Genomic DNA, 236187 nt, shown 5'->3' with positions numbered 1-236187 from the left:
TTCCGCGTGCTCATGTAACAAGCTCATAACAGCCAATCATGTGCAGGGAGAGAGATTCCCGTTGGTGGGACAGCGCGTCTGAGTGTGCAGCACCTAGATTTCCTCCAAGGCACACAAGTTCCCGGAGAGCAAGATGGCAGCGTTTGCGTTCAAGTGTTCTCTCACTCTGATATAATTACAGTATACCATTAATGCTAATGAACCAAGCGGCACTTGAGTAGAAAAACAAACATTTTACTTAATAAAAAGGGCGCTTGTAAGAGGTAGGTGAGGTCCGAGGATGATCCAGTTGACCTTCCATTATATATGACATTGATTACAGGACATTACACCATTTTTTACATCATAGCAAATAAAAAAAGGAAGTATACTGTCCCTTTCTACATGATAATCATATGAATATTTGCCCAATACAAGCTGGAAAGTCTCAGGGCCAGATTACGAAATTTACACTAATGTATTTAGCAACTGCGATCTCTTACAGATACCAGCAAGAATAATACATTCTAAAGACAAGATTAAAAACATTAAGAGTGCTAATCTGATATCCATAATATGCAATCAGGAACCAACATTGGTCATACAGGAAACTTCCACTCAAATATGGTGACTCCAATGACTTCTGATGAACGGATCACATTCAGTGAGTGTTTCCTGTATGAGCAATTTGGTTCATGATTGCCTCCAGGCGATGAGTGTATGCTGTTTGCAGGTAACGGTGCAGGAACAGCGTTATATGCAGATATTAACCCAGGCTCTCATATGAGCTAAGCAGGAGACTTTTGTCTCCCACCATGTCACTCTATAACGAGTAGACAATATGGCCCCTTCACTTGCTCAGTAGTGGCCATCTTGGAATAGGGAATGAAGCCTCCCTGGAGGGACAGGAAGCTGGAGTCTGCGTCGTAGCGTACTCCTCTTTCAACATTGGATACTTCTACAGTGACCAGGAGCAGGGTGCTGAACTGTGATGTCACTGAGGAGCAAGTGGCAGTGCCTGGAGAGTCTCTGTGGGCAGCCCGGCATCTCCTGGAGTGCTGGGCACACCCTCAGTGATTAAACTGGAGGTGTGCAGTGAGGCCACACCCCTTACCTGCAAGTCCCCAGACCCCCTTTCGAGGCATGCATGCCGGGTGCACGTGCAAGGAGTATATTTGCAGCAATGGGTGCCTCCAACCCCAGTGACACCACTGAGTTATAGTAATGGAGCCAGACTGAATTCTGTAACTTGCATGAAAGTATAATGGAGTTTTCTTACCCTTCCTCCCACAGCGCGCTAAAGACACATTGCACATCTTGCAGCCACTGACTCAATTATGCTAAAATGGGTCAAAAATAATAATTTACAATGCCTCTCTGAATGTGCTGTGATGTCATCGTTCAAGCACCTCTGTCTGATATGTACAGATACTTCTGTTAGCTAGGAGACTGCAAGTCTCTTATTAAAGATAAGTCTGCTGTCCTGCTGCATGGCATCATCAAAGACAAGCCCTTATATGTTTATGTACTGTTGACATAAGGATGTGAATGACTGCAGAGACAATTCTTAGGGTACATCTGAAAAGGAAAAAGGAGGCAAAATGGTGTTATACAGCAAAATCGCAATACGGCCAGAAAATCATCTGTCGCCTACAGCAGTGGTTCTCAAACTCGGTTTTCCAGGTCACCCAGCAGGTGCACAGGTGTAGCCATTACTCACTGACACATTTTAAAAGACCCACAGGTGAAACTAATTATTTCACTTGCGAGTCTGTGAGGAGACCTGGAAAACATGCACTGTTTGGGGTCCTTAGGACCGAGTTTGAGAACCTGTGGCCTACGGGAAAGTCAACACCAGATAACTAAGGACACCATTTAGAATATATTAGAATACAAACATAATATATTGTACGCCTCCTTTGATTATACATCAGTACAGAAACAAATGTAACCACTCATGAATTACAAAAAATAGTATCTCATAGCGTTAAATGCCTGTGTCTTTGTTGCTTTTATTGGAATGGATTGTGAACATAAGATTAAGCATATGGCTCCCCCTAGTGGCCACAATCAGTAACAATCAAAATACCTAACGGGCAAAAGCTTGAAAAAAAAAAAAAATATATATATATATATATATACACACAATACAGTATATATACAATGCCACTCATTTATTAAACTATATCTGGTCCCGGGGCCTGTATATACATAATACCATGCTCTCCAAGACAAAAACCGCCACTCCAGGGACACCATATTCCAATGCAAAAAGATGTGTATTATAACATAGTCAATGTTTCAGGGCTCCCGCCCTTTCGTCAGGACACACATATAAATAACGGGATGTAGTTATGTGACCAGTGGCCCCATACTTTGTGGGCCCCATAGCTACATTTGCAGGACCCCTGCTCCAATAATTCTAGGGAGACACCCAAAGCCGTAACTAGACATTTTGGTGGCCTGTGCCAGAAAGCACTTTTGCTGTCTGATCCTATGATTCCCGATGATCCGATGGTTGTATACACTTCCTGGAGATGACGTACGCTAGTGGGCAGCTAAAGACAGGCTGGTGGGCGTCTATAAACACAAAGTGATCGCTTGCCAAGACATAATGGGCGTGCTTATGCCTTGCTGTGCGAGCGGCTGCCTTGACGTCACTTAGCTGAATTTCCATACGCTGGGAGCGAGCGGCCGCATCTAGCGAGCGGCTCTGAATCAGGCCCTTAGTTTAGAAGGATGGCAAATGACAATATATGATATCAGTCACTGGCCTCAATATATCAATCCAGGATAATGTCCAGCTATTAAGTATTTGCCAGTCCTTAATCCAGATAGTCATGTCCCAAATGACATGCAGGAGTCACTGTAAGTGGCATGGTTAGGATGGAGTATATACTAACAAATTATTGAACTGCGCTTGTAAGGAATGTATACATAATAAAACACTTGTTGCACCTGTCTGAATAATGTACCGAGGACAAGGCTTCTCTTAAAAATAATTTTTCACAATTTATTACATTCAAAACATAAACTCTTTAACTTGACTCACAACACTAAAAACATGTAATACACACAAGCTGGCTCTGTAACGCCCAGTTGTAACATTGATCAAAAACGAATATTTAGTATATATGTTTCACGCTGGAATATGTGAGAGAATGTCCAAAATCCACAGTCATTTGTTTAGTTTTCAGTGGATAAATATATCTCCACCAGAGATTTGTGCGATGTAAGTGCTTGCACAGCCCGTAACAAAGTGTCCTTACCTTCTGCAGATAATTCAGTTTCAGTAGATACAGATGGTAATAGTATATGGCTGTTAATCCTCTGCGGCTGTAGGTCCGGAATAATACCACGGCCCTGTACCGGCACACTGAGAACTAAACAAATGACTGTGGATTTTGGACATTCTCTCACATATTCCAGCGTGAAACATATATACTAAACAATAGTATTTGATCAGCGTAACAACTGGGCGTTACAGAGCCAGCTTATGTGTATTACATGCTTTTAGTGTTGTGAGTCAAGTTAAAGAGTTTATGTATTGAATGTAATAAATTGTGAAACATTATTTTTAAGACTAGCCTTGTCCTTGGTACATTGGGCCTGATTCAGAGCTGAACGCTCTGACCAGAGCGCTCTCTCTGAATCAGGACCCTTCTCCATGAAAATGGAGCGGCCTCCTGGCCGCTCGCATAGCTGTGGGTGACCACCCACAGCATATGCGAGTGGCCAAAAAGATGGTCGCGATGGTCTTGACCATCGCGACCATCGGACTTGCGACAGAAACCCTGCGGTAGGGTCTCCCTGCCACAAGCCCTGGAGTGATTTTGGCTCTATCAGAGCCAAAATCACTCCCACTGACATCACTAGTGATGTCAGTGGGGCCGGCTTCAGACGGTAGGCGTTCCCATGGGAACGCCTCTGTCTGGCAGGCACTCCCCCGGCACGCCCACCAAAGGGGGCGTGCTGTCAATCAACATCGACAGCACGCCCCCTTTGGTGCGAGACCCGGAGCGATGGAAAGCTCGTCGCTCCCCGGGTCTCACGCATGTGCACGACGGAGCTCACTCCGTCGTGCGCATGCGCAGTGGGGAACATCGACCCGCTTGCGAGTGTACTGCCGCTCGCGAGCGGGTCTGAATGACCCCCTATATTCAGACAGGTGCTACCATATTGCAACAAATGTTTTATTATGTATACATTCCTTACAAGCACAGTTCAATAATTTGTCAGTGTGTGCTTTTGTGGACCAGATGGTACTGGTAGATGAACTAGCTGCTTAAAGGGGGAATTCTTTACTACCCACTTAATATCCTAATATCCTAATATCCTAATATCCTACTCCTCTTTAAGTAAAGCGAAAGGATACTGGATGCTCTGCCATTAGTATCCAGAAACTATCCAATTAGGATGGAGTATATGACTGGATTAGTTACAGCCCTGGAGACACCTCTCTCCTCAGCAGTTGACCATTTTAACCCCCACAGTGGTGCCCTGGTTCACATTATGCCACACAGTACCCCATCTTCACATTATGCCACACACTGTCCCAACTTCACATTATGCCACACAGTGTCCCAACTTCATATTATACCACACAGTACCCCACCTTCATATTATACCACACAGTACCCCAACTTCATATTATACCACACAGTACCCCACCTTCATATTATACCACACAGTACCCCAACTTCATATTATACCACACAGTACCCCACCTTCATATTATACCACACAGTACCCCAACTTCATATTATACCACACAGTACCTCAACTTCACATTATGCCACACAGTACCCCAACTTCATATTATACCACACAGTACCCATCTTCACATTGTGCCACATAGTGCCCCAACTTCACATTATGCCACACAGTACCCATCTTCACATTGTGCCACATAGTGCCCCAACTTCACATTATGACACATGGTACCCCAACTTCACATCATACCACACAGTACCCCAACTTCACATTGTGCCACACAGTGCCCCAACTTTACATTATGCCATACAGTACCCCAACTTCACATTATGCCACACATTACCCCAACTTTACATTATGCCACACAGTACCCCAACTTCACATTATGCCACACATTACCCCACCTTTACATTATGCCACACATTGCTCCAACTTCACATTAATCCACACAGTACCACAACTTCACATTGTGCCACACAGTACCCCAACTTCACCTTATGCCACACAGTACCCCAACTTTACATTATGACACACAGTGCCCCAACTTCACCTTATGCCACACAGTACCCCAACTTCACATTATGACACACAGTACCCCAACTTCACATTGTGCCACACAGTACCCCAACTTCACCTTATGCCACACAGTACCCCAACTTTATATTATGACACACAGTGCCCCAACTTCACATTATGACACACAGTGCCCCAAATCCCAACTTTAATATTGCTTCATTACCATCCTCACTAGTGTTTTGCAGAGATATTTCTGCATCCGCGTCACCCATTTACCATCACACCCTCACCCAAATCATACCTCCCTAGTCTCATATTTATGATTCTGGCTTCTCTGCCTCCAATGCAGAACTCTGTTTTCATGTCCTCGCAGTGTAAATGTGTATTATAAGAGTAATTGCAAATGATCATTAATTGTCTATGCTGGCAGCAGTGGTGGAAACACCCGTCATATCAGCCCATGAGGATTGATAATGGGCATTCATCAGACTCAGAGGCCCCTGGCTTTGCTGTACATGAGAATGTTTGGGGGCCGGAGCATACCTCAATTTGGCCCACCCAAATTTTCTTAATGGTCCTGGCAACTGTGTGTTATTCCCCAGCTGATAGGAATACATAAGCAAAACATGTGACAAGAATTGATTTACAAAGGCCACCCTACGCGGCTGTCTCTGGGGCATCTTAGCCAGTCCAACAGGAAGCACTGCCCATGAGTAATCATACCCCGCCCATCAGCCACAACCCCACCCCTGATGTTCCCAACCCCACCCCAAAGCTCAGCCAACATAAGAATAAGTCACATCTCAGTCAGTCAGGACAGTCTCTACAAAAACTTGGGCTTTGGGAGAAATGTTTTTTTGTTAAATCTCTTTATTTATCATAATAGATGACCGAAAATTCAACAATACCATAGCCAATTATAAATCGTGTACAAAGAGATACAAAGAAAACATTTTTTCTGAGAGGCAACATGTACAGCAATATTATTACTCAACTGTTGGTTTGTACACTTTAAATCTATATTGTCAAAACTGACATAGCTTAAATTAAAACAACAAACTGTTCAAAAAGTGAAATAGACCTAAGGGGTAAGGGAAAAAGGGGGAACAGGGGGGAAAGGTAACAGACGATGCACTACACAACCCTGTGAAGACCAGCTTCACTCTAATCCAGGTACCCGCCTGTGAAATGTGGAAGACCAAGGGTCCCAAATTGCGTGAAATTTTAATACAGTATCATTGAGAAGAGTAGTTACAGTATATATTCCATGGAGGCTAAGAACCACACTTTGTTACTAAGAGCTTGCATTGACGGGGCTTCAATTTGCTTCCAGTTCACAGCAATTAATAGTTTAGCCGCATTAAAAATATGGCCACAAAATTTGTTCTGAGGTTTGGAGAGGGATCTAGAGGGTTTACAGAGGAGCATATGTAATGGGTCCTTGGGAGGGGAGATACCAATCACCTTAGTCATCAAAGATATATCTTCATCCCAATATTTAGATACATGTGGTGGGATTGCCCCATGATATCTAAAAGAGCCCATATGGCCACACTGCCTCCAACAAAAGTCTGAGGTTCCTTGAAAAATCTGGTGCAACTTGGTAGGGACCAAATACCACCGTGAGTACACTTTATAGGAATGTTGGTATTAATGGATGCTTTACCTACCCACTGTCTGATGTCCACCCAATCGTCATCCTCTAAGTTAATACCTTAGTCACGCTCCCAGGACAACTGAAATGGTTCTTTGGAGGGTGAGGGGTTTAGCAGCGAGTAAAGAATTGATATAGAGCCCTTGTAACCAGGATTGTAGATGCTTCGGCGTTCAAATGGAGTGGGCTGACGCATTTTGTGTGATTTGCAAAGTGAACGGACAAAACTACAGATTTGTATGTATGCAAAATGGAGGCTATTGGACACGGCGTATTTTTCACATAATTTTGTACAGTTTTGAGGAGCGAAATGTCCATGATTCTAGTTATCCCGCATTATACCCAAGGGCGTATATATGAAGACATGCATTCCAATGAGAAATGTGGGTGATGTCACAGGGGGTCAAGGAGGAGGGTAAGGCGCCAATTGTAGAATTTTATTCAGTTCCACACCTGTAAAACGGCCCTCATGCAAGGGAATTCTTGGACTCATATTTGGGGGACTTGGCTGGTCTCATATTTGGGGGAGTCCATGGAAGATAACTAACTTGGTCACCCACCAGATCGCTTTCAAGTAGTACCCATTTTTTAGCTGCCATACGCTGTGCTGGAGAAATGTTTTAATCGTTTGGGTCTGCGCATTCACCTGTATCGCTGCATAGATCAAAGGAGTCTGGGTAATGTTATTTTATTCAATAAATTGTCTCTAAAGCATTTCCACGAGCGGAGCTTAAAAACCAACAGAGAAAAACTATTACTACATAATGAAGTTGCCCTTATATAGGTATAAGAACGAAAATAAAGCCATCTTTAGAGTGACCCCAACATGTGGGTTACTATTAACTAGCAATCGAGTAAAATAAATAGTTTTTTGTTTAAATGGGACTCATTATCAACCTGGGAAAATGGTTCCTGTTCCAAAATCTCTAATATACTGTAGCTGCAAAAACTTGTAAGGGCAAGTTAGCGCTATGAGAAATGAATGCAATTTTTATTATTTCCAAACACAGTTTTAAATCTATACATTACGGGGACAATTAATTGGAGATTATGGCAGTTTTTTTTGTTGTTGCTTTTTTAATCCTCAGGAATAGTAACCTTGGAAATGTATTTAACTAACAACATACTATCTAACTGAGGGAGTTTGTGGGGGGGGGGGGGGGACACAGCCTCGGATTAATGAACGTCACAGGATTTCTGGGAGAGTAAGAGGAGAAAATCCAGCGTCAAAGTAGCAGAAGGAAAAGGAGAATTTGGAGTGGGAACCTTTCTGCCACCACGGAGGAGGATGTCGGTCTGGACCGAGCTTCAGAGATCCAAAAACCTCCTGCTGGTCATCGCAATCCCCCTCCTACTGCTCCCGCTCCCATTACTGCACCCTAGCAGTGTAAGTACCATTTCACTGACTGTTATCATCAGAAATAAGTTTACATTTTTTTCCTTATTCAGAAATGTAAAAAAAAAAGTTGAAATTACTTTTTTTTTTTTTTTTTTTTACTAATTCATTTATTTTATATTGGAAAATATGACACATAACAGTTTTTGCTACTATTTATGGCAGGCTGAGCATGAGCAATATACTGTAAAACTGGGGCCTCTCCAGATGTTGTGAACTACAAGTCCCAGGATGTCAGTCGCCTCTTTCTCCTGCAAAGCCACATGGCATCTCTGGCAGGTTGGATGTGCCAAGACTTGTAGCTTAAAGCTGAGTACACAGTGGAGCGATGTTGTTCCAATTTGGCCAAGTTGGAACGTCAAATCGTGCATATCGTGCAGCGTGTGTGCACAATATGCCCGCTCTTGCGGTCGCATACGACACTATTAAGTTTGATTTGCTGCACATCAAACCTGACGATATCGTATGCACCATGCCGTGTAGTGAGGGACGGAACGGGTGAACGTTCCGTCATTCGGGTGCCGGACTGTAGATAGACAGTAATTAGTTAGACAATGTCTAGATCGACCCCAGATGTTACACAGTCAATAGATCGACAGGTACAAAAGGTCGACATGTAAGAAGGTCGACAAGTACAAATGGTCGACAGGGGCAAAAGGTCGACACAGAAATGATCGACACAAAAATGATCAACACATTTTTTTTTTTTAGGGTTAGATTTAGGGTTAGTCACTTAAGATGAGCCAGTGTCCAACGTCATTCCCTACTATCCAACGTCATTCCCTACCATCCAAGTGGGCATGGAGGGGGAATAAATTGATGTGGCCAGCGAAGCGAGCCACCGTGCCCGCAGCGTGGCGAGCGAAGCGAGCCCACAAGGGGCCGAATGGTATTTACGCCCAAAAAAAAATGTGTCGACCATTTTCGTGCCGACCATTTTCATGTCGACCTTTTGACCCTGTCGACCATTTGTACCTGCCGACCTTCTAACATGTCGACCTTTAGTGTGTCGACCGTTTGTACCTGTCGATCTATTAACTGTCTAACATCTGGGGTGGATCTAGACATTGTCTATCTAATTTCTGTCTATCTCTTATACCACACCCCCGTCATTCGTTACATCGTTCTGATGTGTACCCTGGATCTGATACTTTTGTGTTACCGTCATCGATTTAGCTGGACCAGGGTTTCTCAATCCAGTCCTCATATGTCCCCTGTAGGCTATGTTTTAAGGATTTTCTTAACCATGATGTACGGATGAATGAATCTGATAGGGTCAGTAATGGCCGAACCTGTTGGAGACCTGGGGTCGGGTATTGGGAAGCTCTGGTGTAGATGTTCTGTGTCCATGTAATTTTGCTTCTGTCCTTACAGGAATCATCCTGCGCCTATGTACTGATAGTGACCGCGGTGTACTGGGTGTCGGAGGCTGTGCCACTCGGAGCGGCTGCCCTGGTGCCAGCTTTTCTCTTCCCATTGTTCGGGGTACTCAAGTCTAGTGAGGTCAGACACGCTCATTGCACAAAAACACTTAGCTGAAGATGATGGTCTACTAAAGAGCAATTTAGAATATTCACTATATATAATGGACGCCAGGACCGTAACTAGAGTAGTGTGACCAGTGCCATGGCACAGGGGCACCGTAGGGCAGGGGGCGCTGTTTGGGCCTGTCAGTTTTCCTGTTTATTATCATTCTCACTTGTAGCTTCCTCTTCTTTTATCCCCAGCATCTGCTGGCCTCCCCTATCTCTTCCCTGGCCCTTCCCCATGAAGCCATGGCCCTTTTTCAAGTGCACTATCTCTTGGCCATATTTAAAAAATGGATGGGGGGGGGGCAATGCTCTCTCTGGCACAGGGCACCAAAAACTCTAGTTACAGCTCTGATGGACGCTATATATGTACGTTCCTGAATTTTGTGGTGTCAGATATATATCGCTCTCTCTTTAACAAATGACTTTCCTATATATCATTATAATGCTCAGGGCTGTACCAGGGGCAATGCAGCGGGCATTGTCGCACAGGTGGCGAGGTCAAGTCAAGGGGACGGTATGGTTGCTGACCTGGTGGCACTCTTGTCCAGCTTGTGGTGTGCCTTGGGAGGTACCCAGCTATGGCTAGGTCAAGTGAAGTGGGCTGAAAGACCTCTGATGTCACAACCATGTGACCCGCGATGGCAGGGGGAGGAGCAAGGTTTAGAACATGGGACCCAAAGTGTACCCACTCGGGCTTGCTTCGCTAACCACGCTTTGGGCACAGTGGCTAGCTTTGCTCGCCACAGGTTACTATTCCCACTGTATGTGGATAGTAAAACTGGTACAGTAGCTCACCGGCCTTGTCCCTCCCCCTACCATTGCGGGTCGCGTGGTTATGACGTCAGAGGTCCTTCAGCCCACTGGGATCTAGCATCAGGGCCTATTGTGGGCTTTGCGGATCCCTGGGCAAAAGTTTATTTTGGCGACATGAGCTCAGAGGGTGTGGCCTGATTGGGACGTGGGCATGGGCACAAAAAAAAGACATGAAAAAATACTAATTGCGGCCCAACGCGCTGCACAGGGGGGGCACTGTTTGCTAGAGGGGAAATAGTTTGCCTGTGGGGGAGAATAGTTTGCCTAATTCTTACCTTGTGAAGGCAAGCGTGTCCCTCCGTCCTCTCTCTCTCACAAGAGACTCCCAATGGTGCCGCAGCCATCGCAGGTTGTAAATATGATGCATTGAAATCATATCTCCCAATGTGACAAATTATAAGATAAGGGCACTTTAGACCACACCCTGATATGTTAGTCACTCCCCTTACTGAATAGCCACTCCCACAAATCAATAGTTCCCATTGTGGCTGTGGAAATTGAGACTATGCAGAAACACTTTCTCTCTACATATACTATAATGCCAGATAATATGTGGTGTTCTCTAAGCAGACATTATAAAGACGGAGCGCAGTACGTATCTATTCATAAATAGCGGATAGGAAAATTACTTTTTACAGTGCGCTGGAAACTGGTGATATTATTTATTTTCTTAATTTGAAATAAAAAATATTTTATAAACTTGATTAATGTTGTAACGTTTAGTTAAAAATAAATACTTCTAGCTTGCATTAAAGCTGGGGTGGGCAATAAGCTGTCTTCCCAGCTCTTGTAGAACAAGACATCCCAGCATGCCCTGACACAGTTTTGCTATTTGGCCATGCTAAAACTGTTGCAGGGCATGCTAGGATGTGTAGTTCAACCACAGCTGAAGAGCCGCTTATTGCCCACCCCTGCATTAAAGGCTACGCAGGCTGAGGCTGTAGTCTGTTAGAGCCACATCTATCTCTTTTTGGCCCCTCCAGACAGAGGACATCATCTGTGATTCCCTATTGGCTGTCCTGCAGTGAGCGCCAGGGAATGCCACATTTAGAGACCTAGATGACAGAACATTGGGATTTACTCATTTTGGGGCTGGTACGCACTTCACCCTGAATTGCGGCCTCATTGCGTGAACAGATATAAATGCGGATCCCATCCATCTGCTGGCCAAAGTCGCCGCCATCGCTATCATCGTGCATTTACAGTACACCAGCCGGGTGTAGTAAGTATTACCGCCGGCTGTGTGGCCGGTAGTTCAAATCCCGACAGAAGAAGCCCGGCAGAGGTGAAGATCCCGATCGCTAATAAGGTAAATATAACTAACCCTATTTTCCCCCCTAACACTAACCCTCCCTTAGGGGTGCCTAACCCTAACCTCCTCCCCAAGTGCCTAACCCTAACCTCCCCCCCAAGTGCCTAAACCTAACCCCCCCTTCTCCGCAGCCTAACCCTAAGTCTCCCGGGGGGGGTGCATAACCCTAACCTCCCCCTGGGGGTGCCTAACCCTAACCCCTCTCTAAGTGCCTAAACCTAACCCCCCCTCCCCGCAGTCTATCCCTAAGTCTCCTGGGGGGGTGCCTAACCCTAATCCCCCAGGAGCCCTAAAACCTAACCCTCCCCCCCGTGGCTGTCCGCGCCCGGCGCCCGGCTTACCTTCGTTCGGTATGCCGGACGTCGGGCTCCCGGCGTAGGTCTAATGACAGGCGACGGGAAATGAGGTCCACTATCTGCAAACTGGATTTCTCCATTGTAAATAGGTAGGTCGTTTAATTTGTGTCTCTTACATATACAAAAAAAAGTGTCCAAAAATATACAAAAGAATCCTTTAAATACAAACCGGCAGACAATCACGCAATTATAAATGATGAATCTCCCCCAACGAAGCATTATCCGCAAAGCACAGGCTTTTCTGCTGAATAATAGGGCGTCTGTGACTTCAGGATAATGGTGACATCAAAGGGGGCGTGGCTACAAATTGTGACAGCTACATTTAACAGTTAATAAAACAAGGGACTCCCACTGCCCATCCAGAAATAGAGGGCTGCATTTTATAGTACATGTAAATGACAAGTTAAAGGACAGATACAGATATTATTATTATTATTATTATTATTATTATTATTATTATTATTATTATTATTATTATTGTTATTATTATTATTATTGTTACAGTGAAATGCAGATTATCTGACCAAATTAGGATTAAGGGTAGTTTGGATAATACATTTTTCAGATAATTGTATTAAACTATTTTTATCTATGTTTTTTTCTGACTTTTGCTATAAAATTTATTTTTAAGGGCTATTATACCACCAAATATTATTTTTTTTTTGTTCTTGTAGATTGTTTTTGGGTTATTGCCACTTTATTGTAGTATTATTTTTATTATTAATACTACTGTGTCTCAGATTCTAGATATTCCCATTGCTGCATCACAGTTCTGAGCAAAGCTTTTCATTAATTCACCTACATGAATAACTATTCCCAGCTTTCGGCACTCACTGATACAGGGCACACGCAGAGCACAGGGCCTGTATTAGGGAGAGATGCAGAGCATTGCAGCACTGTGCAGAACATGACTGCCTCAGTGGGGCATCAGGCGGATCACAGAAAACAAAGCCGCCTTTCACTCCCGGCCACCGGATTCCAGCCCACCTTAATAAGAAGTTTTTTATTAGAAATAACTGCACATGAGCGGAGGGAGGGGGCTGGCAAATGAGGTCATCCCAGTGGGGCAAAGGTGGCACTGGTTGGCAGAGGCGTCACCACGGTGACTGAGGGAGTTTACTGTGTAACATTCTAACTGCACGATTGTGTCTCTCAATGCGATCACTGCAGGACTCGGCTCTGCCCTGGAAACTAACCATAGGAGGAGAGGATATTGCTCCACCTTTGTTTATATACTGTACACCGCACTTCTCTACTTACACTGCTCCATTCATGGGAGCTGTTCCTATATGCTGTTACTAGATCACTGCCATAGGCAAACGCAGGGGGGGTTTCCATCTGCCATAGGCCAATAATTACATGTCATTATTAGAGTGAAAATCTGCAAGTGCAGAATAATGGGTTAAAAGATGTTTGACAGGTATATGGGGAGCTGTGTGGATGGGACAGGTATATGGGAGCTGTATGGATGGGACAGGCGTATGGGGAGCTGTATGGATGGGACAGGTATATGGGGGGAGCTGTATGGATGGGACAGGTATATGGGGTGCTGTATGAATGGGACAGGTATATGGGGTGCTCTATGGATGGGACAGGTATATGGGGTGCTGTATGGATGGGACAGGTATATGGGGAGCTGTATGGATGGGACAGGTATATGGGGAGCTGTATGGATGGGACAGGTATATGGGGAGCTGTATGGATGGGACAGGTATATGGGGAGCTGTATGAATGGGACAGGTACATGGGGAGCTGTATGGATGGGACAGGTATATGGGGAGCTGTATGGATGGGACAGGTATATGGGGAGCTGTATGGATGGGACAGGTATATGGGGAGCTGTATGGATGGGACAGGTACATGGGGAGCTGTATGAATGGGACAGGTATATGGGGAGCTGTATGAATGGGACAGGTATATGGGGAGCTGTATGAATGGGACAGGTATATGGGCTGCTGTATGAATGGGACAGGTATATGGGGAGCTGTATGGATGGGACAGGTATATGGGAAGCTGTATGGATGGGACAAGTACATGGGGAGCTGTATGGATGGGACAGGTACATGGGGAGCTGTATGAATGGGACAGGTATATAGGGAGCTGTATGAATGGGACAGGTATATGGGGTGCTGCATGGATGGGACAGGTATATGGGGAGTTGTATGGATGGGACAGGTACATAGGGAGCTGTATGGATGGGACAAGTATATGGGTGCTCTATGGATTGGACAGGTATATGGGGAGCTGTATGGATGGGACAGGTATATGGGGGAGCTGTATGAATGAGACAGGTATATGGGGAGCTGTATGGATGGGACAGGTATATGGGGGAGCTGTATGAATGAGACAGGTATATGGGGAGCTGTATGGATGGGACAGGTATATGGGGAGCTGTATGGATGGGACAGGTATATGGGGAGCTGTATGATTGGGACAGGTATATGGGGAGCTGTGTGGATAGGAAAGGTATATGGGGAGCTGTATGAATGGGACAGGTATATGGGGTGCTGTATGATTGGGACAGGTATATGGGGAGCTGTATGATTGGGACAGGTATATGGGGATGCTGTATGGATGGGACAGGTATATGGGGTGCTGTATGATTGGGACAGGTATATGGGGAGCTGTATGGATGGGACAGGTGCAGTATATAGGGTGCTGTATGGATGGGACAGGTACAGTATATAGGGTGCTGTATGAATGGGACAGGTATATGGGGAGCTGTATGGATGGGACAGATATACAGGGTGCTGTATGGATGGGACAGGTGCAGTATATAGGGTGCTGTATGAATGGGACAGGTACAGTATATAGGGTGCTGTATGGATGGGACAGGTACAGTATATAGGGTGCTGTATGGATGGGACAGGTACAGTATATAGGGTGCTGTATGAATGGGACAGGTATATGGGGAGCTGTATGGATGGGACAGATATACAGGGTGCTGTATGGATGGGACAGGTGCAGTATATAGGGTGCTGTATGGATGGGACAGGTACAGTATATAGGGTGCTGTATGAATGGGACAGGTACAGTATATAGGGTGCTGTATGAATGGGACAGGTACAGTATATAGGGTGCTGTATGAATGGGACAGGTACAGTATATAGGGTGCTGTATGAATGGGACAGGTACAGTATATAGGGTGCTGTATGGATGGGACAGGTACAGTATATAGGGTGCTGTATGGATGGGACAGGTAATCAGAAATTGGTTGCGATACCACGTTAATTTTTGTAGCAAAAATATTGTGCCCAATTGAATATGCTCATTCTGTTTCTTCTTCTGTCTCCTGTATGGACCTAAATCTAAAAAAGAATTTTCAGCACAATCCAACTATATAATTATACCAAGTTATCACATCCGGCGTAATATTCTCACATTAATTTCTTCTTCTCTTTAAATTAATTAACTCAGACAGATATTTTATACTCCTAAATAATTTAATGATCTGTCTCAGCACTCTCTCCAGCTCACGGCATCCTTTTAGTGAATTGGCACTTGAAACTATGGGGCATATTCAGTATGAGGTCTTGCCAGTTCCTTTATAAAGGAGCATAATTATATATTATAGTTATACACTTAGGCCCTGATTCAGAGCCGCTCGTAAGCGGCCGCTCGTTCGTTCTGACCGATGTTCGCACATCTGCGCATGCGTACGGTTTTTAATACGCATGCGCGAACCAGTCAGTGCGGCCGAAAATCGTTTGTTCGCTATATAGCGAATGCCTGCTATTCTGAGTGACAGAAGGAGGCGTATGTGGGTGGTAACAGGGGAAGGTGCTTGAAAACGGGGGTGTGGAATTAGATCGCAGGCATGCTTAAAGGTCAAAATGGGCGTTTTAAGGGAGTGCATAATTAATACAGCAGCGTCATCGACCACGTCACTTGGTTTTTTTTAACTCAGAACTGCTCGCAAAATAGCGGTTGAAAAAACCAGCCACAAGAATAGCGAGCAGTTCATACGCTGTTCGATGTACTCGATTAATCTAATAAATAGCGGACATGACGTATGGTGCGAGTGGCAAGGGGGCGTATTTTTCAAAATTACAACCGCAAGTTTTGCTCGCTTGTTCAGACTTAGAGGCGGGAACAGACCGCAATTAGCGAACGGTTCATTTGAATAGCCACCCCTTGTTTTAGAACGAACGACCGCAAATAGCGAGCGGCTCTGAATCAGGGCCTTAGTTACAATCAGGTGCATAAATATTGGGACATTGACAGAATTTTCATATTTTGGCCTCTATTCACCACCACAATGGCTTTGAAATGAAACAAACAAGATGTGCTTTAACTGCAGACTTTCAGATTTAATTTGAGGGTAATTACATCCAAATCAGGTGAACGGTGTAGGAATTACAAAGGTTTCTATATGTGCCTCCCACTTTTTAAGGGGCCAAAAGTAATGGAATAAACTAAACAATCCTAAATCTAACTTTCACTTTTTAATACTTTGTTGCAAATCCTTTGCAGGCAATTACAGCCTGAAGTCTGGAACTCATAGACATCACCAGACGCTGGGTTTCATCCCTGGTGATGCTCTGCCAGGCCTCTACTGCAAATGTCTTCAGTTCCTGCTTGTTCTTGGGGCATTTTCCCTTCAGTTTTGTCTTCATCAAGTGAAATGCATGCTCAATCGGATTCAGGTCAGGGGATTGACTTGGCCATTGCATAACATTCCACTTTTTAGCCTTAAAAAACTCTTTGGTTGCTTTTGCAGTATGCTTCGAGTCATTATCCATCTGCACTGTGAAGCGCCGTCCAATGAGTTCTGAAGCATTTGACTGAATATGAGCATATAATATTGCCCAAAACACTTCAGAATTCATTCTGCTGCTTTTGTCAGCAGTCACATCATCAATAAATACAAGGGAACCAGTTCCTTTGGCAGCCATACATGCCCACGCCATGACACTACCACCACCATGCTTCACTGATGAGGTGGTGTGTTTTGGATCATGAGCAGTTCCTTTCCTTTCCCATACTCTTCTCTTCCCATCACTCTGGTACAAGTTTGTCTCATCTGTCCATAGGATGTTGTTCCAGAACTGTAATGGCTTTTTTAGATGTTGTTTGGCAAACTCTAATCTGGTCTTCCTGTTTTTGAGGCTCACCAATGGTTTACATCTTGTGGTGAACCCTCTATATGCACTCTACTGAAGTCTTCTCTTGATTGTTGACTTTGACACATATACACCTACCTCCTGGAGAGTGTTCTTGATTTGGCCAACTGTTGTGAAGGGGTTTTTCTTCACCAGGGAAATAATTCTTCTATCATCCACCACAGTTGTTTTCCGTGGTCTTCCGGGTCTTTTGGTGTTGCTGAGCTCTCCGATGCGTTCTTTCTTTTTAAGAATGTTCCAAACAGTTGATTTGGCCACACCTAATTTTTTTGCTATCTCTCTGATGGGGTTGTTATGACTTTTCAGCCTAATGATGGCTTGCTTCACTGATAGTGACAGCTCTTTGGATCTCATATTGAGAGTCGACAGCAACTGATCCCAAATGCAAATGTCACACCTAGAAGCAACTCCAGACCTTTTACCTGCTTAATTGATAATGAAATAACGAGGGAATAGCCCACACCTGTCCATGAAATAGCTTTTGAGTTGATAGTCCCATTACTTTTGGCCCCTTAAAAAGTGGGAGGCACATATAGAAACCGTTGTAATTCCTACACCGTTCACCTGATTTGGATGTAATTACCCTCAAATTAAATCTGAAAGTCTGCAGTTACATCACATCTTGTTTGTTTCATTTCAAAGCCATTGTGGTGGTGAATAGAGGCCAAAATATGAAAATTCTGTCAATGTCCCAGTATTTATGCACCTGACTGTATATTATCATCCTGCCACCCAGCCTTCACACCTGCCCTTAAATTGTATTTTTTTTCACTTTAGCCTATAAAACCTCCCTACCAAACCCCTTCCTAACCCTCCAGTCTCTGCCCTCCTTTATGCCCCTACTCTGCCCTCTTCTCCATATTGTGTCCACCCATATACCTTCTAGACCACTGGTCGGCATTAAGCGGTCCGTAACTGTTGTAGAACTACAAATCTCAGCATGCCCCGGCACAGTTTTGCTATTTGGCCATGATAAAACGGTTGCAGGGCATGCTGGGATGTGTAGTTCATCCGCAGCTGGAGGGGAGTTTATTGCCCTTCCCTGCTCTAGATGGTAAGCTCTTGCGCCCTGGGCACTCTCTTCATTGTCTTCAAATACTGTACTTATGTTTTAATGCAAAGTTGTGTAATTGTATCAGTTTGTACTTATGTAGCATAATATTTATCCTATTCCTTTATAAGGTGCTTTGGTTTTCTTATAAATAATAATAATAATAATAATAATAATAATAATAATAATAATAATAAAAGGCTAGGGGGTCAATCCAAATAGGTGCAAATTGCAAGGTACGAGTTGCTGTTTTCTCTTCGTATTCAAATAGCGAATTAAGGGACTGATTCAGAGCCAGTCGCTCTGACAGAGCGCTCGCTCTGAATCAGGGCCGGTCTTTTTTTTTTTTTAGAACGGCCTGCTGGCCACTCGCATAGCTGTGGGTGACCACCCACAGCTATAGCGAGCGGCCATGATGATGGTCACGATGGTCAAGACCATCGCGACCATCGGGTTGGCGACGAGACCCTTGCCGCAAGCCCCAGAGAGATTTCGCCTCTAACTGAGCCGAAATCTCTCCACTGACATGACTTGTGATGTCAGTGGGGCCGGCCCCAAACGGTTGGCGTTCTCATGGGAACGCCTCTGTTTGGGCAGCCACCCCCCTGGCCCGCCCACCAAAGGGGGCGTGTTGTCACTCAACATCAACAGCACGCCCCTTTTGGTGCGAGACCCGGAGCGACGGATTGCCGGTCACTATCTGGGTCTCGCGCATGCGCACGACGGAGCCGACTCCGTCGTGCGCATGCGCTCTGGGCCACCATCGACCCGGTTGCGAGCGCTCAGCGTTTGCGACCGGGTCTGAATCAGGCCCTAATTTTGCAATCCAATTAGCAACTTGCACTGAACCGGTCAGAGTAAATTTGCATTTTTCTATTTGCACCTCCCTGAGAGTGAGAGATGGAAAGGAAAATCTTTATTCTAAGGTAAAAATGTCCGGACACCGTGCTGAACCCCTTGGGCATCCCCCCCTAATGATTAATTAGGCAATTGGAAGTTTTCAATAGTCCAATATTACATGTCATTTTTGGGGGTTAAAAAATTGCCTCAAAATCAACTTTTTCATTAGTTTAGGAACCCTAAGTTTAATTACATTATTTTTATTTTTTTTAAATAATAATTTATTTTTTATTTATTTTAAAAAAATTTGCAAAGTGCCCCAAAATCACTTTTTTTTCCTAATTTTTTTTTGGGCATTTTTCGTTTAATTAGTTTGAGATTACACACAAAAGAAGCTTTTATATATTTTTTGCATTAACCCCCCCCCCTGCAAATCAGCCATTTGAATGACATACGGTCCTGCTAATGACATTATCAATTTTGGGGGGTCCTGGATGGTCTCCCCATTTTTTCATGCACTTCTCACATCGCATTTGGCAGTCAATTCGCAAGCCTCCACTGCGAGTACCGCGAATAGGCATTTTTAATTGGAATGGGGAATTCTCGGGAGCGCGCATTCATGCAAAGTCTGCGAGTTTCATGAAACAAATGATGTTTTGTTTTACTTATGCAGGTGACAGTAATAGATTGACAGCTAATAGGGTCAGTGGTTACCCAAAAAGAGAGCAGTGATTACCCAACAAGAGCACAGACCCTGTGGCGCTGGGCTAGCTGTGATATGGTCATATTACATGGCTGTCCATATATCACTTGACGTAGCTCTCACTGTAAATTATAAGTAGATCAGATGTCATGGGGGGAGGGGGTAGGACTTGTCGACATGCAGCATGTCTTCACGGATATATGTCAACATAATGAACTGTTGAAAAACCGTCTCTGGTTGCTCACCGTCTACCGGCGGCAGAGGGCGGCTCCAGAATCGTCTTCTGGGTTCCGGCGCTCATGTGACAGTCACTTCTGGTGGGACCTCCGATTCTCGAGCGCTCTGGTGAGTATTTCTCCCCTAACCCTAATCTCTAACCCTAACCTTCCCCATAGTGCCTAGCCTCACCCTTACTTCCCCACATCCTAAATCTAACCTCCCACCGCAGCCTAACTCCAACCCTCCCGACAAGCGCCCAACCCTAACCATCGACATCCTCAGAATTTCAACATTTCACGTGACGACAGTTCTGCTATCGACATTCTGATGATGTTGACATGTTGCCTGTCAACAGTTTGAACCTTATCGATATTCTAATGTCAGCATTGTGGTATGGACATTATGAATGTAGAAATGGTTACTGTTGATCTTCTGACCGTTCAGCAACATCACACCCTGTATAGCTGAGCGGCAAAACTTGTAATGTTGGTGGTATCTTAAGTGGCCGATATGTGCAATCAAAGATAAATAATTGTGAAGTCTGCTCAGCTCACTTGGAGTTCCAAAGTCCAAAGGATTTATTTGCACAAAGAAATAAATAACGTACCGCCCCTTACAATACGCATGCGCTATTGGCACCAATACAAGGCTTCAATTCTGAATGCACTGACTTCCAACAGTCACTGCAGCACAATTTATAAGTTCACATTCAAATGGTCCTTAGGGAATAAGATCATTGGGTACAGGCAGGGATCTGTACATACTCGACGTCGGATAGGTCAGTTTCCTCTTCTTTGTGTGTGTGCCAACCGGATCTTCATTAGCCAGCGGGCCCCAGTGGAAACTATCCCAATTCTGGAATGCCTTTGTCTTATAGTATCAGGGGAGAGGGGGAAGTTTCAGTTTCAGGTTAAGCACATTGCATTGCTTAACTGCACATAAACAGGATCTAAAACATTATACCAATAATATTAAATGTATGTTTACAACAGAGATGCAGTATTTACCTATAATACACTACAAATTAAATGCTGATTAAAGTAAGACTAAGGGGTAAATTTACTAAAGGTCGATTTGTAGGTCGATTTGAGGAGTGATTTAGCACTTCTCAAAACGACTGAAATCGAATTTTTGAAAACCAGTGATTTTGCCAAAGTTACTAACATTCAATTTGAAGGTCGATTTGGCTCAAAAATTCGATTTGAGTCGGTTTTGAAGAGTGATTTGCAGTTCGATTTGACATGTTCATGTCCAAATCGATCGGCAAATCACCCCTCAAAACGACCTGCAAATCCCCGACACACGAACTGCTTCATGCTTTCACTTTCAGCATGAGCAGTTCGTTGTCACACAGATACATCCAGACATCAGTGAGATGCCTGCATGTATCTGGCTGGGAAAAGTGTGTTAAGAGTTCAATTTAAAAAAAAACGTGAGGTTCCCCCCCTAAATCAGAACCAGCCCCGGACTTTGCCAACCCAGTTCTGGTTGACTAAGTACAGGGAAAAAATGACGTAGGGTCTCCCTGTACTTAGTCCAACCAGCACTGGGCTATGGGAAGCAGGGCTGGTTCTGGATTTACAGGGAAAATTTGCGTAGGGTTCACCTGTAAGATCCAGAACCAGCCCTGGACCCTTTCTAACGGGGGACTGATGCCACAGCCAGGGGAGCACTATCACGGGCCCAGGCCAGGGATCCCTGGGGAGTTGGAGACCCCTTCAAAAAAAGGGGTCTCCCTCCCCAAGGCACTCCTAGCCTGTGCCGATAGCCCGGAGCTATCCCCGCCACCACCCCTGAGCGGTGGGTGGAGGGTTGATTGTGAAAGTGTGGTGTAAAATTAGAAGCGAAAAAAACATTGTCTTTCCAGTAGAACTGCAGGTCCCAGCAAGCCTCCCCCGCATGCTGGTACTTGGAGAACCACAAGTACCAGCATGCGGGGCATTAAGTTCCCACTGGGACTTGTAGTTCACCTGTAAAGAAATGTTCAAAGAAACACACACACCTTACAAAGTATAACTTTAATACATACATACATACATACACACACTCACACAATACTCACCTATATTACCTCCAGTGGTCCCCTTCTCCAGTAGGCATCCATGGGTTAAAATAAAAAAACGAGACCATCGCTTTAAGGAATAATAATTCTAACCAGAATTAACGTGAGTTTCCGTAGGGTGAATGCGAAGATCCGTGCGGTCCCAAGTGGGAATTTGCACCGCCCACTGTTTTCCCGTCAACAGCCACCACTGTCATCATTAATATCAGCACTAGCACCAGCCCCATGCTGTGCGCGAGAGATCCATCTGCCACAGGCTTCCCTTCGCTGAACGTGCAGCTCAGAATCGCATGGCAGTATGGCTACACTCCTACGCCACTCCCAGGGGACAGATCTCTTGCCAGTTACTACCCAGAAACGCCCATTTCACATAAATCGACATCTGACAAAGATTGGTCAGAATCGCCCAGAGATAGGCAGAAATGCAGAAATTCACTTCTGCGCAGTAAATCGCTATCTGTGCTGGGTCCAACTCCCAATCAGCCCCTACTGTGATCGTTTCTCCCAACAGGTGGCTGCGGAATACGTGAAGAACACGACGCTGCTGCTGATGGGGGTCATCTGTCTGGCGGCGTCGGTGGAGAAATGGAATTTGCATAAGAGGATCGCTCTCAGAATGGTGATGTTGTCTGGGGCAAAGCCCGGCATGTGAGTACGTGTGGCGCCAGAATATACAGATCAGTCTCTCATTACTAACAATATTATACAGTAATTATATATTATACTGCACAATACAGTGTTATAATACGACACAATATATCTGTTATACAGTAGTGTCACTGCAACCCTGAGGTTAAAATATATATATCCCCGATAAAAGAAAAATATAAGGCTATTAACTTTTTACCTCACAATTATATCACAGTCTGAGAGCGATTTCCCCTCTCTCTTTGACGCAGGGATGGATATCAGCTTTCGATGAATCGCTACCATCTATGTTTTCCTTTCGATGGTATTGTTTCCACCATTCGATGGCAGCTTTCCGATGGTAGCCGCCATCGTTTGCTGTGGAAGCGATGGCCATTTGATGTTAAAATAAGCTGAATTCAACTGTTTAACATCGGGTACGGCCGTGTGGTGCTATGGCGCATGCACAACAAAGGATTTTTAGCGCCTGTCCATCATATTAATAATTATTTCCATCAAATTCTTTTGATGCGATGGTTAGTTACCATCACATCTAAAATTTCGAAGCCGGAAAGCCCAGCCATCATTTGATGGTGGACTTCCAATGTCCACCCCTAACCTGACGTACTATCCACCGCCCCACACCCCTCCCCCCATCCCAATCACTAGTCAGTTGGTCAGCTGAGTGTTTTGGAAGTCACACCATAAACAATTAGCAGACACTGTAGCCCGTGGCGGTCATTAAACGCGGCATGACTTCAACCCTGCAGTGTGGCGCTTGCGAGACAACTTTTTTTAAAATTATTACATCAACCCTATGACTCAATAATGCTATGCCCACTCATGACTGTGGGCAGAACAGATACTGGGTGTGTACCACCTCTCACATTGATTACACTGTTCACTGGTCACATGGCACAGAGGGCATTATATCCTGGGCAGCTGGGCACTGTATAGGGCATTTCTGTTACTGTTCTTGTTTCACATTGCTGCAATACAGAGAAGCACCTACACAATGAGCTCAGTCCAATTAACTCGCTTCCCCTCCCACGACTCTATCTGCCCCAGATTCAATGATTTTTGTATGTAGCCCGTATGGCGGTGCCATAAGTATGGTATATAGCCGCACTTACACCCGCGGAGCGAGAACAGTGCACCTAATTGGATTGAGCCCAATGACGGCTCTGAATGCAGAACAAATGGTATTAGACATAAGCCATCAGTTATTCCAGGGGTATTGATTATAGCAGTAAGGCATTCCCTTTCTGAGCATGCGTAGAGTGGAATCACGCATATAACGCAAACTGCTGTAGTACTCACTCAGCATAAGCCCCATAGAGTGACTATGGGTTCTTAGAAAGTATAAAAAGAAATATAATTTAATTCTTATTAACCAGCTGTACATATATCATTTTTATTAATGACCAAATACTTAACAGATCCTGTATCTACCACATATCATTGTAAAATAATGAATGTCTCAAAACCATGAAAGATCTCAAGATGGCGGCACACTGACCCATTTCTGCTCCGCTCAGGCTCTTGATGTGTTTCATGTGCTGCACCGCTCTGCTCTCCATGTGGCTCTCCAATACCTCATCCACCGCCATGGTGATGCCCATCGCAGATGCGGTTCTGCAGCAGCTGATAAGCTCCGATGAGGAACACGAGGGGAGTGTGGTGAATGGCTCTACGGCCGTGGAGAATGGACAGCAAAAAGGTGACTCACATCTGTCACTCTTGTACTAAACGCAGATTGCAGATAATACTCTGTCAGAGTTTCTGAACTGATGTCTTCAATGACTGCTCATGTCATCAGGAGTACCCAATTTGTGCCCAGGATAGGCTGTAATTTACCCATCTATTCTCCCACCCATGAGAGAATGAGAACTTCGTCTCAGTTGGTCCACTCTAAGGCAGGAAAGACAATCCTGACCTTCTGGCCCCAACTTGATTCCTCTCCCTTCCCAGTACAATAACCGGTTTAGGGTTGGCCATAGACAGACCATTTATGGTAAGCAACCATCGATGGTTCCCTACAATGGTAATATAATACTTTTGCTTAGCTCTATTGAACATGTGGGCCTGTGTCTCCTTTAATCTGTGCATGCATAGCCATGAACAATCAATGGTTTGACCCTATGGTTTTCACCCGATGGTTAGAATTCATCGACTATCAATGGATAACTCGTTAATGGACAATCCTAAACCGATTCCAGGAAGTAGCGCTCTGTGGGACCAATCTCATTTCCATCTTCCTGCATTCACCATATTCCTGCTGTAACATAGTGACTAACAACATGAGCGAAGTAGGGACAAAGAAGGAAAGGATGCAACTGTCTTCTTCTCCTACTTCTCTCAACATGGTCCACAACAGTGATTGCAGGAAGTAGCAGAATTGACTGGTATCAATTGGCACTTATTTCTACAATCAATTATTATAAGGAGTATTGGGACACACAGGGCAACCAAGAGAATATATCAGACCACAGTGCGACTTCTTGGGGGGCCCCTCTAGGATGCACACGCAGCCTATGGCCAGGTTATCCAGTGGAGCCCCCCAAGGATGCAGCTTTTGCAAAGCCCGATACCATGATTGGGAGTATATTGGCTTGCACCATGATACCGCCTACGATCCAGAGTGGATCTAGCCAGAGCTAATGAAGTCTCTATGTAAAATAACACCACTAAACATTTGCCAAAATATTCACATTTTTCTAATTAGTCTCCAAAATTTCACTGACTCCCCCTCAACCTGCTCTCTCCCATTCACGTGGAGACTGGTTGTTTGATGGAATTAGATTCTGCTTGAAGGGACTCTGAGCTTGTTATTTTCACTTTACGTCTAAAGTGTTAACAGGTGGATGTGCACAATTTATTGGAATGGTTGGCTCAAATGTCTGGAGATTGCCCCAAATTCTGACACGTTGTTGGTCGTATTTCAGGTGGGAAGGAGAAGCAGAACCAGCCATCAATTGAACTTATCTTCATCAACGAGGAGTAAGACCAACCTAATCCATGAATGATACTGATTGAATGAGAAAACGTCTGCATGATGTCATCTTTCCCTAGTGTCCCTGCCCGTAGCTTCATGGCCTTCCTGGTGTGAAGCACTATTACCATGTGTCAGTGTACGCCAACCGTATGCCTCCATAAGAAGGCAAAGCTTCATCCATTAGCATATTAAGATAAGACATTTAAAAGCTTTATGTGCACTTCATTTTGAAGATTAGAACTTTGATCCTGGTCAAATACACCCAAAGTCTGAACTAACCATCAAATCTAGCATATACTAATATACTCTGTAATCTGGCTATGTGGGTTCTCGTATAACTTTACATAGAGGTCCCTTTGACGCCACCATCTTCCAGCATCGGTAAAAAAGAAGTCTCACATCCCTGAGGACCCTGCTTCTTCCACTATCTAACTCTCAGTCTGTGGCATCTTACCTGTCACCTTTCCTTCCTCAACGCATCGCATCAGCCAACATTTTATGGAGCAAAATCACACCAACATGTGCCCAACCCCCATTCTTGTTATCCCAGCACCACACCCCTTTTTGGGTCCAATAATTGGGTCAGTCCCCCCTAAGTAGTGACTGTTGGGATGGTGAACATCATGGCAGAGTCCCTTTCATATGCTGCCCTGTGGTCGCTCACATATGGGGGAGATGTACCAAGCCTTGGAGAGAGATAAAGTGGGGAAGTTTACCAAAGCAAACAATCAGCTTCTGTCATATATCTAGCACAGTCTGTGAAATGGCATTGAGAAGCTGATTGGTTGCTATGGGCAACTTCACTTTGTCTCAGAGGTTTGATACACCTCCCCCTTTGAAACATAATGGGCAGGGTCACTGCCCACGCACAGGATCAGTACACTAATCTTTTTAAATACTCTGTAGTGTAGTGAACACTTTTATTAGTATCATTAGTATTATTGACAATTATTTTAATTTGTATAGCACCAGCATAGTCATCAGTGCTTTACAATGGGAAACAAACACAATACTAAACCGAAACACAGTGGTAACAGGGGGACGTAGCTATGAGACTGGCGGCCACAATGTCGCTGGTCTAAATCTCGACGGGGGAAGTCCAACAAGGGACTTAAGATAGGTGTCTAAATACCGATGCCTATTTTATTCCCGACAATGGAATCCAGAAGGACGCCAGCCTGAACGAGGTAAGTCCGGTGCGTCCTTAGCTGTTAGCCACGAGGGGGTGGGGGGGTTAGGTTTAGGTAGCATAGCGGGGTTATCGTTAGGTTTTAGGGGGGAGGTTAGGGTTAGGCACCCCTAGGGGGGAGGGTTAGCATTAGGCTCCACTGGGGGAGGGTTAGGCATTAAGGGAGGAGGGTTAGGTTTCGGCATGAAGGGGGGAGACTTAGGTTTAGACACTAATGGGGAGTGTTAGGGTGCAGGGTGGTGAGGGTTAGGCTACAAGAAGGGAGGGTTAGGGGGAGAAGGGGGGAGGATAAGTATACTTTCCTGACCCCTGCCAGGATACCAACCATCTGGATGCCGCTGTCGGTATTTTGACAGGAGGCACCTCGACAGCCGACATTACAAACCCATTCTGTAACAGGTTCCTGCTCGCAAACTTACATCTGTAGGATGTACATGACCCATTTCCATGATTTGATTGGCTACAGGTAATTTCCTCTGTCCTTATAACTGGAAGCACATACTATAGAAATTAGAAATACAATAGATGAAGACTGATAACAGACGAAGCCCTGACCCTGGTCAATCAAGAGTATGAGAGGAATGTATACTAGTTATTAATGCAAAAGTAGAAAGCATGATCATGTTGATTGACTGCATGTCTGATTTATTTGCTTTCTAGGGCCACAGCCAAGGACCTGAGCAAACTCATCCAGAGCAAGGTAATGATATCTAAAGTCTACTGTGCTCATTCGTTTTTCAAGGAAAATTCAAATTTGTAAGGAAGGAATCATGTAGATAAATAGTTTGGCTCCCAATATCCCACTCCCCTGGTGTAGAAATGGGGACTAGGTTTGGGCACATTTTCTTGGGTACGTCAATGGGCTGCAAAGGAAAGTCTGTGATGTTTGTGGCCACGAGTTGCTGGTGAAGCGGTCCGAACGCGGGCAACTATCATTAACAGTTGATTTGCCCTTATAGACTTAGCAAAGGGAAATGGTTCTTCTTGGGAAATGGAGGAGTAATTTATGACAGGGGTTACTGAGAATAAAAGGAATGGGTTTTTTTGTGTTTGATTAGTGATCCTCTATTTAAATTTGTCCTCTACCAGCAGAATCTCAGTGGTGTTCATATGATTGCCAATCCCATGAGACTGGTGAAGCCCGCCACCAATGGGCAGTCTCTCCCTCAGGTAAGACGTCGCCGGCTCCTAAAATGTCTGAGCTCCAATAATCTGGGTGATCCAACAAAAATCCAGTCAGTTCCCACCAGAATCTATATTAATACATGCAAATGCATACAAACAGAATTGACCTTTAACAACTACACTAATATATATATAAATGCTGTCATTGTATCGCTAACAGTGAGCTCTGGCAACCGACTGCTTTTTAGAACTTCCTAGTACTGTTCCTATCCTAACACTGTGACATGTACAGCAACACCAAGAGGAGACTAGACAAGGCCTGGCCAACCTGTGGCTCTCCAGCTGATGTGAAACTACAATTCCCAGCATGTCCTGCCAAAATATTGCTATTAGGGAATGCTAAAACTATGTCAGGGCATGCCGGCACTTGTATTTTCAAAACAGCTGGAGAGCCACAGGTTGGCTAGGCCTGGACTAACAATAATCTCAGGGCCAGTGGAACGTCAATGGGTACTTTATGTGCCCCTTGCCTCCTGGGATGCTACACACACAAAAGTGTCACATGTAAACAAAATAGCCCAGATACTACCTCACTCTTCTGCTACATTTAGGCCACGAATGAATCTAAGACAATTAATATTTTAGGGGAATACACAAGATTTGATTAAAAGGCATGGTTTCAAAGAAATATGGGATTAGGACATTGATATGACGTTTACAGTTTTGCGCACTGCAGCTTTTCAGATTTCCCTGCCTCTCCGCTCACCTAGGAACACTCCTAGTTTGCCTTCGTAAACGTGACCTGAATTATTTATGTTCTAAGTACGTTCTGCCCGAAGTGGACATTTAAAAGTTGACGTTTCTCAATTATGGTAGCCTTTCCCTTCACTTAGCTCAAACTTCATTATTCCTAACATAATGTAAATGGCACCAAACCCACAAAGTCTACTTGTGGCATAGTCTACACATAGGGGCAGATGTGTTAAGTACTGGAAAGTGATAAAGTGGAAAGTGATAAACGACCAACCAATCAGCTTGTAACTAATTTTTCAAACACAGCCTGTAACATGACATTTGGGAGCTGGTGGCTTATCACTCTCCACTTTATCACTTTCCAGAGTTTAATACATCTGCCCTATTATTGCCAAACCCTGCTGCACTGTAATAAATATAAAGCAGCCTCTCTTTAAAATGATACAGGTTATGTTTTGGATTCCTATTATGCGTAAGTGCTTTATCCTTTCTTGCAGACACAGATTTTGGTCCTTCCATCTGCTGAGTGCAGAGACCCAGTAGAAAAAGGAAAATACCGATCCAAACACGACCACATGTTCTGCAAGTGCCTGTCACTAAGTGTCTCCTACGCAGCGACCATCGGTGGCCTGACCACCATCATTGGGACATCCACCAGCCTCATCTTTCTGGAGCACTTCAAGAAGTAGGCAGCCTGGAGCCAAGGCTCAGGAGATCTATTATATGATTGCCTCCCGCCTGGTTTAGTTGTCAAACTCGGGAAATGGTCAAAAATGTTTTGAAACTTGATTGAACAGTTACAGTCACTGCTCCTTTGTTGCACATATCTTCCATTCTTACATTTCAGCCGCTACCCGGATGCCGAGGTGGTCAATTTCGGCACTTGGTTTGTGTTCAGCTTGCCCATTACTGTCATCGTACTGCTACTGACCTGGGTGTGGCTGCACTGGCTGTTTCTTGGCTGCAAGTGAGTGGATAAAATGAGACAAGAACGTGAAAAAAAAATCATTGATTACTTTGTCCTATAAAATGCAGAATACTCAGCAAACCATGATGTAGAGAAAATTCTATTGTCTAGGCAGATATTTGATGCTCGTTATATGACAACCGATTTGGGCCTGATTCAGAGGTGGGAGCAACCGTATCTTTTGGTGGGGATGCAGTTATTATGCCGGCGGATGGGTTGGCGGCAGTTGAAATACCAATGCCGCAATCCCGCTGGGCGTGCATAATGCCAACGCCGATATCCCAATGCACATCAGGATACCGGCGTCGGCATCCCGACCACCGGAATTCCGAACATCCAGACGGCGGGTAAGTATGAAGATAAGCCGGGAATGGGGTTGGTTAGGGTTAGCCACCCCCCGGGAGTGTTAGTGTTAGCGTGTGAGGAGGGGGTTTAGGGCTAGGCACCCCCCCAGGAGACTTAGGTTTAGGGTGACGGAAGGGGGGTTAGGCACCACTGGGGGGAACTTAGGGTAAGGCAACCGACAGGGAAGGTTAGGTTTAGGCACCACTAAGGGTGGGTTATGGGTTGAGGGAGGGGCAGGGTAGGGTTAGATTACTTACCTAGTCGCGTCGGGATCTCCTGCTGTCGGGCTTCCAAAGGTGGTATTCGTACCGGTGGCTAAAGAGCCATCGGTATTTCAATGCCATTCCCATTTTGGTGGTCGCCAGTCCCCTTTTTGAGCGTCTCTCAATGCTGTAATGTCGCCTGCTGCGTCTTTATACACCACCATCTTTTGCGCCATTGAAACTTGCACCAGCCCTATGGCGCTTTACATGCGTATTTAGCCATCTCCCAGTAACCGCCCAGGAACGCCCGGCAATTTCCCGAGACATTCCTGATACCGCCGCCTCAATGGCAACGGCGCCACTCTGCGTAATGCATGCACGGTAGGAGTTTATCGGGATTTTCGCGCATGCGCAGTAGCAAAAGTCGCTTAACTACATGAACATCAGGAATGCGTGCGGCTGAATCAGGCCCCTGATGCCCAGATACAGCTGTATCGAGTGCACAAAGCTGGGCTTCTCTGTTGTCACACAATGAAATAAAGACGCCTGGGCTAGAGACTTCTATTAAGTTGGAGTCATTATTTATAATGTGGCCACACACTGAGAAATCAATGCAGACGCTGGAGTTACATGGCGTGATCTACACATGTAGGATCCGACCACTGTTGTGGAGATGATTAATTTCGAAGTAAGAATGTCCTTAAAAGACTCTGATGACTCATGTTAATGCAGATTTGTGGATAGAGTAGTCATGTAGAAATACCACGTTGTGTGACTGTTCGCAAGGCGTTAGATCAGGGGTGGGGAACCTTTTTTCTGCCGGGGGCCATTTTGATATATAACATTATTTGCGGGCCCGGTGCAGGCCACGCCCCCCTCCGTGTGATGTCACACTGGAACGGTCCACAATCGCCAGTGAGTACTGCAATGCCTGGAGCATCCTGAGGGGAGCTGTAAGGGCAGCGGTGTGACCGTTTGAAGCGACCTAAGGACGTTCCAGCGGCACTGCTGCATAGATTCTGGCCGCAGGGTGCTATTATAGGCACCCTGCTATCCAGATGAGGCTAGCAGAAAAAAGCGCTGAGGGCCAGACCAAATGTTTCCGGGGGCCTCATACGGCCCCCGGACCTGAGGTTTCCCTTCCCTGCGTTAGATAGACGACATTTACAGATGTAACATTGATCCAATTTCAAAGAGGTGTTAAAATTCGTCCAATTTTTGCAAATATAGCAACTTAGCTGTATAAGGGGTTAAAGGACTGTGAAGAGGTATTCAATTCCTCGCCATGTGCCGCAGAAGATTGACATGATGTCTTGCCGTGCATTTTGTTATCTATTGCGTCTGTGCTAATTTTTCAGCACACGTCTATGAGGTGCAAGGTACCATTAATTAACATACAGGTCACAAAGTGCCTTGGCCCGGCGGTTCCCGAAACGGCTTCTTGGTCATCGCGCAGAATTGAATACCGGCCTTTATAGTCTGTCTCTACAATGCATAGAAAGGTTATGGCACTGTTACAGACCAAAAAAGATTGAAAACACAATAAACATGTACATAATCTGTTCCAGGACTTCCCTGTCCCTGTGGTTGTCTGATGATCCCACACACACACTTCAAGGCAATGATCAACACACTTTCCAGTCACCCCAATTATAATGTAGCTGATTCAGATATTTAGAGCACACGCGATGGCTGAACTTAACATAAACTGCCAGAATCGTTCTTTGTGCCACCAGATGTGGTCAATGTGTTAAAAAAAATAATATGCCACAATGACTTATTTTAAATATTTTATTTTACATGTAATCTAAGTATTGATAAGTGTTTCTATCATGTCACCAATGTAGTTTAAGATTCATGTAACTCAAAAAAAGACATAGGGGTCGATTCAGACCCAGACGCTAAGCTGCTCTCTCTCGCTGCCAAAAGGGGCCGGTTATGCAAATTCTGTGATCGCACTGTCTGGTGTAAGGACGCCCTCTATGTCTTATAGAGAGCGTTGGCAGAGTGAGCGCACGCTGGTATAAAGATGCCCACTTTTTTTTCTTAACACACGTCATCTCCAGGAAGTGTATGATTACTCAGAACCATCGAGAGCCATCGGAGCTGCACGCAGCGCTTGAGGTAGACCCTGTCCCACCGCAAGCACTGCGATCACAGCAGGCTGAAATACAACCAAGTGATGTGTACAATGACGCCTCCATGCTAATTATGCACACCCATAAAACGCCGTTTAGTCGCCCAGACACGCCTGCGTTCACAGCACCACTCCCCCGTTCACAAGCACCTTCCCCTGTTACCACCCACAAACAGCGCTATCTGTCATAGCGTCCAGTCTGTGTACTGTGTACTACGAGCGCACAGTTCCCGAGCTTAGTCAGTGACTCGCGCATGCGCATATTGATGCATATGCGGGCGCAAACAGGCGAGTATCGGCCATAGCGTGCGTCCGCGGCTTAGCGTCCGGGTCTGAATCGGACCCATAGATCAAAGTGGAGTGCACACCCTCGCAATACTTGGCACGCTAGATACATTCTTTATCATCGTTCAATTTGAACTCATGGCCCTTTTGCAGTCATGCAGTGATGCTAACCACTGTGCCACCATGCTGCCCATCAGAGACATTCACTGTGATCCCCTTTCAGCTTCAGGGAGACCTGCTCACTAAGCAAGAAGAAAAAGACCAAACAGGAGGAGGCATCCGAGAGACGAATCCAGGAGGAATATGAAAAGTTGGGGAAAATGAGGTACATGGTATTTTAGAAACTATAAAATCATATCATATCCCACCAGTGGGTGACTGGTAATAACATTGTTTGATTTATCACTTATCTAGAAAGTGGCACACGGTGATACTGGGCGGGCACCACATTAAAGTGTTGCCAGCACCTGAACGCAGTTTTATAGGGTGAAAAAATGTGCAAGGTAATGCAGTTACCCCAATCTCTGGGAGTCATTCATTGATGTCTCAGGTGCCAACTGAAGGAATATGTCTCATTCTCCAGTGGCTGGAGGTCATTTATATAGTGCAAAATGGCAGCTCCGCAAAAACAGCTTTGGGGGGATTATTTACTAAAGGTCGGATTTAATCGATTTAAAGTCAATCGAAATCGATCAACATCGATGTTGTGTTTCTGGTGCTAAGTCACACATTTCCTTTGATTTGTTTTTTAAGTGTTATAGTAAGTGTGTGATTTAGCCCCAGAAACGCAACATCGATCGTGATCGATTTTAAATCAGTCAAAATCGATTACAATCGACCTTTATGGAATTTCCCCCTTGGAGTCACCACATGCCCGAGGCACATAGTTTTGTGTAGCAAGATGGAAACATTTTACGGAGCAGAGATTTGTACAGACAGAAGGATGGAATGAGGTGCACCTAAAGTATGGAGGAACAGGGCCCTAATTATGGGTGTGAGTGGTGCCGCCAACCAGGACCGACGGGATGGCACTGTTGCTGTCCCGGTGGCACCTTTATTTCAATGGCAAGGCACCAGAAACAGCAGCCTCCAGCACGGAGAGCTGTCCGGGAGCCGCCTTGTCATCTCTTCGTTGCACCATGATGTCACATGTGAAAGGGGGCGTGGGCCAGATCCAGGCACATTTATACTCTGCTACAGCTCTGCGGAGGAGGCACGCTGCTAGTGTGCCTCATTTTATCAGTGTAGAAACAATATTTCAATTTTGCAGAGTGTAATTGTTGTAATTGGATGAAGGAGTCAAGCAGGTTTTATCTTTCTGCTTCCAGAAATGTTTTTAATTCTACAACAGCTCATAACTGGTGGAGATTGGGTCTTGTGTAGAACCCCCCCCTACCTCCCCACCCCATGCCCATCTTACCAAATAGTGCTAGACGGTGTGGGCTGCTTTCCACTATAACATGGACTGCATAAGTGTGGGGCCCCCGTGAAAATCAGCTGCTGGCTGGTGGAGGCACAAATGATTATTATTATTATTATTATTATTATTATTAATAATAATAGTAATAATAATAACAACTTTATTTATAGGGCTCCAAACATTGTCCGCAGCGCCATACAGAGGGCTAAACAATAAGACAGTACAGTACAAAACAGTATTTATAGGGCGCCACACATGGTCCGCAGCGCCGTACAGAGGGCGAAACAATAACACAGTACAGGGTAAAACAGTGCAGTGCAATACAGTGGACAAGTAACAATTAGCACTACTACAAATCTCAACACAGCCACTGATGCAAAAGGTGCAATGGAAATATTCAGCGTAAGCTGATACCTGTAGCTTTTGGCATGGGCACATAAACCGGGTCTAGCTCATAGGAGTGGAATCCAGGGGCAGAGAGCCCAATGAGGAGGTGTAGAGAGTAGCTGGTGTGCAGGAGAAGTAGGTAATGAGAACAGGAGGGAGGAGGGCCCTGCTCATGAAGCTTACAGTCTAAAGAGAAGAGGAGAAGATGGAGACAAATGGAAGACATCAGGAGTGGGACAGTGGACCTCATGCGAGCGCTCGCTCTGAATGAGGGCGGCCGCTTCTCTGTAAAGAGCCGGCCACCTGGCCGCTCGCTAAGCTGTGGGTGACCACTCACAGCTTTAGCGAGTGGCCAGGTTGATGGTTGCGATGGTCAAGACCATCACGACCATCGGGGCTTGCGACGAGACCCTTGAGGTAGGGTCTCGTCTGCAAGCCCCAGTGAGCTTTCGGCTCTAACAGAGCCGGAAGCTCACCATTGACATCACTCGTGATGTCAGTGGGGCCGCCCCCAAACGGCAGGCGTTCCTTCGGGAACGCCTCCGTGTGGCCAGCCACCCCCCCCCCTCCCGCCTACAAAACGGGGCGAGCTGTCGATCACCATCGACAGCCGCCCCATTTGTAGTGAGCCCCAGAACGAGAGAATTTCTCTCTCGCTCCGGGGCTTGCGCATGCACAGTGCGGCCACTGCACGTGCGCAGGGCCTCAACATCGACCCGCTTTCGAGCGCTCAGCGCTTCCGAGCGGGTCTGAATGAGGCCCCGTGTATGGGGAATGATGCAATCGGGCAACATAAAAGATCCACAAAAACATACAAATGAGACTTTATTGTGTTTTTCTCCAGCTACCCAGAAAAGGTGACCGTCTTCTTCTTCATCCTGATGACTGTCCTCTGGTTCACGCGGGAACCCGGGTTTGTGCCTGGCTGGGAATCCTTATTTGAGAAGTAAGCACAAATAAATTTTTAGGTGTATAAAGGAAGGGCCCGGTCTGCTTCATACCATCTATGCCGCTGCCAAGGCACCACCGAGACCACTAACTCCTGAATTCCACATTAACCCACCACGGAACTGCTTGTCTTCCAGGAACGGGTACAGGACAGATGCTACTGTTTCAGTGTTCCTGGGATTCCTACTGTTTCTTATTCCATCCAAAAGACCCCAGTTTACATGTGTTGGCAAAGGAGAAAAAGGTGAGACTCTTAATTGGTAGAACCTTTGGGTAACACTGGGCCTAAATCAGCACAGATCGCAACTGGGATCGCACCCGCGTAATCGCCTGCAATGCAGCTGTGAAAATATGCTAATGTCTGCCACCGCTCAGCCAGCATAGAGACGCCCACTGCTGCTTTCTCGCATCCGTAACACCTTGCAGTCCTATGTACACATCAGCAACATCGAAGCACATCGGCCCGTCATGCACAATTACAGCGGATCTGACCCATCGCAGAATATGCAACTCTTGTTGGGCTCTCAGGCTGCGTAGGCAATCGCAGTGGCTAATTTATGCACGCCCATACAACGGAGTTCAAACGGACAGGCGCGTCTGCGTTTCTCTAGCACCAAACGCTCACAGGCTGTCACTCACTCTGCGATGGATTCCTATATACGTCCGTAAACACAGTGCGATTGCAGCTCACGCACAGTGCGGTGCATGCGCAGTACTGAACAATCGTCCAATCTGCGTACATAGTTGCAGTTGCATACGCTGCTGATTCAGGCCCACTGTCAGTTATTGCTACATAATTAGTTTAATTTATAAATATTTTCTAGTCACATGGGGCTGTCATATCCCTACTTTTATTATTACTATTATTTACTTTTATGCCAATTAGGCCCGTATTCAATTTGGAGCGAAAAGTCAGAGGCTGGACTTTTCGCCGTCATCGGAGGTTTTGCCTTCGAAAAATTTCCCCGTATTCAATTCCAAATCGACGAAAAACGGTACCCGGCGAAAAGGAAATCGTCGAAAAGTTCTGTCATTTTTGGGGACATCAGCTTGACACCCCCCAAAAGATGCTCTGACATGGGGGTTAACTATGGGTACCCCCGAATAGCCCTGCTAAAGGTATGTGGGGTCTTTAAACGGTCTTAATAGCTGTAGTTTTGCATTTTTAAGTAAGTGGTGAAGAATAGCATTTTGAAACTTTTTTTGGCCAAAACTAGTAGTCCCATCAAATTTGGGGTACATGAAAATGGGTGCTAGCATATTTTAAAGTGGCTAATGTGAAGTATTAAAAAACTTTAAAAATCCACTTGCCGCAACCAGCCGGCTTTTCGCTCCAAATTGAATACGGCCCTTAGACCAGCATCAAAAATGGGCAGAAAGATGCCTTTTTATAGCATGTCATATAATGAATTACCGGGAATCTGGTACATGCCATCAGATCCACAGATCCATATACTTCATGTAGTTCTCGCCATTAGCACACAGCGAGGATAGAGAAGAGGATGGACCATACCTGGGTGGGCCAATGTTGACCTGGCAGGAGTTCCAGAAACATATGCCCTGGGAGATTGTCGTGCTGGTTGGAGGAGGTTACGCCCTGGCTGCTGGATGCAAGGTAACCTGTGACAACGCCTGATCCACAAACCAAACCATGAACACAAAGGTTTACTGTCTAGTCAAAAAGATCTATCAAAATCTTTGACTTCTCTGGGCCCAGCGGTGGTGGTGTTTCAGAAAGACCTAACCATTTTGTTTTTATTAGCAGAGGCAGGTTCTTCCAACCCAGGGCCAGATCACCCACAGCAACCTAGGGCCCTGTCCAGGGGCCAAATGGCATTGACAAGCTCAGTATTATACGAACATGTTTTTTGTTTATTATTGTTATTCCCTTTGGGCCAGTGTTTTTTATTGCACATCCCTTTCTTGTTGTTGCCTATTCTTTTTAAACACTACCACGATCTTCTCACTGTGCAGATGCGTGCAGGCAGCTGGCGCAACTAGCAAAGGTCCCCTGGCCTACGCCCTGCCTCTAGTTACACTTCAATTTCCTGGGTCCAGTGTGGAACCCAAGAGAGAACAGAATTTAGAGTTAATCTGTACTGCCATAGAGCAATAGGCGCAATGAACATAATCATTTCTGCCTGGCTGTTAGGATTCTGTGCATTTTTCAGGTGTGTATTTAGAATTGTTAGTAAAATATGTTTTGGTGCCCTCAAGAAGCGTTCGCTATAAACTTGAGACAACTCTTTGCAGCCTGGGCAACCGGACACTTGCTTTCATCATCTAGATCGATCAAACACTTGCTTTCATCATTTAGATCAATCAAAGCCATGTTATTTACTATGTAAGCGAACTAGATCCATGCCCTTTTGCTCCACGGGAGGTTCTTGTCCTCTCTGAGCTCACATTAGGACACCTGCGTTACGGTTTGACAGGTGTACCACCAATGATTTATGGTTACTTGTACAGTTGGTTTTATGATCCTGTTCTTTGTTTTGCTTCTAATTCTTCACAAAACACCATCTTTCATAGGAAAGGTGATCTATGGGTTGGGTAGCAGGGCTTGAGGTTAATGTAAGGCTTAGTCCCTCACAATGCCTAGTATAATAAATAAGCACCCTGCTGTCCATTGCAGACGTCTGGTCTCTCGGCGTGGATTGGGCGCCAGATGGAATGTCTCAGCAGCCTCCCGTCCTGGGCGGTCAGCCTCCTGGCCTGCGTGCTGGTCTCTGCTGTGACGGAATTCGTCAGTAACCCCGCCACCATTACCATTTTCTTGCCCATATTATGCAGTCTGGTAAGTAGTCCTCACCGGCATGAGCTTAACACTAACCCATTAATACTAGTGCAAGCGGCCTTGTTATATAAAATAAAAAACTCAAGTAATGAAGATTGTTCCTCAGCAATTGTACTGTACTTTACGTAGAGAAGTAACATGAAAACATGGCCATGCTCATACTTACCATCTAATTACGTCGCCAGTACATTAATAAAATATTGTTTTTCCATTTTACTTGCAGTCTGAGGCTCTTCACATTAACCCACTGTACACACTGATACCAGTCGCCATGTGCATCTCCTTCGCCGTCATGCTGCCAGTGGGGAACCCGCCAAACGCCATTGTGTATAACTACGGGCACTGCCAGATCAAAGACATGGTGAGACTGATGCGCCGATTCATTCTGCACACAGGAAATTGTTGCATAGTAACTACAGTTACATAGTAACACAGGCATGCCAGTGTGTTCACACATTGTTGCAGGGGAGTGCATAAATTATCCACTGCGATGCCATACACAGTCTGAGGTCTCATAGCATGCGATGAGGTTAGCAATTTCTGAGTAAGGTCAGAGCTTGTGCAAGTGTGCGTGAGGCTGCGATGGTGCCCGATTGTACCGATGGTTTTGCAGTCTTGCTATACAGTGCATATGTGTGCTGAGTAAAGCGTCCTTCTGCAGAGCTGCAACGGGATAGCGATCGCAATGGATTAGCATACTATCGAAGTTGAACTGCGTGTGTAGTTGCATACGCAGTTGCGTACGGAGGTGAATCAGGCCCTTAGCGCACTCCGGAGCGAGTCTTAATGAAGGGAAGTTTGGACAACAGGTACAAATTTTGTTGCCAGGTGGCGATACACATCAATGAGGGCGGTACAATTGTTAAGGCAACCCTTTACCAAAGAACGCATCATCAGTTACTTTCAGACATCTTGCGATTTTTGGTTGCGGGTTTTTGAAGAACCAGTTGTATCAGGAAGCACCCTGTCAGGTGTGCAGGACAGCATTGAACGTCATGTGCTGGCTATTCCACCTGACGCGTTATGTTCTGCTGTAGAGAATGTTGTTCTTCGAATGGAAACTGTTGTTGACCACAACGGAGGACACGCTGAACAATTGCAATGCTATGTAAGTGATTTGCATTGCCACATCATCACTTGATAACACAATTTGAAACCTAATACATACTTTTTTTTCCAATACATAGTTAGTACCTGTTTTCCACATTTCTATTCATTACAAGCCTAAGAAATTGTTCCAGAGCTTTAATTTGAACAGCCCTGTATACATTTAGCTTTGGTTCCACTTTCGAATAAGCTGATGTCTATGGGCCTGATTCAGTAAGGAACGCAGTTACTTATACGCACGCAATCGGTTGATTAATTCGCAGTGCGCGTGCACGAGCCAGATGCTGCATTCGCAGAAGCTACGCTGACCCATGGCGGAGTGATTGACAGGAAGTGCTGTTCGTGGATGGTGAAGGGGGGGGGGGGGGTCGGGCAAACACAGGCATACCAGTGCGTTTCAACGTCGTTGCATGGGCGTGCATAAATTAGTTACTGCAAAACCAGACGCAGGCTGCGGTCTCATAGCCTGCGCAAAAGTTAGCAATTCCTGAGATCTGACCTGCCATAACTGTGCGTATGGTTCTAATGTTACCGATTGTTTTGCTAGGCGGTCTAAGTTTACTGATGTGAGTAAGGAGAAGCGGGTGTCCTTATGTCAGGCTGCGATTGCAATCATTTACATAGCACCGCTGATATTAGCAACGCAGTTGCGTGCGTATAAGCAGAATAGCGATCCATAGTAATTCAGGCCCTATGTGCTTTGCATGTGCAGGTCATGAGCCTACTATCTTCTCATCCTATCCTAGGTGAAGGCCGGCCTGGGAGTGAACGTGATTGGTTTGGGTATTATCATGGTGGCCATTAACACGTGGGGCATCAGCCTCTTCCAGCTGAACACTTTTCCCGATTGGGCCATGATCCAGAACACCACTGACCACCTGTGAACATGCCTGACCATCACAGCGAGTGGAGCCCCACTGGCCTCCTGACAGGCTAGGAGAGAGGGTGCTGAACCTGCCCGTCGGGAGACCAAGCTGCACACCAAAGGATCATTTACCACTATGAGATTTTATTTATTTACTTGAAAGAAATTTGGGTCCAACCCACCTATGTAACCCCACTCCCTGAAATGTGCGACCAGTACGCTAGGCTTTCAGGTGGCCGGGTTACTACGGATAGCACAGATTGCATCTCTTATTTGAGGACTTGGCTGCTGATGACAGCTGTGGCCGTCAGACCTTTGACTTCCTGTACATATTGTTAATGGACTATTGAACAATATTGAATGCATTCGTTCGTAGCTTACATAGACCAGGGACTTTGTGCACCCGAGTTTTAAACACAGATCAATACTGGCACATATACATGGATTCTAGAGCATAGAAGTGTTAGTATGGCATGGATCAGGAGAATCAGCTCATTACTGTGTCAGCACATGGAGGGAGTACATGGTGTGTGTGTGTACAGCACTACCACCTAGCACGGTGTTTCCCAACCTCGGTCCTCAAGGCGCACTAACAGTCCAGGTTTTAATTATATCCATGCTTGAGCACAGATGATTAAATCAAAATAACTGAAGCACTAATTAAGATACCAGTATCAAGCATAGCTATCCTTAAAACCTGGACTGGTAGTGTGCCTTGAGAACCCCTGACCTAGCATAATCTACTTCACTAAGGTTCCCATCATCCTCGCTGGGGCGCTGTGGGCTGCTACGTGCAGCGGTCTCTCATAATGCTTTTAATGGCAGCTGTGCGTTGTGAGCGGGAGAACCAATCACCAACCGCAATCAGGAGATTCTCGTTTGCGACTGCCCCCCCCCCCCCCCTGCTCACACCCCCTCCAGCAACTATTTTAATGAAGTTAGGATGAATTTGGGAGTCATCAGCTAAGGGGATCAGCAGTCCCCTTAGCAAAACCGGGCTGCTGAGGGGCGCCGTGCATAGTATGTTTACTTTGCTTTCCCAAAGGGGCGTAGTCACATCACCCAAATTTGATCACGCCCCCCATTTCCCCCCCATTAATATGACAATCTAATCCATTAAACATCTAAGTTCACCAGCAGGCTTAGCTTTTCAAGGGCTGCCATATGAGTACTGGTTAACTGGTATTGTATAAAATCAGCCTAATGCACTTCTGCCTTAGCGACATCACTGCTCACTAGTGAACGGATACACTACCTGTCAAAAGTTTTAGAACACCCGCACTTTTCCGGTTTTTATTGAAATTTCAGCAATTCTAGTCCTGTGAATACCCTGAAAATGGTACGAAGGTAAGAGGTAACCTGCTAGAGGTGAAAGAAACAAAGTTTAGCTTAGTAAAAACTGAGAAAACGTAAGTTTCAGGGTTATAAAAGAGGCTGTATTCAGGGAACAAGTAACGGGTTAGGAACTTACAGCTACTCTGCAGCAATTACCTGGGTCATAATGAGAAATCTTTAGTTCATCACGCAGGATTTTTATACGCCTTCCAATAGGCGAAAGGATGGTTCCTCAGTGTACGGATTTTATTTACTAAGTGGCGGCTTGTTAAAAGTTGTCACTTCCCGAAGTGCTTAAGGCTACATTTTAAAAAGTCAATGCTTTTAGTAGCAAAATATCCCAAGTTTTGCTATTAAAAGCATTTCCCTCTTAATGTAAAAGACGGAACTTAGTAAATAAGCTCCCGTGACAACTTTCGAACATGGAGCAGAAAGCGTGATGGTCTGGGGGTCTTTTGCTGGATCCCGGGTTGGTGACTTGCACGGCAAGACTGGAACCCTTAACCAAAAGGGCTACCACAGCACTGTGCAGCGCCATTCAATACCCGCTGGTCTACGCCAAGTTGGTCAAGATTCATGCTACATCCAGCAAGATAATGACCCAAAACATACCTCCAGGCAATGCCGGAGCTACATTTGCGGAAAATAAAGAGGGTAGGCGTCAAATCATGGAATGGCAGCGCAGTCTCAAGATTTACACCCCATCCAGTTTGTTTGGGATGAACTGTACAGAAAGGTGAAAGCAAAGCAACTTACAAGTGCCGCGCATGTGTGAGAACTTCTGCAGGTAGAACTTCCCAGACAGTATTTTATTTCCATTGTAGAGAGAAGCCACAGGTGGTTTTGGGGATATTATCTGCGGAATTGGTATGACTTACCGCCGGACACAAGTCCGGCGGTTAGAATCCCAACAGCGGCTGCCCGACATGGGTGAAATTCCCAATCGTCCCTACGGTAAGTATAGACTAACCAAATTCCCTCCCCTAAATCTCCTTAGGGGTGCCTAACGCTCCCCCCCAGTGCCTAACCCTAATCCCCCCTCTAAGTGCTTAAACCTAACCCCCCCCCCTTCCCCGCCGCCTAAACCTAAGTCCCCCGGGGGGTGGGGGGGTGCCTAACCCTAAGTCCCCCCCGGGGGTGCTTAAACCTAATCCTCCCCCCCCCCCCCCGCGGCTGTCCACGCCCGGCATCCCTTCGTTCGGGATGCCGGGCGCCGTTCTCCCGGCGTTGGTAAAAATATGAGATATTGTAAGAACTTACCTTTGTTATCTCTATTTCTACGAAGTCCATAGGGTTCCACAGGATACCGGTATAGGTGATGACGTCAGGCATCGCGCACCATAGAGTTAACGTTTTCAGCCTCCCAGGATGCACTAGGGACCCGCCCCCGAGCAAAGGCATCTCAGTTACGTACCAAGCCATAGGCCGGAGGAGGAGAAGGAAGAGAGAGAAAAAAGATCTGGACACACACACACAAGAATCTCATTCTCACCAGAGGGAGACGGAAAAACCGGTGACCAGAGTAAAGCCCATCTGCAGCACAGGTGCGACAGGGTGGGAGTCCTGTGGAACCCTATGGACTTCGTAGAAATAGAGATAACAAAGGTAAGTTCTTCCCATATCTCATATTTTCTACTTCAGGGTCCATAGGGTATCCACAGGATACCCTGGGGATGTCCCAAAGCAGTATCCTTTAACGGTGGGGACGCTCCTGTGCTGAAAGGAGAATCCGCTGCCCGAAGGAAGCATCCTGAGAGGCAAAGGTGTCAAACGTGTAATACCTCACAAAGGTATGGACTGAGGACCATGTGGCAGCCTTGCAAATCTGAACTGCAGAGGCACCACGTCGAGCAGCCCACGAAGGACCCACAGACCTAGTGGAATGAGCCCTCACAGAGGAAGGAACCGGAATGCCTTCATGAAGATAAGCTTCTGAAATGGCCATACGAATCCAGCCTGCCAAAGTCTGCTTTGAAGCAGGCCAACCCTTTTTACGGAAGCCATAGAGGACAAACAAGGCGTCCGACTTCCTAAACGAAGAAGTGCGGTCAACATAAATCCTTAAGGCCCGCACAACGTCCAAAGTGGCCTCACCCACTGAAAGATCAGGTGAGTTAAAGGCCGGCACAACGATTTCCTCGTTGATGTGAAAAGTTGAAACAACTTTAGGAAGGAAACCAGGACGAGTGCGCAGCACTGCCCTGTTCCTATGGAAAATCAGAAAAGGAGGTCTACAGGAGAGAGCCCCTAAGTCAGAAACACGTCTGGCCGAAGCAATGGCCAGAAGTAAAATTGTTTTAGTTGTCAGCCATTTGAGGTCCACTGAGCCCAGTGGTTCAAACGGCGGTCCCTGGAGAGCCCTCAGGACCACAGCTAAATCCCAAGGCGCCACCGGTGGAACAAAAGGTGGATGAATTCTGAGAACACCTTGCATAAAGGTGTGCACGTCAGGGATTGCAGCAATCCTATGATGGAACCAGACGGACAGGGCAGACACCTGCACCTTCAGAGACGCAAGGCGAAGCCCATGGTCCAGTCCCGCCTGTAGGAAAGCTAACACTCTAGACAGACGGAACTCCCGAGGAGCATTACCTCTCGGCCGACACCACTGGAAGAACGTATGCCACACACGATGGTATATCCTTGCAGAGGATGGTTTCCGAGCCCTTAGCATTGTTTGCACTACAGAGCTGGAAAACCCCCTGGACCTTAACATGGCAGTCTCAACAGCCACGCTGTCAAAGACAGCCGAGTCAGGTCCAGGTGAAGACAAGGACCCTGTGACAGAAGGTCCGGGCGTAACGGCAACCGCAGAGGAATGTCCACGGACAGTCCCTGGAGGTCTGAGAACCAGTGCCTCCGGGGCCACGCGGGAGCCATCAACAGGAGCATCCCTCCTTCCTGTTTGAATTTCCGGATCACCCGTGGAAGAAGGGAAAACGGAGGAAAGAGGTAAGCAAACCGGAACGTCCACTGGACGGACAGAGCATCTACCAGAGACGCCTTTTCATCTCTTGTGCGAGACCCATAAACACCGGCAACTTGTTGTTGTGCCGTGACGCCATGAGGTCGATCTCTGGAAGACCCCACCTGTCCACCAGAAGTTGAAAGATGTCCTGGTGCAGAGACCATTCCCCCGGATGAACGTCCTGGCGACTGAGAAAGTCCGCCTCCCAGTTTAGGACTCCCGGGATGAAGACTGCTGATATGGCCTGGAGATTGCGCTCCGCCCAAACCAGGATTCGGGACACCTCTACGAGAGCCGCCCGACTTCGGGTTCCTCCTTGCCGATTTATGTAGGCCACGGTGGTGGCGTTGTCCGACTGGACTTGCACGGGGCGACCTTGGAGAACCCGATGTGCCTGCTGGAGAGCATTGAAAACCGCGCGGAGCTCCAAGATGTTTATTGGAAGCTCTGTTTCCGCCCGAGTCCACCTGCCCTGGAACAAGTGTGGACCCGTGACTGCTCCCCAGCCCCGAAGACTGGCGTCCGTTGTCAACAGGACCCAATTCGCCACCCAGAACGGACGACCCTTGTTGAGATGGGTCGTCTGCAACCACCAGGCTAGAGCCAGGCGAACCTCCGGAGTGAGCACCATGGTCTGTGATTTAGACTCTGAGGCAGTCCATTCCATTTGGACAGGATCAATTGCTGCAGAGGTCTGGAGTGAAACTACAGGCAGCAGCACTAGCAGAAGTCACATACAATGCAAAGAAAGTCAATTCCCGCACTATCAGCGCTGATAATCAACTACGCAGACCCAGAGCCTGGTAGGACACAGCGCTGCATACACAGACCTGACCAAGCGGAGGAGAGGTATGCCGGGGGACCCAGACCGCGATGCCTCCGTTCCAAGCTTCCAGCAGCGTTCACCATGTGCTTCTAAAGACGGCCACCGAGGAGCATAGAGGAGGCCGGCCTGGGGGAGGAGCGCTGCCACAGGGCCAGTCAGCGTGTGCAGAGAGGGCTGTGTGCAGCGGCGGAGGCCCCCCTCTAATAGGTGCATCCAACTCCGGCCGGGCACCAAACGAAACTGAGATGCCTTGGCTCGGGGTATAGGAGGGGGACCCTAGTGCATCCTGGGAGGCTGAAAACTAACTCTATGGTGCCCGATGCCTGACGTCATCACCTATACCCCAAGGTATCCTGTGGATACCCTATGGACCCTGATGTAGAAATGACAGGCGTTTAGATTTAGACGCCTGTCATTTAACCCTCACCGGGATAAAGCAGTCGGGAAGCCGGCTGTCGGGATTAGGTCAACTGCATACCTTATCTGCAAGAGGTGGCTGCTTGGAGTCGTCAAAAATTGGGATTATATTTTTTTTTAAACAAAAATGATTCAATTATTTTTTTTTTCCCCCTTTATTTTTTCTATGTTTTAATTTCAGAGTACACTGAGGGCCTGATTCACTACAGATCGCAATTCTCCTTATACGCACGCAGCGCAAATATCAGCAGTGCTAGTTAAATGTTTTTGTATTCACATTGTGATCGCAGCCTGACATAAGGACGCCCACTTCCTCTTACTCACATCTGTAAACTAGGGGATCATAGCGAAACCATCGGTAACATCGGAACCATATACACACTGGCACAAGCCCTGACCTTACTCAGACATTGCTACCAGCCACGCATGCCATCAGTGCTATGGCTGCTTATAGCCACGCAGTGTATAATTTATGCACGCCCCTGCAACGGCGGTGACACGCACTGGCACGCCTGCATTCATCCAATCTCCACCCCATCACCACCCACAAACAACACTTCCCGTCAATCACTCTGCTCTGGCTCTGCGTAGCCTCCGCAAACACAACGCATGCGTCGATCGCAACAATCAACCGATTGCGTGCGTATTAGCAACGGTGTTTCTTGCTGAATCAGGCCCTGAGACATTAAACTGCGCACATCAGTAAATACTGGAAAAATGGGGACGGTCTAAAACTTTTGACTGGTAGTCTGTGTTGTATTCTCATGAATATTGTGTTAGCAAAGCATTGCCTGTCATTCCCATGCTCCACCAAATACATAGCGCTCTTCATACCTCCGAGAGACAGTGACCCCATATCCAAGCCTATTATCCATCATGACTTTTTTTTTGTGTGCAAAATTAGAAATATTTTCAACGATGAAGAGCAGAAGTAAATGTTACATCATTTAGCAAAACGAAAGGGACAAGATTAAGTATTTGGATGAAATTTTAAAAAAATAAATTGGATTTGCAAAAGTATCGGCTGGAACACTGTATAGAATGGAAGTAAATTATTCGTCAGAAATAATTTTGTTAGTGTGTAAAAATGTCCGTCGTGCAAAAGGATCAGTATATTCCATAATGTGGCAATGTAATAACGTAGAGGAGGTGGAGGTCGACCTGATCCCATCGCTATGGCTGTTCGTGTGAACGGACCAAAAACTTATGTAGTAAGGTGCAAATATATGGCCACATTTTGGCACAGCGTATGATCTGGAAAGCTCTTGGTTGGAAAACCTTCGATGATTGTGAATAAAGACATTTATACATCTTCAAAGCGCACCTTCTGGCAAATAATGTAACTGCATGGGGCGGCTGGGGGGGGTTTAGTGATCTCCCGGCTCACAGGTAGTGCAAAACACAAGATAGATACAATAACAGCTGACCCAGTGGTCACTCATCGACTGTGCCAACAATAGGGGAGTCCCCTCTACGGTTCCCAATCCTGACAAACTCATAGTATACTGAAAGTGCGGGCTCCTACCAAAAACTCAGCTTTCTAGCATTAAATGAGCTGGTCAGGCAATAAAACGGGCAATGGCGAGATGACCCAGGTATGAGAGCACTCGAGGAATCTGTAGTCAGACATTTACAGTGTCCTATTGTAATCCCACGTCTGCATTGTATACCCACAAATCAATGTGTATTTCCATCTTACAATAAAGATATCACTTTATTAAACCCAACAAAGCTAAAAAGCGGCAGGTACTTGATTATCGAACACTCCCGTCTAATGTTTTGTTAGCTATCCCAGCACATGGCAAACCACCAAACAGCTCCAAGCGCAGCGGACGAGGAGCGTGGGAGATCTTGGCAAACCAAGAACAAAATGAAACAGTTCAGTGCTGTACGGAGCTTCTGGCTTGGTGAGACCCTCTGTAAGGGGTCCATGTCCTCGGTCTCATCTCCCCGCAGGAGCGTATAGATACAAAGGGCGTCTACTACATAGTGAGGAATTTCTCGTCAAGAAACTTTATGATGATTAATCGCTGGGAGGTTTCTTCTTTTTTTCTTCCAAATCCTTTTTAAAGTCTGAAACTTTTTTTCCTATGTCGGGCACCTTAAGCATTAAAAAAAAAAAAAAAAAAGTTTAATATGCAAGCATATGTTTGAATCCCTTCATAGCACTGTAAAATACCAAGGGCTAAATGTAATAGCTTGTGATCTTCAGCCGCTGCGGGGATTCATGTGAGTCTCCCCGTATTTTAAGTGGCAATCATTTTAAAGGCTAAATCAGCTGGGTTTAGCCTTGAAAATGATTGCCGTTTTAAAAAATACGGGGAGACTCGCATAAATCCCCGCAGCGGATGAAGATCGCATGTTATTACATTTAGCCCCAAATTTTAGTTGGCTGCTCCTTAAAAATAAAATAAAAAACAGAAAAACACTTATGGTCTTTGCAACCATGGCAAGGACTAGCTTCATTTTTGAACAGCACAGTCGGTATCCTCTGTCTCATTTGCAAATTGGGGTGACAACAATTATGGTGAGTTACAAATTCCAAACGCAACCCCCCCACACACAAACTACTCACTATACAGTATAGAAATTAAGTGATAAATGAAAATACATCATTTAAAACAACTAAGCTTTACTCCTGTTTTTTTCCTCTATTACTTTTACGTGGGTGTTGCACCTACAGAAATCTAGAGGAAAATAAATCTATATAACTATAGAAGCTGCCAGGTTACAGCACTAACAGTGACACATCTGTCGTTTTCTACATTCTTGGACAATGCTAAATGTAAAAAATATATAAAATAAAAAAAAGGTTTTAAGATAACGTGTCACTGAGATAAAATAAATGCTGCAAGTAATACATGTCTAGCAGGAAAACAGGGCTGGCTTGGCAATAGAACAGGATGGGGGAGCCCAGGAAGAATTTTAACAATGATAAAACTGTGAAAGGCAGACCTCACTGTTTTCCTGGGTTCAGCACACAATACAGGAACCTTGAATGCAATAGGGTCTGTGCAGGACCTAAGCCAGGACCCATGATCTACTTGCACAAAGCGTAACAGATGTACTTACTTCATAATTCTGCGCCAGGTACATCCCCACCACGTTCCCAAAGGCAAATCCCAGCTGGAAACAGAAAGAAACGTCACTTGTACATATAATAGCAGGTTACAGAGCTACACTGCCGCTGTTGGGCTGGAGAATATAAAGGACATTGTACGTAATGCAGAAATAATATATATATTCTCCAAAAGGTTCGGCACTCTGGATGAGTAGAATATTATTTATTTAAACACCTTTTGAACTTTGAAATTGGGAGTGCTGCCTCTCTTTTTTCCTTATTGCTGTGGTGCGGTCATGCACTACTATAGGAAAAGTCAGATAGATATATATTTATTAGTACTATGACTATTCCAGGTCTGGGCATCCTGCGACTCTCCTACCACTGTGGAGGGAGCGCGTGGGGCGCTCTAGCTGGGACTTGTAGTCTCACACCATGCATCAAGAATGCAAAACAGGAAAAGAGAATTTAGAAGAAGTTGTACTGTGCATTTTGGCCAATAGTAGTAACACTAAGAGACACTGGAAATCAGAGGAGTTTTATTACACTCTAAAAGAAAAAAAGAAAAAAAAAAAAACTTGCCTGACTTGTGAAGTCTCACTGCTAACTCTGACCTTGCCCACAGTAAGAAGAGCTTGCACTCACCCCCAGCCCTGTGTCTCCCCTCCCCCATAGAGGTTACTGTATACCCTGTCCCTGCTAAACTCCAGCAACTTACCAAGAACTGTAACATGACGGCGGTTCAGCAGTTTCTACCACTACAAGCTTTCAAGTCCTCCAGAGACTCTCACAATTCCTGCTTCCGGGGGAAGTCACCAGGCAGCCATCTTCAAATGGGGCAATGGATTCATGGTAAAGCGTGTCCTTTAAACTTTATTGCTGTCTAGGCGTGTTCTGTGGGGGTTATAGAGACACCTAGTGGCCATTAGTGAGAATGACCTGGCAACTGCATTTAATTCAACGTTTTGTCGTTGTAGAAAGGGTCTCCTTGTTTGAGTAATACTATAGTAATACCACTTTTATACCTAAATTCCGGCTCCGGATCAGACCCGGAATTTAGCCGCAGCCGACCCAGGATATTCTTAAGTCGGCGCCGTTCACACCGGAGCCGGTTCTGCATAGACCTGGCTTTTCCGGGGTTGAAGTTGACGCTTGGAGATGACGTCATCTCCAAGCGCCACTGAAGCCGGACCAATTGGCGGGCATGCAGCGCGCTCCAGGTCATCGTGACCCGGAGCGCGCTGTTCACACTGCAGGGTTTCAAATCATTTAACCCATAATTGAACCTTTTAGAGAAATTCACCTGAAAACTGATGTTTTTTTGGCCAAATTATGCTATTTAAAACTCTCCAGGTGCATGATTATTCATTGGGAGGGGTGAGCCAGAGGTTCTGCACTATGACCCTGATTCAGAAAGGATCGCAGTTGCTAATACGAACGCAATCGACCAATTGTTGCATTCTGCGCATGCGCAAACTAGCTATTGTGATCGGGACTGTGATCACAGTGGCTACGCAGACCCCTCCCAGAGTGATTGACAGGAAGTACCGTTTGTGGGTGGTCGGTGTAACGCAGGCGTGCTGTTGCAGGGGCATGCATAAATTATCCACTGCGATGCCATATGCAGCCTAAGGCCTCATAGCGTGCGTGGCTGTTAGCAATTCCTGAGTAAGGTCAGGGCTTGCGCAAGTGTGCGTGCGGCTGCGATGGTGTTCAAATGTACCAATGGTTTCGCTATTCTGCTAAACATTACGGATGTGTTTAAGGGAAAGTGGGCGTCCTTATGTTGTGCTGAGTTCGTATTTGCGATCGCAGTGGATTAACATACTATCGCAGTTGAACTGTGTGCGTGCGTACGCAATATTGCGATCCGTAGAATCAGGCCCTATGTCCTGACATTTTTACTGTAGAATAAAGATTTTTCCCTACCTTCTCACCTGCTCAGGGGGTTGCGCACGAAAAAAAAACAACTTTCCTCTAAAAAAATCAATATGAGTTTGGAAATAAATTGCAAGTGCAAACCGTGGTGCGAGTTTGCTGTGAGAACGGCTCGCAGGACCCAACTCGCACCTAATTGGATTGACCTCTTAAAATCATTGTCGTTGATTTGAGAATCAAATAAGGATTTGTCCAGTGGGCATTGTTAAACCAATATATATACAATGTACCATTTAGGTTTCACTGATCTACATCGATGCGGTCTATTAAGCCTACAAATTAACTACGAGGTAGTTTTTCTCAATCCCACCTGGTAAGAGACAGGTTCCCAGTTTGCTGTTAAAGTAAAGGCCCCCATACATGGTGCCCTCGCGCAAGGCGACAGGGGACACGTCGTCCCACATATCGGGTGGTCCGCACACACGGTGCAATCAAGTGGCCGACCGCCCGATATGCCGCCTCCCCCCTCCCTCACCTGCATATCGCATCCCCTGATCAATTGGTCCTGCAGAAAGATCAGTGGGTGCGATGTACGACCCCAGGGGAGCGCGCTCGGCCCGACATCAGGACCATACACGGTGCGATATAGCAGGCAAATCGCACCAATCAGTCGGATCACCTGCTTTATCGCCCCGTGTATTTTGGGGGCCTTAATTGTGTCTGAGAAAAATGTTGTGTAATAAAAGAAGTGAAGAAACATCAACATAAAACAATTATAGAATAATGGACAGGACATCAGTTGGTGGTTATATACCCTACACCAGTGTTTCCCAAACTCATTCCTCGGGGAGCAGTAACAGTGCATGGTTTCCATTTTTCCTGCTTGGTGCACAGCTGTAGTCATTACTCACTGGCACATTTGAAATGATCCACAGTTGGAGCTAATTATCTCACTTGTGATTCAGTGAGACCTAGGAACAGGGCCGGTTCTAGACCTTGCAGAGCTTAGGGGGCGTGGCCTGATTGGAGGAATGGCCATGGGCGCAAAAAAACAACAACAAAAACATAAAATAATAATTGCGGGCCCACAAAGCGGCTTGGGTGTTGCATGGGGGCGCGCACTGTTTGCCTTATTCTTACCTTTTGAAGGCATGAGGGTCCCTCCTCCTTGCTGCTACTGAGTCCTTCCTCTTCCCCGGCATTCTGGGAGGGAACATCAGCCGCACAGTTTGGTTACATGGCGCCGCTGACGTTTATAACTATGATGGCGCTTGCGGGCAAGCACCGTCAGGCTAGACTGTGCCGACAGGGTAACCGCGGCTGCGCCTTCAGACTACAGCACCTCGAGCAATAGCCCTTCTTGCCCTAGAAAAGACACTTGCTGGAAAACATGCACTGTTAGCGCTCCCTGACTAACGAGTTTGGTAGACACTATGCAAATGCAGCTTTATTTGGTTTCAGCAGTTATACTTTATAAGTCTACTGTATGTATATATATATATATATATATATATATATAGCAGGCCTAGATGGGCAACCAGGCACTGGTCAGAAGGGACAGGTTTGGATGAGATTAATGATGGCCCGGTCCGGGGATTTCGACTTTATCAACATTGAATGTTAAAGTGTCTATTTATTTTAGAATGCAAACAATTTAAAAGCTTAAAGGGGGGCATCCACTACACGATTTTAGCAGGTGATTGAACGATAACGACGTCGTTATCGTTCAAAAATAGTTAATAAATCGTGCAGTGTTTGGTCGTTAACGATCAACGATGCGCGCTCCCGCTGGTCGTTTGATCGTCTCGTCAGTCGACTGAACATGCAGGTCAATTTCACTTGATCTATTAAAGATAGTTTGCAAATCGTTCAGACTGAAAGATAAAATTTCAAGGGAAAATCGTTTAGAGATTGGACAGGGAGTAGATCGTCTAGTGGATGTGCCCCATAAGCTGGGTACACACGTAAAGATTTTCTGTCCAACCATCCAACTAGTTGATTGGTTGGAATGAAAATCTGGTAAGGTATGAAAGCAAATGACAATCAGCAATTTGCTCCCAAATGCTGGAAAATGGACAAAAACTGTTGTTTCAACAAATTGTTTAGATCAAACATTTAACAAACTTGTCTGACCGACGATTTTCATCTGTTTTCTGGCATTTAGGAGCAAATTGCTGATCATCAGTTAAGGTGCCCATACATCTGGCCGGTATTTCCGCGATCCTGCGACGCGATCGGAAATGCCGATCTGCTGGGTGGAAACGCCGGCCGGCCAACATCGATGGTCAGCGATCTGTCGCAGGATCGCTGAAATATTACATGTTAAATGTCCTCGATTTGACGATCGTGATCGTCAAACACGTTGGATTTCTGCGATCCCGGGTTGCAGGATCGCGGCCAACCATCGCTGATGGATGGGCCCCATTACTCCCATACGTTACCAGATTTTCATTCCAACCAGTCAACTAGTTGGATGGTTGGACAGAAAATCTTTATGTATGTATGTGCCCAGCCTAAAGCTGCATACACACACACAACGATTTTGTTACCAACGATTTTCTGAATGATTTTCTGTCAGATTTTTTAAAGTGTAATAAACGATTTTTTGTACCTTCCCTTAATGAAAATCGTTCAGTTGGTCAGTCAGAATGAACTACAAACGGGAACGCACATGAACGATAATCGTTCATCGTTATAACTCAGAAACTGTACGATTTTTTCAACGATTACGACTTCGTTATAGTTAGATCGTTCAAAAAATCGTTACGTGTGTATGCACCTTGAGGATTAAGCCAGTATGTGCTCCTCTCTCTCCTGAATATCTCAGCTTCCTCCTATCTCTATGGGGTCATTTTACTAAGCAGTGTTAGGTGCCAGGCAATCAGCTCCCAACTGTCATTTTTCAAACTCAGCCTGTGACATGGCATTTAGGAGCTGATTGGCTGGTACCTTATCGCACAGGTTCTCAAACTCGGTCCTCAGGACCCCACACAGTGCATGTTTTCCAGGTCTCACAGAATCACAAGTGAAATAATTAGCTTCACCTGTGAATCTTTTAAAATGTGTTAGCCAGTAATGAATGCACCTGGGCACCTGCTGGGTAACCTGGAAAACATGACCTGTGTGGGGTCCTGAAGACCGAGTTTGAAAACCACTGTCTTATCTCATTTCACTCTGGGCTTTTACTAAGCGGCGGGTTCTATTCTGTTCTAAAACCTGGGGGTTTGGTGGCGGTTTTACAGCGGTTTCTAAATGACAGTCCTGTTCTATTCTATTCTAAAATGTGTTTTGGCGGCGGTTTTGCAGCGGTTTTGGGCTTAGTAAATCTGCAGATGGCAAAACCGCCGCCAAACTCCCGCCGCTTAGTAAATTTTACCCTCTGTCTCTTAACGCTGCTTAGTAAATAGACCCCTATATCATATCTTTTGAAGTGACTTTAGTATTGTTCTACAAGTTATTTCCAAGAGTCCTGGGGGTAGCTTTAGACAACAAGGTACGTACACATGGTACGATATCTATGAACGATAACGTTCAACGATACATCGTTCATTTTTATGCAGTGAACGACCAACGATGCGCGTTCCTGCATGAACGATAATGATATCTATGAATGTCCGTACATGCAGGCCAACTTCCACTATCTTATCAACTTGGCCTGTCCGGAGATGTGGCAGGAGGACTTCACTGAAAGATATCTTTCATGTCGTTGGTGGTACAGATTGTACCGTGTGTATGCAGCTGGGGCAGTTTGTCACAGCTACTGACCATCTGCGGTTTTGACAGACTGACTCAGAACGGCAATTGGAATAGTTGCAAAACAAGCCCGGCTTAGCATGCGTTCCTATTGCAGCTGTAAAACCATCTGAAAAAACGGGCAATGATCGGCGGCTTTGACAAACGCCTCCTTAGTAAATCTACCCTTGATATTTAAATTTGTTGAATTTTAAAAACACATGGGGGTCTTTATAGGCGTATACACAAGCATGCTCCTTTATATGATACTTTTAATTCAGCATATACTATCTTCCTACCTAAGCCAGATAAAGATCCCCAGTTAGTGGCCTCTTATAGACCAATCACGTTGCTTAACGTTGATTTCAAAATAATGGCCACACGATTGCAAAGTATACTTCCTGATCTAGTTACTCCTCACCAGCTAGGCTTTGTACAGGGTAGGCATTCCGTAAAGGGCATAAGAGCAGCGATAGCAGCTACAATAGTCTCCTCTGGTAACCCATCTTCCAATAATATGCTCCTCAGCCTAGACTGTCATAAGGCGTTTGACACTGTTCTCTGGCCCCACCTTTGTGGAGTCTTGGCACGACGAGCTTTTGGCCAGGAATTTATAGATTTAATTCACTATTTTTATTCATCTCCTAAGACTTCATTACTAGTAAATGGGGTGCGTGGGGGAATGGTGGAAATGTTTAGGGGAACCCGTCAGGGTTGCCCCCTATCCCCCTTCTCTTTAATCTATCCCTTGATCCGCTATTACGGCTCATTCAACAACATTTAGATATTCGGAGTATTTTGATAGGCAACCGTGAATTGAAAATTACTGCTTTTGCAGATTATATATTGTTATATATCTCTAGACCCTCTTCTTCTTTAAACCATCTACTGAATTTGCTTCAAGATTTTGGAATTGTGTCGGGTTTGCAGATTAACTCAGAAAAATCGACTGCCTTATATCTTCGGCCGGGATACATGCGCCCCTCTTGTCATGCTAATACCCCTTTTGTGTGGGCAAAAAAGAGTTTTATGTATTTGGGAGTTCAGATCACCAAAAATCCTGCATCTCTTTATAGTATGAACATTACTAGAGCTCCAACGGGACTCCGCAGAGAGCTGGGAGGGTGGGGTCGTCTCCAGCTCTCCTACTTGGGCAGGGCTAGTCTGCTAAAAATGGTGTCCTTTCCTAGGATAATGTATCTCCTGCAGTCCCTTCCTCTCCTGCTGTCTTTAGAGGATACCAAGAAGATAAATACAGAGTTTGTAAATTTTATTTGGAATAAGGGGCGTCGTAGAATAGGCCTTGTTCGTTTACAACAATTGAAATCGAATGGAGGCATAAACTTCCCTAATGTTACTCAGTATAACCACGCGGCCATTTTGCGTCATCTCCAAGATTGGCTGCATGGCACAGACACATATACTGACTCTAATTTGGAGGGTGGCTTCCTCCCTGATTGTAACTTGGTATCTTTCCTACACGTCAGACCATGATATTCTTCCCAACTTGAGGGAAAATCCTCTTCTATGGAGCACGCGCAAACTGTGGTGTATTTTGAGACACAAATCAAATTTAAATGCTAACAGATCAACTTTTAACTCTTTTGTGCTTAATCCTGAGTTTCAGCGGGGTCAGGCTGGCCCCCCATTTACCACATGGGCGTCCAACGGACTTGGATCAGTTGGATGTTTATTAGACTATAATACAAAGAGGCCTCTCACGTTCCAACAGGCGGTGGGGAAATATGGCTTTCTCTTATCTTTTCCATTTGCATACTATCAAGCCCAACATTACGTTAGTGAAACTATTAGGTTTTTTTCTACACAAGATTGGTCCAATTCTTTAGACCCATTATTGGCTAATCCTCTACCCATTTCTAAGGCCATCTCTATTCACTATAATTTTCTACGAGTAAAACTTGATTATGAAAATATTCAAACAGGGCTATCTCGTTGGTTGGACCATTTTCCGGAACTGTCAACTGATGATTTACTTAATGCATTCGAAAAATCTTGTTACCTCATACCTGCTAGCTCTTACAGAGAATTATTTTTGAATATATTTCATAGGACATATATAAGCCCTCACAGAAGCTTTTTGAAGGGGTCTTCCTCTTCACGCAGATGTTATAGATGCCAGGAAGACAATGCAGATATATTTCACTGTCTCTGGGCGTGTCCTCTAGTGAGAATCTTCTGGTTGGGTGTCAGGAAATTTGCAATTGACCACTTAGTGAACTTTTTACCCTTTACTGCGGAGTGGGCCATATTGGGCATATTACCAGCAGATCAGAGGATATCTAGGGGAAGGCGGAAACTTCTTTTGGCAATAAGTGCCGCAGCAAAGAAAACTATCCTTCAGATGTGGATTCTCCTTTTAGTCTGTTTCGAGAGAAGTTGTTCTATCTTTTCAGGATGGACTGGATAGAGGCATCCTTGGAGAGGGAGAGTAGGGTTGGTAGATTTTTTGAAATGTGGGAGAGCTATGTGACCACTCTGCCATTGAGTACAAGGCAACGGCTTCACAAATGCTTTTCTCCTACATCATGGTTCGAACTAAGAATGGTGGATAATGACCCGCCGATATTGATGTAAAGGGGGGGGCCCCTATCCGCATAGAGGCAAGATTTAATAATAGTAATCTGCTAGTATGGAAACTACAAAAAAGAAAAAAAAAATAAAAAATTTTAAACTGTCAAAGTTATGTGTTATGTTTTACTGCTGGAATTTTGAATGTTATCAAAATTTTATTATATGCTGTACGGGAATGTTATGTGTTTTACTTATATAACTGTAAAAATTGTATATTACTTCTTTTTGTGTGCTAAAGAGTCATAATAAAAATATTTAAAAAAAAAAAAAAAAACACATGGGGTAAATTTACTAAAGTGAGTTTTTTTTTTTTTTTTTTAGAAGTGGAGATGTTGCCCATAGCAACCAGTCATATTCTACTTATGTAACTTGCACCTTCTAGAAGATAATAGCTAGAATCTGATTGGTTGCTATGGGAACTTACCTTTGTTATCTCTGTTTCTACGAAGTCCTTAGGGTCCACAGGGTTACCTTGGGGTATAGGCTTGGCTCCGCCATGGGCACCACACAGTTAAGTCTTTCATCCCAGGATGCACCGGGCCCCCCCTATACCCCACCCCCAGGCACCTCAGTTTTAGTATCAAGCCATAGGCCGGAGGAGAGGAAAAGGAAGAAGAAAGTCTGGAAAACACAAGATTCACATTCTCACAGAAAAAGGAGACAGAAACTGGCAACCAGAACAACACCCTACAGAAGCACAGGGCGGGCGCCCTGTGGACCCTAAGGACCATTCTCTGGGAAGGAATTAGAGAGGACTTCTTCCAGTTCACTATCCAGCCGTGAGCCTGCAATACTGATATTGTCAGTTGCAGATGGTTGCAAAGGACCTGTGGCGACCCTGTCGTCCAAGTAAGGTAACAGGCGAACCCCCTGCAACCGCAGGTGTGTTGCCATGACCGCCATTAGTTTTGTGAACACCCGAGGAGCCGTGGAAAGTCCAAATGGTGGAGCCTGAAACTGGTAATGGTGTCCGCTGGACTGTCCATGCTACTGCTCTTGAAAATCTTCAGGGGCTGTGAAACCCAGCTCCGGCCAGGCACCTACTGAAACTGAAGTGCCTTGGCCTGGGGTATAGGAGGGGGCCTGGTGCATCCTGGGATGAATTAATTAACTGTGTGGTGCCCATGGCGGAGCCAAGCCTATACCCTAAGGTATGCCTGTGGATCCCTAAGGACCCTGGAGTAGAAAGGAAAGCGTTATGGAGTGGTGAGGAAATACACCATAACAAACAGCAAAGGCCACAATACGGTCAGACACAATGTAGAAAGCTGCTAACAAAGACAAAAAGCTCAAAATGACAAGCAGAGTAGGTCAGTTATGCTTACTGTAAGATCCTTGGTCATAGCCAGGTACATCAGTTTAGAGGCTTGCAAGACATCCACTCAGACTCAATATTATGCTTCTACTTCAAAGTCATGTGCAATTCTTTGATAGGGAGGGTGGGATACAGATGACTGCTTACAGCAATGGGGTGGGGCGGAGCCTATTGGACGGCTTCTGCTACTGGTGGAGGTCATCCAAAACAATTGTACGTAGGGAGATTGGTGGGATGAAAACAATTTGGTAACCCCGATGCAGCGAGTGTATTAGAGCTGTACTCACTACAACAGGCACAAACTCATATACTACATTTTTAACAAATGCAAAAACAACAAGAAACAGTCTGACATGCACAATTTTAATCCGTTTGTAGTGGCAATAAAAAAAAATGTCATATACAATTTATTATTTTTTTATCTGGAAAAGTGAAAAAGGCTGTCCATAATTTAGAGGGTAGAAAATAAATGGTGTAAATTTTGGCATAATATTTCTCTGTTTTTCTTCCCGATCAGGCTCTGGATACTCGCAGGAGACCCCTTATCCTCCTGACCAGCGCCTGGATAAAACTGTGCCGGGATTGCACTTTGCAGTACATGCTTTCCATGTCCAACAGGCGCTTCTGTAGGGATTCCCCAAATAGATTTGCGCCTTCTCTCTGAAGCTGTTAATGAAAGAACAAGTAAAGGTTTAGGTTAGTCAATCTGAGGCCAAATAAAAACGTATACATTATTTTTAGTTTAAATTTTGTTCTAACTTCGATATATGTGCAAAACAGTATTATTTACCTTAACTGCACTTAGAAAACTTCTTTACCAATGATCCTAATTCTGCCTCATATAACATCACCAAAAGGGTCATAAGATGACACCTTTGATAAATGTATAACACCCCGTCTAGAACTCACTTTCTAATATGCAGCTCCATCTCAGACCACAGGAGCGGAGTATATGACCTTTTCACTTTTACGGTAGTATGGAACTGGAAGCTAGGTGGAGATAACGTGCACACGGGCATTAGTATATCCTGTCTATTCTCCATTCTGTTTTTGACATAACCGAGGTGAGTTGGACAGGGAAACTTGCACATTGATCCCTATGGAGGTCCTGGCACAGTGCACAGGGACATTATAGCAAACAGATTAAAGAACAGCGAAGGGGAAGAATATGTACCACCTTGCTCCATCGCTGTTCCGTCATCTGCTTACTCACACAGCCAAATGCACTGAGACTTTCTCCTTGACAAAGAAACAGGAAGTAGGAACACTCAAACTCTGTACTCACCATATCCATGTCCTGTTGGGTCACTCTGTTCTGCGTCCTGAGGTCTGTGTTAGGGTTGGTATTGAGTGTATCTGCCAAGAGAACAAATTCTGGGTTTGCTTTGGTTCTATGGAAACAAGAGAGAGAGTCCTGCATGTTTCTCACACACACAACTAATGGTCACCACTCACCTTGGAATCTTCTGCTGCTAAAAGCTGTACTGGAGAACAGCGACTCCTGGTTGTCACTTGGGGTGCACTGGAGCAGGTAATACTCTAGATGGCGCCACAGAATGAAGAGGCAGGTTTCTACGATATCTAGATTAGCGATTGGTGAAGGAAGCGGAGTATAAACGTGCACACTAGTACTGCACTGAATGTTAAAAGATGATAGTAGAGTCCATAAAGCAAGTGCCCATAGACAAATGCTATGGGCCACATAAAGGGATCCTATCTTGCTATTCAGGGGTGGGGCAACAATGAGTTTTACTCTGCTCACTCTGGGTTATTGTGTATGGGTGGAGCTCTTTTCAAACCCTGATTGACAAAGGTACACTTTACCTTCACACCTGGAGAAACAGTTGTTATATTCTGGATAAATAGGATCACAAAGATCATATACAGTCAGGTCCATAAATATTGGGACATTGTCACAATTTTCATATTTTGGCCTCTATTCACCACCACAATGGCTTTGAAATGAAACAAACAAGATGTGATTTAACTGCAGACTTTCAGATTTAATTTGAGGATAATTACATCCAAATCAGGTGAACAGTGTAGGAACGGTTTCTATAAGTGCCTCCCACTTTTTAAGGGGCCAAAAGTAATGGGACTATCAACTCAAAAGCTATTTCATGGACAGGTGTGGGCTATTCCCTCATTATTTCATTATCAATTAAGCAGGTAAAAGGTCAGGAGTTGATTCTAGGTGTGACATTTACATTTGGAATCAGTTGCTGTCGACTCTCAATATGAGATCCAAAGAGTTGTCACTATCAGTGAAGCAAGCCATCATTAGGCTGAAAAATCAGAACAAACCCATCAGAGAGATAGCAAAAACATTAGGTGTGGCCAAATCAACTGTTTGGAACAGTCTTAAAAAGAAAGAACGCACCGGAGAGCTCAGCAACACCAAAAGACCCGGAAGACCACGGAAAACAACTGTGGTGGATGACAGAAGAATTATTTCCCTGGTGGAGAAAAACCCCTTCACAACAGCTGGCCCATTCAGGAACACTCTCCAGGAGGTAAGTGAATATGTGTCAAAGTCAACAATCAAGAGAAGATGTCACAAGAGTGAATATAGAGGGTTCACCACAAGATGTAAACCATTGGTGAGCCTCAAAAACAGGAAGACCAGATTAGAGTTTGCCAAACATCTAAAAAAGCCATTACAGTTCTAGAACAACATCCTATGGACAGATGAGACAAAGATCAACTTGTACCAGAGTGATGGGAAGAGAAGAGTATGGAGAAGGAAAGGAACTGCTCATGATCCAAAACATACCACCTCATTAGTGAAGCATGGTGGTGGTAGTGTCATGGCGTGGGCATGTATGGCTGCCAATGGAACTGGTTCCCTTGTATTTATTGATGATGTGACTGCTGACAAAAGCAGCAGAATGAATTCTGGTGTTTCGGGCAATATTATATGCTCATATTCAGTCAAATGCTTCAGAACTCATTGGACGGCGCTTCACAGTGCAGATGGACAATGACCCGAAGCATACTGCAAAAGCAACCAAAGAGTTTTTTAAGGCTAAAAAGTGGAATGTTATGCAATGGCCAAGTCAATCCCCTGAACTGAATCCGATTGAGCATGCATTTCACTTGATGAAGACAAAACTGAAGGGAAAATGCCCCAAGAACAAGCAGGAACTGAAGACATTTGTAGTAGAGGCCTGGCAGAGCATCACCAGGGATGAAACCCAGCGTCTGGTGATGTCTATGCGTTCCAGACTTCAGGCTGTAATTGCCTGCAAAGGATTTGCAACAAAGTATTAAAAAGTGAAAGTTAGATTTAGGATTGTTTAGTTTGTCCCATTACTTTTGGCCCCTTAAAAAGTGGGAGGCACATATAGAAACCGTTGTAATTCCTACACTGTTCACCCCATTTGGATGTAATTACCCTCAAATTAAATCTGAAAGTCTGCAGTTAAAGCACATCTTGTTTGTTTCATTTCAAAGCCATTGTGGTGGTGACTAGAGGCCAAAATATGAAAATTCGGACAATGTCCCAATATTTATGGACCTGACTGTATATCTATTAACCACAATAAATCTTTTTATTTTTTTTAATTAAGAACTAGTGCATCCCCAAACATACTGTATATCGTTCCTTGAAAGGGTATCCCCATTTTTCTTGTTTGAAGTGGCTAATTTATTATTTTATAACTTTTTTCTACTATAGAACAGACCCTGTAGGAGACGACAAATATATTTTAGTTTTCACAAAACCCGTCTGTCATCAAATAGGGACCAAGTCAGGGTCTCGGAAGCGAATACCCATTAATTAGTTTCAGACCTGAGCAGTGATTGTAGAACATGACAACATGGTGGCTAAGAACACAGCGCAATTCAACCGGTAGCAATAAACAAGTCTGGTGAGCACAAACGGGCAAAAAAAACCCAAAACCCACTATATGTCAAGCCTTACCCCCGGCATTGTAAGGAGGTGGTATACAGAGCAAACGCAGCAATAGAACGTTGGGCCAATAGGTCGCTATAAACAAGGTAATACACATATGGCTGAAAGGATACAGGAGCAGATGGACAGCAGCTTAGCTCGGCTATTGATTAGCTTCACCAGTCTCTTCCGTGCCAGCACATACTTCTGCGTGGTCGAGATTTTATCCACCCCGATCGGCGTCTCGGTCTGGCACAGCTAGGGCAAGAAGAAAGCAAGGTCAAGAACACGGGCGCTTTCGCGGTTACTGAGGTCAGAGGAGACCTTGGTTTCTGCCGATACCTCTTTGATCTCGTCCGGCGGCAACTGCTCCGCGTTCTGCAGCTTGCTCAGGCTCTGCCGGTGGATGTCATAGTAGGTGAAGAAGTCACTGGAGCACTGTTTCAGAAGAGCCAACACGATACCCAAGCTGGGCGACCGCCCGGAGTGGAAGATTGATCCCTGGGTGTCTAACAAAGAAAAAAAAAAAAAAAGGAGTATGTCCACGATCCTACAGCACCAGTGAGACAGGAGCCTCATACCGTTACTCAGCGCAGTTGGCGGCCAGCTACTCGGACTGGCTACACGTTGCACGAGCGACTCTGAATTCAGCTGACCCATAGGAAACACGAGCTTAAATGTGTGTGCTGCTAACTTTCTAAGGCTCCGATTGGCTAGACGTTGTCCTAAGCCACACCCTCTTTATCGTCTGTACACTGGATGCAGGCACTTACATCAGACAAGTTGTGTCACAGCAGCTCCCGGGAGAGAGGAACGGACGTTTCTTTTAGGAGTAAAATAAATTCCCGGAGATCTACTTTCTCCGCGTTATCTGGATGCAAGTCTTCATAAAGCTTACCTAATCTGGAGCCATCCCTGCTGCTGCTCTCCATCAGGCTGGGGGTGAATAGACACACCATTGGCTGAAGGTTAGGGGAGCTCTGTAGCATCAGCGTATGGCAGTATTCCATCACGTTACAACAGATCTATATAAAAGGATTACAGTAAGAAACCTGGAAATTGCTTACATTCCTACATTACTCAGAATAAATATAACATCCTCGTATGTCGGGTATTCAACATGCATGCCCTAATAGCAAAACTGTGGCAGAGCATGCTGGGACGTGTAGTTACATAGCAGCTGAAGGGCAAAATGCTGAATACCCCTGACATACGAGGTTCAATTCTGTCCTGATAACAGGCTGGAAGAATTGTCATTTCTTTTTGAGCCACTAGGGGGAGTACTTGTGACAAACAATGGAGGGAAGGCAGACTTTTGTAACTTAGTCAATATTTAAAAAGTGTTTCTACAGTGCAATCAAGGATAAGTGAACAGTGCTCCCAACTAGCTGACCAACGAGGCACTGTCCCCCAAGATCTTCACCTGCTGCATCGCCAGCTCCATGTCGTCCTTCTTACTCACGCCATCCAACTGCGAGCCGTCGCCTTGCAGACTGAGCTGACGGAGCTTGTCTGAGCCCCCAAAACGGTTTAGTAAAGCCAGGCAAAGGTGCTAGAGAACAACAATTAAAAAACAAACAAAAAAAAAAAAAGAGACTGAGGACATTGCAGTTATTCACAATGGTAAAAGAAAACAAAGAAAATAAAATAAAAAGTTATCTGTTTACCTAGTGTTCATGCTAGCACCCTGCACCTGTCACAACTCATGCAGTTCCTCTTCCTGCCTGGGGTGTCGCTCTCTGCTCTAATGCACCTAGCACACTCTGGTCTGTATCTCTGCAGATTGTTGCATTAGCCGAGTGTGCTAGGAGCACCAGAGCAAAGAGTGACACCCTATGCAGGAAAGAGGAACTGCACCGGTTGTGCCAGGGGCAGGGTGCTACAATGAACACTAGTTTACCTAGTGAGAACATTTAACACCAACACCCTAGATTCAGAGAGCTATATTTAAAAATGAAATCAAATTCAAGAATCAGCCACCAAACATTAATAAAATCAATTATATTTGGTAACATTCTCTTGGACTTTCTTTAAAACGGCCTTTTGTAACATGTCGGTCATTTAACAGATTGGTCTCTAGGCGCGCTGAGAGTCACACATGGTCATTTCCACACTCTAGCATGTTTGGAGATCTTGTATGTTCTTTGGGAAGGGATTACTACACATGTGCGCACAATTAAAATCTTGTAGACTCCCAAAGGACATCACAGAGCTCCAACAGTATCTTCTCATATGTTCTGTTCGCCCTTTGTTTATACTAGAATATCAGTGGGGAATCCGTCCTTTATAAACAAGAAAAGTCTGTGCTTGTATTATGAAATGCCGCTATAGAGCCGCCGTAGCACAGTAAGAGCTGCAAAAGGGGAGGGAACAGATGCTTTGGAATTTACACATATCTCCTGACTGTAGCCAATCAGAAGCCAGCTCCTACTTCTATCAATGTATCAGATCCTGGGGATTACTGAGAACGTTTCTGCACCTCTCCAACTGATGTCCTTGAATATACAAAAGGCAGGGTCGCTGCAAGCCACTTTCTATCCGTCAGGGGTTTACAGCGCCCTGCACAAGATCGGATGAGTACGTAAATCAAGACACAATAGTGTAAACCAAAATGGCATAACTCTTGACAAGTTGAGCTTTAAACAGTCGAATAGATTTCACCGTTGTATTGGTGGCCAGTTTCTAACAGTGCCAAGTATTCCACCTATGGGAATCCGTCTCTGCTAATAATTTCACACAGGAATTCTTCTCCAGCTGATTAGTGCCAAAGTGCATCAATAGACTGAATTATAAGACCTTACCTGGTATCGGCCAAAAAGTCTGTGCAGTTCGATCACGGTGCCCTCATTTAGATGGACATCCAGCTCACTAAGCACACCTAGAGAATGGAAGGGTAATGTTATTAGTATTATTATTATCATCATCTTTTATCTATAAAGGCGCCACAAAATGTAGGCAGCACCGCAGAGAGTGTACGAGTATACATACAATACAGTTCACAGAGCATTTGATCTAAAAAATAAGAGATATGGTAAGAACTTCCCTTTGTTATCTCTATTTCTGCGAGGTCCAAAGGGTTCCACAGGGATACCTTGGGGGGGTTAAAGTCATGGCTTGGCCAACGGGCACCACACAGTTAACTTTGTGCTCCCAGGATGCACTGGGACCCCCTCCTATAACCCCGCCCCCAGGCCAAGGCACCTCAGTTCAGTAATAAGCCAAGGCCATAGGAGGAGAGAAAAAGAGAGAAGGAAGTCTGGAACACACAAGAATCACATTCTCACAACAGGGAGATGGAAAATCGGTGATCAGAACCAGACCCATCTGAAGCACAGGGCGACAGGGTGGGCGCCCTGTGGAACCCTATGGACCTCGCAGAAATAGAGATAACAAAGGTAAGTTCTTACCATATCTCCTATTTTCTGCAGCAGGCTCCATAGGGTATCCACAGGGATAACTTGGGAGTTCCCAAAGCAGTATCCTCAAGGGTGGGGGCGCTCCTGTGCAGAAAGGAAAACCCGCTGCCCGAAGGAAGCATCCTGAGAGGCAAAGGTATCAAATGCATAATACCTTACAAAAAGGTATGGACAGAGGACCACGTGGCCGCCTTAGAAAGCTGTACAGCCGAGGCACCACAGCGAGCTGCCCATGAAGGACCCACAGACCTCGTAGAATGAGCAGTAACAGAGTGCGGAATAGGAATGCCCTCCTGACTGTAAGCCTCAGAAGTCACCATGCGAATCCACCTGGCCAACGTTTGCTTGTTGGCCAGCCAACCCTTCTTATGGAAACCATAGAGGACGAACAAAGCGTCCGACTTCCTAAGGGAACCGGTATGGTCCACGTAAAACCGTAGAGCTCGTACCACATCCAAATGAAGCCTCACCTGCTGAAAGGTCTGGTGAGTTAAAGGATGGCAGTACAATTTCCCCACTAATGAGGAAACTAGAGACCACCTTAGGCAGGAACCCAGGGCAAGTCCAAAGCACTGCCCTGTTCCTGTGAAAAACCAGAAAGGAGGGTTGGTAGGAAAGAGCCCCCAAATCTGACACCCTCCTGGTGGAAGCAATAGCCAGGAGAAACACAGTCTTAACTGTGAGCCATTTGAGATCCACTGAGCCCAGTGGTTCAAATGGAGGTCCTCGGAGAGCCCGAAGGACCACAGCCAACTCCCAAGGAGCCACAGGAAGCACAAAGGGAGGCTGTATGTGAAGAGCACCCTGCATAAAGGTGCGAACATCCGAGAGTGGAGCAATCCTCCACTGAAAACACACAGAGTGCGGAAACATGTACTTTCAATGAGGCTAAACAAAGACCCTTATCTAAGCCTGCCTGGAGAAAAGCCAGAACCCTGGATATCCAAAATACCTGGGGATCGTACCCCCTGGAGTGACACCATTCAAAGAAGGTATGCCACACCCTGTGGTAAATCCTGGCAGAAGCAGGTTTCCGAAGCATGGATGTCTCAACAGCCACGCCGTCAAAAGCCAGACGACCCAGATCCGTGTAAACACAAGGACCCTGAGACAACAGGTCCGGCCGTTGAGGCAACAACAACGGAGCGTCTATGGAGAGTCTCCGAAGATCTGAGTACCAGTGACGTCCGGGCCACGCTGGAGCCACCAGCAGGATCATGCCTCCCTCTTGCTTGAACTTCCTCAAAACCTGAGGAAGAAGGGATAAAAGAGGAAACAGGTACGCAAACTGAAAGGTCCACCGAACCGACAGAGCGTCTACCAGGAGACCTCTGCATCTCTTGTTCTGGACCTGTACACTCTTAACTTGTGGTTGTGTCTGAAGGCCATGAGGTCTATCTCTGGAAGACCCCATTTGTCCACAAGGAGTTGGAAGACCTCCTGGTGAAGTGACCACTGAGGAAGTCCGCTTCCCAGTTGAGTACTCCTGGAATGAACACTGCCGAGATGGCTGGGAGATAGTCTTCCGCCCAAGTCAGAATGTGGGATACTCTTTTAGAGCCGCCTGACTTCGATTTCCGCCTGGACGACTTATGTGAGCCACCGTGGTGGCATTGTTTGACTGAACTTGTATGGGTTTCCCTCGCAGAACCAGTCTAGCATGGAGCAGCGCTCTGAACACTGCCTGAAGTTCCAATACATTAATCGGAAGGGCAGATTCAGTTGACGTCCACCGTCCATAAAAATGTGTGGACCTGCCTCTGCGCCCCAGCCCCGGAGACAGGCGTCCGTCGTGAGAAGAAGCCAATCCGGGATCCAAAATGGGCGCCCCTTGTACAGGTGAGATATCTGTAACCACCAAGTCAGAGATAAGCGCACCTCCGGTCTTTATCCGACCATGTGATACATCCCATCTGAAGAGGATCAGCCTCTGTAGAGGTCTTGAACGAAACTGGGCATATTCCACCATGTCGAATGTCGACACCATGGAACCCAGTAATCTTATTGCCAAGTGAATGGACACCTGGCGACCCTGGAGACAGGAACGTACCCTGGTCTGTAGGGCTGAGATCTTCTTCTCTGTAAAGAAGATTCTCTGCTGCTGAGAGTCCAGTGAGGACTACCTCCAATTGTGAGTTGCAACACTGATATTGTTAGTTGCAGATGATTGTGAAGTACCTCCGGAGACCCTGCTAGGAGAAGCAGGTCGTCCACGAAAGGTAGCAGGCGAACCCCCCGTAACCACAGGTGAGTCGCCATGACCGCCATTACCTTGGTGAACACCTGCGGAGCCGTGGAAGGACCAAATGGTAGCGCTTGAAACTGGTAATGGTGATCCGATACAGCAAATATGAGAAAACTCTGATGAGCCGTATTAGTGTGGATATGCAGGTAGGCACCCTGAATATTCAGAGACACCATAAAATCCCCAGGTTCCATAGCTAACATAATGGAACGTAGTCTCCATCTTGAACTGAGGGACCCTCAGAAACTTGTTGAGAGCTTTGAGGTAGAGAATAGGACGGAAAGAACCATTCGGTTTTGGTACCAAAAAGAGTTTGGAATAAGAACCCGTCCCCCTGAGGGACGGGGGGGGACAGGAACTATGACCCCCGTCTTGGAGCATAGAACTTACCACTTTCTGGATTTCCAGAGCCTTTGTGGAATGAAGGCCTACCTCTGGAGCGTAGGAAACAAAACTGATGGGGAGGCCTTCTGCTGAAGGAGAGGGCGTACCCGTGAGAAACCACTTCTCTGACCCAGGTGTCTGTGGCAATCATCCAACAGTGCTGGGCGAACCGAAGAAGTCGGCCTCCCACCCTGGGGTCCCCCAAAGGGAGGCCCGACTCATCATGCTGAGGGTTTGTCTTCAGGCTTGGTGACAAGGCGTCTAGCACTCCAAGGTCGCTTCTTGGACTTGGGTGTCTTCCTGATGGCTCCTGATGGCCTGGGAAAAAACTGCACCTTTTGCCTACCTTGAGGACGATAGGTCGAAAAGACGAAGTAGCAGTCCCAGATGGAGCCGGAGGCGATGGCAGACATGCAGACTTTGCAGCTGCCAACGTGCTTACAATTTTTATCCAGGTCTGGACCGAAGAGGACCTGACCATTAAACGGCAAGCCTTCCAGGCCATTCTTGTTTTCCACGAACGTAACCTCCAAGATCGGCGAGCCAAAACTGCTGCTGCTGATATCCTGGAAGCAGGCCAACATCCAATGCTGCTTCGCTAATATAAGTAGCAGAATCACGGATATTACCTGCCAGCACCGTCTGCTCCTCAGAAGCATCAGAGGAGAATGACGACTCCAGAGCGTCAGACCATTTTTCCATGGCCCGAGCCACCCAACAGACCGCCATAAGCAGTCTGTCGGATCCCCCAGCCAAAGAGTAAATGGATTTTAAGTAAAGCTCTACCTTTTCGGTCCGTAACGTCCTTAAATGAGGACATAGACGGCATGGGTAAGATTGCACTCTTAATCAGGCGTGTCACATGGGAATCCACCTTAGGAGGGGTGTCCCACTTAATGAAGTAATCCTCTGCAAAGGGATAAGAACATGTCAGTCTCCCTTGGGGCTGAAACCTTCTCCCTGGGAATTTCCACGAATCCTCCATATGGTCCACCAGCTGACCAGATAGAAGGAAAAGCTGACGCCTTACCTTTAAGGTTCTTAAAGCATGCATAAGACGATGCAGTCGCAGGGAGACAGTCATCCTCCATGAGCATAACCCTGCGAACACCTTTAATTAGCCCAGATACATAAAACCTGGACTTATACTCAACCTCTTAAGTGGGACGATACGAGTCAGATTCCGGGATTCCCCCTTCATCTGACATCATCATCATCAATGTGGTAACAGTGGCGCTACGAACGGTCTATCAGCAGGCCGCGGAGCAGGCACCTGCAAAACGCCGTTAAGTTCTGTACTGTGGCGGACAGAGTGCTCACCCAGGCAGGTTCCTTTTGGGATACCCGCTGAGGAGGTCAACTGCCCCGGTGCCCCAAGTACAGGGGAAGGGACTACCGCCTGATGCGTTAACCCCAATTGAGGGAACGCAGGAGGAACGGACAATCTTCCTACCAAGGCTTAACAGCTAGCGTAAGCGTCGCCCAAGGAGGCTCCTGGGACGTGCTGGCCACTACAGGGGCGATAGGCAGGGACAAACAAGTGCTGCATATCCCATCCTGCGGAAACTCCCCCTCCCCCACACGTGTTACACTTGGAACAGTGAACCGGTGGTAGCACTGAGTGGGTAATCCTCACTACTAGGTCAGTATGTGACCCCTTACAGTAAGTAACACTACCCACTGTGAGGTTTAATATCCACCCTGACAGTACTGTGCACAGATTAGGGTAGAACAGAAAAACAGGGACAGTAAAAATGGCTGACAGAAGAAAATATACAGACAGCGCTAGCATAAAGTCACATACAATGCAGAATAAATGCCTGCACTATCAGCGCTATCATCAACCACTCAGATGCTAAGTCTGAAGTGGGAATAGCGCTACTTGACCAAACCTTTAGCTGTAGGAGAGAGGACCCAGGCTCCACACTCCTACTCAGCGTTGCTGCGCATCCAAGATGGCCGCCGAGCGTTCTGGAGGCAGAGCCGTGGAGGAGGATCCCAAGCACCAGCGCGCCAAACCTCAGTAGAAAGGCGGCAGGTGCAGTGAGAGAGGGGCCTTTCCCATAGTCTAAAACAGGAAAGGCACCCTCCCTGGCAGGCCATTAACCCCTGGGATGCTGGAGCACTTCCTTAACGCTCCAGCCCCATATCCCTGGTGGTCTAGTGGTAGCGCAGGATAGTACCTGGCTCCACTAACTGCCGCCCTCAGGGAGCCCCCAGCCCTGAGGACACTGGACTGTGCCGCAGTGGGCGCCGTCCGCAGACGCCCCCTGCGCTTACCTTGCTGCCCCCTGTACACCCGACCACAGTCCTGAGCTCCCAGGGCCCCGCTAGCTGGGACCCCCAGAAAAGCCCGCTGAGTTCCCCGGATCAGTACCGGTGGTCAGCGCCGGCAGGGGTGTAGGTGCGGTAGTGGGGGCTTCCACTGGACTGTCCCCACTAGCCGCACTTGCAGTCGTCTTAACTTCGGGGCTGTTTTGCCAGCAGCCCCCATGCGGTGATCCGACTATGGCCAGGCACCAACTGAAACTGAGGTGCCTTGGCCTGGGGGCGGGGTTATAGGAGGGGGTCCCAGTGCATCCTGGGAGCACAAAGTTAACTGTGTGGTGCCCGATGGCCAAGCCATGACTATAACCCCCCCAAGGTATCCCTGTGGATACCCTATGGAGCCTGCTGCAGAAACAGGATTTTGGTACTTGCCGATAAATCCCTTGCTCCAATCCCACAGGGGACACTGGAGTTCAAGACAGTGGGGTATAGATGGTGGTAGAGTAGAGCCTGGCACTTTAAATAATTTAGAAGTGTAACTGGCTCCTCTCCCTCTATTGCCCATCAGCCCCAGTTTAGAAATTGTGCCCGAGAGAGCCGGTGCACTGTGGGGCTGTCTCCAGCCCTTTAGTATTTTATTTATTTAAAATTTATATTTCCATGTGAGGACAGGCAGACTGCTTACTGTGGCAGTCTGCCTGCTATGTGGGAGCCGCCGGGAAGGGCACCGCCACGGCTACTGCAGCCTGTGTCCGGTGACCCTAAGGGGGGACCTTAAACAGAGTCATCGGACTATGTGAGGACCCGCCACAATATTGGATCTATAAATACAATACACAAGGAATGGCACAGCAGTAACATTACACCAGACTGGGAAGGACAGATGACTGGGGTTGGGCGACTCAACGAATGCGCTACAGTTAAGCAAGATGGGCTGTTGAGCAAGCCTTATTTAGCATGGGGAGTAGTGTATGTGTATACAGTGTAGCAGGTATACAGTGGGCACATCCAATACTCATGTGAATGTGCCTGATCAATGCGCTAAAAACTACAGATGTCCCTTAAGCATAGAGCACAGTGATGTCCTCATCCAGTGCAAGCATCATACAGAACCCCGTCCTCCTGCCAGCAATGTACCTGCTGCCGAAACCAGTATTCACAGGAACGGAGCACCTGGAGGCTCTCAGCCTATAAAATCACTCAAACAGTGACATCACATCACTGGCATCATTCCCATGAACATTGGTTAATCCTTAGACCGTGGCTGCCGCATTACGGGCCTGACTCGGAAGCTAGGGCGATAGTCACGCAAATGGTAGATGCTTTTCACCTGCGCATGCATCTACATAGCTGAAAAAGTCGCACAGCGCACGAGTCCCATGGTGTTAGTGTACAAAGTTGCAGGCCCACAGTCACAGAAAACGTACTGGGCGTACCTGGGCGGCAGTTACTCATACACAGGCGTGCCACTGTAGCGGTTGCGGAGATGCTCAATTGATCACAATGGAGGCCATACTTCGATGGCGAATCTGCACCTAGCATGGTCTTGTTTTTATGGCGCGACCGATGGTGGCGTCTAAAGATGCACCAAGCTGTATTACAGCATCTAAAAGATGCGCAAAGTGGGAGTCGCAGTCCTTGCACAATCGGGAAAGGGCTCCGTAGCGGCGTTAGCATAATGTCGCAGGAGCGACCGCGGCAAAAGGATGCACACGGAAGACGCTGCAGCCACCTCAGAATCGGGCTCCAGGTGTGAAAAGTAAACATGAAGTTGTTGCCTCAAGTACCACAACAAATACCCTAGGGCAAGAGGGTTACAGAGCGGTGTGCAAATTATTACTCAGCAAAATGATTACTCTCAGAGCAGTCAACAAAATATTCATGCACGCCTGTGGTTACCTGCGCGGCAGAGCGAGGGCTTGTCATTTACGTGCAATGCCAGTAGGACTATGCCTGGGATCTCCCAGGTTTGCACAAAGTCCTGAATAAATCTGTGATGATGGTGGGACCACACGTATCGCAATGCAACAATTACCTGGAAGAGCAGCTTTGCTGATGATCCCTGTAAGCAGGGCCAGCTCCAGTAAAGACCCAAGACTCCCCTCCTGGCTTCTGAGGATGGCTTGTATGGTATCAGAGTAAGCAATCAGGAACTGTAACACCTGGTGGACAGGTAGAGAATTACACGTATTACATCTGATGATAGGGACAAGTGCTATTATTAGTTACATTGCTAGGGATGTAGCTGGGTTTTATGGAGTTACTCAGGAATACAATTCCCACCATACTCCAACGTGCATGGTTTAACAATCTCTTTAATATTACAAGTTTTCCCCTCGGAGAAGTCACTCTAATTAACGCCCTCCATATATAGCAGTACTTCCCCTCCTATTTCACCTGTTACCTCAAGTAACGATGCAGCAAATTGCCTGACAATTACAGCTGGTGACAACAAAAAGGGGCAACATTCCAACGTGTAATGTGTCCTATACCTAATTATTTTCTGATGCTTTCTGCAGGCTTCAGACACAGAGACACATGTAGGCAGATTAAATCAAGCGCTGCCGAGACGCAATAATTAGCCCATTCTGGTAGTGGATTTCTGCCGGCAATTCCATAGGCAGCGTGCAGAAATCAGCTCGTGGGAGGTAATGGGTGGAACCGGCCCCATAGTGCTAACTCTGCTGACTTTACATTGCTAATGTACGACCGAATGACGCAGCTGCTCTCACTACTTATAGTTCCTAAGCCGACAATATGAGGCGCACACAAAGTTCTCTGGTTTAATATTTATATTAGTTGAGTTTTTTTTTTTTTTGTCCACTGAGGGCCTGACGACTTTTAGGTTATTTAGGGGGGAGATTTATCAAACCTTCGAAAGTGGTTTTGGGCACAGCAAATAAAAACACATTCCAGCTATAATTTTATAGAATGTACGAGACAAATGAGAGCGTCAATCTGACTGGTTGCTATGGGGCTTGTATGGTATCAGAGTAAGCAATCAGGAACTGTAACACCTGGTGGACAGGTAGAGAATTACACATATTACATCTGATGATAGGGACAAGTGCTATTATTAGTTACATTCCTAGGGATGTAGCTGGGTTTTATGGAGTTACTCAGGAATACAATTCCCACCAGCTGCTAGAGTGCTGTGCGCCTTTCCGACAATCGCCAAGAGGTTTAATTCACATGTAAACAATTTCCATTTTAATATATAAAACAAATTAAAAAGACAGGCCAGTGGATGGGACTCTGCTACGCCCTCTCATTGTGCCGATATTTATGGGACGTCATGGTGGGTGGAGTACAGCAGAGAAGGGGCGTAGCCAGCCCGAGTGAAGGGTGGGGCCAAGTCATTTAAGATTTACTCAGAAGTTTCAGCTCCTCTATTAGGAGTTAGAAAAGGATTAGTTATTTTAGTTTTTTTCGGACTGAGGCGGACGACCTTTGCAGCGTCTGCGGAAGCGACACGGTGGCCGCTATTGGAATTCCTGTGATCAGTTTTTGAGCTCCGGAAGAAGGCGGCCAAGGTTTTCTTTGGAAATTTGAAGTTTAAATTCCATATTGGATAAATAGCGAAGGCAATTAATGGCTTTAAATCTCCTCCTTTCCTGTAATGAGAGAGGTCCTGGAATAGTAAAAGTCTGCAGATTGAGGGCTGAGATATCAGATGCCTGGCTTTATTCACTCATGGATGCAGCTAATCACAATACAGGCGTATGTTCGCATGGATTCCCGATTGCTTTATATGTGATCAGGTCCGATGACTCTAAGAACACCTGCAGCCCATTTTTGTTTTCGGTTTAAGGACAGGTGCGCTTTGCCCTTGCAGGTGGTCTTCCCCAAGCTCCCATGAAATATGGTGAGAAGGAATTTGCCGATCTCTAGACAGATTTAGATATTTCCCCTTATTCTTCTGTCTTTCTTCTCAATGTTGTAAAACTGTTGCAGTATAAGGGTTGGGATTGATGGCATACTGATAGATTCGAGTGGCTCCAGTTATTTCAGGTTTCTTATTCAGATTAGTATTTCACAAGCTTTAGAACATACCAACGTCGACTAGCAGGTTTACGTTTCCCTTTAACCTTTATGCAACAGCTGATTGGATAGAATTTGGGACATGTATCATTGCACTCACCTGTCCTGCTGCCTGCAGGTTTTGCGCTGTGCTAGACGTCAGGATCACTTGGCATAGCTGAAGGGCGGGTAGCAGAATTTGCCTGTACCGTTCCACGGGTGTGGGGATAAAGACTGGGGCGTCTCTCATGCCGTACAGTCTAAATGTAGGACAAAGATAACCACACATAGATGTAACTATTACAAGCAAATACGGTCTATGATGCTATAAGGGAAACCAGAATCTAATTTATTTTTTTATTTTAAAATGACCTGTAGTCTGGCTGTAAACTCAGCCAGATACTGTCTGAAGATGATCACTACAGCTACTTTAAGATATCTTCAAATATTTTTAGTGAATCTCGTAAAACATACTCCAACGTGCATGGTTTAACAATCTCTTTAATATTACAAGTTTGCCCCTAGGAGAAGTCACTCTAATTAACGCCCTCCATATATAGCAGTTGCTTCCCCTCCTATTTCACCTGTTACCTCAAGTAACGATGCAGCAAATTGCCTGACAATTGCAGCTGGTGACAACAAAAAGGGGCAACATTCCAACGTGTAATGTGTCCTATACCTAATTATTTTCTGATGCTTTCTGCAGGCTTCAGACACAGAGACACATGTAGCAGATTAAATCAAGCGCTGCCGCGGCGCATTAATTAGCCCATTCCGGTAGTGGATTTCTGCCGGCAATTCCATAGGCAGCGTGCAGAAATCAGCTCGTGGGAGGTAATGGGTGGAACCGGCCCCATAGTGCTAACTCTGCTGACTTTACATTGCTAATGTACGACCGAATGACGCAGCTGCTCTCACTACTTATAGTTCCTAAGCCGACAATATGAGGCGCACACAAAGGCCCTCATTCAGAGGCGGTCGCAAGAAGCGATCGCTCTCTCTGAATGAGGGCGGCCGCTTCTTGTTTTTTAGTGCGGCCTCCTGGTCGCTAGCTAAGCTGTGGGTTACCACCCACAGCTTAGCGACCGACCAGGTTGATATGTTCACCATCACGACCATCGGGGCTTGCGACGAGACCCTAAGGTTGGGTGTTGGCAACAGCATGCCCCAGGGAGCTTCTTGCTTTGATCGAGCAGGAAGCTCCCCACTGACATCATTGATGAGATCAGTGCGGCCACCCACAAAACGGCAGGCGTTCCTTAAGGAACGCCTCTGTTTGTGAAACCACCCCCCCGCCCACAAAACGGGGCGAGCTGTCGATCAACATCGACAGCCGCCCCTTTTGTAGAGAGCTCCGGAGCGAGAGTGTTTCTCTCTCGCTCCAGGGCTCGCGCACGCGCAGTGCACCCGCTGCGCGTGCGCAGGGCTACCCAACAACCCGGTTGCGAGCGCATCGGCGCTTGCGACCGGGTCTGAATGAGACCCAAAGTTCTCTGGTTTAACCAAACACATTCTAGCTATAATTTTATAGAATGTACGAGACAAATGAGAGCGTCAATCTGATTGGTTGCTATGGGGCAAAGCCCTCCCCCTTGCATTGATTTTCCCCGACCTTACCAGAAGTGAAAGTAGCTATGGAACTGGGGAATACCCTATGTCGGAGGCTTCTCGCTTACCCGTGCTGATCCGTTTCTGGGCGCATGTCATACACTTGGCACTGCGCCAGCCGGACGATGACCCCGCAGCGCAACAGCTCCAGGGCTCCCTGCTGGCTCTTAGCCACACGGGTCAGGAACGCCTGCGGAACAACAAACAACATCACTGCCAACAGAAATGGGGGACTAAGCGTAAAGTGGCATAGTTACACAGAGAAAGGCAACAAACCAAGATTATAATTTTTTTATTATTATTATAAAGGCTTAGATATTTTATTGCTGTTGGGAATGGTTTATAGAATGGACGCCAAATATTCACTATGACAATTTGAGTGCAGCTAAATCTCCAAGGGGGTGGGTAGAAAAGGGAGGAAGCACACAAAACAGCGTCCCCGTGCCAAACCCTTACCATTTTGGACTCGTAAATATATAGCGCCTTCAGCATCGGAGGCTGAGGAGTCAGCAGATTCTGTAAGATGCCGTCATCTTGCGCCAGACTATCCACCAAGACCTTAAGGTAGCCGCTATTGGAAAGATAGAGCAGCCATTGTTGCTGCTTGTCCACGGAGACTAGGCGGTCTAGCAGGGCCAGCGCCAGCATCTGAAAACCAATGACAGCAAGTGATATGTAAGAGGTCAGGGGCTGGTCATTTACAGCACACCCAGCGGATCCTGAATATCCAGCATGAAGCTCAAGATCCTCCATTATAAATAACGACTGGTCATTACCAAACTACCAGCATCCCAAAGCACAGAGTCAAGCCGTATAGTTACCCTGCCTATATCATGCCCGTCACAGGCATCTCGGCAGACCACCTCCATCAGAGTGGCCCCGTAGCTTTCAAATATGGACATGTTGTCCCGCTGCAGTTTGCTGAACACGTCCTCGGGGGCAGTCAGTCTCTCCCACATGGTCTTATCTGCTGAATGAGAAAGACACAGAGCCAGTTACGTGACCCATTAATACATTCCTATAGCAGTAGTGTACAGTAACCTGGATATACCCTGCTCTACACAGGATGCGATACATCTCTAGACATTATAGATATAGAGAAAAACGTTGCCCCACCTGCTTCAAGTGTGTCTGGTTCATCTGGCCTTTGGGCTATTTGTAGGTAATACAGCAGAGATCCATACAAATGGGCTCGGACCCTCTGGAAGCCTCCGCCTGTTTATGCAGAACATAAAAGTCATCAAAAGGCAAAGTGTGATATCTCCAATCTTATAAGTGAAATATAGAATTGGTTAGTGCAGCACTGGCATAAAGAAATTCTAAATGGAAGACGTGTTCATTTCTGGACCATTGAATATGTGGATGTTTTATGAACCAGACAAATGCTATTATTATCTTTTATGTATATGGCTCCACACAGGCACCGCCGCGCCGGGCATAGGAGTAAAACAAAGTCCACAGGCACAAAAAAGAGCCTAACTGCACATAGGGGAGAATGCCCTGATCGCGAGAGCTTACAATCTAGTGCAGGGTTTCCCAACTCCAGGCATCAGGGAGGCCTTACAGCACATGTTTTACAGATCTCCCCAGTACCACAAGTGAAATAATTAGCTCAACCTGTGGATCTTTTAAATGCGTCGGCCAGTAATGCGGCACATGTGCACCAACTAGGAGATCTGGAAAACAAGCACTGTTAGGGGTCCATGAGGGCTCATCTAGACGACTCTACACTTATGACTCACTAAATATAAAGTGATGGCTGAAAGTTGCAATATACTCCAATCAAAAAGAGTCAAATTAGTTTTTATTAACCATAGAAAGATGTCACAGTGTAGAGGGGACTGTAGCTAATACTGTGCAGACAATCAAGTCACTAAAGGTGCGTACACACTAGACGATATTTTGCACGATTTGCCCGATTTCGACGCATCGGAACGACAAATCGTGAAAAATATGTCCAAATCGCGAGTGTCTACTCACGATAACGATGCCAATGTGTGTCCCCACGGGGCGTACATGGCATCTTCAGATCTTGCCTACAGCAGGCAAGATCTGCCAATCTCGTTAACAAGATTAAGGTCGTTGGTCAGATCGTTTGTCAGATTGGATAATATATGCAAGATATAATTTGTCCGGGAGTTGCCGTGGCAGTTCAACGGGAAATCGTTGACGACATTCCAACTTTTGCGAGTCGTCTAGTATGAACGCACCTTAAGAGACAGCGACTTATTGTAAAGTGCAGTACAGCAGAGACCGCTTTTTATCAGACGTGGGCGAGGGGACAAGCGTTGAATTAAATTCAGACCTGTTTTGAGAATGAATTCCAGCACTTTCCGGAGAATCATATGAAGTGAAGAGTCTCCGATAGAGGCGAAGCCAGCAGACAGGGATTCGGTTCCTGGGGGGGAAGCAAAGGTCCCATCCAACAGGCGCACGTACTGAGACTGGTTTACCCCGGGAGCAGTCAGCGGCTGCTTATGCTCAGTGCGTATTGACTGGCTCAGGTTAGCAGTGAGAGTGAACACGGCTCCAGCTACCACCGGCATCAGCTCCTGAGCAGCATCGTCATCCAGAATCTGCAGGGGGGAGGCGCATGGTAAAATGAAAACAATCGGGCTTGTACTGAGCAATCACTTACACATAACGGATGGCAATTAAGAATTCAATTCAGTCCAGATCTGTAAGAATTTGAGAGCTGTCAATATGAAAAGATCAGGTTATCGCCGTAAGAGTGTTCGAATTGTACACCAATAGCTGTACTACGCCCAGACAGACTGCAGTATATGAATTTTGTAGCGATTACAGCATGATGGAGCCAATATAAAGTGGACTGGTCTGTAGACCTGCCAAGCATCAGAAAGCTGTGACTGTGTTACATCTCATCGGGCGCTATGCATACGTCTTATGGATCGGGCCGCGTTAGTCACCTTGTCATGCAGGTCCTGAAGCAGATCCCGGATTATCAGCTGCCTCTGCTCGGCCTGGATGAGATCCTGAGGGCAGGTGGTCAGAATAATCTCCACCAATTGCCTCCAAGACTCCAGAGCGTGGCGCTTGGCATGTAGACACTGGAGGAGCTTGTTCCTTTCCACTACGTACTGCAGGATCGTGTTTATCTCCTGGAGGAATACAAAACATTAGTAAACATCAGTGTAGGCATACTACTAATCAATTATAGGGTTTTATTCCAAAATGGCAAACGGCACTGTCCCCCTCTACACCCCATCTCTAATTTATAGTGAGGAATGACAGAAGTAGGGTTGGCCATTGACCATCAATGGTTTGATTGCGATGTCAGATGGTTTTACCATTGATGGGAGGACTACGAGTGGTGTACATTGGTTAACGGAGGTCTGATGGAGGATGCGGGTCAGTGAACCATCAATAGCTCCAGCACCAACGGCCAGACACCATCAATCGTCAACGGCAGAACTGTCGATGGACAACCCTAGCCAGAAGATCTATCTTGCCGGACAAGTCTGGTGGAGGTGGACGGGTTATAGAGGAGTGGGGCTTATAAGCTGCTCTACCCAACGTAATTGCCAGTATCCCCCAGATGGATACAAGAGGAATGACAATTGCTACCAAAGGGCTGGCAGCAACTCGATGGACCATGAACGCTTAATTTCAATAGTATTAATTTATATAGAAAGGATGAGACATTTATTGAGGTCTGACAAAGGACTCACTTGTGATTTTAGGGAGGAATAAAAAAAAAATAAAAGGACAGGGCTTTTTTTCATGTTTACCAGACACAATAACAAGAGCAGCACGCCAACAGCTCTTCACTAACATATTAACAAGGGAACTGGGAAAACAATTGGCAAAGAGGGAGAGGGACAGGGGATTTATCTGGAGAGAAGCTTTTATTCCAATGTCTTGCCACCTAGAGATGGACCCCTGCTCACAGCTGGTCATCCTACTACCGACACTAATTGAAATCCGAACAATCCGAAACACCAACATTCCGAAACAATGTGGGGGAACAGTTGTGTAACCTGGAAGGGGTGGCATGTGGAATGTGATGGAAATGTGTCCCTGTTATATTAATGTAACTGTAAAACGTACAATTGGGAAGGCCACATTCAGCATTCACCATTGTGGTGATTGTAATACAGGGATGAGTCAATCCTTTGTCTATTTTAGGTTGAACGATCATCATCACAATGACTGTACCTCCATGAGTAAGGGCCTCTGTCCAATGGTAGCCATTCCCTGAAGAGCGTTTACTTCTGAGATGAGAACACGATGGAGAAGCTGGAAAAAACGCAGACACAAAAAGAGTCACTTGTTGAAAATGTGGGAAAATGAACAACTCGCGCGGCAGCCTCCACTACATCGGCTGGCTCACCTTGATGTTGCAGACGGTCTGCCCTCTGCGGTTCTTGTGCTCGCAGTTAGCGATGACTTGCTCTATTTGGCTGCGGTCAAAGAAGTCCAGCTGCAGAGGCTCGGGGATCACCTGGCTGAAGTTAATGGAGTCCAGGATGCTCAGGATTTTCCTGCGCACTGGAAAATAAAAGGACAAAAACAGGGGACTTACATGAATCACTTTTTAAACTGTGCCGAAAATGGGACGTTGCGAAGGCTGAAACATATTGCTCCACCCATTGCAGGATCCTGTTGGTTTCCTTCATGGCCAAATCAGAGTGTCCCCATCAGCCAATGGGGGCAAAGAGGAGGAGCATAAACTTTTGCAGCGAGTTTTCAAACAATTCCCAAGCTCCTACACCGCACTCTACAGCTTAGTTGTTCCAGTGTATCCCTATAGGATGATGGAGGAAGTGATTTGCAGACCACCACTGTCAAGTGTTTCTGGGCCTGTACTCACAGACAATTATACATTTAGGGCCTGGTTCTGGAGGAGAGAGTAAAGCAAGTAACTGTGCATCTGGACAAACCATGCTGCAATGCAAGGGGTGCAAATACACTGATGTGTTTTACCAGCAGGGTACATACTGTCTACTTATGAATGTAGCCCACAATTTCTTACACTGCAATGTAGATCTGAGCTAGGACAAGCCCCTCCCACATCTGCATCTCTCTGCACATGTAACATCTGTCCCCCCTGCAGTGCACCATGGTTTTACCAAGGTGCAAAGTTACTGGCTTGTTTTGCTCTGCTCCCAAATCTGCATCAGCCCCTTGAGCACCTGCGAGTATATACTTTTAGATGGCAATAAAGCGCTGGTGAAAGGGACTATTGACATCTGTTTGTCTGAAGCAAAGTCAAGCTGATAAGGAGTAAAAGGAACCAGTACAGAAGATTGCAGCTAAAGAGTCTATAGAATCAGAACAGAAGATTGCAGCTAAAGAGTCTATAGAATCAGAACAGAAGATTGCAGCTAAAGAGTCTATAGAATCAGAACAGAAGATTGCAGCTAAAGAGTCTATAGAATCAGAACCGAAGATTGCAGCTAAAGAGTCTATAGAATCAGAACCGAAGATTGCAGCTAAAGAGTCTATAGAACCAGAACCGAAGATTGCAGCTAAAGAGTCTATAGAACCAGAACCGAAGATTGCAGCTAAAGAGTCTATAGAATCAGAACAGAAGATTGCAGCTAAAGAGTCTATAGAACCAGAACAGAAGATTGCAGCTAAAGAGTCTATAGAACCAGAACAGAAGATTGCAGCTAAAGAGTCTATAGAATCAGAACCGAAGATTGCAGCTAAAGAGTCTATAGAATCAGAACAGAAGATTGCAGCTAAAGAGTCTATAGAATCAGAACAGAAGATTGCAGCTAAAGAGTCTATAGAACCAGAACCGAAGATTGCAGCTAAAGAGTCTATAGAATCAGAACAGAAGATTGTAGCTAAAGAGTCTATAGAATCAGAACAGAAGATTGCAGCTAAAGAGTCTATAGAACCAGAACCGAAGATTGCAGCTAAAGAGTCTATAGAATCAGAACAGAAGATTGCAGCTAAAGAGTCTATAGAACCAGAACAGAAGATTGCAGCTAAAGAGTCTATAGAACCAGAACAGAAGATTGCAGCTAGCCCTTTGCAATGCAGGGACAATCATTCAAAAGTTGGTTTTCATCCACATTACAGCGAAAAACAGCAGCAACTGAATCAGGGAAAAATGGCAGCGCGACACACTACGATAGCGGTCACGGGGAAACGCATTCATCCAAATCAATCAAGCCGCAATTGGCAAGAAAGGGCGCACAAGGTTCTGTGCGCAGCTTATTACTCAACTCTTGACGCCATACTTATTCCCGTATATATTATATATTCCCGTATATGCAACCTGCATTAGTAAAAGGGTCTTAGGATTTATTTCTTTACCTTTTGTCGTTGTGTCAAAGTGAAGGAAAACATTGAGATTCCGACTCTCATCCTCCATGCCAGATTCACCATCCGCTATTGGTACAGAAAGGACAATAGACTCAATAGAGATCAAGCAAAGCCATTACAGGACAACGGGTACATGTATAGTGTTTCAGAATTGGTTATCGCAGGGATTCGGTATGAATAAACGCCGGCCGCATGACCGGCGGTTCAATTCCCGACAACGGCAGCCCGACATGGATGAAGATCCCGATCGTCCTTTAAGGTAAGTATTGCTAATCTATTTTCCCCCCTAACCCTCTCTTAGGGGTGCCTAACCCTAACCTCCCCCCCCCCCCCCCAAGTACCTAACCCTAATCCCCCCCCTCAGTGCCTAAACCCAAACCCCCCTTCCTAAACCTAAGTCTCCTAGGGGGGTGGCAAACCCTAACCCCCCTCTTCCCCTAGCCTAACCCTAACCCTCCCTGGGGGCTGCCTAACCCTAAGTCCCCCCCAGGAGCCCCTAACCTAACCCGCCGCGACCCCCCCCCCCCGCGCGCGCGCGGCTGTCCGCGCCCGGCTTACCTTCGATCAGGGTGCCGTGTTCCCGGCGTAGGTAAAATGACAGGAGTCGAGATTTAAACGCCTGTCATTTAACCTTTGCCGGGATTAGACGGTCGGGAAGCCAGCGGTCGGGATTCCCTCTGTCGGCTTCCCGACTGTTTACCATCTACAGCTGACATCCTGATTAGAGCATTAACCACATTTTAAATCATTCCAAACACACAGGGCGTTAGAAGACACAATGTGGGAACATTCAGTTCTCACGAAGGGTAAAGTATACCCTGTAAAACATGGCTACTTCTCAGCCTCCCCTCTAAAGCCACAGTCTGTGCAGTGTCCCCTAGATTGGACGAAAGATTTGCAGGATCCCTGGAACAATAAAGCACGTTATTATGGAACGCTGCGCGCTCACCTGCATACGGCCGGACAGGCATGTCGTCCAGTAGAAGATTGAGCAACCTTTGCGTGTGGGAGCGCTGGCGGTTTAGAGATGTAATGCGTAGTTCAATAGACGATGTCTTCATCAGCCAAGACATTTGATTTAGGGCAGATATTTCATGTTCTGCAGGCACAAAATAAAACTACTTTTTTAGGCATGGTCCTTTATACATTAGACATAGGGAGTTATTTATTTGAAAAGCTAAATTTAAAGCCGCAATCAGATCCAAGAGTGGTTATAATGGATTGCCACTTTAAATTTAGTGGCGAACTTGTCAAAATCCGGCCGGATTATTAATCCTGGAACCTATTACATAACCCCTGTAGAGTCCAACTATAAAATGCAAGACTTCCAAGTCAAACATTACTGTGCTGCTTCGGGATTTTATAGAGAGGTCCACAAATGTGACAGAAATGTAAAACAAAAGAAAGACTAAGGCCCATATTCAATTTGGGCCCGTATTCAATTTGAAGCGTTAAGTCAGGATCCGCGTTGTTACCGCCGATGATGTCATTTTCGCCTGTTTTGGTTTTACCCTGTATTCAATTTGAAGGACTTTCCGCCTAGGCGGAAAGTCAATGCAATGTAATAGGCGGTAAAGTATCGCCTATGAATAGCAGGCGGAAAAAAGTGCAGAATTGGGGTTTTGGGGTGCAACGTGCAGCCTTCAGACAGTCCCCCAAAGGTAATCTGTGTAAAAAAAAACAAAAAAAAAACGTAAGGACAACCCAAAAACAATTAAAAAATGTTGGGGTACAAACTTAAAAACTAGCAAACTTTACTGGGGGATTGGGGGGGTTTAGTCCCCAAGTATGCTCCAGGTGTTTTTTTGAATGCAGGTGTATTTTTCACGATTTTTTTCAAGTTCACTTTTTCAACTTTAAAGATGCTGACCCCCATTTTCAAGTACCCCAAATTTTCGGGGATAAGTTATTTTCTGAAAAAAAAAATCCTAAATACTATTCTGCATCAGGTATAGAAAAATGCTATTTAGCAGCTATTGAGCCCATTTAAAAACACCAAATACCTTCAAGCGAGCAATTCAGCGGGTACCATAGTAAACCCCCATGTCAGAGCATCATTTGGGGGGGTGACAGGTTGATTTCCCCAAAAATGACAGTACTTTCCGCTAGTTACAGTATCGCCGGGTGCCGTTTACGCGTACTTTGAAATTGAATACGGGGTAAAGCGTGCACGCGCGTGATACTGTAATGCCTACAAAACAGGCGAAGTCGGTGTTAAGTCCGGGCCGAGTTAACTTAACGCGGCTCGGCTCAAATTGAATACGGGCCTAACTCGGAGCTGAATACAGTAATGACATTTAATATCCAATTCATGATAAACCGGTAATACGGGTGTAGGAATGGGGGTGCACTACTTACTGAAGTGTATGTCTAGAATAGGGTAACAGTGTTAATCACAATACTCTGTTTCTCTCACTAATGAAGACATAAAGAACAAAAATACCCAAAAAGATAGGATCCAGACTCATCAAGTAGGAGTTATATATTTACAGCATTTCAACACTTTTGCTAATAGGGTTTTAAGCAATGACAATATTTCAGAGACAGGAATTTTCTGGGTGTAGAGTCATTCGAAACTTCAAGAAGAGATGACCCTTTGTTGAGTAAATATTGAGCAACATAAGACTATGTACACTTGCAAAACTCTAAATACACATAAATCGCTCTCAGTAGGTGGATGGAACATAGGGCCTGATTCAGAGCCGGACGCTATTTGCGCTCGCTCGTTCAGAAAAAAGGGGTGGCTATTCAAATGAACCGTTCGCTCTTTGCGGTCTGTTCACGCCTCTAGGTCTGAACGAGCGAACAAAACTTGCGGTCGTTTTTTGGAAAACTACGCCCCCTGGCCGCTCGCATCCTATGTCATGTCCGCTATTTATTAGATTAATCGAGTACATCGACCAGCGTATGAACTGCTCGCTATTCTTGTGGTTGGTTTTTCCTACCGCAATCATGCGAGCAGTTCGGACTATAAAATAACCCAGTGACGTGGTCAATGACGCTGCTGTATTAATTATGCACACCCATAAAACGCCCGTTTTGACCTTTAAGCACGCCTGCGTTCTGATCTCCACTGCCCGTTTTCAAGCACCTTCCCCTGTTACCACCCACATACGCCTCCTCCTGTCACTCAAAATAGCAAGCATTCGCTATTTAGCGAACAAATGATTTTCGGCCGCACTGACTGGTTCGCGCATGCGTATTACGATCCGTACGCATGCGCAGTTGTGCAAACATCGCTCGGAACGAACGAGCGGCCGCTTACGAGCGGCTCTGAATCAGGCCCATAGGCCAAGGAGAGCTGGACATGCTCTACTTTCACTTCCCCACTAGTGTTCCGTCACCCAATTTTTTCAAATTAGACTGTGAAACACATAATTTGGTTTCCGACAGACACCAATGAGCTTTTAGCTAACCATCTCTCTCCCCTCCACAAACCAGGTAATGGCGCGCTAACATAAATCTGAACTGTACAGTCAGGAATATACATCCGTTACCTTTCATAGAGAAGGGCAGGTGCTGGAGCTGGGTGACCAGGAAATCCTGGCTGGTACGGAGGTATCGCATGGTAGGGCCCGATGTGTCTCCGCAGGCGCACAGTTGGTGGATTACCTAACGAGACAATAAGGTGTAGCGTTTCCAACAGTAGCAAAAAGGCACAAAACATCTGGAAAAGGAAATGACGACATCAGGACAGACCAAGGCCTGAAATAGGACCTGAAGAAGATTACGGACCCTGATGAAATATTATCGGAAGCTGACATATGATTAAACAGTGCTCATAGAGTACTCTCACACAGATGCCATAGGTCAGAGAACTTTTTTACCTTTTACCCCAAAATAAATTTAGATACGCCGACGTTACCCCCTTGATTTGAAAGGAAGGAAATCATATAGTAGTGCCCCCATAGTTATGCCCCTGTAGTATTGCCCCCATAGTTATACCCCTGTAGTAGTGCCCCCATATAATGCCCCTGTATTGCCGCTTGTACAAAAAAAAAAAACCCAAAAAAACACTTACCGCCGTCCTGTCCGCCGGCTGCTCCTCGGAACTATGGGAGAGATGTCATGACGTCTCTCCCATAGTGCGCATGGAGAGAGGCGGAAGCTGGAGTTCAGAAGAGAACTCCAGCCTCCGGCTAACGCAGCGCTGCAGGGAAGGAGCCGGGCGCCCACTGGTAATAACATCTCAGCGGGCATCCGGCTTAGAGCCTCCCTGCGGCACAGCCGGGCATGCATATGAATAATTCTATATTATAGAATGATTCATATGCATGCCCGGCTGTCCGTCCATTACACCCAGAAATTTCATTTTTACCCCATGTGGGGTAATTCACCCCTGTTCCCCGACCACTGCCATAGGTCATAGATGCCATACCCTCACGCAGATGCCATAGGTCCATGTAAGTAAGGTGCCCTTACCTGATAGCATAGCTCAGCAAGGTGAGGAGACTCCCAGATAGCTACAGGCCCGGTTCTCCCTTCTGTTCCTTTCTTTAGGATATCCAGGATGGAATGCAGGCAGGTCCGTGGACAACCCAAGACACCTACAAATAATCACGTTCATGGTACACTGTCTGATTTCAATAGCAAGGCCCATTCAGAGATATTATACATATCATTTACTTTTTTATTACAAGAACAAAGGCAGTTCTATATGGAAAATCTTATATTCTTACATTTAATTATATATATGTATAGAGATGTGCTCACATACATCTTACCTCTGTGCGCTACAAGTTGTGCTAAACATAACGCGTAAGCCCCATGATACTCTGTAGCACTGAACATCATTTTTGCCTTAAAATTCGTCTTACACTCAAACTGACGCTAATAGGACGCAAACATAGCTTCTGCTGATTAAAAGGATACGTGGCAAGCCTATATACTGTGTGCGACTGCGGGTGTATCAGCATGCGAAACGCTACATTACAGAGTCAGCGGCTGTGACACAGTAACGTAGCATTTCGTATACAGATACGCCCGCAGACGCACACAGAATATAGGCATGGCGTGACTAGAATAGACGTTTAATGCGCAAGGAAGGAGGATGTATGTTGGATACATCTGTATATAATAGGTATAACTAAGTCAGGAGAAACCAGTGAGCAAAGTTAATCAATTTAAGCAACAGGATCAGTAGGATTCCACCGCTGGATCCCAGCTTTAAATAAATAATCCACCACCCTCGCCTGGATAGCGGATCAGACAATTTGGGATCGCTGCCACTTAAACGTTGCGATCAGAGATAAATTTAAGGTTATCTACAGCAGCCACCGAGCACACGGTCCACCAACACCGGTGTACTCTAATCCTCCGTACCCGAGTCCTGCAGATTTGCCGTACTGACGGGTTTCTTCACCTCGAAGCCCAAGAGATACAAGGCCAGGTTTGGGGGTTTCATTTCGAGGGAGGTGATGAGGAGATTAAGGATGTGGATTTTGGTGTCGTGGTGGACTGTAGCCTGTTTCTTTTCTTGTTTTTCAGTTTCTATAAGGACATCGAAGAAAAAAACAATATGTAAATGGCCAAATCATCTCAAAGGAATGCATTCATCTAGGACACAGGGACACTGTAAATCTGGTGTATTACTAAAAACATTTTTATTAATATATTAAAAATCCCAATTGCTCAGAGTCCTGTATTTAAACAAGATTTTTTTTTTTTTTTTAAGTAAATCCTCAGAATACAAATACATATTCCAATAAGAATATTCATTGCAATGCTGGTCAATGGGAAATCCTGTAACACTTAAACACTGTGCTTATCAGCTAGGAACATTCCTTCTCCTCTCTGCTGACATGGTAATACTGCAGCTCCACCACACAGCAGCAATTCTGCTTATAAAGCACTGCATGCCGGCAGGGCTGCCGAATCCTGCGGTGGTCACACATCGGGCCCGGGAAATTAGTGCCTGCCCCAGATTTCACTCTCGGCACCCCGGCATGCAGAATCTTCTTACTAAACGTTCCTTAAAAACTAGAATTGTCAATCTTACTAAAGACAAATCCCAAAGTAATTCAAAACATAGAACAGTAGCGAAGCGCAAATGAAACCTATACAAGCAGCCAAATATTATACTTTTAGGCTATTTTACCACATGCTGCAGTAGGTGCATGGACAAATTGATATAAAATGTGTATAATTATTTTCCTTACCCAGGAAATGGAAGGGGATACGTTCAGTATCACGGGCGCAGTGGATGACGGCTTAGAATACCGGCGCCGGAATCCTGATACCCGTCAGAAACCCAACTGCCAGCATCCTTAAGGTAAGTAGCGGGGTTGGGAGGAAGATTAGGCACTAGGGGGAGGGTTAGGCACTAGGGGGAGGGTTAGGATGCGGGAAGGGGGAAGTTAGGTTTAGGCACTATGGGGGGAAAGTTAAGATACCTACCGACAGGTGTCAGTATCCTAACCCTGTCGGCATGCCTGCATCTTGTACCCATCCCGAGGAAAGACCTGAGGAAGGGGAACCTGCACAGGAAATATTCTCACCTTCGCTGAGGTCAAACACCTCCTCAGACTCCTCGCTGTCCAAGCACTGCACAAACCCAGCCATTAGCTTCTGACTCACGTTCTGCCGGAACAAAGAGTAAAGAATTTACTTCTAGACATGTCTCACTAAGCTGTGAGCACCGATCATCTTCATGTTCTCTCTCATTGTAGATGTTTATGGAGCTACACCTGTAGCCCTAGTCATAGCCAATAAGAGCCATAAAGCTGCAAGTTGCAGCCACCTGTGAGATATTTGAAAGAGTAACAAGCAGACGTGCTGACGGAGGCAACTGTAATTATAAAATGCTCGTCTTCGCTAAACAGGTTGCTATGATATGAAGTCTACAAAAAGATTACTTTGGCAATTACAGTTAAAAGCAGCTCTCTAAAGCTGTAGAGGGACATAATAGTAAGCTACAGATCACATCTAGGATAATGGGCACTGGGAAACAATGAAGACCAGGTCCTCTTCCTTATAACCCCCATTCCCTGCAAGTCACCAGTTTGCAATAAGCCCAGCAAGTAGGAGTACAAACAAAGAAGAATAGAATAGACACACAACTATTAGGGTTCCATAAAGACTAAGGGCCTGATTCTGCAAGGATCGTAATTATAAAGCTGCATGCAGGCTATAGATATAGGATGTATGCACACAGGCTATAGATATAGGATGTAATGCACGCAGGCTATAGATATATATTGTAATGCACGCAGGCTATAGATATAGGATGTATGCACGGAGGCTATATAGATATAGGGGGTCATTCAGACCCACTCGCGAACGGCAGTACGCTCACAAGTGGGTCGATGGTCCCCACTGCGCATGCGCACGACGGAGGGAGCTCCGTCGTGTGCATGCGCGAGACCCGGCGAGCAAAGGACTTTCCATCGCTCCGGGTCTCGCACCAAAGGGGGCGTGCGGTCGATGTTGATTGACAGCATGCCCCCTTTGGTGGGCGTGCCTGCCAGACGGAGGCGTTCCCATGGGAGCGCCTACCGTCTTAATCCGGCCCCACTGACATCGCTAGTGATGTCAGTGGGAGTGATTTTGGCACTGATCGAGCCAAAATCAATACTGGCCTTGCGGCTGGGAAACCCGACCACAGGGTTTCACTCGCAAGTCCGATGGTCGCGATGGTCAAGACCATCGCAACCATCTTGTTGCACGCTCGTATATGCTGTGGGTGGTGATCCACAGCTATACGAGCGTCCAGGAGGATGCTCCATATTAATGGAGGAGGGCCCTGATTCAGAGCGAGCGCTCTGGTCAGAGCGTCCGGCTCTGAATCAGGGCCATAGTATGTATGCATGCAGGCAGTTTTGCAATTCCGCCTGTGCAGATATAGTAATGCACAGGGGGCATCACGCCTCCTGTGCATTACTTATCCGAGCTGCGTTGTCCAACGCAGCATCGGATAATCTGTGTACCATCGGCCGGCTGCGGTGACCCTTGGGGGGGTCACGTAATCGGTCGCCGCAGTTTAGAGGAAGAGGCCAGGAAATCTCAGTCAGCCGACGGAGACCGTGGCTTCTTCCCTCTCCCGCAACGGCGACGACATGCCTCCCTGCCCACACGCGGCAGCAAACTGTCAATCACTGACAGTCTGCTGCCAGTCTGCGAGCGAGGTAGCAGGACCCATTCTGCACACTCGCAGAATGGGTCCTGCACCTGCGCAGTTTCCCAAACATCGGGAATCTGCGTGCACTACTGAATCAGGTCTTACATTTGAGAAACAATGGTATAGACTAAATGTCAGTTGGGTAGCCCCCATTAGTCAGGGAACAGGTGCTAAGCTGCCTGGGGTATGCATCTCACTCCCAGGGCCCAGAACTACAGAGCCACTGTCCTGGAGAGCGGAGCCCCTTATGCTTTACCTCCACCAGACCACTTGGGCTGCAGAGGACTAACGGTGCCCTCCTTCTGGGGAGCAGCAATGAAACAATGGGTGAGATATACAGTCAGGTGCATATATATTGGAACATTGACAGAATTTTCATATTTTGGCCTCTGTTCACCACCACAATGGCTTTGAAATGAAACAAACAAGATGTGCTTTAACTGCAGACTTTCAGATTTAATTTGAGGGTAATTACATCCAAATCAGGTGAACGGTGTAGGAATTACAACGGTTTCTATATGTGCCTCCCACTTTTTAAGGGGCCAAAAGTAATGGGACAAACTAAACAATCCTAAATCTAACTTTCACTTTTTAATACTTTGTTGCAAATCCTTTGCAGGCAATTACAGCCTGAAGTCTGGAACGCATAGACATCACCAGACGCTGGGTTTCATCCCTGGTGATGCTCTGCCAGGCCTCTACTGCAAATGTCTTCAGTTCCTGCTTGTTCTTGGGGCATTTTCCCTTCAGTTTTGTCTTCATCAAGTGAAATGCATGCTCAATCGAATTCAGGTCAGGGGATTGACTTGGCCATTGCATAACATTCCACTTTTTAGCCTTAAAAAACTCTTTGGTTGCTTTTGCAGTATGCTTCGGGTCATTGGGCCTGATTCAGACCCACTCGCGAGCGGCTGCCCGCTCGCAAGTGGGTCGATGTTAAGTCCTTCGCTCGTTGTGTCCGATCAAAGGGGGCGTGCTGTCAATGTTGATTGACAGCACGCCCCCTTTGGTGGGCGTACCTCCCTGACGGGGGCGTTCCCACGGGAACGCCTCCCGTCAGAAGCCGGCCCACTGACATCACTAGTGATGTCAGTGGGAGTGATTTTGGCTCTGATAGAGCCAAAATCACTCCGGAGCTTGCGGTTGAAAACCTCAACCGCAGGCTCCGGCTCGCAATTTCGATGGTCGCGATAGTCTCGACCATCGCGGCCATCACAAAGCACGCTCGTATAGCCTGTGGGTGGTGACCCACAGCTATACGGGCGTCCGGGAGGACGCTCCATGAAAATGGAGCCCGGCCCTCATTCAGAGCGTACGGCTCTGAATGAGGGCCATTGTCGATCTGCACTGTGAAGCGCCGTCCAATGAGTTCTGAAGCATTTGACTGAATATGAGCATATATGCCCAAAACACTTCAGAATTCATTCTGCTGCTTTTGTCAGCAGTCACATCATCAATAAATACAAGGGAACCAGTTCCAATGGCAGCCATACATGCCCACGCCATGACACTACCACCACCATGCTTCACTGATGAGGTGGTATGTTTTGGATCATGAGCAGTTCCTTTCCTTCTCCATATTCTTCTCTTCCCATCACTCTGGTACAAGTTGATCTTTGTCTCATCTGTCCATAGGATGTTGTTCCAGAACTGTAATGGCTTTTTTAGATGTTGTTTGGCAAACTCTAATCTGGTCTTCCTGTTTTTGAGGCTCACCAATGGTTTACATCTTGTGGTGAACCCTCTATATTCACTCTTGTGACGTCTTCTCTTTATTGTTGACATTGACACATATACACCTACCTCCTGGAGAGTGTTCTTGATTTGGCCAACTGTTGTGAAGGGGTTTTTCTTCACCAGAGAAATAATTCTTCTGTCATCCACCACAGTTGTTTTCCGTGGTCTTCCGGGTCTTTTGGTGTTGCTGAGCTCTCCGATGCGTTCTTTCTTTTTAAGACTGTTCCAAACAGTTGATTTGGCCACACCTAATGTATTTGCTATCTCTCTGATGGGTTTGTTTTGATATTTCAGCCTAATGATGGCTTGCTTCACTGATAGTTACAGCTCTTTGGATCTCATATTGAGAGTCGACAGCAACTGATTCCAAATGCAAATGTCACACCTAGAATCAACTCCAGACCTTTTACCTGCTTAATTGATAATGAAATAACGAGGGAATAGCCCACACCTGTCCATGAAATAGCTTTTGAGTTGATAGTCCCATTACTTTTGGCCCCTTAAAAAGTGGGAGGCACATATAGAAACCGTTGTAATTCCTACACCGTTCACCTGATTTGGATGTAATTACCCTCAAATTAAATCTGAAAGTCTGCAGTTAAAGCACATCTTGTTTGTTTCATTTCAAAGCCATTGTGGTGGTGAATAGAGGCCAAAATATGAAAATTCTGTCAATGTCCCAATATTTATACACCTGACTGTAGGTGGGATTTTTTTAAGCAATATTCTGACTCCTAGGGGTGAAACATAACTCACCGCCTGTGTTATCTCTATCGCTGATAGAGAAATATATGGAGCATTCATCTGAGCAAAATCAAGTTCATACAGTCCATATTATTTTGATCAGTGGGTCCAACATAGCAAAAATCCAGGCTGCTGTGTAACGAACTTCTGTCTATTCACTGAGCTCCTCAGCAGCTTCAGAATAAAGCGGAGTACACACAATAATATTTTACACAATTTGCCTGATTCCAACGGATCAGAATGACAAATCGTCAAAATCGTGTAGTGTGTACCCACTATGTCGGCCGTTGCACGTTCCCGCGGGTTGTTAGTCGCATCGTCAGGTCGGCCTAACATGCAGCTCCGTCTGACAATGCGACTGTTGACCCCATGCTGCGGGATGCCAGTCGGTCGGCCACCGGATCGCCTAATGTGTACCAACCGCCCGATATGTCGGGAAGTCGGCGGGGGGTCGTCAGTCCCTGGGTACACACTGTTTAGAGTGTACCCAGCTTAACATGCTGAATAGAAATGATTAACAAGTGCTAATAGAAACTCAGATATATTATAATACCTTTATACTATCCTAGAATGTACACTCTTGTGTATTTATAACACCCTGCACCTGTCACAACCCGTGCTGGTCCTCTCTCCTGCCTGGGGTGTGGTTCTCTGCTCTGGTGCTTCTAGCACACTCAGCTGATGCAACAAACTGCTGAGGTACAGACCAAAGTGTGCTAGAAGCACCAGAGCAGAGAGCGACACCCCAGGCAGGAAAAGAGGGACTGCACGGGTTGTGACAGGTGCAGGGTGCTAGAATGAATACTACACAATGAAATGGATTAGCAAAGCTCATTCCCAAAACATTTCCCTTACCGGGTCCTGGGTAAAATCTCCGACAAGCTTGGCTTGGATGTTGGCATTACAGGAAATGCTACACAAGATCTTTGCGCTTTCGAATGCCAGTTCGGGGTTGTTGCTGCCGTGATAGAGATACCTGGAGAGCAAGCAGCAAATTACTTAGGTACTTCGTTTTCTTTTTCCTGGGAACTTTACAAGGTGAACCTCCCTTTCACTTACCTTGTTACTGTCTGCATGGACTAACCTGCAAAGGTCAGCGGAGTTTAAAGGCGGATAAATACTATACGATATGCTCCATGAGCGATATCGTCAGTGTTTCCCCTTGAACTCCCGGGCAAACGACATTGGGCATACACACTGAATGATGTCGTTCAGTGACGTCACCCTGCCACCACATCCCCGAACTTGCAGAATCTGATTGTCCTGCAAGTTCGGGCGATGGAAAACATTGTTAACGATCCGTGGGAGCGCACATCATTAACGATATTGTGCATACACACGGGACGATCTGAACGATATTGTTATCGTCCACTTTTATCGTCTAGTGTGTATGCCCCTTAAGGATTGTCTCGCAGACTCTGATAAATGGACAGGTGCTGAACAGTTTGCGATTTGGGTGCTCGGGTAATAGGGGTGGGGGGCTGCTAATTGTCCTCATGTCACGGCACTTATGTCACTTGCCTAAAGAACTTTGGGAAATAGACTTCAGTCAGAGCATGTGTCCCAGACTGCAGAAGTCCTGCAATTACCCAGCTCTACAGGTTGAAAGGTCAATATTATAACTTCACTTTTGTCATTGAGGCGGCTTAATCGCAATGAGCCGCTGCTCTCAAACAGCCAGATGCCTAGCAACTAGGAATCAGACTGCAGCTGTACGGTGGTACACTAATGTCGATTGCACACTCCTGGATAACCCCGGTTTAATAGGTATTCATTGCATAACTTCAGTCTTAGTTGTGTGTATTATTTCGACCTTGGTTTGTTTTTTTTGTTTTCCTTTTACTAAGATTGTTTGCTGCCTGCCCTGACCTCAAATCTGTTCGACAGCAATTTTGCCCACTTCTATTGTACCTATCGGTTGTTCTTTCAAAATTCATTATTAATTGTATACTGCATTTCACACACTCTCATATAATCAGATACAGTCTCAGTGTATGTATATGTTTAAAATGTGTGGCTGTTGGTCACTTCCACTAAATATTCCAACTAGGATTATTAACATTTATTACCCACTATTCCAATGGTTACCTTAAATTATGCTAGTAGTTGCCAATAGGTAAAGTCTGCACTAGGTGTCCCGGTTCTACCCTTTCTAATTTATGCAACTTTGGAAACATTCTTAGGGGCTTATTCGATTTCAGGCGATGCCACCTTTGTGCCACTGCAATGACTTTTATAATGGCATCAACTGCACATCAAATTGCCTGCATTATACCCGGAAATTGAGAACTTTTGTTCGCAGTCCCATAGGGCTGCATACAAGAGCAAGCAATGTCGGGGCTAGTGAAAGTACACCGTATGCATGCACTTACTCCCAGGCATTGCCTTCAATTGAATTGACCAATTGCTACGCTGAAGTCCTGGAAGAACCTTAGTACAAGCAAAGGCTTTAGGTGGCTGTTACAGGAAAAGTGAAAGGTACTGACTAAGAAATTATGGAGCGTTACTATATGATCTAAAGCAACTTGGTGATAGAACAGAGCAGTGGAGGAGGCGGAGCAGGACGTAGTTATCATGGCATATTGCTCCATACGAGATCTTTCTCCCACCTTGCGATATTCACCACGTGATCAGCTTTCTTGGATCGCGGGTTGATGCCCTGCAGCAGCTGTTCCAGCGGGGTGACAATCAGAGAGAGGTGGCTCCCCCGCAAGTAGTCCATGAAGCTATTTTCCTTCTGGAACGTCAAATTCAGGAGCATGAAACAGCACATCACCGCCTTCTCCAGGTGCTTTTTACCTGGGAACACAAAGTGCTATAATCAGCGCTGGAATAGAGCAGGAGGCATAGTATGAAGATTTTACAGCAGTCTGGCCTACGGCGGAACAACATGCAAGTGCTGCATGGTGCAAAGAGGGAAGGTGGAAGCCATAACTAGAGACGTATCGCTATAACAATGTTTGACACCTAAAATAATCAAAACTACAATGACAATAGTAGGAGATGTTGGTTTGTGATTTTTAAAAAACAGAGGACCTTTAACCTAAAGGACATAGACCTGCTGACGTTCTTACAACCACAGGAATGGAAGATTACAGATTTGTGCCATTGCCGTGTGGCACGATGCAGGGAATAGTAGGACTGAGTCAGTGTTGATGTCACAGGGCCTGACTGTATCCAACTCCTTCAAAAGGGGCAGCCAACGTTATCATGGCCCAGAGCAGGCTGTTAAGTGCATAGCGTCTATCACACTGGCTATTACTGTAGCTGCTTAATAGGCCTATTGCCCTGCTTCCTTTATAGCCTATTTTATTTTCAGTGCATGAGCCTTTCTGGGTCCGGGCACCAGACTGACTTTAGTCAAGTCCTTTAGCTTCAGTGTCGGTCAGTCTCAGCTTCCGCCACTAGAGGGCCCCCCAAGAAATCACCTTTCCTCCGCAGAGCCACCACATGCTAAAGAATCCCTTTAAATCTCTTTGTCTCTGTATCAGAAGATGCTATAGACAGTACCGGGAAATGGGACGTAGGTGTCCAGTTGGGTGACGCCCTCTTCCAGCAAGCTGAGACACAGCTCCAGCATGGGGGACTCGTTCAGGAGATGATGCATCAGACTGAAACCAGGTGGCTTGTAAGCAGCCTTCTCTTCCCCTGGAGGTAAATGTACACAATGATCAGCTTCATTCACAAAACCTGGAGCAACAAACGTAACAAAGCCTAAAATCTAACCGAAGGAACGTTTAGCATTATAACTCTACTGACATTGTTGCACTTTTCTCATTTTCACTAACATTCCTGGCTGTCATCTTGGCCACGTCTGGATAAGATGAGAAGCTATTTGCATTCTTCCGGTCATGCACAGTATGGCTAAAGGGACTACATGCCTGCTCTAAGATTGAGAAGGGAATACACCTGCCTTGCATCTCCACAATCTGGTCCACAAAGTCTTCAGGTTGTGGCTCGTAATCTCTCAGGAGCTTGTAAAAGACGTCAAGAACAGCTTCCGCCACCTCCCACTGCGAGGAACAATCAAAATGCAATTTAGTAACAGTCATAAGAGCATACAAAGCACCTTGTGGTCTAGGAAATCATGACCCAATAGAGAAGAGGTTTTTGCAGAGAAAAGAAAAAAATAATTTAGCTGTGTATATTACAGGCTCACTATATTTATTAGATATTGAAACAAGAGCTAAAAACCCGACACGTATTGTTTATTTGGTAGAGATCCAATACGAAACTAAAGTAAAATAAAATCACTTAACTCACACGAGATGTTTATGGGATCAGCAGGGTCAGGCATTGAATCCATTAAATGTCACATACAAAAAGCAGCACGGTGACACAGTGTTTAGCATTGCTGCCTCACAGCACTGGGGTCAGGAGATTGTATGTTCTCTCCGTGCTGCCCTGGGTTTACATTAAGTGCTCTGGTTTCCAGGCACAGATGCGGCCTTATCTAACTAAATCCATATGGGTTGTCCCACTCACAGAAGGTGACCCTGAAGTAGAATGTTTGGTATCGCTCTTTCTTTTAGAACATTTATCATAAGAGCTTTGCTTTCGTTGGAGACCACAGAATAGACAGTGAAGAATGACAGCAACCCCAGCCTTGGAGACTGGCGTTTGTTGTCACAATTGTCTAACTCAAATTGGCAAAGGGATAGCCCTTCTTGAGGCGGTCATCGCCCAAAACATTCAAAGGAGCGACCAACTGTTTTGGCAACAGACCTATCTGTCCAACTTTGTGAGGTGTTTGTTCTGGAATGCCTGTGAATGGAATTGTGCAAACAGTCTCAGGACATCCAAAAGAGAACGGACAACCGTTACCGTAAAATTTATTTAAAGAGGTCATTATTCTTCTGGCATAAATACCCATTGCTGTATATAAATTGATTCAGAAATAGTATGTTAAGCTGTACTAAGATTTGGTACAAAGATATAATGCTAGGAAGGCAACATTTACCTTTTCCGCAGGCCTCCTGTACGCTCTGGTGCGGAACTGAAGAAAAACGGCATCGCGGAGAAAATGGAGGTACGGCTCAAAGCCGGGAGCTCTTAAACCAGCCCCAAGATTGGACGGAAATGAGGCTTCCACCAAGGTGCCGATCAGCTGGCAGAAAGTTCGTGTAAGCGGGTACTCCTCAAACCGGGACTCAATCTCATTCAGTTCAACCTGTGCAAAATTAGCGGTATTTACAACATTGTAGGCTTTAGTACACGAGAATATTCATGGGTGAAGACATCAGAGTTCTCTGTTCAAATCTATTAAAAGGGAAAGCAGCCTCATGTAGCTTAAACTGGCTCCTGCAATGTGGGGATTGCGTTCCACTCAGAGCCGGAGATGGCCTCACTGTTACTGTGGATGTACAATTTTACCATGCCAGGAACTCAATGATGTCCAGTACAATGGTGGGAGGGGGGCGGAGAATATTTATAGTGACAAAGATTTACTGGTCTTTAATAGTTAAACTCAAGAGCGTCTCTAAACTATATTAATGAAAAAGTTTATTCACATTGATAGCGGAGAACACAGACGAACCTCAATTCCTGCTGCCCGTCTTCCAGGTGGTCTCACAGTTTGCAAAATCTGCGGAGCAATTTGAGAAGCTGTTGGCAAATACTTTTGAGTACAATTACAACCGCAAGAATATGAAACAGATGAAAGGTGCAGGGTACTATGGTGAATTGTACAAATAGACGCATTTCACAAACACTGACCTTTGTGTTTCTTCTTGTGGATTAAACTAATGAATGAAAGAAACATTGTATAAAAGATGTCACTGGGTAGACGATAATGGCAGCTCAGATGACTGCGGGGCATTATTTCACTACTCAGAGGCAGGTCAGCATTATCTCTTTAATGACCCGACGCATTTTACACATTTCATGACCAGAACAAATGTTCCAATTTTGCTAGGTGCCAGTTGAACTGCTTTATATGCCCATGGTGGTGTTGACCATAGCAACCAATCAGAATAGGTATATCATTTTCTAGGATGCAATATAGAACTGATAGAATTTGATTGGTTGCCAAGGGCAACATAACCACTTTTCACTTTGAGAAGATTTAGTAGATCTATCCCAGAGGATCTCAAACTCGATCCTCAGGACCCCACACATTTTCCAGGTCACCCAGCAGGTGCACAGGTGTAGTCATTACTCACCGACATTTTAAAAGATCCACAGGTGGAGCCAATTATTTCACTTGTGATTCTGTGAGGAGACCTGGAAACCATGCACTGTTTGGGGTCCCGAGGACCGCGTTTGAGAACCTGTGATCTATCCCATATAATACATGGGACCCCTCTTACTATGGGAAAATCCAGTCCAGCATGATGTAACGCCTGCCGTACCGGAGGGTTTAAAAACTGGGATCTGACAACTTCTTTTACTGGGCGATGGAATCAAACTAACTTAAAAATTGTAATGTCTTCCAGAAGTGAATAGGGTTGGGTATGGGATGGCGTCGCTCGGGATCCCAGTGGTCAGAATGCAGCCATCCCAAAAGGTTTAGGATACCAACACCTGTCAGTCAGTATCCTAACCCTCCCCCTCTCTCTCCCCCCTTACCCCTAACCCTTCCTCCCCGCTGCCTAAACCTAACCTCCCCCTAATGCCTAAACCTAACCTCCCCCTAATGCCTAAACCTAACCCCCCCTGCACCCCAAACCTAACCCTCCATCCCAGTACCTAATCCTCCCCCTAGTGCCTAAACCTAACCCTCCCCTTACTCCTAACCCTCCCTCCCTGCTGCCTATACCTAACCTCCCCCCTAGTGCCTAAACCTTACGCCCCCCTGCACCCTAAACCTAACTCTCCACCCCAGTACCTCTCCCCTCTGGTGCCTAAACCTAACCCTCCCCTCTGGTGCCTAAGCCTAACCCTCCCCTCTGGTGCCTAAGCCTAACCCTCCCCTCTGGTGCCTAAGCCTAACCCTCCCCTCTGGTGCCTAAGCCTAACCCTCCCCTCTGGTGCCTAAGCCTAACCCTCCCCTCTGGTGCCTAAGCCTAACCCTCCCCTCTGGTGCCTAAGCCTAACCCTCCCCTCTGGTGCCTAAATCTAGTAAACCTAACCCCCCCTCCCCGCACCCTAAACCTAACCCTCCCCTTAGTGCCTAACCCCAGTACATATCGTCGGGATGCTGGCGCTGGGATTCTGACAGGTGTCAGGATTCTGCCAACGGCATTGTAAGTGCCGGCATCCCGCACATCGGGATATTGACCGCATCCCAGTGAATAAAACACACCACAAGTGGTCTTCACATACAAGATTTGTTATGTACTCTTTTCATTGGTAGCTGTGTTCATAATATAACTCTGTACCAATAGTAGAAGCACAAGGGCGCCACGATTGAAGGATTCGAGATGGAGTAAAAAATGTTCCTGCTTCCTATACGTTTTGTTTTACCCCACAAAGAAAAGTAGACTTCTGCCCTTTTGACAAACAGATCTTATTTATTCTCTTTCAAAAGCTACTGAAAAGCTTTTGATCACCTACCTGTGTATACTCCAAGGATTGCCAGAGAGAAGCGGCTATTTCTGGAGATTTACCAAATGCAGCCAGTGTTTTCAGCAGCTCCGCCTTCAGGATGGGAGAGATACTACACTGCAGCAAGCCCAGAATCACAACCACTGGCGTCCACTGGGCGTGATCACAAAGAGCCAGGCGGGCACTCTCACTCTAATAATAAAAAATCACAAATAGTCACATTATAAACACCCAATGTCAATTGCAGTTAATAAGGGAAGAAAAAGAATCAGGGTCGCCGTTTGCCAGAGCACTAGCTCTCCTCCCCTGACTTCAACCCCTATCTCCAGCTGTGTCTCTGCCATTTCCTCCTGGATGTCCCAATGCTTTCTTAAACTGAATAGGTCTAAGGCTGAGCTGTTCATCTTCCCACCCTCCCAAATGCCCTCACCCTCCTCAATGTAATTATCTATTGACAGCACCACCATCTCCTCTAGCCCCAAAGTGCGCTCTCTTGGCCTCCCATCTTGGTACGACTACTCCAGCACCTTCAAACCACACATTCAGCACCTCTCGCAGTCCTGCCGCTTCCATCCTAGAAATATCTCCAGGATCGGACCCTCTCTCACCCTGGAGGCAACTAAGACCCTCATCCACTCACTGGTCATCTCCAGATTGGACTATTGTAACCTCCTCCTATCTGGCCTCCCCAACTCCCATCTCTCTCCTCTCCACTCTGTCCTCAATGCTGCTGCCCGGCTCATCTTCCTCTCCAAACAATCTACATCTGGCGTCCCTCTCCTACAAGCCGTACACTGCCCCCCCCCCCCCCCCGCCCCCCTCACCTTCAGAACCCGATTCAAGATTCTCACTCACTTACAGAGCCCTCAACTAATCCTCTCCTATTTACATCTCCGACCTTCTTCTCCCTTCACACTCCCACCCGCCCACTTCGCTCCACAACACCAACACCTGTCAGTCAGTATCCTAACCCTCCCCCTCCCCTTAGCCCTAACCCTTCCTCCCCACTGCCTAAACCTAACCACACTCCCAACCGCCCACTTCGCTCCACAAATGCACGCCGCATCTCCTGCCAACTGATCACTTCCTCCCACTGCCGCCTCCAAGATTCTGCCTGTGCCGCTCCCTACCACTGGTATGCTCTCCCTATCAGACTCTCTACAAAACTCAAGACCCACTTATTAATTAAAGCCATCCGGCTCTCATCCCACTGCCCCAAGCTCATGGCTCTCTCCCCCCTCCAGGTCACCCGTTGGCCCCTCCACTATAGATTGTAAATTTTGCCGAGCAGGGCCCTCTTCCCTCATGTGCTTTTCCTTCCCTCACTTACACCATCATCTACTCACTGGCAACAACAGCGACAAACCTTTGGTTCGGCCGCGCCGCAGCTGGATTTGGGTATTATGACCGCTGATGAACCAATGTTTATAAACTTTGTCCATGTCCTGCAATGTTCTATACTGCAAGTCACTTTTCTGTGTGTGTTCATACAGTTCCTGTTTATGTACCCTGTAAGGCGCTGCAGAGCCCTTTGTGGCTCTACAGAAATACAGGATAATAATAAATCATCTCTTCTATAAATCTTAAATTTGCTTAACATGTGTACGTGAATAGGTCAGTCAGCTGCCGTGATAACAGAGTCCTGACTACGCTTAAAGCAAGGGGGGGGGCGTAAATATGGAGAAGGCTTTGGTTAATCTAGTTTATAATAGCCATAAATAAAAGGCAGACCCTGCATTCTTGGGGTGGCTGAATTCGGAAATACTGCTAAACTACTGACAGGAGAGTTACCTCCCCAATGGTGAAACAGGAGGAAGCGTGTAACAGCTGGGGCATAAAGTGTAGTGTAGTAACGTGGTCACTTTTAAAACGAACTCCAAAATCTTAAAACCTATATCTCTCTATTAGCCATTGGTTACCATGGACTAGTTGCGGGCAGCCGTGGAAGCCTACCTTATGCTGATGCGAGAATCTGTAGGGCTAAGGCAGGGAATTGAGCACCTGCAAGCGGAAACCCGCGCCGCTCACCGATTTTACGTCATCTACAGCAACACTATTTATTTATTATTGGTACTTGCACCAGGCCCATGCTAGGTGCAAGAGATCTGGTTCCCTTCTCGGTACGCACCACTCAGAATCTCACAGAGCTATATATATATATACTCGTCCATAACGCTGGCATGACACCCACAACAAGTCAATGAGGTTCCACGTGCTCACATAGTCGATTCCCCAAAACGCCCAATTTCATGGAAAGACAGATCCGAGCGAGTTCCATCTGACGCGGAATCCGCGCACAGAGACCCGTCCAACTCACAATCAGCCCTGATGCATGCAAATTCTATGCACAGACCGACTGCCTGATGCAGGGTACGTCGGAATGCCTTCCTTATAGATGGCAGCCTGCTTGGCATCCTTAGACAAGGGGCACATGGGGGCAATAACAGTGTTCATTCTAGCACCCTGCATCTGTCACAACCCGTGGTTTTCTGCTTTCCTGCCTGTGGTGTCGCTCTGGTCTGTATCTCAGCAGTTTGTTGCATCAGCTGAGTGTGCTAGAACCACCAGAGCAGAGGGTGACATCCCCAGGCAGGAAAGAGGAACTGCAAAACCTGTGACAGGTGCAGGGTGCAAGAATGAACAGTACAATAATGTTCCGTTTTATGTCGTTACTTCAAAATAACAATATGGGATAGGCCTTTCTGAGGGTATACAATTTACATTGGACAAAATGAATTCAGTAACCCCCCTAGTGAGACTTTCACATGGGGGCTCACATATTCCGATCGATATATAGAAAAATTCATGAGTCTACTAGTAAACTAACCCATGCCTGGCGGTTGGAATCCCGACAGCGGCATCCCGGCAGAGGAGGAAATCCCGATCGTCCTAAGGTAAGTATTGTCTAACCTAATTCTACCCCCTAACCCTAACCTTCCCCCCCAGTGCCTAAACCTAACCCCCCCCTTCCCCCGCCGCCTAAACCTAAGTCCCCCGGGGGGGGGGGGGTGCCTAACCCTAACCCCCCCTCCCCTAGCCTAAACCTAACCTCCCGGGGGGGTTCCTTACCCTAAGTCCCCCCCCCCCCCCGGGAACCCTAAACCTAACCCTATCCGCGCTCGGGGTTCCCTTCGATCACGATGCCAGGCGCCGGTCTCCCGGTGTTGGTAAAATGACAGGCGTCTAAATCCCTCGCCGGGATTAAGCAGTCGGGATTAGGTCCGCCGGCTTCCTGACTGCATACCAAGCGAACACATATTGCAAGAATGAATCTCCCGAGTACTGGAGTGAGTATCAGGCGCTAGCCAATACAAACACTGCTTAAATATCTGGTCACCTGGCTGTACTTAAGCATAATATAATGACTGCAATATACTTTACAACGATTCACAATTACAGATAAATTAATAGTATACCACCCGAAAGCAGAGGATAAAAAATATTCTTAACCACCCAGATCAGCAATTGAAATGCCAAGGATGCCTACCCATTCAATGACCGTCGTCGTGAGCTGCAGATAAGCAACGAGTCCATCCATCTCGCGCTGGGTGATGCCCCTGAGTGGCGGGTGACGGTGGTGGATGCTGTCGGCACTCGGCAAGTCCCTCCGTAACTGTTCGTGGTACAGCATCAGGGAGTGGAAGAAGTGTTCCCAGGAAACGGGGCTGCCCCCAGCTGCCTGTAAACTCTCTGCTGGGATCAAAAGTAACAACGTTCGGATGAGTCGGGTACTTCTCCCGGCATCTGATCCTGCGACAGTACACAAAAGGCTGCTCAGATTACAGCACAAGAGAGCATTACATTATACCTAACTCACCATGGCCGCTGCCGTTAGCCTTGAGAAAGCTGAAGCAAAAATGGGCGCACTGGGGGCCACTGGCCAGACCCTGCAGCATCTTCAGATAAGGAATGTACAGCGTGGCCGGTAACAGGTCACTCATTTGTCTCACAAACTTGGACAGCAGGACCTGCAAAGAGAGGACGACGGTGAGGAAGCCATTGCCAAATAACCAATACAAAACCTACAGGCATTGCACTGAATGTAAAAGAAAAGCCGGGATCCGATACTCATGTACAGGTAGTGCAGAGGATCTTTACACAGGAACTGCAGTCTAAGTATGACAGATCAGTCTGCTTGGACCAAAAGAGCAATATACTAATTAATAGATGATAGAGTAAAAATGTTTTCTTGGCAAAATAGCACAAACACAAACGATTGTAGCCATCTAATGATCTCCCCACTGTGCAGTTAGAAGTACTGCGGTAAGCACTAACAAGGGTCCCATTTCTGCCAATCCGATCCGATGCACAAATTGATGGCCATCGATGATGGGTGTTACGTTGGTAGATCGGGGGAAATTTAACACGTACATCTAACCATTTTCGGTTCGGGGAAATCGATTTTTTTCAACATGTTGAATATTCCAGATTTCCTGACCCCGCCATCGGTAGAACGGGGCAATTGCAGCGATAGCAGCGATATGTACGGGCCCCTTTAGTCGGTGGGAGTCCTGCGGTGTAACGGTTGGGATTCTCACATGGGCCTTCCCGGCCCAGACAGGAAGAGGGAAGCGGACACCTGAACACGGCAGGTCAAGGCTGCACTTAGATGTTGGGTTGTCCAGCCAAGGATGCCCCTCTGTCACTGAGGTGTAACAATAAATGGAGCAGAAGGGACAGGGACACATACACTGGTGGCCAAAATTGCGGACATTTTGAAATTTGAATGTTTATCAACTTCGAATGCTTATAAAAACTGTTACACTTACACATGCAGTGCAAGGATTCATATATCAAATGAAAGGAAATTTAATGCTGAATTCAACACAATAAACAGAGGTCAAATATTTGCATTACAAGGGAAGTTATGCAGTGAAATCAACATTTAGGACAGTAACATCATAAGTACACAGGGATTTTCACCCTATCAGTATTTCGTTGGGTATCCTTTATTTTTCAAGACAGCAGCACAGCGACGTGTCATTGAGCCAACCAGTGTTTGGAGCTCTTCCTTCTTTATTATGTGGTGCCATGAGACAATTATAGCCTCGATTAATTGTCTTTTATTGGATGGACGCCTCAGATGTACCAGTTTTTTCAAACGGAACCACAAATGTTCTATGGGGTTCAGGATTGGGCTATTTCCTGGCCATCCCAGCACCTGTATGTCATTCTCCGTGAACCCCTTTTTGCATGTCCGTGCAATGGGGACCTTTGGCAACAAGTGGGGGGGAAATGGGGTGCTAGATTCTTTTCTCTAAAATATTTTAAGAAATATATTTTGACTGAAATAAATGAAAAAACAAACAACAATTTCTTAAGGTCACAATTGGAAAAAAATATATATATATAGCCAGCTGAGTGGTTAATATTTTGAGCGTGTTATCCCGTTCATTATACCTGGCGCTGAGGAGGCCTCTGGTGAGCCACCCCAAGGTAGGACCCCATCAAGGTGGTATTCTGGAGTGGCTCGGTCGGGCACCAATATTCCAGAGCCAGTTCAAGATGGAAAGGATCTTTCTTGTACAGCTCGCCAATCTGTTGGGAGAATTGAAGAAAAACATGTCACAAATCAAGTTACACATATCTCCTTAAGGTGTACACCCCAAAATACATGCTATTTTATATATATACACACACGTGACGAAACGCGTAGGAGTGGCCTGGCGTATGGATGACCGATCGTGGACCACCTGCCACGGATGGTTTACACTTCATGCTCCTTTGACTTGCGATGGTTTGTGACCGCCACCGTTGGTACGCATTCTTAATCTATGTAATTTTATCTGCTTATTAAAATTACCCTTGTGATGCACTATGGGGCGGCCCCCCTCTATTTTGTTACATTTTTAGATTGAATAAGGGTTTGTGACGGGGAAGACGCCGATCCATATGTGATCTGGGTGCAAGCGGACGGCTGTGAATTTATACTCTAAATTGAGAAATCAGCACTTGGGAAGCAGTCGAGCCTGGGACTTCTTGTTCCACGGGAACACTTGTGAGGTGGATCAAATCTAGCGCACTGATAGATATATACGTTGCGTTCTTACTAGTAACATGACATGTTCTAGATCTCGACGCAGTGACGCTGGGGACTCTTGGCCCATCTGCATGCTCATGTGGACTAGACGGGCGTCCTCTTCAGCTCGATTTCTTAGCTGTTTCACCTGCAAGAAGGAAATCTAGTCAATAGGTTTCCTTTTGTCTAACTAAATTTCACAGTCAGGTTGATGGTGAAAACATGACCGGCAAAGTGGGCAACATACAGAGGGCAAATCTATCCATCTTCAATGGTCTCCAGATCAGAGAATAGCTGATCAGATCAAGGAGCAAAGAGAGAGAAACTTCACCTACTTTCATGGGCATTCGTGTCAGAAAGTCTGTGATGAGCGTGTGAATCCTACGGATGAAGAATTCCTCCTGGGAGAAGATCTCGGCACCCACCACAGCCTCGGTGAGGAACAGGAAGGCATTGTTCCCAATGGCCACTTCTGCTATTGCTTCATCCGCCTCAGTGAACTCGGCCAGTGCTGTGGGAAAACAAAAGAGACAACTTGGATGTATGAACTTGATTTAACATAAAACTGTATTTTCAAAAGCACCTTTAGCAGATCTGTTTGACATGAACTTCACTTCCGGTAAGGGCTGGGGGGCTGGGGTGGGAGGGAAGGGAGCTTTGGTCCAGAGTTCACTTGAATAGGAGAGGTTACATAGCAGTCTGTGCACAGGGCACACAGTGGCATTGGTGTGAGTGGTGGGTGAATAGGAGAGGTTACATAGCAGTCTGTGCACAGGGCACACAGTGACATTGGTGTGAGTGGTGGGTGAATAGGAGAGCTTACACAGCAGTCTGTGCACAGGGCACACAGTGACATTGGTGTGAGTGGTGGGTGAATAGGAGAGGTTACATAGCAGTCTGTGTACAGGGTACACAGTGACATTGGTGTGAGTGGTGGGTGAATAGGATAGGTTACATAGCAGTCTGTGCACAGGGCACACAGTGACATAGGTGTGAGTGGTGGGTGAATAGGATAGGTTACATAGCAGTCTGTGCACAGGGCACACAGTGACATAGGTGTGAGAGGTGGGTGAATAGAAGAGGTTACATAGCAGTCTGTGCCCAGGGCACACAGTGACATTGGTGTGAGAGGTGGGTGAATAGGAGAGGTTGCATAGCAGTCTGTGCACAGGGTACACAGTGACATTGGTGTGAGTGGTGGGTGAATAGGATAGGTTACATAGCAGTCTGTGCACAGGGCACACAGTGACATTGGTGTGAGCGGTGGGTGAATAGGATAGCAGGGCACACGGTGACATTGGTGTGAGTGGGGGGGTGAATAGGAGAGGTTACATAGCAGTCTGTGCACAGGGCACACAGTGACATTGGTGTGAGTAATGGATGAATAGGAGAGGTTACATAGCAGTCTGTGCACAGGGCACACAGTGACACTGGTGTGAGTGGGGGGTGAATAGGAGAGGTTACATAGCAGTCTGTGCACAGGGCACACAGTGACATTGGTGTGAGTGGTGGGTGAAGGCTCTGCTGCCACCAGTCTGTATAGCGCTGCTGGTCACATGGGACACTCCCTCGACGGGGCCCCTATGCAAAGCAATACAACTACAACACCTCAAATAAAAACAAATGTTGGCAGAAGCTCTTTCATCGTGGATGAAGCCGTGGGTAACAGCTAGTACTATCATATAATGGCAGCGTCTTCCTTAAAACTTTACAATTCTCAGCCTCCGAGCAGTAGTTATCTTATTTAGCGCTCTAAGACCACACACACACACACACACACACTTCCAAGTGCAGTTAAATGCAAGGTCCCATTTCCAAACGTGATCAATGTATTACTTTCCAATACATATACATGTTTTAAAACCATTTCATACCTGTGACTTCTGATAGCTGAGAGACTCCCCTGAGGGCGAGTGCCCAAGCCAGTCGCACTGTAGCTTGTAAGCCGGGTAACTTCCATGGCTGGGGGTCCTGTAGTCGGTGATGTATGGCTGCAACGTACTGTCTTTCAGTGAGAAGAGGGGTCTGCTGCATCCGTTCTAGGTGTTAGGAAGTGACAGTATGCAATTACAAGACTATTCTTCAATCTTAGCCTTCAACATAAGTAAGAGATGGTAAAGCAGAGTGCGGTACACATGTTATAATAAGACTTGACGTGACAGCCACACTTAGGAGTAACCAAAAATATATACATTATATATTACATATACATACACACGCTAAACATATACTATGATCGGTGATAGGTGAACTAACTCAATGGAAAGTAAGAATTACAGTTCAGTCTAATGTATTTAAATGCCATTTTTAAAAGTCTTACTGAAAACACACGAGTAAAAGAGAACTATTTTCATAAGATTATAGTATACATGAAGTAACTATAGCTGTATAAAGTGAATGAGGCTTCAAACTAACATGAAGCATTGTTTTTTCTTTAACATTCCAGGTTCAAGGTGCGTACACACTGGGCGATAAAGTGGACGACTGAACGATAACGATATTGTTCAGTCGTCCACTTTATCGTCCATTTTTAAGCCCAAAAAGATGAACGATAACGACGACGCGCGTTCCCGCGGTCGTTCGTCATCATCGTTCATCGGGCTGACATGCAGGCCAACCTGACGATGTCGTCAGGTTGCTGCATGTCAGGGAATGGGGGAGAGAGCCCGGCGCTGAACGATATCGTTAATGATATCGTTCAGCGGCTGTGCTCAATGTCATGAACGACATTGAGCACAGCCTGCCGGGGACACACTACACTTTAGGTTTCGCTTCCATCCAATCGGGCGACACAGCACTATACGGGTATAGATTTAGGACTATGGACGGTATCCAATTAGCTCCCAACATTGTTTGGACGCTAATTGATCCCCGCGATCAGCAAAAAACGGGGATAATCGCCCTATGACACTTTAAAACATCCAGTATGTTTTGTGCTCCTCCCTCTTCTATATATCCATCCTGCAGGGGTCTGCGTTAGTTTTGTAACCAAGTCCCACGTAACGATACTAGAGAGAAACTGAACAGAGTGATACAATACACCCCCAACCCCCCTAATTGGCCACTTAAACTAGCGGCCAGCTCCAATGGGCACAGAAAAAGAGTGACGTTCCAGGCATGCATTGGGTTTTGGGGAAGAGGAGCTTCAGCTATTAGAAGTAAATATGAAAGTGCCCAAGTACCAGTCACTGCATTCTATACCCCAATGTTCCAGTGCCCCCTATGGATGAAAGAGAAAACAGTCCCACACAGTCCCACACAGAAGTTGCGTGTATTAACTGTAAATCATTAAACAAATGAAGTCAAGCCAATGAAGGGTTGGCATAAGCTTAAGTTATTATATAGTGACGTGGGACTCTGCCCGAGTCTTCCTACCATCTCTGTCCTCTGTCCCCAGTTCCAAAAATCCCACATCAAAGCAGTAGAGAACAGCCATAAGTAGGTAAAGGTTAACACTGTCCAATGTGCCATCAGCTTCCACGGTGACCTTCTCCAAGTATCCAATCAGAAGGAGGGTATTATCCTTGTTCAGGGGAGATTGGCATGCCCAGGAGAAGAGGCTTTCTGCCAGTGACTGCCGACATTCCTTTATGAGGTCTGACACCTAGGACACGCAAGCACAATCAGTAACGGCAGCGCGCTAACGAGGGTAATCGCACGCAGTTATTTGACCATCGTGTATTCGCCAATATACACTATATATCATATTAGTAGTGTGCGTCAGGAGATACATACTTGTTGCCCCCAGGCAGGACTTAAATTGCAAGGTGAATGTAAAGATACAGCACATCATTTTAAGGAACAGACAGGAAACCCTACTACCCAATATGTTATAGTATGCATTGTACTTCAATGAGGTCGCTGCTTGTGAGCAAATTCATAGGCTGCAATCAAACCAATACTGGTTCATCCTACAACATGTTTGCCTTCAATTTTCAGTGAGGTCACTTGTTTCTAATAAATGGATAGGCTGCGCTCGCAACTCACATATAACTGGTTCCAAGAGAGCTCAAATGCGGTTGATCAATGACGGCACATGCGGTCTGCTAGCGGTCGTGTCTAATAAGGCTCAATTTAAAGTCAAACATACGGTGATATTGGGCTCGCGCCTATTGTTGCTAACGCCACAGCCTGTGTGATCTACTTTAAGACAATATGGCCCTCATTCAGAGGCGCTCGCAAAATGCGAGCGCTCGCTCTGAATGAGGGCGGCCGCTTGGGTTTTGAAGTGCGGTCTCCTGGTCGCTAGCTAAGCTGTGGGTTACCACCCTCAGCTTTATCAACCGACCAGGTTGATGGTCGCGACGGTCAAGGGCTTGCAACGAGACCCTAAGGTTGGGTCTTGGCAACCGCAAGCCCCAGGGAGCTTTCTGCTCTGATCGAGCAGGAAGCTCCCCACTGACATCACTGCTGAACGCCTCCGTTTTGTGAAAAAAAAAAAAAAACCCACGCCTACAAAACGGGGCGAGCTGTCGATCGACATCCACAGCTGCCCCTTTTGTAGTGAGCTCCGGAGCTAGAGAATTTATCTCTAGCTCCGGGGCTTGCGCACGCGCAGTGCGGCCGCTGTGCATTCGCAGGGCCTAAACATCGACACGCTTGCGAACTCTCAGCACTTGCGAGCGGGTCTGAATGAGGTCCTATATCTTCCCATGGGCTGGGTACAGGATTACAGACACCTGTCATTAAGTATCCTAACCCTACCCTTAAACGTAACCCTCCCTCCCCCCACAGCCTAAACCTAACCCACCCCTTGCAGCCTAAACCAACCCCCCCCCCCCTCCCCGCAGCCTAAACCTAACCAACCTCCCCTAGTTCCTAACTCTAACCCTCCACCTAACCCAACTACTTACCGTTGCGATTCTGGCACCGGGATCCTGACTGGTATCAGGATTCTCGCACCGGTGTTGGGAGCACCAGTATCCCGAAGGCCGGGATTTAAACTACATCCCCTTCCCATTATGAATCAACAATGAAACCCCACGCCCACCCCACAGACAATTATTTCCCAGGTCCCCTTGCCTCTTTGCGATGCTTTTCGTTGCCCAGTCCTCTGTCTTTCTGGAGCTTATTAAATTCACTGTTCACATCAATTTGCGAGACCAAGGTGAGAATCTTCTGCGTCAATCCGCTTTCCATCAGACCGTCTGTGAATTGGGTTGTCATGGACACCACTTCTGGGCTATCGACAAGAAGAAATCACCCCGAAGGTATAGTTCGGAAAACAATACTCTGCATCCGGGCTTTAAAGGGTTTCATTGTGCAGCACGAGGAAAGGGTGGGGGAGTTTGTCTAGTCAGGTATAATGATTAAGGGTCACATTTAGCTCCAGGATGTGTATGGCGGGTGTGAGCAGAAATAAGAGTCAATAGCGGACTTGGGGCTGCCCATGGGTTGGCCGCGGGTCTGTAATTGAATAGGTCCAAGCATTTCAGCCAGGAGAAAATGGAGCGTGACACAACCTGGAACTAATTGAACTGTAAACATAACTGGGCTATAGGACTCGGACAGTGTTAACAAGTCATCCTGCAAAGTTTACCATTTAGAACAGTTACACTATGGTCACTCACTTCTCTAAGAAACCCTTTATGTTCTCCAACAAAGCAATAGCTTAAATGAACAGCCTACTGTCAAGGTACTTGTAACATCATAGGGAGTTTTCCCTGGTCCGGAATACAGACTAACAGGGGTATTCAATTTGGAGCGAAAATTTGGACGTCATTTTCGCCGATTTCAATTGCAAAGACTTTTCGCAGGTTCGAAAAGTCTTTAAAAAAAACAAAAAAAAAACGGGGATAACTTTTCACCACTGAATAGGTGGCGAAAAAAAGTGCAGAATTGGGGTTTAGGGGTGCAGGCTTAAAAAAAAAAAAAAAAAAAAATACCCTGCAACCCAGGGAATGACATTTAAAAAAAAATAAAAAAAAATAAAAATTAGGGACACTCTCAAAAATATGAAAAAAAAATTGGGGTGAAAAAAAAAAAAAGAAAATGGAAAAAAAATGTTTAAAAATATTGAAATAGGTTCAGGGCTACTCTGTAAGTATACGGCAGATGTTTTCTAGAATAGGCTATTAGTGGCAGGTGCATTTTTGCAGAATTTTAAAAAATATGAGATATGGTAAGAACTTACCCTTGTTATCTCTATTTCTACGAAGTCCATAGGGTTCCACAGGATACCTTGGGGTATAGGTGTGACGTCAGTCGCAGGGCACCAAAGAGTTAAGCTTTCAGCCTCCCAGGATGCACTAGGTCCCCCTCCTATACCCCGCCCCCAGGCCAAGGCACCTCAGTTAGTTACCAAGCCATAGGCCGGAGGAGGAGAAGGAAGAGAGAGAACAAAGATCTGGACACATACAAGAATCACATTCTCACCAGAGGGAGACGGAAAACCGGTGACCAGAGCAAAGCCCATCTGCAGCACAGGTGCGACAGGGCGGGAGTCCTGTGGAACCCTATGGACTTCGTAGAAATAGAGATAACAAGGGTAAGTTCTTACCATATCTCATATTTTCTACTTCAGGGTCCATAGGGTATCCACAGGATACCTTGGGGATGTCCCAAAGCAGTATCCTTTAAGGGTGGGGACGCTCCTGTGCAGAAAGGAGAATCCGCCGCCCGAAGGAAGCATCCTGAGAGGCGAAGGTGTCAAACCTGTAATACCTCACGAAGGTATGGACAGAAGACCACGTAGCAGCCTTGCAGATCTGAACTGCCGAGGCACCACGTCAAGCTGCCCACGAAGGACCCACAGACCTAGTGGAATGAGCCTTCAGAGAAGGAAGGACCGGTAGGCCTTCATGAAGATAAGCTTCAGAAATAGCCATACGGATCCAGGCTGCCAAAGTTTGCTTTGAAGCAGGCCAACCCTTTTTACAGAAGCCATAGAGGACAACAAAGCGTCCGACTTCCTAAACAAAGAAGTGCGGTCCACATAAGTCCTTAAGGCCCGCACAACATCCAAAGAGGCCTCACCCACGGAAAGACCCGGTGAGTTAAAGGCCGGAACAACTATTTCCTCGTTAACCTGAAACTGGGAAACAACTTTGGGGAGAAACTCGGGCCGAGTGCGGAGCACTGCCCTGTTCCCATGAAAAAAACCAAGAAAGGGGGTCTACAAGAAAGAGCCCCTAACTCAGAAACACGTCTGGCTGAAGCAACGGCCAGAAGGAAAACAGTCTTAGCTGTTAGCCATTTAATATCCACTGAGCCCAGTGGTTCAAACGGCGGTCCTTGGAGAGTCCTCAGGACCACAGCCAAATCCCAAGGCGCCACAGGTGGAACAAAGGGCGGCTGAATACGGAGAACACCTTGCATAAAGGTGCGCACATCCGGGATTGTAGCAATCCTACGGTGAAACCAGACAGATAGGGCCGAAACCTGTACCTTCAAAGAAGCAAGGCGAAGCCCATGATCTAGTCCCGCTTGCAGGAAGGCGAGAATCCGAGACAGACGAAACTCCCGCGGTGCATAACCTCTCGGTCGACACCACTGGAAGAACGTATGCCACACGCGATGGTATATCCTCGCGGAAGACGGTTTCCGAGCTCGTAACATGGTACACAGCATAGAGCTGGCAAACCCCCAGGACCTCAGCATGGCCGTCTCAACAGCCACGCCGCCAAAGACAGCCGAGTCAGGTCCGGGTGAAGACAAGGACCCTGAGACAGAAGGTCCGGTCGTAGCGGCAACCGCAGAGGACTGTCCACGGACAGACCCTGAAGGTCTGAGAACCAGTGCCGTCTGGGCCACGCGGGAGCTATCAACAGGAGCGTCCCTCCTTCCTGTTTGAATTTCCGGATTACCCGTGGAAGAAGGGAGACCGGAGGGAACAGGTATGCGAACCTGAACGTCCACCGGACGGACAGAGCATCCACCAGAGACGCCCCTTCGTCTCTTGTGCGAGACCCGTACACCGGCAACTTGTTGTTGTGCCGGGACGCCATGAGGTCGATTTCTGGAAGACCCCACCTGTCCACCAGTAGTTGAAAAACGTCCGGGTGCAGGGACCATTCCCCTGGATGAACGTCCTGGCGACTTAGAAAGTCCGCCTCCCAATTTAGCACTCCCGGGATGAAGACCGCTGATATGGCCGGAAGATTGCGCTCCGCCCAAACCAGGATCCGAGAGACCTCTACGAGAGCCGCCCGACTGCGAGTTCCTCCTTGCCTGTTTATGTAGGCCACGGTGGTAGCATTGTCCGACTGGACCTGCACCGGGTGACCCTGGAGAAACCGCTGTGCCTGCAGGAGAGCATTGAAGACCGCACGGAGTTCCAAGATATTTATTGGAAGCTCCGCTTCTGTCGGTGTCCACCTGCCCTGGAACAAGTGTGGACCCGAAACTGCTCCCCAGCCCCGAAGACTGGCGTCCGTTGTCAACAGGACCCAATTTGGAACCCAGAACGGACGTCCCTTGTTGAGGTGGGTCATCTTTAACCACCACGCAAGGGACAGGCGAACCTCCGGGGTGAGCACAATCGTCTGGAACTTCAGAGACTGAGGCAGCCCGTTCCACTTGGACAGGATCAGGTGCTGCAGAGGTCTAGAGTGAAACTGGGCGTATTCCACCATGTCGAACACCGACACCATGGAGCCCAGTAACCTCATCGCCGAGTGTAAGGACACCCGGCGGCTGTGCAGACAACTGCGCACCCTTGACTGTAAAGCAGAGATCTTGTCCTCCGTCACGAAGATCCTTTGCTGTCCCGAGTCCAATAAGGCTCCAAGATGCAGAATCCTCCGAGACGGGATTAGAGTGGACTTCTGCCAGTTAATTAGCCAGCCGTGCCGTTGCAGCAGTGCAATGGTCAGGTCCAAGTGGTGTAACAGGAGCTCTGGAGATCCTGCCACCAATAACAGGTCGTCCAAGTACGGCAACATGCGGACTCCTTGCAGCCGCAGAGAAGCCGCCATGACCGCCATAGCGTCCTGTATGTCCAATGACACCATGTAGTCCCCAGGTTCCAGCGCCAGAATGATGGACCGTAGGGTCTCCATCCGAAACTTCGGGACCCGCAAAGACTTGTTGAGTGCTTTGAGGTTGAGAACCGGACGATATGACCCATTGGGTTTCTGTACCAAAAATAGATTTGAATAGAAACCCTGGCCCCTCTGGGAGAATGGAACAGGCACTATAACTCCAGCCTGGAGCATAGTGTGCAATACCTTCCGCAGCTCCGTAGCCTTGTTCCGGTCTGATGGTAGACCCGTGGTGAAGAATCGAGCCGGGGGTCTGTGCCGGAAGGAGAGGGCGTACCCGTGAGAGACCACCTCCAGAACCCAAGTGTCTGTCGTAGTGAACGACCAACACCGGGAGAACTGCAGCAGGCGGCCTCCCACCCTGGGATCCCCCAAGGGGAGACCCGGACCGTCAGGCCGCAGGCTTGTCATCTGGCTTGGGGGCCGGACGTCTGGTACTCCATGCCTGTTTCCGGGGCTTGCCCGATTTCTTAGGGCCAGCCTGTCGAGGAAACGACTGTGGTTTGGGCCTGCCCTGGGCCCTAGATGACCGAAAGGACGATGGTCCAGAACCAGAAGGAGCAGCGGCCGACGGGAGACAAGCAGATTTGGCTGCCGCCAGCGTGGCCACAATCTTATCCAGATCCGGACCGAAGAGAACTTCTCCGGTAAACGGCAACGCTTCCAGACCTTTCTTGGATCTGCGTCCGCCTTCCAGGATCGCAGCCACAAGGTGCGACGAGCAGCTACCGCTGCTGAAGAAATTCTAGACACCAGAGTACTAATGTCTAGAGCCGCCTCGTTGATGTAGGTGGCCGAATCACGGAGATTGCCAATCAACTCCGCTTGTTCGGCCGGACAGTCGGATTCAAAAGAAGCCTCTAATGAATCCGCCCAGCGCTCCATCGCTCTGGCAACCCAGCAAATGGCCATAGCCGGCCGTGCTGCCCCCCCTGCAAGGGAATAAGCGGACTTCAGGCAGATTTCTACCTTGCGGTCCGTAGCATCCTTAAGGGAGGACATGGATGGCATCGGCAATGTGGCACTACGGACAAGACGGGTCACGTGAGAATCCACCTGTGGAGGGGATTCACACTTAGCAAAATAATTATCCGCGAACGGATAAGCCACCGCCAGGCGTCTCTGCGGCTGGTATCTTTTGCCAGGTTGTTTCCACGCCTCCTCTAAATGGTCCACCAACTGACCCGAAAGAGGAAAGACTGTGGCATCGCCCTTCACATCTTTGAAAAAGGCATACTTAGATTTAGCCGCTGGGGGAACTTCGTCCTCAATCACCAAGGCTGTGCGGACCGCCCGAATAAGTCCAGGAATATATACTTTGGACTTAGCATCAGCGTCCTTAGTATGGAAAGGTTCCTGATCGTAAGGATCCAGAATCTCCCCATCATCAGACGTCCCTTCGTCATCCTCATAAGGAGCGGACAGAGACGCCACCGGCCTTTTATGAGGCCGCATCACAGACTCCCCTTGCAATACATCCGACAAGTGCTGTAAAGAACTCGTCAGGGAGTTAACCCACGCTGGCTCCTGAGAACCCGGGAGCGGGGAAATAGGGAGACTGTGGGGTACCACCAATTGTCGTGGGAACCCCTGCATGGGTGACGACACCACAGACTGCTGGGACAAACCCATCGGAGTAAACGCGGGCTGCGGAGCTAATTGGCCCACTAAAGCTGTTAACGCCTGAGCGAAACAAGCCCAGCGCGGCTCCTGTACCGGTGCTGTAACCGTAATAGGCCGCGCCATGGACAACACTGCCGGCAAAGGCCCTCCGCGCTACCCTCCCCCTCCGCTAACGGTACTTTGCACGTGGTACACTGTAGCCGGAGGGGAAAATCACTTTCAGACATGATGGCACCACGTATGTGACCTCTCTCACCAATTAAGTATTAAATAGGCGAGAGACCACCCTGCAGCACCGCACCGCAAGGGCTTTAGCAGAAAGAACAGGGACAGTAATAAAGCTGACAGTTTAGTGAAGAATAGTTACAGGCAGCGCTAGCACAGTCACATACAATGCAGAGAAATAACAATTCCTGCACTAACAGCGCTGATCACTCAACTACACAGACACAGGGCCTGGTAGGACACAGCGCTGCATACACAGACCTGAGCCACAGCGGAGGAGAGGTATGCGGGGGGACCCAGACCACGATGCTTCCTTCCAGACTTCCAGCAGCGTTCACCATGCGTTGCAGAGAAGATGGCCGCCGAGGAGCAGAGAGAAGCTGGCCTGGGGGAGGAGCGCTGACACAGGACCAGTCAGCACAGTGCAGAGAGGGCTGTGTGCAGCGGGGGAGGCGCCGGCTGTGAGACAGGGAAGGCGCGCTCCCCTGGCATGCATTTAACCCCTGGGACGCCGCAGCGCTACCGCTCTGCTGCGGTCCGCTGTCCCAGGGGGTAGTGGAAGCGCAGGTTGGTCGCCTGGCTCCACGCTGCAGCCAGTCCCCAGGGAGCCCCCTGCCTGGGGACTTAGGACCATGTGATCAGCGGGGACCCACCGCGGGACCCCGCTGCTTACCTCTGTCCCCCTTGAATCCGGCCATGGTCCGGAGCATCTGGGGTCACCGCTAGCTGTGACCCCAGACGCCCACCAGCATCCCCGGATCAGTACCGGCGGGGTGTAGGGAAGACAGCATGGACGTCAGGACTGACTGTCCATGCTGTTCATCCAGTTGTGCAGCCACAGCTGCATGAAGAATAAGCTTCAGGGGCTCTTCTAGCCCCCACTCCAACAGGTGCACCCGACTCCGGCCGGGCACCAAACTAAACTGAGGTGCCTTGGCCTGGGGGCGGGGTATAGGAGGGGGACCTAGTGCATCCTGGGAGGCTGAAAGCTTAACTCTTTGGTGCCCTGCGACTGACGTCACACCTATACCCCAAGGTATCCTGTGGATACCCTATGGACCCTGAAGTAGAAAAATATGCTAGTACCCATTTCATGTACCCCAAATTTGATGGGACCACTTTAAAAAAACGAAAGAAATAACCTAAGTGCTCTTCTGCATCACTTCTTCAATGTCGGGAAAAAAACACCTGCAGCGGCTATTTAAAACCCCGACTTTCATTTGCAGGCTAAAACTGGGGTACCCATAGTGATCCCCCATGTTTTGACAGCTTAAGGGGGGGTCGTACAATTTATTCCAGGTAAATCACGTTTTGTTTCGCTGATCCTATTTCGCCGGCTCCTGTTTTCGTAGCTTTTTAATTTAATAGGGGGATAAAGCGGGCGCGCGCCCGATACTTTATCCCAGGGAAATCAGTGATGCGGAGCGAAAAGTCCAGCACGGACTTTTCGCTCCAAATTGAATACCCCTGTAAGAGTATCTAAATCTGGCGATAGACAAAACTAACTAGGGATATATATATATAACAAGGGGGTCTATCGAATTTCCCTAGTGCTAGTCGCCATTAAAAACACTTCCTTCTTCATTGGTGCTACCAAGTTGTGCAAAATTCGGAGAAATAGCTAACGAACTCCACCACAACACACAGCACTAAAGCTACCTGAGATCCATGGTAAACGTCTTGCCTTTCCGGGACTGGATGAGGGTGCATAAGGCATTGGCGATACATCTCTTCCCATCCCAGTATAACAGAACAGCGACCAGTCCACGCGTCAGACCAGGGAAATGAGGTTGTTGGTGTTCTCCTGAAACATACAAGACATACTGGTAACAATACGGTGCTGGCGGCAGTAGACTTCCGCTTGCCGATCACGCTCTCTTCTGGGTTCCCAATAGAAATAAAAATTTTCCGCAATTTACATGAATTTGAAAATATTACTTATCCTGAAAAACCGCTAATAGGGAAATGAGAAAGCTGCACGATGGTGGCAGGAGAGACCGAAGGGACCTGCAGAGAGATTGTTGTCAGATACGCAATGACATTCAGACATCTCTGGTGGCACCACGGGAGTTAGGCGAGGTGCTGAGAGGCCGCACACCTCCAGCTAAAAACACTACATTGAAAAGGTAAAGTGGGACCATGTACTATCTGGGGCCTTTTACATGGGCACACACCACCCAGCTCACGGTTATGGCGTCAAGCACCCAGGGGCACAAGACCCGGACAAGAAGAAGCACCTGCAAGCAGCAGCTCCACCGCAGCCACCTCCCCGATATTGAACAAGTCGCTAAGGATGAAGGCCTCTTTGATGAGCATCTCTGGGAGGAGCCGGGTCCCCTGCTGGCCTTTAATGGCGATCCCCTCTGTACTGGCTTTCTGGATTTTATCATGCTGTTGGGCGCTCTTTGGCTGCAAAAACCACATTATAAAAATATCATTAGGAAACATCATTAGGAAACATATTGCCATAACGCTTGTACCGACAGTAAAAATAAAGGAAATCTACATAATAATTTGCTGACGTCTGTTCCATCTCCGACATGAGCAAGTGGGAGCTGGGGCGCGCACCTTAAGAACCAATGGCTCCCACTGCAGCGACAGGACAGACCTTAGAGGAGAGGGGAGGACCGCTCTGCGGGGTAAATATATGATACAGTGAAAAGACTGGAAAAGTTGCCCATGGCAACCAATCAGCTTTGAGGCTACATTTATCAAACACAATTTATAAAGCGACAGGTATAAGCTGATTGGTTGCCATGGGCAATTTCTCCACTGGTCCACGGCTTCATACATCTACCCTGTGGGCGCTGGGAGTGGGTTAAGTATTCAGGTTGGATGGGGGGGGGGGGGGGGTTTCGGAAGACAGGGAGGAGCAGGAGGCATATGCCAGGCCCCTAATAAAGCCAGCTGCCATGAAATACAGTGTGCACTTCAGAAGCCTGAGTTCCTGGCAACCTGTAGGGTACAGAAGGGGAGGAGCTTGAGCTTCAGGAGGGAACATTTAAAGTGCCAAAGGTTCTATAATACACCAAAATAACCTAGTGTTCCCCATAGATAAAAGAGGAATGTCATCCAGGTCATCGCTGCTACTATCCGATGTTATTAACATATAGGGCGAGCATGTTTTGGTCAGAATGCTCGGATATAAAGAACCACCCCCCACCTCCAAAAAAAAAAAGCTGTACTAGAAATATACCAATTTCAATCCGATTCATTTTTATTTGGTTAATTTTCAGTTAAAAAAAAACAGCGACTATTACTAAAGAATTGAAAAGGCACATACTGGATTTTTGAATAGTGAGATGAAGTCCGGTTTATGCTTCTTTAACAATATGTCCAACATGTGCACAGATTCTGGCTGTCTCTTCAGCAACGCGTTGTCCACCGTCTGCCAGAGGTCTTTGTAAGGACCCCAGAGACTGGCTCCTGAAACAGAGACACAGGAGACGTCACAAGTAACCAGTTTATAATCATCATCATCATCTTGTGTTTACCACTAAACCCAGCGGCACTGACCAAACACAATAACAAAGAAAGGACACGGACAATAATACAGGCCCATCCACTGACCAAACACAATAACAAAGAAAGGACACGGATAATAATACAGGCCCATCCACTGACCAAACACAATAACAAAAAAAGGACACTGATAATAATACAGGCACATCCACTGACCACACACAATAACAAAGAAAGGACACGGATAATAATACAGGCACATCCACTGAGCAAGCACAATAACAAAGAAAGGACACGGATAATAATAATACAGGCCCATCCACTGACCAAACACAATAACAAAGAAATGACATGGATAATAATACAGGCCCATCCACTGACCAAACACAATAACAAAGAAAGGACACGGATAATAATAATACAGGCACATCCACTGACCAAACACAATAACAAAGAAAGGACACAGATAATAATACAGGCGCATCCACTGACCAAACACAATAACAAAGAAAGGACACGGATAATAATAATACAGGCCCATCCACTGACCAAACACAATAACAAAGAAAGGACACGGATAATAATACAGGCCCATCCACTGACCAAACAAAATAACAAAGAAAGGACACGGATAATAATAATACAGGCCCATCCACTGACCAAACACAATAACAAAGAAAGGACACGGATAATAATAATACAGGCCCATCCACTGACCACACACAATAACAAAGAAAGGACACGGATAATAATACAGGCACATCCACTGACCAAGCACAATAACAAAGAAAGGACACTGATAATAATACAGGCACATCCACTGAGCAAGCACAATAACAAAGAAAGGACACGGATAATAATACAGGCCCATCCACTGACCAAACACAATAACAAAGAAAGGACACGGATAATAATAATAAAGGCCCTTCCACTGACCAAACACAATAACAAAGAAAGGACACGGATAATAATAATACAGGCACATCCACTGACCAAACACAATAACAAAGAAAGGACACGGATAATAATAATACAGGCACATCCACTCACCAAACACAATAACAAAGAAAGGACACGGATAATAATAATACAGGCCCATCCACTGACCAAACACAATAACAAAGAAAGGACACGGATAATAATAATACAGGTACATCCACTGACCAAACACAATAACAAAGAAAGGACACGGATAATAATAATACAGGCCCATCCACTGACCAAACACAATAACAAAGAAAGGACATGGATAATAATAATACAGGCCCATCCACTGACCAAACACAATAACAAAGAAAGGACACAGATAATAATACAGGCGCATCCACTGACCAAACACAATAACAAAGAAAGGACACGGATAATAATAATACAGGTACATCCACTGACCAAACACAATAACAAAGAAAGGACATGGATAATAATAATACAGGCCCATCCACTGACCAAACACAATAACAAAGAAAGGACATGGATAATAATAATACAGGTACATCCACTGACCAAACACAATAACAAAGAAAGGACACGAATAATAATAATACAGGCACATCCACTGACCAAACACAATAACAAAGAAAGGACACGGATAATAATAATACAGGCCCATCCACTGACCAAACACAATAACAAAGAAAGGACACGGATAATAATAATACAGGCCCATCCACTGACCAAACACAATAACAAAGAAAGGACACGAATAATAATACAGGTACATCCACTGAAGCAGGACGTGAGGGAATATACTGTACAGGGATAGATATGAAAACTGTTGCCAAAATAAAAACAACAAAGTTGCAACACTACATTTCAAACTTAATAAAAGCACCTTTGGGCGTTCGATAGATAGTGCTTCTGTGTAGCTGGAATGTTCATTGATCTTTGCTCTGAAACTAAACTAAAGGCCCCCATACATCAGAGATGGATTGGAGCAATCGTGCAATTTGCAATCGATTGTGTATAAAAATCTGCAATGTATGGGCTTCACAGATCGCAGATTGCAACCAAAAAGTGATTGGAATTGTTTAATCAGATTGTCCAACATGTTGGATTTCACAGATCGATTGGGGCTGTAGATTGCAAGTGAATGGACATGATCAGCAGATTTGCAGACCGTTTCTAGCAAAATGATGGGCCTTTCAAGATTGCCAGATCTGTGTTTGCTGCAATCGATCTGCAAATCACTGAAATAGATCTGTAGTGTATGGGCGCAGATTGCTCGATTGGGAAATCCTGAGATCGGGCAATAAATCTTCAAATTGTTCAATTGTGGTTTTCAGATTGCTGATGTATGGGGGCCTTAAGATGTATGAAAAAGGGATAGCTTCCATAGCTCTAATTAATTGCAGTGTGTGACCATCTACTTATTTATTAACCTACATATTTTAGAAATCTCTCCCCTACTGAAACTTGCTTAGAAAAAAAAAATAAAAAAATTACTCTGACATGTTTTGGTGAGGCGGACGTTTATTTCTTGCTCCAAACTGTTTTAGGCTGTGGGGTGAACTTTCACAGAAATATGGCAGTGCTACTCTCACATTCAAGGAAAGACAATGGCTTCGATTCAATTCAATGCGAATTGAATAGCGTCGAGAAGGAGCTCCCAAAGCTATTCAATTAAGCGCGCTGTTAACCCCGACTAAGGATCTCTTCTCGCATCCCTCCTGGGGTGCGAGCAGAAATCCGATAAAAGGAGCGCGGCGAAAACAGCACCACGCCGGGAAGTTTAGTCGGAGAATAGTCATTTTCACGACTAAACACCCTGTTAAAAGCGCGAGGGGCGGGAGAACGGGAATTCCCCGACCTAAGAGCGTGCAGAACTGAATAGCGCCGGGAAGAAGCCCAATGTGATACATTTTACCATGTGCTACAAAAGATCTAAATTCAATTGGGATTTAATCCCACTTTAATAATCATATCTGTAGGTATTTCGTCCCTTATTAGAGCAAAGAAGGGTTCTGTTTTAGAGTGCACTAGGGACTGAGGGCCTGATTCAGACCCGCTCGCGAGCGCTGAGCGCTCGCAAGCATGTCGATGTTGGCCCAGTGCGCATGTCAGAGCCGTCTCCGTCGTGCGCGAGACCCGGATAACGACGGGGAAGCCGTCGCTCCGGGTCTCGCTACAGAGGGGGCGTGCTGTCGATGGTGAGTGACAGCACACCCCCTTTGGTGGGCATGCCGGGGCGTGGCTGCCCAGACGGAGGCGTTCCCATGGGAACGCCTACCGTCTGGGGCCGGCCCCACTGACATCACAAGTGATGTCAGTGGGAGTGCCTTCGGCTCTGATAGAGCCGAAAGCACTCCAGGGCTTGCGGCAACGAGACCCTACCGCAAAGGTCTCGTCGCAAGCCCGATGGTCGCGATTGTCTTGACCATTGCGACCATCTTTTTGGCCGCTCGCTATAGTTGTGGGTGGGTCACCCACAGCTATGCGAGCGGCCAGGAGGCCGCTGTAAAAAAAAAAAAAAAGAGAAGGACGGCCCTGATTCAGAGCGAGCGCTCTGTCAGAGCGTCTGGCTCTGAATCAGGGCCTAAATGTTTTAAAACTGTAACTTTATCGTAGTTAATTAAAATCGGTTACATGTAGTGATCATACGTTTTCATTGCAAAATACTGTTAAAAAAAAAAGTGTATTAAAAAAAAAACACTGTCTTATTTAGTCTTCATTCTAGCACCCTGCACCTGTCACAACCTGTGCAATTCCTCTTTCCTGCCTGGGGTGTCACTCTCTGCTCTGGTGCTTCTAGCACACTCTGGTCTGTATCTTAACAGTTTGTTGAATTAGCTGAGTGTGCTAGAAGCACCAGAGCAGAGAGCGACAGCCCAGGCAGGAAAAAGGAACTGCACGGGTTGTGACAGGTGCAGGGTGCTAGAATGAAGACTATATATTTACTTGATACAAATGTATCTTTCATGGAGAGAAATCTAATATTTGTAGCAAGATTACTTCATATCTCTTTGTGCAGATGTTCAGGTTACATACATAGGGTTCACAGGCAAACGCAGGGGGGGTTTCCGTCTACCTGGAAACCCCCCTCCCCAGCCCACACCATGACAATAGAAATAGTAATATAATAGAATTTTACTAATGCTGCATGTTCCTCTCAGTATCACAAATGAAATAATTAGCACCACCTATGCAACTTTTAACATGTATCAGTCAGTAATAAATAACCTGTGCACCAACTAAGAGATCTGGAAAATATGCACTGTTAGAGATGCACTGCTATAGAGCCCAATATGTACATATACGTCCAGGGCAGTGCTAGGTTCTTCTGCTGCTCCCCCAGACTCCCGGACTTGCTCTAATACCCTGGAAAGGTGCCCACACCTAAAATAAAAACATTCAGCTCAGGCAGGATGGGCACTACTGCTGCATTTAATCGGTTACTGTGATTGCTGGTCCTGTATATGATGGAATTATGACACACGATATACTTTGTATGACGCATATTCAAGCTGGTTAAGTGCTAATTCTACCCTCTTCATGAACTGGTCACACTCACTCTAAAATCAAGCATTTGGAAACCCCCCTCTAGAAATCCTGCATTTGCCACTGGGAGTCGATTCAATTAGCCGCCAATCAGCTTGCCCTATAATTCTGTGTGAATGCTACTTACGGGAGCACCAAACTCGCAGAGGGCTACATACAAAAATCTGCACGTGCAGGGTGGGTTGATGTGCTTTGGGGGGGGGAGTCTCCAAGGCCAATTAAGTCAACTCCATATACCATTATTATATCCACTTGTCATTTATACCATTAAGGCTACATGTTCTTATGAGTCACAGACGTGGATGTAAATTCTGGAATGTTTGTGCACACTTCTAAAACGCTGTATCTTGCTTCTACTCCATAACCTTGCCGTACAGATAGTCACGTCATAGAGCAGCAGCTTGCGTTGTGCATTTTCCGGACTGTCACGGTAGGCTGATTTCACTAGCACCTCACTACGCTGCGAGCAGAATCAGCCTTCTGAGATGTAAGACGCAAAGGGATCTATTTACTAAGCTTTGTTAGGAGATAAGGTACCAGCCAATCAGTTCCTAACTGCCATGTCACAGGCTGTGTTTGAAAAATGGCAGTTAGGAGCTGATTGGCTGGTACCTTATCAATATTCACTTTATCTCCTAACAAAGCTTAGTAAATAGACCCCAAAGTCACCAGAAGGCTTTTGCAGCTGAGGGCCTCGTTAATCAACAAGTGATATTCTTGCTAACGCTCGTTACTTATCTTAAATGATACTCCAACTAATCAGCTCCTAACTGTCATGTGTTTGAAAAATAACAGTTTAGGAGTTTATTGGTTTAGAGCACCATTTAAAATTAGATAAGATCACTCCTTGATAAATGAGGCCCGCAAATCCTTCTTTTAATAGTGATCTAATAATCATTTGTCTGATCTCTGTCTACAAATAAAGGGTGACAATGTACGTGTACGGCTTATAGCTCTGTGTAATAGCAGCTCCATGTGTGCTGCTTCTGCAAATGGGTACAGACGGTCAACGATTTGGGGTGGTTAATGAAGCAGTACAGGTGCTCGACCACGGATAGGTCATGTGATGTCACCATACATTCACACTTGCAGGGTTGGTCCGTATTCTGGACCAGGGGTAGGCAACCTGTGGCACTCCAGCTGTTGTGGAACTACATATCCCAGCATGCCTTGCCACAGTTTTAACATGCCCTAACAGGCAAAACTGTAGCATGGCATGCTGGGATGTGCAGTTCCACAGCATCTGTAATCTCACATGTTCCCCTACCTCTACTCTAGACTGCCTAGTATTGTGTATTCAGTCATTGAAATAATAGTGGTGCAAAGCGACCCACAGACATGCAATAATGTGCTTTATCAAGGCAAGTAACCCGATCACTTACTAACGCTCTCATATATGCCTCTGTTCCCCAATCCCTGTAATCAAGCCCAGTGGTAGTGTGTCTGTGGTTTGTGGATACGTTAGCCCAGGTCTTTTACTACTTTGTGATTTGTACTCCTCTGGTAATATGGACAGTATTGATGTCCTAACACACAAACATTTATTATCTGTCACAGATATCCAATAATGTGTTTTCTTTTCATTTTCTATATTATACTAGATGCATGAAATTTAGAATCCGATTGGTTGCTATACAAATCACTGGACTGTCAATGCATGCAAGGCCTAATCCCTAAAAATCCAGTCTTTAAATTTGTCAAAACATTTCACTTAGGTGATTTACAATATTGCCCAAATAAGTTAGCAGGTTTTCATTTTTTTTTCAATTTTATAGGAAAAAAAACTCAACTTATAAAATAACACCCCCTTAAAGTTTGCTGTCTCCAAGGTATAAGCCAGTTAATGAAACCAATTAAATAAAAAAAAAAAAAAAAAAAAAAAAAAACACCAACAAGTAGTAACAAACCCAAAAAAAAAATATTATATATATATTTTTTTTATTATTTATTTTTTAAATGTGTGATATTTAACTGCAGAACATACTGTAAAATTTATATTTTACTATACACAAAAACTAAAACAAATAAAATAATAAAATATAAATTTATAAGATGACATTGAGATCATAACTTTAAATTTAGTATGGACAATCTAAAAATATCATAGAATAACCACAAAGTCTTTGAACTTTTTTTTTAAATCCTATGGTTTAATTTAACCATAAACTATTTTTTTTTATGACAGCACTCATTAATATATATTCTTTGCTCTGTACTTTGACTTTTATACAGTGTTGCAGTAGTTTTACTGTACTTGTACAATATTTGAGAAATGTTCATCCAATCTGATGCAGGCAGAGTCCATCATCATAAATCACTGTGTGTCTTGCACCAGTAGTCTTCATTCTAGCACCCTGCACCAGTCAAAACATCTGCAGTTCCTCTTTCCTGCCTGGGGTGTCGCTCTCTGCTCTGGTGCTTCTTGCACACTCAGCTGATACAATAAACATCGGATATACAGACCAGAGTGTGCTAAAAGTACCAGAGCAGGGAGTGACCAGCCAGGCACGAAAGAGGAACTGCACATGTTTTGACAGGTGCAGGGTGCTAGAATGAAGACTACACCAGGGTTTTTGCACCCACAAATCAGGCCCCTACAGGCAGACGCAATTATTTGAGCTGTCGGTGCGGGTGCTCGTCAGGTCACGTTGAGAGTGAAGTGTCCTATGTCTGTATATAGTGTTATAGATGTGTATTATGGTCATGTACAGTGGTCAGGACATGTTGGGGGTGTAGTGTCCTATGTCTGTATACAGTGTAATAGATGTGTATTATGATCATGTACAGTGGTCAGGTCATGTTGGGGGTGTAGTGTCCTATGTCTGTATACAGTGTAATAGATGTGTATTATGGTCATGTACAATGGTCAGGACATGTTGGGGGTGTAGTGTCCTATGTCTGTATACAGTGTAATAGATGTGTATTATGATCATGTACAGTGGTCAGATCATGTTAGGGGTGTAGTGTGCTATGTCTGTATACAGTGTAATAGATGTGTATTATGATCATGTACAGTGGTCAGGACATGTTGGGGGTGTAGTGTCCTATGTCTGTAATACAGTGTATTAGAAGTGTATTATGGTCATATCTAGTGTTTATTGTAGCACCCTGCACCTGTCACAACCCATGCAGTTCCCCTTTCCTGCCTGGGGTGTCACTCTCTGCTCTGGTGCTTCCAGCACACTCTGACCTGTATCTCACCAGTTTGTTGTATCAGCTGAGTGTGCTAGAAGCACCAGAGCAAAGAGTGACACTCCAGACAAGAAAGAGGAACTGCACGGGTTGTGACAGGTGCAGGGTGATAGAGCGAACACTAAGTCCAGTGTTGGGGGTGTAGTGTGCTATGTCTGTATACAGTGTATTCGAATAGTATTACGATCATGTACAGTGGTCAGGACATGTTGAGGATGTAGTTTGTATAGACTGTAATGTATTATGATCCTATCATGTTTGAGCTAGAGACTGCCTATCAAATGGTTATCCATCGTTGGCAGGAAACAGGACGTCACAGGACGGTGAGGAGCCAAAGTAGAGCGCAGCTTTGCGACGTTTGACTCCAGAAACATTGCCGCGTCACCATCATATCTCTGCCATCAACGACAAAACCATGGACCATCAGTAGCCATCCCAGGTTTGAGATGGCGGTGACGACAGGTATTGACGTCTACATAGCACGCGCCACAAACACGAGCAGCACCTGCTGCTGGAAGACGGTCATCTCCTACAGTAAGACATGCACCTAGGGGTGGGCAATTAGTGCCCCCCACGCTGTTGTAGAACTACACATCCCAGCATGCCCTGCAACAGTTTTGCTATACGGCCATGCTAAAACTGTTGCAAGGCATGCTGGGATGTGTAGTTCAGCAACAACTGTAGGGCCACTTAATTATTGCCCACCCTGAGACACTATGGCAATAAGTCAATGTGGGTAAAATAGGGACTACTCCTGCAGTATCCCTGCACTGGCGTTGGCAGCCGGGTGTGCAGGCCATTATACAGTGACCCCACATAGATGCATGGTCCCTATGATGGGACTGGTATTAGTCAGTGACTACCTCAGGACATGATCATCTCTGTGGAGGGAGGTGTGTCCCACACGTGTTTGGGAGGGGGGCTCCCCACAGCACCCACCCGTCAGGAACCCAGCACATGACTTCTTCTTATCCTTTACCTGAATTTACCGCCAACGGCGCCGCCATCTTGGGACTGCGAGAACCTCCCCCCTCCGACCGGTCCGGAACACGCCGGCTCTCCCGGGGGCTGTCCTCGTCGGTGCCTGAAAATAATAACCTGGTCCCCTCTCTCTCAAAACGGAGCCCAGGGCGCCTCGCCGGCCTCTCACCGCGACCAGAGGACCATGTCCGGACGGATAAATAAATTACGAATCACCAGAGAGAAGCCCCCTCTCTCCCGCTGCCAGGAGCGCAAGGGCTTCTGGGAGACGTAGTCCCGCGCCCATAGAAGTGACACTAGGGCAGGGGGTGAGGGAACTACACTTCCCGGCAGTCCCTGGAGGGCAGGCTGAGGGCGGCTGAGCTGACGCGCTCCTGTATCAGGACTGTTGTCAAGTTGTTCTCAAACCGTCAAAGTACTCAAGGAGCTGATGGTTCCTGTGAACGGGCAGAGGCGGTTGCCGTTCGCCGCGCAGGGGATGCCGGTAGTTGTAGTCCAAGGCGGCTGAGGGGAGCGCTGTGTCACATTACTGGGTGGACTACAGCTCCCGTCATGCCCCGCGCCGCCAGCTTTAGGCCTCGTTCTTCCTCTCGGAGGCGTCGCGCCTGCGCATGGTGCCGATACCCCCTCCCTCCCAGCTGCTAGGACAGTATTCCCCCCCACCCCCCCTCTAATGTAAGATGGTGGCCGTCTGGTGGTGAGGAGGATCCGCAGGCCCCGCGTCTCTCCCCCACTCTCTCCGAGCTCCCGCTGACTGTCAGAGAGGAGGAGGAGCTGCCGGTCCGCCCCCCACCGCCCGCCATTAGCAGAAGCAGCAGCACCCTCAGCGGCCAGGCCGGCGCAGGAGGCGGTGCGAGGAGGGTAAGATCCCGCCGTCACCCTGCCGTTTAGTCCGGGCCTGCACACTCCTTCCCTGCCTGCCAGGCCTCATTCTGCTCCCTTACAGCCTCCAGTCAGCCCACAGGCCTCCACACTCATCATGTCATGCTGTGGTGACATACACACCCCTCAGCCTCCCACATGTCATGCCCAGGGTCTCTTACATAGCCTCCTGTCTCTCACTCAACCAACTGTCTCCCACATGTCATGCCCAGGTCTCTTACATAGCCTCCTGTCTCTCACAGCCTCCCCTGAGGCCTGATCTCTCTCACAGCCTCCTGTCTCCCACATGTCATGCCCAGGTCTCTTACATAGCCTCCCCTGATCTCTCACACAGCCTCCTGTCTCCCACATGTCATAACCCAGTATCATACACAGCCTCCAATCACCCCAACAGGCCTCCACACTCATCATGTCATGCTGTGGTCACATACACACCCCTCAGCCTCCCACATGTCATGCCCAGGTCTCTTACAGCCTCCCCCGATCTCTCTCCCACATGTCATAACCCAGTATCATACACAGCCTCCAATCACCCCAACAGGCCTCCACACTCATCATGTCATGCTGTGGTCACATACACACACCTCAGCCTCCCACATGTCATGCCCAGGTCTCTTGCAAAGCCTCCTGCTCACTCAGCCTCCTGTCTCCCACATGTCATAACCTAGTAACGCACACACAGCTTCCACTCTCTAATAATGTCATTCTCTGGGTCACATACACACCCCTCAGCCTCCCACATGTCATGCCCAGGTCTCTTACAGCCTCCCCTGATCTCTCTCACACATGTAATAACACAGTATCACACACAACTCAAGTCCCCCCACACTCTCATCATCTCATACTCTGGTCACATACACACCCCTCAGCCTCACACATTTCATACCTAGGTCTCGCGCACAGCCTCCCCTGCGCTTAGTTTCCTGGCATCTCCCACATATCATACCCCAGTCTCATACACCACTTCAAAAGTGCCTCACCCTGCTGTTACACAACCTCCAGTCCTCCTAAAGGCTTTACCCTGCTCTCACACAGCTTCCTGTCTCCCATGTCCATGCCCCAATCTCAGACAACCTCCAGTCCTCCAAAATGCTTCACCCTGCTCACATAGTCTCTTGTCTCCCAAACTCATTATGTTGTGCTCCTGTCAGACACACCCTGCAGTCACCCACATGTCAAGCCTAGGGGGTAAATTTACTAAAGTGAGAGTTTTTAGAAGTGAGTTTTAAAAGTGATGTTGCCCATAGCAACCAATCAGATTCTACTTAACATTTAACTAGCACCTTCTAGAAGATAATAGCTAAAATCTGATTGGTTGCTATGTTCAACATCACTTTTAAAACTCACTTCTAATAACTCACTTTAGTAAATTTACCCCTAGGTCTCAAAACATAGCCTCCATCCTCCAAAGGGCCTCACTTTGCTGTCTCACACGGTTTCCAGTCCCCCAAAAGATTTTACGATGCTGGCTCAGTCTCCAAGCTCTCCAAAGATCCAACACAACCTCCAGTTCCTTCAAAAGGCCTCAGTCTGCTATCACATCCTGTAGCTCCTTCAAATGCCATACCCAGATCACACAGACAACCTCCAGTCCCCCCACATATACCCAGGTTTCCCTCTCAACCTCGAGTCCCCCCCATGTCCTACTCGGATCTTTCATTCATACAGCCTATAGCTTTTTATATGTCTCCTGTAAAGTCTCCAGTCCTTACATGTCATACCCTGGTTTCTCAGCCTCCAGTTATCCAAAAGGATTCTTGCAAATCTCACAGGGGAGAATTCAATTAATCGTGAACTGAACAGCGCCGGGAGCTATTCTATTCAGTGCGCTGTGTGGTCGGAGAATGCCGGTCATCGCGCCTTAACAAGGGTGTTAATGCGCGTTAACCGGCATTCTCAGACCAAAGTGCCGGGTGCACGGCTGTTAGCACAGCGCTAAGCAGAAAAACAGCTATGCGCCTGGCACTTTAGTCGGATTTCTCCTCGCTTCCCCAGGGGGGGGGGGTGCGAGAAGAAATCCTTAGCGCTCCCAAACAGCGCGGTAATTGAATAGCTGAGGGAGCTCCCTCCCACGGCTGTTCAACTTTGAGTTGAATTGAATTCCCCCCACAGTCTCTAATCCTCAAAGTCCTCATCCTGCTCTCACAGTCTCAAGTCCACTAAAATGTTTACCCTGCTTTCACAAAGGTCATATTTTGCATTTAATCAACCTGCTCTCATACCTGGTTTCCTAACACCCCACATATCATACCAAGGTTCTCATTTATTAACAAGTTTTATCACCAAAACGAGTGATAAACGTCATTGTATGATAAATGGTGCTCCAGCCAATCAGCTCCTAACTGTCAACTGTTAGAAAATTACAGTTAGGAGCTGATTGGCTGGTGCACCATTTATCATACACGGTGAAATGTATTTGGTGATAAAACTTGTTAATAAATGGGGGCCCATGTCTCTTAAACAGCCGCACCCCTCTCTTAGGGGGGAATTGAATTCAGCCTCCACTTGTTAAACTCTCGTCCCCACTATGGCCTCTAGGATTGGAGGATTGTAGCCTCCAATCCGGCCACAGGCACTACCTCTTTTACAGCCTTCAATCTCCCTCAAGTTCTTACAGCCTCCAGTCCCCCTTACAAGTCTTTGACTCCTCTACGTCTCCACTTGCAGGCCTTAAAATTCTTACACATGCATTACCGTTGGAGGAAAAGTAATCATGCCTCCTAACTTAAGGAGGAGGGGTACCAGACTCTTCCAAAATTGGAAGGGAAAACCACGAGCTAACACTTGTGCCACTTACAGAGGAGTCTGGAACAGTCAGCACTAACGCCATACATTGTGTCTGCCCCTAGTAACTGTATCACCACATATGCATACGTGAATGTAGCCTGGTCTGTGGGAGTGCCATGTGTAGCCGGTGACTTCTTTAACTTATTTTATTCCTTGTATTCTTATTTCCATACCTCAGTCAAACACTTGTTTTTAGTCATTAAAAGTGTACTAAATATTTGTAGCATTCTCTTAGTGTTTGTACAAGATAATATATTACATGTGTTGGGTAAAATGTCTGCAGTGTGGTATACTGAAGAGCTTGCAATCGCACCTTGTTTGCAACGTTTATTTACTTCTATACAATTTTGTATGGCAATTATACTTTCAACGCTGTATTTTGAAAGAGAAATTAGGACCTTCACCAATTACAGAAGTGTAATTTATTCATATTTAAGTTGTTATTCTTGGGGTTGATTCAATTCAGCACGATGTTGAATAGCCCTGTGAAGGAGGTCCCAGAGGTATTCAATTGACCGTGCTGTTAAGTCCAACTAGAACCACTTAAGTCGGAGAATGCCGGTTACCGCGCTTTAAGCTGACTGTTCAGTCGCGGTTACCGGCATACTCCGACTAAAGTTCCGGCCGTGGGGCTGTTAACACCGCGCTAAGCCAGAAAACACATCGTGGGCGGCACTTGAGTCGGCTTCTGCTCACACCTCAGGAGGGTGCGAGCAGAAATCCTGTAGTCGGACTTAACAGTGCAGTGCGGTCAGTTGAATAGCTCTGGGAACTCTTTCCTGGGGCTATTCAATATCACGCTGAATTGAATAGATCCCCCATTGTTCTAACCAAAAACATGACATTTGTGATGTACAGTAGTAAATAGCTGATGTAATGTAAAGTCATGTAACCCAGTTTTGTTTATCGGTTTGTTCTTTTGCCTGAACTGACAAACGGCATTTACATTTCATATGATACGACCTACCATAACTGTGTGAATATCTTCATAGCCATTGTTAAGCTGCTACACACTATGCGATCCCTCGTACGATATATCGTTTCAACACGGATCGAAACGATATATCGCTCGGATTGCACAGTGCGTACCCAGATCGCCTGTGCCCGCGGGTTGTTCATCATGTCGTCCCATTTTGATGGAAGGATGCGATGAACAACGCCATGCTGGCACTACATTCGCGTCCTCGTACACCACATCGTGCAGTGTGTACGGACAGTGCGATGTATCGTCCTATCGGCTGGGTACAAAATAGCATAGTGCTTATCCAGTTTTATGTTTTAGACCAGTGTTGGCTAACCTTGACACTCCAGCTGTTATGGAACTACATAACCCAGCATGCACTGCTACAGTTTTGCTATTAGGGCATGCTAAAACTGTGGCAGGGCATGCTGGGATATATAGTTCCACAACAGCTGGAGTGTCAAGGTTAGCCAACACTGTTTTAGACCATGAGAGAGAGAGGTGAAGTGGTCATGTATAATGCTTAGTTCTTGTGTGTAAGTTTATTGGGGTCACCATTCAGCGTGATGTGCTGTTGGCTCGGCAAAAATCGTGAAATTATGTGACTGCCAACATCGCAAGTATTCCTGTGCACATCTATGGGATTTCTCTGTAAACAAAATTTGCAATGGAGAAAGTTTGCCAACTCAATGAAAACTTGTGATGTCGGCACTACCGTAAGTGGCTATGTGCACAGTCGGACATCGCGCAGGATTGAATCCTCCCACCCCCTATGGGCACGATTCTATTCAACGTGAAATGAATAGCGCCAGGAATCGGCTCCCAGAGCTATTTAAATTCATTTGCGCTGCTAAGCCCGACTAAGGATTTCTTCTCGCATCCCTCCGGGGCTGCAAGCAGAAATCCGACAAAAGTACAGGTGCGATGCTGTTTTCTGCCCTCAGCGCCGAGAAAACAGCATCGCGCTGGGAAGTTTAGTCGGAGAATGCCCGTTCTCGCGCCTATACACCTTGTTTAAGGCGCAAGAACGAGCCTTCCCCCGACATAACTTCTCGCAGAATTGAATAGCTCCAGGAGCTCATTCCCAGCGCTATTCACTTCGCGTTTAATTGAATCGTGCGATATGAGTCTGTAATTAGTTACGTTTTGGTACATGGCTAAAGTCTTCACACATGTGGCTCTTTATACTAGAAACTGATATGATGTTCGGAAGGTTGGCTAGTTACATAGACCAGGGTAAATAGGTGGCATTAATATAGGTGTGAGTGTATATATAATTTTTTTTTTTTTTTTTGTAAGAAACTATTGAAGTGCTCCTTTGTGTCTCAGTAGCTGCAGTGTGCGTCAGAATGCATTGTTGCATTCATTTGTAACTTTTTCCCTTAGTCACCACTACAGAGTTAATACTTCCCACTCTTCACTCTTGACTTGACTTTTTTTTTTTTTCCTCCTTGCATCGTCTATTTTTGGGAGGTACACGGTGACACATTATTGCAGACGTGCTGCTTTTCAATCATAGCCCTCAGCCACCTCCTTTTTTAATTTGTTTCCAGTGGCTCCGTCAGACAGAGACGGTGATGGATAGCTCAGGGATGTGCCTCCTAAACCAGGGATCTCTTTTTGCGATGTGACTGACTGTCCACTTCCCACATGTGCAGCCCTAGAATGATGCGTTTCCTCCCCCCTAGTTGTTTCCTCTTGGCACATTGAATAGAGCTGTAGGTGACTGATGTAAGGAATGTATGCGATGTGCACACTGTGACTTCGTTTGAACTTTGTATATCTAAGTGCATTGCATGAACGGTAACGCGTCCTATTTCCTGAATGCCTCACTTACTGTAGTGTGGTCACGTGGATTATGTAAGAGCCACGATTAAAGTGCATCTTATAATCACTGTAGTTTGTAATCATTCATATGAGAGGATGGCACACGAGCACTTAATTTGCTATAAATACTCTGCAATTGAAAGCCATTGTATTCTAGCAGACTTTGTGTGCAGTGAGCTGTAAAAGCGTTGCCTTTCTCCACTAGCTTGGTTCAGTCTTGTGATAAGTGAACAGCTTTCTGTTACTCAATGTAAACTTACAGAACAGTTAGACTACCTGTATGGCACCCTTTTTGTTTCTTTAAACTGGGTACACATAGTGTTCATTCTAGGTCCAGCACGGGGCAGAGCGCCGGACCGCGGTAAGGGGACTCTCGTACGCTCCGCAGGCGTGTCTGAAAAATGGGCCTGTCTTTAATACGTGTCCCCTATTTATTACTTTTGGGCTGCCCCCAAATTCTTCCCTCACTTTGAATAGATGCCGTGCGCATGGCATGTATTAACTAACGGTGAGCACTGCACTGCAATTTTTCCCCTCAGCGGGACGCACGGGTGGGGATGGAACCGGGCAGGTTGTTTTAGCAGGGTGCCGAGAGGGCGCATTCTACCCTTTTGAAATCAGCCAGGGTGCAGCGCCCGCTATACACACTTGTTGATGTATCTATCGTTTGAACCAGGGCTCGACAAATTTTTGTAAAATCTAGGAGCCATCTTAAAAGTTTAGGAGCCCAGACCATCATCCATTATCAAAATTATGAAAGCTTGTATAGACCACTACACATGCCCTTTCAGTACCCCTCAACATAGTAGTAAGCCCCCTGTAATGGTGCCCCCAGTAGTAAGCCCCTTGTAATAGTGCCCCCAGCAGTAAGCCCCTTGAAATAATGCCCCCAGTACTAAGCCCCCTGTAATAGTGCCCCCAGTACTAAGCCCCCTCTAATAGTACCCCCACTTTTAGTGCCCCCAGTATATGTCCCCAGTAGTAAGCCCCCTCTAATAATGTCCCCAGTAGTAAGCCCCCTCTAATAATGTTCCCAGTAGTAAGCCCCCTGTAATAGTGCCCCCTGTACTAAGCCCCTTGAAATAATGTCCCCAGTAGTAAGCCCCCTGTATTAGTGCCCCCCAGTAGTAAGCCCTTGAAATAGTGCCCCCAAAAGTGAGCCCCTTGTAATAGTGCCCCCAGTACTAAGCCCCCTCTAATAGTACCCCCACTTTTAGTGCCCCCAGTAGTATGTCCCCTGCAATAGTACCGCCAGTACTAAGCCCAGTCTACTAGTGCCCGACTAAGCCCCCTCTAAGTATGCCGCGCGCACACAATAAAAAGAAAAAATAATTCTTACCTTAGGCCAGGATCCTGCGTCCGCTGCCGTCTGCCGCTCTTCGGAACTATGGGAGAACTATCATGACGTCTCTCCCATAGTGCCCGTGGGGAAGCCCGACGTCGGAACTCAGGAGTGAGCTCTGGCTGCAGCTGCGGGGAGTCTGGTGCCCACTGGTAAAGTTTCAGCGGGCGCCCGACAAATGGAGTTTTTATGCGGTGGGGGGGGGGGGGGGCTTGGAAATCCCGGTCGTCAGGACTAAAATCTTAGTCGCCACGGCAACCTGGCGCCCGGGATTTGTCGAGCCCTGGTTTGAACGATATATCGCGAGTTCATCCACAGGTGCGTACGACGTTGTTCAGACATATCTGGTCGGCCCTGCAGCATAGCTGATGCAGATATATCGGTACGTCTGACTGTGTGTACAAGCGACCGTCCCTACACCGGCTGCAGGGACCTCCAGCAGTGACATCACAACTGGGCGGGCCAATTTAAATGCCTGTCTAGTTGTGAAGTCAGGTCAGACATATCGAGCATCTGATTAGTAAGTGTGTATAGCTTAGAAATCGTGCGGCGGATCGGTCTGTCCACCGATCCGTTGTCAGTGTTTCTCCCCAGCATTAGTCTTTGCTTGTTGATTCGCATGTGTGCACTTTGACATTATTTTATATTTGTTTTCATGGCAGTTTTAAAGCAAAAACTAAAGCCCGTCCATAGGTAGGATTTATTTTAAGTTATTATAGCGTGCACATAATCCGCAGCGCATTACTGAAAATATTTCAGCCGTTCACGTCAGTCTCTGCCCCAGTGGAGCTCACAATTCATGTTCCCGATCACATGGACACGCCCTCACTAGGGTTCATTTTCGTCAGAAGCCATAACCTACCAGCATGTTTTTGGATGGTGGGAGCAGATCAGAGCACCTGGAAAGAAAAAGTGCAAACATGAGGAGAACATACAAGCTCCACACAGTACCTTGGTTAGGAACTGAACTCGTGACCACAGGGCTGGGAGGCAGCAGTGCTAACCACTGCACCAGCTATGCTGTTTCCACTCTGTCCTTTTAAAATGCTCCCATAAATTTTTTTATTTTTTAAATGAACTATATATTTTGCAGCAAATTTCCATGTATTAGATCAGACTTGCTTTACAGAAGTGAATCAAAAAGAACTTCCATAGACTGGAATGTCTATTGGGTGCAATAAACATCCAATGTCCACATGACCTGGAATGTGAGCCGTTCTATAAAACGGCCATGTTTTCATAATGAACGTGGCACCAATGTGGGAGTAGTTCTGCCATACACCGGAAAAGCCATCTCATTACATTTGTTGCGTAGATGTATTTTTGTATGTGGATTACAGTCCCTTATATTAGTGCTTCCTCCAGTAGGAAGTATGGAAGTCTGGGTTATACTGCAGGTGTGTGATAGGACCCTGCTAGGCTGAATGAATAAATTAGTGTTCCTAAAGGAGAACCCCCCTTCCAAAGTACCATTTACTGTGGTAAACTCTATTAAGAGTAGATCTATGCAATCTGCAATAGGATTGTTCATTAAACTACAGCAGTGATGCATCCTATTCAGCCAAGCGCAGGGGGATCGTTATCGTTAGGACTAAGGAGCTCATTCAGACCCACTCGCTCCTAGCATATGCAAATCCGGCTTAGGGACGCCATGGCAGGCGATCGCCCGGCAAGAGAATAAGCACACCCACTAAGTCTTGGCGTGCGATCGCTATGTGTATGTAGACGCCCACCAGCCATTCATAAGACGCCCACTTGCGCACGTCATCTCCTGGAAGTGCTTGTAACCATTGGTACATGGAGAACCATCGCAGCGCTTAAGGTTGCCTTTACCCTGCCGCAAGCACAGCGATCACTTTAGAGTGAAATCCCACCAAGTGACGTGTACTATGACGCTGCCTTTTAATTATGCACGCCTTTAAAACGGCATTGAGGCAGTCAGGCACGCCTGCGTTCGCACCTCCACTCCCCCGTTTCCAGTGGTCAGCCTCTGTCACCACCCACAAACGGCCTCTCCCGTCAATCACTCTACTGGGCAGTCTATATGCAGCGAGCGAGCGCATCCCTATCTCTTGCATTGTTTTCCGCACCCAAATTGCGATGCATGTGCAGTTAGCGACTATCGGCCAGCTACAAGCGTTCGCTTCATAGTGAACGGGTCTGAATCAGCCCCTAAGGGCCAAAGGCATATATTGTTTTGGGGAATATAGGGCGTGATTTAGAGTCATACGCAATGGCGATATTTACGCAGATTGAGGGTTTTTCTTTAAATGCGATTATTTTAGGCCATTGCGCATGCGTGCAAGCCGTACTGCGCACAAGCAGCGACTGAATTGCGATCACGCTCGCGCAGCCGCAAAGTGAGTGACAGGTAGTTTAGTGTTCTGGGGGAGGTAACGGGGGGGGGGGGGGGTTTAGAAAAACGCTGGCGTGTCTGATCGTTTAAACACTGTTTTTCAGGGCGTGCACAAATAAGCCACTGAGTCCTTGCTGGCAGCAGGAGAGACCCCTGCGTGTGAAGAGACCCTCTGTGCCTGCGGCATGTTAGACTTACCCAGAGGTCTGATGGCTGCCTGGTCTGCTTTCCATGTGTTCGGTTTTGTGCTTGAGCGGCGGATGTGAGACGCTGTCAGTCGCTGTGAATAGATGCCATGCGCACAGAATCTATTCACCGGCAGTGAGCACTACACCCCAATTCCCCCACTGACACTGGCGACATTCGGGGATGGCAGCCCGCAGACTGTTTTAGCGAGGCACTGCCATAAGGGCAGGGCGTATTCTTCCCTTTTGAAATCTGGCAGGGCGCGGCGTCCCCGCTAAAACAGCCTAGCGGGAACGCTACTGCTGTTTATATATCAAGTCCATAAAAGAGGTTTAAAATGAGACCGTGCCTAAGTCCCTAGTGCAATTAGGTGAGCTGCAAATGCAATTTACAAAAAAAAAATGTAGCTTTAAAGGCATAGAAGTTTAAAATCAGTGTATATATCAGCCTAAGGTTTTGAAGTTATCTTCACAACCAAGGCATCGATTAACATACCAAATTTCATTACAATCTGAAACGTTCGGTTTGAATCCCTATGTTGATTTGCTGTGGAATAACCCAGAATTGTATTTTGGATCCTACGCTCTTTGTGCTGCCAGCTGGGCGGCTGTCAATGGTTATGTAGGCAAATTGATGTGGCTGCATGACAAACGTTTTTCGGAGCAACACTCGCATTACACTCCCTTGCAACATAAAGGTCCTCCGTTGTGGAGGCCTGGTTTCGGCAGATATGAAGGATGGGTCCAGGGCAGACTTGCTCACTATTAAGACAAAGGTACTGTGAATAGTTACTCTTTAAAAGGACTTTTTATTCCACCCAAGTCAAATGTTCCTTTGAAAAATAAAAATAAAGACTTCCCTTACATTATAGTAGTGCGCAGGGTACCCTCGTAGCCTTGTAGCTAATTGAATGTACCCCTAGATCTGTTGTGAGGCAGCCACATTATGTAGATTGTTAGCTGTATATCTGTGTAATGATGGTGATGTTTTCGATCTATATAGTGGTGGATCACATGTCCTGAGAGGAACATGCCACAGCAGCAATGGGGGTGCGATCTTCTCCCGCCAATGGCTCTCACTACAGAGGAAAGACCAGGGCTGGGTTAAGTGTAGAGGAGGAACCCTTTGACCCGGGTCAAATATACTAGTAGCCATGTAACCTATTTTAATTCGGTATAAGCATCTTCTCGTGCGGTTTGTTTTGATCCTGAAGTCTCCTATCAACCAGATGTTTGTTAAAAGTAAATAAATATTTGTAATCGGACAGACACACAGCTTATGCTGGCCATACACGCTGCAATTATCTGGACGATCCGCCCGATATCGGCGGATCGCCGCGATAATTGTAGCGTGGGGGGAGGCGACCGCTGGGTTAAATATTGCTCGGACGGGCATGCTGGATTGTCCAGCTTGCCCGTCCGATGCGATATTTACCCGGTAACTGTCGGCCGCATCGGGCAGTGTATGCCCAGCGCGGCCGACAGACAGACATTTCCTGTGTTCCTTCCTACGGAAGGAACAGGGAAATGTCTCCGCCCCCAGGGGCGGAGCGCAGATGTCGGGCTATACACTGTGAGATTTCTCTCACAGTGTATGCCGGCGACATCTGCGGCTGGCAGCCGGCCAGATAAAATGTCTGTCGATCTGACAGGCATTTTATCTTGCCGTGTATGCCCAGCATTATCGATAACCTTATTTTCTATCATTTATAAACTGACCACGGTTAATACCACATGCGGACCATTAAACACGTTCTGTAACTCTGACAAATATATTAATCTATAACTAAGAACGACTTGGTATAAAATATACACCACCACTAGGGGTATATAAAATTCAGATAGATAGATATACGTTTGTACACCAATCTCAAATGAACAACATAAATGTCCGCTTGGGTTGCAGCTAGGTTACCCCATACAATTTCCGCAGGAGGCGGAATAAGCTAATGCGTTTCGTTAGTCCGGCGACTTCATCAGTAGCATAATTTTATTTATACAGTTAATATATTTGAATGATCTTATTTCTGATAATATACAGTATTGTGTAGACTAACAGGTATTCAGTCGGAGACATAGAGGGGTATTCAATATGAAACGTAAACTTCGCTGTCGAAGTTTACGTTTTATATCAGAGTTTTTACCTGCGTTAAAGTATCGGGCGCGCGCCCGCTTATCCCCGTATTCAATATGAAATTAATGAAAACGGGAGACTCCGAAGTTGGATTTGCGTAAAGTTACGAATTTTTCCTTAAAATAATTGTAGGACCCCCCCTAAAGTTGTAAAAACATGGGGGATCACTATGGGTACCCCCCGTTTTAGCCTGTAATTGAAAGTCTGGGATTTAAATAGCCGCAGCAGGTGTTTTTTCCCGACATTGAAGAAGTGTTGCAGAAGAGCACTTAGGTTATTTTTTTCGTTTTTTTTAAGTGGTCCCATCAAATTTGGGGTACATGAAAATGGGTACTAGCATATTTTTAAGTCCCTAAAGTAAGTTTTTAAAAATTCTGCAATTGTGCACCTGCCGCTATAATTCTATTCTTCAAAACACCTGCCGCATACTTGCAGAATAGCCCTGAACCTATTTCCCTATTTTTAAACCATTTTTTTTCCCATTTTTTTTTTTCACCCCAATTTTTAAATTCATTTTTTGGGGTGTCCCTATTTTTTTTTTTACTTTTTTTTGACACAGTTCTTTTTTAAATGTCAGTCCCAGGGGTGCAGGCTATTTTTTTTAAGCCTGCACCCCTAAACCCCATTTCTGCACTTTTTTTTCGACACCTATTCAATGGTGAAAAGTTATCCCCGTTTTTGATCAAAGACTTTTCGAACCTGCGATAAGTCTTTGAAATTGAATACGGTGTAAAAGTCAAACCTGCGATAATGACGTCAAAAGTGCGATATTAACGCAAAAACAATGTTTTCGCTCCCATATTGAATACCCCTGATAGAAATCTTTAAATGACAAGTTGTGTTCAAAGGGGGTGATTCAATTCAGCGCATAGTCCCAGGAAGGAGTTCTCGGAGTTATTAAATCATAGCACTGTTAAGCTGGGTACAGATTAGACTATTTTTAAAAAAAAAAGATTTGGCTAATTCCGACGGATCGTAACGAGAAAGTGTGTACGCACTGTGCGCGCTCCAGCGACGTCGTCCGTTGCATCTAGGTTGTCCCTACATGCAGCTCAATTTGACACTCGATTTCCCGCAAATCGTGCAGTGTGTTCGGACGACCAGGTGATATGCTAACATTATATAGTTAACGTTCTAACCACCCAACGATGCAAGATATATCGTTGTCATTTGGAAGATTGCACCGTGTGTATGCAGTACCTGTATATCGTTTGTCTGTACAACCGATGCATTGTTTGCTGATCGTCTAATGCTGTGGTGTCAAATTTGGGCCGTCCAGCTGCAATGGAACTACACATCCCAGCATGCACTGCCACAGTTTTGCTCTTAGGGCATGCTAAAACTGTGGCAGGGAATGCTGGGATGTGTAGTTCCACTGCAGTTTGATGGCCCAAATATGATACCACTGGACTAATGTGTACCCATCTTTAGCCCGACTAAAGGATTTCTTCTCGCACCCTCCTTTTAAGAATAAATAATTGAATGCAGACAACACTTCTCTACTTGATGATTTGTAGTGTCCCGTAACCAAAGCTCCCAGCAATATTGCATATCTGTGATTTGCATGAGCCTTGGCTGTGCCTTGGAGCCACCTGTACTTTCTAGATAAAGCACATTACAGTGACGAGAGTTCCATATTAGTGAGACTTATCAGTTATTTGCTCTGGTGAAAGTGCTGAACTTGGTGCGGGCAGGTTTACTGTAATATTGCTCAATACTCTGCACATGTCAAAGGCAGATGTGGGTGTTTTGGTTTTTAATATTTTTTTTTTACATTTGCTTTAACAATTCATTTACAGCCCTTTGTGCTATAATGACTTTTAAATCATGTTGTGTTAATCAAGTTTTGCAGTTTATTGAATTTAACACACATTGGCTATATAACCAGTAGATGAACAGGGGACATTCCCCTCAAGTGGTCGGTCTTTGGCTAACGGGAGGCTTGCTGAATTTTTCCTCTTTTTTCCTAAATTGTCTCTGACTTTTGGAAGGGACTGTTGGGGGGGACGACAATTTCTGCGCTGCAATAAGTAATGTTCCTCCCGACACAGCAATTCAATTGTTCTGAGTGCCCATTAATTATCCCCCAAATAGATTGTGTTTAGCCGCGTAAACCAGTTTAAAGTCCTGGTTGGCGTGCCCAAAACCAGTATTTTTGGCACATCTATGCTCGCCACCTCAGGAGGGTGCAAGCAGAAATGTGTCCATTCGCGCCCGAACAGAGCAACAATTGAATTACTCCGTTGAGCGCCCATTAATTGTCGCAGTGTAATTGAATTCTCCCCCGCTGGAATATAAACACGGGGAATTACAGGAATGATTTTCCTGAGTCAGAGCTAAGAGTGAATAAAAAAGGAGCATTTTGCTCCTAGAATAAACCATGCTGCAATGCAAGTGGTGCAAATGTTTTTGTTTTCTGCTCCTGCATGTAGTGAACAAATACCGGGAAGCTTTGTTTTTACACGAAAATGCTAAATACCTTTACTTCTTTTATATCTGCCCCACCTGCAGTGCAACATGGTATTGCCAAAGTGCAAATTGGTCCATTTTTATTTGTTCCTAACTCTACATATGCCCTGATGAGGTGCATGGTGTGAACTTTGCTGTAGAATTTTGGAACCAGCACAGTATATGAAGTAAGGAGGGGAGATGGAGTAGGTGTGACTCACAAAACTTAGGTGGAGAAAGCAATTTTTTTTAGGCACCCCTTGTCTCCTAGTAGGCACTTGTTTTATTGCTAATTCGCGAAGTACAATGGTCAATTTCACTGGCCTGTTACTTTCCCATGCACATAATCACCCTGAGTGGCCCTCCAGTGTACAATTGTTGGCTGGGTAGAGTGCTCATAAGTGGATATGCAGACTGGGAGGTTCCAAAGTATTGCTGCTCTCATGAAACTTTTTCATTTTGCCCATGCCTTAAAATTTCTCCTTCATCCACAGGGGACACCGGAGTCAAGACTGTGGGGTATAGACGGGTGCAGAGTGGAGCAGGCACTTAAAGAATTTAGAAGTGTGACTTGCTGCTCCATCTCTATGCCCCCTCACCTCTTCAGTCTTTAGAAAAGTGCCTCAAAGGAGCTGGGCGCCGGAGCTAGAGAGGGCACTTGCGTGCCCGAAAAGGGGGCTTGTTTAGAAGACGCATCCCCTTTTCATCACTCTTGGGGGCGTGCCGGCACTTACTGATACACCGGGCAGCTCCCAAGCGCTGCCAACAGAGAGAATAGATGCCGGCGTCTATTCTCCGGCGGTGACCGGGTCACAGCACATTTACCCACCAGCGGGACACTGTGACCCGCGGGTGAAGACAGCACCCGCAGGCTGTGAGGGCAGGGCGCTATTTGCCCTCCTCGAGGGCAGGGTGCTTTTTGCCCTCCAGAAGGAAGGCATGGCGCCACGCTTCGCTAAAACAGCCTAGGGGGAAAGCTAGCGGAGCATATTAGAGAATCAGCCATCTATCTTTATGAGGCTTCAAGGGATATAGGCTTACTTGGTTCCCGGATTTCAGCTTCAGCAATAGTGGCTCGCAGAGCTCTTTGGCTTCGCTCCTGGCAAGCTGATGCGGAATCAAAGATATTCTTTTCGGATCCAAGTTGGATAAGTGGATCTCTCGGGCTACAGGAGGCAAATCCACTTTTCTACCGTCCTCTTCCTCGTCAGCCCCGTTACCACGAAGGCCTTATTCTGGAACTTCCTGGTTCCCACAAATTTCCGAGGTCGTGCAAGAGACTCCTCTACGGCTTCACTTCGAACAAGAGGTAGAGAAAGTGCAGCTGCCCCCCCTCTACGTCAGGACGCTAAACTTGCCGACAAGCCAGTGGCATGACGAGCTACCAGCCCACCTGGGGGCTCCCATGGTGGGAGTCTCATCTTTCTTTGTTCAAGGAAATATGGCCTCAAACTTGTTCCGACGCCTGGGTCCCAAATCTAGTTTCACAAGGTTACCGTATAGATTTCTCGATCCATCCTCCTCATCGTTTCTTCACGACAGGACTTCAGACCTCGGAAATTAAGTAAAGGGTGTTACTTAAGGCTCCTAGATTCAGAGGTGGTGGTTCCGGTTCCAAGACACCAGAGGAATCAAGGCTTCTATTCAAATCTTTTTGTGGTCCCGAAGCCGGACACCTCGGTTCGACCTATTCTGAATCTGAAGTCCTTAAATCCTCACTTAACGTTCTTCATATTCAAGATGGAATCTACGCTCAGTGATAGCAAGCCTGGAACCAGGGGTATATCCTGCTATCTTTGGATATCAAAGACACTTACACATTCCCATCTGGGAGCCACATCAAGGGTTTCTCAGATTTGCCATTCAAGATGCACACTATCGGTTTTGTGCTCTTCCGTTCGAAGTATTCTCGGCCCCCAGGGTATTCACAAAGGTCATGGCCACCATGGTGGCTCGTCTTCATCTTCAAGGAGTAACTGTAATTCCGTATCTGGACGATATTCTCAAGGCTTCGTCACCAGAACTTCTTTTTCTGGATGTATCTACCACTTACCATTACCTGCTGGATTATCAACTTTCCAAAGCCGCAGTTGGTTCCTTCACAGCGACTTATTCCTGCTGTTACTGATACAGCCTGCTGCCCTGGTGACATGCGTTATGCTGTTACCGATACAACTTGGTGACATGGGCTACGCTGTTAACGATACAACCTGTCGCATTGGTTACCGATACAACCTGTCGCTCTGGTGACATGGGCTAACACATGAGATGTAGGGCAAACTGCAGTCTTACACTAGACGTAGAGAGTTCCCTTGACTTGTTTGTTCTGTTTTTGTTTTAATGCACTTTTCATGTATGTTGCATGTGGTTAATGTGTGAAAGATGCAAAAGGTGAGGTGTGAGCAGGCTAAACGCTCTTGCTAGGAGGACAGTGGATTGTTTTGTGGGGTTTTTTCGGTTACTTTTCTTGAGAGAGAGAGTGTGTGTGTGTGTGTGTTTTATACATACATACAGCTGTGGCCAAAAGTTTTGAGAATGACACAAGTATTGGTTTTTACAAAGTTTGCTGCTCCATTATTTTTAGACCTTTTTGTCAGATGTTACTATGGTATACTGAAGTAAAATTACAGGCATTTCATAAGTGTCAGAGGCTTTTATTGACAATTACATGAAGTTTATGCAGAGAGTCAGTCTTTGCAGTACAGACACTTCTTTTTTAAGACCTCTGCAATTCGCCCTGGCATGCTGTCAGTCAACTTCTGGGCCACATACTGACTGATGGCCACCCATTCTTGCCTAATCAGTGCTTGGAGTTGGTCAGAATTTGTGGGTTTTTGTTTGCCCACCCGCCTCTTGAGGATTGACCACAAGTTCTCAATGGGATTAAGGTCTGGGGAGTTTCCTGGCCATGGATCCAAAATTTTGATGTTTTGTTCCCCGAGCCACTTATCGCTTTTGCCTTATGGCAAGGTGCTCCATCACACAATACTTTCATTCTCAAAACTTTTGGCCACGGCTGTACATACATGGGGCATTCCTTTTGCCTGATGCAGCGTACAGCATTACTCAGATGTTGACAGGACTGATTACCACCTCATTTACATGATAAACCCTTTCTAAAGCTGGGTATACGCTGAGCTCATCGGCAAGTGTGTACCCCCGATATGACTGTGAACGACGTCAGACATATCTCATCAGCCGTGCAGCAAAGCAGATAGCTCGTATATCTCTGCAGATATATGGGGAGCATCTGCTGGTGTGTACGGGCGACCTGCCTATTGCCCGTACACAAAGGTGTCAGAACACACAGCACATAGCAGCTTGCTGCGTATGTGACTGCGTAGCCGCAGATGAGTCAGAGTGCCCATGCTGACCCCTGTCCATCGCTGAAAGCGCCTGCAATGGGCACGTAATCATCAGACCTGGAATATGGAGCAATAAAAGAATCTGGCCTCGTCTGACATTCTGGGCAATGTTTGTGAAACCCTGGGTTGTGGAATTCATACCACCTACCTAACATTGTTGCAGACCAAGTATACCCCAACATGGCAATGATATTTCCTGATGGCAGAAGCCTCTGTCCACAGGATAATGTACCCTGCCACACTGCAAAACTGCAAACACTGCTCAGGAATGGTTTGAGGAACATAACAAAGAGATCAAGGTGTTGACTTGGCCTCCACATTCCCCAGATCTCAATCCGATCGAGCATCTGTGGGATGTGCTGGGAAAAACAAGTCTGAGCCATGGAGGCCTCACCTCGCAACTTAAAGGGGGAATTACATTTTTTTGGGGGGTGACCATATGCAATAGGTGCCCATTTAAGCAATTAAAGTGTTGATTCGTTTGGACGTCCAAGTGCCACGGGGTTTGGCCCCATATAGCAGCTAACTCCGTCTAAAGTTCCGCTTTGGTGCCCAAACAGCCGACTTATTGCACATTTCTGCTCGCACCTCAGTTAGCAGAAATGTGTTGAACCGCAGCTATGTGCGCCCAATGGAGCAACAATTGAATTGCTCCGTCGGTCGCCCATTAGTTTAGGCGCCCTATAAAACAGGATCTGCTGCTAACGTCTTGGTGCCAGATACCACAGGACACCTTCAAAGGTCTTGAGTCCGTGCCTCGACGGGAGCTGTTTTGGTGGCACAAGCGGGACCTACACAATATTAGGCAGACCGTTTTAATGTAATGGCAGGCCGGTATATAGTCTTAACTCTAGGTTCGGCGCCCTGACTGTAGAGAAGGCACTGGAGTGTGCGGCAAAGGTGCACGTGTGCACCTAAAAAGAGGACGTGGCCACTGGAAAAGACTCCCTCATGTTCATCACACATGGAAGCGTGCCCGACACTTGGCTACCCCCAAGCTCTCCCCTCTCTGTGAATCTATTTACCAGCGGTGATCGTTGCGCTGCTTTTTTTCCTACCTGCGGAACACTGCGGCCCATGGACCTCATTCAGACCTGCTCGCTAGCGCTGTGCGCTCGCAAGCGGCCCGATGGTTTGTGAACGCGCATGCTTCGTTCTGCGCATGCGCGAACCACTCTGTGCAATCACAGCCCGCTCGCTCGCCCAGCAAAGACAGTCCAGTGAAATGAGTGACAGGAGAGGCCGTTTGTGGGTGTAACAGGGGCAGGACACTAATAACAGGGGAGTGGAGGTGCATATTTAACAGGCAGCGTCATAGTGCACGTGACATGCCCGTTTTTTACCCTGAAGTGCTTGCGGCAGGCTAAGGCAACCACAAGCGCTGCGATCGCTACTGATGGTGCTCGATGTACCAATGTTTTAATGCACTTCCTGGAGATGACGTGCGCCAGTGGGCGTCTCAATACACAGAGCGATCGCTCGCACAGCCAAAGGGGGTGTGCTTATGCCTTGCCGAGCGATCGCTTCCCATGTCGTCACTTTGACAAATTTGCATACGCTGGATGCGAGCGGGTCTGAATGAGGTCCCATGTGTGGGGAAGGCACGTTTTAGCAGGGCGCATTCTGCTCTTTTGAAATCAGGTGCGGCGCCCTACTAACACAGCCTAGCAGGAACACTAGTATATAGTTTTCGGTTTGTCCTGGACACGTGTTCTTCATTTTGAGGGAGAAAAGCAACTTGTGAATTACCCACAGAAAACGGTCAGAGACCACCTCCTCTCTTGTGCAGTTCTAACGGCATAAGGAGACAGACTATAAATGATTGTAATTTTGGCTAAAGGGCATCTGTCTGCATTTCACCGATTATTAGTTTTATTGCGTATATAGTGGAGACATCCCAGCTGCTGTGTGACGATGACAGGGCTGGTAACTTTCAGTTCCAATGAACTCCAATGTCCAGTCAGCAGCCGGCTCTGGGCAGTAAGTCAAACTGGTATTTCCTGTTACTGGGCCTAAACTTTAGGCCCTCAAGCTTGTTTGAGTGCGGAAAACCATGATCACTTGTGCCATTGGCAGTTATATACCTACAAGTCCCCGACACCGTAAATAGGGTTTTTTTTTTTTTTCCTGCCTCTCTAACGATCTGTCCATTTGGGGACTTGTTTAAGAATGTTAGTGTCACCGTTATGGCCTTCCGCAACTCTTGTACCAGATACACTTCGGGAGGCTACATTTCATAGCCCTCGGACCTTCAAAAGGGCCTCACATTACTCATTGTATTAATATTATTTTCTCCTTTTATGGGGCCACAAGGGGTCCGCAGCGTCTTACAAACTACGTAGACAAATGGTATGAACAAAGTCCCTTTCTGCATCAATGGTCATAGTGCCCAAGGGTTAGGTGCCGTTGCAGGCAGTCGGGAGGATATGATGGTATCATTGAGGGAAGAAGGCCCTGCTCGTGGGAGCTTACAGTCTAAAGGAAAAGCTATTAAATTAATATATTTAATCAATGAAAGAGTATCAGCAGGCCATTTAAACAAGCCTTACAAGCTACAGCAAACAAATATGACCACAAGGCAGGAAGGAGCTGGAGGCTACAAATACGGGCTCAGAGAGCCACATGAAGCCAGAGGGATGCCCGTTGCCCACTACTGTGTTATATTATTTGTGACAGTATAAATAAAGTTGTATTACAATAAAATAGCTGGTCTACAGTTAAGTTTTTGGTTCATTCTTAAGCCACTTAAGGGGGGAATTCAATTGTTATCGTCCGCGCTCGACCGAGCAGTTCAGTTGTTGCTCTGTTCGGGCTCGTACAGCCGCGGGAGAACACACTTCTGCTCGCAGGTGAGAAGAAATGTGCGATAAGTCAGCACTTTGGGCGCCCAAAGCAAGAATTTAGGCAGTTTTATCAGTTTTACGCTGCTAAACCTGGTCTATTTAGGCATGGCTGCCCAAAAGCAATGGAATATAGCACTCCGATCTCCCATCACTTTAGACGGGAGATGGGGTGCGATAAAGCGATTGAATCGCCCCCTTGGTGGTCTACACGCTTTTCTTTTCCTAGAAGGAGATTCTGGCTAGCGCTCATGTTTGCGTCCTGTTTTATGCTGTGCTCCGATGTCCCAGGGAACGTTTCGGGTGCTGCGTATAATAGCACGGCTGTGCAGACCCTTCCTTTTAGAACAAGGAGTAAAGGATTTTCATGAGCTTGCTGAGTAACTGCCTTTCTGCATTCCCACAATTACTGTATAAAATGTGTGCTTTCATCGCGGATCTTAGGGTGGTCCTCTGAGACGTGTAGGGGGGGCCATTCCTGCCGTCAGGGTTCATTCAATTACATGCAATGTATGATCCATTCCTCCGGAGCAAGGTATAGTCAGAGTACATATGGGATCTTCACATTGTGCATTTTCCTGCCCTCCTCTGTGGGGGTGCTGAGTGTAACGCACAATGTAGGGTGCCATTGCCGGCTTGCACATGCCAATCCCAGCGGCACATCGCCTACATCACATTCAGTGGAATCCCCCCTGACCCCCCCATAGCATGCACTAAACGCCGCCATATTTATTTTGTTTTCTTAATTTTCCCTAGTATGGCAATATATAACTTCTGTGTGGGGAAAATTGTGTTTCCCACTATATAGTGCTCCTATATGATTGTGCTGTGGGTCGCGCATCTAAGGAGGTGTTTCATAAAAAGAACAATGTTGCGTGCAAAATACATGATGTTACCTCTAATCGTACAACTTTGGTATACAGGGTCTGATTCAGAGCCGGACGCTATTTGCGCTCGCTCGTTCAGAAAAAGGGGGTGGCTATTTAAATGAACCGTTCGCTCTTTGCGGTCTGTTCACACCTCTATGTCTGAACGAGCGAACAAAACATGCGGTCGTATTTTTGAAAAAGACGCCCCCTGGCCGCTCGCATCATACGTCATGTCCGCTATTTAATAGATTAATCGAGTACATCGAACAGCTTATGAACTGCTCGCTATTCTTGTGGTTGGTTTTTCATACCGCAGTCATGCGAGCAGTTCTGACTATAAAACAACCAACTGACGTGGTCGCTGACGCTGCTGTATTAATTATGCACACCCTTAAAACGCCCGTTTTGACCTTTAAGCACCCCTGCGTTCTGATCTCCACTCCCTGTTTTCAAGCACCTTCCCCTGTTACCACCCACAAACGCCTCCTCCTGTCACTCAAATTAGCAGGCATTCGCTATTTAGCGAGCACACGATTTTCGGCCGCACTGACTGGTTCGCGCATGCGTATTACAATCCGTACGCATGCGCAGATGTGCGAACATCGCTCGGAACGAGCGGCTGCTTACGAGCGGCTCTGAATGAAGCCCACAGTGTACCATGATGTGGCCACAGCAGGCTGCATTAAACCCATATGCCCAACTTTATGCACCAGTGTTTCCTACATACAATCTCTGAGCCGTCACGGCTGGAGCTAGGCACTGCTCTGTTGTGCCCACTGTGTGCCTAGCTTCTGTCATCCTACTTGTTTGCAAGCTTCTGTGTAAGTGTAGCGATGTGTGCCCACTGCTTAACATTCTCCCCCTCACTAGTCTGGTCATTACTGTAACGTGGTTCTACAGTCACCATTTGTAACCCACACTGATCGGGGTGCGATTAGCTTGTACTTTCGGCCCTTTCTCTGTCGGACTTTTGTCGGCCATGTGAACATTTTTCACTGTCTTACGTTCTGGGGATGTTTCAATTGTTTGCACGTCCAGCCCTGCGCTAGTCGTAATGGTGCATATTCATGCACAAATACATGGGATTAGCCACATTAAGTGGCTTCTACTGTGCCAAGTGCCGTGCACGTCCCGCCCTAAAGCCCTACCTTACATGGATTTCTGCTTGCATCTCTCAAGGGTGCAAGCAGAAATCCGGAGTCTCAGGGCTCGTTGCCCAAAACCATTGAATAACTTCCGGTCACTTTAGACCGTAGCAACAATACCCAGAAACCATTAAATCGCCCCTAATGACTACATACCCTTTGACTGTTGTGTAGAAATTTGTAGACTCTGACCTATTGAGTTATGACTCATAAATGTATTTTATTGTCATTTATATGTCTATATTGCGCCTCAGTGTTCTCTTTTTGTGGATAAGATTTAACCCTTGTAGCTTCGCTGTTAATAAGCCCCCGCCATTGTTGACAGACTGTACTGTGGGAAAGCGCTCAACAAGTGTTATTCAGTAGGGCTGGTTGCTAGGTCTCGCAGAGGATGAGGCTGTATATAGAAGGTGTAAGGTAGATTTATGTAGCACCAGAGAGATGGCTGGAATGCATATTGATGGATCATTCGGCACCAAGATAGTTGCACCCTGTTTTATGACAGCACTGCATAAAATATATATCTCGAAGGCTGTGTACGCTATTAAAAAAAATATATATATATAATAAATATATATATATATATATATATATATATATATATATGATCAGGCATTGCCGATACCACTGCCTCTTTGAGTTGGGAGAGTGGAGTAAGACTTTTGGAGGTTCTGAGTGATCGATAAACACTGGGCTCCCGGAGCTATTCAATTCAGCGCGCTTCTAAGCCCGACTAAGGATTTCTTCTCGCATCCCTCCTGGGATGCGAGCAGAAATACGACAAAAGTACAGGCGCGATGCTGTGTTTTGTCCTTAGCGTGGCGGAAACGGCATCGTGCTGGGAAGTTCAGTCGGAGAATGCCCGTTCTCGCGACTAAACACCCTGTTTAAGGCGGGAGAACGGGCATTCCCCGACCTAACGGCGTGCAGAATTGAATCTCTCCGGGAGCTCATTCCCGGCACTATTCAATTTGCGTTGAATTGAATGGAGCCCATTAGATTATAATGGTCCAACATAACCAACCACATTTGCCATTTATAGCTCTCACTACACTTCTCTTGTAGAGCATTGGGTGATTCTCTCCTGCAGTGTGAGCCGGCTATTGGCATTGGGTGATTCTCTCCTGCAGTGTGAGCCGGCTATTGGCATTGGATGATTCTCTCCTGCAGTGTGAGCCGGCTATTGGCATTGGGTGATTCTCTCCTGCAGTGTGAGCCGGCTATTGGCATTGGGTGATTGTCTCTCCTGCAGTGTGAGCCTGCTATTGGCATTGGGTGATTCTCTCCTGCAGTGTGAGCCGGCTATTGGCATTGGGTGATTCTCTCCTGCAGTGTGAGCCGGCTATTGGCATTGGGTGATTCTCTCCTGCAGTGTGAGCCGGCTATTGGCATTGGGTGATTCTCTCCTGCAGTGTGAGCCGGCTATTGGCATTGGGTGATTCTCTCCTGCAGTGTGAGCCGGCTATTGGCATTGGGTGATTCTCTCCTGCAGTGTGAGCCGGCTATTGGCATTGGGTGATTCTCTCCTGCAGTGTGAGCCGGCTATTGGCATTGGGTAAAGGTAGATTCCTCTGGGAAATCTCCCCTATTTGTTTTATTGTATGGGCTGGGGCGGGCATTTAGTGAGTGGTAGCAGCTTCTGTAAAGGTGATTATATATTTTTTTATTTTTTTTTACGTGTGTGTCAAATTAGAACTAGCCAAAATCCTAATGAGAGCGATTCAATTCAGTGCAATGTTTAATAACTGAGAATTATTTTGCGGAGCTATTCAATTGGCCGCGCAGTCGACAAGAGGATTTCTGCTCGCAGCCTCCCTGAGGCGCGAGCAGAAATCGGACTCTTCTAGGGCTGTGATGCTGGTTTGCAGCTTAGCGTGTGTGTGCGCTAACTGCAACCTGGCCGGCACTTAATTCGTGATTAAACATCCGGCATTAGGCGCCGTATCCTGCGTCTCCCGACTTAAGTGCAGGGTGCGGTGGGTACAATTGAATGGCCCCGGGTCCTCAGTCCCGTCGCTATTCAACATCGCACTGAATGGAACCGCTCCCAATGTGACTGGGCCCAGAAAAGACCATTTCTGCCCAAACCACTATCGGAGATCAGTGCTAACACTCTGCCAGTAACCACATATTTGGTGACCCTTCTTATGCGTCTGATCCGCTGAGTATATCAGATTTAGCCTCATGCGGCCAGAGATCTGGTAGATATAGGGTAAGAGCATCTTTATTGTGATGTCATCTCCAAGAGCCGGAAAAAGAGTTCAGTGTAAACGGCGCCGACCCGGGAATAACCAGGGTCGTCGTCGCGGTGTGGAAAGGGGTCTGTCCCGGGTTGGAACAGTGTTCCAAATCCCAGGTCAGACCCGGGGTTTTGGTGTAAAAGGGTTGTCAGTAATTGCCCTGTGTGACAGGATGAACATATCCCATCCACTTCCAAACCTAATAGGCACAGAGTGCATATCACCATTACAGCTTCTGTAGATGGGAATGCACTATCGTTGCTGAAATCCGGATTGTGCGTCATATTGTATTTGCTGTACATATTCTAATTTTAAGAGCTTTTTTATTTATTTTTTTTGCTAAGAATCACATTGGTGGGTATGTGACTGTATAGTCTCAGATAACCGCACCCAATGTAAAGTGTCGGATAAATCAGACTGGTCCTCCCCCTATGGCAGGTGCCAGCCATTACTTGCATGCTATACAGTAAGGCGCTAGTTGTAAGAGCTTTCTTGTGTCTTCAGCCGTCAGGCACCCGGTAAACAGCAATCTGCTTTGTCTGTGTGTAACTGTAGCAGTTTGTTTTGCTTTTGGCTTTGGTGGAGAGTTTGTTTCCTGTATCTTGTCAGTGTATTTCTTTTGTATTGTGAGATCCACTTTGCTGCCAGTTTGTGTTATTTAGGGTCATGATGATATAAAGTCAGCCAGATTGGCATTCAGAACATTGTAAGCCCGGTGGAAATCTGTATAGGTGCTGCGATGTTTAGCCAAAAAAACAGGATGGCAGGGACCCACGTCCAGCGCAAGAAAGCTTTCGAAGATTTTCCTGGTGCTGATAAATGGAGCAATATAACTGTTAGAGGGGTTGTGAGCTACCTGCGCATTTAGGTGTCATAGCTGCTCCAGCTATTCAGGAAAGTGTGTAGTAGTTGCTTACTACATGTTGCCTTATTTCTGTGCACATTTGTTTGTCATGTAAGTAACTTGATTTGATTAAAAGTCCCCCTAAATAACCTTCACTGCTGTGTCATGGTGAGAAATTACAGATTGTTTTGGGTTCAGTCATCGTCGGTAACCTGCCATTACTGGCTCCAAACCAGCCACTCACCTGATGTAAGGGTCAGCTGGGCCACAGTCCCTCGGACTCCTTCATCGATTTACGTAGCCACGTGCTGTGTAACTGCTGCAGAACCTCTGTGCTTGGGACCGTGACCAGTTCTTCCTGACCGCTTGCTCAAGATCAGTACCGCCGTGTGCGATTTTTATTATACTGCAAGTGCAATTATTCCAATGAACATTTCATAAAGATAAAAAAAAAAAAAACACTTGCCTCGTGCCGCAATGATACTACTGAAATTTTTGAAAACTCATCTGAACTTAGCACTGCCACTCGGAGACTTCTGCACTGCGTTTGCCCGTCCTGAATGCTTTAATAACCCTAAACTAGACCCTGTTCCTGTAAATGACTTTGAGGAAAAAAGAACAATCTGCTTGCAGCAATGGAATTCAGTGTTGTTCCCTGGATTTGTACAGTAAACCAGCGAGCAGCAATCTAGTGGGAGATTAGCAGTGCACTCTCACTGCTGTCCCCCCTCCGTCTATTGCTCAGGAACGTGTGAGATTTGTGGAGGCCGCATGTAGCTGACTCAGGACTGGTGAGAGAAGATGCTGCTGTGCGATGCAGTCAGCGCTCTATCGCCAGCTAAAAATAACCTTTTCCGTGGGTCTGTAAAAACCTATTGTCTGGTGTCTTTTTATCGTCCCGTACAGGGAAAATATTCCGCAATTACAAACGCTAAATGTTTTCCTTTCAAATCGGCCGTACACGTTTTAGATGTAACATGTCTTCTGCTGCACAGTATCGTATTCAGAAGAAATGGCCAAACTCCCCGCCGTTACAGGCCAGGTTTTAAGGCTATGCATACTTGAGTACATACGGTTACATCAATTAGGCTGAGGTACTAATTAAGTCACGTGCTCAATCATGGATATACTTTAAAACCCTGGTCTGTAATGGCAGAGTTTGGGAACCTCTGCACTATGGGGTGTTTCCCAACCCAATGAAAACTTCCTAAGCGCCTAATCGCGGCCGATGAGGTCTATATGTAATCTGGGCGTTCGCTAGTAACTAGTGCACAGGTTCTCGAACTCGGTCCTCAGGGCACCAAACAGTGCATGTTTTCTAGGTTTCCTCACAGAATCAAAGTGAGAGATTGGCTCCACCTGTAGATGGTGTCAGTGAGTAATGAATACACCTGCGCACCTGCAGGGTGACCTGCAAAACGTGACCTGCGTGGGGTCCTGAGGAGCACATTTGAGAACCACTGAGCTAGTGATATCACTGAGGCGTGAGGCGCAGGGGTGAATGGGTAAGATGGTGTTTTAATTGAAATGTCTGCTCCTGCTGCGTAGGGAGAAGGTGCATTTTATCGGTCCTTCCTCGCCATGTGCAGCCGGACATCACCAATTACGGTAGATTACCGCTAAATTTTGTGCCCCAACTTTTTTTAGTTGTTGCATGCTTGAGCTTTCACTCTATTATTTTTTTCTTTTGTAAATTACTGTGCATAGAATAATTAATTAAATTGACAAATCAACCCAGACTTTGCCCATAAGGATTTGGGGCCTGATTCAGTGATGGTTGGTAATACAGCTGCTCTCGCAATAGTGGTTGCGGGAAAATGCTAATCTCAGCCTTCCCTTTGAGCTCCATGGGGTGATTGGTGGGGGAGAGGTGAGATGCCCACTTTCAGGCTCTATAATGTCTGCATTTGCAATGGAGGCTGTACATAGTCCAACATGGACGCACCAGCGACCATTTGTAGCAGCCAACACACTAGCTAATCTCCAATACAACTAAATATGGCCTCTGAAGGATTTGCGATTGGGTACGGAGCAGCCCAGACACGCCCATAACACGCCCACTTTTTGCAATCACTTTAGGTCACACCCAGTCTCCACCCTGAAACACCCAGGAATTACAAACCCCTCCTCAAGTGCTGGCGATCCCGTACGGAATTGCGAACGGCATAGGATAAATGGGTTTATGCATGCTCAGTAGCAAAACATCGCTCAACTGCGTAAATATCGGCACTGCCTGCGTCCATCGCTGGCTCAGGCTTTTGGTCTGTCCCCTACCTTAGCTAATCTAAAAGTCCCCACCCTTTTTGGAGAGTTGCCACTAGATTTTGGAACATGTGGGGGTTTTGCCCTCACTCCGCTGCAAGAGCGGGAGGATGAGCACTGATGTTAGGTGATGAAGCCTGGCTTGAAACTAGCATTCCAACTCGTCCCAAAGGTGCCTTAATGGACTTGAGGTCAGGGCTCTGTGCAGGACAGTCTGATTCTTCGGGACGGCTGGGATGTATGTAAAGCTGTAATGTTAAGCAGAAGGTTAAAGAAGTTCCATAGTCCCCCTTTTCTCTGGAAGAGGTGTTAAGGAGCGTACACACTAGACGATATGCTCCCCGAGCGATATCATCTGGTGTGTCCCCGGCAGGGTGTGCTCAATGTCGTTAATGACATTGAGTACACCCGCTGAACGATATCATTAACGATATCGTTCAGTGCCGGGCTCTCTCCCCCACTCCTCAACATGCAGCAACCTGACGACATCGTCAAGTCGGCCTGCATGTTTACTTGAACGATATTGACGAACGACCCGCGAGAACGCGTGTCGTCGTTATCGTTCATTGTTTTGATGTTAAAAATGGACGATAAAGTGGACGACATAACGATATCGTTATCGTTCAGTCGTCCACTTTAATTGCACAGTGTATACCCACCATTAAAGTACACGTCACTAGGATCAGTTCATAAATAAGTTTGTTTTTCTACTAGGTGAATACTGTAAGCAGTGCATGGTCATTGCTTACCCTGTTCTTTAACTTTGACCCCTTATCAGAGTGCAGTGCAGGCAGCTGCAGAGTGCAGTGCCATTTACAGTCCCTCTGCGTTCCCATTTGCAGAGGATAGAAACGTTGTTCCAGCTTCAGAGCTGGTCAGGACGTAGGCAGCTACATTGTAACATGTACACTGACTTCTGTATCCTTTACGCAAGAGGGTAATTAATGATCCCGCAGGGTGATTTTTATTTTTACATTTCAAAAAATGGGTAAGATGCGGCACCCTGTGAGAACACTAGGTTACCACTAACCATCTTGTTTGGTATACGTTTAGGAAGCCTGCGGACGGAATGCCGACCGCCGGCTTTCAGACAGTTTAATCTCGACGAGGGACAAATGACAGGTGTCTAAATCTAGACGCCTGTCATTTTACCTACACTGGTAGACCGGCGCCTGGCATCCCGATTGAGCAGATGCCGGGCGCTGCAGCGGACAGCCGCCTTGGGGGGGGGTCTTAGGTTCAGGGCTCCCGGGGGGGGAATTAGGGTTAGGCACCCTCCCCCGGAGATTAGGTTCATGCTAGGGGAAGGGAGGGTTAAGGTTAGGTACCCTCGGGGGGAGGTTAGGGTTAGGCACCCCCCGGGGGATTTAGGTTTAGGCGGCAGGGAAGGGGGGGTTAGGTTTAGGCACTTAGAGGTGGGATTAGGGTTAGGCAGAAGGGGGAGGTTAGGGTTAGGCACCCTAAAGGAGGGTTAGGGGGGTTAGGTTAGTTGATACTTACCTAGGGACGATCGGGATTACCTCCTCTGTCGGCCAGCCGCTGTCTGGATTTGAACCGCCGGCCAGGGGTCCAGCGGTAATTCATACCAATTCCTCTTGTTTTATGGAATAAGGAGTTACATTATTCATTACACAACGTACGTTTCAATTTAAAACGGGCTACAGTAGTATATGTATAAGTGATTCTCATAACCTGGTGTGTTGCGTGTTCCAATATTGCCATCCGTACGCTTCTGATGTGTTATCTTGTTACAGATATTATCGCATACGTTGATTTCTTTCATTTACAGTAAAATAATTCATATCCTCTAATTTGATTTTAAAATTTTAGGTTTAATGTAATGGTTTTTCCCCATTACGTATCGGTTGGCAATCGCTGCTCTAGATGATTGATAAGCATTGATGAAGGAAGTGTGTGGGCTACTGGTGAGGCACATGTACGACATGTTGCTTATTACAATCCCAGGTGTACATGTGTGGGAATATAAAGTTGGTTAATATTGGGAGCAGTGTGCAGGCTGCCTCTAAGCTGAGTACACAGTTTCCTGCATTGCTCCTCTGTTGTGTCCCAGGACCGCTGTCTGATACATCGTCACTAAAGTGCCACAAGCCTTTGCCGCGTCCTGCTTTGCAGTATACATACTGGATTCATCCCAATGGATTATCGCTTAATCAATCATTTTGAAAATTCGTACAGAAGTGTTTTACACACCATGTATACTGCAGTCAGATGTACAGTACATCGGTTTATACTTTATATAAGAACAGGTGACATCCTGAAGCTAGGCACAAACTCGCCAGTTTTTTTTATATATATATTTTTTTGTCCCAAGCTAGTGAACGTAAATATAATCCGCATCGTTAGATTAAGTATTATCCAGTGGACCAATCTCTGCAGAAAAGCTTGAAAATGTATCTGATCAGAGATGCATAAGCCATCTGTGGTGGTGAAATGCGTTAGTTAATCAGAGATCCCCCTCAAAACACGCACATGTATTCCCTGGCCACAGTGTCCTTTTGAAATGCAACAAACTCTTTTCTATCATTAAACACATACTAGTTCCACCTTTTGGGGGTCATAGAGGCGGCTTTGAGGTGAAATTTTAAGGCGGCTCTTATGGTACGTACACACTGTACGATTAAAATGGACGATATGAACGATAACTATATCGATCATATCGTGCATTTTTCGGTGGCCAACAACATGCGATGCGCGGGCACGTATGGACGATCGCAGGTCCCTATAGTAACCTGGTCGATATCGATCAGGTTGGCCTGCATGCACGGGTGATGGACAATATCGTTATCGTCCATATGTGCCCGCGCATTGTAGGTCATCGGCCATCGTTGGTGGGATCATGGTGTGCTGAATGGTCGATATCGAACATCCAGAACACCCGGGAGATCATACAACGATATTATCGTTGTCGATCGTCCCGTGTGTACATACCATTAGACTACGTGTATAGCATACCGGGCTTTACTTTTAATGATGGTGCCGATTTAAACTTTCACTTTCTCGCCCTTTATTTTCTTTTGAATTAATCTTTCGTATTACCATCTGCTTAGAACACAGGCCAGAAAAGCTGGAGTATATATGGTTGGTGATAGCCGCACAATATAAAGCACTGCATATGTAAAACTGATACGTAAGCCTTTTGGCTATCCCGCTCTAGACTGAGATCCTTGATCAGCCATTTTGCATTTGGGCTGTTGCCCTTTGGTGTTGGTACTGTCAGAAAATCCGCTGTGCGTGTAAAAGAAGATCCAAACCTATCTCTTAAATAATTTTGAACTCCCTATTTTCTGTGTGTATATGTGTATAGCGCTCCTTTTATTGTATTACTTTGTATTTATATATTGATCTAATGGTTTCTTTGTCCTGATTTTTCTTTCAGATCGCTGCATCACACGGATTTTAATTTCAGTAAATTATTCTAAGCTTGGAACATAATATTTTTGGGTGTTTTTTTTTTTTTTTTCCCCTACTGCGTTTCTGGGATCCCATAAAGATGTCCCGCAGTCCCGATGTGAAGGAAGACCCCGTGGAGTGCCCCCTTTGCATGGAGCCTTTGGAAATCGATGACATAAACTTTTTCCCTTGCACATGCGGATATCAGATTTGCCGTTTCTGCTGGCATCGTATACGCACAGACGAGAACGGGCTATGTCCCGCGTGCAGAAAGGTCAGAGGTGACAGTATCTCTTCTCGTGACCCCCTTCCACCCTCTGCAGAGAGAATATACGCTCTGTACTTGAAGGGTCCCCTCGGAGCTCTGTTCAGCTGGAGCAGTATAAGAGTGTGGCGGGTTTTTGTATATGTGTGTATAAAATATACAGGGCCGTTTATTAAAGAAAAAAAATTAAAGAATCCCAACTTTGAGCACTCCATTACACGCCTTAGAGCTCCCACTGAAGAGAAGTTTGGTCAACAGGGATTTCAGATGATTCCCTAGCTATTGATTTAAAAATATATATTTCTTACAAATTTTAGCACTAGGTGGCGATGGACAGGTATTGGCCACCCTATCTCAGGAACTCCCCACATTGACTTTTGGTTTAGTATTTTTTTGAAGAACCAGTGGTATTGGGGAGGATGTCATACCCTGTCTGATCTGAAAGGCCGCATAAGATGGCATGTGCTGGCTTTTCCTCCCTACGTAAATGTACTGCTGTAGAGAATGCTGTTCTTCGAATGGAAACTGTTGTTGACCACAATGGAGGAAACATTGAACAGTTGTATTGCTCTTTAAGTGATCTGTATCGCCACCTGGTGATAGATATATATCTATACTAGCTGTTGCCCGCGGCTTCGCCCACAATGAAATTTTGATTTGTTATTTTTGTATTTGAGGTGTTAGAGTTGTACTGCTTTGCATAAGGACCCTGTTGTGGGAGCTGCCCAAAGGGACCAACAGCGCTATGCAGACCGGTGGCAGCAGTGCCTTCACCCACCACTCACACCAATGTCGCTTCGTGCCCTATGCACAGACTATGTAGCCTAGCCTATTCACCCACCTCTCTCACCGATGTCACTGTGTGCCCTGTGCAGACTGCTATGTAGCCTATCCTATTCAAGTGAACGCGGGCCCAAGCACCTACCCACCCCCCTTACTGGTCACGTGCATGGTGCCACCCCTATCTTTTGCATTGATGATGACAATACATTTTGTTTTTGTTATTACTCAGCTTTAACTTGATGGCTCGAGATGAAACGAAGTGCTGGTTATTTATAGCAATTTCCACTACAAAATGATGCAGTTTTCATGAAAATTGGTTCAGCCACAACATTCTTATTATATTAGTATAGATAAATTTATATTATTAATCCCTCTCCCCCTCCCTCCCCTGAAGTAGACAGTAATATTGGTAAGCTCCTGTAAATTTTATCAGCACTTAATTTTATTATATAGATCAGGGGTTCCCAACCACAGTCCTCAAGGCACACTAACAGTCCAGGTTTTAGGGATAGCCATACTTGAGCACAAGTGACATAATTAGTACCTCAGTTACAGTATATTGATTTAACCATCTGTGTACAATCATGCATATCACTAAACCCAGCACTGTTAGTGTGCCTTGAGGACCGAGGTTGGGAATCACTGATATAGATTGTACCCAGAGGATGAACGCCCCTTTCTTTTTGCCCTGGTGTCCCCCAACTTTAGATTTTAAGGCCCACAATAACCGACAATTTTTGTTGACTTTGTTCCACTCTCCCCTGTAAATGATACATACTGTAATTTTTTCAAGCACTGTTTTATGCTTTAAAACTATTTTATGCTTTAGAGCAGGGGTCTTCAAACTTGGCCCTCCAGCTGCTGTGGAACTACACATCCCAGCATGCACTGCCACCTTTTTGATATAACAGCATGCTAAAACTATGTGCAGTGCATGCTGGGATGTGTAGTTCCACAGCATCTGGAGGGCCAAGTTTGAAGACCCCTGCTTTAGAGGAACTGTCCAGAGGATCTGGGTCAGATCCTCTCTTATCTAAAAGAAAACATTAGTACAGTGGTTCTCAGAACCTGTGTATTAGTGTACATGTAACTGACCTACCCTGCTGTCGCTTTCAACATTCTCAAGGCAAAGAATAGATTTAGTTAGTATAGTTTAGAGGGGTAATTTGGTAAAAGGTGGTAGGCCACTTATCTGTTATCATTCAGTGTTGTGTATTTTTGATTATGTAGCGCGAAGAAGCCTGCGTAAAGTCCCCAAGCATTCCTGCGCTAAAATCCCCCTGTGTTGTTCCTTAGCCATATCCAGAAGACCCAGCCGTATACAAACCTCTCTCACAGGAAGAGCTACAGAGGATAAAGAATGAAAAGAAACAGAAACAGAACGAGCGGAAACAGAAAATATCAGAAAACCGGAAACATTTGGCCAGCGTGCGCGTGGTGCAGAAAAATCTAGTCTTTGTAGTGGGCCTTTCACAACGCCTCGCAGACCCAGAGGTGAGTGCCACGGCGGCCTAATAATGCCTTGTAAAGCTGGGTACACACAATACGATGTAACAAACCATGCGACTGTCGTTCCAATTTAACTGAAACCCAGAGCACAGCATATAGAGCGTACACACGATGCATTCTTCTGAACGACAGTACGATATATCGTGTCGGGGGATTATATGCAATGAATCATTTCTACTGTACACTATGCGCAGTTGTGCGTACACGTTACACTATGTGCAACACTTCGTTCATTGTCTCGCCCCATCTGACGTGCAACGACTCGGATGGGATCTACAGTGAACAATGGATTTGGCATGCCCGCTATACGATCTGTATGATATATGGTTCCAAGCTGCGACGGAACAATATATTGGACGATAGACCGTATAGTACGTACCCAGCTTTGACACTTTTGGATTTTATAAACAAGTAAAGAGAGTTCTTATCTGATGAAACGCCAGGACTGTTGGAGCCTCATATGTCCTTTTTACTGTTTGAATAAAGCTTTTAGTTTTTTTGTTTTTGTTTTGTTTTTATTCGATGTATAATTTCATTGGGATTTTTTTCGTTGATTTTGGCTTGTCCCCACATGCACTTTTTAGGACATTTGTGATGCAGTGTTGATACATGTAAGCCACTGCGCACTGAACACTTGTAATCCGCGCTGGAATCTGATCTGCCTATAGAGATCATTCATTACTACAGTGGCCGCAGGTAAAACGCGTTGTCTGCTATTACTTGCCCACGAACTCATCAAAAATCTTGTTTGACTTGTGAGAGGCAGCTAAACGTTGTCATTTACACAGCTGCCAAATATCAATTCCTTTTATAAAACAAAAATTAGCACGATCATGTACCTGCATAAATTGTTGACATTATTGCGCATATAACTTTTTTCTTTTTTCCCTCTATTGTTCCTTTCCCTTCACAGGTTTTAAAAAGGCCAGAATATTTTGGGAAATTTGGTAAAATACACAAAGTTGTTATCAACAACAGCACATCCTATGCAGGCTCACAGGTCAGTAACTGGAAAGCTTTACTGGGGTCCTTTCCTGAAATTGCGCTTCTGTCAGAACAAGGCATTGCTATAAGGCAGGGATGGGGAACGTATAAGGCCCTCGTCATTTGGTCTGGCCGTCTGAGCTTTTTTCTGCTAGCCTCATCTGGCTAGCAGGGTGCCTAGAATGGCACACTGCAACTAGAATCTATGCAGTAGTACCGCCTGGAGCGTCCTTAGCGTTCAGACGGTCACACCGCTGCCCTTACAGCTCCAGGGATCACCGGCGATTGTGACCTTGCCCCGTGTGACGTCACACGGAGGGGACATGGCCTACATTGGGCCCGCAAATAATGTTATATATATCAAAATGGACTCTGCAGAAAAAAGGTTCCCCACCCGGTATCAATCCGAGCACTTTAGACATTACAGTATTTGTCCATATGCACGGCAGCACATTGTGCCAAATTGAATCCCCCCCCAATTAATTAAAACAATACTACTTATAAGTGAAGACCTCTGTATAGATTTGTAACTTCTGTAGAAACAAACGTCATTTGTTAATGATACATTCAGGCCCCATTAAGGAACTGGAAGGGATGATTTTTTTTTTTTGCCCAAGGAAACTGTGTAATGTAATCCTGTTTCCTAAGTATATGTGCAAAAAAAAAATTGTACAACGTTTAGATATCTTTTCTACAATGGAGGTTATGGTATATTTTTAGGAACTTCTTCCTAGGATGTTTTTGATGCAAAGGAAAATAAATAAGTTAGCATACCAACACCACCTGTCAAATTATTTTTAGAATTTTCCTATGTGGCAAATTTATGATTATTAAGGGTAGAGTGTAGACCTTCCATTTGTTAAAAAAAATAATGAAAAGGCTTATTTTTGTCATTATTTTATTTTGGTTTAGTAAGCATTGTGACTTAACGTAAATCCCATTTAAGAATGCGGCTAATATTTATGATTTCCAATAATACAGGGAGTTGTTTAGATTGCAGAACCCCTTATTCATTTATGATGTATTTTGCATTTTGAGTTTTAGTTTGTGAATAGATGACTGTTTCTAATGAGTATCAGCTTTTTAATTAAATGTTACTCTTGACAGGATTTTGCGTTTAATAGTGAGCGTGAGATGTTTTTGTTGGTTTTAGACCTTACCGGGTGTTTTTGCTGATTAGCTCTTGCACACCCCAACCGTGTTACGCATGCCTTGAGAACGGTTTCAGCTTAAAGAGGTTTTTATTCTGCCGGAGGACGGCTATCACTTGTGCCAGTGGTCAATAACTAGAAAAAAAAAATTTTTTTTAATCCATCTGTTGCAGGGTCCAAGTGCCAGTGCATATGTAACGTACATACGGTCAGAAGATGCTCTTCGAGCTATACAGTGTGTGAACAATGTGGTGGTGGACGGACGAACACTTAAGGTATGATGGGACAGACGGTGCTGGCAGTGGGAACATGTTTTCATCCTCTGTACGTGTTCTTATGTTAGGCGGGATAAGACATTCATGTCCTTTAAGTGGGTCTTTGGGAGGGTTTTACCACGGGATACAGTGTTCTCATCAGGGCCTATTTGATGGGCGCTTCGCCCAGCATTTTTCTTAGTGTCCGTGGCTGGCCTGGCTTATAGAGGGCACTGGTGCCGGCCAGCAGGGGGGTGCAGTGGGCAGATTTTTTTTTTTTTTAATAACTAAAATGTCCTGGCTATAATACAGCCCCAGTTATGTAACAATAATAGTAGTAATCGTAACAGTAGTAAGATGTGTGGCCTCAGGAATGGAGGAAGTCCTCATCCTGTCTGCTAGGCCTTTATGCTGGGGGTTTGGGTTTGACCCCATCACCGATGTGTAGCGAGCTGGGTCTGTTAGCAGCAGGTGCTGGGTTCCTCTTCGAATAATGTCTGTGGTTACCGTTTAGGGTTTAATGTTGGGAATTACTATAGTGGGCCGGGTTCAGTTAGCCTCGTTATCTTACCGCAAAGGGGGTGTAGCCTTGGATTGTTATGCCCGGAGCTATTCAATTGCTAAGCCTTTTTTTTTGGTTAATCTGCGGCTAAAGCTCTTTAACCCATAGATTCTGGGATAAGTACCTGAAGCTATGGTTTAATAAAACTTACAAGGCAGGCACGGTAAGGGCAGAAATCCCTACTTAATGCGGATTTCTGTTTGAGCCTCAAGAGACGGTGAGCAGAAATCCACGTTAATGTGCAGCCTACTAGTAATTGAATTGCCCCAGGCAAAACATCGCGGCTAATCCTCACTGAGGATAATTGAATTTGGTCCAGTTCCTGCAGTTGGGTGACGTCTTGTAACTGTGGTCGCCATAGCAGCCGTATGAGAGCAAGTTTTAAGTCGATGGTGGTCGCTTGAATGTGTGTCTATATGTATGTGTGTGTGCGTGTATGTATGTATATATATATATATATATATATATATATATATATATATATAAATATAGCCTTGCAAAAGTATTCACCCCCCTTGGCTTTTACCTTTTTTTTTTTTGTTACATTACAACCTGTATATTTTATTTTATTTGTGTTATCTGAATTTTGTGATGGATCTGCACAAAATAGTGTAATTTGGTGAAGTGAAATGAGATAAAAATATATAAAAAAGAATCTTTATAAATAAAATTCTGAAAATTGGCATGTGCATATGTAATCGCCCCCTTTGCTATGAAGCCCCTCAAAAGTTCTTGTGCAACCAATTACCTTCAGAAGTCACATAATTAGTGAAATTAAATCTAAGTGTCACATGATCTGTCAGTATAAACAACACACCTTCTCTGAGAGGCCCCAGAGGCTGCAACACCACTAAGCAGGAGGCATCACACCATGAAGACCAAGGAGCTCTCCAAACAAGTCAGGGACAAAGTTGTTGAGAAGTACAATTCTGGGTTGGGTTATAAAACAATATCCAAATCTTTGATGATCCCCCCGGGGCACCATCAAATCCATCATCATCAATCGGCAAGAACATTGTACCAGAACAAACCTGCCAAGAGAGGGCCACCCACCAAAACTCAGACCGGGCAAGGAGGGCATTAATCAGAGAGGCAGCACAGAGACCAAAGGTAACCCTGAAGGAGCTGCAGAGTTCCACAGCAGAGACTGGTGTATCTGTGCATGTGACCACAATAAGCCATACACTCCATAGAGCTGGGCTTTATGGGAGAGTGGCCAGAAAAAAGCCATTACTTAGTGATAAAAATAAGAAGACACGATTTGAGTTTGCCAAAAGGCATGTGGGCGACTCCCCAAATGTACGGAGGAAGGTGCTCTGGTCAGATGAGACTAAAATTGAACTTTTCGGCCACCAAGGAAAACGCTATTTCTGGCGCAAACCCAACACATCCCATCACCCCAAGAACACCATCCCCACAGTGAAACATGGTGGTGGCAGCACCATGCTGGGGGGATGTTTTTTTTTATCAGCAGTGACTGGGAAACTGACTTGAGTCGAGGGAAAGATGGATGGTACAGGGCTATTCTTGGGCAAAACCTGGTTCAGTCTGCCTGTAATTTTAGACTGGGACGGAGGTTCACCTTCCAGCAGGACAATGACCCGAAGCATACTGCTAAAGCAACACTCGAGTGGTTTAAGGGGAAACATTTAATTGTGTTGGAATGGCCTAGTCAAAGCCCAGATCTCAATCCAATTGAGAATCTGTGGTCAGACTTGAAGATTGCTGTTCACAAGCGGAAACCATCCAACATGAAGGAGCTGGAGCAGTTTTGCCTGGAGGAATGGGCAAAAATCCCAGGGGCGAGATGTGGCAAGCTCAGAGACTTATCCAAAGCAACTTGCAGCTGTAATTGCAGCAAAAGGTGGCTCGACAAAGTACTGACTTTAGGGTCGGAGAATAGTTATGCACGCTGAAGTTTTCTGTTATGTTGTCCTAAATGTTGTTTGATTCACAATTTAAAAAAAAAACCACAACGTTACAGTTGTAGGCATGTTCTGTGAATGTAATGATGCACACCTTCAAACAATCCATTTTAACTCCAGGTTGTGAGGCAACGAAAAATGCAAAGGGGGTGAATACTTTTGCAAGACACTGTGTGTGTGTGCACGCACATTCCAAATATGATATAAAAAAATGGAAGGAACACCTGTTTAAAAGTGCCAATAGGCAGTTGTGAAAATCACTGTAGGTAGCACAGTCTATTATGTGCAAGTAAATAATTAACCATGTATTGCACATTGATAAGAATTGATGTTATCAGCTTGTTGAGGCGCATGAGTCCTGCAGAATGGGACGCAGGCCGGACAAAGCTGGAAAAAGGCTTCCACAGGTGTGACTGGTCCGTAGAAAATGTGTATTCTAGTTGGTTCCTCCTTTTGTAGCTATGGCGTTTATCGGATGAAAGATAGTAAAATCTTGCACAAGTTTGGTAAGATGGTCGACTGGCACAAGGTCGACATGGATGTAGGTCGATGGGTACAAAAGGTCAACATGGGGATGGACGGCACAAAAATGGTTGACCATTTTTTGTTGTTTTTTAGGGTTAGGCACTAACTGGAGGGTTGGTTAGGCTCTAGGTGGGAGAGTTACGGTTAAGCACTAAGAGGGACGATTAGGGTTCGGCACCAAGGGGAGGCTTAGGGTGAGAAAATAAAAAAGTGAATGTGTCGACCATTTTTGTGTCAACCATTCCCATGTCGACCGTTTGTACTGGTCAACTTGCATCCATGTCGACCCTTTTCCTGTGTCAACCTTTACTGTCTCTATTAATCCACACCCGATATGGCATGTTAGTAACTGATCTGTGCTGGGGGGTTTTTTTCACCGCTTTTTAATCTTTCTGTAAAAGGTGTCCTTAATTCTGTAGATCTTTGGTTATATAGGTTAATACAAGTTTGTGGGGGAGATTCAATAGGCCATGGATGTCTTGCCATGAAAAGTACACACAGCTAGTAAATTAGAGACTTGCGATCAACTAGCAAAGCAGTCCCGAGGCAGCAGTGTCATCTTTACCAGTTCTGGTATGAAAATAAACAGTCCTGGAAAATACCATATGATGTACTCTTTGGGTAGACTATACCTGGCGTAGCTACTGCAGTGCGAAACGCGGCGTGTCCTATGGAGCTTTAGCTGTTGACCTGGACATATGCGGGTCTGCAGCTTCAGGGCTGAATTTACCCCTGTTAAGATGCAGTCTATAGAATTGAATAAGGTTCTCCTATGTGTGGTCTTATCTGAGATCTGTAGAATGATGTTAATACCTCTTTGTGTGCAGTCAATGTCCTTTTCTGTACAACCCAATGCTGGTCTTGTACGGGACAATCCAATTGGCTATTTGGCCGCTCGCAGGGATGGCCAGCGGAAAACAGACCCGACTATTCAACACCCGCACCAAACCACGGCTCACTTAGCGGCGTGGTAGTGCGGTCAGCGTATGCCGAGCACATACAGCCACACGGCAGTCAGTGGGTTTGTAGGAATGGCCAACAATGATCAGAATTGCAGTTTGTGATATCGCTGTGTGTGGTCAGCGTTAGTTTGGGGTCTCTATCGATACAAGGCTTTCAGTTGGGTGTTGGGTAGGAACATTCCCTCATTATGCTCAGATCTGTTGAAGTAGTTGCTTTGCAGGCGTAGTTGTTTTCCTCTGAATGTATATCAGTGGGAAGAAATCTACAAACCTTGTTGTGTTTTTTTTTTTTTTGCTTGCTTATCAGTTTTACGCGAAACCTCCTGTACGGCAAGGTAACATCCAGCAGCGATGTATTCAATGTTTCAGTAAAAGTTCCATCCTCAGCAGAACACTGAGAGAGAGATTCACTTTATGATCTTACATCTATTTACTAAAGCATGACGTTTTGTCGTCATCATTGTCCGTGAGACATATCGAAAGAGCAATATGTAATGATGTGTTGGGAAGAGGCTACTTGTATTGTTTTGGGTCCTAATAATATTGTTTTTATTTTGTTTTTTCCCTCTCTCAAGGCATCTTTAGGTACCACAAAATACTGCAGTTATTTCTTAAAAAATATGCAGTGTCCAAAGCCAGACTGTATGTATTTACATGAATTGGGGGACGAAGCAGCCAGTTTCACAAAAGAAGAAATGCAGGTAAGACTGTGACTTGATCCGTGTTGCATTATTTGATCCGTTCTGTGGAACCGCAGTGAGCACTTTGCAAAACCTGGTTTGACTGAGCTATAGATGCGTATTCTATTTTGTATAATAATCATTGTCTCAAGCACCAAGATAAATATATGCCATGTATTCACCATATCGCTGGCTTTCAGTCTATTAGGCCTACTACGGTCACAGGTCACGTGCTTAAATCAGGGGCCCTAAATTGCATGTCTGTGCCCCATTTTTTTATTTTTTTTTTCCTCTACATTGTTGTTGTGAGTGTGATGTGCAAATACAGATTAATAATGTTTCTAGTAACCCATCTGTTATGTCTGTTACTTCAGAGTGATTTCATGCCATTTTATCACTCCAGGCTCCCTCTGTCTCTCCATCTCCATGACCCATTGTCTCTCTCCAGAACCCTCTATCCATCCCCAGGACCCCTGCATTTTTCCATCCCCAGCCCCACACCGTGGCTTTCCATCCCAAGCCCCGCCCCCCCTGTGACTCTCCATCCCCAGCCCCTCCCCCTGTGGCTCTCCAGCCCCTCCCCCCTGTGGCTCTCCATCCCCAGCCCCTCCCCCCTGTGGCTCTCCATCCCCAGCCCCTCCCCCCTGTGGCTCTCCATCCCTAGCCCCCCCCCCCCCTGTGGCTCTCCAACCCCAGCCCCCCCCTGTGGTTCTCCATCCCCAGGCCCCCCCCCTGTGGTTCTCCATCCCTAGGCCCCCCCCTGTGGTTCTCCATCCCTAGCCCCCCCCCCTGTGGCTCTCCATCCCTAGGCCCCCCCCTGTGACTCTCCAGGCCCCCCCCCCCTGTGACTCTCCAGGCCCCCCCCCTGTGACTCTCCAGGCCCCCCCCCTGTGACTCTCCAGGCCCCCCCCCCTGTGACTCTCCAGGCCCCCCCCCTGTGACTCTCCAGGCCCCCCCCCCTGTGACTCTCCAGGCCCCCCCCCTGTGACTCTCCAGGCCCCCCCCCCTGTGGCTCTCCAGGCCCCCCGCCCTGTGGCTCTCCAACCCCAGGCCCCCCCCCTTCCCTGTGGCTCTCCAACCCCAGGCCCCCCCCCCCTGTGGCTCTCCAACCCCAGGCCCCCCCCCCCTGTGGCTCTCCAACCCCAGGCCCCCCCCCCCTGTGGCTCTCCAACCCCAGGCCCCCCCCCCCTGTGGCTCTCCAACCCCAGGCCCCCCCCCCCTGTGGCTCTCCAACACTAGGCCCCCCCCCTGTGGTTCTCCATCCCCAGGCCCCCCCCCCCCCCGTGGTTCTCCATCCACAGGCCGCCCCCCACCCTGTGGCTCTCCAGGCCCCCACCCTGTGGCTCTCCAGGCCCCCACCCTGTGGCTCTCCAGGCCCCCACCCTGTGGCTCTCCAGGCCCCCACCCTGTGGCTCTCCAGGCCCCCACCCTGTGGCTCTCCAGGCCCCCACCCTGTGACTCTCCAGGCCCCCCGCCCTTTGACTCTTAATCCCCAGGCCCCCCCAAATCCCCCCCCGTGACTCTCCATCCCCAGCCCCAGTTTGTCTGCCCTTGTGCGTTTCTCAGCCTCATTCCCCCGGCCCCTGTGTCACCTCAGTTCAGTGTAGTCAGTTCCTCCTCCCATCATCCCCCCCCCCCCCCCCCGTGTTGTCAGCCCTCCTGTCTCAGCCACCCCTGTCAACACTTGCCTGATGATGCTCTTGCTGACTGCTGCTTGTCTCACCAGCTGCTCTTCAGGCTTTCCGCTGTTTGTGTCTGTGTCCAGCCGACGGCGTCACCGTGCAGGCTGCCTGTGCTTGTTGCAGCATGCACTGAGTGGGGCCGGGCTGCGGAGGGGCTTGTGGCGGAGCTGTCAGTGGTGACTGACAGGCTCCGCAAAGGCTTGTGGGAGGAGCTGCTGCCGCCGGGCATGCTCAGCAGCTCCCCCGTCTTTTTTTTTTTTCCCATCAGCAAGCTTCTGCGTATGCTGTACTACTGAAAAGCTGCTCGAGGCAGCGGGTGGGTAAGTGGAGGTTGGCCTCTGGCTATAGTAGTGACCGGCCCAGCGGGATCAGGCCCGTCATCCCAGCGGCCCAATCCGCCCCTGCCGGGATCCTGTACCCAATCAGTCTGAAAGCTAAGGAGACATGTGCCAAGCTCCTTGTGGCAAATTGTTCTGTACAATCAAATGCTAAAATGAAAATCTTTTTCCTATCCTCCAAATAAACAAGGACAGTCTACAGAATGGTAAATGCTGAAAGCAGACTTGATAAGTCATACATAATATACTATATTAAGCATATACTCTAAACATACAGAGCAAAATGGAATGAATGCACCCCTCATTGCAGGATTTCTCTCATTGCGCTTCTGTACTGTGTTTGTGCAAATGCGTAGTGTATGATTTATGGGTCAGTGTGCAGAGATTGAACATTTCACCCTTTTTGTTCCTGGAAATAGAGTATGTTGCCATTGATCATAAATGGCAATATATTCTCGAGCGTGCACTGTGCAGGGTGTGAAACATTCTGTATGTCACAGAGCACAATGGCTGTATTTGTTCTGCTCGAGATTCTCCATTCATAGGCTGATAAACTCCGCCATGTAGAGTGCTTGCAGGCATGCAATACCACTAATTGCTTTCAAAATTACCTTTAATAAGATAATTAGCACTGTTAATTGCTGTGCTAGCCTTTATGATTCAAATTAAAATTACATTGGCATAACGAGTTACATATTCAATGTTACGCATCCAGATACGTCAAAATTAAAAATACCTTTTATTTATTTTTTTTTCTAAGTAGTCGCAACCAAACTTGTGCACAGTTACATTATCTAATGTAGGGGAACAGTCTCTGTCCAGGTGGGAGATGGGTAACACGTCAGTCACTGTTTGCTTTTTGCTGCATCTGTTTTACAGACCATAGTCTCCCATTCTATCATCTCTATTTTATATTGTATTTTCTAAACACGTTTTAATGGGTTTCTGCGAATTGAAACCGCTGTTTGTACCTATATTAATTAAGAGGAAAAAAAAAAGTTAAGACACCAGAATGTTGTTCCTTTATTTATCCCAGCGTAACTTTTATATATTTAGATTGATCTCAAATGTGCAATAAATTGTACTGCAAACTGACATCAGAAATATTTTTTCCCGAGGAAGAGTGACCAGAGTTAAAATGCAAAAAAAAAGTCACCGGAAATAATGAAGGAAATTTTAACTGTATTCCAAAAAGTTAGAAGCGATGTTTTGAGATCTGTATGTTCTGTGTCAAACTTTTTTTTTTTTTTTTTTACATATTTCCATTTTGGCAATAGCACAATGGCTTATACAGAAATAACCCCCTCCTACCGACCTCTAGGTAGCCCCTATGGACGTCCTTGGGATTTGCTGTTGCTATGCAGTAATACTCCAGGCCTGCATCATTCAAACCGTGCCTACAGATCACATAACCGGGAACCAAATTAAATGGTGCCCTAGCTGCACCTGACAATCACTAGTGGCTGTGATCGATAGATTACGGAGATTGTGCAGCGTTATGACTATATAGGTCAGGGTTTAGTCTACCAATTGACTACCATATTTCTATATTTGTGGTGGAAGACGTGGCCTCCTTCTCACGATTCAGGCGAAAGCACAGAATTTGCACCCGTCTCCTGCTCAGTGAAAAACCATTTGGGCCGCAGGAAGCCCTTGGGGCTGTCGGGGGGGCCGCAGGAAGCCCTTGGGGCTGACTGGGGGGCCGCAGGAAGCCCTTGGGGCTGACTGGGGGGCCGCAGGAAGCCCTTGGGGCTGACTGGGGGGCCGCAGGAAGCCCTTGGGGCTGACGGGGGGGGGCCGCAGGAAGCCCTTGGGGCTGACGGGGGGGGGGGGGGGACCACAGGAAGCCCTTGGGGCTGACGGGGGGGGGGGCGCAGGAAGCCCTTGGGGCTGACGGGGGGGGCCGCAGGTAGCCCTTGGGGCTGACGGGGGGCCGCAGGTAGCCCTTGGGGCTGACGGGGGGGCCGCAGGTAGCCCTTGGGGCTGACGGGGGGGCCGCAGGAAGCCCTTGGGGTTGACGGGGGGGCCGCAGGAAGCCCTTGGGGCTGACGGGGGGGGGCCGCAGGTGGCCCTTGGGGCTGACGGGGGGGCCGCAGGTGGCCCTTGGGGCTGACGGGGGGGCCGCAGGTAGCCCTTGGGGCTGACGGGGGGGGGGGCGCAGGTAGCCCTTGGGGCTGACGGGGGGCCGCAGGTAGCCCTTTTCAAAAAGTGATTCAAAGATTTAAAATTCTATTGGCTATCGTGAATTTTTCAGTTTTATAGTTTCTCCACCCGTCAGACATTAACATGTGGCGTTATGGTGCATACACACGGTCAGATTTGATGAACGATTTTTACAACGATTTGAACGATTTCTAACCATATCCAAATGGAATCGGCCAAATCTGACTTCAAACACAGTCGATGTCAGAGATCGTTATCTGACATGCAGGAACGCGCATCGTTCCTTGATGCATGCCCTACATGTCAAAGATATGAACGATTTTTACAACCGTTATCGTTCATATCTGATAAGAAATCTGACCGCGTGTATGCACCATTAGGCCTACATAGTAACTGCGAGGCTTATCTGAGCGTCCTAATAACTTATTCCTCCCCCTTTCCGCAGGCGGGTAAACATCAGGAATATGAACAGAAGCTGCTTCAGGAACTCTACAAACTAAACCCCAACTTTTTACAGTTGTCTACGGGTACAGTTGACAAGAACAAAAACAAAGTAACACCCCTGCAGAGGTACGATGTGTAAGTATTGGCACGGCATGATAAGTTTCCCAGCTGCATGTTTGTCTGCATGCTATATTGTTATAGCTCTGAGCGGGGGGACTCGTGTCTTGCGTTACAGTAATGTGGATGGCGGTGTCTGTGTGAAAGTTCTAGAGGAAATTAATTTCTGGTGTAATCTTCATTAAGTGGTTTGTGAGGAGCATAATTGCTGGCTACTCATATAGGAGATTTATTTATCAATCGTTATGTATACGCATTTTCCGCGTTACTTTACAGAGATTGTACATTCACATCAGTCCCTGCCCCAGCGGAGCTTACAATCTATATTCCCTACCACACGCATACATTCGTTTTTATTTGTTTGTCACAAGTCCGTTAACCCACCTGTATGTTTATGGATTGTGGGCGGAAACCAAAGTATCCGGAGAATCCCCGTGCAGATATAAGGAGAATATGCAAACTCCACACAGATAGGGCCTTGACGGGGATGGAACCCAAGACCTCAGTGCTGTAAGGGCAGCCAGCTAATCACTGCACAACCATGAATATAGGGCCTGATTCAGACCCACTCGCAAGCGGCTGTCCGCTCGCAAGTGGGTCGATGTTGTGCACTGCGCATACGCACGACGGCGGGAGCTCCGTCGTGTGCATGCGCCAGACGCGACGAGCGAAGGACTTTCCTTCGCTCGTTGTGTCTGATCAAAGGGGGCGTGCTGTCGATGTTGATTGACAGCACGCCCCCTTTGGTGGGCATGCCGGGGGCGTGCCTCCCTGACGGGGGCGTTCCCAAGGGAACGCCTACCGTCAGAAGCCGGCCCACTGACATCACTAGTGATGTCAGTGGGAGTGATTTTGGCTCTGATGGAGCCAAAATCACTCCGGCCTTGCGGTTGAAAAACTCAACCGCAGGCTCCGGCTCGCAGTGGCGATGGTCGCGAGCCATCAACCTGCACGCTCGTACAGGCTGTGGGTGGTGACCCACAGCTATACGAGCGTCCAGGAGGACGCTCCATAATTATGGAGGACGGCCCTCATTCAGAGCGTGCGCTCTGCTCAGAGCGTACGGCTCTGAATGAGGGCCATAGTTTAGTCTATCATTGCAGCATTATAGGTTGCAGGTTTCAGTCTATGGAGTGTATTGTCGTCTTATTATGAATAGTTGTGTGAAGAGTAGTGTTTGTAGGACTCGTGTGCTTTGGCCACTGCTGTGGGTGGCATGAGGAAAATAGATGGATCATTAAATGGGTACACTCAGAGTGAGTGAGTGACGCTAACCATACTAAACCTAACTGAAAACAAGGCCTTCCATACATTGGGTAGATAACATGCCAGGGATATGTATGATAATGCCGGGACTGCACTTGTTGCTTGTAATTATTACGGGCATGGTTACAAGAACAGACCTCAGTGACTTTGAAAAGGGGAGTGGTTGCTGGGATACCTTTGGTAGGATCTTCAATGATGAGGAGTGTTCCAGGTTTTAATGTTCTGCCAGCAACAGAGGGCCTGATTCAGAGCCGGACGCTCGCTCTGAATCAGGGCCGGCCTTTTGGGGTTTTTTTTACAGCGGTCTCCTGGCCGCTCGCATAGCTCTGGGTGACCACCCACAGCTATAGCGAGCGGCCAGGAAGATGGTCGCGATGGTCAAGACCCATCACGACCATCGGGCTTGTGACGAGACCCTTGTCTCTCAACATTGGCAGCACGCCCCCTTTGGTACGAGACCTGGAGCGACGGCTTGCCCGTCGCTATCCGGGTCTTGCGCATGCGCACTGGGCCACCACCGACCCACTTGCGAGCGCACAGCGCTCGCGAGCGGGTCTGAATCAGGCCCAGAGTCCAAAGCTGGGTACACACTTGGCCGGGTAAACATCGTTGATGTCGTGAGCTGCTGGGGTACCGGCACCGGCAAGTGCATGCACACTTGCAAAGCTGTGCGAGAGGGCAGGGGCCATGCTGCATTCGGATGTCGCTGACTATGTGCAGGAGCGTGCATCCGTCAGCTACATAGGTCATCCACATCGGCGAGTGTGTACTCTCTATCTTCTAGTGCAGTGATTCCCAACCTCGGTCCTCAAGGCACACTAACAGTCTTGGTTTTAGTGATATCCATGCTTGAGCACAGATGGTTAAATCAAAATGACTAAGGTACTAATTAAGTCACCTGTGCTCAACTATGGCTATCCTGGGCTGTTAGTGTGCCTTGAGGACCGTGGTTGGGAACCCCTGTTCTAGCGTGTACCCGACATAAGGTGCAGTCATTATGAAACACTGAGGGAAAACCAATATCCACAGTTTAAAGTTTTAAGGCCAAGCAACTGACTGCCAAGTTCAAACTGGCGAGAGCCACCCGTTTTATCAAGGCGACCATGGCTGAAATAATTTTATATATTTTGTTTTATTAGATAAATATTTTGCTTGGTCTATAAAGAAAAGTACTTTCCCTCTAATCACTCAATCGGCGACCAAGCAAATCGCTTGCATCTACAAGCTCCAGTATTCAACAACTTATACTGTATTAAAGTGCTTCTAACTTAAAAGGACCGCTGTTCATTAATAATGATGTATACCACTAAGGGGGGAATTCAGTTAGGTGAGAGATGACAAAAGACGAAAAACTCACATGCTTCGCCTTATAATTTGCACACATCGCCTCCATGCGCGCACCCGAGATATGCACAATAAATGCGAATTCGCACTACTCGCAGTGAGAGTGTGAATTTTGTCCAAAAAGTGAACAAGGAAAATAGCAAGAAAAAGTGAAGGCTGAATTGTGCATTTTAAAAAAAACATAAAATAAATTATAAAAAGCTGTAGAATTTTGTTTAATTACAAAAGAATTAAATAGAAAATGCAAAAAAAAATGTAGAAAAAAGATGCTTTTGGTGTAATTTGAGGCAACTTTATAAAATTAAAAGAAAATTATAGAAGGCAATTATTTTTCACTAAAATACTTTTCATCAAATTTGGTGTGCATTATTTAGCTAAAAACTTATTTTGAGGTGATTTGAGGCCATTTATTTTTCACCAGAAAAAATTATTGAAAAATTCTAAATGCCTAATTAGTCATTAGGGGGGGAGTGTCCAAGGGATTGTGAAGCAAGTACAGAAATTTTTATCTTTAAAATACAGATTTCTACTTCAGGGTCCATAGGGTATCCACAGGATACCTTGGGGTATAGGTGATGACGTCAGTCTTCAGGCACCACAGAGTTAAAGTTTTCAGCCTCCCAGGATGCATCTGGGTCCCTCTCCTATACCCCGCCCCCGGGCCAAGGCATCCCAGTTTCGTCGGTGCCTGGCCGGAGTCGGAGGCACTGTGCAGAGGGGGGCTATGAAGAGCCCCTGAAGTTTCTTTTAAAGGCAGCGCTGGCTGCACATCTGGGAGTACAGCATGGACAGTCAGTACTGACGTCCATGCCGTCTCCCCTACACCCCGCCGGTACCAGAACGCCGGTACTGATCCGGGGATGCTGGTAGACATCTGGGGTCACGGCTAGCGGTGTCCCCAGATGTTTTGGACCATGGCCGGATCCAAGGGGATGCAGGTAAGCAGCGGGGTCCCGCGGTGGGTCCCCGCTGGTCACATGGTCCTGAGTCCCCAGGCAGGGGGCTCCCTGGGGACTGGCTGCAGCGTGGAGCCAGGCGACCAACCTGCGCTTCCACTACCCCCTGGGATAGCGGGCCGCTGCTGAGCGGCATGCGCTGCGGCGTCCCAGGGGTTAAATGCATGCCAGGGGAGCGCGCTCTCCCTGTCTCACAGCCGGCGCCTCCCCTGCTGCACACAACCTCTCTGCTCTGCCTGATTGGCCACAGTGTGTCAGCTGTCCTCCCCAGGCCGGCCTCCTTCATCTTCTGCTCCTCGGTGGCCATCTTTAAAGCATGGTGAACACTGCTGGAAGCCTGTGAGCGGTGGCATTGCGGTCTGGGTCCCCCAGCATCTCTCCTCTGTTTGTCACAGGTCAGTGTATGCAGCGCTGAGTCCTACCAGCCTGAGGGTCTGAGTAGTTGAGAATCAGCGCTAATAGTGCAGGGATTTGTTTCTTCTGCATTGTATGTGACTGAACTGCTAGCCTGCTGTCTGTACTTTCACTTTCTACTGTCAGCTTTATTACTGTCCCTGATCTTGCTCTGCTCAAAGCCCTTGCGGTGCGTAGTGTGCAGGGTGTTATTCACACTATACCAATACGTATAGGTGTGAGTGTCACATACTTACCATCATGTCTGAGACTGATTTTCCTCTCCAGCTCATGTGTACTAAATGTAAGGTACCAATAGCGGAGGGGGAGGGTAACGCGGAGGGGTTATGCCCCCAGTGCCTGGCACTGTCACGGCCGATTATGGTCACGGTCCCGGTACAGGAACCTCCCTGGGCTTGTTTCGCTAAGGCGCTTACAACCCTTGTGGGCCAGCTAGCTCCACCACCTGCGTTTACTCAGACGGGTTTGTCCCAGCAGTCAGTGGTGTCGTCACCCATGCGGGAGTTCCCGAGACAATTGATGGTACCCCACAGTCTCCCTGTCCCTTCCCAGGTTTCTCCGGAGCCTGCGTGGGTTAATACTCTTAACTACATCGGTTCAGCATTTGTCCGATGTTTTACAGGGGGAGTCTGTGTTGCGGCCTCATAACGGCCGGTGGCGTCTTTATCTGCTCCTTATGGGGATGACGATGAGACGTCAGATCATGGGGAGATTCTGGATCTATCTGACCAAGAACCTCTCCGTACCAAAGAGCCGGACGCTAAGTCCAAGGTGTATATCCCTGGTCTTATTCGAGCGGTCCGCTCGGCTTTAGTTATTGAGGATATTGATCCTTTGGTGGCCACATTCATATATGCCTTTTTAAGGATATTAAGGGTGAGGCTACGATGTTCCCTCTTTCTGATCAATTAGTGGATCATTTAGAGGAGGCGTGGAAAAATCCAGGTAAACGGTTTCAGCCCCAGAGACGCTTAGCCGTGGCTTATCCGTTTGCGGTCAGTTATTTTTCTAAGCGGGAATCCCCTACGCAAGTGGATTCACATGTCACACGCCTAGTCAAAAGTGCCACGTTGCCTATGCCTTCGATGTCATCCTTGAAGGATGTCACTGACCGCAAGGTGGAGATCTGCCTCAAATCCGTTTATTCCCTTGCAGGGAAGCATCCAGACCGGCTCTGGCCGTGTGTTGGGTAGCCAGAGCTATGGAGCGCTGGGCGGATAATTTGGAGGCGTCTTTGGACTCTGACTGTTCGGCTGAACAGACCGAGTTGGTGGGCAATCTCCGAGACTCGGCCACTTACATTAATGAAGCGGCCTTAGATATTTGTATGCTCACCTCTAGGATCTCCTCTGCAGCCGTGGCTGCTCGTCGCACCTTATGGTTGCGTTCTTGGAAAGCGGACGCGGATTCCAAAAAGGGATTAGAAGGTCTGGACAGGTACTATTTGGTCCAGATCTGGACAAAATTGTAGTTACGTTGGCAGCAGCAAAATCTGCATGTCTTCTGTCTGCTACGATTCCTTCTAGTGCTGGTGGGTCGTCCTTTTGGCCTCACAGGCCCCAAGGTAGGCCTAAAGTACAGTCCTTTCCACGGCAGGCTGGGGCCAAGAAATTGTCCAAGCCCAAGAAACAGGTCTGGAGTACCAGACGTCCGGCTCCTAGGTCAGATAACAAACCTGCGGCCTGACGGTCCAGGCCTCCTTTTGGGGGACCCCAAAGTGGGGGGCGCCTGCTTCAGTTCGCCCGGTGCTGGTCGCAGTGCATGTTCCAATTTCCCAGAGGGGCCTGGGTTTCTATTCCATTCTATTTTTGGTGCAGAAACCCAATGGGTCTTACCGTTCAATACTAAACCTAAAGGCCCTCAGCAAGTCCTTGAGGGTGCCTCTGTTTCGGATGGAGACCCTGCGGTCCATTATTCTGGCACTGGAACCTGGGGACTACATGGTGTCATTGGACATCCAGGACGCTTACCTGCATGTCCCTATTCTTTTGCGCCATCAGCAGTTCCTCAGATTGGCAATCTGCAACGAACATTTCCAGTTCCGGGCACTGCCTTTTGGCCTGGTGACTGCTCCACGGGTATTCACCAAGGTCATGGCGGTCATGGCGGCTCTCCTGCGGACGCAGGGAGTCCGACTGTTGCCTTGTCTGGACGACCTCCTGTTGATAGCGGGGTCTCCAGAGCTTCTTTTACACCATCTGGATCTGACGATTGCGGTACTGCAACGTCACGGATGGTTGACAAACTGGCAGAGGTCCACTCTCACCCAGTCTCAGAGGATCCTGCACCTCGGGGCCTTATTGGACTCCAGGCAGCAGTGGATCTTTGTGACGGAGGAAAAGATCCTTGCTTTGTAGTTGAGGGTGCGCAGTTGTCTGCAGTGTCGTCGAGTGTCGATACACTTGGCAAAGAGGTTATTGGGCTCAATGGTGTCGGTATTCGACATAGTGGAGTACGCCCAATTTCACTCCAAACCTCTGCTGCTATTGATCCGGTCCAGATGGAATGGATTGCCTCAGTGTCTCAAGTCCCAGACGATGGGGCTCACTCCGGATGTTCGCCTGTCTCTAACCTGGTGTTTGCAGACGACCCACCTCAACAAGGGTCGCCCGTTCTGGGTGGCGAACTGGGTCCTGTTAACAACGGACGCCAGTCTCCGGTGCTGGGGAGCTGTCACGGTCCATACTTGTTTCAGGGCAGGTGGACTCGGGCGGTAGCGGAGCTTCCAATAAACATTTTGGAGCTCCATGCGGTGTCAAGAGCTCTCCAGCGGGCACAGCCGGTTCTCCAGGGTCACCCTGTGCAGGTCCCGTCGGACAACGCCACCACGGTGGCCTATTTAAACCAGCAAGGAGGAACCGGGAGAGTGGTCTTTATACCAGGACGTCTTTCGGAGTCTGGTGGACAAGTGGGGTCTTCCGGAGATAGACCTCATGGCGTCCCGGCACAACAACAAGTTGCCGGTGTACGGGTCTCGAACATGAGACGAAAAGGCGTCTCTGGTGTATGCCCTGTCCGTCTAGTAGACGTTCCAGTTTGCCTACCTTTTCCCTCCGTTTTCCCTTCTTCCGCGAGTATTACGGAAATTCAAATCAAGAAGGAGGTACGCTACTGTTGATAGCTTCCGAGTGGCCCAGACGGCACTGGTTCTCCGACCTCCAGAGTCTGTCAGTAGACGTTCCTCTGAGGTTACCATTACGACCGAATCTGCTGTCATAGGGTCCTTGTCTTCACCCGGACCTGACTCGGTGTGGCTGTTGAAACGGTCATGCTAAGGTCCAGAGGGTTTTTCTAGCTCCGTGGTGCAAACCATACTAAGAGCTCGTAAACCTTCCTCGGCAAGAATCTACCATCGTGTGTGGCATACTTTCTTCCGGTGGTGTAGACCTAGAGGGTATTCCCTCAGGGAGTTCCACCTGTCTAGGGTGTTGGCTTTCCTACAGGCTGGACTGGATCATGGGCTTTGCCTGGCTTCTCTGAAAGTGCAGGTGTCTGCCCTGTCAGTCTGGTTTCATCGTAGGAATGCTGCGCTCTCTGATGTGCACACCTTTATGCGAGGTGTTCTTCGCATTCAGCCACCTTTTGTTCCACCGGTGGCGCCTTGGAATTGGGCTGTGGTCCTGAGAGTTCTCTGGGGGGCCGCCGTTTGAACCACTGGACTCAGTGGACTTTAAATGGCTTACAGCTGAAACCATATTCCTTCTGGCCATTGCCTCGGCCAGACGGATTTCGGATTTAGGGGTTCTCTCTTGTAGACCCCTTTTTCTGATTTTTCATAGGAATAGGGCGGTGCTTCGCACTCGTCCGGGATTCCTTCCCGAAGTGGTATCCAGTTTTCACATCAATGAAGAAATTGTTGTGCCGGCTTTCAATTCACCTGGACTTTCAGTGGGTGACGCCACTTGGGATGTTGTGCGGGCATTGAGAATTTATGTTGACCGCACTTCTTCTTTTAGGAAGTCGGACGCCTTGTTTGTCCTCTATGGCTTCCGTAAAAAGGGTTGGCCTGCTTCAAAGTAGACTTTGGCAGGCTGGATTCGTATGGCAATTTCAGAAGCTTATCTTCATGAAGGTCTTCCAGTTCCCTCCTTGGTGAGGGCTCATTCCACTAGGTCGGTGGGTCCTTCGTTTGCAGCTAGACGTGGTGCCTCTGCAGTTCAGATCTGCAAGGCTGCTATGTAGTCTTCTGTCCATACCTTTGTGAGGTATTACGCTTTTGACATCTTTGCCTCTCAGGATGCTTCCTTCGGGCGGCGGATTCTCCTCTCAGCACAGGAGCGTCCCCACCCTTAAAGGATACTGCTTTGGGACATCCCCAAGGTATCCTGTGGATACCCTATGGACCCTGAAGTAGAAAATATGAGATAAGGTAAGAACTTACCCTTGTTATCTCTATTTCTACGAAGTCCATAGGGTTCCACAGGACTCCCGCCCTGTCGCACCTGTACTGCAGATGGGCTTTATTCTGGTCACCGGTTTTTCCGTCTCCCTATGGTGAGAATGTGATTCTTGTGAGTGTCCAGATTTTTTTTCTTCTCTCTCTTTCTTCTCCTCCTCCGGCCTATGGCTTGTGACGTAACTGAGATGCCTTGGCCCGGGGGCGGGGTATAGGAGAGGGACCCAGATGCATCCTGGGAGGCTGAAAACTTTAACTCTGTGGTGCCTGAAGACTGACGTCATCACCTATACCCCAAGGTATCCTGTGGAACCCTATGGACTTCGTAGAAATAGAGATAACAAGGGTAAGTTCTTACCATATCTCATATTTTTTCCCTACATTTTCACCTGCTAAGCGGGGTGCGAACGAAAACAGGCGAATGTACTCTGAAAAAGAAATGCAAGTTTAGAATTTAATTGCTAAAGTAATTCGCAAGGCAAATTTGCAGTGATTTCTCCTTGCAGGACCAAACTCGCACCTAATTGAAATCCCCCCTAAGTGTTGCTGAGTGCTTAGCTACTTCATTCATTTCTAATGCGGTTTGCCGAATAGTTGCCACGCGGGGAAGATCTCACAAAGTGCGCTGTTTGCTGAAGACTTGCCTTGTGGTGATATAAGAGAAGTGCTCGTCTCCGAATACGTGTTTATTTCTTATGTGGGGTGTAATATAGGGTGTCTGCTCAATGCTTTAGTCATTTATTTCATTTAGTGCTGCATACCGGATGTTGCGTTATAGGAGCAGTTAAGGTGCCTACACACTTACCGACTTGCTGACGATCCGACATCGTGCACGATTTCCCTTGAAACTCTCCCCGGCGGCTCTTCACACGATTTGGTGTCCAATCTTTAAACGATCTCTCCTGCATCCAGACTTTTTTTCAGCGCATCGTGTCCTAGATTGGCAGATTTGCCCTACAGCACGGCAGATCTGACGATGTGATGTGCGACCAGCTGTGATCATGATTGAGGGCTCACGATTTGGGCATTTTTTACACGATCTGTCGTGCCAACGCGTCGGAATCGGCCAGATCGTGTAAATAAGCTCCAAGTGTGTAGGCACCTTTAGGTTCATATGCAGTGACCCTGTCCATCTACTTAGGTTTTGCGTGTCGGTTGAGACTTGCTGTTCTCACTCTGTATGGTGAGGCCCAGGTCATGAGCGGGAATCACCCTGATTCACAATTAAAAGGACATATTTTTATCCGTTTATGAAGTACCCCAGTATTAGACGAAAGGTACAAAGTTTCAGTGGGGAGTATGTACACTTTCCTGTGATTGCATTAGTTACTAATTCTGTAAAATAGGATCCTGGCAAAATAGCGTTTTGTCGCTCCTGTGATGACACTTTTTATATAAATTGGGGAAACCCTCCTCCATGCCACATGGTAGCTTTTACCTGCTGTCGTTTGACCACGTCTGTACTCAGTGGCGGAAGTAAAGAGTTGTGGGCCCAGGTGCAAGAATATACTTTGGCCCCCCAGGAGTGGTCCCCCCTGTGCAGTGCCCCCAGGAGTGGTCCCCCCTGTGCAGTGCCCCCAGGAGTGGTCCCCCCTGTGCAGTGCCCCCAGGAGTGGTCCCCCCTGTGCAGTGCCCCCAGGAGTGGTCCCCCCTGTGCAGTGCTCCCTGTAGTGCCGCCAGAAGTGGTCCCCCACTATGCAGTGCCCCTTATACAGTGCCCCCAGTAGTGGGCCCCCTACATAGATATATAACAAACACACACAAAAAAAAATACACACTTACCTGAATCCCTGCGCCTGCCGCCGTCAGCTGTTCTGTCCTCCCGCTCTGCACGATGAGAGAGACATCATGACGTCTCTCCCATCACCCACTGCGGGAGCCGGAAGGCGGAGCTCATGAGAGGGCTCCAGCCCGACTCCCTCCGTGGACGCAGCAGCCAATGAGCGTCTGCCTATAACAGACTCTTATTGGCAGCGGTGTGTTTGTTACTGTGTAGTGCGGACTGCTCTCACTGCGGTCCGCACTACACTTAAATACTGTGGCGTCGGCTGCAGCGGCGCTGCTAGATGCCGGCGGCTATGGGCCCCTGCACCACAGCGGGCCCCGGTGCAAGGCACCGGCTGTACCGCCAAAAGTTCCGCCACTGTCTGTCCTGTATTTTATAGATTTACAGAGTTTCTCCACCCATAATGCATGTGTCTTTAGGCGATTGCCTACACAGTGACTACAAGGATTTTTGGTTAATACATGCCCGTCTCATCAAAGAGAAACTAGGGCGCTTTCGGAGAGAGAAGCGGGGAAGATGAGCGCGTCAGCACAGGAGCCACTTGTGGTTTTCTTACTGAACAATCTCTAGGATTTAGGATGCCCAACTGAAGCCATCCTTATCCTAATCTGTCCTTTGCTCCCTGAATACATGGGGGAGACGTGGTTGTGGCACCTAACCCTGCACAGGTTTAGGTGACTTCCATTTTAACTTCTGATGTAGACATCAGAGACTGCTAAGATGTTCTAAGAAGAATTTTTCAGTTTAACCATCGTTTCTCTATAAACATGTTTCCCATCTCGGCTTCCCGTTAATCAGTCCCGTTCTGCTCACCGATACATGTGGCGCGTCTGTACACAGAAGAGCTGCAGTGATTCTTTTACCTGCCGATATCACTTTGTGTAAGGGGGGGGGTCGGCACGGGCAACAACTCTGTTCTGAATGTACCCTCCATTAGTCCCCAATAATGGTTCATTACTATTTCCATAGGCCCTTATATGGTCCCACTAAAATATTCATGTCTGGTGAAGTTGGAGGTTTGATTGTAGCACAGTTTTGTGCAGTTGCAGCTTATATATAGACTTATATTATTCATCAAGTTCTGTTTTTACTTGTTTTGTTTTTTTGCTTTTCTCTATGTGCATTTAGTTAATATCTGTGGCCTGACATATCCATGTTAAATACTTTGCAACAAAGAAATGAGTCTTGCTTTGAAAGTAATTGATGAAAGATGTGACTGAGGTCACACAAGTGAAGGCAAATGTTATTAAAGACTACAAGGTCTTTTTCGCATTGAAAGTTTATATATCAAACTGATCTGTAAAACAGACAACTCTGTTTACAGGGTGGTTCCAAATTTGTAATTGGGCCTATGGAGCTGTCGCGATTATATGACCTACGTTCTGTGCTGCAACAGAATATGGCTGTACAGTGCTCCAACAGAGCCAACAAATTCTGCTATCATGGTAAATTGTTAGTGCACAATCTTAATTTGGGGGAGACTTGTTGTGCTCTTTGCTTTGTAAGGTGTGCTCGGCAAGGGTCAGAACACCGTTGTTTATTTATGCAATATTTCGTGTGAAGCCAATCCGATCGTTAGCCTTTTTTGAGCAGCACAGAGTAATTCAGGAGGCAAGGTTGGTGATCTTTGTGGGGCGGTAGTGATGTGTACACTTCTGTAACTGTCCGTGAGGTCAGGCTGCGTGTGACAGGGCCTTCTTGGTGTATGCGAAGAGGGGGCTGGAGGACAGCTAGAGGCCACAGACTGAGTGTTGGCTACAAGGAGCAGGAGCAGCACATGAATGAAATTAACGATGTCCAACACCTCTATATATAATATCTATTTTGGGTTTTCTTGTATTAGTTCGTCGTCCTTGTAACTATTTAGTTGTGCTATGCAAACTGATGTAAGTCCACCTACAATTCCCGTGATACTTCTAATTCACAGTTACTGGTCTTTCATTTTTTTTTTAACTTTTACACGCAGAGTTTCCACTCTTACTTTGTATTTTATGTTTTCTTTAAGCATTCTAGTTAAATTTCTTCATTGCTTTTTTTTTTTTTCTGCTTTGTATCTTCTGGGTTTTTATCCACATATTGTAGACCCAACAGTAATAACAAAGACGCCTGGCCATCATTACAGAGCTCAAGCAGATCCGCCAACGGACTAACATTGGAACACAGAAAGTCGCCTGCCATTTTAGATAATTGCTTATATCCAGACCTTTTGACCTCGGTCGCTCCCGACTCAGATTTTGGGTAATTGGACTGACTTTCTCTCTTGGTGGTTCGCTAGTTTGTTTTATTATTATTCATGGCTTTTAAAAAAAATATATATATATATATATACCTCCATCTTGTATTGTCTCGTTCCATTCGTACCATGTGATTTCATTCCATCTTCCATTTCTTCACTGACGTCTGTAGCTAGTTTGTGCACAAGAGCTCGCTCTTAGTGCCGTTTCGTGTTTGTTTTTACTTTGCAAAATGACTGAACTTTTGAAGAGTGACCATAGATCAACAAATATTTTAAAAGTTGGAAGTACCCCTGGAAAACCCCTTTTTTTTCACCCTTTAAGCCTTGCAGTGACTCTTTTTTTTTTTTTTTTTTTTTAGAAATATACTAATTTTAATTTTTAGTTTTAACTTTTTGAAATGTAGCTCTGTAATGTTGGATCTAATATACATTTCCTCCACCTCTAAAAGCATGACACCTCCTTTCTGTTTTTTAATCACACCCTTACCACTTCAAATCACTGTTTTTTCACAAATTTTTAGGCTGTTTTGGGATACCGCGGAGCTTAATGTTGCCAAATTTGGCAGTCTCATAGAGGACGATACAAGGTATGTATATGTGACTTTTTTTTTTTTTTTTTTATTATAAAGTATCGTTCCATTTCTTAATGGTTTTCCAATAATAATATTCAAAGTCTTTGAAACATAAGGTAATAGAAACTTTTTTTTTTAATTTTGTGTCCAGTTCATTTAAACTTTTTTTTTTTTTTTATGCCGCGTATACAGTTAAATTCCATTCCATTACACACTCTGATAAATCATTATCTGGGCGACTGTATTGAACCATTCCTCTAGCTCGTGCTTCTTCCACTAAGTTGACTAACTTCTAACCCTACTTTCCTTGATGTCTTCTGATCGTGGTGTCCTGATGAGACAGGCCAAACAAGTTTCCAAGTAATTATCAGGAGATTGGTCAACGATTCTACTACTAACGTTTAACCTTTTTCTCCCATTTTGGAGGTCACACAGCTTTCTCTTCTGCAGTGATTTCTTGACTGACCGGTTTTATTAATTTTATATATCTGAGCATTTCCCGACTCCTGTCTGTTGTGCGTTCCATCTGTCCGTACCAGAGACTATATTCAGGCTTCATCAACTCCTTGTAATGTCTCTTTATGTTGCGTTCATTGGATAGCCGACTTGAAATGGCCAGTAGTCACGTCTGTTTGTTTTTGTGAGTAAGAGAATTGGTCACCTGCTTGTGTCATTAATTAGATCCTACATCTCGTGTGTGTGGCGGTCTGTGCGCTACGTTTAGTCATAATGGCGTGTGGAGCTTACAGATGACATGAATTTACTTTCCGTGAAGAAGCTTTTTGGATTTAAGTGGTTATATTTTTGTGTCTGTCAGTAGGTTCTGAGTGGTTACTTTTTACTGTTTGTTTCAAGTATTAGTTTGACTGTGTGCTCCTATAACTTTTACATTTTGTTTTTACATAATTAGAGTTACTGCGCACAATGAAAGTCTTTTGTGGATTAATCTAATATTTTTTAACAGTTGCCTATCTGTTCTCTACTAACTAGTGACGACATTGAGCTCTTAGGGGACAATTACATTATGCGGTTGTGATGTAGAGGTACACACATCCCTGACAATGATGCCAAGCCAAAATCGCACATTTTCTGCGCACGTCTATGGGGCGTGAAGAGAAGTCTTTATCAGCGAGGTAACAGCATGCCAACAGGTTCTGCCATACCTCACTGCCGTCAGGGCCGGATTAAGACTTGCGGGGGCCCTGGGGCAACTTAGCTGTGGGGGCCCCCACCAAGCCACACAGAGCCTATGCCCCTTCCCTGCCACATGGAGCCTACCCCCCCCCCCCCCCCCGATTACTTGCCTTATGTTAAGAGCACACACATATATGCAGCAAGCGTATATTTTATATACAACACACACACTAACACTTATACATACACAGTATACACACACTGACACATATACAGACCCTCCAACATGACCCGTTCCATTAGGTACAAACTGCTCTGCTCCTGGACTTCCCTCTTAATGTATGATTGCAGCCACCTGTGCTGAAACACGTGTCATCAATTACCTAGTTCAACACAGGTGACTGCAATCATACATTAGATGGGGAATCCAGGAGCAGTGTGTTTTGTACTTGATGGAACGGGTCATGTTGGAGGGTAGGCATATATACACATTAAAGGTGCATACACACGTAACGGTTTTGTAACCAACGATTTTCTGTCAGATTTTCCCTTGAAACAGTGAACGATTTTTGAAGTGTAATGAACGATTTTTACAACGATGAACGAAAAATGTTCCATCCCTTAATGAAAATAGTTATGTTGGACAGTCTGAAATGGACGATGACTACAAACTGGAACGCGCTTGAAAGATTATTGTTGATCGTTATAACTCAGAAACTGAACGATTTTTTGAACGATAACAACGTCGTCAACAACGTTACGTGTGTATGCACCTTAACACATACACACAGCCATGGCCAAAGGTTTTGAGAATGATACAAGTATTGGTTTTCACAAAGTCTGCTGCTTCAGTTTTTATGATGGCAATTTGCATATACTCCAGAATGTCATGAAGAGTGATCAGATGAATTGCAACTAATTGCAAAGTCCCTCTTTGCCATGATAATGAACTTAATCCCAAAAACAACATTTCCATTGCATTTCAGCCCTGCCACAAAAGGACCAGCTGACATCATGTCAGTGTGTCTCTCGTTAACACAGGTGAGTGTTGACGAGGACAAGGCTGGAGATCACTCTGTCATGCTAATTGAGTTAGAATAACAGACTGGAAGCTTTAAAAGGAGGGTGGAGCTTGAAATCCTTGTTCTTCCTCTGTTTAATCATGGTTACCTGCAAGGACACACGTGCAGTCCACATTGCTTTGCACCAAAAGGGCTTCACAGGCAAGGATATTGCTGCTAGTAAGATTGCACCTAAATCAACCACTTATCGGATCATCAAGAACTTCAAGGAGAGAGGTTCAATAGTTGTGAAGAAGGCTTCAGGGCACCCAAGAATGTCAAGTAAGTGCCAGGACCATCTCCTAAAGTTGATTCAGCTGTGGGAATGGGGCACCACCAGTGCAGAGCTTGCTCAGGAATAGCACCAGGCAGGTGTGAGTGCATGTTCACGCACAGTGAGGCGAAGACTTTTGGAGGATGGCCTGGTGTCAAGAAGGGCAGCAAAGAAGCCACTTCTCTCCAGGAAAGAGAACAGGGATAGACTGATATTCTGCAAAAGGTACAGGGATTGGACTGCTGAGGACTGGGGTAAAGTTATTTTCTCTGATGAATCCCCTTTCAGATTGTTTGGGGCATCTGGAAAAACGCTTGTCTGGAGAAGGAAAGGTGAGCGCTACCATCAGTCCTGTGTCATGCCAACAGTAAAGAATCCTGAGACCATTCATGTGTGGGGTTGCTTCTCAGCTAGGGAGTGGGCTCACTCACAATTTTGCCTAAGAACACAGCCATGAATAAAGAATGGTACCAAAACATCCTCCAAGAGCAACTTCTCCCAACCATCCAAGAACAGTTTGGTGAGGAGCAATGCCTGTTCCAGCATGATGGAGCACCTTGCCATAAGGCAAAAGTGATAACTAAGTGGCTCTGGGAACAAAACATTGAAATTTTGGGTCCATGGCCAGGAAACTCACCAGACCTTAATCCCATTGAGAACTTGTGGTCAATCTTCAAGAGGCAGGTGGACAAACAAAGACCCACAAATTCTGACAAACTCCAAGCATTGATTAGGCAAGAATGGGCGGCCATCAGTCAGTATGTGGCCCAGAAGGTGATTGATAGCATGCCAGGGCGAATTACAGGGGTCTTGAATAAGAAGGGTCAACACTGCAAATATTGACTCTTTGCATAAACTTAATGTAATTGTTAATAAAAGTTTTTGACACTTATGAAATGCTGTAATGTTACTTCAGTATATCATCATAGTAACATCTGACAAATAGGTCTAAAAACACTGAAGCAGCAAACTTTGTAAAAACCAATACTTGTGTAATTCTCATAACTTTCGGCCATGGCTGTAAACCTATATACACACTAACACATACACAGTATACACACACTAACACATACTGCACACATATATATATATATATATATATATATATATATATACACGCTAACACATATATATATATACACACACACACATATATATACACAATAATACATATAAAAACAGTACACATACACCTACCCGACTCCTAAGACTGTAGACCAACGGTCCAGCAGGGGTTCCGTGCCGGTCATTGAACCGCACGGCAAGGAGCCCCCTGAAAGGGTCTGCCCACCTCCCCAGTCTCATCCACCACCATCGTCAGCCCCACACTGCCCGGGACACAATCGGTGCAGCACTGTGACTACTCCAATAAAAGAGTTGGCCCCCAACACTCTGCCTGGTTTTTTCATTTCATTCCATCCTTCATTGCATTGGTTATTTATTCACTATTTATTTTTTACTTCGCAGTATCCCCCCTTCCTGCACACACAAACCCCACACCTCACCCACCAACCGTACCACAACAGCTAGTATCGCGACACCAAGGAAGAGCGCACCTTACCCCGCCCCCCTTCCAATTCCACCGCAGTGCAGGATACGGTACTCCTGCACAAAGGTGCAGCACTCTATACACCCCACCTATATACCCACCTGATATCCCAACACCAGCCTACCCACTATCCACCCAACATTACCCTCCACCCCCCCTCCCACCACATACTGTAACACGCCGCCCGCCGACACGCATGAGCGCAGTTCAACCCCTTTCGAAGCTCAGTACACATACACACTTGCATGCAGGAGCTGCTAGTTGCTAATGAAAGCGGGCACCTTACATAATTAGCTGTATTGGCTCCGCCCCCACTTCGGCAGGTGCCCTAGAGGTGGGGGCCCCGGGACGACCGCCCCTGACTGCCGTCACCCTTAGATACCTGATGTCCATGGTTCCCAGCGAATGGTTATGTTGCATCCTCATGAATATTGAAGCAGGTTATAAATCGTTATGCTTCCAACAGCCAGGAGGTATGATCATTTTACGTTGGTCATTGATGGAATTCACAGGTTGTCAGTCGGTGATTACAGCGCTCTCTATCCATTGTATACATAGATTGTTCTACCCTAATTGCACAATATAAAGAGTAATGCAAACTAAATGGCGGATGATTCCCAGTATAATTCGGTTGGTATACATACTTAGAAAAGTTGCCAGCACCCTCTCCTCCAACCGGTCTTATTTGAATTGGGGGCTGGTGCGTGTTGCCAGCACATTTACACCCGTGCCGAGAAGCATGCTCCAGTGCCGGGTACCTGATTGATCTCCGAGCAGTGACACTTTTATTTACCATGCCTGTTTATATGACTTTGTGTAATGAAGAATGAATGCTCTTGTTACCGAATGTCTCTTCTTTATTTAACCCTTATCTGTCCTGTAGGAGATGGGATACTATGGGGTGTCTGTGAATTTAGCTGTTGTATTGGGTCGGCATATTGTTCATTGTAGTGTGTTTGTCTTGTTGTGCATGTTGTCATTGGGCCTTAGTAACCTCAATAAGCAGCATGTTGGTAATTTTATATTTTATGTTTACACCTATATGATAAGAAAATATATAATTGTCTCACACGCATGTATCTATAGTTAAGGGCATGTGCATGCCAATATATTATAATCACCTAAAGCTGGGAAATGGTGTACTTATTGTGAAGAACTGTATCTGTTGCATATTTGTCTTGTTTTATATTGAAGTTGACGGTCAGATTGCCGAGAAAACTTTTTGTGTTTGTGGATTTTGACCAAATTCTATAATGATTCCTTCCCTTACTCTGGATCTTCCAATAATCTTGCTGTATTCCCTATAAACTCTTATCAGCTTGGAATATTTCTTGCTATGATGTATCCGCAAAATAAAATGTGCCATTCACAAATGTGATTGTTTCTGTTTTCAGTTCTGTCGACAAATCAACAGAGTCACTAAGTATAGGCAATGGTGACAACTTACAACAGGTGAGTAGCCAGTGATTTATATTATTATTATTTATTAAGCTCTTTATCACACGCACATTCTGCAGCTCTTTACAGAGAGTATTTCAGTCACTCACTTCAGTCCCTGGCCCGGTGGAGCTTATACACTCTTAAGGGGAAGATTTATCAAAGCTTAGAGATGCCAATCAATAAGCTTCTATCAGTTTACAGGATGTGTTTGAAAAACTTGACTGGAGCTGATTGGTTGGTACTTTAACTCTCTCCAAGCTTTAATACATCTTCCCCCTATATTCCCTATCACATAACACACACAAACATAGTATTTTTGTCAGAAGCCAATTTATCTACCGAGGTGTTTTTGGAGTGCGGGAGGGAACCAGAGCACCTGGAGGAAACAGCGGGAGAACATACAAACTCCACACAGAGAGGGCCTTGGTCAGGAATGTCACTGCGACTTTGTCTGTGTAATAGGTCATAGGATCATACTTTCCCGCTACATGAATAACTCCTAGGGTTATCCTGCTACATGAGGACCCGATCAGTAACCACAACTCATAGGAACACCTATCTAAAGGACTATATACAGTATAGGTTTGGGTTGAGCTTGTTCTCAACATTGCGTACTAATACTGCGTACGTTTTAAATCTTCGCACATGACGTTACCTATTGGCCATTGATTGTCAGTGTTTAACAATCATTGACCGTTAAGGCCCACTGAATGTCCGAGGACGCCTTTGTTTACATTTTGCAGCTGGTTTTTACAAATGTAATCCCGGCATTGGCAGTGCTCATTTACACATGCGCTAACTATATTTGCGCATTGTCCGCCATCCATTGTCTCCAACTAAATGATAGTTGGAGACAATGGATGGCAGACCCATCAATGGGACATCCTTAGCATTGAGAAGGTTAGCTGGGTACACACTAAACGACGCGTCTACCCAGCGACGCAACACCACCACCCCCGCCAACGGGCAGACATATCGGGCGGTCCATACACACCGAGCGATCCAATATGCTGGGCCCCGCCGCATAGCACTGCATTGGGATCGTCAGTTGCATTGCCTGATTTGACTGCATATACAAAAGATCAGGCAATGCGGCTGATGATACCACAGAAGCGCGTGCTACACGATGTAGTGCATACACACTGCAAGATATTAATGATTTGTCGCTCCGATGCTTCGAAATCGTCCCAAACGTTAACAGTATCGTGTAGTGTGTACCCAGCTTTACGGGACCTCTTCTGCTGATTTATTCCTTTTCTATTGATTTATAGAAGACGGGCTATAATCTCATGATGTAACGACATGGATCTCACTTAACAGTGTTTTTTTGTTTTTTTTTTATTATTATTATTATTATTATTTCTCCCCACAGATATTAACAAGTGACACCCCGTCACCTCCGCCAGGTTTATCCAAACCCAACCCGGTCGTCCCCATCAATTCAGCCAATCACAGCGCACGGTCTCCCTTCGAGGATGCCATGACAGAATCACAGTCTCTGTTTTCGGACAACTTCCGGCACCCTAACCCCATCCCCAGTGGTCTCCCTCCATTTCCCAGTTCCCCACAGACATCAAGCGAATGGCCAACGGCTCCAGAGCCCCAAAGTCTCTTCACGTCAGGTGATTAAAAAAAAGGACACCGTATAGAAAGGCTTTTGTTAAAGTTCTCATTTTGCCTGTGCAGATTCCAGGCAGCCATTTTGTCAGCTAAATCTGTGTGCTTGGGAATGCAGCCTATAATTTTACCAGTGCCCTCGCTGAAGCATGAATACGGCAAGCAGAATGCGTGTGCTGTAACCCAGAGCAACCACTGGGATACTGGGCTTTGTTCACATGGCTACACAACTCTGCCTAGAACTGGGGTCTGGCTGCTGTGGAGGTTTAATTCATCACTGCACTTAACTCGTTTTACAACCGCTGACTTGCGGTTCTTGGCATGGATGCAAAGAAGATGAGAGGTGGCGCTGATAGCCGTTTTATCGGTGCTCCCTCTTTAACAGAACTTAACGCAGGCCAATATTTTTAATATGTTACATGTTTGTTAATGTGTTACGTATTATGTAATAAGTTCCCTATGTTAAAAAAAAAAAAAAAAAAAATGTCTTGTTATTACTGTACGTATTTAATTTTGCAGATGTGTGTTCTGAGGGGGGGGGGCGGGGGAACTGTATCCAAAGCGATGTGTCACCGGGCATTGCCACGATGCCCGGCTGCACATATATCAGCCACTTACGGTAGTGCCGGCATCGCAAGTTCTCCCTTGCACCCCCATAAATGCTGGTGGGCGCAATGTGCTGTTCCGGACCTGCACATTGCGTCCTTTGTATACAGTTGAATCTTAAGAGTTCCTGGTTAGTGGCAAAATCAGAAGTTTCTTACTGTGTGTATTATTTATTACCTTGTTGGCCAATTAACGTAGGTGACCTCTGCCAAGGTGGTTGATCCTCCAAAGTCTCTATAAAACAGCTTTTTAGAATGACCGTTTTTCAGGTGTCATTTTAAGTATTAGACTGTCTGGGATCATTGATAGTGTCTGGGATCATTGATAGTGTTTGATGAAAACCTGTTAGGAATGTAATTTATAAACCTATAAAATATAATTATGCATGAATGTCCTTGCATTTCTAAACTGTTTAAGCTGAAAACTACATGTAAAATGTCTTCTCTATGTGCAGAAACTATCCCGGTGTCCTCATCTACAGACTGGCAAGCTGCGTTTGGGTTTGGTTCTTCTTCTAAACAGCAAGAGGATGATTTAGGTTTCGATCCTTTTGATATCACCCGCAAAGCCTTAGCAGACTTGATCGAGAAAGAACTGTCTGTCCAAGACCAGCCTGCACTGTCCCCCACATCTCTTCAAAACCCTTCTCATCACACTACTGCCAAAGGGCCAGGTTCCGGCTACCTCCACCCCATCACAGTCGCCAACGCCAACTCTATCTCCAGCACCTATCCTGTCTTGCCACAGCGGTTCCCACCCTTTCAGCACAGAGCAGTTTATAACTCGTACAGTTTCCCGGGCCAGGCAGCACGGTATCCGTGGATGGCCTTTCCACGTAATAACATCATGCACTTGAACCACACGGCAAACCCGACCTCAAACAGTAATTTCATGGACTTGAGCCACCCTTCTCAACACAACACAGGCCTGGGAGGGATTCCCATTTCAGGTAGGTTACTCTATACCCTCTACACCTTCCCCTAAAGTGGGAGGACTTTTCGATACTAAGTTGTATGTCATTGAAAGTTTACCGGGTAAAGGTTCTTGCTGCAGAACAGTTCGTACCTGTACTCCTACTGAAACTAATTTGGTGGTTTGTCTGCGGAGTCCATCAGTGGTGGTGATGGGCAGAGCACTAAGACCGGAGACGTCTTAAATATTGGTTCTGTTACCTCAGTTCCGGACAAAGTTTTTTTTTTTTTGTGGTTTCTCCTTCATCCACTAGGAGACAGTGGGGGTATAGACGGTACAGACTGACATGGGTGGTGGTCTCTTTTTACCTGACGGGAAGTTATAACGTGAAACTGGTGCTGTTCTGTGTATACTAATCACTTAAAGGGTAACTCTAAATGTCTAATCAAAATAATCATTACACCTGATACTGCAACTTGATATTCGCAGTAGGGCTTGGCCAGAGGTTCCCAAACGCGGTCCTCAAGGCACCCCAACAGTTCAGGTTTCACAGAGATCCATGGTTGAGTACAGGTTAAATGAAATTGACGAAGGTCCAAATTAAGTCACCTGTGGCCAAGCATTGGATATCCTTAAAACCCAGACTGTTAAGGTGCCTTGAGGACCGCGTTTGGGAACCTCTGGCTTTACGCTTTAAATTGACGACTGACAAAAAATGTTCTTGCTGCAGTTTGATGGGTTGGGAATAAAGACAGCGCACGGGTAAGTACTGTATGGTCTCCCTTAGGAGTGATTTTTGTTTCGGAGTGACCGGAATGCAAATGCCACCTGAGGAAGGGTCAATCGCCGGTGAAACGTTGCCGGAATCCCAGCCGCTCTGGGATAAACTAATCCTATGGGGACTTTCAACTTCTACCAGTGCGAACCAAAAGTGGTTGTATCCTGATATTAAATGTGAGCTTGAACTTTTTTTTTTTTTTCTGTAGGTTACGTTGCTTAGCAATATCGGCGACCATGGAAATAAACGGGGAACTGTGCGGTTTCCTTAGATTACAGGTGTTGTGAACAACTCATTTCTTCACTGGCAGATTGCAGCGGCAGTGTGTGTCTGCTATTTCAGCTGCGGGTTTTAGGCAAAGTCCGTTTTTGTGTCAGGGATTATAGTAGTACATTTGTAATACTCAGTGATGCATAATCGTTTTTTAGTGGTGAAAACCTTTGAAAGAATGCTGTCCAGCCTGGAATGACCAAATTCAGTTGTTGTTCAGTAAACTGAGCTTTATAAAAGAACGAGAGGTGGAATTTAATGTGTATATTCTCCACCAGATCCTAGATCACAGAAGCCTTTCATTCGCAATAATTGTAATATAATGTCTGGATCAACTCTCATGGGCTTATCCTGAGGGTGCAGTCTCCCATATAGGGCTGGGGGTCACTGAGGCCGTGCGACTCCACAGCACAGAGATAAATGGTGTTTGGATTCAGACCATTCATGGTGTGTTTATTAACCTCCACTTTATCTGCATCGTTCTGCCAGGGGCTCCCTGCTGAGTTTTGGAGGAAACCGGGTGGAGGAGGAGAACTTACAGGATAAGACTGGGACACGCAGCTACACACCTAAAAAACAAACAAAAAAAAAAAAAAACGTGGTCTGTGTAAATGCTTTGCATTGTCACTCTTAAGGCGACCGGCCCAAATAATTTTTATTGTTGACCAGACCATCTGCCCGCAACACACAGTTTGGGAACCCCTACCAAATGCTATAGCAAGCATTGTTAGGAGGGGGAATTCCCCTGCCAAATGCTATGGCAAGCATGAAGTCCAGGGATGGTATTGGGGGTTCTAATGCCCAGATCTTACATCCTGCTGTCAACACAGTTTACCGCGATTGGTTGTCCTATTTTCAAAATGATATGCCTTGTCAGGGAATTCAAATGGGTGTGATCATGCCGCGCTTAAGGTAACTCTGGACATGCACATTTTTGCTATCAGCCCAATGGGTCTGTGAAAAAAAAAATGTGTAAGTCAAGCTGGTGTTGACGCGCCGTTGCAGCAGCAACTCACCCCCCCGCCCCCCCCCCCCCTCACGTGCAGCTTTATTTTTTTTCCAGGTGCAGATTTTATTATACAAACCTTTTGTGTTGAACCTGGATTTTTTTGCTGTTTTTGGAAAGGTGGATTAATGCCAAAGCAAGAACCTCCAGGCCGATATTCCTGATCAATGTAGGAACGCACTGTGCAGGGTCAGAGGGGAAAGTAAGGCAATTCTTATGGAGCGGAGAAAGAGGTAGTAAGTCTCCAGCAAGCATAAAGGATCTAGCGTGTGAGCAGGTCACAACCTAGGAATGCTGGTCCCCCTTTCCTAATGGGTGTTTAGGCATTAGGATTTTGTGCGTGAAAGTTGAATGTGTGCACAAAGTAATTGCTGAAAATTTTTATTTTTTTTTTTATGATCTGATTTTAAAGAAAACAAAAATTTTGGTTAAAAATTAACTAAATGTAAACTGTCTCCGGAAAAATAATTTCTGTGCAGTCGGCAATATATACGAACCGTGGGATAGGCGGATGAAGGCAGCGGACAAACATTGTTTGCAAATCACAGAAATTGGGGACCTCTTACGGCAGGGAGGGATTTGAAATAGAACCAATGGGCGTGAATTGTCTTTGGATGCATTGGAAACTGCTAGAATGGTTGCACCTCGCGACTAACCACACCAGGAAGAATTAGCGCCGTTGCTTATACCGTAATTCTTTGTGACATGCAGACACACATCCGACACTGCACATAGCCAAAAATAGGTTTCTCACTTGGATTTATTTAACATATTTTAGTATCGGATCTCGTGGGGCCTTGAGGCTCTTGTTGAAGGGATTGGGAACTGTACAACTGGTTCCCCACTCCACATTCACTACGTACAGATAAATGCTGTAGTCTTATAGGAAATCCTTTCTGATCCAACATTTCCACGCCGTGTACATAGACATTATTCTAACAGTTAATGCTAGATGAAGCTGGCTGCGTTTTGCGTGATTGTATGCTAAGGTCAGACACTTAGCCTAATAACGCATCACATGGCCCTCAAATGATACCTGTAATTAACTAAGTCACCATATCTCAGGCTGGTATTCGTCATGGTGGAAAGTGCAGGTGTAACATGTTGTGTGTGTCGTCTACTAACCACGTTGACAAGACTTAGGGGCATCTTCAATTAGCCGCGAAAAGTCCTGTACTTGTCACATGCCGGACTATTCGCCCACATCACTGGTTTTCCCATGCGGAAAAGTATCACGCTCGTCCCCACTTATCCCCGTATTCAATTCCAAATCATCGAAAACGTAACCCGGTGAATTCGGAATTAGCGAAAATTCCTGTCAGATTTGGGGAAATCAGACTGACACCCCCTAAAAGATGCACTGACATTGGGGATGACTATAGATACCCCTGAATAGGCCTGCTGAAACTTAAATGCTCTCAATAGCTGCTAATTAGCGTCATTGCAGAAGTGGTGAAGAATAGCATTTAGCAGGTTTTTTTGCAGAAAAGAAGTAGTTCTAGCAAATTTGGGGTACATGAAAATGGGTGCTAGCATATTTTGAAGTTGCTAAAGTGAAGTTTAAAAAAAAAAAAAAAAAAACTTAAAAACTCCACCTGCTGCAAACACCTGCAAACTTTAAACACCTGGGGCATACTTGGGGACCCCCCCTGGAGTCTATTTCGCTAGTTTTTAAGTTTGTCCCCCAACTTTTGTTTTTTTACCCCCCAATATGAAAGTACTTTTTTGGGGTAAGGTTTTTTTTATTTTTTTATGACTGTTTACTTTTGGGAAGCTGTCCCTAGGGTGCGGGCTGGTTTCCGCAAGTTTGCACCCCAAAACCCCAATTCTGCACTTTTTTTCCGACCGCTTTCATATGCAAATCTTTTTTGGCTATTCCAATGCATTGACTTTCCACATCGGAGAAAGTCTTTGGAAATGAATACGGGGAGAAGTTGTCGCCTGGCAAAATTACGTCACCGGCGAAAGTTTTCCGCAGAAACTGACTTTTCGCACCTAATTGAATACCCCCCTTAGTGTAAGATGGAATTTATCCAAATAGCCATGTGGCAGAGCTTTTCTATCATGCAGTAGATTGGTGGGCAACCCAATGCATAACCAGATATATATCAGTTCCATAACTCCTCAAGGTCTGTCCTGGCTCATTTCCTAGTTCATTCCCTAAAACAATAAATATATTTTGTCATTCCTGTAGTTAGCTATTTGGAGTAGGTCCATAGGGGAGGCAATCGGGAAGCCGACTGCCTAAATACCGGCAGCCGGCTTCCCGACTGTCTTATCCCGGCAAGGGTGAAATGCCGGGCGTCTAGATGTAGACGCCCGCATTTCCCCGACGCCGGGAGACCGGCGCCCGGTATCACGATCGTAGTGATGCCGGGCGCCGCGAGCGGACAGCCGCGGGGGGGGGGAGGGTTAGGTTTAGGGCTCCTGGGGGGATTTAGGGTTAGGCTAGGGAAAGGGAGGGTTAGGGTTAGGCACCCCCGGGGGGGACTTAGGGTTAGGCACCCCCCCGGGGGACTTAGGTTTAGGCAGCGGAGAAGGGGGTGGTTAGGGTTAGGCACTTAGAGGGGGAATGAGGGTTAGGCACTTGGGGGGGAAGTTAGGGTTAGGCACCCCTAAGGAGGGTTAGGGGGGTTAGGTTAGTGGATACTTACCTATCCACGATCGGAATTTCCAGCGCTGTCAGGCTTCCGCTGCGTCGCACTCTGCTCCTGTCGGGCTGCCGGTGACGGGAATCGAACCGCCGGCCATGCGGCTGGCGGTATTTCATACTAATTCCGTCCATAGAATAACTATTGTAAGAATCAAACATTTTTTTTTCATATTTTACCCGTGTGTGTGTGCGCTTCCAATTATAAAGCTCATTGCTGACGCTTTCAAAATGTTAGTAAATACATTTTTTGCACGTTCATCAGTAAGTAACACAAATTATAAATATAGACCAATGTGCTACAAAATGAGAGCCCTATCCGTAATGAAAACTACAACCTAACATTCATTTTGACAGTTGTTACCGCAGAGTCGATGCTGCGCACAAAAGCAGGAATGGTTTAAAACTGGTGCAGACTTCTTTATCAAAAATTAAGCTTGTTTAATGTCTGTGTGTTTTTAGGATGCAGTAATTGGGTCGGAAAATGTGTTTGTGAGTGCACATCATTGCGTATGTGATGATTTCACTATGTACTGTTTGTCTAATGATGCATGCTCAGTGCAGATCCCCTTTTAAACCTGTGACGCACAGACCATTGAGTTTGGGAATAAATGTGGAGTATGCAGGTCTTCAAATTAAAATCAGCAATTTCTAGCGTTTCTATATCATTTTCTTTCTCTTCTGGCTAAAAATGATTATTCCAGCAGGTGCTGATTTAATCAAACTGTTTCCAATACAATTAGTATTTAGATTGGACAGCATTTAGGAAAACCTATACATTATAATGCACCTTCATTACAGATGGTTTGTTTTCTAATATTTTTTATCTTTTTAAATAGGTAAACATAGCTAATGATTAAGTTTACAATGACTAACTCCATTCTTGACATTAAGTGCATTAATTTTTAAAAAAAAATTTTTTTAATTGTTATAGGATATTTCTCACTGATTAAATCGAGGGGGGTTACAATTACTCTGTAATACAGCATTCTAGTTATAAACAACTATGCATTATTTAAAACCTGAAGATGTTACGGTTTACACTGCCATACATATATGGAAGAATTGGGCCATAAATCCTTGTTTTCTTTTTATTTATTATTTTTTGTTCCCCACTCTCCCCTAAGAAAAGTAAATGCAATGGTGGTGTCTGGAGGCTAAAGTAAGACACAGCATTTTATTGCAAAATAAAAAGTCACAAAAACTTAATTTACATTTAATATTCTACAGTGTAATCAATGAATTCCCTTCCCCAACAAAAATGCACAAAATTTGTGCAACACTGTCAAATTTTACGTTTATTAATTTCATTAACATGTACAGTAATCACTAGGATTGTACTTGTACTAATCCTTAGAAAATATTACTTTAAAACATTACATAGTGATTTTACTGAATTTGCTTAACTATTTGTACACCTGATGGAGTGCAAGGTAAACAAGGATACCAAGTAAAGGTATATATTAATGCAGGTGTCACATTTTTATATGCACACACAATCTTCCCTCCCAATACTTTTTTTTTATGGTGTGGATAATATACTGTAACACACAGTGACATGGCTAGCAGGGCAGTTATATTCTTCAATTGTTTTTAAATTTGTCTATTTGAAATATAGTATTTTTTTCCTTTTGAGTGACAGTATTGTACTTAAGATGTCACTTATCCTGTGCTATAAGCCCCGTATTTTAGCTGCCTATAAACCACCCACAATCCAAGATCATTTGTGGTCTGTTTTCCTACATATAAGACTATTTTCATGAGTGGAACACATCCATGATGTTGCTATTGTTTTTTTTGTTTTTTTTTTATTCATAACCTTAAATTACATGTTATGTTCATCCCTAACAAATATAATAAATAAATAAAATCTAGTTACATAACCACATTGCGCTCATGTGCATTTTTCTTGGAGGGTCTAATTTTTTTAAAAAAAATTATTATTATTTTTACTTCTTACCAGTAATTTAACTGGTGTCTTGTATTAACTTCCACGTCGGTCGGCAGTCGAAGCTTATCTTCATATATTGTAGCAGTGTGAATTTTTTTCAAAAGATGGCTTTCCCTTTTTTATATAAATCTAGTTGCATTCAAGCCAGTTATGAAATTAAAGGACTTAATTTTAAAATTCTCATCACCCTTAAAAATTCTAATGGCAACTTTTTTATTTTTTTATTTCTTTCTTTTATTTTAATTTTTTTTTTTTTTATAAACCTCCCAGACCACAGCAATTCAATAGAGAGTATAAATATGAAGGAATGGCAGGACGGTCTAAGGGCACTTCTGCCCAACATAAACATCAACTTTGGTGGGCTGCCCAATGCTTCCCTATCCAACGTTACCCACAGTGCACCAACGTCCAACACTGCCACATCCAACAGCCTGAACTGGGACTGCCCGACCAGCTGGATGGATCCCGCCATTATCACAGGTAACCGTTTCTCAATCAGAATATTACATACCCTTTCTGCCCAAGTGGGGAAGACATGAGAGCCCTGTAACCAGCATACGCAACTATCTATCCTCTTCATATACAGTCTACGGTGTTCAGTTGAACTGTTAGAAATTGGGGGTTTATTTTGTTTTGATTGCTGACTTTTCTATACAATTTTAATAGTGGGTGGAGTAAGCAACCCTGGAAAAAAGTTGGGTATGAGGGCAAAATTATTTTGAACTTTCAAACCATACTCCACATTTATTCAAGAGTGAGCAGATGGTATGTTTTTCTATATGTATGAATGAGTGACTGTTATAGAAGTGTTGGTGCATTATTTTTTTCTTTAATTAGTAGAATTAAAGCTGATTTTCTCAGCCCAGATTTTTTTTTAAATGTTTTCTAATAAAATATTGAAAAACAGGTGGCCTTGATTTTAATATATATTAATATTTATTATATTGCAACCCCCTACTATTTTCGTAAATATAACTTAGTTTTTTGCCCTTTTTTTAAAAAAAAATCATTTGCTTGATTTTTTTTTTCCCATTGATAAAATATATATATATAAATATATTTATATATATATTTCTAAAAAAAATATATATATATAATTTAAATTTTAGGGGATTTCAGGTTTTCCTTTTTTATTGAATACCTGTACTCAAACATATTGTTTCATACGTGTAAGGGATTTATAATACAAGACTGGTGGCTGTTTAAAACAGATGCACACCTTAAAAAGCCACCACATCCAGGCTTCTGGAGAGCCAGAAAGGTGTAGTTTCTCAAGTGTATAAATTAATTTCTGGGGACCAGCCTTACAGGTGCCAGGGCAAGTACATTCTACCATACATTTTATTGGACACCTTAATCCGGTGTTTGCCTGATATTACCGTGTTTCGTGCAAACCTAAGCTCTCATGAAGAAGACCCATTCAGTGACCAATATCAATTAAATGTTATTAACTTCTCTTATACGTGATGGTCCTTCCATACAGAAAAGTTTAATAGGTGTGATATGGTAAATACTTGACTATAAATTATTTACCTCCTGTGGATAACCCCTTCCCCTGTAACAACACAGAAATTAGGCAGGGTTTTGTCTCTTTCAGCCTCACTAAGGAGGAGATGTGTCAAACCTTATTAAGAGAGGACAGGTGGAGAAGTTTTCCATATCAACTAATCAGATTCTAGCCAGTATTTCTAAAGTACGTTCTATAAAATGGTTGGTTGCTCTCGGTAACTTCTCCACATGTCCACATACATTTCCCTCATACTGTGCAATCGTGGCACTCACAGGTTCACCAGCATAGTGATAATACGGACTCTGAAATCAGTCGCGGCTCAGAAAGCATCCAAAAAGCCTTGCTTGGTACAGGCTTTGTACACAGAACTTCCATTATCAGATAACTTTCACTGGTTTGTAGGGAGCCACGTGCTACTTTGCTAAATGCATCGCTTCCTATTTCCAGCTGCTTTCTGTGCTTTGCAGGTTCGCTTCGTTTATTGAGTAAATGCTCAGTTGTTATTTATTGTGTATAACATAGAATTGTATCCAGAGGCAGTTTTGTGCTGTTATACCAAAGGCGATACAAATGAACAACTCTGTCGCCGATCTGAACACCGAAATACAATGTGTAATAGACGTGGCAGGGAGCTAAATTCATCCGAAGGTGGAAAAACTCTTTTTAACCTTTTGTCAAGGCACAAAAGATTAGATTGCAAGACTGGCTGGCTCGGAATATGAACTTGCGACTTCTATATAACATGGTGTCCACTGATAGAAAGAGATGGGGGAATGGATGGTGTAAAGAAACTCGTGAATATCAATGGATTAGATTGGTGTGTATGAGTGATGTAAAGGCATTGAGGAAAGCAAACGTATTAAATTGGTGTGTATGGGTGGTATAAATTAACTAATGGGAGCAAATGTATCAGATTGGGGTGTATCGATTAGTGTTCCTGCTAGGCAGTTTATGTGTGGCGCCGTGCCCTGCCCGTTTGTTAAGTGTTAAAATGCGCCCTGCCCTTATGGTGCCCTGCTGATCACACACTGACGTTGGTGGGCCGACGGCACCCTGCCTTCCGCTGTGCCTCTGCGCCTCTTCCTGTCCTGCCGATGTTATAAGCTGGATTGGTCTTCGCTGTGATGGGGAGGGGAGACCTGCTGCATGGGGAGAAGGGCTGACTGGGACTGCATACCTGTCAAACCACAATGCAGGAATTGATAGGTCAGCTTAGGGAGGACAGGAGGCTCTATTGGGGGAGTGTATCCCCCAGATATTTGGAGCTGCTCTCCTCACCTGTAATGTGCGCGCTGCTGGTACCGTCGAAGCAAATGCCAGTCCAAGCCTTGCTGTTGCAGCCGATTGCCAAGATACTCATTGACCTTTATAGTCAGGATAAACCATTGGACGATTAATGCTTCTTGCCTGTTCTCTTTCTGTGTGATTTTTTTTTTTTTTAAGTGTCTTACAATAGCTCTGTAAACCTAGGGGCAAAATCAGTTGTATAGAGTCTCGGCAGCTTCCGCACTTTAACCGCAGGAAGGGTAGATTCTACTCACAGCCTCGCATTGAATTGAATCCGCCTAATGTTTGTTTTATTGAAAACTCTCTGGAACATGTAGAAACTGAATCGTGCAAAAAGTATTTTAACCCGTAGCAAGCAATCACCTCCTACATAAACCTAGATGTCTGCTTTCACTTTCTATATTTGGATTGCTGCACCATTTTTCTAGCGATACCTGTGCGCTAGTTATCTTAGTACATACCAGCTCTCTGAATGTACATTGAAGTTTTGAATTTTGTAAGGAGGGTCGTTATGCTGTTTGTGTACCACAGAATGCAGCAACTGTTAAACAGGCATTCCCAGATGTGACAATATAACTGTGTATTGCACAAACCAGCCTTATTTCTCTATTCACACTACGGCTGTTTCTTCTGTCTCCTCTCCAGGCATCCCGTCATCCACAGGAAACGGTCTAGAACTTCTGCAAGATGACAATCCGCCACACTGGTTAAAATCACTGCAAGCCCTGACAGAGATGGACGGCCCCAGCAGCTCAATACCTCCCCACCACCCTCATAATAATCTCTTCAGCACACAGATACCCCTACACAGACCAAATTGGAGCCCATATCCCCCCCCAACAAACCCCGCCAGTTACCACTCCCCACCCCCAGGCTTTCAAACAGCCTTCAGACCCCCTACCAAAACACCTACAGATCTACTACAGAGCTCAGCCCTGGACCGTCATTAAAAAAAAAAAATTATATAAATAAATAAGGGACAGCTACAAATTTTGGGAATACTTTCCCCAACCCAATTTCAGTCAAAATCAAATCCTCAGTGTTTCCCTCTCATCCGATCCTCCTCCTCCTCCCAGCAGTTTTTCGGGATGCTCCAAGGCTCTTGGTCCTGAGGTGGTTCCACTGAACCCCCTACCACGTTTAAATTGATATCCGGAGTCTTAAGTTTCCGCCATTGTTGCAGTGCTAAAGGTCATTTTGAAGAGGTGACTAGCAGATTAACATCAAAAAGCACCAACGAGTTTCCTGAACGATTACAGAGAGACGAAAAAAATAAAATAAATCAATTGTATGAAAATTCTCAAGAAATTTGCAATACCTGAGATCATTGGTCTGCTGCATGATATTTTTTTTTTTTTTTTTTTTCAGCTTATTATAATGTGATTTAACAGCTCTGAGAACTAGCTAGTACAAAGTAGCCGGAATAATAATAAAATATTTAGGGAAGTGAATTAGAAGCCTATCATGATTAGTAACTAAGGAGAATGTTTTATCGTTGAGGGAGAGCACCGTAAAAATTTCAATGCCATTAACGGGTTTTTTTGTTTTTGGTGGGGTCTGTTTCGGAATTATTTCAGTAGTTTGTGCTGGCAAAGGTGCCATTTCATACTTTATTTTCTTCAGGACCAAAGGGGCTGCATTGTCAAATATATATATATATTTTTTGAACCCTCTGGCGTTGAAGGGGTCAAGTTGAAATGGGATTTGGCAAGTCTCTTGTCGCCATTTTTTTTTTTTTTGTTAAACACATTCTTTAAAATGTTTGCCATGTATGAAGGTGCTTTTCCAGGTCCCGAGCAGCAGGCCATTAAAACGGGGAACGTTGCGATTAGAAGAGTGAAACTTCCATCTTAGAAATGATCCACTGCTTTTTAACAAACAATGGGAATTCTATCTTTTATCAATTCAAACTTGATCATCATTTTTTGTTGTTGTTGCTGAAGATCTGTGGAAGGTGTTGGTGTATTTGATTCATGCTGTTGAGTCACCATTGGTCGCCTTTTTAAAACCACAAAGGGGTCCAGTAAATTTCAGCCATCACGGATATGCTACTTAACCAGACATCTGGTTCTTTTTGTATAATTGGGCAACCTTTGCACTAAAGTGAAATTTTTTGCCCCCCTTAATTCAGTACGTGTGTTGGGAGATTGCAATATATATGTTGGTTTTTGTTTTTTTTTCCTGATTTATGAACCCAAACGTCTTTCAATATTATCGAGGCAACTTTTTTTTTGAGGACCCTCGTGGAAGTCCTGACTCGTCAGCTGAATTCTAAAAGCCTAACCTTCTACTTTCTGGAATTATTCTGCAGTATTGACCGGATTAGGGAGAGGAGAAGCCTATACGAGGGGGAAAGAAATATGATGAATTACACATGGTTATAACCTGACGCTAAAACTAAACCGAGAAAATGTACCTCTGTCTTCAGAACTAAAACTAAAATCTTAAATAAAACAGAAAACTTGCTGATACATTTTCTCTTTTGTGGGCTTCCTTTGTTTACAGGGGAGGAGAGCGCTGATAATGTACTGCAGGGTGTTTAGTCATCAGCAAGCATTGTAAATACAACCTCTCCCTCCCCTTATGTCTGCAGCACCGTTATTTTGTTAAAGGCTGGCATATCGCTGTAAAACAGCTTTGCTAGAAGCTAAGACTATGTATTATGAGAAAAGTTTCAAGTTCGCCTGTGATGGGTGGGAGTTCATATATAAGTGCTAGCCTTTCTGTCCAGTTAGAAGGTAAGCAGTATTTACTGTATATGAAGAGAGACAATGGGCCTGATTAGAGGTGCACCATATTGCATCCGTGACTGCGTCTTTTACCGCGGCGTGACTGCGCCTTTATGCTATGCCGCAGCTGATGGTATTCGTGCAGACGTTCTCTGGCTGCAGCGCTAATCTGCCGCTGTACGTATTCAAACGATCCACCGAACATTGCATCAGCCCTATGGAGAGGCGCAGATTATCCGTCTGAACATGAATGTCATTGCAACTGCGTCATTAGACTCGGTCGCTGACCGTGACACGCCTGCGTCTTTTTAGCCATAGCCCTTGTGACCTCCCAGTAGGGGCCAAATGCCCTGCTCTTGCGTCCAAAGACGCATGGCTCCCCCCATGGTTAACGCTCTAAGCCGCAAAGTTGCGTCAGAGTCATGACTCTGATGCATGTGCAGACTGGAAACATCCGCCGCGACATCGGCATTGCGGCCCACTGTGTGTTTGATCTGAGTAGCATCCTCCTGATCTTAGCAAGGAGACGGTCTTCATTTTTAATTTTTTTTTACGGTTGCTTTTTTTGTTTTGTTTTTGTTTTATGCATCCCAGGGGTGTGAGCAAAATGAGTGAGAATTACATAATGTAATCGTCTAATGGCCTGATTCAGAGTAGTAGGAATTCTCAATGGTTTTAAGTACAAATTTAATGTTTGGCGATCTGCGCATGTGCCGATCTGTGTCTGCGGCGACTAGGAAGATGCCGGGAATGGCCTGTTTAAAAATAAAATACCCCCCTGCCCAGCCCCCACAGTTAGTTATTGGGTGGCGGCAATAACTTTAAAAAACAACGGCAAACAGAGGGATGGGTGGCAGGGCGGATACCCTGACCTGTGCGCAGTGTGACCTCTTTTGTCATGTCATACTGCGCAGTGCGCACATCCTGGGGAAGGGGAGCCGGCAGCATCTGAGCACTCAGCTGGAGATGCTCAGCGCTGCCCGGCCCTTAAAAAAAAAAAAAAAAAAAAATACAACCACTTTGGCCAGTACCAGCCATTTTGAGGCCAAAATTCTGGGATCGGCCTCCCTAGCGGTGACGGCTACATTGTGTCCTAAGCTGCCGCATGATTGACATGCTGTGGGAGGGGATGGGGCAGCGACAAGGAGTGTCACAGAAACCAGGAGGGGGGGATGCTGGCTCCTTTTTCTGGTTGTGCTGATGTCAGTCGCTGCATGATTTACCCAGACAGCCCAGGTAACCTGAGGGTTACAGCCCGGACGGAGTATCGGATCGCAGTGGCAGTGAGGCTCTTATTACTTAGGATGCCCTCCTGCAACTTTCTCTGATTCAGTTATACTCAATGCCGACATTTATGCAGTTGAGCGTTTGTCACTAAACCGCTTATGCACCTATATTGCACCGCGAATGCGTCGAGGTACATTACTATAGTGGCTCGTAGCAACAATTTACTCGAAGTGTGAATGACGGGCAGCGTTCGGTGGAGGTAACCGGGAGTGGCGGCAAGCAGTGTAGGAGTGTCGCGACCGTTTCGGGTGCGAGTCACATCCTGCAACTGCGATAGCATATATTCAACAGCGGCAGCGGTCCCTCATTACCATGGGGGGGTTATTTTTTGTCAGTGCAAGTTCTTCCCTTTGTTTCGGAGGGGTGCAGGCAGCAGTACTGTAGAATTGCAGATCTACAATGATGCGCCCTGTGTTAGTATAGGTCTGAGGGTCACATAACTACTCTCCTGGGAAAGAGTTGGCTTCCTTATGGTCTGTCATTGCTGTAGGTGTTAAGGAGATGTCTCCTCTGGTAAGTGACCTTCAACTGGATCTATAGACATTGCACACGTTGTGTATATTAAGTTCGATGTATGTAGTAATGCATTTCACAGCAAATAATATAGGTGAGGTTCTATTTATCATTGTGGGAAGTAAAATAAGCAGTTTAGCCTCCACATTTTCGTTGATGCAAATGCACCCTGAAATAACACTGTCCCTTTATGCAATGTGTTATCAAAATCGTTATAGAACAAGCGTACATCAACCATACTTAGATGTTCACTGAAAACTGCATTGGATTTTTGAAAATGAGCAAAAGTTATCAATGGTCCAATGTATAATTTACAGTATTTTTTTCTTGTAGGGGAAACTTTTTTTTTTTTTTTACTTTAACTAAGACACTAACTCAGATAACATAGGTGCTGACTGATGCTCCCAGGGTGTTCTGTGATGCTGGGATGAAAGTTCTATCGGCGAGGAAAGGAAGCGGAGCCTAGATGTCCGTGCGGGTGAAGACGTTGTCTGTTTCTTACTTTACATACATTGAGGGTCCAGCAGAGCTTCTTATATCGGTTTTATATTAAAGCTGATATACACCGCTAAGCCATAACATTAAAACCACCTGCCTAATATTGCGTAGGTTTCACCCTTGTGCCGCCAAAACTGCTCTGCTGTGTCGAGGAATGGACTCAAGACCTCTGAAGGTGTCCTGTGGTGACTGGCACCAAAACATTGGCAGCTGACTTTTTTTTTTTTTAAGTTGTGAAGTGAGGCCGCCATGGCTCGAACTTGTTTTTCCAGCACGTCCCACAGATCCTGGATCGTACAGAGATCTGGGGAATGTGGAGGCCAAGTCAATTCGTTGATCTTTGTCATGTTCCTCAAACCATTCCTGAACAATGTTTGCAGGGTCGCAGGCTGCATTATCCTGCTGGGAGAGGCCACTGCCATCAGGGAAACGCCTAGTAGAACATTACCCCCGAGCATCACACTGCCTTCTTTCCATAGTGCGTCATGGGGCCATCTCTTCCCCAGATAAACAATGCACACGCACCCGGCCGTCCACATGATGTAACAGAAAACGTGATTCATCAGACCAGGTCACCTTCCATGGTCCAGTTCTGACGCTCACGTGCCCATTGTAGTTTTCGACAGTGGATGGGTCAGCATGGGCAATCTGACCTGTTGTGGCAGGCTGCGATGTGCTGCGTGTTCTGACACCTGTCTATCATTTTCAGCAATTTGTGCTAGATTTGCTCTTCTGTGAGATAGGACCAGACAGGCTAGCCTTCACTCACCACACGCATCAATGAGCTGTGGGTGCCCTTGACCTTGTGACTGATTTGTCCTTTCTTGAACCACTTTTGGTAGGTACTAGCCACTGTATACCGGGAACACAGACAAGACCTGCTGTTTGGAGATGCTCTGATCCAGTCCTCTAGCCATCACAGTTTGGCCCTTGTCAAAGTCGCTCAGGTCCTTACACTCGCCCATTTGTCCTGCTTCCAATACATCAACTTCAAGAACTGGATGTTCTCTCCAGGGGCGGAACTAGAGTGATGGGCCCAGGTGCAAGAAAATGCTTTGGGCCCCCTATGCCTTGACCCCAGTAGTGGTCCCACCTATGCAGTGCCCCCAGTAGTGGTCCCCCCTACGCAGTGCCCCAGTAGCGGCCACCCCCTTGCCCCCCCATACAGTGCCCCTAGTAGCAGCTACCCCCCTATACAAAGCCCCTAGTAGCGGCTAGCCCCCTATGCAGTGTCAGTGCTCCCAGTAGTGCCCCCCCCCATGCAGGGCCCATGCCCCTTACAAAAAGAACACAACTTATCTGAATCCCCGCGACCACGGCTGTCCGCTCCTCCAGGCCCGCTCTACACTATGCGAGAGACATCATGACGTGTCTCCCATCACCCGCTGCGGGGGGGAGTCGGAAGGGTGAGCTCCAGCCGCCTCCCTCCGTGGACTCAGCTGCCGCTGGTGGCGGTGTATTTATTACTGTGTAGTGCGGACCGCTCTCACTTCGGTCTGCACTACACTTAAATACTGTGGGGCCCGGGGGACGCTGGCGGCGGGTACAGTGGCTTTGGGCCCCAGTGCAAGCCATCGGCTGCACCGCCGCTAGTTCCACCACTGGGTCACTCGCTGCCTAATATATCTCACACCTGACAGGTGCCATTGTAACGAGATAATCACTGTTATTCACTGCACCTGTCAGTGGTTTTAATGTTATGGCTGATCGGTGTATACTATCCGCACTAATTATACTAGGGAGTATATTTACTGAAGTGAGGGTTTTTAGAAGTGGAGATGTGAGCAGTCAATCAGATTCTACTTAACATTTAACAAGTACCTTCTAGAAGATAGTAGCTAGAATCTGATTGGTTGCTATGGGCAACATCTCCACTTCTAAAAACTCTCACTTTAGTAAATACACTTAAGGGGTATGGTATGACTAGTTGACATTCTGAACATTGAGACATGGACATTAACCATGTTGACCGAATTGTCAACCTAAAGTGTCAACACGTTCAGATTGTCTACATTTTTTTCTTACTTTAGCTTAAGTCCTGTCCTTACGAATCGGTGTCGACCAGCTGACCGTATACTGTGTGAATGTGGTCACCCTAATCCACGCACATGTATCACCTGCACATTGCCAGGCATCAGCTCCCGCATGTTGGGTTGTGGTATAATACGTGTTCCTTGTACAGTCAGTCATTCCTTAAAGAAATCAGGAGAATGAGGAATATCTTAATAGTCATGATCTTCTCCAACTATGGGCCGTATTCAATTAGACGCGAAAAGTGCCGTTTGGCGAAAAGTTTTGACGGATTTGGACTTTCCGCCTGTTTTCAAAGCGCCTCCATATTCATTTCCAGGATGATTTCACCTAAGCGGAAAAGTATCTCCGATCAATAGCAGGTGAAAAAAAGTGCAAAATCTTTATTTTGGGGTGCAAACGTGGGGAAACTACTCGGAAACCTTGTGGCAGCCCCCCCAAAGGACAAATCTGCAAAAAAAATAAAAATACCTCAGAACACCCCAAAAAAAGTGATTTCGTTTTGGGGAAGATAAAGTGGGGTAACCAGCATAAAAACTAGCTAAATAAAGTTTTTGGGGATCTGCAAGGATGGGTCAGGTGTTTTTAGGATTGCAGGTGCGTTTTTGACGTTTTGTAAAAGTTCACTTAGAGACACAAAAAATATCCTAGCACCCATTTTCAAGTACCCCAAATTTGACGGGACTATTTATTTCCACTAAAAAAATACAGCTTTAGGCCATTCTTCACCACTTGTGCAAAGACGCTAATAAGAACTAATATAGACTAAAATACCCCAAAAACTTTTATTAGGGATATAGGGGGATACATCTACATTGATCCCCTATGTTAGTGCATCTTTTTTTTTTTGGGGGGGGGGGGGGGGGGGGTACAGACTGATTTCCCCACTTCTGACACTACTTTCCGCCTGTTCTGCATTCCGTGTTCTCCTGTTCAGGAAGTGAATAGGGCGTGAAGCAGGGATGTGCACGAAAAGTTTTCGCCTCTGAAACAGGCGACGGAGATGGAGTGTTGGACAGGCGAAACGTTTGACTTTTCGCCTCTAATTGAATAAGGGGCTTGGTCGCAGCCTCCAGCTCTCACTGACCTTGTAGGTACAGTAATCGTTCCCAAGTTACACATCATCGTATACATCTGTATCCTCCTCCTGACGGGCGCCGGCAGCTAGCTCTCCAGAAACCGGTATTAAGGATTCTGGTTTCAAGTTTTGAAGCATTTTGTAACGTTTAGGCCGTTGGGGAGTTTGTTTTTTGGGAGTATTTTTTTATATATATTTTTTAAACCAGCTGTTTCGGAACTACACATCCCAGCATGACCTGCCACAGTTTTGCTATTAGGGCATGCTAAAACTGTAGCAGGACATGCCGGGATTTATAGGTCCTGGCATGAGTGTTTTTAGAAGTGGAGATGTTGCCCATAGCAACCAATCAGATTTTAGCTATTCTCTTCTAGAAGGTGCTAGTTAAATGGTAAGTAGAATCTGGTTGCTATGGACATCTCCACTTCTAAAAACTCTCACTTTAGTAAATAATACTCCGAGTATTGGGATTTTACCTGGAACTGTGATTGGCAAACCTGCAGATCCACTTGTGCAAATATCTCATCATCATCGATGTACACAGGTTTTCAGGTTTGTAAATAAGTATTATCGAGCCTATGAATGGGAAATGTTTGTGTATTATAGTTATTATTAGTCCATCATGCAGTTGAAAGCAGAGCTGTGGAAGTAGAAGTGTAATTTATTTGTCTCATCCATAAAAGGGAGGAGAGGGGTATAAGGTTTGACACTGAGATTTTTCCATTCTATTTTAACCCAAACAACTTGGTCAATAGTAGCTGAAGCTATTTCTGTGGCTTCGCCACTGCACACGTCTCTCCACTAGAGGGTGACATTCTGACATCTTGCATGACGACTCGTTGAGCCTACTCCTTGGATGTTCCTGTTCTGTGTTCTTGGGATTTTTATGCCACCTACTGGGAGAAGTTTATATAATTTTATAGAGTTAGTGACAGCTGCAAAATGATAAATCATTAATTTTGTTGGATGCAGTTGTTAGCCAGGTAATGGTCATGCTTTGCAGCAGATGAATAACTGACTAACCCTGCTCACAAAAAAATATAAAATTTGAATCTAACAAAGTACTTTAATAAAAATATCGTTGCAGCATGACCTGGCGCTAGAAGACATATATTAACAAAATGAAACACTTCCCCTTTGAATCTACCCTCACCCAGAGAAGGGCTGTGCAGGTCCACGTGGAGTCTTCTGAGGTGTCTCTGTACACGAGGGGAATCTGTGTCAGCTCCACCAACGTTTCCAAGGGAACATGTATAGCCCAGACTTGCCAACATTTTCAGAGCCCCTTCCGAGTGTCCCAGAAGGGGCAGCCATGTAAATTTGCTGCATGTTACAGTGGTGGTAGGGCTAAGGTGACGCAACTCAATGTAAACTGCATCATCCATCACCACAGCCGTCTACTGCAGTTGGGAAGTGGTGGTCAGTGGGAGACTGGCCAACTCTGGCAGGAAGCCCTATCTTCAGGACTCTTCCAGATGTTCCAGGAGAGTTGGTACGTATGACAACGAGAGAGACCAGATGCACCATACAACCATTAATAATTATACATTAAGGGCCCCATTTACAAATGAAAAGTAACCCCTTTAGCGCCCGCTAAAGGGGTAATGCCGCTTTTCTGTATTTAGTAAACAGCAGTAATCTTAGATTACTGCTGTTTGTACAGCATCGCGCTCACCATCTTTTAGATGGCGACAGCGATGCGGGCCCAATTACCGGCAATGGAGACCTGGCAAAGCCTTCCAGGTACTGCCGGGTCTCCATGTCATGCACATGCGAGGACGAGGATTCTGCTGGACTTTGCGGGACCTCGCCGGAGGGGTAAGTATTACTAAATAGCAGTGGAATTTTCGTTTGTATCACAGTGATACTAAACGAAAGTTGCCGCTAGTATTTCCCTTCGTTTGTAAATGGGGTCCATAGAGTGATATAAAGTGTTAAAAATAAGTGATGATGCCCCAAAGAAGTCCAGGCAGAGCAGTTCAAGGGGCCACACGCCCTCACCCCACAACTGACTTGCAATATAGTTCTAAATGCATATATATCTTACTTGTGGCTTTTCTATACAGACTGCAGTCAGCAAATTCTGGGTCCCTAATTAAAAACATCAGAGGTAGGTGGGCGGGGTACTAGTCCAGATTGAAGGAGACACGGCCTTTATGTGTGTATACATACTAGAGATGTGCGCCGACCCCCGTGTTTTGGATCTGGATCTCCCCTGGTTTTGGATCTGGATTGGTTTTCCCAAAACCTCACCTCCGTGTTTTGGTTTGGATCTGGATTATTTCTTAAAAAATCATAAAAACAGCTAAAATCACATAAAATGGGCCTGTTTTTGTTCCTACAGTAGACCAAGAAGAAAGAAGACTTTTTGTTGGGGGCACTCATATGGTATTAAAGATAATTAAAATATAACTTTTAATATACTATTACTAAAACAAGGTAACCTACATAAACGGACATACATACATACAACATATACCTTATTAAACCCTTATAATCAAGGGAGCCAGCTCATATACAAAGGGGTTTGCCCTCTATAGATTCAAAAAAGTTTAGTTGAGCGACATTAGATTAACAGAGTGATCCCTCTTGTGCAAAACACTAATGTACCACTAAGATGCCAATATTTTAATCTGATAAAAATAGTGCCACACCACGAGCAACAGCAAATAATGGCTGTCACTCACAATATAGTAACACAATAGTACATTTTAACAGATATAATACATCTTAACGACATATTGTAATTGTCTCAAATTTAGCTCCGATCACAGAGCCCAAATGCATATGGTTGGGGTAATACCACACCACGAGCAGCAGCAGATAATGGCTTTCACTCACAATTTAGTAACACAATAGTACATTTTAGCAGATATAATACATCTTACCAGCACATTATAATTGTCTCGAATTTAGCTCCAATCACAGAGCACAAGTACATATGGTTGGAATACTGCCACACCACGAGCAGCGGCAGATAATGGCTGTCACTCACACTTTAGTAACACAATAGTATATTTTAAAAGATATAATACATCTTAACAACAGATTGTAAATCTTTTCACAATGTGTGATCATGTGTATACAGAATCATAAACTGCAGCATATCCCTGTAATGGTTAAACTAATAGGTTATAACCAGATCGTGACACTGCAGTGGGTATTAATCAATCCTTCTAAAGAAGAAAAAGATTGTTTTAAACAGAGAAAATTCCCAAATGTCCTGTTATCACATCTGTATGTTATATATAGGGAGTCCCAGTTAATACATCATGATATACAATCTATAGATGTCCATATCCAAAATGCCCAATTATTAATCCAAATATATCACCACAATAATGCTGTTGGAAGCGCATATATCAAGAGGATATTACTCAAATAGCAAGTGACAGTGTGCTTGGACTAGGAGACTAGGGCATATAGTGAGTGTATCTGCATGGACGTGTTTACTTAGCTTAGTAAAATTGTATGAGGAAATCCTTAAAGTGTGCCGCTGATCCACGAGGGAGAGGTAACTGTGAACATGCACAGAGGGCGCAGGCTTTGGAGGAGACGGTAGCGGCAGTGGGAATCTCCTTCCACGCGGCTTCCCCAGGGAGATACCTGGCCGTCTCGTGCAGATTCGGCGGCAGATGCGGGGAAATCCTAGCACGCTGCCGTACGGGCTGGTGCCTTCCTGCTCCAACAGCCTGCTATGACTCAAGTAGGATGACGTACGTTTCGCCGGGGGCGGGGCTTGATCACATCAGAGTGATGCATGCCTGGGGAACCCCTTACTTAAACGGCCTGCCAGCCAATCCTAGGCCTATGTACAAATGATGGACAGATTGTCTGTCCAATGAGAGCAGGACTAGAGATGAGGGAAAGATGGAATAGTATTGATTAGGAAAAGAACGGAGAGACATATATTCTTAAACATATTTCAACTTGTTATTTAGAAAAAAGAAAGATATATAATGTAGAACAGAATAGAGGAGATCCAAAAGGAGGCATTATCATACATGAGGTAATTGTTATATCCCGATCAATCCGTATAGGATTTTCAAACGCAATACATAGTAGCTAATGCTATTATTAGTGCATAGGATTTATGAAGCTTGCTTCAATATTGTCTAACTAATTCTGATAGAATGTATATTATAATTAATTCCAACTTAGAAGATATAGGGTTGGTATAGGCAGGACTACATAATTAATACCATACACTATACAATTATACAGGGAGGTAGGGTCATAATGTTCATATTCAAGCACACAGGGTTCCTTCCTATCCAACAATGATATGATACAATATGCACTTTCTGTGCTCACGAATATACAGGGGACATTGCATCATCGTGGATCAGCGGCACACTTTAAGGATTTCCTCATACAATTTTACTAAGCTAAGTAAACACGTCCATGCAGATACACTCACTATATGCCCTAGTCTCCTAGTCCAAGCACACTGTCACTTGCTATTTGAGTAATATCCTCTTGATATATGCGCTTCCAACAGCATTATTGTGGTCATATATTTGGATTAATAATTGGGCATTTTGGATATGGACATCTATAGATTGTATATCATGATGTATTAACTGGGACTCCCTATATATAACATACAGATGTGATAACAGGACATTTGGGAATTTTCTCTGTTTAAAACAATCTTTTTCTTCTTTAGAAGGATTGATTAATACCCACTGCAGTGTCACGATCTGGTTATAACCTATTAGTTTAACCATTACAGGGATATGCTGCAGTTTATGATTCTGTATACACATGATCACACATTGTGAAAAGATTTACAATCTGTTGTTAAGATGTATTATATCTTTTAAAATATACTATTGTGTTACTAAAGTGTGAGTGACAGCCATTATCTGCCGCTGCTCGTGGTGTGGCAGTATTCCAACCATATGTACTTGTGCTCTGTGATTGGAGCTAAATTCGAGACAATTATAATGTGCTGGTAAGATGTATTATATCTGCTAAAATGTACTATTGTGTTACTAAATTGTGAGTGAAAGCCATTATCTGCTGCTGCTCGTGGTGTGGTATTACCCCAACCATATGTACTTGTGCTCTGTGATTGGAGCTAAATTCGAGACAATTATAATGTGCTGGTAAGATGTATTATATCTGTTAAAATGTACTATTGTGTTACTATATTGTGAGTGACAGCCATTATTTGCTGTTGCTCGTGGTGTGGCACTATTTTTATCAGATTAAAATATTGGCATCTTAGTGGTACATTAGTGTTTTGCACAAGAGGGATCACTCTGTTAATCTAATGTCGCTCAACTAAACTTTTTTGAATCTATAGAGGGCAAACCCCTTTGTATATGAGCTGGCTCCCTTGATTATAAGGGTTTAATAAGGTATATGTTGTATGTATGTATGTCCGTTTATGTAGGTTACCTTGTTTTAGTAATAGTATATTAAAAGTTATATTTTAATTATCTTTAATACCATATGAGTGCCCCCAACAAAAAGTCTTCTTTCTTCTTGGTCTCTTGTTGATACTTTTCTGACTTTGGGGAGCACCACCAACCTATAATATTGGCCCACAGAGTGGAGGCTTAATTAATCTAGTTGGTATATGATTATTTGTATGTACTTCAGGTCCTGAGGGACTTGAAAGTAGGTCTCTTATATCAGTCTGGTGCGACTCTCACCCCCATGTGTCTTTGTTCCTACAGTATTATTAACCTAAATAACATTTATTTTCACTCGTTTCCAGTCAATTTTGACCACCTCACAATTTTGTTTTCATTCAGTTTAGGCCCAAAAGTTGCACCAAGCTAGCTTGCTGATTAAGCTAAGCGGCAGCAGTGGGTGACACAAACATGTTGCAGTTCAACTTCCAACATGGCACATCAGGAAACAAATGTTTTTATTATTCAAGAGAGGACTGAGGGAGTTGGAGTATGTATGTAGTTGAAGGCAGGGACAGGAAGGGTTGATTGAAAAAAATAAATTAAATTTACTACCATTCTGAAGAAAATTTATGAGGGAGGAGAGGAGGCATTTACAAATAAAAATATTTTGCACCTTCACATCAGTCCTTACCCCAGAAGAATCCTTGAGGGCCAGGAAGACTTCTAGTAGTGATTTCCACATGAAAAAGCGTTTCCCAACCTGTACAGGGACATTAAAAAAAAAAAATAGTGGCCTCAAAGTGCCACTTAACCAGCAGAGATATGTGGACAAGCGTAAGATCTATGATTTAAGGCAGGGGTAGCCAACCCTGGTCCTCGAGAGCTACCAATAGTGCATGTTTTCCAGGTCTTCTCACAGAATATAGTAATAATTAAATGTGTTGACGAGTAATGAATACACCTGTGCACCAGCTAGGTGGTCTGGAAGACGTGAACTGTTAGTAGCTCTCGATGACTGAGGTTGGCTACCCCTGATTTAAGGCCTTACGTTGTGTCTTTCTTGAGAATCCTGCTTCTGCGACTAGGAGTGGATTTTCATCCCAGAAGGGGACCAGGAAGAGTGCTCTCCAAAAACAATTGACTTAAATAATCCTTTGCAAACCTTCTGTAAAGGCATTTCCCAACCTGTACAGGGACATTAAAAAAAAAAAATTTTTAAATTAGTGGCCTTCCAACTGCCGTTGTTCCCACTGTTCACTTAACCATATCAGACATGTGAATAAGTGGAACAGAGCATTAAATTCAACATTTAAGGTTTAGGTCTTACGTTGTGTCTTTCTTGGGAATTCTTGAGCGCCATGCCTGCTTGCTGGAAGTGGATTTTCATCCCAGTAGGGATGAAGACATTGTTTTTTCTTCCCAACGGATACAGATCTGAAGAGAAGGAGATACATGTAAATAACTACTGGCAGGAAAAAGGCAATTTGGGGGTAATTTTAATTTTACTAAAGTTAGTAAAAATGAAAAGTGTTCATGTTGCCCATAGCAACCAATCAGATTGTAGTTATCATTTCTCTATTGCATTCTAGAAAATGATAGATAGGATCTGATTGGTTGCTATGGGCAACATGAACACTTTTCATATTTAGAAACTTTAGTAAATAAATATACCTTGAAGGCCCTTACACACAAAAAAATGCCTTTGCTTTACTTGAGCTGCCCACCCTCCAGTGTGTACTCAGAAAGAGTTTTCAGCACAGCCGGGAACCTTGTCAGTGATCGGCCTGATACTACGTCCCCAAAATGTGGAAAAGATGATTTCCATCAAAATGAAATACAAATACTAGGAGAAAGACCTATACCGTCAATTACGTGCAAAAATTACACAGGCACCTGTAATGGTGGATTCCAGCGGGGACAAATTAATATTGTGTGAAGATGATATATACATCACCCCAGATTATACCATCACCCAAGCCTATATCATGATCCCATCCTGTGTTGTGTATAAATTACAGCTGCGCTCCCTGTTAGATTGGGGATTCATTGTCCACTTTAGTGGATGTGAGCTCCATTTTAGTCCATATCACCACACCCCCTACACATCTTCTGACCTGGGCTACAGGAGGAGCAGCTGCACTCTGGAATACGGTTGCAAGGAGTTGCCCCTCTGACTCACTGAAAGTCAGGTAGAGGGGCCATGGGTAGGGAGTAGGGACACTATAATCAGAGAATGCAGTTTTAGCTGCTTTATTCCATTTTTTAAAGCATAGCCTCTATTTTCCCCTTTGAAAATATTTATGCAAATCTCAGCAGAGGCGTTTGTGATGTCATGGCTTGCATGCACACACACAAAAAAAAAACACATTGATTTATTTAATTTTTTGGGACACTTGGGAGAGCACCCGAACGAGGCAGCAGCCTCTTGATAAGCAACACAGGCAACACGGCACCCCTGCGCACCTACGTTGCTGATAAATGTGGTTAACGCGCACACACAAATTTTTCTTTTTATTTTCTCACTGGTGGTGTGGCAGGCTAACACGCACACATAAATGATTATGATTATATATTTGAACACTGGTAGTGTGTGGCAGGCTAACACGCACACATAAAAAAATGTTTTTGAACACTGGTGGTTTGGCAGGCTAACACGCACACACAAAAAATTGTTTTTATTTGAACACTGGTAGTGTGTGGCAGGCTAACACGCACACATAAAAAAATGTTTTTGAACACTGGTGGTGTGGCAGGCTAACACGCACACACAAAAAAATGTATTTTATTTTTTTTACACTGGGGGTGAAGAGCACTCCTGGATAAATGAGACAGAGGCAGCACAGCACCCCTGTGCACCCACGTTGCTGATAAGTGGGGCTAACAGGCGCACACACACAGAAATAAAAATACTTTCTTTTTTTCACACTGGGGGCTAATAGCACCCCTGATGGACAAAGCACCCCCTGGACAACACAGCAGCACAGCCAGCCCTTATGGAATGGACAGGACAACAGCCAGCCAACCTCAGTATATAAACTATATATGGATATTATGGACAACAGCCAGCCCCTATGGAGAGGATAGGACAACAGCAAGCCAGCACCAGTATATGGACAACAGCCAGCCCCGTCCCCTATGGACATAAGCAGCCAGCCCTTGACACAACAGTAGCCAGTAGCCTGCCCCTATGCACAGCAGAACAGCACAGCTCCCTCCCTCTTCAATCTCCACAGCCGGAATGAAACATGGCGGCGAGCGCGGGATGTTTTATAGAATCCAAAACCCGCGGGAATCCGACAGCAGGATTAATGACGTTTTGCCTCGTTTTCAGATCCGAGTCAGGTGGGAAAAACCGAGCTGACTCGGATCCCCAAAGTTTGGGTGGGTTCGGATCTCTGATATCCGAACCCGCTCATCTCTAATGATTATATATTGTGGCACTGATGTGTTCCATGATTATATATTGTGGCACTGATGTGTTCCTTAATTATATATTGTGGCACTGATGTGTTTCTTAATTATATATTGCGGCACTGATGTGTTCCATGATTATATATTGTGGCACTGATGTGTTCCTTAATTATATATTGTGGCACTGATGTGTTCCTTAATTATATATTGCGGCACTGATGTGTTCCATGATTATATATTGTGGCACTGATGTGTTCCATGATTATATATTGTGGCACTGATGTGTTCCATGATTATATATTGCGTCACTGATGTGTTCCATGACTATATATTGCGGCACTGATGTGTTCCATGATTATATATTGCGGCACTGATGTGTTCCATGATTATATATTGTGGCACTAGTGTGTTCCTTAATTATATATTGTGGCACTGATGTGTTCCTTAATTATATATTGTGGCACTGATGTGTTCCTTAACTATATATTGTGGCACTGATGTGTTCCTTAACTATATATTGTGGCACTGATGTGTTCCTTAATTATATTGTGGCACTGATGAGTTCCTTAATTATATATTGTGGCACTGATGTGTTCCTTAATTATATATTGTAGCACTGATGTGTTCCTTAATTATATTGTGGCACTGATGTGTTCCTTAATTTATATTGTGGCACTGATGTGTTCCTTAATTTATATTGTGGCACTGATGTGTTCCTTAACTATATATTGTAGCACTGATGTGTTCCTTAATTATATTGTGGCACTGATGTGTTCCTTAATTATATATTGTGGCACTGATGTGCAGCATAGTTATGTACTATGGGCACTGATGTGCGATATAATTATGTTTTGTGGTGCCTTGATGGTCTCTCTTCCATCGATGGAAGTACATAACTGAATATATATATTTTTTTTCTAGGTGACGGGACACTGAGCATAGCTCCGCCCCTTGACCACCGCAAAGCCACGCCCCTGGTTCTGATTGGCCCACGGACCAGTCAGTCACGGTGAAGCCATCGATGGTCATCCATTGCATAGTTGGTGCATCAAATTCGGAAAATTATGTATTTTCGGAATTTGGTGGTGTTACTATACGCCACTCTCAGGTGGCGTATAGCCGGTTACACTTACCTGCTGTCAGCTGGGCAGGTCCATCGCTGGCTCCCTCCGGCACTCTAGTCACTTCACAGGCTCCGGCTGCTTCTCTGACACTGTGTTCTCCCAGGCAGAATACAGTAAGGTTTAGAAAAAAAAAAAAAAAAGTTTTTTTTTTTTTCTTTCTAAACTTTACTGTGTTCTGCCAGGAGAACACAGTGTCAGCACAGCAGACGGAGCCGGAGGCGGCTGCAACGGGCAGGTAGATGGGGGACGGGGGAGGTGAGCGGAGGGGAGGTTGTGGGGGATACACAATTACCGCAGCTGTAGGCAGTGCTGCGCATGCGCTGCTTTTATGGATGTAACGGCGCATTTGCAGCACTGATTACAGCTGCGGTAAGGTAGGTATAGGCAGGAAAAAAATAACTATCTACTGAAAAGCTGTCATCGCTAAAATGACAGCTTTTCGGAATAGATAGTTATGGGGAGGAGGAATGATGAATTCCTCCGGTAATTAGGTAGAACTCCATGCCAGTTCTAAACCTAATTACCTAAAGAGAATTGTTAGTAATGATGAATAGGCCCCATAGTGCTTTAGAGTTTTCTGTGTATAATATTATTTGTTCCACTATTCACTTACTAATAAATGTAGGCTCGGGCTGGCCCTGCGTAAACTGTAAGATCGGCTTCTTCACTTTTCTCAGCTTCCTGTTATTAGGCTGTAATATGACTACATGCTAAGTAACCCGCAGGCTGGAAGCATTCTAATTATATTATAACTAGTGAGATTCTGATCCTGGGAACTGAACGTCTGGGGGGAGAAACAGACGACCATACCTTGTTATCACATGTATATAAATCCATAAAGATATATCACTAAGGTGCTTACTTATTTATTGATACTTGCACAATATCCCCCCAAAACACAGATTTTCGGAGGCACTTGCAAATACTAAGTATCCCTCAAATGGAATGGGATTGAAATGCCGGCGGTGGTAGCTGCCCGAAGGGAGGGAATCCCAACAGCGGCACCTAATTCTTCCACTGCCGTGACATGTAGCAAATGGGTCTGGACAATGGCGAAAAGCTGTCATAATAGAATATCGACAAACCGCCCCTGGTGGTGTCGCGGTGACCTACCTGGTCCCGTCTTCAGTGGCGGCTTCACGAGTACCGGCAGTCACTTGAGGAGCAGTTCTGGCGGAGTCATCTGATGAGAACCTGATCTCTACGCCATTTTCCCTGTGATTTCGGTACTGTTCATGAGCAGAACTTCAGGAAAATGGCGTCTGTAACATTACATTCTTTATGCATTTTTTGCAGTATTTTATACATTGCCTTAGATAATAATGACTGCAGTGCTAGTATACAAGTACATTTATTACAGCAGTGAAATGAAGAATTGTATGTTTATGTAATTGTGATCAGAGTATACTATCAAAGGGAGGAGTTGGGAAAAATCAGGAGGTTTCATGCTGAGGGGCATCAAAGAGGACAAACAAGTCCCCCTAGCCTCTTATGGGGCAGGACAATGACAATAATGATGGGGGTGGATAGGATGTCTACATATGGCCCCATCTGTGCCAGATTATGGCTGGTAAAAGTGAGGTGCAGGCAGTAAGTTCCTATTGGAACACATGGTCATACCATGGCCTCCTAGTCTGCTCTGGCTTATATCAAATCTGCACCCACATCCTGGAGGAAGCCATGAAGTCACATCCCCCATGGCTGTGCTCCCAGCCTTAATTGTGTCTGTCCTATGCAGGGGCGTATCTATAATGGGTGGAGGGCACCGCACACCCTGCACCCATAGTATTATTTACCTCTCCGGAGTCCCACATCGGTGGGGGGTCCGGCGCTGTAAAAACGACTGGAAAATGGCCGCTGTGGCCATTTTACCGTCGTTTGCCCATGCGCAGTACAGGCAAAATGGCTGCCACGGCCATTTTCCCGGTGACCTGCGCAGACTCTATAGACTCTGGGCGCACTCTAGTGCCCAGAGTCTATAGCTCCGTCGCTGGCCGCGCACAGCTCAGTGCGCAGCCGGACGCCGGACAGAGAGGAGGGGGCCAGTGTTGGAGACTGTACACGGGCCCCCTCCTCTCTAGAAAAGCCCCTGGTCCTGTGGTAAAATGTTTATTACATGGTTACAAGTTATTGTTACCTGGTTTAACCAAGACGTATTCCGCGTGCGGGATGCCGACGGTCTAAATACCGGCTCCAGAATCCCGTCATCGTCAGGATCCTGGCTCCAGTATCCTGAATGCCGGCATCCTGAAGGTAAGTATCGGGGGTTAGGCGAGGGTTAGGTTTAGCGCATACATGCCTACCCTCCTGATTTGGTCGGGAGCCTCCCGAAAATCGGGTGCCACTTCTGACCTCCCGGGAAGGCAGGCAATTCTCCCGGCTGCTGCCCACCCCTCCTGTCCCCCCAGCAATAACCCCTGCAACCCCCGCAGCGGGGTGGGACCAGTGATGCGAATCACGTCATTTTGGCCCCGCCCCCTGCTTCACAATGCCTAGGGCCAAACTCACGTTATCGCGTGACCCCGCCACGCCCACAAGTGCTGCCACCCGCCCGGCCACTCCCCCTTATCCCAGCCACGCCCCCTTGTTCCGGCCCCCCCCCCCCCCTTCCAGCCAATCTGGCTGCTCTCTCCCGGAAGAAGCAGCCAGAAAGTCAGCAGGTATGGTTTAGGGTTAGGCTTAGGTTAAGTTTAGGGGAGGGGGAGGTTAGGTATAAGAAATGTAAAATGAGAACAGTGTATAGAGGCACAACACCCCCGACTTTCCCGGCAGGACACTCCCGATTTTTTGTGCAGAGCACTCTCACATTCACCTACTGCTCAGTATAGCACTCTCACATTCACCTACTGCTCAGTATAGCACTCTCACATTCACCTACTGCTCTGTGTAGCGCTCTCACATTCACCTACTGCTCTGTATAGCGCTCTCACGTTCACCTACTGCTCAGTATAGCACTCTCACATTCACCTACTGCTCTGTGTAGCACTCTCACATTCACCTACTGCTCTGTATAGCACTCTCACGTTAACCTACTGCTCTGTATAGCACTCTCACGTTCACCTACTGCTCTGTATAGCACTCTCACATTCACCTACTGCTCTGTGTAGCACTCTCACGTTCACCTACTGCTCTGTGTAGCACTCTCACGTTCACCTACTGCTCTGTATAGCACTCTCACATTCACCTACTGCTCTGTGTAGCACTCTCACGTTCACCTACTGCTCTGTATAGCACTCTCACATTCACCTACTGCTCTGTGTAGCACTCTCACGTTCACCTACTGCTCTGTGTAGCACTCTCACGTTCACCTACTGCTCTGTATAGCACTCTCACGTTCACCTACTGCTCTGTATAGCACTCTCACGTTCACCTACTGCTCTGTATAGCGCACTCACGTTCACCTACTGCTCTGTATAGCGCTCTCACGTTCACCTACTGCTCTGTGTAGCACTGTCACGATCACCTACTGCTCTGTGTAGCACTCTCACGTTCACCTACTGCTCTGTGTAGCACTCTCACGTTCACCTACTGCTCTGTATAGCACTTTCACGTTCACCTACTGCTCTGTATAGCACTCTCACGTTCACCTACTGCTCTGTATAGCACTCTCACGTTCACCTACTGCTCTGTATAGCACTCTCACGTTCACCTACTGCTCTGTGTCGCACTCTCACGTTCACCTACTGCTCAGTGTAGCACTCTCACGTTCACCTACTGCTCTGTATAGCACTCTCACGTTCACCTACTGCTCTGTATAGCACTGTCACATTCACCTACTGCTCTGTGTAGCACTCTCACGTTCACCTACTGCTCTGTACAGCACTCTCACGTTCACCTACTGCTCTGTGTAGCACTCTCACGTTCACCTACTGCTCTGTGTAGCACTCTCACGTTCACCTACTGCTCTGTATAGCGCTCTCACATTCACCTACTGCTCTGTATAGCGCTCTCACATTCTCCTACTGCTCTGTATAGCACTCTCACGTTCACCTACTGCTCTGTATAGCGCTCTCACGTTCACCTACTGCTCTGTATAGCGCTCTCACGTTCACCTACTGCTCTGTGTAGCGCTCTCACGTTCACCTACTGCTCTGTGTAGCGCTCTCACGTTCACCTACTGCTCTGTATAGCGCTCTCACATTCACCTACTGCTCTGTGTAGCACTCTCACATTCACCTACTGCTCTGTGTAGCGCTCTCACGTTCACCTACTGCTCTGTGTAGCGCTCTCACGTTCACCTACTGCTCTGTATAGCGCTCTCACGTTCACCTACTGCTCTGTATAGCACTCTCACATTCACCTACTGCTCTGTATAGCACTCTCACGTTCACCTACTGCTCTGTATAGCGCTCTCACGTTCACCTACTGCTCTGTATAGCGCTCTCACGTTCACCTACTGCTCTGTATAGCGCTCTCACGTTCACCTACTGCTCTGTGTTGCGCTCTCACGTTCACCTACTGCTCTGTGTAGCGCTCTCACGTTCACCTACTGCTCTGTGTAGCGCTCTCACGTTCACCTACTGCTCTGTGTAGCACTCTCACGTTCACCTACTGCTCTGTGTAGCACTCTCACGTTCACCTACTGCTCAGTATAGCACTCTCACGTTCACCTACTGCTCTGTATAGCACTCTCACGTTCACCTACTGCTCTGTATAGCACTCTCACGTTCACCTACTGCTCTGTATAGCACTCTCACGTTCACCTACTGCTCTGTATAGCGCTCTCACATTCACCTACTGCTCTGTATAGCGCTCTCACATTCACCTACTGCTCTGTATAGCGCTCTCACGTTCACCTACTGCTCTGTGTAGCGCTCTCACGTTCACCTACTGCTCTGTGTAGCGCTCTCACGTTCACCTACTGCTCTGTGTAGCGCTCTCACGTTCACCTACTGCTCTGTGTAGCGCTCTCACGTTCACCTACTGCTCTGTGTAGCGCTCTCACGTTCACCTACTGCTCTGTGTAGCGCTCTCACGTTCACCTACTGCTCTGTATAGCGCTCTCACGTTCACCTACTGCTCTGTATAGCGCTCTCACGTTCACCTACTGCTCTGTATACCGCTCTCACGTTCACCTACTGCTCTGTATACCGCTCTCACGTTCACCTACTGCTCTGTGTAGCGCTCTCACGTTCACCTACTGCTCTGTATAGCGCTCTCACGTTCACCTACTGCTCTGTGTAGCGCTCTCACGTTCACCTACTGCTCTGTATAGCGCTCTCACGTTCTCCTACTGCTCTGTATAGCGCTCTCACGTTCACCTACTGCTCTGTATAGCGCTCTCACATTCTCCTACTGGTCTGTATAGCGCTCTCACATTCACCTACTGCTCTGTATAGCACTCTCACATTCACCTACTGCTCTGTATAGCACTCTCACGTTCACCTACTGCTCTGTATAGCACTCTCACATTCTCCTACTGCTCTGTATAGCACTCTCACGTTCACCTACTGCTCTGTGTAGCACTCTCACGTTCACCTACTGCTCTGTATAGCGCTCTCACGTTCACCTACTGCTCTGTGTAGCGCTCTCACATTCACCTACTGCTCTGTGTAGCGCTCTCACATTCACCTACTGCTCTGTATAGCACTCTCACGTTCACCTACTGCTCTGTATAGCACTCCCACGTTCACCTACTGCTCTGTATAGCACTCTCACGTTCACCTACTGCTCTGTATAGCGCTCTCACGTTCACCTACTGCTCTGTGTAGCGCTCTCACGTTCACCTACTGCTCTGTGTAGCGCTCTCACGTTCACCTACTGCTCTGTGTAGCGCTCTCACGTTCACCTACTGCTCTGTGTAGCGCTCTCACGTTCACCTACTGCTCTGTGTAGCGCTCTCACATTCACCTACTGCTCTGTATAGCGCTCTCACGTTCACCTACTGCTCTGTGTAGCGCTCTCACATTCACCTACTGCTCTGTGTAGCGCTCTCACGTTCACCTACTGCTCTGTGTAGCGCTCTCACGTTCACCTACTGCTCTGTGTAGCGCTCTCACGTTCACCTACTGCTCTGTATAGCGCTCTCACATTCACCTACTGCTCTGTATAGCGCTCTCACATTCACCTACTGCTCTGTATAGCGCTCTCACATTCACCTACTGCTCTGTGTAGCGCTCTCACGTTCACCTACTGCTCTGTATACCGCTCTCACATTCACCTACTGCTCTGTGTAGCGCTCTCACGTTCACCTACTGCTCTGTGTAGCGCTCTCACGTTCACCTACTGCTCTGTGTAGCGCTCTCACATTCACCTACTGCTCTGTGTAGCGCTCTCACATTCACCTACTGCTCTGTGTAGCGCTCTCACGTTCACCTACTGCTCTGTGTAGCGCTCTCACGTTCACCTACTGCTCTGTGTAGCGCTCTCACATTCTCCTACTGCTCTGTATAGCGCTCTCACGTTCACCTACTGCTCTGTATAGCACTCTCACGTTCACCTACTGCTCTGTGTAGCACTCTCACGTTCACCTACTGCTCTGTATAGCACTCTCACGTTCACCTACTGCTCTGTATAGCACTCTCACGTTCACCTACTGCTCTGTGTAGCACTCTCACGTTCACCTACTGCTCTGTGTAGCACTCTCACGTTCACCTACTGCTCTGTGTAGCACTCTCACATTCTCCTACTGCTCTGTATAGCACTCTCACGTTCACCTACTGCTCTGTATAGCACTCTCACGTTCACCTACTGCTCTGTGTAGCGCTCTCACGTTCACCTACTGCTCTGTGTAGCGCTCTCACGTTCACCTACTGCTCTGTGTAGCGCTCTCACGTTCACCTACTGCTCTGTATAGCGCTCTCACGTTCACCTACTGCTCTGTATAGCGCTCTCACGTTCACCTACTGCTCTGTATACCGCTCTCACGTTCACCTACTGCTCTGTATACCGCTCTCACGTTCACCTACTGCTCTGTATAGCGCTCTCACGTTCACCTACTGCTCTGTATAGCGCTCTCACGTTCACCTACTGCTCTGTGTAGCGCTCTCACGTTCACCTACTGCTCTGTGTAGCGCTCTCACGTTCACCTACTGCTCTGTATAGCGCTCTCACGTTCTCCTACTGCTCTGTATAGCGCTCTCACGTTCACCTACTGCTCTGTATAGCGCTCTCACGTTCACCTACTGCTCTGTGTAGCGCTCTCACGTTCACCTACTGCTCAGTGTAGCACTCTCACGTTCACCTACTGCTCTGTATAGCACTCTCACGTTCACCTACTGCTCTGTATAGCGCTCTCACGTTCACCTACTGCTCTGTGTAGCGCTCTCACGTTCACCTACTGCTCTGTGTAGCGCTCTCACATTCACCTACTGCTCTGTGTAGCGCTCTCACATTCACCTACTGCTCTGTATACCGCTCTCACATTCCCCTACTGCACTGTATAGCGCTCTCACGTTCACCTACTGCTCTGTGTAGCACTCTCACGTTCACCTACTGCTCTGTATAGCACTCTCACGTTCACCTACTGCTCTGTGTAGCGCTCTCACATTCACCTACTGCTCTGTATAGCGCTCTCACATTCACCTACTGCTCTGTATACCGCTCTCACATTCACCTACTGCTCTGTATAGCACTCTCACATTCACCTACTGCTCTGTGTAGCGCTCTCACGTTCACCTACTGCTCTGTATAGTATGTCTGGGCTTCCTGTGTGGCTGACGGTGAGAGTTCCCCTCCTGATCCTGTGTGTGCGCTCAGCTCTGCTTCCCTTATTGCAGGGCTGTGTCTTTGGTCTTGCCTGCTGATTTATATGTGGACCCAGGTTCCTCTGCACCTTACCTCATGGCAGCAGCTATTATTAACATAGCCCTTTCTGTGTCTCATATATAAAACGCAGATACAAAGGTAGTGGTGTTGTCTATATTTATTCTATATACTGCTATATCCATATACAGTAATATACAGTCAGCTCCTCCCATACATATTGTTATGATGGGGAAGAATTCGGCTGCGGCAGCTAAACTGGAAAAGTTCTCCAGAGTACCCCCTGCCCAATCCACTTCTTCTGCACAGGGAGACAATTCCCCTCCTACACCCCCTGTGGAGTCGATGACCTCGGCGGAGTCCTCTGACGCTACGCTTCAACGAGTTCTTGAGGCGGTGACGGCTTGCGAGACCAGGTTGTCAGAAAAGATTGGGAAAGTACAGTCTGATCTCTCAATTATACACCATGACCTACAGTGTGTGCGTGAGAGAGTTGGTGAGGTGGAGACTCGCACTTCCACTTTTAGAGGATAAGACGACACCCTTAAGCGTCTGTGTTGACTCTATGGATTCCCAGCTTATTTCCATACAGAGGAAAATGTCCGACATGGAGGGATGCCTAAGGTGTAATAATGTCCGTTTCGTGGGGTTGCCAGAGAAGGTGGAGGGAACCAATCCTGAAAAATTCCTGGAAAAATGGCTGTCTGACACGTTCGGCTTTACCTCTTCCTCATCATATTTCACAATTGAGAGAGCCCATCGGGTGCCACTTAGACCCCTGCCACCTGGGGCACCACCACGTACTCTAATAGCGAAGTTCTTACATTTCCGTGACTGGGACTCTGTTCTTAGACTGGCCCGCACTAGTGGTCCATTACAATGGAACGGGACTCGTGTTTCTGTTTTCCGGGATTTCACTATGGAAATACAAAAAGATAGGGCCCAATTTCTCCTGATTAAAAGGCGTCTACGTGATCTTAATATTTCATACGCCATGTTATACCCATCCAAGCTTGGGGTCCTTGCTGATGGTGAGACCAAATTCTTCACAACTCCGAGGGAAGCGGCGTTGTGGCTGGACCGCCGCGGACCTGCCAGGGAAGCGCTGGCTAATGATTGATATCTTGCTATTTTACCATGTGTTACACGAATTATATATGGTTAAACGTCTGCCACATAATGCATTTCTGTTATAGTGTATATGGTTCATGCTTTAACGGTACTGTTATTATGTAGACAAATTATCGTATATCAATAAGGGTCTGATGCTACTTTATATTTTATAGATATATTCATAATTATGCATAGTATTTTTGTGTAGTAGCGTTTTGTATTGTGTGGATAGATCCATATATGTTTTCTCTGCTGGTTAGATACCGGATAATATACAGTATATTGCATTTTCTAGAAATATGTTTTTGTTCCCGGGGGAAGACTTCGTGTTCGAAGCCCTCGAGGTGTTTTGTTCTGTAGTCATTATATATTTTGCTCCATTTATCTTATGCAAGTAAGGTAATATATTTGATTGAATTGTTTAGTTCAGATTAATAGTATGGGGTAGGGGTGTTCAGGTAATAGGTATGCCTAGGTTGTGTGTGGTATACAGGGTGGGGGGTGTTATAGGGGATGGGTCCATGCTAGTTGTATGGGATAGTTTGCTTATTTTCTTTCTTTTTTTTTTTCTTTTCAATTGTAGTAGTTTCTCTCTATTTTGTGTGGTGTCGCATATTTATTTTTCATATGATTTTCTGGATGTTTCAATATTTTTCTAACTATCTGAATGACAGCTTCACACAATATTAATGTTCTTGCTTGGAACGTGAGGGGCTTGAACGATAAGGTTAAGAGATCGCTGGTGTTCAGACAGGTAAAAAAATACGCTTCAGATATAATTTGTCTAACGGAGACTCATTTGACGGGTGGGAAATTGTTGTCGTTGAAGAAGCGTCACAAGGTGTGTCTATTCTAGTGCGAAAGTCTGTCCAGTTCCTTTTGGAAAAGGTGCAGTGTGATGCATGGGGTAGATATGTGTTCTTAAAATGTAAAATTAATTCTGTATCCTTATTATTATTATTATTATTATTGGCGGTATATATCCCACCGCCGTACTCCAGTGATGTTCTCAAAAAGGTTGCCGAATTCTTGGCCTTATTACCTGGAACACCTGCTCTATGCCTGGGGGGCTTTAATAACATATTAGACCCTCTATTAGATAGACATAGAATGCCTGCTCCAGCTACTCAAGGGAGGGGGAACAGGTTTTTCAAATATGGTTGGAGGAATGGGCCTAGTTGATGCCTGGAGGGTGAGGTATCCCTCTTCGAACAATATTCCTGCTTCTCTTACACGCATTCAACATTTTCCAGGATTGATCTGGCTTTAGCTACACCAGATTTGCTGCCTAGAATCCACAAGATAATATATGAGACCAGGGGGATTTCTGACCACTCCCCAATAACAATCAGTTTAGACTTAGAGGGTCAGAGGGGCCAACAATTTTGGAAATTGAATCAGTTTTGGCTGTCACGCTGGAGCAGAGTTGGAGGCGGAGTGGAAAGAATTTTTTGAATTAAACAGTGGGACTGCATCTGTTTTGTGGGATGCCTTTAAGTCATTTTTCAGAGGCTCTCTTGTTCGAAGAGTTGCTGGTTTGAAGTTTTCCTATAAAAAAGTTGAAATGGATTTGGAAGCTTCCTGTAAATGCTTGGAGTTAGCCTATATTGCTGACGGTTCAGAATTAAATAAAAAAGCATGGTGGGATGCCCAAAAATTGTGGAAGGACTGTTTGATGGACAAGGCCCAATATAAGTTACTTTTTAATTCACACTTGCAATATGCATCAGGTGATAGACCCGGTTCTTATCTAGCTAACTTGGCCCGAATTGAACAAAAGTCACCCAATACAGTGATAAAATTAGTTGGGTCAGATAATGCTGAATATGTGTGTACCCCAGATATGGTGGAGGAATTCGTTTAATACTACTCTGACCTTTACAAATCAAGGTTGGTCCATATCCAACAGGAGGTGCGTGAATTTCTGTCTGCTGTATCACTTCCGACACTCTCCCCGGAGGCAAGGGACTCTCTTGACTCCTCGTTGACATTAGAGGAAGTAGTGGTGGCCCTAAAGTCATTCCCAAATGGTAAAGCCCCTGGCCTAGATGGGGTCCCCTTGGAGTTATAGAAAAAACATAACAAAACATTTGTACCTCAACTATTGGAGCTATTTAATCAAATTTATGTAAACAATATGTTGCCAAATTCTATGTCTGAGGCACTGATAGTTATTTTACCTAAATCAGGTAAAGATCTCACCAGGACTGAATCCTACAGACCCATTTCTCTCCTCACTACAGATGTAAAAATCCTTGCAAAGATATTAGCCTCCAGGATTAACCGGGTCATAACCCAATTGATTCACCCTGATCAGACAGGCTTTATGCCCGGTAAGTCCATG

At 46.0% G+C, this 236187-nt stretch overlaps 4 protein-coding genes across 14 annotated transcripts; 2 read left to right on the top strand and 2 right to left on the bottom strand.

Moving 5' to 3' along the window:
- Positions 1 to 8150: 8150 nt before the first annotated feature.
- SLC13A4 (solute carrier family 13 member 4) lies at positions 8151 to 41173 on the top strand. 2 transcript variants are annotated; one of them, XM_088459276.1, is made up of 16 exons: positions 8151 to 8249; positions 9633 to 9761; positions 22781 to 22917; positions 24435 to 24616; positions 25842 to 25896; positions 27741 to 27780; positions 28173 to 28250; positions 29456 to 29643; positions 29806 to 29925; positions 33119 to 33220; positions 35547 to 35648; positions 35788 to 35894; positions 37129 to 37265; positions 38286 to 38447; positions 38671 to 38808; positions 40301 to 41173. In XM_088459276.1, exons 1-16 carry the CDS (start codon positions 8151 to 8153, stop codon positions 40436 to 40438), a joined length of 1914 nt encoding a protein of 637 aa, XP_088315402.1. In that variant the 3' UTR covers positions 40439 to 41173. The 2 variants fall into 2 exon arrangements, with proteins under 2 accessions (XP_088315402.1, XP_088315401.1); XM_088459275.1 differs by having other exon boundaries at positions 28170 to 28250.
- Positions 41174 to 47660: 6487 nt separating this feature from the next.
- Positions 47661 to 49880, bottom strand: STMP1 (short transmembrane mitochondrial protein 1). The gene is made up of 3 exons (XM_088459231.1): positions 49745 to 49880; positions 49038 to 49091; positions 47661 to 48066 (listed from the first exon to the last, which is right to left on the bottom strand). The coding sequence occupies exons 1-3, from the start codon at positions 49757 to 49759 to the stop codon at positions 47989 to 47991; spliced, it is 147 nt and encodes a 48-aa protein (XP_088315357.1). The 5' UTR covers positions 49760 to 49880; the 3' UTR covers positions 47661 to 47988.
- Positions 49881 to 58885: 9005 nt separating this feature from the next.
- On the bottom strand, positions 58886 to 130347 carry NUP205 (nucleoporin 205). Of its 4 annotated transcripts, none has more exons than XM_088459258.1 (43): positions 129731 to 130347; positions 120887 to 121029; positions 119841 to 120012; positions 119263 to 119407; positions 111797 to 111956; positions 110150 to 110378; positions 108649 to 108813; positions 107110 to 107285; positions 106806 to 106922; positions 106156 to 106293; positions 104573 to 104723; positions 104243 to 104445; positions 100765 to 100947; positions 98807 to 98854; positions 98231 to 98440; positions 97184 to 97283; positions 96781 to 96918; positions 95880 to 96069; positions 94126 to 94246; positions 89171 to 89252; positions 87996 to 88163; positions 87096 to 87220; positions 86171 to 86285; positions 83623 to 83772; positions 82665 to 82739; positions 80728 to 80885; positions 80553 to 80633; positions 79304 to 79495; positions 78682 to 78952; positions 77493 to 77591; positions 77198 to 77346; positions 76833 to 77024; positions 76445 to 76566; positions 74890 to 75028; positions 72784 to 72910; positions 65237 to 65313; positions 63859 to 63987; positions 63334 to 63460; positions 62778 to 62944; positions 62570 to 62693; positions 59999 to 60124; positions 59829 to 59899; positions 58886 to 59209 (listed from the first exon to the last, which is right to left on the bottom strand). In XM_088459258.1, the coding sequence occupies exons 1-43, from the start codon at positions 129756 to 129758 to the stop codon at positions 59057 to 59059; spliced, it is 6036 nt and encodes a 2011-aa protein (XP_088315384.1). In that variant the 5' UTR covers positions 129759 to 130347; the 3' UTR covers positions 58886 to 59056. The 4 variants fall into 4 exon arrangements, with proteins under 4 accessions (XP_088315384.1, XP_088315382.1, XP_088315383.1 ...); XM_088459256.1 differs by having other exon boundaries at positions 104243 to 104448; positions 129731 to 130346; XM_088459257.1 differs by having other exon boundaries at positions 77198 to 77343; positions 104243 to 104448; positions 129731 to 130346.
- On the top strand, positions 130170 to 209451 carry CNOT4 (CCR4-NOT transcription complex subunit 4). Of its 7 annotated transcripts, none has more exons than XM_088459261.1 (13): positions 130170 to 130593; positions 161617 to 161904; positions 163975 to 164172; positions 165101 to 165187; positions 166496 to 166597; positions 171126 to 171251; positions 175859 to 175983; positions 188894 to 188959; positions 194357 to 194414; positions 195775 to 196024; positions 197080 to 197574; positions 204463 to 204672; positions 207635 to 209451. In XM_088459261.1, exons 2-13 carry the CDS (start codon positions 161731 to 161733, stop codon positions 207937 to 207939), a joined length of 2196 nt encoding a protein of 731 aa, XP_088315387.1. In that variant the 5' UTR covers positions 130170 to 130593; positions 161617 to 161730; the 3' UTR covers positions 207940 to 209451. The 7 variants fall into 7 exon arrangements, with proteins under 7 accessions (XP_088315387.1, XP_088315386.1, XP_088315389.1 ...); XM_088459260.1 differs by having other exon boundaries at positions 175859 to 175992; XM_088459263.1 differs by lacking the exon at positions 188894 to 188959 and having other exon boundaries at positions 130172 to 130593.
- Positions 209452 to 236187: the final 26736 nt, after the last annotated feature.

Source organism: Taudactylus pleione, unplaced genomic scaffold, assembly GCF_031769625.1.
Source record: "Taudactylus pleione unplaced genomic scaffold, aTauple2 ptg000903l, whole genome shotgun sequence".
NCBI lineage: Eukaryota > Metazoa > Chordata > Amphibia > Anura > Myobatrachidae > Taudactylus > Taudactylus pleione.
The sequence above is the reverse complement of the archived record's forward strand: the minus strand, read 5'-3'. Positions and strand labels throughout refer to the sequence as shown.

What these genes read in the sequence shown, in the direction of transcription:
- SLC13A4 (XM_088459275.1), top strand. Translation starts at nt 8,151, where the DNA reads ATGTCGGTCTGGACCGAGCTTCAGAGATCCAAAAACCTCCTGCTGGTC. An exon ending in TGGCTGTTTCTTGGCTGCAA is followed by an intron (nt 29,926 to 33,118) that starts GTGAGTGGATAA and finishes ATCCCCTTTCAG; the next exon opens with CTTCAGGGAGACCTGCTCAC. An exon ending in CCCTGGCTGCTGGATGCAAG is followed by an intron (nt 37,266 to 38,285) that starts GTAACCTGTGAC and finishes TGTCCATTGCAG; the next exon opens with ACGTCTGGTCTCTCGGCGTG.
- STMP1 (XM_088459231.1), bottom strand. An exon ending in ACCTGGCGCAGAATTATGAA is followed by an intron (nt 48,067 to 49,037) that starts GTAAGTACATCT and finishes TTAATGCTTAAG; the next exon opens with GTGCCCGACATAGGAAAAAA.
- NUP205 (XM_088459256.1), bottom strand. Translation starts at nt 129,758, where the DNA reads ATGGCGGCGCCGTTGGCGGTAAATTCAG. An exon ending in CCTGCCCTTCTCTATGAAAG is followed by an intron (nt 83,773 to 86,170) that starts GTAACGGATGTA and finishes TTGTGCCTGCAG; the next exon opens with AACATGAAATATCTGCCCTA. An exon ending in CCCAACAGGACATGGATATG is followed by an intron (nt 59,210 to 59,828) that starts GTGAGTACAGAG and finishes TTTCATTAACAG; the next exon opens with CTTCAGAGAGAAGGCGCAAA.
- CNOT4 (XM_088459260.1), top strand. Translation starts at nt 161,731, where the DNA reads ATGTCCCGCAGTCCCGATGTGAAGGAAGACCCCGTGGAGTGCCCCCTT. An exon ending in CTCATAGAGGACGATACAAG is followed by an intron (nt 188,960 to 194,356) that starts GTATGTATATGT and finishes TTCTGTTTTCAG; the next exon opens with TTCTGTCGACAAATCAACAG. An exon ending in CCAAAGTCTCTTCACGTCAG is followed by an intron (nt 196,025 to 197,079) that starts GTGATTAAAAAA and finishes CTCTATGTGCAG; the next exon opens with AAACTATCCCGGTGTCCTCA.